Raw genomic sequence first — 288,358 nt, forward strand, 5'->3', positions numbered from 1 at the left:
CTCTTCAGAGATTATTCATGTTTGAGCCAAATTCAGATGTTAAAGCCTGCAGAGTCACTGCTGGAGGAGATATGACCTAAACCTAATATGGATGGTTTCTGAATGGCTCCCAAGTCCCAGAATTGTAGTAGTTGCCTGAAAAAGTTGGCTCTTAAAGTCCATCTATCAGAAGGGAATCCAGACTGGAGATGGCTGGTATAGTCCACTTAGAAGCTACATATATCAGTAAATGATAATATCAGCTTTGTTTTCAAAAGAAAAAAGCGGTATAATCATTTTATAAAATAAAGTGTAACATCTAAATAAAATAATTAGAAAACTTACATGCAGAGTCAGATTTTAGTCTATCATACTTTATCTGGATTGCAATAATCCAGCAACTGTGGGTCATAAGCAATGGATTAAGTCATCAAATTTCTCTTAAGTGTCTTGGTAGGACACTGCCACTTTTACTACGCTATCAAAGAATCAACCCAATCCTGAAGTCAATACTGTAATATTTGAATGTCAATAATTATTCAAAGCCCAGTTAAAAGAAGCCAAGTTATTTTGATTTTGAGGAAAATATTGCAATAAACACACTGTTCCTACAATGTGCATGTCCAGTCAGCAACCAACTCAGTCATATCTCCTTTTCAGTAGTTCCGGCAATCATACTTAAATTTGCCAGTTTTGTAGCACTCCATGAACTGCAAATATCTGAATGACCATTAGATGGTAGCAAAGCCTTAAAGTTTTCTGTAATTCTGTGGTATTACTTAAAATAGATTTATCTGAACTGGAGGTAGCTTTACAATATTTTCCCTTGGAGAGTAAGGTTTTGTGACATTCGCCCCCCCCCCCCTCCCAGCATGGAATTAGAAAGAGGTTGATGAATGAATACATGGAAATGAAAAGCTGACCAGGTGACAGCACTCCAAGTCTAGGTGAAGATTTACAATTCTATTCCATCTTATCTCTCCAGATCTCTGTAAAGGAGAATGAGCTGTTTCATTGCATTCACTTCTGCATCCCTGCCCAGCATGAACCTCCCTCACTACTCTTACTGACAAGTGAACATTTCAACTGCTCCATGGAAAAATATGTGTGTTATTTACCATATGACTAGCAAGCGGGGGAAAGCTTTCAGAGAGGGAGAAAATGACTGCAAAGTAGTCAGCTGTCCCTAACTGTGAATAAGCATAAGGCACCCCAGGAAGGAGAGGATTATAAAAGAAAAGCACATAAGTAATTCAGGGCTCTACCCTTGGCATCTGGGATAAACAATCAAAACAGTAGGTACAAATCTTCTATCATCTAAGAGCGGCATGCAGGCTGGGTTTTGAAACAGATTCTGACAAGCAACAGCAGACTGCAATTGCAGACAATTAGTACCACTAGCTCAGGAGATCTTAGGCAAGCAATCCACCCATCTCTCCCATGATTCACATGCAAGTAAATTGCTAAGTTCTCTTTGACTTATGACCGGCCACAAGTCCTCGACTTACAATTGACAGCTGGAAACAGCCCAGCCGCGCTTGATTGGCTAAGATGTGGCTGGCTGAGCACAGGCTGCCCAAGGCTTTCCTATTGGTTGCCCTGCTTGACAGCTCCCGTATAAATAGCTGTCAAGCAGGGCGAGGTGCTGAATTCTCTGTACATAGTTAACTGTTGCTGTTCCTCAATAAATTGCTGTTCGCTTACCTCAGCCACCTCACACCTCATCTGTTCCTTTGAACTTTAACGCTGGCAACAAGAATGGGATGCTGACGGTGCCTGCCTGAAGAGCCACTAAAGACAAGGAAGCGAAATTACTATTTTCCTTTTTTTTCCCTGAAGAGGATGATTATTTTTACCTCACGCCGCAATAGCCATGGCTTCACTCCCGTCATTCGCACCGTTCGGAACCGCCGGCGAGTCATGGGCCGGGTTCCTGTAGCGTTTTGAATGCTTTATAATTGCTACTCCTTCCTAATTGCTTCTCCTAATCCATTCCTTGGGGCAGGGCTGCATTTTTTAACTGTTTAACTGTTTATTTAATTTATAGGCCGCCCAATCCTGAAGGACTCCGGGCGGCTTACAGAAACAGACATTAAGAAAAATTAAAAACAGATAAAAACACGACAAATTTAAAAAGACACAACATGTACCCAATCTAAGCGGGGCTGGACCTCAATCCAGAGGTCAACAGCCCCAGGCCTGCCGGAAAAGCCAGGTTTTGATAGCTTTTCGGAAGGCCATGAGAGTGGGTAGGGTCCGGACCTCTGGCGGTAGCTCATTCCATAGGGCCGGAGTGGCAACAGAGTGGCATCGCCAGTCGGCATTGTCCAGCTGATGGCACCTGGAGAAGGCCCATCCTGTGCGATCTTATCGGTCTTAGGGAGGTGTGCGGCAGAAGACGGTCTCGAAGATATCCAGGTCCTAGGCCATGTAGGGCTTTAAAGGTGATAACCAGCACCTTGAATCGTGCTTGGAGACCAATAGGAAGCCAGTGCAGTTCGCGGAGGATAGGTGCAATGTGGGTGTACCTAGGTACACCCAATATTGCTCGCGCGGCTGCATTCTGGACTAATTGTAGTCTCCGAACACTTTTCAGGGGCAGCCCCATGTAGAGCGCATTACAGTAATCCAGTCTTGAGGTGACGAGGGCATGAGTGACTGTTTGCAGTGCCTCCCGGTCCAAATAGGGCCGCAACTGGTGCACCAGGCGAACCTGGGCAAAGGCCCCCCTGGTCACAGCCGACAGATGATGTTCCAACATTAGCTGCGGATCCAAGAGGACCCCCAAGTTGCGGATCCTCTCTGAGGGGAGCAAATTTTCTCCTCCCAGACTTAAGGACGGACTAGCTGGGCTGTCCTTAGGAGGCAGCATCCACAGCCATTCGGTCTTGTCAGGATTGAGTGCAAGCTTGTTCACTCCCATCCAGACCCTAACAGCTTCCAGGCACTGGCACATCACTTCTACCGCTAAGCTGAGTTGGCACGGGGCGGACAGATATAACTGTGTACGGTCCGCATACTGGTGGTATTTAATCCCGTGCCGGCGAATGATCTCACCCAGTGGCTTCATGTAGATATTAAATAGGAGGGGGAACAGGACCGACTACTGCGGCACCCCATAATTTTTCAAACTGGATATGGCCCAGGCCTACCAGCAGCTTCCGAGGGATGATGAGGCAGTACCTAGACCATCGTCACCCACCGTGGGGCTTTCCGTTGCCACTGCATTCAATTTGGCATTTCCATTGCCCCCGGGATCTTCCAGAGCCTCATGGAGTAATTGCTCCATGGGTTCCCAGGCATAGTTCCCTATTTCGATGACGTCCTGATCGCTGACGCTAGCATGTCACACCTCCCCTGTTGGTTTGGCGGCGGTTCTGAGCCATGTCCTCCGCAATGGCTCAGAGGCCCCCATTGCTTTTTATTCCCGGACACTGTCTTCCGCTGAGAGGAACTACAGCCAGATCGACAAGGAGGCTCTGGCTGCCGTATCCCGGATTAAAAAGTTCCATGACTACTTATATGGACGCCATTTAACACTCTTCACTAACCACAAGCCACTCCTTGGGCATCTCGCCAGTGACCGTCCTACCTCTCCCATTCTTTCTCTTCGGATGACCCATTTGATGGAGTTCCTAGCAGCGTATTCTTATATGCTGCAGTACCGTCCGGGCAGCAGCTAGGGCATGCTGATGCCCTCAGCCGCTGCTCTCTTCCTATTGCTGACCCACAGCCGATACCCTCCTTACCGGTGCTTTCCATTGCCTCTCTCAACTTCCGACTGACTCCCTCGGACGTGGCGGCCCACACCATGGCCAACCCTGTCCTTTCCCAGGTCTTCTCGTGGGTCTTGAGGGGCTGGCCTATGGGCAGGGTCTCCGAGGAGTTCCACCCCTTGAAACTCGCCAGTTGGAGCTGTCCATCCACAGCGGGTGCTTGCTTTGGGGGGATAGAGTCATCATTGCCTCCCCTCTGCCGCCAGGTGGTTGACCGACTCCATGGGGACCACCCTGGCATAGCTCGCATGAAGGCATTAGCTTGCAGCTATGTCTGGTGGCCCCACTTGGATGAAGAAATAGCAGCCTGGGTAGTCCAGTGCTCCCCATGCCAGTTGTCCCGCCCCGCTCCACCAGCGGTGCCGCCCCGGGACTGGGAGGTTCCAAGGGGACCCTGGTCGAGGCTCCACTTAGACTTCACGGGTCCCTTCCATGGGCAGATGTTCCTGGTATTTGTGGATGCTTACTCCCGCTGGGTGGAACTTATTCCATGTCTTCCACCACCACAGAAAGCACTTTGTGGGCCTTATAGCACCTTTTCGCAACCCACGGGTTGCTGGACATTGTCATGTCCTACAATGGGCCACAGTTTGTGTCCACGGCCTTCCAGGAGTTCCTGGCCATGCAGGGGATCTGCCACGTGCCTGCCACCCCATACCATCCTGCGTACAATGGCCAGGCGGAACAAGCCGTCCGCTCGGCCAAAGAGGCATTGGGCAGGATGGATCGGGGTGACTGACAGGCAAGGGTGGCCGCTTACCTCCTGGGTCAGCACTCCACACCTTGCCCTATCTCCAACAAAAATCCTGCCGAACTGCTGATGGGCTGGCGCCTACGAACCATCCAGGACAGACTGCACCCACTCTATACAGGGCAACAGCTAGCAACCTGGGGGCCCCTCCCTGCATCTTTGGGGAAGGGGACCTTGTCTACGCTCAAAATTTTACTGGGGATCTGAAGTGGGTGCCTTCCACCATCACTACACTAACCAGTCCCTGCTCTTACAGGGTCAGCTTCCCAGATGGCAACTAGTGGCAGGCCGCTGTTGCCCAGCAACTGGCCCCAGTTCCGCTGCAGCCCACGATTCCACCATCGAATGCAGCTCCGTTTGAGGCCTTTGCCCAGTCAGACCTTCCCTACCCTGCTACCGCCTTCCAGCAGCCACAATCTGGTTTGTCTCCTTCCAATGTGCCCCCTCACCCAGACCTACCCTTTCTGCAGGATCCGCCTTCGGGGGTAGGCCACGATGACATCGCCTGGAGTTACACTCCCTACAGGGACGAGCTACCTCAGGGACCTCTTACCTCGTCTACGGCTCTTCCACAACTGAGGCGTTCTGAGCAGGTCTGACGCCAACCTGCCTACTTAAGCAATTACGCATGCGTTACCTTCGCGCATGAGCCCTCGCTAGGGGGGAAGGAGTGCTAAGTCCTTGACTTGCAACCGGTCCTAAAGTCCTCAACTTACGATTGACAGCTGGCAACACCCCAGCCACGCCCGATTGGCTAAGACGCGGCTGGATGAACTCTCAATAATCCACTATCTATCTGATAGTGGAGATCCCAGGATAGAATCTAACGCTTTTACTACTGTAGTAATCCTTGACTTGTGATCATAGTTGAACCCAAAATTTCTGTTGCTAAGAAAGACAGATGTTAAGTAAGTTTTGCCCCATTTCATGACCTTTCTTGCCACAGTTGTTAAATGAATCATTGCTGTTGTTAAATTAGTAACATGGTTGTTAAGTGAATCTGGCTTCCCCATTGATTTTGCTTGTCAGAAGGTTGCAAAAGGTGACGACCTCAGGATATTACAAGTTTATATCATAAATATAAACCAGTTGCCAACCATCTTAAGTTTGATCACATGACCATGGGATTGCTGCAATAGTTGTAAGTGTGAAAAATGGTCGTAAGTCATTTTTTCCAGTGCCGTTGTAACTTTGAATGGTCACTAAATAAATGCCTGTATGTCAAGGACTATCAGTACAGTATTACTGTAACACACTACTGACCCATTATGTGAAACATAATATTTTATTGGCACATTTGAGATTAAAATCTCTCTTATTAAAATATATTGATTTCTGTAATCAATAAAAATCAGGCATAGAATAGAGAAAAAACTAAAACCAGGATTCAAGTATCTGTTTAAATACAGTATATACAAGAGTTATTTTCCCTTATATCTCACTCCATGATGTTTATGAATATGCTGCTCTATAAATGCAATATATAATAATGTAATATGTAATATATAATATAATATGGGATATTATGACATGTAATACCTAATATTTTCCTATAATTTTAAGTGCAACATATTTTATCTTATTTGTTCTCATAATCCCATTATGAGATCCCTTAGCTTGTCCTCTTATGGGTAAGCTCTCCCAAACTGGGACTTTAGTAAGCACGCAAATTTTGACTGAGAGAAGTGATTTGCACAAAAGTGATTTGCATCAAATAACCCCCAGGGCTGTGAAGAGATCTGAAACTTGCTTTTCATCCTAAACCAAGCTTGTTTTGTACATCACTTTAGTGCCAAGCAGCTTTGTTGAGCCAAGAAATTGATGATGGATATTATGCACTTTTAAAAATCATTTTTAAAATGCTGAGTTTATTAGAAATATGCTAGATTAACAAAGCTTTCTGGATATTTGTTTTAATAAATCTGTTATTGCGTGGCTAAGGTATTTCATGACTAATGTAATGAGACGGTAGATAGAGAGGAATTATCTTCAAGTTAAGAGCACAGATCTTTTCAAACTGCATCATCAATTCAGATACTTTTCAGAATTTTGGATTGTCCTAAATATTTTGTATTATTGCCCTTCTATTTCATTTCTTTTTATTATTTCTCAAGACTTGACTTTAATAGGATTAAAAGGCAGTTAATAATAGCTGTTAAAAGAAATATTCATCCTAAAAAACTAACATAAAAATGTAACAATGACTTCAGTATTATCACTGTGCTTCTTTAAAAATTATTTGAAGGGGGGGCCTTTCATCCTTGTACCTGAATGACAGAATGCCTCTCTGCTACTAATTAAAGTCGCTGTTACTTTTTTGAGGCATCTTCAAGAGCCTGAGAAAAATGGCTCAAGCAGAAACTTGAGATAGGATGCTTTAATCACCAAAGAAGCGATATCCAAAGGACTTTTTTCAAGTCATTTTCACAAAATTTATTTCAGCTATATTTTCTCCATGTCTATATCCCACACCCAGGAATACATAAATGCATTTTGCAATGGTCTCTTTCAGCCACATTGGCTAAAGATTCTGGGAACTAAGTTTATAATATACAAGAGGACTCAAATTTAGAGAAGATTTTTTTTCTGTTGTTGACTTCCCTTATTGAAGTCACACATATTGTAAGCAGTTAATATAATTTAGATTAATTGAATAATCTGGGTCAAATAATTAACCATTGCTTTTTGGCCAATGATTAAATTTTAGGCATAAAAGTTAATTCAGGTAATCCATGAACTACGATCACAACTGAGTCCAAATTTTTTGTCGCTAAGTAAGCCAGTTGTTAAGTGAGTTTTGCCCCATTTAATCATCTTGGCGGAAAGATGGAGGATCATCAAAGAAGATGTAGCTCAGAACTGTTGCATACTTTGCCCTGCAGAATAAAAGCACAGTATGCTTCTTGGGTTTATTATTAAAGTTTTATTCAGCCTTCCATCCTTCCGACGTGGGTAAAATGAGGAGCCATGGGGGCGAATATGCTGACTCTATAAACCACTTAGAGAGGGTTGTAAGGCACTGTGAAGCGGTATATAAGACACTGGATTTTTGTATAGCTTTATCCTGCTGTTGGGGAAGGGGAATGACTTCGTCCCCAGGCCCCCATCCATTTTCTCTCTCTCACATGCACACATCTGGATAAAATTATGTAAAAATCCAGCCCAGCTTCACTGATTACAGGTTTGAAAAGGCAACGTGGCTCTGCCTGCAATCAAACTACACTTGGAGAGGGAGAGCACTGAGGAGACCACAGGAGGAGGCAGGAAGTCAGGCAAAGAGTCATGCTGTAGCACACACACTTTCCCCCAGCCCCGTTCTTTCGGAAGATTTCATCCAGCTTCTCTGCCTCTCCTCTCACCCCAGCCTGCCAGCAGGAGGTTAGTGGGTGGGCTTTATTGCATTCCAGGCATTTCCCACCTGGACAGCACACTTCATTTGCAATGGAGAAGATGTTTGGGGAAGGCAGCAGAGGAATGAGGGGGGGATGGCAGAGGAGATGATTTCAAGCCATTGGGAGAGATATTCAATCCAACTTGTGTGTGTGTGTGTGTGTGTGTGTGTGTGTGTGTGTGTGTGTGTGTTTGAGAGAGAGTGAGAGAGGAAAGGGGGTAGGAAAGATAATCCAATCCAACTTCTGTGTGTGTGTGTTTGAGAGAGGGGGGAGGGAGGGAGAAAGGGAGGAAGGAAGGGAGGGAGAAGAAAAATGAAAAGAAAGAAGGAAACTTCTTTTGCAAAGGAGAAAAACAAATGCTGTCACTTTAAATCGGAACTGAGCATGCCTGGCTGTGGAATTCTGGGAGTTGAAGTTCACAAGTCTTAATGCTTATAACTTTAAACTGAAAAAAGTTCAATAACAAATTGGTTATATGGTTACATGGTTTTATGTTTTTGAAGTTTTGGGGTTTGTACAATATGGGCTTTGTGTTTTCAGAAGGGTTTGGATGATTCCCTCCTTGTGAATGGAGCCAAACGTTCTCTAGGGTAATTATCTCACTATCTATATCTGGCAGGAATGTGGAATGAGCCTTAGGCAGTTTTCTTTGTTAGCAGAAAGAAAGAAAACAGCAGAGCAATTTAGGGCTAGAAGGCTACTGGACGGTCATCTAGTCCAACCCCCTGCTGCAGCAGGAAACCTTACATTGTATGGATTATTTTGGTGCCTCTAACAGAGAGGAAAATTTCCAGAAAGAATAAGGAGTTTACTACAACAAGGCTTCCATGCAGAGGAAGGCAGAGATAGTCCTTGACTTATGACTACAATTGAGCCCCAAATCTTGGTTGCTAAGCAAGAACCCAATCCATGACATCTGCTGGTGAGTGACATCAAGTTGGCCACTTCCACCCAGTCACATGACTGCCAAGCCACTCCCACAAAACAGGGACCTACAGAATAGATTCTTAAAAAATTTGAAACCCACCACTGGCTCTAGCCATCTAGCACATTCCATCTGGGAAGATTACATCACCCAGCAAGGCTCAACCAAGCCTGGGACACAGACAAACCTACAAAGTTACCCCTGCATAGCCTCAAGGGAGTCTGACAATCAGTAAGAATACAAGCTCAAATTCAAAAGCCCAGAGAGGGCATAAAACCCAGGCACTTTCAGCATCTCTTCCCTTTTTTCCCCAAGACCTCAAAACACTTGATCCTGTCCACTATTACAACCATCTTTCCAAACAGCCACCATTGTTTCCAGCCACCTTTCTTAGGACTGAATCCAAATAGACATTTCTTCCAACGGGGAGAAAAGATTACCTTCTTTTTTAGCATTCCAAACAAAGGCCTTACCAATAGCAAGATCACTTAGACTTATATACCGCTTCACAGTGCCTTACAACCCTCTCTAAGTGGTTTATAGAGTCAGCATATTCGCCCCCAACACTCTGGCTCCTCATTTTACCCACGTCGGAAGGATGGAAGGCTGAATAAAATTTTAATAATAAACCCAAGAAGCATACTGTGCTTTTATTCTGCAGGGCAAAGTATGCAACAGTTCTGAGCTACATCTTCTTTGATGATCCTCCATCTTTCCGCTTTCTACATAAGTCCCTCATTTTCTGATATTCACGAGGTGTTTTGTGTACCCACCTTAGCTCCTCTAAATATTCTCCAATTGTTTTTTTTTCTTGGAATTGTTTGCAATTGTGCTTTTAGAAATTCCCAACCATTTTTAATTATTTTATTAATTTATACTTTAAATAATGCTTCTAATTCCTTTGAATTTTTGAAAGTTCACAATACATAATCAACTAAACTCAGATTTGAATTCTTATAAAATTAACAAGCCTACAATTAATATCTATGGCAGTGATGGCAAACCTTTTTGGCACCAAATGCTGAAAAGGTCACGTGGAAATGTTGTGCATAGGTGCGCGTGCTCATCAGGTCAATGCTCCAGAAAAGCTGAACTTCCGGGTTCTAGCGTGCATGTGTGCCTGATGATCAGCTGACCCGCGCACATGTGCAGGCTGGTTTTTGGCAATGCTGTGCACTCCGGAAAAGTTGGACATCTGTGTTCTGGCATGCATGCACACCTGACAATCAATTGGCTGGAGTGCATGTCCACATTGTTTTCGCCACTGCTGTGTGTGTGCAAAGGACAGCTGATCATCTTGCGCGCATGCATGCCAGAAACCTGGAAGACAAACAAGCAAGGCCACGCGTGCCGGATGACATGACTTCACATGCCACTTTGGGCATGCGTGCCATAGGTTTGCCATCACAGGTCTATGGAGATTCTCAGCCATCCAGGTCAGGGTTGTCCCAAAGGTGCTTTTTCAAGAGGCAACTAGTTTTTCTGGTTTTCTGGTTTTTCTTTGATAATGTTTAGTTTCTCATCCAAGAAGCTAAATGAGCTGAAGAAGCTTCTAGGATAAGAAGCGAAACACCTTCAATGAAAAAACAGAAAGTCAAGTTGCCTCTTGAAAAAGCACTTTTGGGACAATCCTAAAATTATTTGATTACTTTTTATTTCCTTGATTCTCTCTTCCACATTGATTAATACTAAGATGACCAATCTTTTAATGATTTCCTCAACTGAAAGGATATATTGTTAACAAAATAAGGCAAAAAAAATTATAGGAGGTCTATGCATGGGAGAATATCTCTTTCAGTAAAAGTCAAGTTAATTGAAATTTTAGTTACAGTTCAACATTAAAATTACTGGCTGGTAACTAAACACATTTTTTCACTGTTGGCATAATTGTTTCATTGATATTTCTTAGTCTTTTGCTTAAGGAACTCCAGAAAAGGGTCTTGCTTTCAAGATATGTCTTAATATGTCTTCAGCCATTAATAATAAAGTGAGAAAAAAAAACCTATTTCCTCTGCTCTCTAAAATTATGAAATACCTATTAGAAAAAAAGCAAAAACAATAAACTCAGCTAGCCTTGTCTATATTCTTACAATAAAACATATTTTATGTTACATTGTGAAATAACTTTTGGAAATAAAAATTGAAATAATAAAAGGTAAAATAAAAAATAAAAATGGCAGAGCTAAAATATGGCAATAATTATCTTTGTATTTAGGGAAAAAAATGTCAAAAGGCCAATTATTTGAACAAAAGGAGAGGGGGAGATTTTACTTATTGGAATGGTGCAATGAATGAAGCATCAATGTTTAAAAAAAGGCAATACATAGGAATCTAGTGACTTTCTTTGCTTGAGTTTAAATGGGGGAGATACATAATATATTATTATGGGAATGATGCAGTGGCCTAGAGATGGAGCTCTCGCCTCACAATCAGGAGGCTGTGAGTTCGATCCCAGGTAGGTAGGTAGAGGCAGATGTTTCTCTCTCTGGGCACACTGAGAATATACAGTATCTGTTGAACAAAACTCCTCATCGGTGACAGGAAGGGCATCTGACCATTAAAGCACTTTGCTAGCTCCATTTAGTTGTCAGACTCCACCACAAGGGATTATGGGTGAAAATACATAATACTTCATTCTATCCAATCAGTACTGGGTTTAGAGAGTATTATTAGTATTACCAAAGATAGCCCTGAAGTTATTTGATGCTAAACTACTCTCGCTCAATCAACTTTGTCATACAAATACAGGCAAAACCTTCTCTTCCTGCTAGTGGCACAGAGAAAAATTCCTAGAGGGTCCTTTTAGGATCTTTGTTTCGAGTCTCTTTTAGTATTCATGGCTTGCCCTTGGCCACACATAATGTGGATAGAAGGGATAAAGATTCCCTAGCCCTATTGTTGGTGCTAATATTGATGCAATGGTGGGATGTAAATGGTTTAACTACCAGTTCGATAAGCAAGCGAGCAGGCATCATTAAAAAAACCAGCCATTTTAAGCTTAAAAACTTACTTTCTATGTCAGTGCTTGTGAGTAAAACAGTTGACGTGTGGCAATCCTCATTAATCAGCTGAGCTAAAAAAAACAGGGAAATGTAAGTTAGGGAAGAGCAGGAGTGGATGGGTGAATGGGTGCTCACCAGAACTACCAATTTGACTGAACTGGTCCAAACTGGCTGAATCCCACCCCAAAGAAAGGAAAGATTGGGAAAAACCCTGGGGAAACCTACTAGAATAATAAAATTAAAAATGAGAAAAAGGATTCTGAAGAAAAGATACAGCAATTATAAAAATAAGAAAAAGAAGAAGAAGAAGAAGCTAAGAGAATGGGTGGAAAGAAGAGAATCAAAAAGAACTTGGAATTTTTGAGAAACAAAGAGAAAATGGTTAAAGAAGGAGGACGGAAAAGAAGTGATATATTAGTAGATTAAAGTGAAAGGTGTTAATATTGTTAATGTTAGGTAGTTAATTAAGATATAAGGGAATTATATTAACATTATTAATTGTGGATAATTAATTTAGTTAAATGCTTATTATGTAAAAACTGAATTTGAGGATGTATGCTACTTATAATAAAATAGATCCACAGATGGAATATGAAATGGTAATTTGGTTTAACTTTGAAGGGGCAATTAATGATAATCTTTATATATTAAGAAAAAAATAAGTTTACGATGGAAATTATGGAAAGAAAATAATATCGCTGAAATTGGAAATAGAATTATAATGTAAAGTGAATTGTGTATATGAGAGGATGTTAAAGGGGAAAATCCGGACAACACTTTGTTTCTAAAAGATCTTAATAATTTGCAATAAAAAATAAAAACCTTGTTTAAAATAAAAATAATATAAATTTGTCTTGGTATTAAGTGTCACTCTAGTTACCTCCACAATTCCTAACCCTTGTTATTGCTCTTTCTCTCCCTCCTCCCCTCCCTTTCCCACTTCCACCCTCTCCACACACATGCTCCTACACTTGGAGTGGCAGTGGACATTTTAATGATCTATTGCTAGTGGTCACAATAAACTGTAAAAGGTACAGGTAAAGGTTCCCCTTGCACATATGTGCTAGTCATTCCTGATCTAGGGGTGGTGGTGCTCATCTCTGTTTCAAAGCTGAAGAGCCAGTGCTGTCTGAAGATGTCTCTGTGGTCATGTGGCTGGCATGACTAAATGCCGAAGGGACACAGAATGCAGTTACCTTCCCATTACTTGCCTTTTTGAACTGCTAGGTTGGCAGAAGCTGGGACAAGTATCAGGAGCTCACTCTGTTATGCGGCACTAGGGATTTGAACCGCCGAACTGCCAACCTTTCTGATCGACAAGCTCAGCGTCTTAGTCACTGAGCCACCGTGTCCCAATAAACTGTAGGGAAGCCAAAAACCACAGTGGTTAGATAGTCATGCAAAAATCCTTGTGTTGCATGTGGTATTTTTTCCGATTTAGTTCAAGATGGTTCCTTCAAGACTATACATTTAATCTATGAGCTATTGTACCTTCATTTTTCATGCTTTCGGTAACCAGCTTTAAGGAGAAACTGCTCTTCTGCTGCCATATCAAATTTAGTCCTGTTTTGCTTTGCAGTTATCTTGAGCCCATTTACAATTTAAATGCCATCTGAGTAAGTTGAGAGTAGGTGCTATCCAAAATGAATTGAATATAAATGTACATAGGTAGTTTATTTCCAATATTCCATTCGTTTGAAAATAGAAGAAAAATACTATAATCAGAAACATTAAGAGGAAGTTCAAAGCTTCACTCACTATCATATATAATACTTTAGTATTCAGTCAGAATTGTCCATCAGGATATTTTGTTGTCATATAACTCCTTGTATAGGTATGGCGGTCACCCATGGCCCAGTGCATAACAGGGCATGCGCAGCCATGCTGAACCACACAGGAAAAAACAAGTCCCAAAAGATAAAACATCCTGACCAGGATTTGACCATATATAGACAGAACTTCCCTGAGCAGTAGATTAGCAATTGTAGTTTGACAGGCTGTCTTAAATCACATGCTGATTGCTCCTCCTGCCTTTGTCCTATCTCAATAAAAGGGGCTCCCAGACCCCAATCTGGGTCGCCTCATCCCGAGAAAGCTTGTGTCACGGGTACTTCACAATATTTAAGCTGTATAACTATACAGTATTAAGGAAGTAACATCCAAGTTACTATAGTAATGTAATACTTAAACTTTTTCCTTTTTTTTTCATTCATCGGAAAATGATCTTATCACCCAATCACCTGACCAATATTGTATCTTAGGTGTCCTTTGCAGGCAAAAATGAAGTTTCAATGTTTTCTATTTCAGTTAGGATTTGGGAGTTTTGAAACAATGGTATACTTTTTTTAGAGCTAACACATATCTTTGTGGGTTTCTAAATAGTAAGAACTTATGTAGCGCTAATTTTCAAAAGAGGGATCTGGCCCAGACAGTCAAGTATAAGGTGACCAGACGTCCTGATTTCAGCGGGATGGTCAAGCTTTATAACAATTTGTCCCGTGTCCCGGGCCATTTTAAAAAAGTCCCAATTTTCTGGCTTCATGTTGAAAGCCCAGTGGATTTGCTTAAGAAATCCTAACTGGGGCAAGACAAAAGACACCCTGTCTAATCCCCCCCTCTCTCTGTCTCAGTACTTCATTGAAGATATTAAAATGTTAAAGCAACAAAACGGACCCCCCACGCCCCTTTTACCTCATTTTATAAGAAAAAATGACCAAGTACCATAGAGCTCCAGGAAACACGTGGCTAGAGAGGTCGGGAGTGTTACTTCCTGGATTTTCTGGAGGGGAGGGGCACGGAGGTTGGAGGTCTGCTCCAAAATGGTGGCAAAGTTTCTTTGAAAAATATTTCCCTGACTAATTTCACCATTTCAATTTGCTCAGTTCTTTGTATTAACATCTACATCATTCTGGGTTGACTTGTAGTGCAAGTCAGCTGGTAAGTGAGCTGGGTTTTTTTCTTTTATTTTTTTAATGTATTTTAAAATAATATTTTATTTATTGTGCATAGGATTTTTTAAAATTCTGTGTGGATTCTTTTTTTAAATTGTCTTAGATTCTATCCAAAATAAATTGAAGTGAAACCATGTTTAAAAATTCTATGCACAATACTTTAAAATATATTGTGCATAGAAAGAATAGTTTGAAATGTTTTACTTCAATTTATTCTCTGTGGATTCTTTTTTTAAATTGTCTTTAAAAAAAGATTATATCCAAAATACAAAATACCAGCTGCAGTTATTCACTTAAGAACTGTGACAAGAAAGGTGGTATAATGACCAAAGTTACAATGGCATTGAAAAAAGTGACTATGTCCTGGGGTCATATTTGACCTTTTGACAAAGTCAAATGGGGAAACCAGATTTACTTATGTTACTAACTTATCAGCTGCAGTTATTCACTTAAGAACTGTGGCAAGAAAGGTGGTATAGTGACCAAAGTTACAATGGCATTGAAAAAAGTGACTGATTACCATTTTCACACTTAGTGACCATTTTCACACTTAGCAACCATTGCAGCATCCTCATGGTCACGTGATCAAAATTTTGATGTTTGGCAACAGTTACAATTTATATTTGTAAATTGTAGTTGTGTTGAGATTAAAAAAATATTACAATACTATTTTTGCGTTGTATGAAAATTTTTGTTGCTCCGTATAAAATTTTTAATCAACCCCCTCCCCCGGTCAAAGGTGTCCCTCTTTACCAATCTGAAAATCTGGTCACCTTAGTCAAGTACAACAGCTATTAGAATTCTGGTTTCTTTTCATTGTTCAAAGCTCAAATGAGTCTTTTAAAATAACTAATCTACATTTTTAGTGTGTTTGAATTATCTTTTTTGGGGAGGACTTTTCATTCCTTCAGGAAATAAAGTGACTCCACATGAATCAAGGAGTTTTGGCTTATCTCCCAGTTTTTCCAAAGGTGCATTTCATTTCTGAATTGAATATGGATTTTATTTAGGCCTGTTTACATAAAACAAAAAGATGTGAAATAAGCACATGGAAGCAAGATGAGATAGATAAAGGTACATATTGTTTTACTCAGTGATTGGAGTATAGATAACCTGTTGCTAGTAGAAATGCAGTAAATTTAGAAATATGTGATTATGGCTGAGGTCTTGCAGGAGTCTTTTCTTTGTTTAAAAATATCAGAACATAAACTTTATTGTACCAGTGACTAGTCCATAAAAACATTTCTGTACCTTTCACTTAGTTTTGACTTCTGGGGACTGTCTAGATTAGTCCTACTGGCTTTCTTGTCAAAATTTGACAGTGGTTTGCCACTGTCTTCTTCCTAGAGCTGTGAGAGGGTGACTGGCCCAAGGTCACCTCGATGGCTCTGTGTCTTAGGCACAATTAGAACTCACAATCTCCTGGTTTCTAGCTGGACTTTTACACACTACCCCAAACGGGTCTTGGATTCATAAGAACCTTGGATACCCAAAATTAATATTGACTAGTTAGGTCAGAAGTTTTGTTGATAAAGCTGCTGCCCACCTTACCAGAGGTGCGTTCCTACCAGTTTGCACCAGTTCGGTAGAACCGATTCGTCAAATCTACCGAACCGGTTAGAAGAGGTTCCACCAGTGGACCGGGAAAGCAGACCACACCTACAGAAGAGGTTCCAAATTTTTTTGAAACCCACAACTGACACACACACAGAGACTCACAGAGAGAGAAAGAGAAAGAAAGGAAGAAATAAATAAATAAAAAAGAAAAAAGGAAAGAAAAGTGAGAGAGAGATGAAAGAAAAAAAGGAAAAAGGGACAGAGACAAAAGGAAGGAAAAAGAGAAAGAGAAAGAGAGAGAGAGAGAGAGAACACATGGCTGGCAAGCCACTCCCACCAGGTCACATGGCCATCAAGCCACTCCCATAAAGGAGGCCACACCCACAGAGTAGGTTCGAAAAATTTTTGAAACCCATCACTGCACCTTACATATTACATGACAGAAGTTGGCCACAGTTAAAGAGATGGAGACATTTGAATCTGATAGTAGGAGATTTAAATAGTGACCAGAATATTTAATTATATGTGGAATAAGCAAAATTTTGATTTTGATTTGATTTGATTTTAGCTTTATTTGTATGCCACCCTTTTCCCTGAGGGGACTCAGGGCAGCTCACAATTCAGGGGGAGGGAAGTACAAAACAAGTTATACACATAAAGACAATACATCGTTAAAAAGCACAACAGTCATACTATTCGGGTGGGGTTGAAGTCTTTAGCCCCAGGCCTGTCGGGACAGCCAGGTTTTAAGGGCTAAGCGGAAGATCTGGAGGGTGGTGAGGGTACGAATCTCCACGGGGAGTTCGTTCCATAGGGTCGGAGCAGCCACCGAGAAGGCTCTCCTCCAGGTAGTTGCCAGTCGACATTGACCGGCTGATGGAATTCGGAGGAGGCCTAGTCTATGGGATCTTATTGGCCTAGTGGAAGTAATTGGTAAGCAAAAATAGAAGAGAGGTGTGTTTGATACATTTACTGCCTTGAGTTATTTGTAATAATAAAGGCAAGATACAAATAAATAGTGTCTGCCATTATATTTGAGTTGTATAATTTGGTGGTTATTTAATTTCCAGATATGTGTTTTATGCTGTTTTGCAATTTGTAGAGCTTCTGTTTTGCAATATTCAGCTGCGGCACATACCATGATAATTTCCTCAGAATGTCAGACTGAATTATCCCATTTTCTGAATTCTCATAACCATACAGAACCATATCATAACCAAACCCAAACAGATCACATAAAGCAATAAACTCCTTATCCTATCCAACTTGAGATCTAACAGGTCTTTTACTTTACTACTTTAAAGGTTTTGCCTGAAGACAGTTGTTGGTATGGATCCCTAGCAGATATTACAGGTAGTCTTCAATTTACAACAGTTCATTTAGTGACTGTTCAAAGTTAGAATGGCACAGAAAAAAGTGACTTATGAACTGTGAACTTTTCACACTTTGACCATTGAAGCATCTCCATTGGCACATGATATACGCTTGGATGCTTGACAAATGACTCATGTTTATGACGGTTGCAGTGTCCCAGGGTCACATGATCCCCTTTTGCAACCTTCCGGCAAATTAAGACAATGGGGAAGCCAGATTCACTTAACAACTGTGTTACTAATTTAACCACTGCAGTGATTCAGTAAACAAATGTGGGAAGAAAAGATATAAAATGGGACAAAACTCACTTAACAAATTTTCCACTTAGCAATATCAATTTGAGGCTCAGTTATGGTCGCAAGTCGAGGACTACCTGTACACTCTAGGCCAGTGTTTCTCAAAGAAACACTGCTCTAGGCAAATGCTTGCCAACCTTGGCTCTCTTAAGATGTGTGGAGTTCATCTCCCAGAATTTCCCTGGGTGGCTGGGAAATTCTGAGAATTGAAGTTCACACTTCTCAGAACAGCCACCATTCACAAGCAGGGCTCTAGGCAGACCTCAGGCACAGATCCTACAGGTGTGTCCTTGTTCCGAGACTTTTTACGCGCCTAGCCTCCACATCCTGCTCGCAACTATGAAAGGTTAAGGAACGCTTGGATGTTTGGTTCTCACTCCTGATTTTTAAAAAAGGGCTCGGGCTCCCGTCGGGTTAACCAGTGGGGCATGAGGGGAGTCTCTCTGTGTATCGGTGTGTTTTTTGGTGAAGGAGGAGGGATGAGAAGAGAGATAATGTAACTGCGAAGCTGATTGGCTTTCATCCCGATTCTCCTGAGAGCAGAGAGCAGCACCTCTGCGCCCTCCCCCTGAAATGGAGACCTGCAAATTCCCCAGCCAGGAGTGTTGCGGGGCGCTCCTCCTCCTCCTCCTCCTCCCTCTTCAGGGTAGGGGGAGCAAACCCTTCCAGCCCGGGAGGAATCCTGCAAATAGTCGGACATCCAGGGAACTAAAGGGAGGCGCTTAATGCAACTGAAGTGAAGGATGTCTGCAGAAACCTTACACTTTCACGTTCCTTTCCAAGGTCCCGGAGAAGGAGGGAGAAGAAAGAACTACTTCCCTACCCCGGGGGTCCTTCTCGATCATTGATTCACCTCGTCCAGAAACCGAGAAAAGAGAGTTTCTCCCCCACTCCCTGCTCTTTTGTTCTCCTCCCCCTTCATCTGCGCCGTGCATTTTTTTTAGGTAAGCCACTCAGGTTGCTTGATGAGGATGACTGAATTGTGAACTTTCCTTTCTCTCTCCCCCTTTCTCTCTTTTTCCTTGTGTGTGTTTTAAATTTGCCAGGTCATATTTAAGGGGGACTTTGGCAACTGTTTGCAAAGAAAGAGAAAAAGAAGGCTGGGTTGCCTCTAGTTGGGAAGAGGGACTCCAGTAGAGAAAACTTTTGATTTGTGCTGGAAAAGAAGAATTATTAGTCTCAGTCTCTGTGTATCTTTCAAGAAATGTGGATGAATGCAGTAAGAGGTTAGAAATAAGAATAATGGCAAAACAGTATTATTTTATTAAGTTGGGCATCTGGAGAGTATCTGATTTTTAAAAAAATTGCTGCCTCTGACCTTATTTAGAGTAAAAGATGTGAAAAATGCAATTAGCTACCAAGGCAAGCTGGTTGGGTGTGTTTGTGTGCTTTCAGCATTGTTTAATTCTAACACCCATATCTAGTGTTGTCCCACTTGGCAATCTCCAAAATTCTGATAAAAACTAGAAATTTTGAGAGTTACACACCCAACACGTATAAAGAATACCCAATAGGCAAAGGATTCTTTATCTGTAAAGTAGAACTAAAACCTGTTAAAAAAACTCAACAGTTTGCTAGAAGGCTTGTTTGTATTTTTAAAATGATGTTTGCATTTCTACCGGGCGCATAAGTGTTACAATTTAGTTGTATACATTATACAGGTGGCCCTTGACTCATGTCCACAATGGAACCAGAATTTTGGTTGCTAAGCAAGTTGGTTAACAAGTGAGATCAAAGGTGGATTGCCTTTTTTTTTACTACCGGTTTGGGCGCTCCTGCATGCGTGAGTGATGCTTCTGTGCATGCGCAGAAGTTTCTGCACATGGACAGAAGCATCCGGGTGGATACGCAGAGCCTCCCGCTGCCGCTACTTCTGATTCGGCTGATCTGATTGAGAATCTCCACAGAGTGAGTCTCGCCCAATTGTATGATCCTGTTCCCCACATTTGTTAAAGCCAATCACTGCAGTTGTTAAGTAACTCATGCGATAGTTAAGTGAGTCTGTCTTTCCCCCTGACTTTGCTTGTTCAAAGTCATCTGGGAAGGTTGCAAGTGGCAATCCTAGGTTGCTGCAGTGGTTGCAAATACCGTATTTTTCAGAGTATAAGACGCAACAAGGTTTTGAAGAGGCAAATAAAAAAAGTTTTTGCACTTTGCAAACCTTCCCAAAATGGCCCATTTTTTGTGAAAATGGGCCTGTTTCCCTCCCCCCCACAGAAGGCATGGATAGCCTTTAGGGGGCTTGAAGAGTACTCCTGGGGGGCAAAAATGAGCAAAAAATGGCCCGTTTTTTGTAAAAAAAAAAAAGCGGGGGGCATGGATAGCCTTTAGGAAGCTTATAGAGTGCTCCTGGGGGGCAAAATTTCTACCCTCCCCAGCCCCCAGGAGCTCTCTAAAAGCTTCCTAGAGGCTCTACACAGCCATTTTGGTGAAGGGGCGGGGCTTCGGGAGGAAAAAAAACCTGTATTCAGTGTATAAGACGCACCCAGATTTTCAGCCTTTTTTTAAAGGGAAAAAGGTGAATCTTATACTCTGAAAAACACGGTATATGTTAAGTGCCCAAGTTTTGATCCTGTAACTGTGGGAATGTAGGTGTGAAGAGTGGTTGTAAATCAGTTTTTTCAACACTGTTGTAACTGAATGGTCCCTAAACAAATGGTTGTTAGTCAAGGACTATTTATATATGTAATCCAAGTCTAAAACCCCAATAACATTTCATTATTTTTTCCACTTATTTTCTGTCTCACCTTAGATTCAGCATTGGGTTTTAGGTATTGCTGTTTGATTTGATTTATTGATTTTATTGACATTTGTAGGCCGCCCTTTTCCCTGAGTGTCTTTGTAACAAAAAGCAAGAAATTGCTCAGAGCAAACTATCCATTTGTAAAGTTAACTTTCTTTTACTTGTATATATCTCAAAATCATAAGGAAATCAAACAAAATGTGCAATCTGCTGTCTCTCAGATGTTTGGATTTCAGCTCATATTAGACGGGTAGGAAAGCCAGTAAAAGAGATCTGGAGATATTTTCCAAATATTTAGAGGGTACCAAATTCATTGACCTCACTGTAAAGGATTTAAACTTCTGCATTCAGAATGTAAAATCCTTTATTTTTGAAAGCTTGTTTGACCTAAAGACTAGAGTAGATTTCTGTTGCATTGGACCACATGTGGCTATCATTCAGAGATGATTGTACAACAGTGGTGAAATTCAATTTTTTTAACTACTGGTTCTTTGGGCATGGCTTGGTGGGCATGGCAAGGGAAGGAGACTGCAAAATCTCGATTCCCACCCTGCTCCTGGGGGAAGCATATTGCAGAATCTCCATTCCCACCCCACTCTGGGATCACCCAGTGGTGGTATTTGCCGGTTCTCTGAACTACGCAAAATTTCCGCTACCGGTTCTCCAGAACCTGTCAGAACCTGCTGAATTTCACCCCTGTTGTGCAGGTGTCACCCCTGTTATATCGGTATATTTTAATGTTTCCCATTGAGTGTGCCTTCCCTTCTCCCACCTCTCAACGGGAAGTTGGAACCAATCAGCACATGGGGTGCACAACTTCACAATCGGCAGTTGGGGTTCTGGAACTGTTTGAGTCCACCACCTGCAGTACTCTGTAACCCCCACTTTACACATCAAATCTTCACAGCATAGTTATATGGTGACAGCTACAGGCAATTGTGGCCAACTCTAAATCAGCCTATATTCATCCATACATTTATATCTTCTATTTATCAACAGCAAAGGCATGCATGCCTATCAGAATTTGTTGCAAAAATCAAATCCAGAAAACACACACAGATGACTGATTCAACAGGATTCATTAACTTCTTTATATATACATAATAACACATGAGTAAATGTACAATACTAACAGCAGATTCTTCCAACATGGTAGAGAAGAGAGACTGTAAGTAAATTCAGAGAGCAGCCTAGACAAACTAGCTTCAATTTCAATTCTCAGCACAGCACTCAGAGCTGCAGGGCTAAACCATGCCCAGAGTCCAAGCTGTTTTAACTGCAATTGGCTGACCTTGTTACTAAGCCCTATTCATTGGCTGACCTTGTTATCCTGTCTCATTACATCCAGTCCCCAATGGCTGACCTGTTGTTATGTCCTATTCCGGTTCATCAATATTTTGACAATGCCTTTCAATGCTTTCTTTGGTTTCATTTAATATTATGCATGTTATTTTCCCCTCAATAGGAAGCTCTCTATCAGTAGTCAGAGAGTTAGTCATATTTGTTTCCCCAGGAAATATAATTATCATGCATATTTTATTTATTGATTCACTGGGGAAAATAATTGACTGTTTTCTTTCGATGTAATAATTCTGCCTAAGGCAGTGTTACAGGCAGAGGTAAAGAGCAGTCATTTGAATAGTGAGGTGTTTCTCTCTCCCCCCCCCCAACTGATTTACTAAGATTTTCTTTTCTGTAGATGTGAGATGCAGGTGAAGCAGCTCTACTGGACTTGTTGCTGTTGGCTTGGAGTCTGTCTGTGGCTCTTAGCTGGAGAAGGAGGATGTGTCTATGCAAAACTCTGTGGAATTGCCCCATGTGGCAGGAATACCAATGGTGGATTACAGCCCAGCAGACAACAGTGTCATGGTGCGCGCTGCTTCAGCAGGTCAAATCGCTCATCTCTTTCTTTCATTCAGCCATCCAGCAAGCAACAACCACATCAGTCTTCTAGAGGCAGCATCCTGGGGCTCTTATCTGTGACCGGCAGAGGTACAGATGTGATATGCTCTGGAGGAAGGGACTGTCCCAGAAGAATTCTGAATAGCACCATGCAGGACTGCAGAGGCATTGAGTGTCGGCTACCCCTGCACATTCGTCAGAAGGCAAGACCTGCAAGCCAAATCTCTCCATGCCCACCAGATCAAGGGGAACGCTGCCTTGAGCCTACCTCAGTCAGAGTAACTGAGAAGGCAGCACAATTCATTGGGGAAGAGCTTGCCTACACAGCTTCAGAACTTGGTGGTGCTTCTCTTGGTGTTCAGCTCACCTGTGATGTTAAACCAGGTAAGTATTGGCAACTAGTCCCAAAGGTGCTTTTTTCAAGAGGCAACTGGACTTTCTTTTTTTTAAATTCAAGGTCTTTATTTTTTATTACAATTTTTTACGTATTTTATGAACAAAGTGTTGTCTGGGTCTTTTCTTTTACATCCTCTCATATACATCAATCAATCCATTTTATATCATATTTCTATTTCCAATTTCAGCCATATTATTCTCTTTCTATATTTTGTCTTAAACTTATTTTTTTCCCTTAGTACATAAACAGTATCGCTAATCGCCCTAATTCTAATCTCTTACAATAGTACCAACTGGATCGCTAAGTATGTTTCTCAAATTCTCCATTTCACTCTTTTAACATTTCATCTTCATCTCTTAACTTAAATTTTCTTCAAGGTGAAACCAAATGATCATTTCACATTTCATCTGTTGGTCTGTTTAACTATATGCAACATACACCCTCAAGTTCAATTTTTACATAGAGAACATTTAACTAAGAGGCAACTGGACTTTCTGTTTTTTTAAAAAAGACATTTCATTTCTCATCCAAGAAGCTTCTTCAGCTCTGACTGGATGGTGGGAAGTGGAAGGATTTATACTCCTTGGAAACAGCTGGCCATTTGCATTCTTTTAACGGGTTGTTAACAATGGTGGGTTCCGGATCCCATTCCAACCGGTATGGTTAGAACGGGCCTGGCGTCACCCACATGGACGTGCGTAATGTGCACATACATCGTACCTGCCTGCGACGCCTCTGCAAGCCTCCACGATGCTCCAGTTGCTCGTCAGAGTGTCTCGCAGGCACCGTACACGCAATGTGCACGTAAGTGCCAAAGGCTTAAAGGACAGGTAAGGCGCTCGGGCAGGTGGGTGGGCCCTCTGGAGCACTGTACCAGAACTGTACCCAGTGCTCCAGCCAGGCTCTGGTACGCCTGTACCAGGACTTACTGCCTGCAACTCACCACTGGTCATTAAGGTCATCTGGATGTTTATCTGTGTCATCAGGGTCACCTGACTGGTGTAAATTAGTGTGGAGCCTCCTTGGAACTGTTGAAAGAACTGTGTTGCAGACACTGTTTCCTACAACACGGTCCTTTCAACGGTTCCAAGAAGGCACCACATCAATTTGCACCATGACCTAGATGACTGAGAATCTCCATAGACAGTTGGCAACTAGTATTGAGCAAGGTAGGACTGATTGGCTGCAGCATATATCATTGTACAATGAATAACTTTAAATATCAGTTCTGGTCACAAGAAGGCATGTTCAGTGAAAAATACCCAGATATATTATGGCCATAAGAAACATTTAGTTCCAGCCTTTTTACATTAAAAAAATGTCAGGCATGAAAGACTAGGATCACACATGAATCTCCAATTACTACTCATGTCCATTAATAGTAATCTAGTCAACTAACAGCACTATTTTGGTGCTGGATAAAGGAATTCAAAAGGGGTTGCACTAAGTCCATTTGTGATTACATAAGAGATTTGAGGCTGATTCCTATTTTATCTCCACCCCCAGGGTCTGCCACTCTTTCTCCTCCCCCAAAAATATTTCAAATTAAAATATAAATATTTTTTTCTGTGTCCAAAAAGTTGAAGATGAGAATTAGCATTTCTTGGGCCAATTGAATGACAGGCCAATTTCTTCCAAAATAGTAATATGAATAACAGGGAGGGCAAACAGAAAGAAAAACCATTCCTTTTTTGTTTTCATGTCATACTCTGCAAGTTTAATAGGCCTCACGAGCCTCAAACCAATGTGGTAGGTTTTCTTTGCAGCAAGATGCTCATTCCAGTATGCCTCTCCCTATTAATGTTAGCCTAAGTGAGTAAAAATTTTCTATAATCTTGACGCCTTTAGATAGGCTCAAAGTTAAAAGTCTGTGCTACAAAAATATGATTGTTTGATTGAATGGTTATTCAATCATTATTTATTATAGCAAAGAAATAAAGAAAACTCTGATTCCATGTTTTGGTCATCCCAATTCTTGCACCTGAAATCCAGCAACTATAGATTATAGTTAGAATTTCGAGCCCATGTGGCCAAACTTAATTTAACACCTCTAAAGAATATCAGTTTGAATTGCTAAGACTCTCCTCCAATCACATGACCCTTGACTTTACAATCACAACTGGCACCAGAATGACCTTACTAAGCAAGGTCGCTGTTGAGTCATCCCCAATTGTATGACCATTTTTTGCCACAATTATTAAGCAAATTACAGTGCTGTTGAGGGATCCAACTTCCCCCATTGACTTTGCTTGTTGGAAGCAGGCTGGAAAAATCACCAATAGCAATCACATAACTCTAGGATACTGCAATTCTGGAATGCTTTAACATTCATAAATAGGTGCCAGTTGCTAACTGCCCAAATTTTGATCATGTAATCATGGAGTTGCTGCAACAGTTGTAAGTGGGAGGGCAGTTTGCAAGTCATTTTTTTCAGTGCCATTGTAACTTTGAACTATTGCTAACCAAATGGTTGTAAATCAAGGATCACTTGTAATCGTGGTGATACAATAGAATAGGGCTGTAAAACTCACAGCCCCTGGGCTGGAAGCATCACACTTCTGAGGCCATACCCACCCCTGATTTAGCGAAGGGGGGAAAAGTCATGATTTGTCATGTGATGTCGCTGTGACACTGCGAGTTTGACTCCCCTGCAATAGAGATAGTTCCTTGAAAACAGGCCAGTCAAAAAAAGGTTGCTGAAGCTGGACAGAGCCACCTCTGTATTTGAAGAGACCAGTGGTGGATTCCGGATCCCTTTGCAACTGGTACGGTCTAACAGGGCCCGGCGTCCACCATATGAACGTGTGCAGCACACGCATGTGTCCTTACATCTTGCGATGCTCTGTGATGCCTCCACAATGCTCTAGCTGCTCAGCAGAGCATCACGCAGATGCTGTAAGCGCTGAAGAGCTCCAATACAGGTAAGAAGGGCAGGTGGGTGGGTCGGCCCTCTGGAGCACTGTACCGGAACGGTACCCAGTGCTCCCGGCAGGCACCGGTATGCCCGTACCGGGGCGTACTGCCTGCAAACCACCTCTGGAAGAGACTCTTAGCAAACATTATGTAGACTTAGTGGGCTCCTGTATGCTAGAATATTATTTAGAACAGCAGCAATATTACAATATGCCAATATCTGAATTTGTTACACGAGTGTACTATGGGAATTTAGGAAAGAAATTAGGATATTTTATAAGAAGATTGGAGGCATTATGGTAAATGAAACCAGTAAGAGAAGCTGTGCATGTTTTAATACCGGATTGTTTGCATGTTAGGAGGTAATGAAGTTCCATCTGAGGATGCACTTGTGCTCCAACTACAGCTTACAAAAGGCCAAGAACAGTTTGTTGAAACACTAAAAAATCAGCAGGCAATCATTGTGGATTTGCAGCAAAAACTTACAGAGCAGCAGGATGCATTAGTTACCCAGCAGCGGGAAATTATTCTGCAACAAAGAAAAATGTATGAACAAATGGATCTGATCAAAGTTCAGTACGGCATGCTTTTTGACACAGTGAAGCAAATGTCATTTAAGGGTTTGCAAGAGGACATCCAGCATTACTTTGAGGCTAATCTTCAAAACCTGCAGAAGGAAGTCAGAAATCATCTCCAGAAGTCCTATTCTGGGCATAAACTAAACGTGGACGCAAAAATGATTGATATTGGAGAAACTTTAATGGAGTGTGGCTTTTGTGAAAGTGATGAATTTTGCAATTTTCAGAAGACACCATCACAATGTGAAAAATGTACCTTGTGTCCTGCTGGCTTTTTTCAGCTATTGGATTGTTCCACAAATGCAGATCGAATATGCCAGGTGAGCTATTATTATATTCTAAATTTAAATAGTAGTCTTTTTAGGAGTTAAGTTTGGCCCTATATGCATTTCACATAAGTACTGTATTTTTCTGACTATAAGATGCTCTGGAATATAAGACGCACCAAGATTTCGAAGAGGAAAACAAAAAAAAAAGGTCTTCCAAACTCTATGTGCGCCCCGTTTTTGTGAAGGTGGGGTTTTGGGAGGTCAAAAATGACCGTATTCAGACACACTGATATTTCCACTCTTTTTTGGGGGGGGGTGTATCTTAATACAGTACATAGATGTGTATACCTTGATCTTTGACATAGGTTACTTACTGTTTCCACAACTTTCAAAAGGACCTGCTCTCTGAGCAGATGACATTGGCAATATTTACAGCATTGGTAAGTACTGGTGTTAGTCAAGGTAATGTTAGTTATGGTCACTGTGGGATTCTAAAAAGTGATAAAATCCAAACATCTGGTATTGTTCTACATGTGGGCTCAGAAGAAACGAATTTCATTGAGGGCCACATCAGGGTTATGTTTGACTTTGGGGGGCCAGGGTGGGCGTGGCAGTGATGGGGGTGGCCAGTTTGACATCACTCGTGTCGAGGGTGCCTGTAGTAGCCTGAGCACTCTGCCAGCAAAAATGGACTCCCAAGGTCCATTTTTGGCTGCACCATCATCCTGCAACCATCTGCCAGCGAAAATGGATATGTTTGAGCAAGCTCCGAAGCAGTGAATTTAACAAGGGATTCTATAACAAACAAAGCGACATTGAAATGCCAACATGTATTATGATGATTTGTAAGTGATGTAGTTATGAAATGAGGTCTGACACAAGTAAGTAAGTAGTATAACTGATGCCATCATATCATAATCCACATATCATTTCTCTCACTTCTTCCCACTCCCCACAGATGCCTTCAAGAATATTTATATGTGGTAAGGAAACAATTGAAAGAGATAATTCAATATCCAAATTATGAAAGCTCTAGCTAATCTTTTTGGTGATATGAAATAGATTTCTAGTAGGTGGTGTGAAGAAATAGGTCTGGAAGTAATTACTTTGATAATAGATTTGGAATATCTCCATGAAATGGATGGCTAATAGACTTCATAACTATTTTTTCCATGCAATTAACCACTCCTGCATGGGCATGGAAATGATCTCCTACATATTGTTGTTCCACGTGCTTCCGATAGCATGGCCAGGGGTAGAGAGGGCTGAGAAGGCCATAAATCTTGTCAGACAAGCTTCTAAAACATTGCTGGGTTTACTTAAAACTGAAACAAAGTAAGGAATAGAAGCAATTATAAATATTTTAGCTACCGTAAGTTTTTCTTCTTCAGATTTTCTACACATAAAGCAAAAATCCTCAAAGGATTTTTGGATTGAGGAAAAAGTTTTACTCACTGTCTGAATTTCATCTTTTCTGAGGTTAAAGCAGGGACTACTTGCATGTTATTTTAAGATTTATCTTGCAAATCCAAAGTGGCATCATTGGGTCATTGTACGATCCAATATGATGTGGCATTACGATATTGTTATATTGGTGAGATGATCCATGATGGCTGGGGTAACATTTACTAATATTAGGATCATATTTTTTTTAAAAAAACCAACAGATAACGCAATTGTTATCATTTGTTGAAAAGACACAAAAGTAGTGAAGGCAAAAAGAAGTAATTTGAGTAGATCAAGAGGGTTTTCTTTTAAGATCTCACAGGAATTATAAGGAAGAAAATTGAAAGGGATAGGAATTGGTTTTAAATTTATGCAACAAAAAAGACTAGACAAAATAGGTTTTCAATCCTGAAGGTGGAGTGTAATTATAGAATTATTGGAAAAACATTAGATCATTTGCATCTTTTATTCAAATTATAAGAGAACAGTAGCACTGATTTATGTTTTTTTTTAAATTTTATATCTGTAATAGTACATGTATAATGTTAGAAGTGTACTGCATAATTAATTTAAATATATCTAATAGAGGCTTTTCCAATCTGGTGTTTTTTGGGTAGGTTGGACTTTTAGGTCAACAAACCTGGAATGTACAACTAGAATTTTATCAGTTTAGAGTTAAGAGATGCACGTATAGAGGTGATTTTTTTTGTTCATTTGGGTTATTTTTGTGGGGGGAAACACTGAATTGAATATGAATTTGAATCTATTCCTCACAGGATAAAGATGAATGCACCCAATTACCAAGTATCTGTGGAGAAAGAATGAAATGCCTGAACACACCAGGTAATGAGTGTCTTCTTTTACAGTATATACCATATTTTTCGGAGTATAAAATGCACCTTTTTCCCTCAAAAAAAAAAAGGTTGAAAATCTGGATGCGTCTTATACAATGAATATAGCATTTTTTGCCTCCCGAAACCTCTCCCCTTCACCAAAATGGCCGTGCAGGGCATGGATAGCCTCTAGGAAACTTTTAGAGAGCTGGGGCTGGAGAGGGCAGAAATAAGTGAAAAACAGCCAATTTCTGCTCAATTTACCTCCCCCCAGCCCCCAGGAGCATTCTATAAGCTTCCTAAAGGCTATCCATGTCCCCGCCTTTTGTTACAAAAAACAGGCAAGTTTTCACAAAAACCGGACTGTTTTTTTGCTCGTTTTTGCCTCCTCCCCACTTGCAGGAACACTCTGCAAGCCCCTAAAGATTATTCATGCCTTTTTTGTGGGAGTAAAACGGGCCTGTTTTCGCAAAAAAATGGGTTGTTTTGGGGAGGTTTGCAGAGTGCAAAAACTTTTTTTTATTTGCCTCTTCAAAACCTTGGTGCATCTTATACTCTGAAAAATATGGTATCTAAAAATTCTGAAGTTTAGTTTTCCCTTAGTTTGATTGGAATCAGTGGAATTGCAGATGGCCAGGACTGATTTGTCTTGGTGATTTCAGTGGCACTAACGTCCATCTTAATTTTGGTTCTTAATCATTGTCAGCTGTGCAGAAAATGATTAAGTATGATAGGAAAATGATTTGTTTACAGGCCCAAAGAAGTGCCAAATTCTGGTTTTAATGGAAACTGTTAAATAACATGCGTGTAATATAGATTAATTATAATCCTGTTCTATGATTTCCCTACAGAAGTTGTGGATTTTCCATCTTTTGAGATATTTAAAATGAGACTGGGTCACTACCTCTAAAGGATAGTTTACAAGTAGTCCTCAACTTACAACAGTTTGGGCCTGTAAAATGAGGCTTCTGACTGAATTATCTTTTCTTCTTGTGAATAGGAGGATTCCGCTGTTTTGGAATGGCAGAAAAAGAGGCTGCTCTGGGATTGTGTGGAGAGGAATATTTTTTTAATAAAGAGCAGCAGGAGTGCCAAGCCTGTCTCGTGTGTGATGATGGAACGGTTATTTTACCTTGTTCACTTGTGAGCGATACAGTTTGTTCAACAGCTGTTGAAACCCTTCTGTCTGAGACATGGGCTGCAGATACAGCTTTACCCTTGTCTGGCTCATCTCAGATCTACCCTGGATTTAAGCTGAAGTTGAAAGAAAAACAAGGATGCAATATGGGGACCCTTGAAGAAGGCAGCTTGGTGTTCAAAGACCATGGCTTAATATGGGCCGATTTCAATTTTGCTGTGAAACATAACTGCAGAAATTTCCTCCACCTTTCCTTAAAATTCAAGGACAGTGAAGAAGGCTATGAACTAAGTGGAGTTCGTATTGAACAACCAGAAGTCAAACTGTTTCAGAGTGCCAGTGTGAGTTGTGCTGCAGAAGTAGAGCCAAGCCAAACCCTTTCAATATTTTTGAAGAGCCCTAATCAATTCTGCAACCAAAGTAAAGATTTAGACATATATAATCTTCAAACCCCTCTCAGCTTGTTTTGGTTATCTCATGATACAGGTGCTGTAGCCATGACTGCACAAATAATGACCGCAGTTCACTATCAGACAAATTATCAACCGACCTTTAAATTTGTTTCTCTTTCTGACTCTTATATGCTAACCTTATGTCATGATGGTAGAGCCATCAAGTTTACTGAAACGGGAGTTGTGAAATTTGTTTTTCAGCAAGCTCTGTATTCCATGGGTCACACCTGCATTCATGAGGGTTTCAGTATGGTGGTTTATCTGAACAAAAATGGAACTAATGCAGAACTGATGACGGTTTATAAATCTGGTGTCAATTACAGAGATACTTCAATCTCCGTTTCTGGAGCCACCAAAGTCAGTGCTGGGGATCTAATGAGCTTTGAGATCCTTTCTCCTGCCCAATGCAGCGTTCGTTATTTTGGAGACAGCTCTGGAATTAGTACACTCAGTCTTATCTGGCTTCCATCTGCTATTTCTACTGCATTGTCTGCCAGAGTCTCTGTAATAGGATTGCCTACAGGAGCTGTCAGAAACAAACTTTTGGATTTTGTACAAGTCTCAGCCTATGAGAAACAGATCCATTTAATATCTGCTGGACAATTTGCCCAAAAATACTTTGTGTTTACAGAAGAAGGAATTGCTAGCATTGTGTTCACTTTAAAATTAATTCATTCATGCAATATGCTCCGGGTAACTTTAAATCAGCATATCAGTGATAATGCCCCTCTTAACATAATTGCTCAACAAATTGGAGGCCAAGTACCTGAAGGTAGCATCTGGGCCAGTGTTAGCCTTCGTTCCTCTTTCAAGGTTCACAATGGAACCATGATATCTGTATCGCTGGACTGCGTGCGTGGCAGAATTAACCACATTGCTCATGAATATGGAACAAGCTTATCTATCTTATGGATATCTTCATAGCTTTGCTAGGAGGACTTTTAAAAGAAACTTTGAAGATTGAAGTAAATGGGTTGCATCTATTGGATAAAACCCAATTTGGTGCCTTTCAGAAGTGTTGGACTACAACTCCCATAATCTTCCAACTATGGGACTCAGAATTTTCAGTCTAGTGTACATGAAAGGACCAAGACTGAGAAAGCCACAATTCCCTTACTTTTCTGAGTTGCATGTAATTTGTATCTTTATGTTTTGTTGCATGAAGTAAATTAAACAGTCAACCTTTTGATAATACTGATTGATTGAATGAGTGAGTGATTGATAGAAAATGAGAATTGTGAGTCAACCAAAGATATCATCTCTATTGAGTTTCTGTTGGATGTTCTGGCCATCCTATGAGCTCTTGGGCTGGAAAAATATTGAAAGACTATATGTCATCATTAACTACTTCCTTGTTGGACAAATCAAGGGAGTAAGAGAAAAAAAGTAGGAATATTCAATGCTGCATCAACAGATCCACCCAATTTTCACACTCCCTGCAGGTCATCCTTTTAGCAATTTCCATCCAACTATCTGCTTTGCCCATCACTGCCTAGTATCATTCTCCTCTTCCTCTCCTGACATGACGTCAAGCTGAGGGAACACTGAGAAACTCATCCTAGCTACCACCTGGCTATCATTCCGCAAGTGAATCATGAGCAAAGCAGTACTTTCACTGTCCTTTTAAGGGAAGTAAATACAGAAGGAAAGCAATAGTGAAGGAGACAATCTTTCCCTACTTCAACAGACCTCATCGGTAGCCTAATACAAGGAGTGGGAGCAAGGATATGGCAAAAATACGTAACTGAGTTGAAACAAATTCATTGCACCTAGGCTATACAGTATACCAGTGGCCCCAAAAAGAAGGGCAGCAGATACCTCTCATGGGTTCCCAGAAGTGCATAGCAATTAACTGCTGACATGGTACCTAGAATCCAGGGATTTTGCATGCAAAGCATCTAATCATCTCCGCCAGCTTTCGATGCAACAGCATTCAAAGCACTCTTAACAAGTAGTTGAAGGTCATCTTCTGGCAACAGTCACTGTGATGCACAAATCAATAAGCCATAAGTACATTTTTAACCAAACCAAATCATATTCTAGAAACAAGAAAGTTGTACTAATAACGTCCTTGTGTCCTCAAATGCCTGCTCAAGTATTATACACTTTTGTTGTGAAGTGCAGGAGAAATGGTGAGAAATCACCAACTTTGCCTGAAACGCACACTTCCACAATAACAAGGTGATCATCCAATTCAAGAGAAGAAGCTTAAAACACCTGATTTTTGTGCGCCGAGGCCCATAAAGTGGCCCATAAATTCATCCCAACCTACAGCACTGTGCTGTGATAGTACCTCATTTTTCTAACACTGGACTACATTAGTTGAGTATAACGTTTCAAATACATGGAATCAAAGCCATCTTACTGAGTCCAGAGGAAGAACCAACCCCCATGAAACCCCTGACCCATTTATTCTCCACCTTCACAATATCAAGTAAACCAGCACTCAAACCATCCCGCGGAATATCTTTCATGCCGTGAATTTCTGCACCCCCTCCCTCTGGATGAAATGTACCGTATTTTTCAGAATATAAGACACACCTTCCCCTCCTCGCAAAAAAGAGGGTGAAAATCTGGGTGTGTCTTATTCACTGAAATGGACGTGCAGAGAGTTTGGAAGACCTGCAAGCAAAAAATAGGCCGTTTTTTGCTTGTTTTTGTCCCCCCCCCCCAACCTCCAGGAGCACTTTGCAGGCCTCTCAAACTCTATACCTGACCCATTTTTCACAAAAAAAAAATGAGGCATGCAGAAACTTTGGGAGGTCTGCAGAATGCAAAAACTTTTTTTTTAATTGATCTCTTCAAAATCTTGGTGCGTCTTATACTCCGGTGTGTCTTATAGTCCAAAAATACAGTATGTCTTTGCTAAGATTGAAGATTTGAGGGGACATAATAAATATAAAGAGCACAATCAATACAAAGCCTGCACATATATGTAGGCGCAACCACCAGCCTTAAAATTATTCTCTTGCTTTTTTCCTGCTTTTCTTGGTTAACACGTGTTGCAGATGTTTAACCCGATAGTCTTCTTTCCTAGCATAATGGTTATAATACTTGTCTTGAATGCAGAATATCCCTAGTTTGAAGCCCAGCAGACAGGTATTTTTAATTACTATTTTTCTTCAGTATCTACTGCTTCTGCTAGGCTGTTTGCCAATGGATAGTGCATTTGTGGACTTGATACAAAAAAAGTATTTTTACTTGTATTGTGGCATAACTCAGCAGATATTTTCCCAGTATTATTAAGACATAGAAATGTATAAATATCCAAATACTTTCAGTCAGGAGGATAGTGGTTGACTGTCATCTCCATGGCAGTTAGTGGTGACTTCAAGGCATTTTCCTCCCTTGGACAGAAGCAACATAAAATGATGTGACATTTGCTGCTACATTTAGTTTCAAATCTGCTCCAAAGTTTGCAAAACGTCAGCATGTATTCCTTTTCTCCCACGGCTTTACCCCAGAGTACTTTCACCAACAGACAGTAGCAGTGAAAGCCAAACTAGGAATACCAAAGTAGTTTGCCACAGCCCCCTTCTGGGATGTTCTTTTGAATTCCCAGTTAAGTCTAGAGCAGTGTTTTTCAACCTCGGGAACTTTTAACTGCGTGAACTTCGAGTCCCAGAACTCCCAGAATTCTAGAAGTTGAAGTCCACACAGTTTAAAGTTTCTAAGGTTGAATAACACCAATCTAGATGTAGAGTCCTGAAATTTCTCAGCAGGCTTCTGTCCAGTTTCTAAGTATGGCTTGTGGGCTACTAACCTGCTCATAATAAAAGATTTGATTTCTGCACGATGTAATTGCAGTTGAGCTCCCATATTGGGACCTTGAGAGTCAAAAGCTGCCATCTGTTACATGTCTTCCTGACAGTAAAACCACAAGATTATTAAATAGAATCATGAACTTTGTGTTCCTGAGATGTTGAGAAATCAGTTGTCCACACCCTCCTCACTAACAATTGCTTTCAGCTCCTTGGAAGGTATAAATGTTATGTCCTATTTAGTTGCTTAAAAAGGTCCCCCTCCCCCCCCCCCCGCCTATACTCTTCTACTGAGTTGCTTTAAACCTTAAGTAGCTCACAAGTGTCTGAGACATAAAACATCAGTACACTTTTGACAACAGTATCTAGGTACTGTTTTTTGCTTGATTATCCTTCAGACTTCATGTAATTTCTTCCATAATTGCAGACAAACAACAGCAGCCATAAACAACAATAGGTAAAACAATTAAACTTATTTAAAGGGAGCTAAAAGGCAACACAATTTATGTTCTTAATTATGTGTTCATTCCAACAGTTAATTTCCTGTTAATTCTGAAAAGGAATTCAGCAATATTCAAGACGTAGTATTTCATCCATTTAGAAAGCCTTTGCCTAGGAGCCATCTGGCTGCCATCTAAAGGTTGCCGGATTCATTATTTCAAACTAATCTTTCTTTAAAGACACCCCTGTGAGGCATTCTTGAGTGCTTCCATCTTAATCACTTCAAAGCAAATAAGACCAACAGATGATTTAACGTTCTAGGCACATGTGAACTCAAGATTGTATAACCCTTGGCTGAGGGGAGAATAAAGGACCTCAGGGAATATGAACAGATTGCAAGCAGAGGAAGAATACAGGTGTTTTACATCAGACAAAAAAATCATTTTGAAAGTAGGAGAAAGATTTAGCTGATATTTCAAAATATTTTACTTAAGGAAAAGATTTATTGTATTAAGAAAGAAAAGAACAGAGATAGAATGTTTATCTTAGGGCCAATGGGAGAAGTATTTGAAGTGCATTTCATTTTCTTTTGGGAAAAAAAACATATTTCTGGAATGACTCTTAGTACTACAAATGCGTGGGTGATTTTAATACAATACTGCTGCTTTTGTATTTCTGCAACTATGTTTCAGTATGAGGTTGTGCTATTTGATGTCATACCTGCAAGAGAAGATGTGATGAAGTAGAACAGGGGTGTAGAACTGGCGGCCCACAGGCCAGATACGTCATGCAGACGTCACACCCACCCCAGCTCTGCAAAGGCAAGAAACATCGCAATACGTCATGTGACATCCACATGACGTGGCAAGTTTGGCACCTGTGAAGTAGAACATCTAAGTCAAAGTTTCTCATACTTCACAACTTTTAAGATGTTTAGACTTCAACTCCCAGAATTCCATAGCTTGGTGAGAAATTCTGGGTGTTGATATCCACACATTTTAAAGTTGTCAAGTTGAGAAACTGACCTACTGGGGAGATTACATTGCTAAGCAAAGGCATCAGTTTCTCCTGTCCTCTGTGCAGGTCAAAAATTTGGCTTCTCATTGGACTAATGTTTAATATCGCCTGGCACTATAATATTAATGAAAGCTTTGCCCAAAGCTGTAATTTAAGAAGTCTGTTTTTGTCTCCCTGGAATGTTATTGTTGCGAATGAAAAATCTTCCCCTTTCCACCTTTTTCTACATTTTTCTACTGTTGGCATTTTTTCCTACTACCCCTATGTGCCAGAAAACATGGTACATTGTTTGGAGAGATTAAAACAGGTGTATGAATGTCAGTTATCAATGTTTCTTTTGGTGATTCAGGAATGCATTTTGAGATTGACATAGTTCCATGATGGCGAAGCTAAGGCACATGTGCCTGAAGTGGCACGTGGAGTCATTTTGTCTGGCACACGCGGTGTCACCTGTTCCTCTTCCAGGTTTCTGGCACGCATGTGTGCGTGGCGATCAGCGAACAGCTGGTCTTCTATTTTCCGGTGTGAACATGCGTGCCGGCCAGCTGATTGTTGCATGTGCATGCATGTCAGTAACTGGAAGTTCATTGTCCTGCACACACATGCCCCCTGGGCAGCTCCTCTTGCAGGTTGTGCACCAGACAAGTGTGCAAAGCATGCACGCTCTCTCTCCCTTTTCGGCACTTGGTGCCAAAAAGGTTTGCCATCACTGACATCGTTCATTTTGGTGCTTTTTGGTGCTTAAGAGAAGAGTGAGAAGAATATTCAAACAGCATTAAGGAATATTCAAACATCCATAAAAGCAAAAGTAATGCCAATGTGATTCTCTTTGATGATGTCACATTGATTATTTAGTGATATCTTTCCTGATTATTTTGTTATAGATAGTCCTCAACTTGAGACCACAATTGAGCCCAAAATTTCCGTTGATAACGGAAATAAATTTTGTTTGTTAATTGTTAAGTACATTTTGCCCCATTTTATGACCTTTCTTGCCAAAGGTTGAGTGAATCACTGCAGTTGTTAAGTTAGTAACATGGTAGTTAAATGTGGCTTCCCCATTGACTTTGCTTGTCAGAAGTTTGCAAAAGGTGATCACATGAAGAGCCGAGGTGGCACAGTGGTTAAATGCAGCACTGCAGGCTACTTCAGCTGACTGCAGTTCTGCAGTTCGGCTGTTCAAATCTCATCGGCTCAGGGTTGACTCAGCCTTCCATCCTTCCGAGGTGGGTAAAATGAGGACCTGGATTGTTGGGGGCAATATGCTGACTCTGTAAACCACTTAGAGAGGGCTGAAAGCCCTATGAAGTGGTATGTAAGTCTAACTGCTATTGCTATTTGATAAGTCAAATAAGTTGCTCAGTACAAGAATATTGAATTCAACCATATTGCCTGGCTTAGCTGTCTTGTGTGAAACTTAAAATCTAGTCCACTATAGGCTAGGGGTAATTTCCTAGCGATTCAATACGCCGAAGAAAGAACAGAAAACATCCAGTGTTGAAAACAGAGGAAACTCTATTAGAAAACACACACCATCAGTGTACGCGCCTGTCAAGCACAAGAAATCTGGAAGCAAGACAATGCAAGAATCTCAACCACTAATGGTCAAGGCAAATTGGTGATTGATAAGAGTCAACGGAATTCAAGGTGGGTGGGACTTAGATATCTTGTGGACATGAGAACTGATGAAGTGCTTGACCACTCTCTTGAGCTTGTCCTGGTCATCTAAACCAACAGTCCCCAACCTTTTTGGCACCAGGATTTTGTGGAAGAGAATTTTTCAATGAAGCGGACGGGGTGCGGAGGTGAAGGGTGCAACCCAGATCTCTCACAATTGCAGCTTACAGTCGGGTTCTTGCTTCTATGAGAATCTAATGCCTGACGATCTGGAGGTAGAGCTGACCACTGGGGAAAGGCTGTAAATACAGAAGAAACTTCACTAGCTCACCTGCTGTTCACCCCCAGCTGTGTGGCCCAGAGTTGAGGATCCCTGTCCTATAGTTGCCTGCTTACCAATGGTGAGGGATCCATTAAAAAACTTCAGTGGGTCCATGAAACACCAGGAAAGATTGGAGGAAGCAGATTGGCTTTCTCAAAATGCCTGTCATTGATCTGGTTAGAATGATTGTGTATTGTCAGGTTCAATATTAAATAACTACAAGTAGTCATTTAACAACCATAACTGGGACCAGCACTTGCTCACTAGGTAGAAAATGATATGACCAGGATTTTACATATAGTTTTACTTCAGCTTTCCTTCTTCGCTGCTCCCTGCTCTTGGGAATGCTCACTATAGCACTAGAATAATTTAGCAAGAAATAAATTAGCATTTATATTTACATTCAGTGTAAAGGACGGGATTACAACAGAGTAATCAGGCACACAATAGGGAAAATACACAGAAAGAGATGCACCAGCACTGGCTGTTTATCTAGCATGCTTGCAGCACTGAGTCCTGAGATGCTTGAAAAGAAAACAATAGCGGAAGGTCCTAAAGTAATTAAAGTGTTATCAGTCACAAGCAGAGCCAGCTAGTTAAGATCACAGACCTGAGCTTGCCCTTAGCACCTTTTGGAGGAGGTCTATGGGGAGAAAAGCAGCTCCGGAAGAGATTATTTCTTTACGCAATCTCTCTGCTGTGCCAAGATGGGGAAAAGCAAAACAAAGCAGGCACAGGACAACACATATTATTGCAACTGACCAATGGGAACCTATGACTGAGGGATGTGAAAAAGTGGTAAACGTGGGCATTGGTGGCCAAGTTATTTTTTCATCATCAGTGCAATTTCAATGTTTAAGAGAATTGCTAAGTGAGGTCTACCTATATAACTGAGTTAGCAATATCAGTATCACTATACCACTTCACAGTGCTTTTCAGCCCTCTATAAGGGGTTTACAGAATCAGCATATTGCCCCCAACAATCTAGGTCCTCCATTTACCCACCTCAGAAAGATGAAAGCTGACTCAACCTTGAGCCGATGAGATTCAAACTGCTGAACTGCCGAACTGCAGGCAGCCGGCAGTCAACAGAAATAGTCTGCACTACTGCATTCTAACCACTGCGCCACTACAGCTCAGTGGTTAGTGGCACAGAGTTAGCGGTTTATTGGATTAATTGTAATATTTGAATGGCCCTCTGAGTCTTACTTTGCCTACATTTTGACCTATTAATGATAATATTAGAGGCACCACTGAAAGTCTTCGTGATCTAGCTAATAAATGTACTATTGTATGCCACCCAGAATAACTTCTCATGAAATGGGCTATAAATTTACTAAATTTGTAATAAACTGAGGGGAACCTCTGCTGGTTATCTGAATTTTCTCACTGTGGCTCCATTGCTTTAGGCAACTGGCTGGAAGTTTACCTTTTTTGCTTACTGACCTATTTTCTGCTACTGTATTGCCCTTCAAACTTGGAGAAGACCTGAAATGGAAGCTTTCTTTGATGTTTCCAAAATAGAGCAAAACCCAATGGAGTGAATTTCAGGTGGCTGAAAAGGCCAAATGCTAAGGCTTCACCAAGTGTGTGTCCTCTGGATTTTAAGCACAGTCAGAGGGTTTTTATACTGAATCAATAGCACCCAATTTATCTCCTCTGATGGATGACTAGATTTTCCTCCTTTATCAAAGCTAAGATTTCTGTACTTAGATTATCTGATATTTCTGTAGTAGCAGTCTGCAAAAGGAGGGTCATTACCAGAGATTGGGGTCAGTTCTTCAAATATCAAGTTACTTATCTTTCTGGGACTTTTTTCTAGCCTGCACCAAAAAAACATTTAGTTGTGTCATTCACCAAGGTCAGGTTGTTTATTAGAATTCATAACTCTTGTCATTCTTGTCAGTTAGTTCCTTTGGTTGGAGAAATAAATGCCACACAGGACTTCTAATGCTCGTCAGTTATGCTCTCTGCAGTTGCAGTGCAATTTCTCCCTTCAACATGTTTTCACTTAGAATTTCTGGTGGACCTCCAGAGAGATGCTCATGCACAGGTTACTCTCATTCAATTCATTGGCATGGACATTTGTTTTTAGAAGTGCTACAGCAATTGCATATAATGAAGTTGGTAATTACATTTCTCTCATGTGAATGGTAACATGGCCCATGGCATAATTAAGTTTAACTTTAGAATTAAAGCAGGAAAAGAAAGTGAAGAGTTGCTGACAGCTACAGAATCTTAAATTCTCAAAGTGACATTGACCAGAAGACAAGTTAAAAAGCAAAGATAAAATGGTAAGCAATGGACCCCACGCCTATAAGCTCCACTACCCCAAAAGTGTGCCCACCCCCATTTGGTCAATCCTCGAATACTGAGATCACACTGTCATTTTTCTGTTAATCATTCATTGATTTGAACACTCTGAACCGTTTTATGCTTTGGGATTCTGAGGGCGAGTTTCACCTTTTGGCGATCTCAAGGAATGTCCACTTTAGATTATCTGTGACTATCTAATGGCTATATTTATTTGCAAAGTTTTTTAGAATAGCCTTTCATTCAGGGAGTGACCCAGTGGTGGGTTTCAAAAATTTTTAGAACCTCTTCTGTAGGTGTGGCCTGCTTTGTGGGAGTAGCTTGCTGGCTATGTAACTGGGTGGGAGTGGTTTCCCAGCCAGGTGACTGAGTGGGAGTGGCTTGGCAGTCATATGACTGGGTGGGTGTGGCTTGCTGGCCATGTGACTGGGTGGGTGTGGCCAACTTGTAAAATGTGATGAAACTCACTTAACAACGCTCTTGCTTAGCAACCAAAATGTTGGCTCAGAAACTCTGGCATTTGAAGCACACAACTCTTAAAGCTGTCAAGTTACAAGACCCTTGCACCCCTAACGCTTTAGAAAAAAACCCCACTGGTGTTCAAACTTGACAGCTTTAAGACTTGTGGACTTCAACTCCCAGAATTCCTCCTCTCGCTCTTCATCTTGATGATATTTGGAGGGGCGGGGGAAGGGAGCTGGAACCGGTTCTAAACGGCACTGTAGATTTGTGGAATCTCTTCTATAGAAGAGGTTAGAACCGGCAGGAACCCACCCCTGGAGTGACCATTACTTTTTTCTTAAACTCTGAAGAAATTGAGCAGAACCAAAAGCAACATCTTATTAAATTCTATTTTATCGTGGGTATCTGTCATCCTTACCAGATAGACCATACGGAAAACCAAATCTGTTGTAGCCTGTCGGTTGCCAGTCCCTCCAAAGTTGAATCAGATAAGGAGGCATGGAAGTCAAGATCAGCATCAGGGCAACCTGGGAGCTCTGAGGGAGAAGAGGGAATGGAACTGGCAGAGAGAGAGAGACAGAGGCAGAGCCTAGGCCGTTCATCAGTCCTCAGATGGAGAGTCAACAGCCCCCAGGTATGGCGGTGGCTGATGAGAAAGAGGAAGAATGGCTGGGTCCAGTGCCTAATCCATGGATGTGCAGAAGGCAGGGGAGAGGAGAGCAGTGGAAATCTGTGGGCCGATCCTTGGGAATGGAAGAGCCACTGCTCATAACAAATCCCCACCTAAATCTGGGGATAAAAGGCAGGGGAAGGGGGAGATTTAGTTCTTGGTTCTGCCCCCAAACTGTCCATCTGAAGCTGTCCCAACTTGCTGCAAATGACATTCTTAGTTTTGAAGTCAGAAAAGTCCAGAAGTGCAGCTCCCAGCCATACTTGCTCTGGATTGCTGTTGGGATAGAACGATGATGGTGAACCTTTTTTGCACCGAGTGCTGAAAAGGTTGTGCGGAAATGTTGCACACGTGGTGTGCGCTCATCGGGTCCATGTTCTGTAAAAGCTGAACTTCCAGGTTCTAGTGTGCATGCGCCCCCAATGATCAACTGGCTGGCACGCATGCACAGGGCGGTTTTTGGCACTGTCACATGCTCAAAGGGATTGTGCTCCGAAAAAGCCAAACTTCTAGGTACTGGCATGCACACCCAACCATCAGTTTGACAGCATGCACATGCACACCAGTTTTTGGCACTGCCATGCAATGAAGTATAGCTGATCGTCCTGTGCGCATGCGCACCAGAAACTAGAAGATAAACAGGCAAGGCCACGTGTGCCAGGCGACATGGCTTTGCATGTCACTTTGTGCACAGGTGCCATAGGTTCAGCATCACAGGGATAGAACTTCCTCCTTGTCAAATATTGTATTTTCTTTATCTGGTGATGAAATTTGTGATGGATGAAGTCAGCACCCAAAGAAAATCACTGCCTACTTTGGCACTCCTCATTTCTTCCTTTCTCTTCAATCAAGTAGAGGACAGATTGCTTCGGCCAGAACCCTGAATGGATCATTTACAAAGAATTTTGGGAACTAGGCCAACAAGAGACAGTGGTTGACTAACCTCATCTCATCCTAAAGTGAGTGGGTCTATGAATTGCTGGCAAGGAAGAAACCAGAAGCTGTAATATCAGATGGAATATGGAATGTATCCAGAAAGTGAGTGTTTCATAATTCATTTCTGTCTGAAGTGCTGCACAAGGATAGAATGAGACATGGAATCACTTGCCATTTCTCCTAAGTACTATGATTTATCTCCTACCTGTCAGGGAATAATTTGCAAGGCTGTTTAGCTATCTTATGGGATGGACTCATGAACACCCATCCACACACACAACATAAGGGGTTGTGTTCTCAGTTCTGATTTATTATGAAATTGTATTGTCAAGGCAAGTCTGTAATAGTGGCTTTTAAAATTCATTTTATATGCTTATATTTTAAAAGGTCTATAATTGTCAAAATGGAACTACTTCAAATTCCTTCTTGCATAAAGCTTTGCTTGACTGAGTCCACATAAATTATCTCTATGTCTGTCTGTCTGTCTGTCTGTCTGTCTTCACCACCACTACCACCACCATCTGTATCTTCAGGAAGATTCATTACATGCCAACATCAGGAAGAAGAGTATCAGGCTAGGTCTGATTCATGTATTGTGCTAAATTGTAGCTTGTTTAACCATGATTTTAGTAATGAAATCACAAGTATCTGTGTTAACTCTACATATTATGACATATACTGTAATTTACACAACCACAGTGGGAAGGTCCATCAGTATATTAAGCCAGAATTTTTTTAAAAAGCCATACTTATGGTGAATCAGGCCAAAAAGATCAGTGTAGTATTCATGGAAAATGTATATAAGGATAGTAATTTTTGCATAGAACAATTAAAATGCACACACAGATTGCATGCTGCTGGAAAATGCTCTTTCTTAGTTCTTGTTGACATTTTGGGATGAATTACTATAGCAATCTTCTAGTTAAAATTCCCTCTGGAAGACATGAAGGTGTCTAATCATGTATACTTTCTCTTAAATTATATAAGATACCGTCTCTTCTGAATTGAAACCTACTGAAGTTCTTTTGGTCAGCATCTACCTCCAAAACAACTTGTGTAGTTTTCATTAAAGGAGAAAGAGAAGCTATTCCTGAAATAACTTTAAACTCTTCAGATTGGCCTGTCTCAGACTTTAGTGCTTGGGTGTTGCTGGCTGCAATTACCATTCAAAAGCTTCTAATTTGAGAAGTCTACCTTTGTCTTCCTGAAACTTCCAGCCAACAAGGATAAAGTTGATAAATAATAGTCGAGAATCATATGGGGATCCAGGTTTGAAAACCAGGGCTAGAACTTTGGGCCATTCAACAATAAATTTAGGGTGGACAAAAGGAACCGATGGATGTAATTCATTGATACCATTCAAAAGGAGGAATTAGACAAATTCATAGTAACTAAATCAAATTCATAATCAATTGATGGAGACAATATCTGTTAAAAATCAACATTCAAATTCCCTGAAAATAAGACACGATCTTATTTTCTTTTGACCCCCGAAATAAGCGCTTGGCCTTATTTTTGGGGAGGTCTTATTATTTTTGAGTTGTAGGAGGCGGAGAGCATGGTCAACTCATTGCTGCTTCTCTGTTGCAATATTTTTGGAGAGGGCTTATTTGGGGGGAAGGGATTATTTTAGTGCATCTGTTCAAAAGCCCATGGAGGTCTTATCTGGGGGGAAATGGTACTAAGGATCCAGGAGGATTATATAATACTAAAACTGACCAGCAAAACCACACCATGATTTTGGGGCATTCAGTGATTTGCAGATAGATAAAGATAAGGGAGTTCACTAGTCATTGCTGACTATATGGGTTGGTACTCATCTCTGTTTCAATCATTGAGCCTATGTTGTCCAAAGACGTTTCTGTGCTCATGTGGCCAGCATGACCTCACAGAGCGCTCTTCCCACTGAAGTGTTATAGATAAGGGGGTAAATAATTAACACATAACTAGGTCTTTCCAAAGTTTGCCCTGGCAGTTGTCAATTTTATATAACAAACATAAATTTAAGCAGACGCTTTAACACGAAAGAAGTTGGTTGTGATGGAAGATCAACTTCCATTTTGGCCAAAAAAGTCAAGATAGTAGTTATAGTCTAACTGAAGTTCTGCTATTTTTCTTATACTTAGCATATATGCAATTTTTGGAAGAGGAGTTTTGAGACCTCACACCTTTCTTCTTGCAGCCTCAACCCAATTACTGTAGGCATGACCTAACCAATTATGGGAAATAACAAGTTGTTCCCTATAGAGAGCAATAGTCTTTATGACATGCTCCTGTTTAACCATCTGGGATACGGTATTCTGTTCGTTCCTTTCCCTCTGACTGCCCCAGTTTTTCCCCTTCTCCAGCAATTAGGATTTTATTTTGGAAAAACAACCTCTCTAAGTTTGAGGATCCTGTCAAAATAGTGGTGGGTTACAACTGGTATGCCCCAGTACGAGCATACTGGTGCCTGCCAGGAGCACCGGGTACTATTCTGGTACAGTGCTCTGGAGGGCCCACCCACCGCCATCCTTACCTGTATTTGAGCTCTTCGGGGCTTCCACGTAAGCGCATGGAGCATACAGCGCCTGTGCAACACTCCGCCAAGCAGTTGGAGCATTGCAGAGGTGTTGCGGAGCATCGCAGGCAGTAAGTACACATGCGTGCGCTGTGCACGTTCATGTAGTGGATGCCGGCCCCATTGCACCAGAATCTGGAACCCACCACTGTGTCAAAACTTTCTTGTATTTCTTTAGTTGTTGGAAGAAACTTCGTTCTGGGTTCAGTTCCAAGTGGGGAGAAAGACACTGGAAATATGGTGGCTGTTTGGAAATATGGTTTTAATGTTGGACAGGATCACATGCCTTGAAGATGTTGGGTGAAGAAAAAAAAGGGAAAAGTTGCTGAGAGTGCCTGAGTTTTATACCCTCTCTGCAGGGGTGAGCTCCTGAACCGGTTAGTACTGATTAGCTTGTTCATGCAATGGCCACGCATTGCTTGCACATGTGCATTTGACTAAAAATTGCTCTGTGCATGCATAGAACCATGCCGACAACAGCAGAAGACACAAGAGAACTGATTCGAGGGCATGTCAGGCCTGGGTCGCTGCCGGTTCTGCGAGCCAGGCCTGAATTTCACTACTGGTTTGACCAAACCAGACCAAACCGGCAACAATCCACCTCTGCCTCTTTGGGCTTTTGAATTTGAGCTTGTGATTGGTTGTCAGACTCCAATGGGGCCATGCATGAGCAACTCTGTAGGCTGTCCAGGCTTCCTGGGTGGTGTTATCTTCCCAGGTGCCATGTGGTGAGAAGGGTAGAGGGTTAATCCTACCTTTGTTGGGTCTTGAGTGAGGGCGTTTGCCTATGAATAGACCTAGCTATCTCTTTATCTCTTAAGTGCGGACATCTACTGTGGGCTGTTGAGGAAGGTGGGGGTTATTAAGGGTGAGTCTGCTTCCTGCCTAAAAAAACATCTTTCTCCATTTCTCATCCAGGGAAATGCGTATAATATTCTGCCTTTTTAATATTTCTTGAATATTTCATTTTTCTAGGAGAAGGATGGGTGCTAACTTCCTACATAGTATTGTTGATACTGACCTCTTATGTGTGAGTGGTACCTTTTGGGTTATAATAGCAATAGCAGCCACAGCTGAAAGGTAAGAGTGATGTGTCGCCAGCCAGAGGTGGTATTTGCTGGTTCTCCGAACTACTCAAAATTTCCACTACCAGTTCTCCAGAAACCTGCTGAATTTCACCCCCGATCCACTTCCATTATCATAGAATTTAGGGAACACACCCAGGGCTATGTTCAGTAGAATAGTCAGGAGGGGACTGACTAGCCACTTTACAATCTAAAACAGCTCCACTCACAGCTTCTGGATGATGAAAAGTTAAAGAAATAATAACCATTCTGTTACCCTATCCATTGTCTCATATTGTGCAGGACAGGTTGATACATGGCAGCTATCTGGATCAGAGCCAAGGTGTGCTTACCACCAAGTAGCTCTTTGCCAACTGAACATCATGATCTAGTGTACTGGTGCAGAGAATTCAGTTTGAAGAAGATTCTGCAGCTGTCTCGTGTGCTGGAGTGGCTGTGGTCAATATTGCTTTATTTTCCTCTTTTTATTGTACTTGGCAGCAGGAGCCTTTGAAAGAGAGGAAAGCAAACAGATGGTAGAAGGCTTTGAGTCACTGCTCAGCTAATGCTTCCGTTTATAACTTTCTCAATTTCCCTCTATTTTTCAAGCTGTTTCAAAACAGCTGTAATGATTTCTATCCTTTTATCCTAAAAGGTGCAAATTAAGGCTGTGCAGGTGTGATAATATTGGTTTAATTTAGGGCCAGTCCCAAACCTGCGCTTTTATTCCCCCTCTCAAAATATATCCTCCCCAAACAACAGATTTACTTATTTAATTCCCAGCTGCACCAGCTGTTCACCAAGATTTTTTGTTGTTATTCCTACACCAATTCCAAAAGCTCAAAGCAGTTTGTTGTAAGTAGAGTAAGAAAATCCCTTTAAAGAAGAAAATGGGTATGACATTTACGCCTTTCATGAAGTTAAAAGTAATACCATATAATATCTTAGTTTTACTGTCATAAAGTAGGATAATGGGCTTAAGGTTCTTTCTCCCTCTGATGCCAAAATAACTCAAGTGGGATTGGGGTCCTGACCATGAAATAGAGGATAAGCATTGCTTTTTACTGCTCTGCAAGGTAATTCATAATCCAAGTGTTGTACTTTGGTCCACGAACCTCTGAAGCAATTGGGACTCAATGTGCAATCATTTCCAATATTTGGAGTCACTTGTTGACTTGGCTCCCTGATTACGCTACGAGTAAGATTGGACATTGGCTTTGCACAATGCATGAACCAGCCACATTGTAATTTAATGCATTATATCCTGTGCAGTTAGTTTGTGCTTCAATTTATTTAACGAATCCCCAAATTGGGCTGAGTAAACCATTTTTGAAGCAAGAGTGGTTAGTAGGTTGTACAATTGTGCTCTAATTACAGTTGTCTTGTTGTGAGGATACCATTTAAAAATAAAGATGGAATATAAGGCGACATTGATGATGATAGTGAGATAATAAACATGGCAGGGTCAATTCTGTATAGCCTAGCCTGGGAGGAATGGAACTATGTATGTAGATTGCAAAAGGCTAGAGATCTATCCTTGGTCAAATATTCTACCAATATTTGGCACCCATTGAAAAAGACATTGGGTAGGAAGATTATCAATTCAAGGAACACACCTGTTTTTAAAGAAGGGGGAAATCTCTCTATTTTCATAAAGTATAAGGTAATGAAAGAGCTAACCACAAGCAAGAGGATTTTCAAGAGGCTGTTACAATAAAATATTGACAACTTTGTGTTTATCACTAAGAGTGCATGACTCACCAATGCCAATTAGGCACTAACATGATAGGGGACAGCTGGAAAAAATCATTTTTGTCTTCATGACTTTTGTTGAAAGATGGCATAACAGCTGCAACTAGATTTTATGAGCTTTCAAATGAATAACAAAAGCTGGGGATAGACTATAGAGAAACATAACAAAACAATCACATTTTACACTTTTATTTGGGTTCTGAATGACATTACAGATAAAGTACTTTAATCAAATACAGGAAGAACAGGTTGCTGTGGACTTCCCCCAGATACAACAGACAGAGTTAATTTGAAAAAGAAAATCCTGTTAGAATTGTTCATATGAAAACACCATTTGTAGATCTTGGACTTGAACACCAAAATTCTATCTAGACTAAATATAATTGGAGACAATCCAAGCTGTAAATCACTGCCCCTCTTCTGTCTCCCTTTGATTGTAACAGGAACATTTGGGGTGACTTACAATCTAGCCATTGAACTGCTCCATTATCTCAAAGTGCTCTCGCCAATGGTCTGCTCACTTCAGTGGAATGTATATAATTACCATCTGAAGAGAGATTGCATTAACCACAGTTTAATAGGTATTCAAATGTCCTGATCCATAAAGATGATCTGACTTCCCTCTTCCAATACAACTGATTGGGGGAAAGTTCTTATGCATGGAGGTTCTGCATTGTCCACTGGCATCTGCATAGTGACCCATGACTGGGGAAAGCTGGTCTAGATCACATAGAAGAGCTCTTAAACTCTTCAGCACATAAGCTTTAATGTCTAGAATTGAACACTATTTGTACGAATTAGCCAGAATGGAATCATGGTCTAAAGCAAGGAAGCAATAGAGAAACTAGAAAGGATGAAGTTCTTACGATATCTAGATTCAATACTGCTACCAAACACATATAAGAACAATTCATAATATATTGTACAAGCTTATACAGCAATATATGTCAATTGGCAACACTGTACAGTATGAAATCTAAAGTGCGCAATCTTCAGCTTGAGGTGGAAAAATACCCAGCAAGATCATTCAAAAGGCAGCACAACTACAGACAGTTTTATCTCTTTTTTCCCCTATTTTGCAAGTTTACAATGAGTCACTAATACGCAAAGTTATATACGTTCAATCAAATCATATTACATTGCATTTGTATCTTCAAGTATTTTGAGAGAGTGTAAAACAATATTGCTTTACAAACCCAGGTGGCCATGTTGCTTTTTAGTTAAAGCTAAAACCCAATGTTTAAACAGGGTTGTAACTGCAAATTGTTCCAGGATGTGAAACTGAGGAATGACAGATTTCATTTCCTCCAAGTTAGCCTTCCCTGACACAATAGCCTCATGATGTTCTCTAATGCAGCACCCATCATCTCAAACCACTGGCCATAATGGCTAGGACTGATGGGGTTTGCAATCCCAAACATTTGGAGGGAAACACACTAAGGAAATCTGCTTGAAATATGGCTGATCGTGCATCCATAAAAACTAGATGGACCTTCATTTTGTTTCCTTAAAAGAGGTATATGAACTGTGGACAGAATACTGATTATCATAATCACACATTTATATTAAAATAGCACTCTGGTATATTTTGAAATTCCATAACACTATATAAGATAAGCTGGTTGTAGTATTCCCATACAATTGTTAGGGGCTAAACCTAAAACCTAAAACCCAGTAGCATGGTTGAATCCATTTACAAATTACATTAGAAATAATTCAGGGCAGATACTTCTCTGCTTTGTATTTAGTATCTTTGTCATTTTGCTAGGGCAATTATAAAGAGGAACGTAAATAGTACGGTAGTTAGGAGCTGTCTAAGAGCTTAGATGTGGAAAACCAATTTCAAATAAATGGATTCAATGTCTTGGACACATCGTTCATAAGATCACATAGATCTACTGGGACATTAGCAGCCAGTCTATGAAAGGAAATGTGGTCATAGCAGCAGTTACAAATATCATAAGTAAAAGTTATTTCCAACTGGTGCTGCCTTCAACAGCACTGGATGTCTTCTCAAACTCATGACTCCTCAAGATGTTCGACCGCCAATCCTTAGAACCTGATGTGGATCTTTGCTGTTACTTGAACTTCCTTACCAGTGGACTGGCCTTTTCGGAACCTAAAATATTCATATTTTCTTCAGTAGATCTGAGAAATATGAGTACTGTAGTATAATTAATTATTCTGAAGTGCACCCTTTTTTGTGGGGGGAGAAGGCTCCAAACAGAACCCTAAGTTTACTCCCAGAAAGCAGTCTGCAAAGATTGTGCTTCTATTTAGCTAGGTCATATGGGAAAAATCATTAGGAATAGCAGCATTTTGTGATATCATTATTTTCGGTTTGTTTTCTTATACGCAGACATCTCTTGAGGTTCTGCAGTACTAGACTCTGGAGATATACAAGATAAAAGGACATGTAAAACAAACATTTCTTTTTAAGAATTTATGTGGGTTTATGTCTCAAAAGAAGCATTGTTAAACATTTGATGCATTTCGTCTAAGGAAAAATAAAATATTTCATTCTTATATTTATTATTTGTCCCTGCAGTTTTTAGAACCCATATAAAATAAAAAAATCTATATTTTACAAAATAGGATCTTTTTTAATATATATATTTATATATTTATATATTTCTTTTGTAAAATTAGATGTATTTAAGTACATCTGAATGTTGCATGTAAATTAGAAATTCTGTTCTAACAGAGTAAAAAAAAAAGATAAAAGTTACTCAGTTTTAATATGCATTTTTGCATTTTGTTTTTATGCTGCCCCACAATCTGTGGCCATTTGGGAACCATTGTTCTATTAGCTATTTTTAACAAAAGGAATTATTTTTACTAATCACACTGATCTTTAGATATGATATTGTGAATATATATATGTATGCTTGATATGCAAAAATGCAGCCTTTTGTATACTATCTTCCTGGAAAAGAAGTTTTCGCAAACTCAAAGGGGAGAAGACAACTTTTTAAAAGGAGCAATGTTCTTGATTTTAAATTGTACTCTACTTTGACGCCACAATATAGAAAGAGAATCACTTTGGAACAAACTACAAATACATTCACCACAGTTTGTGACAACTTAATTGTCTACCTAGAGGTACTTCAGAAGGATATGGCAGATTATAGGATTACAAATCTTGCCCAAGGCGTTCTATTTCTTCAATCAGAAAATCAATGTCTTGGTGAGCTGCTGCTGGATTGGAGATAACCATGCGGAAAAAATTGACCTTGTCTCCCAGGGGCTGATAGCTAACCATCGTGGTTCCACACTCCATCATCCTAGCTTTAATTACTGGTGCCACCTTCAAAGATAAAACATGGAAAGCAAATCAGTACTGCACAGTCGCTTCCTTCTGATTGTTCTAGTGATGGATTCTGGGAAGGATTTTGGGATGAATGTACATCACTATTCAACAGAATAAGGAGCTCTTTAAATTCATTCAACCTGTTTTTTGAGATGAATAAATTAATAGATGTTACCATATCAATGCAACTCACTTCTGGAAACTCACCAAGTCCAAAAGACCTCTTCCTGCAATAGTGTAAAATTTAGTGCAAAGGTTGGCAATCTTGTATAATCCTGAACAGCACAATTCCATCACATGTTAATGGTCTGAAGACTGCCAACATTTCTGTGAGATTTCAGAAAATTTGGGTAAAATTTCACACTATGTGAAAAAACTTTCATGAAGTTTCAGAATTTTCATGTGAGATGTCAAAGTATTTTAACATAGTTTTCAAGGTTCACCAAGATCTCTGATCATCAAGTTCCTAATCTCTGCTCTCTATTGTTCACCAAAACATGTGACTTTGCTTCTGTAAAATCTACACAAAGATAGGAAATCTTGTGCCCTTAGGGAGTTTTACCTCCCATTAACCTCAGTTTAATTATTCAATGATCAGGACTGAAGAATTTTAGGCAAAAGGGAAGAAGCACCAGAATGCTGATCCTTTCAGGATGAATTTAACACAAATCTTCATAGTGAGTTATAAATCTCTCTTCATTCTCCACTGCTGCCAATGGACTGTGGAGTAATGGAAATATAATTTGTTTCATTTCATAATCAGGACTATCTTATCTTCCACAAACTGCGCAAACTGATCAATTAATTGGCAAGGGTTCCCTCTCTATTTAGAAGAGATTTGATAATAGTGAGGCACCACCCAGATACAAATGTAGGTCCTTAAAAATTGCATAGCAGAAATAGACTTCATTCTGTTCTGTTTTGTTCTGTTCTGTACTCTCTTTTACCTTTGAAAGACGGTTCATTCTTTCTTCATTGTCTTCTGTATTCCGTAAACTGGGAGGCACGTACCAGAAGCAAACATTTGTGTGTTGAGGCTAATGGAAGAACAATAATGGCAGTAAGCAAGTGTGTTTTCACTTTTCCCCAGGGTTGCCTTTCCTATGATTGTGATCAGTTAAAATGTTTTTCCTGTTTATTGACTTTGGTGCAGCACCGTAAGAATCACTAGCATAGTAATCAATGCATCTACTAATATTTCTTGCCTCTTATGCTGGGGAAATCATGTTTTACTACAAATATCTGTTTTCTTAAAAAGGTGAGATTCACCCCCAAAACAACCTAGGTCACACTAATGGTTAATTTTATCATACATTAGAAATGTCATGTTCTTGTTTTTATCTAAGTCTTCGTAGTTCACTGCCCATTACATGAGATGTATGTATACTGTTTAATAAAATACTCTATTGTGAACCTATAGAAGACATAATACAGCTATCCCTCTTAAAACAGAGGGACAGAGCTAAAGTACAAAAGCATTTATTTAAACATACTGTAATGATGGGCATGAAAGAAAGGCTGAAATAATTAACTCCTTTCTCCTGGTATTGTCGATTTGAAATGTAGTCTCTTTCTTTGAATTTCCAATGCCCTCCCTAACCAGTGAATTAGCCCACTGAGCACTGGGAAGTAATCATATATAGGGACTGGTTATCTGAGAGATCACCAGAGGTGGTTTCCTGATGGTTCAGCCTGGATTGGCTGAACTGGTAGTAGCAGTGGTGGGAGGCTCCACCAGAGGTGGGTTCCTACCAGTTTGCACCAGTTCGGTAGAACCGGTTCGTCAAATCTACCGAACCGGTTAGAAGAGATTCCACCAGTGGACCCGGAAAGCAGGCCACACCTACAGAAGAGGTTCCAAAAATTTTTGAAACCCACCACTGACACACACACACACACACACACAGAGAGAGAGAGAGAGAGAGAGAGAGAGAGACAGACAGACAGACAGACACACAGAGAGAGAGAGAGAGAGAAAGAGAAAGGAAGAAATAAAGAGAAAAGAAAAAAGAAAAAAAGAGTGTGAGAGAGAGATGAAAGAAAAAAGAAAAAAGGGACAGAGAGACAAAAGGAAGGAGAGAGAGAGGGAGAGAGAGGGAGAGAGAGAGAGAGAACACATGGCTGGCAAGCCATTCCCACCAGGTCACATGGCCGGCAAGCCACTCCCACAAAGGAGGCCATATCCACAGAGTAGGTTTCAAAAATTTTTGAAACCCACCACTGCCCTCCCACACACAGACAGACAGACAGACAGACAGACTGACACAGAAAGAGAGACAAAGAGAAAGAAAGGAAGAAATAAATAAAGAAAAAAGAAAAAAGAAAGAAAAAGAGTGAGAGAGAGAGAGATGAAAGAAAAAAAGAAAAAAGGGACAGAGAGACAAAAGGAAGGAGAGAGAGAGGGAGAGAGAGAGAGAGAGAGAACACATGGCCGGCAAGCCACTCCCACCAGGTCACATGGCCGGCAAGCCACTCCCACAAAGGAGGCCACACCCACAGAGTAGGTTTCAAATTTTTTTGAAACCCACCACTGGGCTCCACCCACCTGCCCGGACACTTTCGTGCACGTGCAGAAGTGTCACATGTGCACAAGTGCATGCAGGAGCGCGCCTGAACCAGTAGTAAAGAAATTGGCAACCTTTCTCTGGGGATCACCTATCTTTAATCACTTTGCATGTCCTTTTCATGTATAAGTATTGACATAGGTAACCATGAACCTTAACACTGATTCCTTGTAGCATGAAGATTAATTGAGAAACATTCTCATAGTTGCCAAGTACTTCTATGGTACCATGTCTCAGAGCTACCTGAGCACAATAATTTGTGCAGGATACAATTGCTCATGAATAAGTTTGAGATCTGTCAATAACTAAACAGTAGTTAAAGTGGTAGTTAAGAAATTACAGAAATTTCATACCACACGAAGCCAAAGCTTTGATATTGTCATATTGCTATCTTTACTATATCTTAGAGTTATGAGAGTAAAACCGAAGAATAGAATATGATGTATACTATCTTAAATTTCTGAAGGTGTATTAATATGTTAATTAATAATAAACAAATACTAGCTGTGGTGTCACAATAGTTATAATGCAGTAATGCAGGCTACTTTTGCTACCTGCCATCTGCCAGCAATTTGGCAATTTGAATCTCACCAGACTCAAGGTTGACTCAGCCTTCCATCCTTTTGAGGTGGGTAAAATGAGGACCCAGTTTGTTGGGGGCAATAGGCTGGCTCTGTAAACTGCTTAGAGAGGTAAATGCTGTAAAGCTCTGTAAAGCGGTATATAAGTCGAAGTGCTAGTGCTATTAATATACTGATGGAAAATCTCTAACAGCAAAATTTTTGCATGATACCTTGAAAGAGTATGCACATTGGTGCAGTCTCAAAAATCATTGCACCTATACACTGTACAACACAATACAATGGACAACTAAAACTGTACCTGCTATTCAAAAGTATGATTGAAAACATACCTTTCCATCAAACACCATTTCATAGCCTTCTCTGTTCTTAATTTTGTTATATAGATACTCTGCAAGATCCAAGCATTTATCAATATGTGCTTCAAATCCTATAGTGCCCTGAAGAAAAAAGGAAATAAAAAAATAGCATGAGTGAGTATACAAATCACAGTTTTTTGAAAAATGGAGCAAGCTGTTAAAAGTGGAGGGCAAGTAAGTTTGTACTTACAGATCTGTAAGATTGATGTACCGCAAAACTTTCTGGGTAAACCAGATAGGAAACATGACAAGATAAACTAAATCTACATTATTATATGATTAATAGTAGATTAATAGAATCTTGTAAGTCTGAAAGTACAAATTCCTCTTCTTTGGCAGCCTGGATCAGGGGTGGGTTTCTCGCCCCGTTCCAACCGGTTCAATTGGAACAAGGTCGGCGGCGTCCTCGCGCACGCGCGCAGCGCACGCGTGCACGTGCGGGGCGCACGCATGCATACTAGCGTCTGTGCGATGCTCCAGCTGCTCCTGGAGGATCGCGCAGGCGCTGTATGCATCCTGCGCATGCGTGGAAGTGCAGAATTCGGCAAAACCGGATAAGGAGCGGGCGCGCGCGGGTGCGGGGGGGGGCCTTCGCTGTTCCCGGAAGTTACTTACTTCCGGGTTCGGCGACCAACCGGATCGCAGGGACCGCCGCGAACCGGTTGAAACCCACCCCTGGCCTGGATCCCTGGAACCGGCAGCGACCCAGGCCCACCACACCCCCGAACCGGCACTAACTGCTTGGTACAATGGGGGAAGGGCTTCCTTGTTTTTTTGTAAGAGATTGCAGCAGGGGTGGGTTCCAGCAATCACTACTGCCGGTTCGCTCATGGGCACTTTGCATGGGCGTGCATGCACAGTACAATAAAAATTGTTCTACGCATGCGCAGAAGCAAAAAAAACCAAGATGGTGGTGCCTATGGTGCTGCCCAGAGTGCCGGTTCGGGGGTGTGGTGGGCCTGGGTCGCTGCCGGTTCCAGGGACCCAGGCTGCCAAACGACTACCGGTTCAGCCAAACCGGTCCGAACCAGTAGGAACTCACCAATGACTGCAGACCTCTTGTCTGATTGTTCCCTAGGCAGCTTCTCTTCTCCGCTTTCCACAAGTTCACCCATGCATTCCATTACAGGAGGTCACAAACGACAACTATGTAACATCCTTGCTTAACAACCACCATGATAGTAACCTTACTTAACAACAGCAACTAGAAGTGCTATAACTTTCTGCATCTAAGCAGTGGGGTCATTTGATATTGTGCTTTATAGCATTGGAAATTCAGGTCCCAATCATTGTGTCATTGGAAAAGCAATGAGAATAAGCTTCATTAAAGCATTGATTTTTGTGATGCCCTAAAATTATTACATTATGGGAAAAAAGTAATTACATATTAATTTGATACATGGTTTATTCTTTTGAGCTTGGTACTTGTGACATGGAACCGGCAGCTCACATAAATGAATATTCCTTCTCTTACCTATTATAAAAAAAACCTTGTCTTTCAACCTTTTATGTTCCAGTTACTTAGTAAATTGAAGATCAGATGTTACTTGCTACACATACATATGAATGAATTGTGTACAAATGTGGACTACAATTATACAAAATACAAGAATTAACCATTGTGTAACATTGGATATTGTACATATATATATAACTGCTTCCATCATCTGTCAATCGGCTGGTCACAAGAGTCCATCACGACAGAAACCCAATATTTTTACTGTTGCCTTTGTTATATTTGTGTGTTGTTTTTTTATTTGTGCTGATAAATAAATAAAGGGAGACTAGTATAGATCTATTTCAAGCTATTTACCGTAGCTCTCATCAGCTCATAATTGGGGCTTACCAGGGGTTGTGACTCTAAATATATACCTTCTTCCCTGGCTTCAGCTGGTAAGGAGGAGACCTGTGGCTTAATGGCTAAGACATTTGCCTAAGATGCAATACAGCACAGGTTTGAATCCCAGTAAGGGTATGGCTAACTGATGAGAGCTAAATAGCTTGAAATAGATCTATACTAGTCTCCCTTTATTTATTTATCAGCACAAATAAACACACACACACACATACACACACACACACACACACACAAGGACTTATATATGTGTAATATATATATTATGTATACAAGGACATATATATATGTCCTTGTATACATAATTTTTCTAGTGCTTTCCTCCCTCCCCTATTTATTGATTTCTTTTGGTTTTTTTTCTATTTTTTAATTAAGCTAATAAAAACAACATAAATAATAAATAAAAGTGAAGACAAAGCTTTCTAGAGAGGCTTTGGGGAATGATGCAATAGGGGTATTGGGACTTTATTAATTCTAGGGGTATGTTTTCATATTTTATTATAGTTTCTTAATTTTGTGAGCTGCTGAAAATCTTTTGATTGCAGCAGGACACCCATTTGATTAGTAGATAAAATAATATAAATAAACAAAAGTGAGGAAATGATACATTTCATTCCACTGAGTGCTGGAAGGAGTGAACTCAGTGATTGGTAAGGTTACTTCTAGAACAATGAACATTGATTGACGTGTCTTAGCTGAATTCAGCTACTGATCACCTCAGCCTGCACAATGAAAGGCTGGAGATACTTTCATCAGCCATGCAGACAGTGGATAGCAGATTAGGGATGATTTAATTTGTGTTGTGAATGATTTATGGACACTAGAATAGACAGTGATGGAACAAAGCTCCTATAACAAACACTACTTATTTATTTATTACTATTTACAATAATGAACAATTTTTAGACAAATCATGCCAGAAAAATTGGAATCATTATGCAGGAAGTATTTATTTGGCAACCCCTTTTAAAATGGCCAAAGAGGCGGTCCTTTGAGGTTTCTTACAAATATGCCCCAGAAAAGAACAGGTTTTTAATTTGTTTCTCCACATCAATAACGTGCCTATTCTTAATTGCAGCGTAAAGTGGAAGCAGGTGTTCTCATCACAGTTTGCCACATCTAGTTTTAAGAATTCCTAAAACAAAATCCTTTCTATTTCCCAAAAGCTTTTAGCTTGATTACATTAAAGCGTCATAATTACGGTATGCTGCCAACTAGCAAGAGCTGGATGACAAGCCATAATTGGATGACACCAAATATTCTAAGCCTGAAAGTGACACCCACTTTCTGGGTGACTTCCTGGAAAAATGTAAGCGTATTTGTATCATTGTTTGTTGGTTACTCCCAGCTTTCTTCTCTTATCTGCTTCTTACAGAAACAGAGGTCTTATATAAGAGATTGCTCAAGTTTACCTCCAAGCTGCAGTGCAGAAGGACTAAGAAGTGTTGCCTAGCAACCAACATGCAATTTCAACTTGTCCAAAGCACAATGGAGAGGGAAGCAAAATGTTCCCTTGACCATTTTTTTTTTAAAATGTGTGTTAGGACTAGGCAGAAAGGCAATGTCAGAACATAGGAATGGTTGAAACTTTTGCCAATTTCTTTCTCACTGCATCTATTTTAGAAGGTACACTAGAGTTGTTGTGTTTTTTGCTTTAACATCACAGGAAGCCATGACTTCCATTTTCTGCGGTTAGAATTTGGGACTGCAAAAACAGGATTGGGGCTGCATGGGGAGCCTGAGATATAAATGTGTTCCCCACTACAAAAACATTCCCTTTCAAGTAATACCATGATGGGAATTTGGAACTGGAGCATGAGTCAAAGAAATTGGAAACTGGAATCAAGAAAGTAGATCCAATTTAGCTGAAGGTAAATCTGTGGACCTCCTATACATATACATATCTGTGGACCTCCTATACATGTACAGCAATATATACTATGTTCTCAGCATGTTCCAAAGAAGTAGCATTATCAATGGCGTTTCAAGGTCTCCGCTATAGACAATTTCAAGGAAATTAACACACCTGGCCTTATTTCTGAAGTTCAACATTTTTCCTTATTGCACTTTGAGATCCATGATTTGGACTACTGTTATCCCACAAACTTCATCTAAATGTTTACCTTTGCTCGCCACATCAGCCATAGTTTGAAGACATCAACATGGCGTCCACATTGCAATGCCTTGTCTCCAGTGTCATAAGAGAGATCATAATGCTTATCTTGTTGGAAGAGGTAAGAAGCATGCATCTGATTGCAGCTTTGCATCAGCCCCTTAAAAAGAAATAACATTCTGCATAGTTCTGATTTATTGAATCTTAAAAAACTACTTGTGTTGTAAAAGGTATCAAAAAGGGGCAGGCCAAAAAATGAGGAGCTGAAGAAACCCTCCAAGAAAAGTTTACAAATAAGACAAGTACAGGGACCATGTCAAAAGTGTATACAATTATGCAAAATCTGTAAAGAAAGATGATTTCTTAATACCAATACCTGTGGGATTATTCAATGAAACCAAGCATGTGTGGTTTCTAGTCTAGGGAATCTAAGAAATCTTATTGCATTTATAATTTATTTATGGGGTTCCCACTGGACTCTATTATGGCAATAGAATTTTGGGTCTTTATCACTTCCATGTAAGTGGCATTCTTGTGTTATATATTACATTCTAGCATTGTCTATTTTAAATGGAGTGTGGCTCAGTCACCAAAAAGCAACTCTCTACTCCTTTTTGACCGAAAAGGATTTAAATAAAAGATTGGAGAACCATTTGTCTGAAACGGAACAAGGACTTGTGCCTTAGGAATGGGGGTTAGACTAGAAGACCTCCAAAATCCCTTCCAGATCTCTAATTGTATTTACCTGGACAGTTGTTATGAAGCTTATTTTAATTCTAGGTTGAAAAGTGATTGAACTGTTTTCTTTTTAAATTTCAGATGTTATCTTAATTGCACATGGATATATCTGCTATGTCACAATTATGTATAATCAACATAGGAAAAGGCAGAAAGTTGAAGGCAACAAGACACCATTCAAGGTTTCAGAGACTCACCTCTTCGCGTACAAGCAAGGCAGAACACTGAAGAGGAACCCCCATCATTTTGTGTGGATTCCATGTCACGGAATTTGCTCTGGAAGAGAAATCAAACTTTACAAGGAAGTGAAATGATCAAGGATTGCAATCTTAGAAACTCAAATGGAAAAGCAATTATAAAATGTAACAGAATTTTTGAAGCAACAAGACTGAAAATAAGCATTAAAAAAAAACCCACAGGAAAATGAAAAGTAGATAACATAATTGTTTGATGTCACCATCAGATCTCCATTCATCTTAACTGGATTAGCAGACAATCTTTTTTTGGTATTTAACACAAAGATTAGGATCTCAACTAAAAATAAACATTCCCGTTATCTGAAACAAGAATTTTAATATTTATGTATAGCGTTTTCCTTTTCCATACTATTTGTCTTCTGATTCATCTTTACATACATTTTGGAAGGTAATTATTAATTATTCAACAGGTAAAAAAACTGAGGTTGATAAAACAAGTACAATATTTCGATTTTAGGTTTCACAGATAAATGGACGATATATTGCAGTTCCACAGTTGCATCATCTGTTTTGTTTTGTTTTGAGGAGGAAAGCATATCTGATGGCATTTTATATCAATGTTTCACATTAGTTCTGGAAGGTGGATAATATTAAGTCATTAGGGTGTGCGATAATGAAGATATACATTATCTTAGCTTCAGTGAGAAGCTTAAAATGCAGGCCCACCACCAGTAGAAGCTGAAATGCTGCGTGTAACACCATAATACTGATTTATGTGTTGCTTTCCATCATACACCATGGTTTTCTGCTGTGTAAATAAATGCAGAGGGTTTCAACCAGGGGTGAAATCCAGCAGGTTCTGACAGGTTCTGGAGAACCTGTAGCAGAAATTTTGAGGAGTTCGGAGAAATGGCAAATACCACTCTGACTGGTCCCAGAGTGGGATGGGAATGGAGATTTTGCAGTTTCCTTCCCCTGGAGTGGGGAGGGAATGGAGATTTTGTAATATCCTTCCCCTGCCATGCCCACCAAGCCACACCCACAGAACCAGTAGAAATTTTTTTTTGAATTTCTCCACTGGTCTCAACCTTGCATTTATTCCCTTTTCCTTTGGAAAAAAAATAGTTTAGAACTTTTTACTTCTGAGCTCTCCAATGTCTAAACCTGAAAGAAATATTTGGAGTTGTTAAATTATGGTTAATTAGCATTACCGAGAATCTGAAAGTTTGATTTCATTCGGCTTAAACATAGCTTAAGTAAAACAAATGTCTCCAGTCTCCTTATTAACATGCAGAAGAGGGGAAAAAAGCAGAAAGCCACGGTCATCTGAAGGTTCATATGCTCCTATAAAGTATTAGGAAATATTATTACAGAATACAGAGTAATGTATTCCATGCACTAGAGTAAGCCATAAAGTAGTTTAACCAAGTGCAGTTTAGTAGATTGAATAAATGCATTCATTAGAGATCAAGCCATGATTTATGGCTTAAACCTATAAATTCAAACAGTTGTAGTTTATCTTGTAAACCTTAGTGAAGCAACATATTAAAAAGTATAACTGGAGAAATGTCTTGGAAATGTTGGAAGTATGAATTCAGTGTCACTGTCTCTCCATGAACTACTAACTACAAGGGTATATGTATAATATTAAGTATTTATTCAATATTCTGTCTTTATTACTCTGCCAATGTCATATGAGAAAGATCAAGATCACACATTATGATTTAATTGAATAACTTTATTGCTCATGCCTGTGCACAGGAATATTCTCAACTAATGGTTAGCACCTACTAGAAGTTAGATAAGGATCAACAGAATTCATGATAGGTCGGATTTAGCATGTTTGTGGCTAGGGATTCTAGGATTATCCCTCTTTTGACTCTGCCCCCAGGCTCTGCCACTCCTTCTCTTGCATTCTGTCTAAGATATTGTTAATCTCAGAGTCACTTTCTTGCAGGATGCTGTTAGTTAGGTGCTAGGCCAGTGATGGTTAACCTTTTCGGCACCAAGTGCTGAAACTGGAGCGCATGTGCATGCGCTGGAATACCAGAACCCAGAAGAGAGCAGCTGGCCTGTGCATATGCACATGGCGACCAGCTACTTTTCTGGGACCTGTTGTGCACATGCGTGCTGGACAGCTGGTCCGGCATGCATGTGCACCGGCCAGCTGTTCTCTTCTGGGTTCCAATGCTCCGGTTTGAGTGCATGTGCTCCAGTTTTGACATACATGCTTGCGATGGAACCCAGATATGGCATGCACATGACGGACAGCTGGTCTAGCATGCATGCGCACCAGCTAGTTGCTGTGTTTTGGGTTCTGGTGCTCTGGTGTGAATGCATGTGCTCCAGTTTTGGCGTGCATGCACAAGATGAAACCTGGATCCAGCATATGCGTGTGCCGGACAGCTGGTCCAGTGCATATGCACACTGGACCAGCTGTCCAGCATGCATTGCATGATGGAACCCAGAAGAGCATCTGGTGACAGCACTCGTACCCACATAGAGGGCTCTGCATGCCACCTCTGGCACGCATGTCATAGGTTTGCCATCGCGGCGTTAGGCTTTGCCCAGGGGCATTTTGTTATATAAGCAGGACATGGAGTAGGGGGTTAAGAACTGCCCTGTGTAATCAACCTGCATGTTTGATGCATATAAAACGAGAAGAGGCTTTAATCTCAACTGTTACCATCTTTTTTTGGTAATTCTTGCAAATGGCCTGGTATGTAAGCATTTTACACCAGACTTCCCTGATCCTAACTGTCCAGATTTCAAAGATTTTAGTTCTTAGCTAGCATTACCAAAAAGCATCCAAAGGGAAATTATGGGAATTATTGCTTTAAAAGTTGGAGAATTCCTACCATGAAAACCTAGACAATTATTTCCAACATGAATTAAATTGGCTTTGGTTTTTTTTAAAAACCATTTTGGAGTTTCTTATCAATGTGAGAAGCATATCACAATATTGTTATAAACCATACCTTTCAATGCCATTTAATTTCCATTTATGTTTTCTTGACATCAGCAGCCCACCACCCCAAGCTCCCTGGAAAAAGATTACAATCATCAGTTCCATTAAATAATAATTCAGATTTCTGAAAACATAACATTCTCATATTTAAATACATGAATCACTTATTTTCAACTTTTTACTAATTTGGGGAAAGCAGTTAAAACTTTGGAAATTGCCAAAGGTAGATTTTGATCAGTTTTCTAGTAACACTACTGTAATTTGCAGTATATGTTGGAACTAGCTTGAATGCCTTTTAAAATGGCATTAATAAATCTTTCAGCACAAAGATCTTCCATATGTAATGTATAGGAATAGCAATAGCACTTTGACTTATATACCACTTCATGGTGGTCCTCTCTAAGCAATTTACAGAGTCAGCGTATTGCCCCCAACAATCTGGGTTCTCATTTTACCCACCTCAGAAGGAAGGAAGGCTGAGTCAACCTTGAGCCTGGTGAGATTTGAACTGTCAAATTGCAGGCAGTTGGCAGTCAAGTAGTCTGCAGTACTGCATTCTAACCTCTGTGCTATCTTGGCACATGTATATGTATATGTGAATGAGTATCAGTGGTGGGTTGCCAATTTTTGTACTACTGGTTTGGGTGCACTCCCATGCGTGCTCGCAATATTCTACGCATGCACAGAAGTGTCTGGGAGGGTGGGCAGAGCCTCCCGCCACCACTACTACTGGTTTGGCTAAACCAGACCAAACCAGGAGCAATCCACCTCTGAAGTATATGTATATGTGCATGTGCATGCATATACATACACACACTCATGCACATACACACACATACACACACGTGTGTCTATGTGTATGTCTGTAATTATGTACCATTGTGGATACAGATGGAGTTGTACTTTTTAAAAAAGATAACTTTGTGGAGGATTGATTTATCTATCACTGTTAAGCATGAAGTCTACATAAAATGCCAGAATACTGTATCTTTGCACATCGAATGGTTCACCATCTTTAGGGCCGCCCTGTTATCTTTGAGAAACAGAAATCCTTTCAATCTTCCAAAGATTCTGTTAAGCAACATAGCTTAGGCACAGTTAAATCCTCTGCATCTTCATTATCATTCCCACCAGCAGACCCAGGACTGGATTTACAGTCTGACGCTTGAAGATTTTATACTCACATCCACATGCATCCATATTTTATACTTCTTGCAAATATCAGCAATAGCTATAAGCGGATCAAAAGCTCCGTATACGGTGGTTCCTGCAGTGGCACTTACTAGAAAAGGAACAAATCCCTACAGGAAAATAATATTAAAAAAACAACAACTCAGCAGAGATTAATTTCTTCTCCTTTGGCAATGCATAAGAAACCACTTTCTGTTAGGAGGTAGCCAAGAGATTATACAGTACTTACTATTACAGTTACTTTATTTGCCATGTGATTGCTGTTTCTAACAGTAGGAGGCAGCAAACTGCCAAAACAATAGAAATGATTCAAGTGCTGTTTACCTAAACATCCTAATGGGGTACATAACAGACCATCCAGAGTGCAATCTTAAACTCTAAGAGCAGAGAGGACCTAATTAAATGTCTTCAGCTTCCTTACATTTCACCTAAACGTGGTCAGGATTTCCTCATTGGGGATCTTTACAGTAACTTAGCTCTTACAGTGTGGACATACGTAACGTTTTGCTGAAATAGCTGCACAGCGTTCTAATTTTATCAGACTAATAGGATGTATCGTTCTCCACGATTGGAGGAGATAATATTTTGAGAATACCGATTGGCTGATAAAATGCCATAAGCGAGGCATTATCTTTGCAAATTTAGCAGGGACTGATCAATGCTTGCTTAGTCACATGACACTTTCTTTTAAAAAGGAGGGAAGGAAATTCAATAAAACACATGTAGGTTGGATGTGATCAGACAGAAAAACTGCAGACTTTAAATGCAGACAAGTAGGGGTGGGATTCTACCGGTTCAGACTGGTTTGGGTGAACTGATAGCTCCGACTGTCAGCTGGGAGCGAACCGGTTCGCTCCAAATTTTTAGCTGCCCACCCCTGCACTATACGCATCTATATTCCCTTTTCTGAAGGCCAGCTGATAGGTGCGGCAGAGTGGATTGCTGCGCTTCAGCTGTTTACCTCCCCAGCAGTAATGCAGAGGGTGATTACACTGTAAACTGCCCGAAGCGCTCTCTCAGCGAACCGGTTGTTAAATTGGTAGGATCCCATGCCTGGGGACAAGGTATGGCCAGTACTGCGATTAGTGAGGAACATTGGAGTGCCAGGGAGTCCCCTGGTTTGTCATAGAAATTCCAAAACAGAAAAGAGCCTATAACATTTTATGGGTTTGAGTTTGCTTTGTGTGTGTGTGTGTGTGTGTGTGTGTGTGTGTGTGTGAGAAAAACGCCAAAAAAAGGCAGCCACAACCATGCGATTAAAACCCCACTCTTTTTTACATGCATTGTAACAAACTAAATTTTGACTGACTAGTTGTGGCTGTAGTCTTGACATTTTTTGACACAAAACACACACACACAAACACTGATGGATGGATGGATGGATGGATGGACTGACCTGACATTCCCCCCTTTTTTCTTCATTCCATTTACTCTAGCCTCATAATTTCCTGAGAAGAATTCAAATGTTTGCACATTATTCTGGGACATTTGGAACTGTCTAATAAAATGGATAATATGGATTTTTGAAGATACTTTGTGCTTTATTCATTTCTTTGTTTTTACCTCACTTGGAAAAATCCAAATCCAGTACCAAGATTAATGCCAAGATCCTACACTAGAGGAAGAGGATTTTGAGAAATGAGGATGGGCTTTCATTCTCTGAGGGAACCACGTATCAGTAAGCATTTCCCCACCTTTCAGATAATTTCTTCTCTTTCTCAAAATTCTACACAGTTGGATTTTTAAAAATCCATATGCACATAAAAGAGCTATGTTTAATTTATTTTTACCTAGCTAGTGACAGACCCTTTTTTTTCAAGCAAAAATAATTTAGAGTACCAGATCCATTATCCTTAGATGACCATAATGAAACTTTTAATCCGGCATATTGATGAAGATGAAGATATAGCACAAAAAATATTATTATCACAGGAATATCTGAATGGCATTAAATAGAAACTTTAGATAGAATTAACTTGCCTTTTGCTTGGCCTCAACAATTCGCCTTTCAAGATCAGATGGGATCATTTTCCCTCTGGAAATAATGAATATATAAATAAATATGATAGATATGGATATAATCATGCTAACCACAAATGTTTTCAAATGTCTTATCCAAGATAAGCTGCTATTTATGAAAATTGTCTTTTGCTACTTACAATGTTAGAAGCATTAGCTTATCTGTCAGTTTATAAAGCAACACAATTGGCATATACACAACATAGTAAACCTAATTACAGAATTAAATAATTTCCAAACAATTCATGCAATATGCTGAGGAAGTCTAAGATGGCTCATTTACATAACACATGATGCTATACAAAAATTAATCCAGGTTAATGCCAAGCAAACTTGTGTATTGTACAAATGCACATACTTTTACCTGACATAATTAAACCTATTTTGTAATGCGTTGTTAACATGTTCATTCACTATCTTGTGTTTATTACTTGTCTGAATTACAAGTGGCTGATAGCTAGGTTTGAAGAAAAAAATGTCTCTCATTCATGCAAGTATAAACTTGTGTGTGTGTGTGTGTGTCCATCCATCCCTAATCTTACCAGTAGTGTTTGAGTGGGGGGATCTCAAAAGTAGTATAAGCAATTCAGATTTATTAAACGATTTATTTTTCCACTATTAATTTGCCTATTAAATTATTAAAGCATATGAGTCTAAAAGGTACTTGATAAATCCTGGCAATTTAAAAATCATATTTTAAAAATGTTTAAGCCACAATATATATAGCTGCCAAGATGATACAGTCATGGTACCATGAAATATGTTCAGATTGACTGCTATAATCAGTTCCATGGGGGCAGAATCAAGATTTTAATAGGATCTGAGCATGCTATGCAGCTTCCAAGAACTGTATCACTGTAGGTTGCACAAATAGAATTTTCAGCATAAGGAACATCTTCAATAAACTCATTTGTTCTGTAGTAAATACAGCTCTGAGAAAACCACCATGGGTACCAGAGTGGTATTCAGCGGTTCTGGAGAACTGGCAGTGGAAATTTTGGGTAGTTCAGAGAACTGGCAAATATCATCTCTGGCTGACCCCACTCCCAATCTATTCGCTGCCTCCCGAGTCCCAGCTGATTGACTGGGTCTTCTTTTGTTGCCCTGCACAAATGGAGCTGGAAAGCAGGTTAGTGGAGTAGGGAGAGATTGGGAATTTTGCAGTATCCTTCCACCAGGAATCAGTATCCTTCCCCAAGGAGTGGGGAGGGAATGGGGATTTTGCAGTATCCTTCCCACAGGAGTGGGGTGGGAATAGGGATTTTGCAGTATCCTTCTCCCAGGAATGGGGAGGGAATGGGGATTTTGCAGTATCCTTTCCCCAGGAGTGGGGAGGGAATGGGGATTTTGCAGTATCCTTCCCCTGCCATGCCCACCAAGTCATTCCCACCAAGCCATGCCATGCCCACAGAACTGCGGGTAATTTTTTTTGAATCCCACTACTGATGGGTACCATGAGTCTTTCTCCACCAAAGAAAGGGTGGGTGTTTGAGACCTGTGTGCAGTATCTTAGCTGTATTAGTGCTCTGTTCTTCTGAACAGAGCTGTGATGCTATTTCTGGGATATGTTGTAGCTACTCTTTCATCTGAGGAGTTACAGATCAAAGTGCTTCTATTACCACTTTGGTTTTCTTTCTTTTTTACAAAAATAAAAAATAACTACAGGTAGTCCTCGACTTACAACAATTCATTTAGTGACTGTTCAAAGTTACAACAACACTGAAAAAATGTGACATGATCATTTTTCAAAGTTATGATCTTTGCAGCCTCCCCCATGATCATGTCATTAAAATTCAGATGGTTGGCAACTGGTTCATATTTATGACGGTTGCAGTGTTCGAAGGTCATGTTTTTGCGATCTTCTGACAAGCAAAGTCAATGGGGAAGTCAGATTCATTTATCAACTGGGTTACTAACTTACCAATTGCAGTGATTCACTTAACAATTATGACAAGAAAGGTGATAAAATGGGGCATAATTCACTTAACAAATGTCTCATTTAATTTTGGATCAAATTGTGGTCATAAATCGCCTATGTTTAATAAAGAAGAGGGAAAAAGCAAAAGAGTCATTGCTGTTCTTCTTGATATTCATAGATTGATTATTTCTTAGCTTACTATAATTTTACAGTTGTCCCATAACACAAGTTATCTGGGGATCTTATAACCAACATCATATAAACAAGAAATACTGCCAAACCTCAATCAGACTTAAATTATTGAAATTGAGATAGTCAGACTAAAAGATTCAAAGATATGGTGTCAAAATCAGCAAAGATATGGGGTCAAAATCCTTAGCACCAGGAAATTTCTCTCTGGGAAGACATTCCATAATTGAGGTGCTACTATCTGGAAAAAAAATTTCTTCCTACTAAGGATAATTGGTCAGTTTATTTGCCCAGGACACTGAGAACAATCCCCTAAAGATTTGGTAGGTGCAAAGAAGAGAAAATGGTTTTCTGGTATTCAGGCTTTATAAATTATAAAAACCAATTAAACCAATTCATAAGTAGAAACTTTAGGAAATAGAATTAGCAGCAATTCCTACCTTGGACGACTCTCAATGGCCACAAAAAGTGCAACACAATAGTAGATCAAAGACAGGAAATGTTTGGAAACGGAAAATACTTACCTTATTACATTGATTAGTAAATATGATGAGAGATTAAATATTTCTAAACCTACTTTCTGGGCAACTATTCATACCAATTGAGTTTATTTAAAAAAATCTGCTGTATTCCAAAACATTTCCTATTAAAATGTATCTATTGCACTCATAAATACAATTACTAAAGGATTTTTTTTTCTTGTAAAAGGGTAAACCAGGTTTTGAGGTTTTGGCACTTGCACATATGAATGCTGAAATTTTGTGGAATCTTTCTGGATAAATTTGGTTTCTTTAGGTTGAGAATGTACAACAGCCTGAAAATGGGTGCTGACCTTTAGTTAAATTAAAAGTTCTGCTTACCTTTCATCACATCTGATCAAAATCACACTGTCAGTACCAATTCCTAAAGCTGCTGCTCCTTTCTTCACTGAAAAATGACTCTGAAAAAGTATATTGATTATTTTGTCCATGGAAGCAATGCACCAATATATTTCTCCTATAAAATAATGCTCTTGCATTTGTCTTCTTTGCAAACTAGTGAAATGTTAGTAATAATTCTTTGAGGGTTTGTAAAAAAAAAAAAGCAAAATCCAGTCTCACCTTAGAAATTGACAAATGCATTATGATAGAGGCTTTAGTGCGCTACTGTATATTTCACCAGCAGTATAAAATGTTCTGAGTTACAATGCAAGTCTAATCAAGTAATGGTATTTTAAATGAATTTGCAGAAGATACAGTAGGTTCAGCAGTTGTTGACACACAAACCTTTGGGCAGTGGGTAGTTTGAATCCTATTATTTTATTTTTCTTTTCTTTGCAATTCTCCCCTGTCCATATTTATATTTATCTGAAACAATCCTATTGGGAGAAATTGGAGAAACTCATATTTAGCCTTGAAAAGCTTGAGAAAGTGTGTTGAGAAATCTCAAATTCCTGAAAATGGAAGTGTTCATAATTAGGAAGCCTGTCCATCCTCTATTCCCTCTGTCTGGCATGTAACGCAACTTTTTCTTACAGACCTACTGCAGCCCACTTGTCAAACATCTTAACAATCAATGGCCATTTTTGTTAAATAGTCTTGAGCCACTTTTCAAATGTCTGGGTCTCAAGAGACATTAATTCATTTTTTCAATTTAAAAAAAAAGAGTAGGAAGAGTTGGAGCTTGTGCATTTCATCAGTATATTTAACAGTTTGTATCACAGTTTTCATGTGTTTCCCAACCCAAAACTGTACAGCCAACATTCATGTGTCTGATTAGGAACAGGGGATGATGGATTTTTAGGGATTGCAAGAGTTTTGAAGACAGATAACAACGTAAGATGCAGTTCTGAATGCAGGGTGCCAGCCCTGAAAAAAAATATTCTTTTTGGGGAAGAAATTTAAATCCCAGAGCTCAGTGTCACTTCAAGAGTGAGTTAAGTGACATATAAATTGAATGAATGAATGAATGAATTTCCTTTATGAATAAATGTGAAAGGACCTTGTCTTTATCTATGAGTCCCATAACATTACTCTTTCATTCATACAATATTTTAATTAGATTAAAAATAGAATTGATCTGATCTGATAACTATATCCAAACAGATAAATTATATAATGGCTTAATGGATGATCTGGTTCTCCTTCGACCTGTAAATGATTCAAATCTAATATTACCATGTTGTTCAAACCCAGACAGTCATCTAGCACAGCTGTTTAGAAAATTACTCACTTGATGTAAAACAAAAAGTTTTGAATTCTAAGAATTTATATCAATTCAATTCTAGGAGCCTTATGAAGTCCTTAAACCACCTTTCTCAAGAGCCTCATATCATCTCTGGACACCATTGTTGAAAACTGGTAGCATGGAAAGAGAGTCATAGTGAAACCATAATCTAAGTTGTACAGTACATTTTAAAAGAATTTACAAATCTTGAAATTTCCCCATCTGCAGAGACAAGAAACTGCTCCAGAAAATTCTAACCTGCCCACTTTGCATCATACCTTCATCAGCTGTAAGTTCCAGCAACCCAAAAAACAAAACATTAGTGCACCTCCCGAGCATCAAAACTTTGCCAAGTCTCCTATAAAGGCAGGATTAAATACAAATTCAGATTTATCCACAAACATCGCTGTATAATGCATTTCAAAAGGAAAGAATCATTGGTTCTAATATGGGATCCCCTGTGAGGAAAAAAATGAACACACATCCAAAGGAAGAATATATGTTACAGAAAGAAAGCAACTATATATTAGCCAAAGGTAAAATGAGCATAAACGATTACAGAGGAACACCTACATGTTCTGAGGTGAAGGCAACCAGCCTTGGAATAGCTGCCATTCCTTTCTCTTTAACTTCTGGAAACATCTTGAAACGTGCAATCAACATAGCATACATGTTAGATATGGCACCACCTGGAGACCACAGTAACAGATTGTTACTTTTTTTGATTCACACTTTGCACACAAACTACACTTGTAAGAACCTTTTTGAAAGTAGACTTTTTACTCAGGGTTTAATCCAAATACAGGTATCATAAATTCTCAACTCATTCAGTTTATATTCATTTGCTGAATTTTGAAGGCAGATAACAATGTAAGCAAATAGATGAAGACAAAAAAAAACCCCAATAAAAATACTGTACTTTTTACTCTTGTTTGAATCCATTTGCTCAATGACCCGTTCACTATTAAAAATCTAATCTTTGAAAGAATTTTGAAAATTCCGTACTATTTTTTAAAATTTTCCTATCACCTTCCCTTTCTTATCTTGCTGTTCTAGATTTGATGGCTTAGCTCCAAAGGAATAGAGAGTCTTAACTAGGACACCTAGCCCTAATCCTAACCCTAGGACAACTTATTGTCCTATTTCTAGAATGTACATTCTTCAATGACCAAAGAGTTTGTTCAATTTATAATCTCAATAGAGGACAGTTTTTCCCCCAATAGATCAGACAGAGTTTATTTCAGGCAGAGAAGACAGCAGAAAACATTTCTTCTCCTGAACTGGACTGTAAGAATTCCCAATTCTCACAGTAACTATTCAGGCATAGATATGTATTTGTACATTTTGATGATTGCATTGTGTGTTTAAAAATTTCTTGTACAAAATAGGTTGAATGCAGTATTGCATGCTAACTCACTTCCAGGAGTTCAGTTCTGACCAGCTCAAGGTTGACTCAGCCTTCCATCCTTCTGAGGTGCGTAAAATGAGGACCCAGATTTTTTCGGGGGGGGGGGCAATATGCTGACTCTCTAAACTGCTTAGAGAGGGTTGTGAAGCACTGTGTAGCAGTATATCAATCTAAGTGCTATTGCTATTTCTATTTTGTACTACTTTACTATATCTGACTCTGGCAAGTAGATTTGGGTTCTACTTAAAAATTAATAGAATGAATTTTGCTTTCATTGCTACGTAATTATTTTAAATAGATTTCTGTTAATTGAATCTCTAATCCAACAATCTCATTTGAATTAGATTCATTCACTGAGATAAGCCATTAAGTAATGGTTTGTAAATCATAATTGGCTCACATTACAAGTTTTTTTTAATTTAAAAAAAGGTCATATCATGGGCGAGGCCCTAGTGTAACTGTAATAGCTTTGATAAGTTGCTTACATCATTAAAGAAACAAAATAAGGTATGCCGATTCAAAGTCTGGAAATGAGAACAACATAAGCTTTTTGTAATTTCCAGACAGCCCTCCTATCTTCATTGGTTAGGTCTACAACAGCCTGACCTCATTATTAAATAATGTAATTTCTTATTTATTTCATACAAATGAGGGAATATTATGTACTACAGAACTAAGGAGTGAATATTTCATTTGATTGCATGTTCTCTATCATTTGATTCTTTAAAGAAGCAGCACAATGTGCTTGAAGGAACTTTCTGCAAGAACAGACAGTAAAGTTTTTGTTCTCAATGTCTCTCTGGATTGACATAAATATGCATCTTTTTAATAACCAGGACAGAATATTAAGAGCAAAGATTCATTTGAACATGCTGCTTCTCACATTAGATTGCCTTCAAAGGTATTGTATATCATAAGCATGAAAGCACAAAGAAGCATCACTTACCAGGTGAAAAAATTCCATCACCAGCACCTCCTGGCCAACCAATTATTTCTCTCATTTTTCTTAATGTGACATATTCCAACAGTACAAACACAGGAGCAATTTCATAGGTGAACCTAGAACATAGCAATTTCTGCATCTTATTGACTAAGTAAAAGTAAAGTACTAAGTAAAAGTACTGACAGAATAACTCACTTCATAGAGTATAGAATATAGAATAATAGAGTTGGAAGGGACCTTGGAGGTCTTCTGGTTCAACCCCCTGCTCAAGCAAGAGACCCTTATAACTTTGTTTGCTTCAGATTGGTTGCTTAATTACTTATCCCAAAATTTTTCCAGGTATTGATGTCAGACTGATTGGTTTGTAATTTCTTGGATCTATTTCCCCCCCCCCCTCATTTTTTGAAGTTGGGAACCACGTTAGCTGTATTTCAGTCCACAGGTAGTTCCTCGGTAATCCAAGAACTTTGAAACATATGTTTCAATAGTTCTGAAATCATGTCTGCTAGTTCCTTCAACACTCTGGGCTGAAGTACAGCATGATCTGGTGATTTGAATCCATCTAAAGCTGACTGGTGTTCTCTTACCATATTTTTGCATATTTGCATTCCTAACCTGTCATTGATGGTTCTGTTTTTGGTGGGTTGAGAGTTGTGTTTTCTTTTTGTGTGAACAAATGCAAAGTACGAATTAAGTACTTTCTGCTTTCCCTCTATTACCCAATATTTCTTAGCCATCTTTGCTCATTAGTAAATCAATTATGTTTCTGATGTTTTCTCTTGTTTTTTATATGTTGAAAGAAACTTTTTAAATTGCTTTTGTAATAAGCAAAGTCTTACTTTGTTCAAAGCCTTAGCTTTCCTAACTTCACATTTGTAGGTTTGGGCTATTTGTTGGTAATCTGCCTTCTTTCCATTTTTTGCATTTACCCTTTTCTTCCCTCTCTGAGAGTTCTTTCTGCAACCATGCTGGGGGTTTCTTATTTTTCTTTTTTAATGGTATTGAACTGGATCATTTTTCAGTTTCCCAAACTTCTTGAGTTGATTTTCCCTTTCAGATTTTCACCCATGAGATCCTTCCAAAGCTTTTTCTGAGTTTGTTAAAATCAGCTCTTTTAAAGTATAATAAACTGGTTGTGATTGTGTTCTGCGCCTTGTGCCTTTTTTATATTGAATTCTTATAAGGCATCAATTTCCCATAAAGTTCCTGCAATTTAACCCCCTCTATCATTTCTTCTCTGTTGGTAAGAATAAGGTCCAGTATAGATGTCCCTCCAGTTGCCTCCTCTACATATTGGGTGATGATGTTTTGAGATAGGTGGGTCAGGAATTTCTTTGATCCCTCATTTGTTGCAGAATTTGTCTCCCAGTTGATGTCAGAGTAATTAAAGTCCCCCATTGCTACTGTGGTGTGTTTCCTATATAAGTTGGTTAAGTGATTAGCAAAAACTCCATCTATTCTATTTCTTCTGCTCGATTGGGTGGCCTGTAGTATATACCTATGGCAATGTCATTATTTTATGTTGACCCATATGCATTCTAGAAATTCCTGCCTTAGATCTTTAAAACAATTTCTGATGCCTTCCAGAAATGCCTGAGACTACAGCTCCCAAATAGATTCTCAATCATCCAGGTCATGGATGTCCCAAAGATGCTTTTCCAACTGGACTTTCTTGGGGTTCCCCCACCCCCTTGAAAACATCTTGCTTCTCATTCAAGAAGCTTCTTCAGAACTGAACTTTTTATTCTATTTTTTCTGGAGAGGTACAAATTGATGTTTTCCCCATTTGCCTCCCTTAGTTTTAACAATTTCATACCTGCTCTTCATGTTTTCACTAACAAATTATTTTCTGTTTATCTGTTCGACTACGCAACTCTCAGTGTTTCTATAGAACCATTTTTCATGTCATATATGGTAAATGCTACCTTTCCTCCCTCTCTTTCTTTTCTTCTTTCTTAAAAGACTAAAGTAAAGGTTCCCCTCACACATATGTGCTAGTCGTTCCTGACTCTAGGGGACGGTGCTCATCTCGTTTCTAAGCCGAAGAGCTAACGCTGTCCGAAGATGTCTCTGTGGTTATGTGGCCAGCATGACTAAATGCTGAAGGCACATGGAACGCTGTTACCTTCCCACCAAGGTGGTCCCTACTTTTCTACTTGCATTTTTACAAGCTTTTGAACTGCTAGGTTGACAGAAGCTGGGACAAGTAACAGGAGCTCATTCCGTTACACGGCGCTAGGGATTCAAACCACCAAGCTGTGACCTTTCTGATCAACAAGCTCAGCATCTTAGCCACTGAACCACTATGTCCTCTTCTTCCTTAAAAAGAGGCATGCAAAATATAGATGCTAATCTATCTGCTGACATTGGTAAATATGAGGCTCAAGTTAATTTCTTCTCTCTAAAACCTCTTGTGTGTACTATAAAATAAATGTATTAATATCTATGAATGTGAAATTTTATCTGATTAATTATTGTTCATTAATTATGAATGCAAGTATGTTTGTAGGGTTTTGTTCCTTATAATTGCTATGTGAGCATTACCCTGAATTAAAATAATTTTAGGCCAGCTTTCACCTTAGTTTTATGCTTGCAAAAATGGACCAACTATGGCAATGAGGAATTTTTTTACAGTTGCTAATTTAAAGAAACAAATATTTTGCATAGACAGTAAAATAGTGTACTTTATTTCTGAAAACAATCTAAGCTAATTTCTGAGTTAATGATGCTTAAAAGGATCTTATTAGTCAATTTACATACTTACATATTAGTGTTAGCTGTAGAAGTTAGCCAATCTGCAGCTAATCCAACCATATCCAATCCAGTTGAAAGCTGATTGAAATATCTGGGATGCCCTGCAAAACATCTGAATAAGCTACATTGAAAGATATAATTTTTTATTATATTTCTATCACATTCATATTTCCTGCTGTCCATTTTGTCCCATAAAATCCCAATCTCATTGCATTTCTATGGAATTTATATGGCAAACAGCTTCAGTGAAAACTCATTATTTTTAGCTTTCAGCAATGAGGATGAAGATTCTGTACAGGGAGACTTTTGTTCAGGCATTATTAGTATTACCATTGGTCAAAATGCCTTATTCTCATTTCAGAAAAAGAAACAGTTTGAAATTGATAGTTGAATTATATTTTAATATAATTACACAAAATCACCTTATATCAATTGAAAGGAACTTATTTTCTCTTTAAAAAATCTTTATTTTTTCAAACTAGGTAAGAACAAAAAGAAAAAGATAGCTATGTAAACAGAGTTAGCATAGTAAAATAATACTAATACCGTATTTTTCAGAGTATAAGACACACCTTTTTCCCTCAAAAAAGAAGGTTAAAATCTGGCTGCATCTTATACACTGAATACAGCACTTTTGGCCTCACGAAACGACTAGCAAAAATGGACATGCATAGACTTTAGGAGGCTTCCAGAATACTCCTAGGGCTGGGGAGGGCAAAAATGAGCGAAAAACAGGACACTTTTTGCTCATTTTTATCCCCCCCCCAGCCCCCAGGAGCACTCTAAAGGCTCCTAAAGACTATGCATGCCCTTTTTTTTTTTTTGACAAAAACAGGTGCGTTCCACAAAATAATGGGCTGTTTTTTGCTCATTTTTGCCCCCCCTATGATCCTCAGGAGCACTCTACAATCCTCCTAAAGGCTATTCATGCCCTTTTGGGGGACAAAAAACAGGCCTGTTTTCATGAAAAATGGACCATTTTTGGGAGGTCTGCAGAGTGCGAAACCTTTTTTTAAAAAAATTTGCCTCTTCAAAATCTTGGTGCCTCTTATATTCCAAAAAATATGGTATTTTTGTCTTTCCTTCCTCACTTCCAAAAAAAGAAGGAAAGGGGAGGGAGGAGAGAAGAGGAAAGGAGAGGAGGGGAAGGGAAGGGAAGAGAAGAGAGAAGAAGAGAGAAGAAGAGAAGAAAAAAGAAGAGAAAGGAAAAGAAGAGAGGAGGATGGAGGTAGGGAGGTGGTCAGGCAAAATGTCTGGAAATTTATATAATAAACAAAACAACTTCGTAAAATTTGAACAAATTGTACAAATGTTGATAGACCATGATCTATATAACAAACATTCCTTCCCGCAAATCAGCATAGGTTATAGGTTTTATAATCACAATGTTTGGCCATCCTACTTGCATCATTCTTGATATTCTAATAAACTTCAAATACTGTAGACAGAGCCACCAAAACACAAACATTCTTAATGGCAGTAAATTATCTTATAACAAGCCTAAGCCACAAAACAGGATGAATATACATATCATCAATACCTTTCAAAAGAAAGAGATCGCCTCCCTCTTGTTCTCCGCCCATTCTACCTCTGTCCTGCACAAATCATTTTTCACAACCTATCACTAGGTTTTGAAGGGATCAGCTCTAATGTGTTTCCATGTAGATCATTGGCAAAATTTACAGATATCAGAAATAAATCTTACATGGGTCTAGGTGGTGTTTTTTTTTTTTTGAGAAAATAAGACAGCAATACTTGAAATGAATAAATAAAATCTTGCTGATCCTATTAAGGGAAGAACAGGACTAAATTTGACATCACCATTCTGTTTCTCCTTGCATCTTTTGACCCAGGGTAACTGTGAATTCTAGAAATATAACAATGACTTTCTGCTTATTAGAAAAATATTTTTAAACAATGCACAAATCTCCCAAAATGGTCTTAATTCATATCTAGATTTGGATAACTAAGCTCTATTTGATTGGGACCTTTATAAATAACTTATCCCCCCTCCCACCTGTTTAAATAAAAATACTCCTGTAAATCAACTGTCACCAACTTAGTTTCTTCCAGATATGTTGAACTCTTCTAAAATGTTTAGCAAGCAATGTTGAAAAGAATTCTGGGAATGGAAGTCCACTACAGCTGGAAGATTTCAGTTATGAAAAGATGCTCAAATTCCCACAGCTAGGAAAGAGTAAATGTATGAATTATTTGGATTTCTTTCTAGCCATTTTCTACAACAGTTTAAAATATTTATGTTACTTAAAGTAGATCTAAAGCACAGCAGATCTGGAATTCTGCCCTGTTGGGTTCTTTGCACAGCAGTTAATCCATATCTGAGCAGATAAAAATATTTCAACTATATTCCCAGGGCATGCAACTGCAAACAAACCACAACTAGCTTAATTTTCTCAATAAATAAACAATTCAGAAATTGTAAGGGATAGATTCATACAATGCTCTAACAGGATCACCACATGCATTTGCACATGTTTAGGTTGTAATTTCTAATAGCCAAATAGCTTCTAGATATCAACAAAAAAGAATGTTCATATCTTGGATTTTCATTTCTGGGTCACCTGGATTTTGCTGCCTAGATAAAATATTTACCCTATTCTAAACCACAAAAAAGATACTACTACTAGCCCATTTCAGTAAAGGAGCTTTCTGCCATCACTGGTTTTTTAAGTACATCTAAAGCAAAACTGAAATAAATAATATTTTAACTGCAATTCCCCATTACCTTTAAAACGAGTCCAACCACCTTGGAGATATCTCCATTTCTCCTGTTACCAATGACTGCTCTATTTCATAATCAGAAGCACCAGCCAGAATACTGAGTAGTTACTCATGATTAATCATAACCCATATGATAAACAACTAATAAGGCAAAAGGAGGAAATGGAATGAAAAGAGGTGAAGATATGAATTTCCCAGGCAGCTGAAGACTATATTACTTCTTCCTGGGCAGAACGTAACAACAATAAATCATCAAATTTCCTGTTCATTGTGATTTTTAAAGAAATCTGATGGAAGTTAATGTCACTGGTGTGTTGAAAATGATACCTAAGAAAAGCCCTATAGATTGATTACTTCATGTATGTGGTTTATTCGACTGGCTTATACAATATGTTCTCAGCAGTTTGGAGATTTTAGTAAATTTTGGGGGGGCTAAAGTTTCAGAAAACTTTCCTGAAGTTGCTAAAACACATATGCATGTGCTTAACCATGCAACACTTGTGTATTTACTCAGATTCAGGACTAGCACATGAGAAGATTAACAGCTGCTTCATCAGCATTTGATTTTTGAAATCAAGCCCCAGACAGCTCCTCTTTGAGATATATAACATCTCTATCTGCAAGGGAAGCAGGGCTATTAAAAATGGCATACAGAAACTGAAAAGAAAATTATCTCCCTTGAGCAGTCTTAACATCAATCAAATGCATATCATAAAGACTTCGACACTGAAAGGGGTTTTGTTGTCATCCACAGAGTGACACACAAAAGCTGAACAGTGCGGTTGCGTGGGTGAAACTAAAGGAAGAGAGGAAGGTTGAAGGGGGAAGCAAAACCAATTATTCTTTTAGATATGGAATCAGAGCACAACCTTCTGTTAATTTAGCTTAAAATTATGGTAATTGTTTTGGAAAGCAAAATGTATGGTTTGACTTAAATTCCCCAGATTTTTTGTCCCTGTTGTTTTTTACACATTTAGCCCGTGTTTGTCCCATGATAGCCCTGTGCCATCTGTCCAGAATGATTCAATGAATAAACTAAAGCAGGAGGGAACAATTAGGCCAAGGGCATTCAGTAGGTTAGTACAGGTAGTCCTTGAGTTACAATAATTGTTCATTGTTTAATGACTATTCAGAGTTACAATGCAACTGAAAAAAGTGACCTATGACCAGTTCTCATACTTATGACTGTTGCAGCACCCCTAAACTCAGACGTTCAACCTTCAGATGCTTGGCAACTGGTGTGTGTTTACAATGGTTTGCAGCATCACAGGGCCATAGAATTATTTGCAACCTACCTAAAGAGCTTTTGTCAAACAAAATCAATGGGAGAAATCAGATCCACTTAATGACCATGATTCGCTTAATAATTGTAGTGATTCACTTAACAAACATGTCAAAAACATCATCAAATGGGGTATGATTCACTTAAATGCCTTGGTTAGCAACAGACATTTTAGGTTCAATTGTGGATATAAGTTGATGGCTATCTATATGGCTAAAGCGGAATATAAATTTATGTTATTTGTTTCATTCCAAGAACAATATTTCCTTGTAAATCACATATCATTTTTTCAAACCTGGCTACTGTAGAAGGCAGAGCAAAACCAATTAAAATTAATTGTATATACACATAGATTTCACCTGGAACACAAATTATTAGTTCCAAATTCCTAATATAAAACCATATGACAGTGTCTCTACCACTTACAGTACATTACGGTTTGGATTCAATAAATCTGCAGTCCTACAGTCTAATTTTGCTACCTTTAGTCATTGCTTGCCTTTATTGATTATTTATTGGTTTATTAGTACAAAAATGGCAATTGAGATCCAATCATCTGAAAAGCACAAGCATGGGAAAAGCTGAATTAAAACTGTACTAAATGAGTATAGTGAGCCCTGTGGCAAAATTCATGGAATATGCACCTGCAGTCTTATCACATCCTAACATATTTTATGTGATGTTTTCATATTTATATTATTACATCTTTCTTTTCACCAAAAATGATATTCAGGGTGCACTCAACTAGAAACATTTCCAGCAAACCCTTTTGGGTTTGATCAAGATGTTTTTCTTAAACTGAGAAAGAAGAAGGAAATAAATATTTTATTATTTATTTATTATTATATTATTTATTTAAATACATTTATATATGTGGATTAACTTGATCATGATGTTTTTCTTTACACTGAGGAAGAAGAGGAAAATAAATATTTTATTACTTATTTATGATTTTATTTAAATACATGCATATTTATATTTATGCATATACATATGTGTGGATTAACTTGATCATGATGTTTTGCTTTACATTGAGGAAGAAGAGGAAAATAAATAATATTTTATCAGAGAGTCTTCCATGTGAAAGAAGTTCCATGTAGCTTCTAGATTCATTTTACTGTTTTCCTTTGAAATGATTCATTTCATTTCAGGGAACAATGTTTTGTCAAATAAAAAATTAAGCACAAGTGGATTAAGTCCTGCTAACATGAGAGCAAAGCTTTTTTCCTTAAAATCTCAGATCATTTCTCCACTGGCACTCTTACAACAAACTCACTTCCTTCTAGCACTGATGATGTTACCTAGTTTGGTAATGAAATAAAGTGTCTGCAAGAAAACTGCAAAGTTCATAGAATACCAAGGACCCACAGTTCAACTCTATTCTCAGAGCTATTCTCTCAGTTAGACAGATTGTGTGGCTTATTCTTAGTGAGTCCTTTACACTATTAGAATATATTTTGCTCCCAACTATGCCATGCTGCCTTAATATTGTTCCTAGTGAATCCTCTCCTATCTCCACATCTTCACAGTCAATGGTCTACATGCCACAATAACAGCGGGACAATAAAATGGGTTTTTAATGAAAGTATGGTAGGAAATTAAAATAAATACATTTAGTAAAAGACTGAAGACTGATCTCAGTATAACGAACATTCTAGAAAGTCAACGCCAGGAAAACTTTCCAAGAAGATTAACACATCAAGTCCAGATTTCTGTTATGGAAATATGTGATACCCACAATTCCCAACTAATTTATAGACTCCTGATTACACACATCAATGTATTTATTTATCACAACTTGCCCTCTCATAGTTGTGATTCTTTTTATGTTCCAGTCAATGTTATAGAAAAAAGAGTATAGGTGCCAACTAAATATATTATGTTAAAATGACTGCATGCAGCAAAGTAGTTTATCCCAACATGGTACAGTGAAGATGGAATATATTTTCCATAATTTGTTGACTATCTTAATTAAAGATTCTGAGAACTGCATATCTAATTCATAAACTTCCAGATAAGGCATTAGATTTCTTTAAATATAATTGGTGATTGGACTATGGCCATTTATAAGTTGTAGTAAATTAGAAGTGCCTTTGAAATGTTTGAATTAGGTGCTTCAAATTTTCATTGCTCCTTTCCCATCATTTGTCATTTATAATAGATTTGCAGCCAACCCAAAGAACAAGTTTACAATATTTACAATTTATAAATATTTAGAAATAATTAAATTATTTGCAAGAGGTAGGAATATAAAAGTATTTAATATACAAATAAGATAACATTTAATTTTTTAAAAAAATCAATGTAATGGAATTCCAAAAGCTAGAATACAATACAATAGCAGAGTTGGAAGGGACCTTGGAGGTCTTCTAGTCTAACCCCCTGCCTAGGCAGGAAACCCTATACCATTTCAGACAAATGGCTATCCAACATCTTCTTAAAGACTTCCAGTGTTGCGGCATTCACAACTTCTGGAGGCAAGCTAATTTATTGTTCTAACTGTCAGGAAATTTCTCCTGGGTTCCAAGTTGCTTCTCTCCTTGATTAGTTTCCACACATTGCTTCTTGTTCTACCCTCAGGTGCCTTGGAAAATAGTTTGATTCCCTCTTCTCTGTGGCAACCCCTGAGATATTGGAACACTGCCATCATGTCTCCCCTAGTCCTTCTTTCTATTAAACTAGACATACCCAGTTCCTGCAACCGTTCTTTATATGTTTTAGTCTCCAGTCCCCTAATCATCTTTGTTGCTCTTCTCTGCACTCTTTCTAGAGTCTCCACATCTTTTCTACATCGTGGTGACCAAAATTGAATGCAGTATTCCAAGTATGGCCTTACCAAGGCATTATAAAGTGGTATTAACACTTCAGGTGATCTTGATTCTATCCCTCTGTTTATGCAGCCTAGAATTGTGTTGGCTTTTTTGGCAGCTGCTGCACACTTCTAACTCATATTTAAATGGTTGTCCACTAGGACTCCAAGATCCCTTTCACAGTTTCTACTGTTGAGCAAGGTACCACCTACACTGTACCTGTGCATTTTGTTTTTGTTGCCTAAATGTAGAAGAATTACGTCTTTGAGATCATCCATTTTAGGATGATTTCTTTTTGGTTAGTGAAGACTAATACATTGGTCTATTAAATTTCATTCTGTTATTTTCAGCCTTTCTATTCCATCAAGGTGGTTTTGAACTTGATTCTGTCTTTTAAAATTATTAACTATTCCACACCATTTTGAGTCATCTGCAAAGTTAGTAAGCATTCTACTTATCTCTTCATTACAATCAGTTCTAATTCATCATCATTATTTGTTTATGTACTCATTGAATTCCTAGGCTATTCCTCTCCAGGATATCTCTGGGTGGTTTCACAATGGGGAAAAAAAAATTAAAGATAAACATGACATCATATAAAAAACAATTGTCAAGATGGTATAAATCTAAACCATCCTATCACCCATTTTCAATAGTCCAAGCACACACAAATTCAGGTGAAGATTCAGATTAGTAGCAAGGCAGATAGGATGCAGACAAACCATTCTGTATTCAATTAGCTTGTTAAAAGAAAAGTCTATGGGTACTTTGTCAAATGCCTTGTGGAAGTCAAGAGCTATCATGTCCACAGCATTCTTACAATCTACTGGGAAAAAATGAAATGAGATTGGTCTGACATGGGTTAACATTACCCAACTCTTCATGAGTTGGACTACCAGGTGGAATTCCAGTGGCTAATAATCCAAATAATAAATACAGTAGTCCCATAAATTGTGTGTGTGTGTGTTTTGTGTGTGTGTGTGTGTGTATGCGTATCAAATATTATTTACATTTTCATAGACATTCACCTGTAGTAGCCACTTTTCTTTTTCCAGCCTTCATCCACAGATTGTAAGGATGGATGAAAATATTATTTGATATAGACTCCTCATTCTACTTCCTGGATTTTCCAAGCGTGAACTGATTGAAACTATTTTTGCTAGGAGCATTTGACTCCACATTGAAGACCAAGCAAGACTGATGAAACTTGGAAATTCTTCTGTGACATCCCTAATCTATGCTTCTGGGAGATAGCAAACTTACAGAAGAAATCTAGCAGGTACACATTTGTTTTATTATTCCTTGAAATTTTGGCTTTTGCTTGTATCCAAATAAGTCTCTTCATTTTTGAGGGGCAAGATTTCAGAAACAGTTGCCATTGTCTTCTTCCTATGGCTAAGAGTGAAAGGCTGGCCCAAGGCCACCCAGCTGCCTTTGTGCCTATGGTGGGACTAGAACTCATGGTCTTCTGATTTTCAGCCTGATGCCTTAACCTCTACACCAAACTGGCTCATTCCTTGTAGTTAAGAGTCACCACTACAGTTCTCTTTTTTGTCCTGTTGTAGATACTATAATACTATTCAGGATTCTTGATCTTTCCATGGATCGTATTATTTATGCAAGGTCCTGAAATGTCCTTTAGATATACATATTTATTTGTATTTATTCAGAAATAAACATTTACGTCTAAGGGGCATTCCTTTTCAAAAATATAGGCCTGTAGATCCAATAGATTTCCTCCCAGGTATACAATGAATTGCAGCCTTAATGGTCTAAGAGAAATAATTCTTACTCCTCTTTTGTATTTGTGTTTTCTATGTTTATTCCCATCCTATTGGTTCAGCAACAGCTGTGGATTTATTTACTGAGTGCAACACAGCAAGTCAATCTTCTAAAAGTTGGCTTTGATCCTATAGCACTTTAATCTACAAATACACCACATTTTAGCCAGACAGGTTGTCAAAATCCAGAGTTGTGGGTGTTTGAAGTCATTGTATCCTGCGGAACAAGAAACCAGGGTCCGAGTAACAATATTGGAATAGAGCCACTATTTTTCTCTGAAGGAAATGTTAATTGCTGGATTCCAAGGAGCAGCAGCAAAAAAATGCATAGCATCTCTGTTATTTCACACAGGCCATTAAAAGCTCCAGTCTAGCTTTTAAGAAAAACCAATTGCTAAACATGGCTGAAGAGGTGGGAAGATGCTACCATTTAGTGGAATCCTAATGTTTCCTCCAAGTTGAGTTTTCTTAGGTGGAATATGGTACTGGATTGTCTTTGTCTTTTGGGGGGATATTTTAATGATTTCTTAGCCTGGGGCTTTCCTGATAGTTGCCTATCCAAATTCTAACCAGGATTGAGCCTGCTTTGCTTTTCAGAATGAACCAAGGTGAACTAAGTATTATATCTTAAGTACAGTCAAATTCTTTGGATTTAGACACAACTAGTCCAGGGGTTAGGTCTCCACGGTATTTTAGTGGGAATACACAGTTTTGAATGAGACATGAAAATATTAGGAGTGTAGTCCCAACATCTTGGACAAAGCTAGAATCTGAAGTGGTACAATTCTGCACTGTAGTCCTTTCTCCTGGGGGTTTTTTTTCTTTCTCTCTCTTTTGCATGTTTCCTTCTGCTCAAAAAAAAAAAAAAAAAAACATGTAATTTCCTCCTGGGTAAAAAGGTGAAGGCATCAGCAACCCCAACTCTCTTCTCTTTCTATAAAAGTATCTCAAGTTGAGATAAATTTACAACCACAACAATATTGCTCTGAAACAGTAAAGTTTGAGGCAGAAAATTCTATTAACACCCATCTTCTCCATAGGATGGCTGAAAGCCAGTCACGTGTTGCTAACAGTTCTATGCAAAATACTGTATTTTTATGCCCCAGGATCTCTCTTCCGTTGGCCATGGAAGACAAGCATGTCCACGTTCATTGCCACGTGATCGTCACTGGATGACACTCCAACGCAAGGAACACTATGTTCCCATAGCAGACATGCTTAAACGCGGTGTTTAGCCACGGCTCGCGTGATTAACCACAATCGGTTGTGTAAGCGTTCGTGCAATTAACTGAACCTAGATAAAGCATATTTGGTCTTTGGTCTAATTGATAAGAAACATCCCGAGTAGAAAATCCGAACATGATTTCTTTCCCCCAAAAAACCTTTTCCTAATTTTCCGACTTTTTCTCCTCTGTTCCCCCCATGTTCCCTTTCTCCAATAAAATCCAAACGAGCCGCGTTACGATTCCCTTCTCCCGCCGCACCATTTTTTTTTGCGGGGGTGGGGGGTAAGGCTGGAGGCAACGGAGAAGCGGGCAGGGAAGGGAGAGCGGGCTGGCGGAGTGTGAGCTTCCCTATTGTGGGAGATGCAGCGACCAAAAACGGCACTGTACCGGCTATTAAAAAATAATCCAGGTTTCTGCAGCCCAGTTCTGGTAGCGCCCAGGCCCGGTTCGGTGATCGGAGGCGACACAAAGCTACTGAACCAAAAGGTTGCTGTTGTGGGATGTTAGCTAGAAGTTGCTTTACTGGTGACGCGAAGCGATTTCAACGACTGGACGAGCAAATAAAACCAGGCAAATAAAACTAAAATGCGCAATGACTGGGTTCGCACGAAACTCTGGCTGAGAACGGCAAGGGCCTGAGTCGTGTGACTTGTTGCGTCAAACCAAGGAAGGCGCCCGAGCCGAGATGAAGATGGCTTCGCGCAACGCGCTAAAATAGCATACTTTGTTATGGTTACCCCCCACCAAAAAAAGGTCGAACTTGGTTTGTTTGTGGGTACACCGCTAGACAAGAATCTCCTGAAAGCCAACGGAAGCCACTTTTTTTTTGCCAGGAAAACATCACGGACGCCTCCTGCTGTCACCAGAAATGAGCTCAATTCCAGGGAATTTTTACATTAGAATAAAACCAAAACAATTAGCAACAGTTAAGAGAAGATTGTCAAGCAGTCTACGAGCTTCTTTAAGAAAAAGAAGAGAGGAGGGGAAAAACGGGGAGGGGCAACTCCCGGAAGGATGCCCCCTTGGCCCGTATTGGTTATTATTTTAACCCAGATTAGTTTCGCTCAACTTTGCCCCTTCCGCAAATGCTGTGCTTGAACTCCCCAAATTCCTTGGCGTGCCATTGTGGCCACAGGAGCGGTGGCCAAATCCAACACACCCTGCAGGGCGCTGGGCTGAGCAAAGCTGAACTAAACAATTCTCACATTCGAGGAAGCACCGAGGGATACACTTGCGTGTTTGTTGCATTCAATTTGTATGTCAATGAATCATAAGGAGCTTTTTAGAAATCCTGTCTCCAAGTTCTTTTCTTCTTAATGGGAATCCTTGCACTTGTGATTTTCAGCAATAGAGAAAACTCTTTTTAAATCCAGGGTATTTGCAGATAACAGGTTTTTCCAGGAAAACAAACTGCAAGAGATCCAAAGATCATTGAACATTTTGAACCATATTTTGGAATCAGATACTGCAGAAGCCCCATAGTTTATTTATAGGTTAGTGTGTGAGAAACATCTAAAACACTGGATTAATGGCATAAACATTTTTCGTTTAACCACAGGTAAACATATACCGTAGCAATGCAGTCCCAGATGTCTAATCACAGTTCGTTGACTAAGTCATATGCTAAACCTGTCTCATTACTGTGGCAGGCATACAGCTTGGCAATTGGGTTAGCAAATTTTATACTTGCTAATTTTAAGTGTCTCTAACAGTATCAGACATGGTTTTCTGTCTAAATCTGTATTCTAGCCAAGTAAATGGGGGAAATCCTTGGGTTTCAAAAGATTTAACAGAAAAACAGAGTTGGAAGGGACCTTGGAGGTCTTCTAGTCCACCCCCCCATACCATTTCAAACAAATAGTCCAATCTCTTTTTTAAAACCTCCAGTATTGGAGCACATCTAAATAACAATATGTCTTTCATTCCATCTCTCTCAGTTTAGTTCAGCCTTTGCCAGTCTGCTACTCTTCACTTGGCCTAAATTTCAGGTCCCAGTACAGGCAGCAGATTATTCTGAAATTTAGTAGTTCTGGAAGGTTGAAGGAAATTTACCTGATTTCTGATCTAATTTATACCAGTCTGGGCACTCCACTCACCTGGAGTTCTCAACAATTGTCATGTTGTCTGGAATAATTTTGGAACTGAAGTCCATCTGAAGTCCATCTCTGGGGAATATTCAGGGAGAAAATTGTGATACCCATAAGCAGATCAGATATCACAGCAAACTGTGGGATGTCATCCAAATGGATCAGTAACCAACTGATCATTTAAGCATTGCCTCCTATTTATCTAATTGCATTTTCTTATGTTGGACAGAGTGGGTTGGATGAAATAATACATTCTCTTTTCCCTGTAAGGAAGTGATGCATAATAGGCTCCTCCTCCCCTGCTCAAAGTCGGATATATGTGTGTGTGTGAAACACATTAGCTGTGTTATTCACATGATAAATGAACAGTAGTTGCAACTCTTGGGGGGGAAATCTGATTTATGGATTTTTTAATACAGACAAACCTGTGTCAACTTATATGTGGGTCTTTGCATGCATGGGCATGCACACATCTCTCAATGAAATATCTGTATGAATGTGTGAGACTTCCCCTCCATTCTCAATACCACTTCAGCTCTTTTCTTCTGGTCAGATCTTGCAAAAGCCTTCCTGCAGGGAGGGAGGAAGATCTAACTTCATGTGGCCTTCCTGCCCTATCCACTATCCTTCTGTGGACAACTGGGAATGGTTTCTTGGACCTTCCTGTAAGCTTATTCATGGGTTCTCATTGTGATTCAGGCAACTATCCTGCCTTTGATTGGGCTTAGCTACTTCGAATGGGTTTCTTCAACCAGCAACTCCTTGGAAAAGAAGGACCATTCCAGCAAATTGGAGGAACACATGGATGCTGATGGACTCAAAATCATGGAAATGGTCCAATTCTTGGTGTGAGCTGCAGAATGTCCAGCTGCAGGAAATGTGCTCTGGCCCACATAGGGCCCACAATAAATCTATTGTTGTTTATCTCAGCTTTCTCCCAAAGGAAGACTGGAGCTGGGCATGAAAATTCTGGAGTTCAGCACATCTGGTGGACATCAGGAGGTCCTTTAAACGACAACCTCTCTCTCATTCAGTTAATGATAAATCCGGGGTCTACAAACTAAAAAGAACTAACTTCGACTGAATCTTTCGGCTGGGAGGCTGAAGAAGAACAGAATTGTCTACTTTCAGATTTTCTTATCACTGTCTAACAAATCCACCGAGATTGCTAGGTTTTCTTGCAATGGCCTGAATTCCAGTGCAGGTTTCTCTCAAATGCGAGTAGCTATTTCTTAATCTGTCATTAAAATAAGCTTAATTTTTTTTTTTAAAAAAAGGCCTCCTTGGGTTTAAATCCGAGGAAAGCTGCAGAGGTGATTTCCAAGAGAGCGAAAAAGGATGAGGCTGTAAAAAGCTGCCCCCTCTTTTAAAGGGAAAGAAACGCCACCTTTTCGAGAACTGCCAGTATGTAGAATTAGTAAGAGGTCGCGTCCCCGAAGAGGAATGTTTGGAAATTAAACGGACTCATTTGCAACCAGGGATGGATGGATGAATCCTAAATCCGTCCGTCGACCCAGTTACGCAACCAATCATGGCTCCCACATTCTGATCTGGCAGGGATATTCTTAAAAATAACTGTTGCCAAACGTACACTGGGGGCGGGAAGGGGGGAAGAAAAGAAAGAAAACCTTGCTAGCAACGAAATTCAAGGCAGGGCAGCTTCAGCAACAAAGAAAGCGGTTGACACACCAAGATCCAACCAAACGCATAAATTTGGCACCCCTTCTTTCTCGATCTTCTCCCTCAAATTTGCGAACCTAGGCAGAAGAACCGTGCACGGATAAAGAGAAGCTGTGCTGTTCTGGGACCTCCTTCCATTGGCATCTCGAGAAGCTGGCCATCAGCCGCGAAGGTCGTGCAAGAGCCGACCCGCCCCGCATTGGCTTACTCCCAAGAAGGCTTCCAGCCACTTTAATCTCTGGCAGGAAGAGAGCCAAGTGTCCCGTGAAAGCAGAAGAAGAGGGAGAAGGAAGCGAGAAGAACAGTAACTTCTACAAAAATTAGAGTCTGGACGAGGCTTCCTTCACCAGTTGGATGCCTCCGAGATGCCCTGGAACACAAGTCTTGTCACTCAGCCGTACCGCCATAGAAGTCAGCGTGATTTGGTGGCACTAGCTAGGGTTGAGGGAACGAAGTCATTGGCGGAGTGAGTTCACCCATGGAATCCTATCGGGTGCTAGCTGCCGTTTGCTATGGGCATCACGGTGTAATGACAACAATAGAATATTGTATGACCGGGCGCAAACGAAGAGCTCGCCTATTCAATGGATATCTCGTTTCTTGCCCGGTTGCTCTGCTCCTCTGTTTCCTTTATCCTCCTCTTCGCCTGAGACCATCCCTTTGTTCCCACCCACCGTCCACCCCAAAAGCGATTGCCTCACGAGTGATTTATAGCGTCTTCGAGGGTCACCCAGCCATCGCTGTGGCGCTATAATGTCTGTCTTATTGATGTATTGGCATAGCAATGGTCAGATGACAGTATAAGACGCCATAAATCATTAGTATGGCATGGTCTATACACCGTTTCAGTCCAGCCATGGAGAGGCACGCATTTACTGTCCACCTCACTCCAGCCAATTCCGTTTGGGTCGGATTTATCCAGCCAGAAAATACTTTAAAATTCCTTTAAAAAAGCGAAAGAAACAGAAATAATAGACCTCCGGTTAGCTGTACGCACTGTGTCGGAGGAGATATAAAGAAACGGGTAGGTGAAGTGGGTTTACTTTTTCAAATTGTGCACTTTTTAAAGGTGGGGGGGAAGGGAGAGGAAGATTCTGTCCTCAGAATCAACCCACCCCCCCTCCTCTCACAAACATGGCAAGCAATTGTTGTCCTTCAAGTGTCCGGCCTCCCACTGACCGCTACTGTCCTGAGTCCTACCCACTAGCCGCGGCGGAATGGAATTAATGCCGCCCCCCCTCTTCTCTCGCCCTGCCCAGAAATTGCAGCTCTTTCCCTTAAAGGCCCAGCACGAAAAGGCTGCAGCGCCCAAGATGATCAATAGCGAAAACCTAGGTTGGTCGCGGTCGGCCGAGCCCAGCATACCTGTTTTGATGGCGTATTTCAGCGCCGTCCTGCAAGTCAACAGAATTTCCTCCAAGGTTTGGGGCTGATCCGCCAATTCCCAGTTATATTCCTGAAGCAGCTCGTTTGGGTAGTGGAAATCAATCACTTTAGTGGATCGGTCGAAATTCGTCACCATATACTGGAGCAAAATGTCCATCACATCTTGTAGGAAAGCCAAGGTAATCGCTTCCCCCTCTGAAGCCGGCAGAAGATCTGCAGAGAAGGAACAAACAAGATGCGACCCTTGCAGACCCTTATGCTTGAAATAGAAACAGCGGAGGCAGACTGTATTTATTTTATTACCTGTAATAATGTGCAGGTCTTTAATATATCTAAAAGCTTTGCTGTTTGTATAAACATACAGTTCAAATCACAGGGAGAGATGCACGATTATGAAATATACTTTAACGTCACTGTCAAAACAGTGTCACTGTCATTGTCAATATAGAAATCAATATTTAAGAATTAATATTTTAAATATTTGACATGTTATTTTTTTAAAAAATCAAATAGTTTTGTTTGAAAAATGAGACACATACTGCCAATACCATTACTCCTCCCCCATTTGCCTCAATTTAGGTTTATAAAATGACTTAAAATCGGTTTGGTCGCTGTCCTCTACCAAGTGGTGCTGAATCAACCGTCAATTTGACAACAGTTCTCCGACAAGGAACAATGTTATGGGATGGGTAGCCATTGACATTATTCGAACCAGCTTCTGTGTGATGTCAAAGAATGCGATTTATTGGTTATATATATATTGCCATCTAGCAATATATGGTAGATTGTTTTCAAATAGATTTATTGAGCCAGAATGATTCATGTCCCATAAATATTCTTCTTGGCAAGCACTTCCAAATTTAAAAGACTGATTCAAAATTTCTACATTTCTTCCTGCCTGCCCCCCCACCACGCACACGCGCGCGTACACACACACACAAACACACACGCGTTGTCCATCGATCTATTCTGAGTATTCCTTGGCCCTGGAGAGACGTGGTGGGATTTGAAATTAAAGAATTTAGAAATAGCCCATAAAACAAAACAAAGCAAAAAATTCACTGTAGGAATAGTTGTACTTAAATGAAGAAAAACTAATTCATTTGGCTTGGAATCAACGGGAAGTGTGTGTGTGTGTTTTTTTGGTAGTGTTTCTGGAGTTAAACCGAAGCTAATCTAGTTCTTGCTTAGGCAGGTTTCAACTGATTTTCCAACGTTGGAATCGTTGCGATATAGAAAGAATATATACAAAAATGGAGACGGGAGGTGAAGGCATCTCTGCGAAACCGAAAAACATATTATTTTCTTCTTGTGGTGGCTGAATGAGAATATACAGGGAGCTGGTATCTGACCTACGCTCCTTTTGCAGGACGGGGTGGCGCACGCCTCACCTCGAGGGGCAAATGAGTGGCACAATGCTTCCAAAACGTCTGACTACCCACCCTCCTTTTAAGACTCCGCCGCCAAGTCCTGGGCGGGCTGGAGGCCAATTACCTGAGGCGTGCAGGAAAGCATAGCTGAGCTCCCCTTTCTGGCAAGCGCAAGGCTTTTTGCTGCAGGTACAAGCCCACTTTCTGGCGGCCGAATCAGGGTCTGCCTTCGTCGCTCCCGTTTCTGTGGTCTTGTCGCCATCTCCGTAGAGCAGAGCTAACAAAGACACAAAGGGCGAAGCGTCAATGGCACCGCGGGGACTGGAGCGAAACGCCCCCCCCCCTCCTCCCCAATTCCAATGTCTCCCCTTGCCTCCACGCTTCCAAGGATCGCCAAATCTCCAGATTTCCTTTGAAAGCGTCGTTGAGACTTTGAGGAGATTACTTTGATTGCCGAAATTATCATCATCATCATCATCATCATCATCATCATCATCATCATCATCATCATTATCATCATTTTTAAAAAAGAAAAACAATTCTTTCGGTGATTTGGGGACCCTCTTGGGGTAGATGCTTACCGCAGAGTTTGGTTGAAATGCCTCCAGTAAACTTCTGGGCAGCCTGGCACCAGGCTTTGGCTAAGGGCAGAGGAGAACAAGATATTGGCATTAGATGGATGGGTAGATTTCAGTGGATGGGTCGTATCACACAATAGACTACGACTACATTCTTTATTTCTTTCAATCAGCTTTGTGAGTAGCGGAGTGAGGGTCCATCGGCTGCAACCCTCTCAGGGGCTTTTGCCTCCTGAGCAGTGGGATAGAGCTGCGCGGGTTGCTTTCCGCCTTTTCCCTCTGAGAAAGATGTTAAGCTCAAGAAAGCAAGCCTCAACCGCTCTGTCCGTGGATCGCCCTTAAATCCGAGGGTGGGTGGTGACACCTATAACTTTCTAAGAGGGTCTTTTGCAGCCGGCCACAGCTTCCATCATCCCAGCCCCTTGCCCGTATTTCTCTAGTGACCTTATTTGTAGCCAGCGGCTCAAAAAAAAAAAAAAAAAAAAAAAAAAAAAAAAAAGGCAGTATCGCGGCGCATCCAGGGTTGCCGACCTCATCACCTGCACCCACCCAACCCGCCCTTCTTTCCACTTCACTTTGCGTCGTTGGTGATCTTTGGCGCGTCTCCTCGCCGCCGCCGGAAAGCCCGGATTCGCCCTCATTTCGACGCCAGGGCAAGGTCTCCTTGGCCAACAGGTAAATGTCTCTTCAGACTAAAATGGGACCGACTGGGCTGTCATGGTCTGAAGCTCTCTGCCCAGTCAATTGGGGGGACCGGCAGCCGCTTCTCCTTTCAGGGCGGGGAGATGCCAAAAGTCCTGGAAGACTTAGGCGAGGAGCAACTTCGCGCGGGCGGGTGGCTTCGGGTTGCCATCCGTTCTCCCGGCGGTCTGACTATGTGCCCAAGAAAGGCGGGCCGGAGATTCTTACCTGGACCTGGGTTGTCTGGATCGCCAGATCCCTCCTCAGTCCCGAAGGACCAAAATCCAGCTCCCGGAGTTGCCATCTGAGGAGCCGCTGGGAAGCCGCTGAAGTGCAGCCGGAGCGCCTGGGTGGTGTGTGCGCGGGAGACAGAGACGCCGCCGTGAAAGCCGGGACGAGGCGGGGGGTGCGTGAGAGACTGGGGGAAGGGAGGGAGGGCGCGGGAGAAGCCGGGGTGAATGCGTTCCGGGGGGGGGAGGGAGAGGGTTGCAATGAGGACGCGGGCCTGATTGAGCGCGACGTGGATGGCGGAGTGGCTCTGAGCGAGTGGTTTCCTCTCTCACTGAAGACCTGGGCGCGCCAGTTGGGCAGACACTCGTGCTGAGCGCTTTCCGCGCTACTGACCCGCCGCTGACTCGCCTTCAGAAGCAGTGGCTGAGAGGAGGCGCGACGGCGGCGGGAGCTTTGCCTTCAAGCGACAGTTAGCGAATGGCCACCTGCTGCTGTGATCCTGGCAGGCAGCACGAGCAGCCCAGTCCAACTGGGGCCGCCTCAGGCTGCAGCAAAATAAGCAAAGGAGCGTCAAAACAGGAGAGGCCCTTCAGGCGTCTGAGAGGAGGAGAAAGACCGGGAGGAGAAGGCAGGATTGGGAATCTGCTCCGGTGGCCGTCTTGAAAGGGTAGAAGGATGCTTCGGATCACATCTGGATCCAGCCTTCAAGGGCTGTGCTTAAGAGAGGGCGCCGCAGGGACGAGGTCAGGAATTCTTCGTCCCACGCAAGACGGAGAACAGAGGGATCGATACACATCACGCACGTCGCAAGGAGCCAGCAGTGCGTGACTTGTCTTTGGAGTGGCAACGTTGCTCAGGCTCAAAGCGGCAACAACTCGGCGATCCATAATGGAAAAACAGATCTAGCAGGGACCACAAAGGCTCCCTCTCCCACCTCCTCCTCCTTTGAGGAGCACCAGCCATACTTCAGCTACTGAAGCACCTGGTTGGGCTCTGAAAACCCTGTCCTGATTCTATAGACATTTTGTGCTCCGGATCTGAACAGTTGGCCCATCTAGAGATTCGGTGGACAGAAATACCCAGAGTCAATTTGGCCTAGGAAAAAAGTTACAAGTTGATGGACACTTGTTGGCCATATCACCCACAAGAGATTCAAACAAGCACTTTCCCTAGCTAGTGATGCTATAGCTAACAGTAGAGTAGGGCAAATCTCTCTCCCTTGCCGATTTGCATGGTTTGGCTGTTCCTCGTGTCAGAAGAAAGTTTCTTGCCATCTGTTTTCTATTTTAAAACAAGCTTTGGAAATTGCTTTTGGAAAAAAAAAGCTTTGTCATGAAGCTGTAAGCAAGGGTCATGCAAATATCATCTCCCATTATTTTGGGAAACTTTCTTTCCACAGCATCTGATAACCACCAATCCTTGTATGACCAGGGTGATAATTTTCATGTGTTATAGGACCAACTTAGCCATTTTATGAGACAGGTCAGACAATTTCTGCTCCCTTTGTGGCTGGTGAGCCAAGCAGAAGCAGCACTGTGGGAAACATACATCCTCAGTGATGGCAATCAGCATGAAAAACAAATGCTATATAGCTGCTTTATCTCTCTCCCCTTCTGACACACACACCATTCTTATTTTGCCATCCTATTGATTGTGCCTGCTCCTGAACTCTTCAGCTCGATATTTGTCTGGGAGAAGGAATGGGATGGGAAGGAGGCCAAACCTTCACTACATGATAACACTACTGCTTTCCATCTATGCTTTGGGTGGAATTGGTTGACACTGCTGTCTGTTTTTCTTTCTAAGATAAATTAGACCATAACATGCTCAAGATATTGAGCTAGAAGTCTCCCTACCCTGGTATCTTCCAGAGCTGTTGAATTTCAGCTCCCATTATCCTCTAGCCAACTGAAAAATGTGGAAGCATATTGGAGGGGCGATAAATCTTGCCTAGAGTGTGCTTTATCTCTGGGGTATCTACAGGCAGATAATAGCTTTCAATTAATTTGTTGATGTACATCAAAGATGCCCTGTTAGTGAACTGATTTCACAGTATTCTCAGAGAGGCAGTGAATACATTGTCTGCTGGAATCAAAATGCAGGGCTCCAAGACAAAAAAAATATGTGTACTTGGACAGAGAAAAATCAACATCAATGCTTCTCATACAGAGAGAGTATAATTTGGTGACACCTCTTGCTTCCGCAGTAGTGAAGAAATGGGGAAGCATTACCTATAGGAAAACTGCTCTTGGTAGCTACTGTGTGCTATCTTCTTATCCTGTTCAAGTCCCTGGCTTGTGTCCATGGACAGGTAGCATGAGGAAGGACCTCAGCTGGCTTGTTGAAAAACACATTTGTGAGTTAATGAACAGCAGAGACAAATTCATTAGTTCCTCTGTCAAGCTATGCTGCAGGCATTTACCACCAACTCCGGAGTGGCTGGAAGTGAGGCATTCTAGACTACCCATGTCCCATCATGGGTCCTGCTCAGGATTAATTGGAGTTAGTCTAATGCCATTTGAGGTCAGTACATTTTCTGCTCCTGTTCCAACTGGGTTTGAGCAATCACACTTGGGCTCAAATCATGCAACAGGGTGCTTTTTCTCTCCAGCTGTGATCAGAATGAAAGTTGAGTCCCTCTGTTCTCAGTGTTAATAGGAGCCCCTCCCTCCTCCCCAACTGATATATTTTTGCATAGGCATTGTTTCTTCTGTAGCTTACATTTAGGCTGGGATAAAATTCCATTTGAAATGTGATCATCTCCCCCTTTATAGTAAATGAAAAAAAAAATCCAAGCATTGATTTCAAAGCATCCATTTAGAATAATCTCTAATTTTACTCTTAGTTTTGCATTTTAATTGCCCATCTCTTATGTCACTTAATTTACTTTGGCTTGAAAATAAACTAAGTTAGGTGAGATCTGGTTAGTATATAGATAAGAAATTCTCAGGACATTCCAGGGAAGAGGCTCAATGGGAAGAGTAGAAGAAAACACGTCAAATATTTGACATATTGTTGCCAGCAAAACCACATACTCAGAAAAGTTAGAAGTGATACTATTCTGTTAAGGAATTTTTAACGTCCCATATTAAGAATTTGGTCATCTTCAAATCGCTGTGTAAAAATTGTAGTTACTACAGAAACAGAATGAGAAAGATATGGGAGCTTCAAAGTCCAGAGCAGATGTTTGGTGGGCACAGATGTATGTTTCACAATGAAGACAAACTGAATAAGCCTTGGTGTCTTATCTGAAATTAGGATGCCCTTCCGATTTTCCCTCTGCTCTGCTTGTGGCGAAAAGCCACTTCCTCTTGAGGAAAGCAGATTTTAAACTATGGGGCCAGCCTCTCTTCCTTTGTTTGCACATGGAACATGGAGGCCTTTGATGGGCATCTGTAATACAAACACTGCAGAGTCTTATTTATCTCAGGGCTAGTTCATGTCTCAGTTCATTGAAGCAGGAGTTGCTTGCCTTTTAAATTGGCTAGAGGGGAAAAGCTAGTCTCTCTTCACAGGGGCAGAACTGGCTTAGATTTCTTCCTGTGGATGAGCACATAACAGCAAAATCACAATGGGCTTCGAAGTAGTGCAAGATGATCTTGGATGTTTTGTTCTCATTGGCCCTAAAGTGTTCTCTTCACTAGAATTAAATCCCAAAATAGTTTGGACTGAGATGTAAGATCATTAATTTCAAAAATTCTACAGTATTTGTAATAGATGTAGTCTTCATCTCACCTAGCTTTACACCCTGTAATGTTGTAATAATATAGGCCATTAATATATCTTTCCAAAATACACATTAGGAAGGGGATACACACACACACACACACACACACACACACACAGACAGACACGTGCGCACATATGCACACTCACACACACAAATTCCCAATGCATTTCCCAGTTCATTGTGCCCGTCTCTTCCCTTTTAACACAGTCACTACACTAATGAAAACCAAAGCGATTATTTATATGGCTTGTAATTTTAGCTACTACAAAGAACTTGATGGCATTGCTGCAATTTCACAATTTCTCTTTTTAGTAGTATATGTATATTCCATTTATGAAAGTGCATTATGTAAAATGTCTTTGTTACACCATAACATTTGCTAGCGGCTGCAGGATAATCTGGTCAAAACATGAGAGAAAATAATTTTTCCAACTGTGCAGAGACCCTACAAGCCAATTTTGAACTACTCATGCAAAAACAACAACACCACAACCACTATTTCCAATGAAGCACATGGATTTCTTTTGCTCTAAGGCAACCGGGGCAAAATAAATGAATCTGTACTGTATTTGCTATCACAGTAGAGGAAAACTAAAGGTTTTTTTTTAAAGAAATGAACTCCTAAATACCAGATTCGCATGAAGAGGATACAAATCCCCTGTATAGTTCTCCCTTTTGAAATCATTGTTTCTCTACCCAAGCAGGGCTTAACTGCTACTCTCATGTATAACATTTCTTGCTTGAATACAATGCCTACCAAAATGATGAATGATAATGGTTAGTTGTCACAGCTATATTGCTACAAACAGAGGTCACGTTTCGTATGTGTTTATTATGTCCATATGACTAAAGCTCATTTGAAAGTTGGTTTTCACAATAAAGTTGCTTCTTAAATTACCTGCACTGCCTCCAGTATAGTCCTCCATCTTGTAACATTCAAGGCTTATTTCTTTATCCATTTACATTAATTAAATTGACTTCATCTGAACCATAATATATAAGTGGAAGGTTCAAAGATCCAGGCAGATCATAAACAATATAACCATGTAGATAAAGCTATGCAAAACATGTAGGAAAACAAAATGAAATATAATGTACTTCCCCTTCCCTCCAAAAAGAATATCCTATAGGAGAACAATATTTTTCACTTCTTTTTGCATATTTAAATAAACAAACATTATAACAAAGCCTAGTATCTCCCTTTGGAAAGAGGCTAAGGCAACATGTTCATATACCCAAATACACAGCTAATACCAGGGTCTTATTTTCTTTTCACCACCGAAATAAGCACTTGGCCATGTTTTTGATGAGGTCTTATTATTTTTGAAGTGCAGGAGGTGGCGAGCATGGTCACCTCATGGCTGCTGCTGTGTTGCAAAATTTTCAGGGAGGGCTTATTTTCAGGGGATGGTTTATTTTAGCTCATGTGCTCAAAAGTCCGATTGGGCTTATTATCCAGGGAGGTCTTATTTTCAGAGAAATACGGTATATGTATGTGGGAAGTTTATTCAAAAGAAAAGGATACGGAAATTCTATACCCCATCCCCAATAAAAAGAAGAAGAAGAAGAAAAGCAGAGATTATGCTGAAGAAGGAGAACAAACAGTAGCAGCAGCTGCTAATATTTCTGAAGGAGGCGCCTGCGTTGAGAAGTCTTCCGGAGTAGCTTTTGGTAGTCAAAAGGATAATCTTCATCTTCGTTCTCTTTTAGCGGGATCCCAGGGACCTTTGGCCTATGGATTACATTACAGAAACATTTTAGAAAGGGTAAATCAAAATATTTACTTCAGTACACACTATTAACTGACTGCTTAAGTCTACCCTCAGGGGAAAGAAAATTTCCAGCTGTTTCACTCTGACAAAACATTGCCTTTTGCAGCAAGGGAAAATGTGCTATGTGTGAGGGAATGTCAAATAAAGACCATGTTTTATTCAATGGGCATGTAGTAACCAATTAAAAAGGATTATGTGGAAGTGTTAGGAAAAAAAATAGGAATGAACTACTGGTATCCATTTGTTTTCTTAACTGAATGATGTTATCTTCAGTTTGAGAACTAGGGGGTCATTGTTTTTTCAGATTACAGATACTCCGTTTCAGAACAAGCAATTGGGTCAAATGATCAGTTGAGTCTTTCCAATCCTGTGATGCTAACTCACCATCCTTGCACACTGGGAAGGAGAGAGAGAGAGAGTGGGAGAGTGGGAGAGTCAGAGAGGGAGGGAGGGAGAGAGACAAAGAGAGAACAATAGCTTACAATAATGATGGAAAATTACATCTTGAAAATTTGTGACTTGAATTTGTGAACCAGGCTCTTGGGAAATGATGGTGCTTAAGAATACATGAATATTCTGGTGCAAAGCTGTTTATACACGTAAATCATTATCTGATCTCATAATGATAGATAATGAGCATGTATGTATCAATCACAGTCAATTGACCATAAAGAAACTTACAGATTTCTTGATTTTGCAGATATCTTAAGTTCACAGTGAAAAGCAGTATCTCAACATTGGGTCAGGAAATGGCTATTACACAACTAGCTTTGTTCAGCAATTTGTATCTACTGGACAAATGTTACACAGGGTAGCTAGCTGTTAGACATGCCAAAATGTGCCTATTTAAGTCCACTGAGATTTTCAGTCATCTAGGTCATGGTTGTCCCAATGGGGCTTTTTCAAGAGGCAGCTGGATTTTCTGGTTCCAGGAAGTCCAGTTGCCTCTTGAAAAAGCACCTTTGTGTGCCTATTTAAGTGCTCCGAGTTCCTAGCCGCACTCTATGTAGTTGTACTGTAGCAATCTTGCACCAGTTTCACTCATAATTACCAGAATAAATGACAGATTTAATACTGCAAATGAAGAAATCCATGAGAATAGTGACTTAGCTAACAAGGCTTTGCATAGTTAATGAAATTTATTTGCAACCTGTGCAATTTCAACTGAGAGAAATCATGGAAACAAACAAACAAAGAATAAGTGCGTATGCATGTATATGTGTTTGTGTGTTGTGTACATGTGAAAATAAAACTTGGCACTTGGACCTAAATCTCGTTTCCTCAGATGAAACATGAATTATTCACATTTGGTAGGTGAGGATATACAACAATTATAGTCTCCATGAATCTGCAAACTGCCAGCATCAACCATCTGATGAAGACAACCCTTATCCACGAAAACTTCAAAAACTGTGTCTGTAAATGAGAACTAAGTCTATTTCACTTGATGGCAAACATCCTGCTGTATGTATGTATGTGTTTAATATGCCAGCCATCTCACAGTTACAGCAATATTGGGTGGCTTGCAAAATAATAATAATAATTTAAAAAAGACAATACAAAGTACTTAAAATTAGAACGGTTAAATAAGAAAGTAAAAACCAAGGGGACATGTATATCTTTATCCCATCAGCCACACCCAGATTAGAACACCCCTACTAAGGACCCAGGACAGCAGGCAGATTTAATTTTAAAATTATATCAATACTTTAATCAAAGGAATAACATTTTGGATAACATGTTACATAATAACAAAATTCTACCTTTATATAACCCTGGAAGAAACCAGATATAACTGTTCTTTGATGAGTCTTACTTTCTTACTCAAACAATCATGTAATATTCAGTATCACCTTCTCTAATTTCTAAGTCAAACAATCTACTGCGAGAAATGTCACATTTTCTTATGAGGCTGCATTTATCTTCTGCCTCTCTGAACTTCAAATAAGAGAAAGAGGTTTATTGGTTTCAAAGGCCTTTGAAGGGGCTAAAAGAGAGCATTTGAAAAACTGGCTATACATGTCAATATGACTTATGGCCATCTTGACTTGTAATTAAGCACTCTCATCCTTTGCACATCTACTCGGAAGACCTACCTTTATTCAAGAATTTTATACTGATTCTGCTGCACAACTAATGAATCTACGTACAATTAAAAATAGGGTTTTGGTGAACTCAATAGGATCTAAATTTTGTAAATGCAATTTTAGTTAGTCTAGATACGTGCGTTTGAATTATGTCTGCTTACAACCTTGGAGAACAGAATGTGAACTACTTAAACAAATAAAACCATTTACATTCTTAAATTAAGTTGGTTATAGCTTCCATTTGATGATGATTCTGTAGGATCCCAATCTAAGTTACTGGTTGTATTGGAAGACTTCTTAAATAAGAAAAGTTCAACAATCCTGTAGTTAATTTGGTAAACATTAAGATACTCATTTTGGAGAAACTGCTCACCCTTCAGCACTCCTTAATGTTGCAGAGATAGGATCTTGCAGGACATTCTTTCCTCTTGTGCTGGCATTTCTATCCTTTGAGACGAAATCAGTAGATGTAAACTCTTGGTAGTATCGATCTTCTATATTCAGTATCTTGCCCAGACTACCAAAATAAATATTACATATGTATATATGTATTACACATATAGTGTTTCCCTGATAATAAGACCTCCCCAGATAATAAGCCCCTTTGAGCGCATGCATTAAACTAAGCCCTTCTCCCAAAATAAGTCCTCCCTAAAAATGTTGTAACATAGCAGCAGCCATGAGGTGACCACACTTGCCACCTCCTGCACCTCAAAAATAATAAGATCTCCCCAAAAATAAGGCCAAGCGCTTATTTCGGGGGTAAAAAGAAAATAAGACCCTGTTTTATTTTTGGGGAAACACGGTATATATATTATTACTACATATGTTAATGAACTAGATCAAAATGTATCATGTACTCTCTTATCAAGTAAAAGATAAGAGAGTACATGATACATAGTACATGAACTCCTCTAGAAATATTACCTCTTTGTTATGCATTTTATCTGTAAAGCTACAAAGATCAAAAGGAAAGGAACTTCCAGAATAAAAGTAGATAAATTATCCTGGCTCAAATTACGTTAAGGGCAATGCTGATTACCTTTCACATTTTGCACGTGAGGTTTTCATCTCAATTCTGTGAAAATTTTTAAATTTTCACCATCTTCCTTATGTTTTTATAAGCTAATATGCAAGTTTAAGACTGCAATTTTAAAGCACAATCCAAGTCACAACTAAAGGACTATAGACTTAATTACAGCCAATGGCAGCTAAAGTTTTGAGAAGTGGTTGGCACAAAATTGGCTGTTTTGGACTTCACTAGGTTAGGCAAGAAATCTTGCTGGCAGAAGGGCATATGCAGACATCAATGCCCTAAATCTTAGGAGCTGAACCTGAGACCTTTCAAGATCTCAAAGACAGGGTGAACTCTTGTCAGATACTGTTCTAGAATGCTGAAATTTTGCAAGGTTCCAATAACAATATGATGAGAGAGATGTTAGAAGAGATTTCAACTGATTGGGGGGAAAATACAGGGAAAAGGCATGCAAAAAAACCACACTAAATTGACACTCGAGAAGCTGGTAACTGGTAACCCTGGAATGCACATAACATTCTGGACCATAGAAGCACAGGCTTCTTATGTTACACTAAGTCTTACTATAAATAAATAAAATTATTTATTTTATAAATAAAATAAATAAATAAGGTTGACTCAGCCTTCCATCCTTCCGAGGTGGGTGAAATGAGGACCCAGATTGTTGGGGGCGATATGCTGACTCTGTAAACCGCTTAGAGAGGGGTGAAAGCCCTATGAAGCGGTATATAAGTCTAACTGCTATTGCTATTGTTAAAAAAAAGTCAAGAGTTCTAAATGCTCCATTCAATACTGATAGCAAGCATGCACAAGTTAGCATTTCAAAGCTGTTCCTTGCTATAAAGTTCTACAATTACTGGGCAATTTTCTGAAACGCCATTTCTACTGATATAATTTGAAGTGCATTAGGCCTGTCTTTATAAGCCGCTATTTAGAAGGATTTATGTATTCAACATCGCTATGCACCGACACTGCAGTTTGGCAGGCAAGGTTTCCACTAAGCTTAGGCTGCAAGAGATTTAAATTTAGACTCCAGCATTTTGCCATATCACTAAGAAAGTGACATTATCAGGGCTGTGTCAGGCTGAGAAATAAATGAATAGCTTATATTGATCAATAAGAACACAGAAATAATTGCTGTGCATATGTTTAACACTTGGTGTAGAGCCATTATGAAAGAGAGGACTTGATTTCAGTAAGCAAGTGCCTGGATTAAGAACGCCACAATTTATGGATGGCATGTAGTTAATAATGGAACCTATTGTTGCAAAATTCAAGTTAAATACACAACTTAGTGTATTTTCCAATTTATTGACGTGACACTAGGAAACTATAATACACGAATAAACTAAATATTTCAAAATTCAAGAATAAATGTTCACCAATTAACAGTGTTAACTTGCAAGTGTCATGATTAACAAAATAGTGGAATCTTAATTTACTGGGTATCCATTCAATGGATACAACTGCTATGGACCAAATTCTGTAGTGATTTGAATAATTTGCATGATGATATGTGTCATTTGTTTAGCGACCATTCAAAGTTACAATAGCACTCAAAAAAGGGTTTTACAACCGGTCCTTGTACTTATGATCATTGCGGAATCCCCGTGATCATGTGATCAGAATTCAGATGCATGACAACCAGCATGTATTTATGATGGTTGCAACATCCTGGGGTCATGTGATCATCATTTAAAACTTTCTCAGCTGACTTCTGACAAGCAAATTAAATAGAAGCCATATTCATTTAACAACTGTATGATTCACTTAACAACTGCAATGATTTGCTTAACAAAAAAGGTAGTAAAATCGGATGCAATTCACTTAACCTAGCTTAGCAAAGGAAATTCTAGAGGATAAATTGAAGATTATTAGCCTTTATTTGGTATTGGTTGTATAACAACATTACTAAACAAATGTCAAGTTGCAACAATACACTCCTCTTTTAATAGACACCCCTCCTGTTGGGTCTACACCTCTCAGTTAGTCTACATACTATTTTTTCTTAAATTTCAATGCATTCCTGTTGTTACTTCACAATATTGCTGTATCTGCAGCTTACTGAGAAGACAATTACCTGCTACTTCTCCCTTTTCGCCTTTCATCTTGCATAGATGAGAATTTCTGAAAAAATATTTTAAATGAACATCAACATGATCAAACATTGTACATATTAAATAGTATCAATTTATTGCTCATTAATATCCATAGATAAAGACTATTATAAATCTGATCCTTGTCAGTTTATTGTCAATACAAATCTAGTTTGGTCTATATTTGTATCACTCTGCAAATTTCTAATTTACACGATTGCCCTTAAATGTAAATTTTGTATCTCAATTTATCCCAAAATCGGCATTTCTAGTGTGTATACACTAAGAGACAATTACATTTCAATCACTTTACTGTTTTGGGAAAGTGAGGCTGGGGCACTTATAATTATAACTTCCATCACTATCGGTTTAGGATCTGTCTATCACCAGAATGGAAAACATGTTCACTCAGGAATTTGGAGAGTTGAAGTCCACACATCATAAAGGTGCCAAGATTGAGAAGCTCTGGATTAAATAAATGTGTCCCATTCGGCCAGTTGGTTTACCAGAATCTTCTTTCTGAGGAGAAACCTGTTCTCCTTTTTCAAGGAGTAAAATAAATCCCGAGAATGACAATTATTTTTACCCCTTGCAGCTTTGCAAGCAAGAATTACTTAAGCCTTAGCACAGACATCGCTGTCAAACCAAAATTTAGATGATTTGGAATAGGAATTCTGAGGAGACGGGGTTAGCTTTAAGCATTTCTACACTGAGCTAATAACGCGTTGGAAAGTATATAAGGCAGTTTGTGTCAGAGACTTTTTTAAAACATAAATCTGTATATTCATTTAAGGTTGATTCATTTTACCATTTAAAAGACTTAAAGGTTCCTCATGTCTAGTTGTGACTCCAGGGGTTGGTGCTTATCTAATTCTCAACTGCGGGAGGTTGCATTGTGTCAGAGATGTTTCCATCATCATGTGGCCAACATGAAAATACAGAATGCAGTAACTTTCCCGCCAAAGTGGTACTTATTCATCTACTCACAGTTGCCTGCTTTTGAACTGGGGTGAATAATAGGAGCTCATCCTGTTGCACGGTACTCAGGTCTTGAACCCAGGCTGTTTCAAGCTGACAAACTCAGCATCTTAACCACTGAACCATCGTGGCCCCTCTCCTCCCATTTACCATTTAGCTACTTCTATCAATGACTGTCTTCTATGGCTTACAATGATGTTCCATGAGAACACCACAAAGAATGAATTCTGGCACGAAATTTAATTAATAAATTATTGTCAATCCAAATTCCACCTTCCGTTTCTGGCCCCCAGTTGAATCTAATGCATATACCAAAGTGGCTTTATTTACTAGGCATTCCATCTATCGCTCTCATAACTAGAAATGAATAACCAAATTGAGCAAGTTAAAACTGTCAAGTACCTAGGCATGTATTTCAGTCTTCAACTTGCTGGAATTTCAGTCTTGAAACCAGCGGTTTTAAAAGCTTCTGTTGCATTAAATAGGTAGGTAAGCCATAATGGGAATAATTGCATGCCAGTAGCATTTAAATTTCTTAAAGCCAAGATAATAAGCCTTCTGTTCTGGGATGCACAGCAATGCATGTACAATAATATTGCCACAAGAAATAATTCAATCTAAATTTCTAAGATTTATTCTCTGAGTTCCTTGTTCAATAAAAAAAATACATTTCTTCAGTTAGAGTTTGGATGTATTTCTGTTGAGGCCTGTTTGAAACGCTGCCTCTTAAAAAGCCCCCTCTACAGGAGGAGGCAGGAGAACGACATGCCTCATCTATGTCAGGAATTTTTCGGCTTTTAACCCTTGCTTAACTCTGCTCGAGTGATCATAAAACGCCTAAAGTCAGAATAGATGAGGCATGTTGTTCTCCTGCCTCCTCCTGTAGAGGGCGCTTTTTAGAGGCTTTTTTAAACAGTTAAAGCAGAGTCTTCCATGGTGACTCTGGCAGCAACTAGCTCAGCCTGACCTCAGCTCTTGCCTTTTTCCTTTTACATTTTTTTTTCTTTTCATGATGACAGTGGTGAGGCTCTGCCTCCCCGACTGCACGTCCCTGCCTAGATGTCATGACCTTGATGGTGTTCATTGAGAGATTTGATAATATTCCACACTAAGAGCCTTTATATATATACTCATGACACTGAAACTGAATCAATTGCTCATGTTCTTCTGAATTATCTAATTTATCATTCCTGGAAGTTGGAAGTTATGATTCTCTTGAATCACAAATCACTTGAGCTGGCCAGAATAGTCAACTGTGCATTTCCTATTAAATGAACAATATTTAGAAATTCTATTTATGTGGTTAAACTATTTACTATAAAAATGCTTTCAGAACTTTCTGTATCTGAACTAAAACCAAATTATTTATTTTATTTTTTATCCCACATTTATTACTTTTATACATAACGCAAGGCAATGTATAATGTATACTACTACTTTCTCCTCCTATTTTCCCCAAATCATCAAACTGAGAGGTTAGTTGGGCTGAGAGATAATGGCTAGCCCAAACAAATCCAGCTGGCTCTCATGCCTAAGGTCAGACTAGAACTCACAATCTCTTGGTTTCTATGGCAGCACCTTAACCACTACACTTATGCTTAGTTTTTATTGTAAACAGGACTTTTATGTTAGATGCTTTGCATTTTAATAGTTTTCTTTCAGTTGTGGGAAGTTATCATCCAGCCCTCTCCCAGAAAAATGAAATATCCTAGGAAATATTGAAAAGGCAGAATATTTCTCTGGATGTGAGGAGAAAGAAATATGTTTTAAAAGACAGAATAGTTGCCTGTAGCTTCCTGCCCATCCCCACTGTTAATGGGCCAGGCTAGTCCACTTTACATAATAAAGACTTCTCCACTGCAGCCCCAGGGGGGATAGGAGGAAAGGCATGATAATGTTGGAACTTTACTCCACTGGCCTCATGGCATCTGAGAAGTCATCCATACCGGGATTCAAAACAGCCTAGAGAGTAGCCCCTGCATGGCCCCATGGGAGTCTGACAACCAATCAGAATACATTTCTTACACAGGAACAGGAAACAGAGAGGTGGGACTAAACAGGGTATAAAAAGCCTTGCAAGCCCCTTCTTCAGCCTTTCTCTTCTTCTCCACCAACATTGAAGCATGTGATCATCTTTTCTGTTCAGGGCTCAAGCCATGTGGCCCTGTCCCATAATAAACCATCTTTCCAAGCAGCTTCCATGTCTCCAGTGTCTTCTTCCCCACTTGGAGCTGAACCCAGAAGGACATTTCTTTCTTTTTATGTGTATGGTTTAACACCATACACATAAACAATCAAACAATAATTGCCTCTTCTTTTCTTCTTCTAACAGTTTCCCCTTGCGGGCAATGCTGAAACTTATAGCTTTATAGCCTTTATTTCTAATCTTGTACATTTCATCATTTAAAACTTCTATGAAATATTGAAAATGTAGGACCCATATTTCTCCAAGTGATGTGCTTCCTTCCCCCCAAAATGCTAAAGTCTACAATTCCTGCCCAATTTTAAACACTGTAATTCCAACGCATTTCAAGGTTCCTTTGTGGCTAATCTGTATTTCAGATTCAGAGAATCTATTTTTGTTCCCAGCTATGGTTTCTGCTTTACTTCTCCCAAAAAGGAAATGGATGGGATATAGAATGAAATAGGTGTAGGAGTAAATTACAGTATGACCCTGTAGAATAAATAGTTCTGATGTAATGCCAGTTAAGGCAGTTTAAAGCATTGAAAGTAGGACTAAAACCTAAAAAATTCTTTAGTGATGACTGACAGTAATCCAAGGTGTATTTAGATGAAGGGATAGAAAGGAACTTATCAAATTTGCAGAAATCTCCAGAAAATAGGCTTAAAAAAGGATCTTGACAGACTTGAACACTGAGCCCTATCTAACAAAATGAAATTCAGTGGTGAAAAAAAAGTAAGGCTCTACACTTAGGCATGAAAAACCAAAGGCACAGGTATAGAATAGGTAGCATCTGGTTCAATAGTAGAAACTGTGAGAGAGATCTTAAGAGTCCTAGGAGATAATAAATTCAATATGAGCTAGTAATGTGCTACAGCAGCAAAGAAAGCTACTTTTAAGCTGCCTCAAAAGAGGGGTAAAATAAAAATCATGCAAAGTGTTAGTATCACTTTATAGTGCTTTGGTAAGATAGTACGTGGAATATTGCCAGTGGTAGGTTGCAGGTGGTACGGTCCTATACAGGTGTACCGGTGCCTGTCGGGAGCACCAGGTACCATTCTGGTACGGTGCTCCAGAGGGCCTACCCGCCTGCCCAAGCTCCTTACCTATATTTGAACTGGTTCCACCACAAAACCGCGTTCGACTAAAGCGCGATTGACGAAACCGTGTAGTTGACGTCATCACAGGGCGACAACAGCGCGGAGACAGAAGCACGCTGTAAATGCTAAACCTAAAATTAACCCCTAAACCTAAACCTAACTCCCCTAAACCTAAACCTAATCCTAAACCTAACCCTAAACCTAACCCTTAACCTAACCCTAAACCTAACCCTAAACCTAATCCTAACCCTTAACGTAACCCTAAACCTAACCCTAACCCTTAACCTAACCCTAAACCTAACCCTAACCCTTAACCTAACCCTAAACCTAACCCTAACCCTTAACCTAACCCTTACCTTAACTTGAAATGGCTTGCTTTCAAAGCGCTATCTAAAGCGCCCTTCTTTCTCCGTGCTCGCTGTTGTCGCCCTGTTGATGACATCAGCGACGCGGTTTAATTGGGCGCGCTTTAGTCGAGCGCGGTTTTGTCATGCCACGATTTGAACTCATCAGCACTTCCGTGCATGCACATGGAGTGTACGGCGCCTGTGCAATGCTCTGCTGAGCAGCCTTGCAGAGACGTCACAGAGGTAAGGATGCATGTGTGCATGTGGGGGAAGCCGGGCCCCGTTGCACCGTACTGGTTGCAACGGGATCAGGAACCCACCACTGAATATTGCATCCAATTTTGGTTGTCACGATGTAAAAAAAAAAGTTGAAATTGTAGAAAGAGTGCAGAGAAGAGCAACAAAGATGATCAGACCTTAAAACATAGGAAGAATAGTTAAAGGAATTGGGTATATCCTAATTTAATGAAAAGAAGGACTGGGATAAAAGGATAGCAGTGTTCCAATATCTAAGGAAAACTGCTATAAAGAACACCCGAAGCATAACAAGAAGCTGTTTATGGAATACCCTATCAATCTAATTAAGGCCTGATGCATTCTTATTGGGAATTCCTCTTAACATTGAGATTTTTGGAAGGTTTAGCTTTATGAGCAGGTGAAACAAGGCACTGAAAGACATTTAGAGCTTTTGTCACAGTTTAACATCTTTTTATTTTTCCTTTCTAGATGTGATCCTGCCTTGCCTCATGACTCATGGGGAGGAGAAATGCACTGCATAAATATGTGACATTATGTTGTCATAGATATCACAAAAAAAGAGGGAGCAAAGAATGTTAAAGCAACAGCTGCTCCAAGCCTCTTAGTAAAAATATCTAGAACCCCCTTCGTTTCTGCAACTACTCTATTATCATTTCAGTTGAATGGTAGCCACTGAGGCAGGCTGACTAAGCGAATGTATTTTGTCACCTGCTGCTAAGTAGGTCAATAGTTTGCATATGCCTCCAGCAAGTAGGCTTAATTGCTTTTAAGAGAGAACTAGGAAAACAGCTCCTTCAATTTCCTTTTGACATACTGGATTGCTATTCCCAAAAGTCCCTTTTGCTATTTTTAACTGCATTAAGGTCAGATCTGGAAAGCAGCCATGAATAATCACATGGGGACTAAATAAAAGATTACAATGCCATACATAAATGGGTGAGAAGACCCCCTTCCTTTCATCTTTTACACCATTTCTCTGCACTCATCTGGGAAAAGACATCAATGTACAAATTGCAATGTACAATGCAACATTTTATTCTGGGTTTAATGGTGAATGGTTTTGAATCAAAATCTTTCTTGTACTGATTTTAAGATTTTATTTGACCAAAACCAGAAGATTCATTTAGATCCTAAATAAAGTCAACCTGAATAAACAAATTTATTCTGAATTAAGAACTTCCTGAAAGCAAGGCTGAGTGAGCAAACTGAGTCATGGTATTATTTGCAGTTCCCGAAGCCCTCAAGAATCAATTCCAGAGGTTGTGCCCCATCAGAAGATGCCAAAGAATAAAAAAAAAAATGTAACGGAGGAAGGAAATTATTAAGTACATGGCAAGTAATTCTATTAAATTTTATTTTATGAATTTTAATTCAGTATGAGTAATTATAGACTGGACTACTGGACTACTGCAATGCGCTCTACATGGGGCAGCCCTTGAAGAGTGTTCGGAGACTCTAGCTGGTCCAGAATGCAGCCGCGCGAGCGATTGTGGGTGCACCCTGGTACACCCACGTTACACCTATCCTCCGCGAGCTGCACTGGCTACCTATTGGTCTCCGGATACGCTACAGGGTGCTAGTTATTACTTATAAAGCCCTACATGGTATTGGACCTGGGTACTTGAGAGACCGCCTTCTGCCGATTACCTCCCACAGACCCATTCGATCCCACAGATTAGGCCTCCTCTGTATTCCATCTGCCAGACAATGTCAGCTGGCGACTACTCGGAGGAGGCCCTTCTCTGTGGCTGCCCCGGCCCTTTGGAACGAGCTCCCCATGGAGATTCGGACCCTCTCCACCCTTCAGGCCTTCCAGACGGCCGTGAAGACCTGGCTGTCCCAGCAAGCCTGGGGTTGAGTCCCCCCCCCCACTCGAATTTGCTGTGTCTGTTGTGCTTTTAAACTGTTTGTATTGTTTGTTTGTCTTTGTCTCACTTTTTGTAATTTCCCCTCCCTTGGCTTTGTTCAGCCGCCCTGAGTCCCTTCGGGGAATAGGGCGGCCTACAAATTGAATAAAATCCAAATCCAAATCTCATTTTGGTTCCATCATTTGTAGTCTTCACCTGTATTTTTGGGAATGTATCTTTTGGCATGACACCAGCCATGACTAGTAGGAGAATCCCCCCCCCCCCCACACACATACCCAAAAGGAAGATGGCGTTCACAACCATAAGTCACCTTTTATTATGCAATGTGGATTTCAATCACACAACTGTGGGCACCATTTTCAGTTTTTTATATTCTACTTCTCCAACAGGATATTTTTGCATGTCAATCAAAGGCCAGAAATATTAAGCATTCCTTTTTTAAAAACAGTGGCTTTTAACCACATCATTCAAATCTACTGCTTACCTGTAGAAGAGCATAAAAGGTTGAATCTTCAGGATCATCTAACATCTTGGGTTTTGGAAATCGCCTTGGGCTTCTTTGTATATGATCACCATCCTCTCTTTTGAAACCAACTGCAAGAAAGGTTCATTATGAGAAAATTGTTTAGAAACAGCAATATATTTGAGACAAGAAACCATTTTGAGATGCAGTAAGTATAGGAGAGTAAAAAGCCAGAGAGCGAAGTTAAACATGTCATCAGTTTAGAATCTCTGCATTCCCACAAGTGTTGCACCCTTCCTGAATTCTGTTGATCTTTATCTGGTGCTAATGTAGTGTTGAGCTTTAGTTGACCAGAGTCTTATGTGTAGTCTTGAATAAATATTCTATGTTGCAACCTTACAAATATTCCTGATTCATTATACTGTCCCTGACAGTATAATTTCTTAAACATTTTTGTATATTTACCAAATTTATACAGGTAGTCCTTGCTTACCAACTATTTGTTTAGGAATTATTCAAAGTTACCTTGGTGCTTAAAAGGGACATTTACAACTGGTCCTTCAGCTTGTGGCTGTCCCATTTGTGACTTTTATGGCTAGCTTCCAACAAGCAAGGTCAATGGAGAAGCTGGCCAGAAATCACATATATGGTCATGTGACACCACAGGCGATTCATTTAACAACCACAGCCAGAACTGATGCTGTAAGTTGGGCATTGTCTATGGAGCTTCTCAGTCATCCACGTCATGATTGCGAAGGTGCTTTAAAAAAGGCAACTGGACTTTCTTATTTTTCATGAAGTCTTTCACTTCTCACCAAGAACTTCTTCAGTTCCATTCTTCAGGTGAATGTCCTCAGAGTCATCTGAATCAAAGTGGCTGACTACAAAGAGTATACATCATTTTTGTTTCCCATCAGATAGTTAGCACTGAAGAAGCTTCTTGGATGAGAAGTGAAATGTCTTTAAGAAACAAGCAAGTCCAGTTTTTAAAAGCACTCTTGGAATGAATTGGACCCTTTCACATGTTGTTTATGGACATATTGCTTAGTAATGGAGCTGTTGGTCCTAATTGTGGTGAGTGAAGACTAATTGTAAATACCATTAAAAAGTACACAATTTTGGAGAAGCCTAACAGCTACTATTAAAATAAATCCAGACAATTAAAAAAAACACAAGGTAAGTATTAGGAAATAAATTCTCATCTTTTTTGTAAGCTGCCTAATGTTTTGAAGCAACTTCAACTCGTTTTTTTTTTAAACCAAGCAAGGATTGTTTAATTTATACTATGTAATGGATATCATACAACATTAAATATTTAGTATTAACTAAACTAGTTGCTGATCAGTTTTGAGACCAATTCAAAACGTTGGTGTTGCCTTTAAGAGGCTGAAATGGTAGGATTTTGCAAATAATTTGACCAGGCACTTCATTTCCAAATGGAAGAATATACACATGTGTATATAAGCAGTATACACGTTAATTGTATTATTATTTAATTATAACATATAGGCAATTATTGCCAGATTGCATTAAGATGAACAGACTTTCAACCAGTGATGTTGTATGGACCAAACATAGCTGTTGGACTTTTTCCAGAATGGAGAAAAAGAAATCCGAGGTCTGAAAAGAATAAGTCTTGGCACTATATCTAGTGCATTTTAATTGTACCATTTCTTTCTGTATCAACTGCCCTCTACTTTTTTTTATTTTGCTAAATCATGTGATGATTTCAGCTCAAAAACTAAAATGTATAGAAAATATTTGTTTTAGATTCAGTTGTAGATATTTATACAACCAATTTCTAATTCTAACTAAACTTTTTATGAATTTATCATAAGAAGTTTCAAGTGCTCCATTACCTGGGTTTTTAAAGAAGAAATTGGACAGCCACCTATTGTCTCCTTCTTGAGCAGGAGTTGAACTAGAAGACTCCCAAGGTCACTTCCAACCCTGTTATTTTGTAATTCTATAATGATAAGTCTAACCAATCATATTTGAGTTGCTAGGGAGACTATTATATTTGTAAACAGTTAAAAAAACAAGAACAATACAGCCCTCTTCAACCTGATCCCGAGTTCTGCTGAGTTGCTGGACGCATATGACATTTTCTTGGCAACAGAACAGCAAGATTTGCCCTTTGCTATTGCTATTGCTATTCTGATTTTTTTTTTTTTTTACATTTTCAAATTGCCAAGTGCTGCTATTGTTCAGTAAGACTTTTCATTCTAAACCAATGCTGAAACCCACAGACCCCATACTTCCTCTCCCAGAAGACCTCCCATTCTTTATATGCCTGTTTCTGTGTGATTTGGTACTTCCTGCTATTAACACCTGTCCCTAAGTGGAAACTTCTCACAATTACCACACTCTTAACTCAGATATGTATGAGAAATCTCATAGATACTTTTCTAGTGATTAAAAGATAATTAACTGGAATAATTTTGATATCCCATCCTCTGGCTAAGCAGCATGCTGGTATCTGCAGTTTCTTCCCTTCTTCCTATTCCACTGGGAGATAAATCAATCTCACAGGAGACAAATAAAATCTAGCTTCATTATTCAAAAAGAGACAAAATGTAAAAAAAAAAAACACTCTCTACCTTTTTTACCTGCAAGAATTGAAATGCAAATATTTAATGTAGAAATAGAAAGTTATACAACTGCACAGATAATGTGAGAATTTTGCAAATTAATCCTCCAAAAAGCAAGCGTCAACAGAAAATACACTATTCCAGGCAAACCACAAAGAGGCACTGGTCTACTAAGAATAAAGATTTCTCGCTGCAAAATATTACAAAAAAAGGTTTTAAAGAACAAAAGAATCTTAGTGAATTTGGTCTATAAGATATGCACCAAACCTAAAATCAAACATTCAGTCCTGTAACTTATACAGAGAAAAAGAAATGGGGATTTGTCACCAATACAAAAGAAAGTGGAAAAGGTTTAGTGCAGTTTCCTAGCTTTATGTATTTTACATATTTCCACAGACACAAGTTTGCTGAAGCAAATCGCTCTCTGCTTCAATTTTCTGGTCTTCTTCAGCAATTTGGAGATTCTAAGCAGTAATAGGTTCTGCAACAAGAGACAAAGGAAGCCTGTTTTTCCTCCCAGAAATAATTTTTTTCTATGGATTTCTTTTTTAAAAAAAATATGAATCTTTCCTACATACAGGACAGAAGGGGTCGAGAAATGTCTATGTGAAGTAAAGAGCCATGGGGATATGGATTGAAAGTCTCAAATCTGCAGTTTGCCTTACAAGCTACTTTAAAAATGAATTCCTAATTACATGTAGTTCTCAGTTTATGACTTTGTTTTAACGATGGTTTGGAATTATGACATCCTCAGAAAGAGTGCTTTACAGCCAATAAAGCTCCAGTCATCCCAAAATGTTGCGCACACACACCTCCATGATCATGTCATTGCAATCTGGCTGTTTCACGCTTATGACGGAATGCCAGTCCTCTGCAAATATGTGGTCTCCATTTTCAATCTTTTCTGCTGGCTTTTCACAGAAAGTCAATGGGAAAGTCAGCAGAGACTATTGCAATTGTTGGAGCATGCCAAGTGGGGTCGTCGAGAGCTGAGCTGCTTTGGTGAGATACAGAAACAAGTTCCATTCTTGCATCTCACAAAAGTTGACAAAACAGCTATTGACGGTGCTCTCTTTTGCACATGGAGGGGAACTGAATTACTTTGACGGGGTGCAGAAATGGAACACAAATTCTGAAGATTCAAGCCCTGTTCTGTAAAGTACCCTAACGATGCCTGCTTCATAATAAGCAATCCGATATTGTAATACAAAAAGCAGTGATTTATTAACAGCTTCATTAGGCATTTTTCATTAGGCATTTCTTATTCGCAACCATCTGTTTTGCTTTCTTTGTCTGCTTTTGAACTTTGCCCATGTTTCTGACCTCCCTTCAGTCTTTGTCATAAATCATGTTATCCAATAGCTTCATTAATCTCAACCCAGCTACTGTAATGTGAGATCCGGCTCCGCCGACGCTCTGCATGGAATGTCAACACAAGAGAGTTGACATCCGGCTCCCCTCACTTTTCAAAGGCAATCTGTGCAAGCAAAAACAATTTGAGTACCAGTATAGGATTCAAGGCTACGTCCTTTCCCAGGCTTGTTTGGATTTTTTTCATGGAATCTCTCTATAAGGCAATCTGCCTGTATATTTCTATTTTTTACCCAAGATGCTTCTGACAAGGGATAGCCCTTCAACTTAATTAAGTACTGGAGTTGCCTCCTGTGCCACCTCAAATCAAGGATACGTTGCACTTCATAATGGGTTTGGCCCCCTATGACCACAGGGCCTGGGGTCTCCTAGGGCAGTGGTCTCAGAGTGGATCTGACCACAGGTTTTAAGAGGCTACTATGGAATACTAGGTGTACCTTCCCTAGCAGTCGGGGCAGTTTCAGTTGCACTGAGACTGGGTTGATGATCTTTACTGTGGGGAATGGTCCCAGAAACTTTGGTCCCAGTTTCTTGATAGGGAGTCTTAACCTCAAATATTTTGTGGAGAGGTAAACCTTTCCCACCAGGAATGGTCATTGCAGAGCTTGGTGTTTATCTGCCTGTTTCTTATAGGTTTGGGCTGCTTTAGCTAGCACTTTTTTGACATTCTCCCAGGTTGCTTTTAGCATTGACATCCAGTCAGTCAAGCTGACTGAGAAAGGGGGATCCCTTGGATACTCAGGGATCGGGACAAAGTCCAGGCTGCTCATTACTTTGAACGGTGTTTGCCTGTGCTGCTGTGAACAGCATTATTGTATGCAACCTCAGTGAAAGACAGGAGGTCTGCCCAATTGGGCTGCTGATAGTTCAGGTAGCACCTCAGGTACTGCTCTACCATAGCATTGTCTCTCTGCCCCCCCATTGGTGCTCAGGTGAAAAGCCGAGCTAAGGCCCTGGGATGACCCAATAGACTGCAGGAACTCCCTCCAGAACTTAGCCATGAACTGGACCCCTCTGTCTGAAATAATTCTTCGAGGTACTCCATGGAGGTGGTAGATGTGCTTCAGGAACAGTTTGGCCAGCTTGTGAGCTGAGGGTAGTCCGCTGCAGGATATGAAGTGCGCCTGTTTGGAGGACAGGTCTATTACAGTCCAAATCTCTTTCCCACTTTTCAGCAACTCTGCTATAAAGTCCATTGCGGTCTCCTCCCACGGCCTTGTTGGCTCTGCTACTGGCTGCAGGAATCTGGGGGTTTTCCTGATTGGCTCTTCATTGTGTACATGAACTTTTCATGTAACTGTCTACATCGTTCTTTATTTTGGGCCACCAGAACTGCCTCCGGGCTAAGTGTAACATCTTTAGGAATCCAAAGTGGCCTGGAGGTTTGGCGTCGTGGCTCCTCTGGAGAATTAGGGGGCGTAGGGATTCCGGGACATAGAGTTTCATCCCCTTCCATGCAAAGTCAACTCTTTTTGTCAAGTTTGGAACCAAGAGCTCCCATTTGCATTTGTACTGGGGCATGCAGGAGAGGGCATCAGCTAGAAAGTTCCTCTGCCCTGGAGTGTGCTTTAGTATGAAGTTGAAGCAGTTGAAATATTGAGCCCATTGGACTTGTTTGGGTGATAGTTTCCGTGGGGTCCTGAGAGTCTCCAGATTTTTATAGTCAGTCCAGACTTTGAACTGTATTTGTATTTGTATTTGGTTTATTTGTATGCCGCCCTTCTCCAGGAGGGACTCAGGGTGGCGAACAACTCAGGGGGGAAAGGGAACATAAACAACAGTACACATAATTAAAATACACGAAAATCACACAGCCATACCAGTCGAGAGGGGAGGGGAACTCATCAACCCCAGGCCTGCCAGCACAGCCAGGTTTTGATGGCTTTCCGGAAGGCCTGGAGAGAGGTGAGGGTCCGGATCTCCGCAGGGAGTTCATTCCAAAGGGCCGGAGCTGCTACAGAGAAGGCCCTCCCCCGGGTAGTAGCCAGATGGCATTGGCTGGTGGACGGAACCCGGAGGAGGCCGACCCTGTGGGATCTAATGGGTCTTTGGGAGGTAATTGGCAGCAGGCGGTCTCTCAAGTACAACTATTTCTGGCCCCCTTCCAACAGGTGTCTCCAGGTTAGCAGTGCCCATTTCACTGTGAAAGCCTCCTTTTCCCATGTGGCCCATTGTCTCTCTATGTCTGTGAGCTTGTGGGAGGTGTTGGCGCAGGGTTGTAAGTTTCCTTGGTTGTTTCTTTAGAGTAGCACCGCTCCCACTGCCATGTCACTGTGTCTGCCTGAATCATGAAGGTTTGCTCTGGGTCAGGATTCAGCATCGGTTCCTTTGCAAACATTTCTTTTAGTGTTTTGAATGCCTCTTGGCAGGTTAGGTCCCATTGTAGGGGTTGTCCTGGAAAAGGTTTCATTCCTGGGCTCCCTGTCTTCAGGAGGTCTGTCAGGGGTTTGGTGATCTTCGCAAAGGAGGGGATGAATTGCCTATAGAAGTTCGCGAATCCTAGGAAGCTTTGTAGCTGTCTGTGGGTGCAGGGGGGTTGCCAGCTTAGGATGGCTTGCACTTTGGCTGGGTCCATCTCTATTCCCTCATTTGACACACAGTAGTCTAGGTAGTCTAGTCGCTCATGGTGGAATTCACATTTTGATAGCTTGATGTCCAGGTTGGCTGTCAGATATTTTTCCAGTACTTGGTGGACCAGGGGTATGTGGTCATCCATGGTCTCAGTGTAGATGTGTCTGTGAGCTTGTGGGAGGTGTCGGCGCAGGGTTGTAAGTTTCCTTGGTTGTTTCTTTAGAGTAGCACCGCTCCCACTGCCATGTTGCTGTGTCATCCAGGTAGACAAGGACTCCCTTGTAGAGGTGCTCATGCAGCACCTCATTTATTAACTGCATGAACACTGCTGGGGCTTCCTGTAGTCTGAAAGGTATCACTTTGAATTGGAAGCTCCCTAGAGGGTAGTTGAACGCTGTTTTCCACTCATCTCCTTCCCTGATCCCTATTCAATAGTATGCCTCTCTGAGATCTAATTTGGTGAAGACTTTTCCCTTGGCCAAGTGAGATAGCATATCTTTCATGAGGGGAAGGGGTATAGGTTGTGTACGCACACGGCATTTATCCCTCGAAAGTCCACACAATCTCATAGTTCTGTCTTTTTTCTCTTTGAAGAGGACTGGATCTGCAACCCTTGGCTTGGCTGGCTCGATGAACCCTCATGCTAGGTTTTTGTGTATATATTTGTGCATTTCTCAGGGTGTACAGCTTGGGTAGTTTTGCCCCAGGGATGATTTCGATGGCACAATCTGCCTCACGTTGGGGGGGGGGGCAGAATGTTGCATTCTGTCTCGCTGAATACTTCTGCGAGGTCCTGATATTCCCCTGGGATCTGTTCAGTCTCTGGGGTTTCGTCGGATGTGGCTCCCAGATGTTCTGGTGTGCTCTTTTGGAGGGTTTCCTGCTTGGGTGGTGTTTCTGCTTGCTGGCGGAAAAGGGGTTGGGGCCCCTTTTCTATCCTAAGCCTGTGGGTACTCCCTCGCCACCAGATGATTGGTCCCCACTTGTCTAGCCAGGAGAGTCCCAGTATGACTGCATCTGTCATTTTGGGGGCTATTATTAATCAAATTACTTCCCAGTGATCTACTAGCTCTAGTCTCACTGGTTTGGTCAGGTGGGTGGCATAGGCTCCCCCATTAGGGACCCGTCAACCTGTTCAAACCGGATTAGGTGGGCCAGTGTTTTTGTTCTGGTCCCCAGTTTCAGGTGTATTGGAAAAAGGAAAGTGTGAATTGGTACTCTCACCATTGAGTAGTTTTTGCCCTCATTGTCACTGTCATAGGATTCTGGTGACTGTACATTGTTGCCTTGAGTTCCCCCCTTCATCTGGTTGGGGAGGGACCTCTGCAGCCTGGAAAGCCTTCCGGGATGTGTGGGTAGCTCGTTTGTGGCCGCATTCCCGTCATGCCCTGGGTAGTAGCTCTGGCCTTGGCATCGAGGTTGGGGTTGTGCACACAGATGCCATATGGCCCATCCCCTCACATCTGTAGCATTTCAATGGACTTTGACGGACGGCTGGTCTCAGGGCCTGTTGTGGTGCTGTAGCTCGCTGTCGACTTTTATTGCTACTCAGAACCACTCAGAGAATCAGTTTGGGATGTCGCGGTAGGCAGTTACTTGGGCAATCTGCTGGTCCAGACTTGTTCTGAAAAAATACACTAACAGATGCTCTGGTAAAGGGGGTAGCCTTCCAATGACTCTCCTAAATTCACAGATATGCTCTTTGATGGGGCGGCCCCTTTGCTTTAGGTCACTGAGCTCATCTTCCGCATACAGGTCCTCCTCCACCTCCTCAAATCTGGCCTCTAGCAATCATAGGAAGTCATATACGCCTTGCAGTTGGGGGGGCTCTCCTCTTGTGGAGGGCTACTAGCCATTCCCTTGCTTCTCCCTCTAGTCCCTCTGCGATAGTATTCACTATGGCTCTGGGGAAAGAGTAGAGGTGTCCATAGCTTTCCAGGTGGACCTCAGCTGAGTCAAGGAATAGGGCTAATTGGTCTGAGTTCCCATCAAACTTTCCTCTGAACTGGGGTGGTTCAATCAGCAGTGCCCTTCCCTCCTCCTGTCGGCCTCTATATACTTCCATTTGATATGTCTGAAGATACTCCTCAGTTCTAGTTTGGAGGGAGGGTAGAGATTAACTATTTTTAGGGATTGATTAATTATCTCCTCTTGCTTCGCTCATCTTGGCTTTGATGCCTGATGACTGCTCTCCAGCTCTGTTCGGATAACTGGCCTTTTGCCATGGTCTTCTGAGTTCCCCCTTGGCACCCGCGATATTTAAAAGCAAAAGATGGCTGTCTGTAAAGTACCCTAATGATGCCTGCTTCATAATAAGCAACCCGATATTGTAATACAAAAAGCAGTGATTTATTAACAGCTTCATTAGGCATTCTTCATTAGCATTTCTTATTCGCAGCCATCTTTTTTGCTTTCTTTATCTGCTTTTGAACTTTGCCTGTGTTTTTGGCCTTCCTTCAGTCTTTGTCATAAATCACATTATCCAATAACTTCATTCATCTCAACCCAGCTACTGTAATCTGAGATCCGGCTCCGCCGACGCTCTGCATGGAATGTCAACATAGAGAGTTGGCAGTTCCTGCATTCCACTGAAAAAGTTTCCTTCCATGCAGAGAAGGAATGAGCTAAACTCCTTCAGTAGAACTCTTTTAGTCAGCTCCCAAAAAGGATAGGGAACCAAAATTCAAGCAGAGAGGCAGTGTGGTAAGGTAAGGAACTTAGGCTGACTCAAATGGTTGGAGGAGCCCCTCTGAGGCCTGGCCTAGGCCAAGAGACAAGTGTTTCTTCATTCAGGGGCTGAAAAGCCTGCTAGGATTTCAGCAAGAGAGGATTTTCAGCTCCTTAGCAGACCTCCTGTCTTTCCCACCCTTCTCAGCCTCCACTCCTTACCTGGGAATCGGTCCACTTAATGGATTCCCAGGTAACAACCACAATTGGGAATATTGGATTGTGGTCATTGAACAAAGCTGTCACAAATCTTGTTTACCAACTGTGGTCATAAATTGAAGATTACCTGTACATGGTATGGAAATGTCTAGATAGATTTTAGTTAAAATGTGTTATTTCTGCATCTGGAGAAATATCTTAATTCTTCTTTACTCTCTTGATATTACATGTGTTCAAGAGACACCATACCTCTGGAGACCTTGGGATAATACTTAAATTAAATGAATGACTATGGCTATCTGCAATTTTCCTTCTGCCTTTTGAAGAAATAAAGAAATAACCTGTCCTTTGGGTGACAGTCAAAAGTATATTTGAAGATTACCATTATCTTTTAATCCTTTGGGTTCAAAAGAATGAGTTCTTTCAATGATTTCTCAAAGAATATAGTTTCCAAGTGATCTACCTGCTTGATCCAGCTCAAATATATTTAATCACTTCACAGGAAGGCTTTGATTATATGACTGTATGAATAGCCTGCAATTTACAGATATTTATTGTATTCTCCTTTGTTTGACCTATATGGGTAAGGAAGGAAATTTTCTCATCTGGGTTAGTTATCATTCTTGTGTGTTAGGAAAATGCTATTCTACCACATTATGTCATTTTAATTAAGAAAATGACAGAAACATTTATAATCAAAAATGATCAGCAATACATCAGTGTAACATCAGCACAATTAGGTATTAACTTTTTCTTTGTTACATGTGCTAAATAAAGGCTTGGAAAGGTCACTGATATATTGAAAGGCCAGAAGGAATAATGTTAATTTATAATACAACTGAGTAATGCTTACATTCATTGTTTTAGTTTCTTATCTGGAATATAGAAGTCCCTAAATTGAATGAATTGACAATTATGTTTCCTTCTCAAGAACAAAGGTTATTTCCTAACCTAAGGTGCTGCAGAGAATGACATTTTAATGCAATTAAATCCTTTTATTAGGCTGAAAGCGAATATAACTGAAACCTTCCATTTATTGTTTCTTGTATGTGGGTGTGTATATATATGTGTGTGTATGTGTGTGTGTGTGTGTGTAAGTCAGGTATACTTTACTTTTTCTACTAAGTTTACTACCTTTTCTCTGGAAATAGAATGCAGCACCTGTATGTATGTTGTTTGTTTGTTTGTTTGGGTTGTAATCAAGTGTTGTGATCCTCAGGCCTAGGATCCAAGTTATTTCATAAGTCATCCTGAAATTAAAACTGTAACTGAGTCGGGACTTACAGTTTTTAAGACATTGTGGTCCTGCCATCACATGACCATATCCAATTTTCTTATTATTTTTGTGGCAGTCATTAAGTTAAGGCTGTTAAGCAAATGGCATAATCATTAAGTGAACAAAGAGGTTGTTAAGCAGACCAATTTTCATCAATGGGTGTATTTTTATTGGAAACAAGAAGAAAATGCCAGAAATGGCAAAAAAACATAGCAAAATCACATTCACATCACCATGGGATATCGGAAACAGCCGTAAAGGTAAGCTTTATGCTGGTTGCCAAGTGCCCAAAATGCCAGGTGACAATAGAGATTGTGCAGCTGTCATAACTTCATAAAAGGTCATAAGTAACTTATTTATTTCATTTGATTTGATTTGTTTGCCACCCATCTTGCTGTGGAAAAGTTGTTAAGCAACCAATTGTAAGTCGAGAACTATCTGTACTCTATTACCTGTAAAGCAGTTCTTAAAACACACCTGTCTTCAATTTCATCTCAGTTTGGGAAGTTAGATCTTGATCAAATAATGATTTGATATTTTTGGTATTTTCAGGTGTTTATCCAAGCTGCAATTTTCTACATACAGAAAAATAGTGCTAAGCTCTTGTTTGTATCTAACTACAGATGGATGAGTCAGAACTGTTAGTGAACTACCTAGTTATATTTCATATATATATATAAATTATAGAGGTATGCAAGCATTTCAAATTGAGTTTGAAACAATCTGATCCAATTATTTTAAAAGTGTTGGAGTATCTCTGTGGCCAGCACTATGTAGGGAAATTGAACTCTTCCAGATATGTAAGGTTCACAATCTCCATTATGTCTCATAATGCCCCATTTTTTGAAGATTATGGTTACTGTAGAAACAATGCCCGGGGAACATCTTACTGCTTACTCCTGATGAAGAATTAACAGCTCTCTGAACCTTCTGTTTCTTTTCAGATGATTATTTAAAAATGACTCACATTCCTGGCTACAATCTATTAGACTATCATTTATAAAGGGAAATTCAAAACCACAAGTTAACCACAAGGGCCACTGTGACCTACAAAAATGTATAACATTGCTCTATTCATAACAAAAGGCAGTTTGGCAATTGGGTTCTGTTTTTTTGGATTCTCTCATTGCAGCTCTAGGATGAAAAACTAAACACATGAAATTGAAAGAAAGGTGTACAATTATCAGATGCACTATTATAGTAATTACGGTAGGCTAACAAGTTTAAAGGAAAACTAAAAAATAAAACCCCAGCAATCATTGCCGCTTACAGATTAATGCTGTTTTTAGGAACTGAGACTACAGTGAATGGTTTTTTCCTCAATTGTGTTGCTTTTAAAGGATATAAAAGGATGTGCTGCTTTTACCTTAATCTACTAATATACACATCTTTAATACAATATTTTGGAGAAAACTGAAATGTTGGGGGTAAATATTTTATTTTTCAAATCAGCAAAGAAAAGGTTTAAATTTATATGATCAATGCTCCTTTTTATTGGTAACAATAAAAGCCTGATGAGGCAGATATAACTCAATGAAAAGGGAGTTAAAACCTGGGAACATCCAGGTGCTGCTAGCTAATAATTAGAGAATAAAAAATGGTCAGTGTGTTTTCCTAGTGACTATCAGAGGTGGGACCCTACTGGTTTGGACCAGTTGGGCCGAATTGGTGGTGGTTTGGTGGCCTGGGTCGCTGGAACTTGCAGCGACCAGGCCTGCCATACCCCTGAACTGGTTCTCCTACGGGGTCTCCATTTCAATTTTTGGATCTGCGCATGCACAGAGCAACTGTAATTGCACAAATTTTATTGTTTTCCTTTTTTATAATGTTTTGCACATGCACAGACCTATTTCTGTGCAAATGTAAAGTGAGCAAACAAATGCGAAACAACCACGCATGCGCAAACTTTTAGCATGGACTGAACCGGCAGTAATGCCGGGAGCAATCCACCCCTGGTGACTACCCAGAATTAAAATTGAATTGTATGAAAGAATCTTTTTTGAGGCAACTGTTATGATAACTAGCTATGTTTGCCAAGACTATAAAAACATTTCAGAATGTGAAGGTTTTTTTTTTTCCTATTTAGGAAAAAGGACCAGCTAGAGAAAGAGCACACCAGTGCTAAGACTCATAACAAAAAAGATGTTGGCATTCTTTGTCATCTTCCAAAGATGACAAAAAGCCTTTTCCCAATGAAATGCCTAGAAAAGCTGAATGTACACTATAACGAAGTAGAAAACCATGGCCTCTTTTGCAAAGAAAGAAGATGGTCAAGAAATTGAAAAATGAATATATATATATATATATATATATATATATATATATATATATATATATATATATATATATATATATATATATATATATATATATATATATATATATGTGTGTGTGTTTTATTTGTGCTGATAAATAAATAAAGGAAGACTAGTATAGATCTATTTCAAGCTATTTAGCTCTCATCAGCTAGCCATATCCTTACTGGGATTTGGCTTCCTCCCATGATTGGGGCTTACCAGGGGTTGTAAAAATCTAATATATTGTGACGAGCCGAAGGACAGAGAATGGAAGTTCAAATCCCAGTAAGGGTATGGCTAGCTGATGAGAGCTAAATAGCTTGAAATAGATCTATACTAGTCTCCCTTTATTTAGTTATCAACACAAATACAACAAATGTAACAAAAAAGGCAACAGTAAAAATATTGGGTTTCTGCCTGGATGGTCTTTTGTGACGAGCCAAAGGACAGAGAAGTAGTGATCTTCCTCCCATATTTGGGCATACCAGGGGTTGTAAAATCTTATCTATCATCTATCTATCTATCTATCTATCTATCTATCTATCTATCATCTATCTATCTATCTATCTATCTATCTCTCTATCTCTCTATCTCTCTATCTCTCTATATCTATCTATCTATCTATCTATCTATCTATCTATCTATCTATCTATCTATCTATCTATCTATCTTTAACCTTTCAGTTAATTATTCTACTTTGGACGCATTAGGCAAAGACTCTTTCGAAAAGGCGCTAATGCTTAGATAGATGGAAGGAAAGAGAAGAGGGCAACCAGGAGAAAGGTGAACAAACTGAGTGGTTACAGTGGCTATGGGAACTAAAATAAATCTGATTAGGAACAGATACGCATGGACAAAATCTATCTATGTACTTACTTGGAACAAAAAATGACTTGATGGCACATAACCGTCAACCAAGCAAAAAATCAAACTTTCGGGATCAGATGAGTTTAGAATAGAGTTGTTATTATTCACAACTTCAATAACTGATGTTAATATTAATTATTTTGACTAAATAGCAATACAAGTATAGTACATTTATAATACACGTCCCCTGGAGGATTATGCTCTCATGCAGGTTATAAAGATACTTAGCTTTGACTATATGACCAAGGTCATCTTGAACACTAACATTTGGGTGCCTTTAGTGCCATTGGTTTCCTTCCTTCCTTCCTTCCTTCCTTCCTTCCTTCCTTCCTTTATAGCAATAGCAGTAGACTTATATACCGCTTCATAGGGCTTTCAGCCCTCTCTAAGCGGTTTACAGAGAGTCAGCATATTGCCCCCAACAATCTGGGTCCTCATTTTACCCACTTCGGAAGGATGGAAGGCTGAGTCAACCCTGAGCCGGTGGGATTTGAACCGCTGAACTGCTGATCTAGCAGTAGCCTGCAGTGCTGCATTTAACCACTGCGCCACCTTGGCTCTTTCCTTCCTTCCTTCCCTCCCACCCTCCCTCCATTAAAAGTCCCACTGTAGACCAAAACTAAAATCATAACCAGCATTTTGATTTTTTTCTAGAAGCTTTTAGGAATGAATTTGCCCTGTCCCTCTCTTCCTCACTGAGATCTAATCTACTGGACTATTACTCCAGCCCAGACCAACCTCTGTAGAACTTCAAGGATCTCTTGGGTGATCTTTTCCTACAAACACATGTTTTATAGTTTGTTAGTTGTTAGTGAGTCAACCCAACCTTTGTTTATAGGATGAACACATGCTTGCAATCTTATTCTGTTTCCCTTTGTAATCTAAAACATATCTATTGTCTACCTGTTTTTACCAACATTACCAGTCCCCCCCCCCCCAATCCATTTGTTCCTATCCCATGCTCAAGGTCTGGGAGTTCTTCTTGCCTGAAAGAGCAATCAAGCTTTATTTGATGCAGGACTAATTCATTGGCTCTTTTAGTAACTGCCCACAAATCAGTTATTTGATTTATTTCTCTAACTTTTCTGATTGTCCAGTTTTCATAGTCATATAGTCTCTGAAAAAAACTATGCCTTTAATAATTCTAGTCCATTGTCATAGATATATGTATATATAATTTTCTTGAGTTTGTCACTGCCTTTCTCCCCAAGATTAATCTCTTTATTTCTTTAGCACATTGACAATTTTCATCTATTCTCAAGGCTGGGAAAACAAAGTTATCTATGAAGTTCATTTTTTGCCATCAATTGTGAATTCACTAAGCATATATTTGATGTTATCTTCATTTTCTACATCCTTGATGCACAAGGTCTACAGAAACATTAGGAGAAAATGCAGAGCTGCTAAATTGTATCTAAAATTATTTTTAGGATTTGTTTATTATTTTAACAGTTTCCTACCAAATGTAGTCATAATGTTCTATCCCTTGAATATTTTACTGGAGCATGGAGAGGGCAAAGTAGTGCAAATAAGCTTTTACCGTATCAAGGAAATGGTGATATCAGACATAGCATCACAACCGTCGTACATTACAATCAGGACTTAGAAGCAAAATTGCCTAGAGATGCCTCATCATATGGCATTGATGTGGTTATGTCACACATCATGGAATACAGCAGTGAATGCCTGATAGGTTTTGCATCATGCTGACTCACAGCTGCAGAGAAAAATTATGCAAATATATACAGGGAAGTACTGAGCATGGCTTAACATTTCAGTCAGTATTTGTAAAGAAGAGGATTTAGTTTCACTGCTCTCATCAGCTACTATTGTCAGTCTTAAATTCACCACAAGGAATTCTGCTTACAGCAGCTGCCTAGATAAAACATTCAGCTTTGTTGCTTGGTGGACACAAAAACACAATAGAATTTAAAATGACACGTAATCATACAAATGCAGATGGATTATCTTGTTTACCCATAAGGGGTGAACAAACTGAGCATGCACATCTGATGGAGATTCTTTTGACATACTTTCTCTCACAGAAATTGAGCATCTCCTCACAGCTGAGATGACCAGTGAAAGTAAGACAGAGGATTGGTCTCTAGATTACATAGCAACCAAGAATGGAAGGTATTTATGAAGTTTTATCAGTGACATGACAACTTACACCTTGTGACAATTTTCTTACATAAAGATTGAGAGTCATCGTAATGTCCAAGCTGAAAGATTAAGCTCTGAAGGAACTACAAGTTGCACATAACTCAATTTTGTTTGCTGGCCAGGAAAAATATACGTATATACACAGCAAAATGAACAGTGTGCAGTCCTCAATGTATAGCCACAATTAAACATGGAATTTTGGTTATAAATCAAATGTGGTCATTAAGCGGCTCACCATCTGACCTGACTTAATTTTATGAGCATGTTTGATGGTTGATAAGTGAGTCACCACAGTTGTTAAATGAATCAAGCATATATTTTCTCTGGAAAATGACAGAAAAAATTTGGTCACATGACCCCAAGAACTGCAACTGAAAGGCAATCATGTGACTTCAGGAGATGGAGGTGCAGGAGCGGTTGAAATTTCAAATATGGGTCATGTAGCTTTTTTCTGAAGTCTGTCATAAGTTCAAATGGTCTTTAAGATCATAAATTGAGACTATCTACAGTGAGTTACTCAGGTGGCTAAAATGTCCAAAAAATGTTGAAAAGTGCATCATTTCAGCTATGGCTTCCTTGCCATGAAAAAAACACCCCTACTGACATTGCAGGAGTGGGTATAGATTTGGGTATATATATATTTTTCTTCACTTACGATGAGTATGCATTTGAAGTACCAGAGGTATTTCTAGTGAGTTCACCAACAGGCACAAAGAATATAGATAGCAATATCAATAGCACTTACACTTATATACTACTTCACAGTGCTTTACAGCCCTCTCTAAGCGGTTTACAGAGTCAGCATATTGCCCCCAACAATCAGGATCCTCATTTTACCAATCTTGGAAGGATGGAAGGCTGAGTCAACCTTGAGCCAGTCAAAATCGAATTCCTGGAGTGAGCAGTGAGTAAGCACCGCACTGCTGCATTCTAACCACTGCACCACCATGGCTGTATATATTGTGTGAACTGGTGTTTCAGAATAATTAGTGAATGGTAAACTGTAGCTGAACAATTTCAGCTACACTGTGTCAACATCTTAATAGAGTAGTAAATGTGTGGAACACCCTACCTAATCCTGTTGTTAGTTCCTCTAACCTTTTACCTTAAGGTGTCTACCCTGGAACTTACACATTTCTTAAGAGGTCCTTAAGGGGGCATGCATAAGCGCACCAGTGTGCCTACTGTCCCTGTCCCTGTCCCATTTATATGTACTCTTTTTATGTGTTTATGGCTATGTTTCGCTTATTTAAATCCATTTCTGCCATTTTTAAAATGTGTTTTCATACTTGTTTCCTTATACTTGTTGACAAACAAACAAATAAATCTCTCCCCCCCCCCCAGCTACAGCTCAATTGGCTGAAATGTTTTGTTCAAAATCTCAGGAGTACTTTTAAAATTATGCCTGTGGAAAATATACTGAATCAAAAATTTGCATTTTTTTCTATTTTGCATATTGCACTACAATATACAAATCAAATAACAACGATCCTATGATCCAGATTGTATCTTATATTCAACACTGGATTTTCTCAAGCTTAATTTGATAAGTAATCAGAGCAAACAACCAAAACAAATCATTTTGTCATGCAAAACATGACACAAAACAACTGAAGAGCTTGCTTCCAAATGCAAATGGGGTATCTGATATGATACTGGTAACTGGAGCAATTACTGGTTGTAAGATACAACTGTTAACTGTTAACTGCTCTGATTACTAACATATGTTTTTTTGTATGTATGTATGTTATATTTGTGCTGATAAATAAATAAAGGGAGACTAGTATAGATCTATTTCAAGCTATTTAGCTCTCATCAGCTAGCTATACCCTTACTGGGATTCGAATTGGGGCATACCAGGGGTTGTGACACTATGTATACATACATACATACATACATACATACATACATACATACATACATATATGGCTATACAACATTCTATGCGCATTCGACGTTTAGTCATGCCAGCCACATGACCCCAGAGAAGTCTTCGGAGAGCAGAGCACTGGCTCTTTGGCTTAGAAACAGAGATTAGCACTGCTCCCTAGAGTCAGGGATAACTAGCACATATGTGCAAGGGGAACTTTTACATTTACCTTATAGCCATAGGATCTGCACCTTGATAAGAAATATGATGTTTTATTGCAATCCCCTTAGAGAGACCAGTTGGATTTTCAAACTAAATGACTGTAAAAATAACAATAACAATAACAATAATTTTCAAATTCATCCAAATATATCAGGATGATAGGCAAAGAAAGAGGTAAAATGAAAACCCCACCTGATTGCATTTGTTTGCAATATAGTAAAATTTTAAATTTTTGAACAGGGAGGTTAAGGTTAATAAATCACAACTGATCTGGATGCATTCTCCAGTCTGCGCCACTCTTCTTACCACATATCCCCATATTACAACTGGCCACATTTCTCAGAAAAAGGTGAAGGTTTCCCCTTTCAATCATGTCTGACTCAAAAGGGTAGCACTCATCTGTTTCTTAGCCAAGGATACTAGCATAGTCCAAAGACATTTTGGATATGGTCATGTAGCCAGCATGACCGGGGTGAAATGCTCTGAAATCTGCTACCGGTTTGCTTCATGTGCATGTGTGCCAAACACACGCTTCATGCGCATGCGCACTGCAGCACTACCACACAGCACTGAAAAAGGAGGATTAAGAAGTCTTTTCTGAGTCTGCAAAGGTAAGTACAACAGCGAGGAGGGAGGAACAGTGTCCCACGCAATTTAAATTCAATAGAAAGCAGCTGATTGTTGCACAGCTGATCGTCAGAACTGGGCAAACCGGTAGCATTTTTTACTACCGGTTTGGGCGAACTGGATCGAACCGATAACATTTCACCCCTGAATATGACTATACGTGGAGGCACATGCAACGCTGTTACCTTCCCACCAAAGTTGTACCTATTTATCTAGTCCCATTTCCATGCTTTCAACCTGCTCAGTGGGCAGAAGTGGGCCTAGTAACGAGAGCTCCCCTTGTTGCGTAGCACTCGGTTCTCAAACCTGGGCCGAGCCATCACACCCCTTCTTTCCCAGTACCCTCCCACTATTATTATCATAAATATTCCTACCAACCTATCACCCCAATCTACAACTGAATGCTTTACAAAACATACAGAATGGTATGTTTTATTCAATTTAGCATTGAATGGCACAGATGAGATTTAACTTAGAAAAAAAAATTAACTACTACTCATAAAAAAACCTTAAGTTCCTAGATAACACTCCTGATTTGAATTATCTTCAAGGGCAAGCCATATACCAGTGATGGGCAACCTTTTTGGCGTGGTGTGTCAAAAATCGGCAAAAAATTGAGCATAACTCGCGTTGTGTGTCACTTCGACAAAAACATAATTTTGCGCAATTTATAGTTTAAACTACAAAAATGTATAATTGCAATATATAATTGTATTTAATAAACCAAAAACAAATTATTTAACATACCTGCTTAGTAACTTCTTTCATCCTCACTTTTTTCCAAGAGCTGGGAATGATTAGTTTCAAAATGTCTATTTATATTCCACGTTCTGCTTACTACCGTTTCAGTACATAGAACGCAAAATGATCTGCCATTTTTTTCTATAATGCCATACATCTCGCTCCATGTCTCTTGAAAGGGTCGGCCACTGCCACTACCACTCCCTTTACTTAACCTTTGTTTTTTATTTTTTGGGTGCTCCATCAGTGGGCCAGTGACAGCAGATAGAATTATAGATAGCCAATTAGGGGTTAACTAGCCTAACAAGCTAACACAACCTCCCCCTCACTTATCTCAGTTATTGTGGGCAATTACAAGTCCATGGCACCCCAATAGTTGCTGCTAATGGCGCTCACAGTTCCCGTTGGCACTCCGCTGTTCCCTGCTGTGGTGCGGTCGTAACCGACAGTCCCAGGAGTAGACTCTCTGTGCCGGCCTGACTGGAGAGAGGCGCGCACTGTTCCCGCGCTCCTCTCCTGCGGGTCCTCCCTCGCCGCGCTGATGACGTGTGTGCGCACGGCACGCACACCTTACCAGCAGCCCCTGCGCTCAGAAAGGGGCGGGGGCGATACAGTAAGTGAGTGTGGGTGGGGGAGATCACATGTCCCGCCCCCCCCATTCCTCCAGCACAGATTCTTTCATCCTCAGCAGCCGTGCAGGAGCTGAGGATGAATCGCATGAAATCCTGTGCGTGTCACCCCAAATGGCTACGCGTGTCAGCACTGACACGCGTGTTATACGTTCGCCATCACTGCCATATACGATACATGACAGGAAGCCAAATCAAAATACCAGCACAGAGAATAGTCTTTAGAATAGGTGTAGATGATTACAACTAAAACCAGAAGAGGGAGGGAGAAGGGTCTCCTACCCACTGAGAACAATTAAACATTGGAAATTAATCTTATCTAACCTCAAACCTGCATTTATCCCAGAAGTAGAATTCAACCTAGAAGAGATTCTGCATAGAGATCATCACTTCATAAGGCCTCAACCTTTCCCAATAAAAGTTGCACATTTTATTAATTACAATAAAATTAACTTCACAGTAAAAAGAACTAGCAATATGGAGAACCCAAATCCTTCAATATATTTTAGGATGACAGATACAGTAAGACAAATAGTATACAGAATTATACTATTAATTTTCCTTGCTACATTTCCAAACAGATAAAATCAACCGCCAGTGCGAGAAATAATCAGATTAATTCACTGCTCCAATAAAAATGTCTAATATTTTATAAAACTATTAAACCAAATCTCCTTTGGAAATATAAATTATTTTTGAAGGGTTATAGTTTAAGAAAAGAAACATTGCTAAGACTGTGACTTTTTAGCTATAGTAGATAAAAATCTTTCTAGAAGTTTTTTTTTAAAAAAGGTTTTTTTTTTCATTTTTATCAGATCTTCAATCACATTGTTATCCAGACATGATTAAGTCCTTTACAAGCACAAAGAAAATTAAAAGTAATATAAAAGAAGGTTTAAAACAATGAAACAATAATGATTATTTTTTAAAAAGAGAATTTCAGAAGAGCTTGGATGCGTGGCACGACAAAACCGCGCTGGTCAAAATCGCGGCAATAAAATCGCGGTGCTAAAGCCGCGACGCCATCACCACTGCGACAACAGTGCGGCAACAGAAGGGCGCTTTAAAATGGCGCCGTGGCAGAAAGCCGACTTCAATTAAGGTAAGCGTTAGGATTAGGTTTAGGGGTTTGTTTTAGGATTTGGTTTAGGGTTAGGTTTAGCATTAGGGTTAGATTTAGGGTTAGGTTTAGGGCTAGGTTTAGGGTACTGAGTGCTTGGAAATGCGCGAATTTGCCCTCCGCGATTATGTCATCATGGTAGGGTCGCGTTTTAGAACTTAGAACGGAGCGAATTAGTCTTTGCGCTTATGTCTCCGCGGATAAGGGCTTCGCGGATTTGTGGTGGAACCGCTTGGATGCACATTGAAAAAGCTAATTGTTCACTAGTACATTTATTCTATGGAAAGTAAATTGCCAGACCGGGGGGCGGAGCCTGTTGCCGAGGAGAGCTCAACCGAGCTCCTCTCAGAGATCTGGTCTGTACATCTAATTAAGATCATAGATATCACCCCTTTTTGGCTAAGAAAGGGGCAGGAAGTAGCTCTGTGTGCTAGGGTCTATTCGTAATTCACAGCCTTTCTCCTTTTTTTTGGCTGTGGACAGAGATTAGATCCAGCGTGAGCGGAGCTTTTATCTCCAGCCAGTTCTTCTCAGCTACCTTTTTTTGCAGCCCCAGACAGGCGACCCCCCCCCCCAGGACAAAGCAAAGTTGTTTGAAGCTAGGATTAATACGGGCGGGTCCCACTCCTGTGAGATTTATGCTTTTATTACTATCTTAAATACCAGCACCATTCGTCTTAGAGGCTTCTTTGTTTAAATGGACTTCAAAATGGCGATTTCTCTCCGTTGGTGACTGATAGGGGATGTACGTAGCCGGTTTTACCTTCCTGCAGACCGCTCCTTAACAAAATAATTTTGTTTTTGTGTTTTTTTTGGAAACAGAGGGGAGCGAAAGCGCTGTTTATTTGTTGATTTATAATGGCACCCAGGTCAAAATCGAAGCGTCTCTCTACAAATGTGCCTAAAGAATCTGTGAAGGAATTTAAAGAATTTATACTGGAATCGCAGCCCTTGTCTCCTACGCCCTCTACTGGAGAATTCTTAACACAGGAATTTTTTTTTCAAATCTTTAATGATTTTAAACAAGAAATTAAGGAATTTGTATTCGAGCTATATGGTGATTTAAAGTCAAAAATCGACCAAATGAAGGCGAATACGTTTGCAGCCGTGTCTGCCCTGTCAGATTATACCGCTGAAATAGAGAATAAATTGGAAAGTTTGGAGGAGGCTAATTCTAATTTGACTACTAATATTCAAATTTTACAACAAAAAATTAGAGACACTCAGGAACAGCTCGTTATGATAAACTTTAATAAGAAGGCATTCGCAATAAGAGTCAGAGGATTTCGCGAAAAGGAGCGAGAGAATTTGAAACAGACCTTTGTTGAAGCCCTCAGCCATGCGGTGGGAAGCCCGGGACTTAACCTTGATTGGCAGATTCGGAAAATCTACCGCCAGAATTCGTTGGTAGCGGAACAGCGACAGCTCCCGAGGGACATAATTATATATTTCTCCACAAAAGAATCCAGAAACGCGATCGTGCAAAAATTTTACAATAATAGTTTGAGAATTGATGGCCAGAACTTGATTGTCTTCAAAGAAATACCTTTCCAGATGTTAAAGGCAAGAAGGGACTATACCTTCTTAACTAAAGAGCTTAGAAATCAACAGATTCAATATAGATGGGAGGCCCCAGCCGGCATTACGGTCACATTTGAGAATCAAAAACTTCGTCTTAATTCTGTTTCGGAGGCTCGAGATTTCTATTACAAGACTTTGAAGGCGGGACTTCCTGATTCACTTGGAAAAGAGGAGAGACAAGCCGAAGGAGAAGGCAAGCAACAGACCACATGGCTGCAAGATGGAGGGGGTAGCTCCCCCTCCCTCGGAGAAGCAGAAAAGCGGAGTTTGAGGATTTAGACATTCTAAAATATTCACCAAAGTTGTGGATTGAATGGGGGTTTGCGACCTCTCTCCGGCAGAAAAAGGGGAACTTATTGGTGGGGTGATACTGAATGTATATATGTAAAATGCATGCAGAATGATTTATGCTGTTTAAATCTTGTTAGAAGGGAAAGTTTGAAGAGATTATTTTAAAATAGAAGGTAAACTGATTTTTGTTGAAACTAATTATTTTGAGCTAGGTTTTAAACTAATGCTTGCATAAATTTGATAGTGGCAAATATTAGAGAAGCAAGGGATGAGGGTAAAATGCATGCGGAATGATTTACGTATATTGGTGGGGTGATACTGAATGTATATATGTAAAATGAATGCAGAATGATTTATGTTGTTTAAATTCTGTTAGAAGGGAAAGCTGGATGAGATAATTTTAAAACGGAAGGTAAACTGATTTTTGTTGAAAGTATTATTTGAATATGTGGAATGATCTATGCCAGCTAATTTTTATTAGAAGGGAAAGCTTGGTGAAATTATTTTATAAATTTGGATAAATGTTTATCTGAATACAAGGTTAAGGAAGAGGAACGGGAGAGTCTACAGGAGGTTGGGGTAAATAACAAAGAAGCAAGAGACGAGAATAAAATATAGATAGAATGATTTACACTATTTAAGCATAGATAAAGATGGGGGGCTGATCTTAACACAAAGAGTTTCTTTTTTTTTCTTTTTTTCTTTGTTCTTTTCTTTCTTTTTTTTTGGTTTTTTTTCCTTTAATATATTATTTTTATTTTTAATCCATATGAATATAAGATACTTTAGATAGAAGGCAGTGCCAGGTGTGGGCCCTGGGAAGTCAGGAGGAGTAGGGATGGGGATTTTTGGGGGGTGGGTGGGTGGGTGTTAACATAGTCTCAATAAGAACAAGAATGCACTTATATACGGTTGTTCTTTTTTTTCTCCTTTTTTTTTTACTCTTTTCTTTCTTTAAAAATTTTTTTTCCCTTGGTTTATTTTACTTTTTATCAGATTATAATAAACAACACTTGAATAAAGGAATACACCAAGGAGGGAGGTAGAGGGAAAGAGGAGGGAGGAGTAAGGAAGGAGTAAGGGGAATGCAAGGAGGGTGTGTTGGGAGTAAGGGGAGAAGGAAGGTTTGAGGGGAAAGGGAAGTAGGAGGGGAGCGTTAGAGGGAGGAAAGGAAAGTTGGAGGGGGTAGATGGGGTGTATGGAGGATGGAAGTGTCAGGTGGGGTTGTGAATGATGAGTTGTGTTTTCTTTTTATTTTATTTTTTTTATTTTTTTTATTTTTTTTTTCTTATAGCAAATACTCTGTATATTAGTGATTGTAAAATGGAATGTGAAAATGAATAAAATATATTTAAAAAAAAAAAAAAAAAAGAAAGTAAATTGCCCAGGAGTTCAATCAAAACATTTCTGGGGTCACTGACAGTTGTTATAATATTTACAAGTGTATTTTAAAATAATACATTTCAGCAGAAGTTTATCATTTGATAATATACTGTAGTTAATTTTGGCGTATGTTATTGACTTTGAAAACATCTATCCTGTGGTGCATGTCCATTCTAGGGGCAAATTGAAATCTGTAATGTACTTAGATGGATCTCAAGCTGGACAAGTGATTAGCTTAGTTGACTTTGGATTCTTATAGCTCATGAATTTTACCATTCAGAATGATATCAATGCAAGTAATCTCTGACTTACTATCATTTGTTTAGTGATTATATAAAGTTATAGTGCAGTGATGATGAATCTTCTTGGCACACGGTGCCCAAACCAGAACACGTGTGCATACACATGCATGTGTGTGCGTGCGTGTGCTGGAGTATCAGATACTCAAAGACTAGTTGGCTGCCACGCACATTCCTGTTTTTTAGCCATTTTTGGCCATTTTTTGGCTGTTTTCAGGCTATTTTGGGGGCGTTTTCAGGCCATTTCTCGGGCTATTTTTGGTCCAAAAATGACTAGAAAATGACTTGTAAACAGCCCCAAAAACAGCCTGTAAATGTCCAGAAAATGGCCTGAAAAATGGCCTGAAAAACATTTTCCAGCACTCTGGTGCCCACGAAGACCAGCTGGCTGGCGCGCATGTATGCACCGGAAACCAAAAGAGCAGCTGAACGGTGCATGTGTCCACAGGGATGACTCTGGATGCCACCTGTGGCACCTGTGCCATAGGTTCACCATCATGGTTACGTGGCACTGAAAAAATATGACTGATTTTCACACTTACCGTCACACCAATCCCCTGGTTCCATAATCCAGATTTGAACCCTTGGCAACAGATCATACAAAGTTGCCATGTCCCAGGGTCATTGGTTCGCCTTTTGAGATCTTTTGACAAGCAAAGTCAATAGGGAAGCCTGATTCACTTAACAGCCATGTTACTAATTTAACAACTGTAGTGGTTCACTAAACAACTGGGGTAAGAAAGGTCATAAAATGAGGAAAAATTCACTTAACAATTCTCTTGCTTAGCAATGGAAATCTGGGGTTCAATTGTGGGTATAAGTCAAGGACTACCTGTATAAATTGGTGATCCTACCTTGGTCTCTTGAAGATTAGTGTTTCATGAGCAAATAATAGTTTTATGAGGATAACAGTTGTGACAGCAGATGAAATTAATCTGTTTAATAAAGAGATTAGTTGTTACCAGACTGGTACACGTATGAAGAAAGGTGACTGCCAGGATGGTAGTTTGTGGGGAGTTTCATATTCAGCTGATGGGATAAAAGTATGTCGTTCAGTTTCTTCTCCAGTGACAGATAGTTCTCCGATAATTTTGATATCTAGGTGAGAAACACACACAAACATATATAAAATCAAAGGATACACCCAAAGGGAAATCAAAGAAGGGAAATCATTCTGAGAAAGAGGATGAACCATTACTTGAAATCTGGTCCTTCTATTATGGATACTTTTCTTACATTAAACTATTACACTATTCGAAATCAAAATGTTGATCATTTTTTTCAGTATTTTATTTCAATGGGTTCTGTTTTAATGTGGACTGAATTAACTGCTTTATAGGAGAGAGGAGGGGGAGGGAGAGAAGGAGGAGAGAGAGGTGGAGGAAACATGTCTTTCCTATCTGCCGAGGTGGCACAGTAGTTACAGTGCAGTACTACAGGCTTCTTACAATAATACAATACAATAGGAGAGTTGGAAGGGACCTTGGAGGTCTTCTAGTCCAACCCCCTGCCTAGGCAGGAAACCCTATACCGTTTCAGACAGATGGCTATCCAACATCTTCTTAAAGACTTCCAGTGTTGTGGCATTCACAACTTCTGGAGGCAAGCTGTTCCACTGATTAATTGTTCTAACTGTCAGGAAATTTCTCCTCAGTTCTAAGATGCTTCTCTCCTTGATTAGTTTCCACCCATTGCTTCTTGTTTTCCCTTCAGGTACCTTGGAAAATAGTTTGACTCCCTCTTCTTTGTGGCAACCCCTGAGATATTGGAACACTGCTATCATGTCTCCCCTAGTCCTTCTTTTCATTAAACTAGACATACCCAATTCCTGCAACCGTTCTTTATTTGTTTTCGTCTCCAATCCCCTAATCATCTTTGTTGCTCTTCTCTGCACTCTTTCTCCAAGATCCCTTTCATAGTAACTACTGTTGAGCAAGGTACCACCTATAATGTACCTGTTCATTTCATTTTTCTTGCCTAAATGTAGAACCTTACTCTTTTCACCATTGAATTTCATTTTATTAGATAGTGCCCAATGTTCAAGTTTGTCAAGATCCTTCTGTATCTTTAGCCTATCTTCTGGAGTGTTGGCTATTCCTGTCAGCTTGGTGTCATCTGCAAATTTGATGAGTTCCCCATTTAATCCCTTATCCAAATAATTGATGAACATGTTGAAGAGTTTTGGGCCCAAAACAGAGCCCTGGGGTACTCCACTGCATACTTCCCTCCATGTAGATGCAGTTCCATTGATGACTACATGTTGAGTGGGGTTGGTCAGCCAGTTACAAATCCATCTGGTGGTGATGCTGTCTAACCCACATTCTTCTATTTTATCTAGTAGTAGGTTATGGTCTACCTTATCAAATGCCTTACAGAAGTCCAAGTAAACTATATCGACGGCATTCCTCTGGTCCACTAATTTTGTCACATTATCAAAGAATGCAATAAGATTAGTCTGGCATGATCTGTTTTTGACAAACCCATGTTGGCTATTGCTTAATCGGTCTTTCCTCATCTTGGGTCCTTCAAATACTTTGGACTAGAATTCTGATCATCCCCAGAAAGTATAATGGGTGCTTCGGCCCAACACACATAGAGAAAGGTTATTCTAAAATGCTTACCTGCTTGGAGAAAACAGCCAAGTTAGATTTTTCCACTTCTGGGCCACCTTTTAAAGCTAGGTCATCAGACTCACTGTCACCTTGATTTTCAAAACGTAACTTCTTTTTCTTTCTGAGCTGATCTCTTACTCGGTACCCTCGATAAATACTCTGAATAATTAGTGCTGCCTTCGCTTTGTCTTCAGTGGTTTGTTGGCCGGCTTCAATAGGTTTCTGAGCGGTTCGTACAGATCCTCCCTGACTTTCTTGAGGAAAAACACGAGGAGTTTGCTGGCTTGGATTTTGGTCTTCTTTAGGAAGATTTTCTTTTTTCCCTGGGCTTGTTGCCATTTTGGCTTGCTTATTCTTGAGAAGTGATTCCCTGAAACAGATGTAATATATTTAGCAATGATTACAGGAGACAGTAACCTTACAAGACCACTCGGCCCTAGTTTATGCACTAAACTGTCAATACAGTACTTTTTTTTTTCCAAAATGAAAAGGAAGTGAAACATTTCTTTGGAATGATGTTTTTTTATGTATGCAGCACATAAGTTTATTTTGCAAAATAAAGGTATATACTGTAATGTTAAATAATAGGATTTATGGTCACTAGGAGGCAGCTACTGAAGATAGCACTTTTCTGTATATTATGCTATTAAAAGTACAATGGGAAACAAAATGATGCTTTTACTTTTATCACCTCTCACTCACTATCAGATCATCCAGTAACAAATTCCTGTCCAGTGAAATGACCTTCCATATCTACTGCAGAGAAAGAAGAAATGGACTTGGAGGGGCCATTTGAGTCCACTCCAATACTAGCTCTTCGGCCCAATTGCACAAAGGCCTCATTTGAGTGGAAATTTGTGATTCTAGGCCACCAATATCTGTGTTGCCCAGGAAGAGGAGAATGAGATAATTTTTAAATTAAGAAGAGCTCCACTGGACCAGACCAAGGGTGGTCCAATTCAGTGCAGTATCACTTGGTAATGAACGGCATTCTGCCACTAATGCATCTGTTTTAGTAATTTGCACTCCAGATTGAGTACCAGGTAAAAAGGCTATTCAGTATTATTTTCTTTCTTGTATTTTTTTAAGTATGCTATATTTTCAGCATCTCTAGTTTATCCAAGAGTGATTTAAAATTGCATTTGCTTCCATTCCAAGCAGAATGGAAATTCCACATCTCATTTAATGAATAAAATGTTAAGAATACAGGTTGAAGGTTTCTTCTTTTCCTTATAACGTAGTTTTAGAACATGCACCTTTCCTAAGTTTCTCTTTTGAAAACAAAGCAAGACTTAGTATGAGGAAATCTCCCTTTGAGAAATACTGCATGGCATGGTGCTGCTTGAAATGAAACAGAATATTGTGTTTTATTGCAGAAGAGTTGGTATTTATCAGAGTAATCATAAGTAAAATAAAATACTACCTTCTTTTTTTGAGACTTGTTCTCTCCCTGTATCCTCTGAAGTAAGACTGAATTATTATTGCAGCGTTGTTTATTTCTTTAGCTCCCTTTTGGCTTGAGAATCTTCTTGTAACTAATATAAATCACAGTAAGAATAAACCCTTAATTTATTGTGGTAAATCAGCATATTTAAACTAACTCTTCCTTAATCTGGCATTTTTCAGATTGGATTGGAGGACTGTTCTAATCAATTATCTTTCTCCCAAACGTAGCCTGCTGGGTCTATAGCTGTAGATGATAGGAATTGTTCTTTTCAGCTGCTGGAGAATGCCAGCTTGGGGAACACTGGATTATTCAATCAATACATTATGTGATATGATTTTCATGATCTCTATCCAAGACAATGAGAATTTCTTGTTTTTAGATACAGACTTATGTTATTAGACACTCACAAGTCTTCAGTATTAATTGGATTCAACTGAATTTAGAACAGAACAGAATAGAATAACAGAGTTGGAAGGGACCTTGGAGGTCTTCTAGTCCAGTGGTCCCCAACCTTTTTATCGCCGCGGACCAGTCAGCCTTTGATAATTTTACCGTGGCCCGCTGAGCGCGCGCAGGGGTGGGGGGGCGTTGTTCGCGACCCTGCGCCCCTGCGCCCCTGCCTGCCCACCTCCTCCGCCCACAGGGCTCCCGCGAAGTGGTTCTGGGCACTAGCCCAGAGGGCGGTCATTGGTCGCCGTCCTTCAGAGGTGCATGAGCCTGTTCAGGGTGTCCAAGTTCCGGCACGCCGAGGCCAAAGTGGCCCGCAAGGAGGTGGGTGGGCGGGCGTGGTCGTCAGCCGTGCTTACCTCCGGATCATCTCCCCGGTGAACCGCCGCCCCCACCTGCCGGGACGAACGGCGGTTCCCTCCTCGCCCCCTCCCCACGGTGGGCTCCATGGGGAGGAAGGGAGCGGCTCTGCCCTCGGCCTCTCGGCGATCCCACTGAAGAGGAACGCCAGCGCTTCCGGAGGCCCGCCCGGCTGCCGGCTGAGCCGTGCTCGCGTGGGCGCCTCCTGAGACACGGTCAGGCCTCGCCCAGGGGAGCCGCGGCCGCCCTCCCAGCTACTTCTTGGCCACAGGGCAGCTCCGACAAGCCGAAGGGAAGTCGCCGGGACTGCATCGGGGAAGCCTCGCTCTGCAAATTAGCCGGTCGGGGGGCGAGCAAGGCGGCTTCCCCAAGAGCCCCTCGCTGCGATGAGGCTGGCTGGGCTGGGACCGTATGCCCGCTGCCAACTGGGCTGGGGCCGCTTGGCAGGTGCCTTGTCGCTTTCGCTGCAGCCGGAAAGCAGAGCTGCCGGGGTTCGCAGGCCATGCAGCAGCGGGGGATGCGCCGAGCATCGCATGTGGCGAAGCCGGAGCCCTGGCTAGGGAGGGCGGGTTAGCCCTCCTCTCGGTGCCGGAAAAAGCTTCGAAGAGCCTCTTCAAGCGGAGCCGCCTTGGCCGCTGAAGCTTCCGGCTGCAGAGGAAGCGCCCGAAGGGCTGTTTCTGCGAGGCTCCCGTTCTCTGCGTTGAAGCCTGTTTTGTTCTCGGGGCTTCCGTTTCCCCGCAGCGGGGCCGCCTGGGACAGCGAACACCCGGCTTCCGCGGCCCGGTGCCAGGTACTCCACGGCCCGGCACCGGTCCGCGGACCGGGGGTTGGGGACCACTGTTCTAGTCCAATTGCCTACTTAGGCAGGAAGCCCTATTCCATTTCAGACAAATGGCTATCCAACATTTTCTTAAAAACTTCCAGTGTTGGAGCATTTACAATTTCTGGAGGCTAGTTGTTCCACTGATTAATTGTTCTAACTGTCAGGAAATTTCTCCATAGTTCCAAGTTGCTTCTTTCCTTGATTAGTTTCCACCCATTGCTTCTTGTCCTGCCCTAAGGTGCTTTGGTACTTGACTCCCTCTTCTCCATGGCAACCTCTGAGATATTAGAACACTGCTATCATGTCTCCCCTAGTCCTTCTTTTAATTAAACTAGACATACTCCGTTCCTGCAACCATGCCTCATATGTTTTAGTCTCCAGCCCCTTAATCATCTTTGTTGCTCTTCTCTATACACTTTCTAGAGTCTCAACATCTTTTTTACATCGTGGTGACCAAAATTGGATGCAGTATTCCAAGTGTGGCCTTACCAAGGCAATATAAAATATTAACACTTCACGTGATCTTGATTCTATCTCTCTGTTTATGCAGCCTAGAACTGTGTTGGCTTCTTTGGCAGCTTCTGCACACTGCTGGCTCATATTTAAATGATTGTCCACCATGACTCCAAGATGCTATTGAGTGAGGTACCACATATACTGTACCTGTGTATTTGGTTTTTCTTGCCTAAATGTAGAATCTTACTTTCTTCACCATTGAATTTAATTTTGTTAGATAGTGTCCAATACCCAAGTCTGTCAAGATTCTTCTGTATCAATTTCATCACAATGCTTTGGTTGATAGATACTAAGCATCTTCCACCAAATTTCATGAAAGCAGGTTTGCTTAGGAATGCAAGATCATAAGTGACAGTTCCGCTGATGCCTTGCCTCTAATCTTTATAACCTAGCATTTATTTGCTTCAATCAGGCCATGCGCAGCTCCTGTTTCCTGATTTCCCTTGTTCAAACTTTTTTTGGGGGTTCCTAAAATCTCACCTCAATGCTCAGGTTTTACTGTTATTCTTTCTTCTTTGAAGTCACTAGGCTCTCAATTCTCATGGGATTTAACTCTTTTTGTCTACTTCCCCTATCTGGAAAGTTTTTTCCCCCTTTCCAGACCTCCTCCCCCCCCACAACCAAGGGTGGAACTATAACTTTTGATTCAATATTCTATTGCTCACTGCCATTGGCTGATAAGATTAGAAAAAGTTCCGGTTACTGCAATAATTCTGCTCAGGTAGGCTGCCTATTGCTTCAGCAGGAAGGTCTATGAAGAACTCCTATTTGACTTGCAACTTTAGAAAAAAATAGTTCAAGTCCTAGATTCTGATTTCTAGCTCTGATATCTGGCTTCACTCCTGTCTCCTGATTCTCAGCTACCACTTGTAGTCACTAGCTTAGGCTGAAACAAATTAGGCAGAAATAGAAGAAACAGTTTTTCCTTCTAATTCTGTTGACAGCTATGCATTCTGACTGTACAAACCTTGATGCTATAAGTGGAAAGTCTTACCTGACTGGAGCTTGATAATCCACATAGCTGTTCCATACACACTCTTTGCCTCTGCAAATGCTTTGCGGGTGATATATCCCCTGTAAGCTGAAGACAGAAAGTGAAAACCTCTAAAGCAAGCTGTTGTATTTTCCTACAGGATTAACTTACTTAGTCACATCTGCAAGGAGGAAGGGAGTGGATGAAAGATTATTCTTTGGGACAAACTTTATTGTCTTTGTGGCATACTTCAAGGTTTGAAAGCAGCCAATGAGGACTATAGGGATTGGACCACGTCATAAAATAGGTGGTCGTACACCCATGATGGCGAACCTATGGCATGCATGCCAGAGGTGGCATGCAGAGCCCTCTCTGTGGACATGCACACTGTCACAAGCTGCACTTCTGGTTTCTGGTGCCAGCTGATCTTCGCAGGTGCTGGAATGCTGGAAAACAGCCCCCAAAACAGCCTGAAAATGGCCTGAAAACAGCCCCCAAAATGACCAAGACCCGCTATAAAACAGGCATGAGTGCGCCAGCCAGCTGGTCTTCGGGTTTTTAGTCTCCAGCATGTATGTGCATTCCAGAAACCCAAAGACCAGCTGGCCAGCGCGTGCATATGCAACAGCCAGCTGATGTTTGTGTTTCTGGTGCTCCAGCACTCCGACGCGCCTGCGTGCATGCGCATGCACATCTGTTCCAGTTTGGGCACTTGGTGCCAAAAAGGTTCGCCATCACTATCCTACATAGATGCGGCCAATATAAACATTTTTTTAAAAAATTGGACTTCAAGGTGAGGCTCTATCTTTGAATTGTAAAACTGTGACACCTCCAATGGTTGAAAACAAGAAAACTGGCAGGAAAGCAAACAGGAGAAACAAGAAAAAATTAGTGCTCATGGACATTAAATACGTCTGAAATCATAGGTTGCTCACTCCTCTTTTAGGACATCGAATACAATGAAATTTTATGTAGATATCCAGGCTCATGACAAGAAAACACAAGTTTATTCGACATAAAGCTTTCATTTAGGAACAAGAATGCAACTTTCCTCTCAAAATGGAAAATTCACACTTTAAAGGAGATCAAATTGGAAATGGGTTTAGGGATCAAACTGACATTTAGGAAAAGCTTAAATCTCAAACAAGATGCTCTTATCTTTTCTGCTAAAGTCTTATAGTTGCTTACTCAACAACCAACTTAATTAATCCTTCTAATCTTAGATCTTTCAGGTTTTGTGTTTATTATTGTATTAAATATTTATTGTATTATCGTAATATTGTATTAAATATTGTAATACATATGTATGTATTTATTATTATTTATTATTGTTTATTTGACAACACTGTCAGAGAACTTCTCTATGCTCACAATATTAGACAATTTTCTGCTCGGAAATAAAGTGGATGAGTAGACAAGACTATCAGTTGTAATGAAAAGCCACCAATGCAAAAAGGAAGCTTTTAAAGAGGAAATGGTCAAGCTGGAAATGGATTCTGACACTAAGATGAGAAAAGACAGAAGAGAACAAAGCAAAAAAGGAGGGAAGCATTGGATTACATTACTGGCTCTTGGTATAATATTTTGGTGACTTGGAAATTTTTAAGGGGGTTGAGAGTATCTTCTCATATTCCCTTGTCCAATCAATCTCATTGGTAGGAATTACCAATTTCCCGGCAATCCCCCACTTTGGCTACAGGTTGATTTTCTTCAGATATTCTCCAAGTCACCAGTTCATGACTCTATAGAGAAAGGGAAGGGCAACCACAGAAGTCAAAATGTCATCAAAATAACAAAATTTGCACTATGACATCCCAATACAAGCTCTATTTCTTCCATACTTGTATGTGACATCATAATTCAAAAAAAAATTGGCAGCGTTTACTTTGTGATGCATGTACGTGATGCCCATCAAGGAGGGAAATCTTCATGTATGCAGACTTGAGTTTCTGTTGTGGCCCACCAGCAGAGCTGGGAGCAGAGTTGGACAGTGAGGAGGTTGGGGAGGAACATGGGCGAGTCCTGGAGGCTGGGGAAAGCTTGGACGAGGGCTCTGCATTGGAGGCAGAGGTAGAGTCAAGGCCATCTGGCTGTTCTCAGCTGCCTTTGGAGCTAGACAGCAGTGAGGCAGAGGAACAGCTGGAGCCAGTTCCCAGTGTGCGCATGCGCAGAGCTGCCAGAAGAAAAGAACAGCTAAGAAAGCAGGGTTGACTTGGGAGTAAGGCCACAGATGGGTGGTGAATGGCCCCTCCCATAAGAAATAAAAGAGGAGCAAAAAGGAGTGGGTTTTTGCAGAGGAAACAATTCGTTCATTTATTTGTTCATTTCAGGAGTGTGAAGATCTGTCCGTGAATCTCAGAGACTCCGTGCCAAGTATTTCCTTGCACAGCACTGCATTTGGAAAATGTTTACATGGCAGCTTTTCAAGCTAGATAAGTTCTGTGGTCATAACTTTACCTTTGAAATACTGTTTACCAGGCCTTTGCTGAATATGAATGAGATAAATTCACATTCATTTAATAAAAGGGGTTTTGTCAGGACCAGGAATTTGCTAAAAGTTTTATACTTGAGCATCTTATTCTATGCAAATACATGCATATGTGATGCTAAAAATATTTTTGTTACCTGATTGTATTTTAATTGCACTTGCTTGCCTTTTCTCCTTCAACCTTTTAAATCTGTTTGAACAAAGCCATCTTCTCACATAGATTTGAATCAAAACAATCCTATGAATTGTCTCCTTTCTCTTTATATTTAGTTGCTCTACGTGGTAGTATTTCAGAAACACCTGTTAAAAAAGAGGAGGATCATGATAGATTATAAAGAGGAGACCCATTTAATTCCATAGATAACATTTCCAATGATGATTGCTCTCTAGCTAAGAGGAAGCTACCAAATACCTGTCTTAAAAAAATCCCCCAGCAATGTTGGAAGTCAGGATGATTAGATATGAAAAATGTCCAGGGAACAGAAGTTCCAATTTTATGGTGGATAAAATATCAAATAACCTGTCAAATAGAGGCAATTCTGAATCTGGCATTGAATTCTAGATAAAACAATGTTACTTCTTAGATGATTGTTAATGGTGCATCATACAGAAACATTTTTTGCAATATATTCTAAATATCTATGAAACTGTATACAAAATAGCCGGAATCTAAAGTCACAAATATATTGGTTAATCATAACTATTAGGCCAAGTTCAAATTAATGAGTTCACTATATTCTTTTCATCAAATTATATTAAATAAGTTATTAAAAGAGAGAGGATAATTTTAAAAAACTGGTGGCATATGAGTGAGCCTCCATAACACTATATTCTTGATTATTCTACTTGTTTCAGCAGGAGCACTGCAGAAAATATTACAGGTGGATAGTGGCAAAGCATGGAAATAGTACCTTTGTTTTCCCAACCATCCATTTATTCAACTTGGCTTTTTCCAAGATGGCAGTACAAGTTGCAGAATTTATAGGAAGTTCGTTGCTGGAATTGTAACAAAGGAAATAGTATCTACAAGAGAAAGAAAGAGTCCAGGAAAGAAGGAAAGAAAAAGAGTGAGAGGAAATATGTGAACTATTTAATAATGCATTTATTGGAGATATTGTATTTGGTTCTTATTAGATAAGCTGTAAACAGACTAGCTCATTTTTCAGAGAAGAAAATGCATGATGCTCCAGCTACCTTCTCAAGAAGGCCACTGTATTTTTTTCCTGCCTATGTTGTCTTGTCAGCTTTTATTGGTATAACATGAGTGACAACATACTGAGTTTGTACAACTCTTTAAAGGATTGAATATTATAGCACTTTTTCATTTGTCTGTCTATCCACTTCCCCATCACCCACCTAACTAAATTACCATAAATTACCACAGTCTAGTTCAACTCCATTTATCTGCAGGATGGCCACTCCCCACTAGAGGGGCCCAATTACTTTGATCATGATGGGAGAAGCAACTGGTTGTTGTCCTGGAAATTTGGGCACCAATGTCAACTAGTGTTTTCTTCTTTCCTCAGGAATGGTCTCTAGTTGGAGACTCCAGATAGCTTTGGGAAGATCTGATTCCAGATATTCTTTTGAGATTTTTAAATTTGTATTTCTAAGGCATTTTTGGTTTGCATTGATTATGTTTGATGTGAAAACTAGTTTGGTTAAGTGGATAAGGTATCAGGTCAGAAACCTGGGGACTGTGAGTTCTAGTCCTGCTTTAGGCATGATAGCTTGTTGGGTGATGTTGGCCCAATCATTTTCTCTTAGCCCATGATGTCCATTTCAGGTGACAAGCCACCTCTGGTGAAAAGTCCTGTTTCAACCAATGGAACAATAATTGGTTGATCTGCAAAAAAGCACACCCTGCATTTGCAGGAAAACACTAGGAGAAAAAATGGTTTATTATTTTGATCCAGCTATGGTCTTTTTTGATAGTTGTGGCAGGTTGTAAATCTGTAAGTAAATAATTCTGAGGATTTATTTATACAAATCAAAAGTCCAATTGTAATATTTCAAGTTTAGTTTTACATACTTGCTGTTCCTTCTTTGTCTGACCTTTCCAAGTGAAAAAAAAATCAGAGATCCTTCTTACTTTAAAGAGGCTGGTGATTGTATGTATGTATTTAATTAATTAATTTGCCACGTTTATTTGCTTATTTTATATGCCTCCTCTCTTACCTTTAAGGCGACACTAGCGTTCTTTTGGCAGAAACTCAAGCAGATAGAAAAAACGACAGCACAAAAGGAAGGAGGAGCAGAGGATCTTGTTTTACAAAGGACTTACCGCTTTATGAAGTTTGCAAAAAGAATACGATGAGAATATCCCTGTTGCCGAATCCGAGCTGTTTCCAAAATTCCAGTGTATCGCAACTGAATCAATACTTTTTCTTTGTCATATTTGTTTGCCTGACGATAGTTGTTTGGTTTAATACACCGAACAAAATGGGGCTGGCCAACCGCCAGTTTGTACAACAAATCCATCAATGAGTTCTGAATGGAAACGATGAAAACAAAAGATTTGGGATTCTTTTATAGAATCTTAATTGCAAAAACTGATAAAGCTTCTGTCGGCAACATTTGAAATGTGCTTAAAGAATAACTACAGGTGATCATAAGTAAGCAATGAATTAGCTGCAATAACTGAAAGAGCAGCTATAAATAATCTCTTGTTCTCACCAATATTTTAAACAATTCAAAACTGAGTGAAGAAAATGTCAGGAAGAAGTAAATGTTTGGGGCTGGTGAACATATCTAGAACTACCATCAAGCCACCACTAATAAAACGCCAGATGACCTCAGAGCAAATAACTACGATTGATTTCCACCGTAACCTTTAGTCTTGGAAGATTTCTACCATCCCATCTGCTCTGAGATACCCTTTTGTATGGCTGCCTAGGAACCTTATAAGAGGGAGAGTCAAGATGGTCACACTAGCAGTTCTGATATTAGCTCCTTATTTCAGAATGAAGTTGAGAGAAATACATGTAAATACAGATAGTCCTCGGCAGTTCATTTAGTGGCCGTTCAAAGTTTCAACAGCACTGAAAAAAACAATTTATGACTGTTTTTCACACTTATGACCATTGCAGCAGCCCCATGGCCAAAATTCAGTTGCTTGGCAAGTGGTACATATTTATGATGGTTGCAGGGTCTTTTGTGACTTTCTGACAAGCCAAGTCAATGGGAAATCCGGATTCACTTAATAACTATGTCAATAGCTTAACACTTAACAACCACGTTACTAACTTAACAAATGCAACCATTGACTTAACAATTGTGGCAAGAAAAGTCGTAAAATGGGGCAAATTCACTTTAAAAATGTTTCACAGCAACATACATTTTGGGCTCAATTCTGGTCGTAAGTCGAGAACTACCTGCAAAAATAATGGTAGAGTGCTTTGCTTTAAGATACACTATTTTACAACCTCACTTAAAAAAATTAAAATAATATTTTAATGTCAGGTGGAATATGGAGTCGGCAAGCATCAAGAATAGTATATCAACTGTGAAGCTGGCCTGATATAAGCCATTTTGAAATGTGCCCACACTGGAGTTGAGGGATAGGGAGAGGGGGGAATAGAAATAGTTGGAATTTTGTAGCCAAAACAAAATACTTTCTCCTGGGAACCAAGGACTTTCCCACAGTTGGCCAGAGAGAGAGAGAGAGAGAGGAGGAGTGAAGTTACCAGGCAACTAGACCATGTGACTGTTAGTTTGGGAAAGGGGAAAATTTTTACTTTTAATTAGGTGAAAACTGCGGGAACTTTCAGAGTCGGTTTTCATCAGGTTGTGCCAATATGATATTTCCAAAACAACTATTTTTTGAGGAAACTACCTGTCTTGAAGTTTTGTTTGCTATGAAAGTGTTACTTGGAATGCTGATATTGTGCCTGTAAACACAGCCTACCCAGTGATGGCTAACCTTTTTCTAAAGGTGTGCCAAAACTGTGTGTGCGTGTGCTATTGTGCATGCCCACTCACCTGCGCATGCATGAGAGAACTCTCCCACCTGCGCATGTGTGAGTGACCCCCTTCCACTGCACATGCCCAAGTGACCCCCACGTTGGGGGGAATTTTCCAGAGGCTTTTCTGAAGCCTGGGAGGGTGAAAATGGCCTCCCCCGGCCCTCTGGAAGGCCAAAAATCAGCTGGCTTGCGTGCCAGAGCTGAGTTGAGCGCTGCTGAGGGCTGCTGTGTTGGCAAATATGGCTCTGCGTGCCACCTATGGCATGCGTGCCATAAGTTTGCCATCACGGGCCTAATCCAAGACTGCTTATCACTGCTCTCAGCTTGATCAGTCAGCTGCCACAAAACAGCAGGAGAACAAAGCTGGCAAAACATTAAGCGATTTCATCCTATATACTGAATGAAGCACCATTTCAAAAATAAAATTAGGCCTACATCAACGTGTCGAACTTGTACATGACTTAAAACAATTAACCCACCTGGGAATGAGATGGATGACTCACCTTTGCTTTGAATGACAAGAGATTATTTCTTTATGTCAAGTGTAAACTTTCATTACGGGACCTAACTGAACTTTATAATCCTAGGCTCTTTAGGCAAAGTTTACTTAAAGGGAAACATAGAGGCTGAATGTGCGTAATGGACAAAACACAGAGGAGAAAGGAATTTTCAATTTGGTTGTCTATGAGCTCTTACCTATTCAGTACAATGCATTCATTGCTGAGACTTTTTGGTGCTTAAAACTGTATGTAGATCATAAAATTGTTTATCTTAACTTCTTGATTGCATACGCTTATGCTTACAGTCATGTAGATCATGGTGACCTCTGATGCTAAGCAAATTGGTTGTGTCTGATGTCTTAAGCTAATACATTGCATGTAGGGGCTCTAGCACACACACTCTTCCTATTATGTACTCCTAATGAGCAGAGAGAGATGTAATTGCCTCTTGGCAATTAATGGTGGTTGTGGCATAAAATGGTATTCAAACAGGGGTTCTACAATGGCTCAATGCAAATTCTTATTCAAAACAGAGAAGCTAATTGTGCAAGCACCAGGGTGCCTCAAAAGAAAATGGTAGCAACAATGTAATACTCTTGTAAGTGCATTATTCAAATGTAAATTTAAAAAGCATATTAATATGCTCCTTGAATGTATAATTACAATTTCAGTCAGCATCACAAACCAAGTGCTATAATTGACATAATAATCAAACCCAACCAGAGAGTGACAAAAATCTTTGGCAGGGACACATACAAGCAATATGATGAATATGAATATAATATGGAACATAACAAAATTATAGTGTATATTTTTCTCTGACTTAAGCCTATGAAGAGAAAGAGTCCTTTTAATTAAACGTGACCTGATGATTAAAGAACCCTATATTTTTCTTTGAAACAATATGGAAATTGTTTGGAAGTTATTTTGGAGGAATATTTGTTTGATTTCCAAATCTACACTATAGCCTTGGGATTTCCTAGGAATCTCCAATCCAAGTCCTACTCAGGTCCAATCCAATTTAACTTTTTGATTCTATGCTCATTTCTCAAGAATGCCTATAGGCTTTGGTGGGACACAGAAATATTTGAATATATTGATGGTTGGAATTTTATTTTGGAGCATGGCAATTAAAAGTATCTGAAAATAAAACAAATCAAGTGGGGAAGTGCACATGAACCTACCAGAAATTGTTAGTCACTTTGCAGTAGACTTATATACCGCTTCATAGGGCTTTCAGCCCTCTCTAAGCGGTTTACAGAGAGTCAGCATATTGCCCCCAACAATCCGGGTCCTCAGTTTACCCACCTCGGAAGGATGGAAGGCTGAGTCAACCCTGAGCCGGTGGGATTTGAACCGCTGAACTGCTGATCTAGCAGTAGCCTGCAGTGCTGCATTTAACCACTGCGCCACCTAGTCACTGACAGGTAAATGCTGGAATTTGTGAATACCAAAAGAAAAACACAACTAATGATGGCATCTCTTTAAAAAGTTTAAATGAAGATACAGAATCCAATGATGATAGCATATATTTGGAAAGATTCACATATCACAAATATTATTCTTTGAGTAATACCAAATTTAAATGAGAACCAATTGCTGCAGCCATCTCACTCAAGTATTTTCTTCCTAAAATTGCCTTGAGATAACTATGTAGTTAATAAGTTCATCTGCACCCTTAGGAAATATTTAGAAATTGTTTCAAGTAGCAGACTGGAACAGACAGTGAATTTTGGCCAAGTCTCATCCATTGTCTTCTGCAGGGGTACTTAGATCACTGTTTCCAGGTAACCTGACTTGAGCTAATGCCACAGTTTGCTCATAGGCTATTTATTCTAGGTAAAGGGAAAGGTTCCCCTCACACATACTGTATGTGCTAGTCGTTCCCGACTCTAGGGGGCAGTGCTCATCTCCATTTCAAAGCTGAAGAGCCAGCGCTGCCTGAAGATATCTCTGTGGTCATGTGGCTGGCATGAATAAATGCCGAAGGTGCATGGAACACTGTTATCTTCCCACCAAAGGTGGTCCCTATTTCTCTTCTTGCCTTTTTACATGCTTTCGAACTGCTAGGTTGGCAGAAGCTGGGACAAGTAACAGGAGCTCACTCCGTTACGCAGCACTAGGGATACGAACCAACGAAATGCCAACCTTTTTGGTTGACAAGCTCAGCTTTTTAGCCACTGAGCCATGGGATCCCTTTATTTACCCTTCCATTGTCAATAAGCTAGTTTGTTTGTGCATACATGTATCATGCCAATGATATTAGATGGACAGAATCTTCATAAAGAAAATTAGTGGATTTAATAGCTATTTCACTAATAATGAATTGAAGTATTTTCTCCCAGTCTTTATGCATTAAAATAATATTCTTTATACATTAAAATAATATTCTTTATGCATTAAAATAATATTCTTTATGCATTAAAATAATATTCTAAAACACTAATATTAAACGTTTCCTTGCCCTCTCCTGGATGTACTTTGCTCATTTCAAGGAGGTAGGGATAATGAGGTTTAGCTGGTATTGAGAGAGGAGACTAATACCAGAATATTCTAAGGCTGAAGGCAGATTGAGAAGTTTAAAATTTTTCCAAAAAAGTGAAAATATTAAAGAACTTCCAAATTGAGGCGGAAAAAACTAATAGGAATATCCATTGAGTTGTCAAGAGTCAAGACAGTGTAATGGGAGAATTGACTTTAATCATTTAATTAGAGAAAGTAGCATGGATAGTTGTATGAATAACATGCATTAAAATATAAAATAAGCAATCTCTTACTCGGAAGTAAGACGCAACTGTGTGTGTTTTGCTTGCTTCTCTTGGATGCATGGAACCTTCCTGCTGATTCTGTATAATCAAGAAAGAAAAATGATTGAATCTGCCCCACAAAATGATCTTTTAAAGAATTCAGTTAAAACCTACATGTATCCTTTCTAAGCTATAGGTGCTGTTATTTCAGAAACATAGAATACTTTATCATACTGTATATCTGCAAAAGCTGAACATTTTGATACAAATGTTTGTCACAAATGTGAAGAGAAACAGCACACCTATTGTTCTCTTATTTATTAAAACATCATCCATCTAACGATCATATTAATTACAATAGTAATAGTAGTATAGCTCTTTCAATAAAGTTGGATGCAATTCTATAATTAAAATTTTTGTGTTTTCTCTTTTTCAATACATTTGCTAGCAAGTTAGATTCTGTGAATTCAGTGACCCACACTCACCAGTAAAGGTATGTATGGATTAGCATTAAAGAAAATAACAATTGAGAATTAATTTAGTTTTCTCTCAACTCATAAAACTACACCAGAAAGGAGGGAGATGTTGGTTTTTCTGATACAGAACAAAAATGAATTGTACATTTCAAAATACCCTGCTAAACAAAAATAAAATAAAATACCCGAGTTGAGGAAAAAGACAACCCCCCCACCCCATAAGGATTAACAATTTATCTACTCTAAAATCTGATTTAGATAGCAATCCAGGGACTCCTTTACTTTTATTTGGTTGACTACATTCTGTGGTCTCCACTTCTCACAATTTATTGCATGCTTCCTCAGTGCCAAATTACCTGAGAGAGAATGAGAGAGAGAGAGAGAGAGAAAGACATCAGAAATTGGTAAAAAGGGTCACTTCCTGGATTAGTCAGGGAACAAACAAAATTGGCCATTATATTTGCACAAAAAAGTTCTTCATGAAAATATCTTTTTATTATTTAGTATTTGCCTCCCTCATGATTTTTTTTTTGGTTCATGGAATAGACCCCCCACCTGAAAGATGGAATTACCTGTTATCTTTCAAAAGAAGTTTTAGAAAATAGGGATATTGGTAAGAATAATTTCCAGACTTTTTGTTGTGCATACAGTACTTTCTGGGTCATTTTTAGATGACAAAAAGAACACAATGATGTGTCTTTACTGTTTTCTAGTCCATCTTTTGTCATTCTGATGCTTGTTTGAATTTTATTATAGGCTTTATATTACTTGGTTTTCAGGGTGCTGACTTCCAAAAAAATCTGCAGCTGGAAAGGTAACTAAACATTTCTCACAAATAAAAATAAAACCTTGTGAACAATGGAAGATATAAGCTGGCCTTCAAAATACATAAGTTGTCCAGACAGTCCTTATTTTTCTTTTACAAGAACACCCCCCCCCCAATGATTGGGAAAATTATGAGAAGATGGAACATGTATCTTTCATTTGTTCTTTTAATATTATTCTATAAGTTGAATTTCTCAAGATTCTTCCCAATTTTCTTTCCCTGGAACTTCCAGAGCCTCACACAAGTGGTTAAGATGGCTTAGTCTGATTAGAAAGTACTGTACAATTTCCAATGGCCTAGTGTGACAATGCAATGTATGACAAACCAGTCTTAGACTCCATGAATGGTTCAGGAAACAGTGCATGGAAGCAATCCATGGGGAAAATGAGAAAAGTATTTTATAGAGCTGCTGTCACCTTTCTGAGCTGCAAGATAGAAGCAGCTCATTTTCTTAAGGAGCTAAGGACACATTCCACCGGGCAAGAAATGTGCACAACTGCGACCCTTAAAAAAGACACACAAAAGACAGTGCTCAGACTGTTTTCCAACATCTGTGTTTGGCCCTCAAGGACCAGCTCAATTTATGTCTCTTTTTCCAGTTTCACAGAGAACAATATCTCTGAGATTATAGCTGGATAATGGGGGGAAACTGTTCTTTCACCAAATGTGTGTTTTCTGATCACCAAAAATTCTATTGACAAATATGTATCAATACATATGTATAATGTATAATTATACATATGTATTGATACATATGTATAATTTGGGATAAGAAAGTGAAGAAGCAAATGAAAAGTATATTTGTTATCTTTTTAAAATACTAAAAATAAAAAGCAAATAAAACAACCATGTCCCTATTTGAAAATGGTAGTTCTGCCACCGAAAGTGATGGTGGCACTTGCACAACTTCACTTAGTACACCAATTGTTTTTCCTAGGTTGGTGTGCCCTTCACTCATGCCCCGGATATCTCACAACTGCCTTGAAGATCATCTGAAATCCTCAAGTAGTATAGAATGTAGTAGCATGGCTAATGATTGACATATCTTGGTATGTATTGTGAGTTGTATTGGTTGCCAGTTTGCTTCCAGATGTGACTTGATGTGCTGGCATTACCTATAAAACCCTACATGGCCTAGGGCCCTAATAGTTTGGTTATATGAGAGACCTCCTAGCTCACATAGCATCTGCCCAACTGATCTGATCTGGCATTATTCACCCACTCCAGCATCCTTCAGTTAAACCTATTTATCAGCACCCTGAAAGTACCTGCCCTCTTGAATGAGATTTGAATACCACTCTCCAGAGGTGGGTTTCTGCCGGTTTGCCCTGGATTGGACGTACCGGAAGTGGTGGCGGCGGCAGGCTCCACCCACCTGCCTGGATGCTTCTGCGCATGCACAGAAGAGTCACGCGAGCATGCCCGAGTGAATCAGTAGTAAAATAAATTGAAACCCACCACTGCCCTCCTCCCTTCTTTTACTAGTATTTTGAAAAGCACTGAAGGTCAGGGTCTTTACCCAGGCCTTTGGTGATTATAAACCTACCCTTTCTTCCTTTTCTTTTTTCCCATCTGGCTTTGTTATCCCTACCATTTTTGCTCTTTTTTTTTTGTCTTGCCTCGTTTTGTTTTCCTATTCTAAATATTTTTAACAGTTTTTAAACAGCTGAAAGTTGCAAAATTCCAAAGGTTAAAACTATTTCATTCCAAATGTGTTGTCCTTGGCTAAAGTCAGAGTCAAGGCTTCTATAATCCAGGGACTTCCTATACTTAGAAAAAGCATGTACAATACTCCATGGCAAAATGAAAGCTATGCTGGTTACTGAAATAATTAACGATTTGCATTTTTCACTCTGTCCTCATAATTGCATTAAAATCAACAAATATTAAACCCCGCTGGCTTATTTTTATATGATATGATGTAACAGTCATGTTTCCTAATGGAAATAGATCCCTGAGGATCAGAGAATACATCTGGGGTTTGATTTTGCAGAGAGCTAACCAAAAGACACAAGACTCATATTTGTATTTTATAAACATAAAAACAGCTTTGCTGAGTAAAATTAAATGCCCATCCACATCACAAAAAACTGGGCTGCCCTAGATGCATCTAAGAAACATCCAGGAGAGGAGGTTAATAAGCATTTTTCTCTATTTCTATCAAGCTGCCTTAGATTTCAAGATTCCATTTCTCAGTATTACAGCCAATTTCTGTCACAATACACAGCTACGTAAGAACCTGGACAATGACTTGTCGCCTTAATTTATTTTTTTTGTATATTATGCACAAATAAATCTTTTGACTTCATTTAATCCCTATCATGAAAAATGATTCATCTGCTTAGAGCAGCATAGCGAGATTGCAATTAAAATCAGAGGAGCAGGACCAATCAAAGAAATGGCAATCCTGATTGGTTATGTTCAAGGAAGCATGCTTTGGGCCTGCAGATTAATGGCAAAATATATGATTTATTCCCCTTAGGTAATTTTATTCATTAGATTTATATCCCACCTTTTCTGCAAGAGTTCAAAGTGGAGTATATTGTGAAGCCATATAGCCTTCAAATTTACTCCCATAACAGTATCACATGAGGTAGGGATGACTGAGAAATAGTTATTATGCTATATTCACCCAATACAGGTAATCCTGTTTAACTAAGTCAGCTGAAGAAATTTCTTGGATGAGAAGAAAAACATCAAAGAAAAACCAGAAAGTCCAGTTGCCACTTGAAAAAACACCTATGGGACAACCAAGAAGTGAATCTCCACAGGCCTCATTTAACAACTTCAACTGAGACTGGAATTTTCAACGTTAAGCAAAAAGTAGGCTGAATTATGTGATTGTATCATTTAGTGATGGGAATTCTGGTAATCCTGAATGCAATAATTGGGCCAGGACTGTACTGTTGTTTCATCACAATTTCATGTTTCTCTTGCTCTGCCATGCTCAACTCTCTTCAACTCCCCTCCTTGCCTACCTCTCCATCATCTCTACCTTTTGGCTCCCTTGCATTTCACTGCTTACCACTTTTGTCCCAGCTGACCTTTGCTGTCTTCCTGCTTCTGCTTCAAGGGAGTACCTGGCCCTTTGTGAGGACCTTGTGAGGACCTTGTGAGGACCTTCAGGTGGCCTCCCTGAAGCCTCCATGCAGAGGACAGGAGGATATAGATAGGTGGGAGGGGACATGAAGTGCACACTATGTTTGTAAATGTGGACAGATTGCCAAATACCTGAATTTTGATCACATGACTTTGGGGCTACTGCAACATTTATTAACTTTGAGGACTTGTAGCTATCATTCACTCATTGCTGTTGTAACTTGAAACCGTTGCTGAGCAAATGGTTGTTAAGCGAGGACTACCTATACCTTTTTGCTTGCTGTAATCCAACACTAGCATCCACTACTGTTTGTGCACTAGTAGAATGTCCTTCAGAGAAGAATTTGGTTTGTGAGTAAATGGCCTCAGGTTCAATCCTATCAATTCTAAATAGGACTTTTCTTTAATAAGCTCCATCCTGAAAGATAGGCCTGAAATACTGGAAAATTAGAAAAAGTGTGAACTACTCTTTCTCGATCTGATGCCTTTCAAATATGTCAAATAATGATGAAGGACTAGCCTAAAACATCTGTAGGACATTAGATCAGGATGGGATGCTCTAGACAACACTGAACCACATACAACAATGGCCAATTCAGAATAATGTGTCTTCCGATTTTTTTAAATCCTCTGAAAGTTGCAAGGATGTAATGACAGCTATAAAAGGGTAACATTATCAGTTTGATCCATATAGGTCAGTGATGGCGCCAAGTACCTAAACTGAAATGCAAGTGTGCGCCGGAGCCCCAGAAACTAGAAGACAAGCTGGCCGTTGCACATGCATATGCGGGGCACCTGGTCTTCTGGTTTCTGGCAAGCACATGTGCACTGCTCAGTTGATCTTCATACATGCTGGTGCCCCAGAAACCTGAAGACCACAGTGCTCTGGCATGCGCGAAGACAAGCCCGCCGGCGTGCACGTGTGTGCCGGAAACCAGAAGAGCAGCTGGTGATGGCACGCGTGCCCACAGAGAAGGCTCTGCGTGCCACCTCTGGCACATGCATTCACCCTCATGGATATAAGAGGTATTACTAAGGGCAGGACACTGGAAAATCACAGATAGGAAGCAGGGTCCTGGATAAGGTACCAATTGCATGGCCTTCAGTAGTATTCCTGTATGGTGGTTATCATGGCTGATAGTTCCTTCTAGGGGGCCACAAAATGGAAAGATAGCAAAGAATATTGGCCCTGGCAAATGCAAGATAGGATTTAATTACCTGTTTTGGTAAGAGGGTGGGCTGCTAGCAGCCGAATCAAGTGATTCTGAGAGGATCGCAGTAGTAGTATAATATCATCTGGCAAAGTATCTCTGTTTTTGGCCAAGAACCCATTTACATTGTAAAGAACCTGAATGAAAATACAAAAGGTCAGGAACAGTTATTTAATGCAATTTCTTCTTCAGCTGCTTCTCTGTTCTTGAATGAGAAAAACAAAAGGTTCTTTGGAGATAAAGTAGACTGAATCCGCCAAAAATCAACAAATCATGAAAAAAATCATGAAAAAGAAAACAAGGAAGATGACGTTCAGCTAGCATATGAATAGACTGATTCACTTTGGAAGGCCATGGAGGGAATGTGATTACTGCACAGGTCTGCTGTTCAACTGAGTAGGTGGTTAGAGGCCTACTAGTCAAAAAGATATATAATATACAATATATAAGGATACTGTAAATGTGTGAGGAAGAGAGTAGGCTGCACTCCCAACAGAAGAGTATGCGTACATGGCAAAAGGCCCTACACACAGTACCCATGGCAACAAATACTTGCTTAAGGCTCTTCCTCAAGACTTGGAGATAGGTGTGCCTTGAATTTACAGGGAAGATTTACAATTTGGTTCTTCCTCATGGAAGTGAACTTGGGGCTACTGGGAGATGAAAAATAACCAATGTTAATAGTGGTCTTTGTTTGAAGAAGGAGATGTACAAAAAGACATCCATTCTGATGCAATTACAAGCAAACAGCTCAGTATTGTTGTTCCACACATTCCAATGCAAGTTGGAACAGTTCTCAAATTATACTGGATTGCAATTAAAATCCAAATCATCTGGAAAATACTAGCTCAAGCAGACTGTTTAGCTTTAACACAGGCTGTTCAGATTGGTGTCTCTTATGCCAATTTAGCAAGAACAGGATGACCAATGATATGAGAAGTAGCTCTAAGGTCTATGTGACCCATGAAGTTGAATATACCATGAATTCTTGAGCACATAAAGGCAGCTACAATAGCAGTTTTGTACGAAATGGATTTCAGGCTCCAGGCATACGTGGCAATGCTGTTAAAAGAGCTGGTGTCCAATTTTATAATCTATTGTTTCTTTTTGGTGACTGTACTACTTATAAATGTTTTAAAGAAGAAATGTTTGTTCTATGATATTGGATGAAGATTTTCTTTCTTTCTTTCTTTCTCTTTCTTTCTTTCTTTCTTTCCTTCCTTCCTTCATCTCTTTCTTCTTTCTCTCTTGCTCTTTCTCCCCCCCCCATACACATACAGAGAGAGGGAGAAAGAGAGATAAGATGTAAATGTGTTGCACAAATATTTGTAACCATTTAAGTGTAAAAAGCTGCTTAGACTTTTGTAATGTATTGAAACAAGTTAGCCCGTCCTGTTATAAAATAATCACATTAATAGAGAAAAATTATTCAGTCTTTTTACCTGCCCTGCATAATGGTAAATGCCAAATGTCAAATCAATTCTCTTTGGTCTCCAGAAATATTTGGATTTCAAATTGTCTTCAAACTTTTCTGTAAAGATAAACACTGCTCTTATAACATCACCAATATTACCTTATCTTTTGTATCACTCATGTAAATATGCATTTAAAAAATTTAAAAATATTTTGGTGATATGAAGGAAAATTACTCTGGAAAAGATGCCCTGAACTCCCTTCTACTCGGAGTTAAATAGAGGAAGACTTCATAGTTCTGCCTGATATTTCTGCTGAATAGCTTCTTGAAGCAAAAAATATTAGCTATACAGATACTATTAGCAGTGGGAATATTTTCACCCTGAAGGCATAAATGAAAACACTTCACTGAGAAATCTGTGTAAAAATGGGTAAATCTATCAACTTCAACTTTGCTCAGTTTGATGCTTTTTCAACCATGAATTTATTTTGCCTGCCTTTTAAAAAGAAGTCTATGTGTAAGTTTATATATGTAGTTCCATAGATATTTCTACTAAAATGTATCTCATTCTCACTTTTTGCTAATCTATGTATTTGTTTAGCAATTATAACTTTTTGTAAACAATTTCCCCAATATATACATTTGGATATGTGTCTGCTTTCCAATCACACATTTTTGTAGGCATTTTGGATATGACTCTGGCATTGTAAAGTGCAGATTCAGAAGTGTCATAAGTCAGTATAACAGAGTTGGAATGGACCTTAGAGGGGTTCTTCTAGTCCATCCCCCTATGCCATTCCTGACAAGTGAAAGAGCAACTTCTGAAGGCAAGTCATTTTATGGTTAATTGTTCTCATTAGAATGAAATTTCTCTTCAGTTCTAGATTGCTTCTCTCCTTAATTAATTTCCATCTATCCATACTCCTTCTTTTCACTAGACTAGACAAACCCAATTCCTGCAACTGTTTTTGATATATTTTAGCCTCCAGTCCTCTAATCCTTATTGCCCTTTTCTGAATTCTTTCCAGAGTCTATACATCATTTTTATAACATGGTGACCAAAATTGGATGTAGTATTCCAAATGTGGTCTTACTAAGGGATTATGAAGTGATCCTAATATTTCACACTATCGTGATTCTATCTGCTTTTTGATGCAGCCTAGGATTGAATGTTTTTTTGGCTGCTGCCACATACTGCTAGCTCATATTTAAGTGATTGTCCATTAGGACTCCAAGATCCTTCTCAGTTACTACTTGTGAGCCTGGTTTCATCTAATCTACAGTTGTTTTTTCTTGCCTTAGTGTAAAACCTTACATTTCTCTACACTGTTTTTCATTTTGTAAAATGGGCCCAGTGTTAAAATTTGTTGAAAATCCAAAATCTGGATTTTGAGCCTATCCTGGGGTGTTGATTAAGTGTGAATCAGGTAATTTTAAATCTGAGAAACAATCCTATTTCTTTTTCAACCCTAAAAAAAGGCCAATATATCTTTATGTACAAGTTGCCAATAGCTTACCAACAAGTGTCTGATCAGTGGCTTGAGGAAAACTACTTTCTTCATCAAGAAGTGACAGTAATCCCATCGGCTTTTGCAGGAATATATCTAACAGTGGTTTGTTGTCCTCATACTCAATAATTCGTGCATCAATGCCTTCATTGAGGTATTCATTCTGTAGGAAAATTTTAAAAAGTGTTTTTCTCAAGTATTTTGTAAAGATACCCAGTGTATGTGAACAATAGGAAAAGTAAAGCAAATTGATTTAATAAAAGATTTAAGAACTATGGTCTGAACCTAAACTTCCAATCAAGCAATAAATCCTTCTGTTTATTTACTTGACCACCAATCCATGGCACAGTTGAGAACAAGCAGCCAACAATAGCCATATGCTCCCTACTAAAATTTACGGAAACCTCGGATACAAGTCCTGCTTATTTTCTTATCTCCTGCCCATACCAGTTTTTAAATTAGACTAGATTACACAGAAGAGTAGGGAGTGGAGTGAGCCATGAAATTAATTTATATAATTGATTTAAACCTTTATCATAATAATTATCTTAATACTACCCCAAATATTCTTAGAGGATCATGAAAAAATGCCAGGAATCAAATCAAATAATAATAAAATCCAGTAATAACTAATAACGATAAGATCACCAACATGATATCCAATGTCCACTTATGGATATGGGACAAGAAGAAGTAATAACTAAATGAGGTGGTATTAATATTTTCATCCCTCTAATCATTATTTGTCTTTAGCACTGGAATAGTTAGAACAGTGTTAAAAAAAACTGTAAGGAATCTAATTTTGTTCAAATTTAAATGGTAATTTTATAAAAGATGAACTGAAAAGACAATGTGGACAATTGGGATATTAAATCTTTACCTAATAAAGCGTCAGTTGACTTTCTCAACTGGAAGACAGTTGAGGTTCCTCATTTGGAATGAACTTGAAATCTGATGAAAGGAGTAGCACAGAAACCAACTAAAGCCCTCAAAACATCTTAAGCAAACCTAAGATGCAGCAGCCGAAGTGGAAACAAAGGAGTAGTCATTTACAACATAAATTGTAAAGGGCAGCTGCTGCCATTATGTAGAACAGATAGGTAGGAGACTAGCAGAGTACATCTAGAATCAACAACTAGCAGCCAGAGACTCAATTAAAACTTCCACATTCCAGATTCCTACTCAGTGGTGGATTTTAATGACACTTCTTTCTCTAGGATAGAGGAGAGCTAAATTTGGTTTGCATGATAAACACGTATTGCATTTCAAGTGCTATGTCGCTGGCACTTGGAATGTTCCATTCAGAAATAGAAATGGTTGCCCAATCTTTTCCAAGAAATTGAGAGAAAACCAATTTAAAAGAGTGTTAGAATAATCCTGCTGGCCAAATTTTCATTCAGAATTTTGTTTCTTACACCAAATATCTCTGAAATGCTTCCAAACAGGAGATGATCTGCCATAGTTGTTTTCCTATAATATCTGGAGGTATTCAGCCCCTAACACAGAAGTAACATTGAGCCTAATCAGGCTTGGAAACCATCTTCTGCATTGGGCCTTCCAGCCTGCCACGTTCAATAGTGTGGGAAATTGGGAGTAGGGATTATATGGAGTATGGGATACATATAGTCAAAATAACATTCCTTTCTCAGAGAGTCAAGAACATCTTGCCCTGCACCTAGAAGGGCATCACTAGGAGGCATCTCCAGTTGGGATGGTGCCTAATTGGACCAAGTGATGGATATGTGGGTGCTGGGCAGGGACTTGGACTTTCATTTGAGTGGGGAAAACCTGGAAACTTTCAGATTCAGGTTTTCCCAGAGGTGCCAATAAGACATCTCTAATAAAATGGAACTTTGAGGAACTTCAAGCCTCGGAGTCTTCTTTCATTGGGGGTGTTCCTTGGAACCCTGACAGAGTCTTCACGACTATTTGACTGGTTATAAATATCTCTTCTATGAATTTATCCTATTTATCCTTTTTAAAGTCATCCAATTTAGTTCTCAACACATATTGTGACAATGAATTCCATGAATGAATTCCATAGATCAGTTATGTACTCTATGAAGAAGGTAAGACTTGAAATCCAATAGAAAAGAGTAGCAGACAAACCAACTAGAGAGCTGAGGTGGCGCAGTGGTTAGGGTGCAGTACTGCAGGCCACTTCAGCTGACTGCTATCTGCAGTTCAGCAGTTCAAATCTCACCGGCTCAAGGTTGACTCAGCCTTCCATCCTTCCGAGGTGGGTGAAATGAGGACCCAGACTGTGGGGGCAATATGCTGACTCTGTAAACCGCTTAAAGAGGGCTGAAATCCCTATGAAGCGGTATATAAATCTAACTGCTATTGCTATTACTAACTAAAGCCTTCCAAAACATCTTAAGTAAACTTAAAACTTAGGCAAGGCTGGCCTTTAAAATCATATCAAGAATAATTCCAATCTGTTCAGAGTGGCACAGGAAAAAATTAAGTCTGGTGCCAAAGATCAAATTGATAAGTTGTCCCAAAACTTGGCATTTCTCCATAAACTTCCATTCCTGTTTTCTGCTCCCATGACTCCCCAGTTTCAACCAGTCATGTGCTTGCTTCTACTTTTTTTTTTGTTGGGCTGCTCTTCGGAAGACCTCAAGAATGTAGGCCTCTAGCCTTATTCTTACCAAAACCTCACTAGAAATGTAAGATAAAAGAATGAAGCAAAGGGCATGTACTGGAAAAACAAAATAGAAGTCATGCCATTTGTGCTTTCTGAGATAGAAGCAAGAAAGTCTAGGAGTCCTCATTCATGCACATCAAGCCACATTCCTGACATGGCATAGCAGGAGGAAGTTTGTATCTGATAATATGCTCATGGAGCAAGATCTCAATGAGAAATTGGTAATATCTTCTAGAATTCAGGAGAGGGACAAAGCAGCATTAGGTTGCCTCCCATTTCAATCTCTGGAGCCCTAAGAGGAATTACAAAGCTGTCATTGAAATTACTGGGTAACAACATTCAACTTAAGGGCTGAAATGCATTGCAACATTTTTTCTACACTATGAACAAAGCAGCTTCATCCGTCTGGGGTTTCTGTAACATTTGTTCTTTCTCTCCAATGAAGAACACATTCCAAAGCAAATATCCCAAATGCTGTTTTAATCACCTGAATGTTCTTTCACTGCTTTCCTAAACCCCACAGGTCTGTTTACTGACCCACCAAGTTTATTCATTTTTAGTAATTCGTTATCAGTTTTGTTTTACCCCCATCTTAAAAAACAAATACATTCTACTGTTGTTTTAAATTATCCATCTTTCAAATTAATATGTGATATTTCCTACATGAAATAAAACTGCTCATTCCTACTGCCAATTGGATTCATAGTTAATATGCTTGCTGGCAAATTAATAACACAGTCACTTTTATATAAAGAATTGCTCAGTGTGCTGCCCATTTTTATTTTTATTTTTGCTCTTGAACCATAAATTATACTGTATGCCTTATTCCACATCAAAACAAAATTGCATTTGCACCAAACCTATTATCACTTCATTCTGTTGCCTGGATACTCTAAATGAGAAGCTTAATGCATTTTCAGACGGACATTTAACTTGTGCGGAATAATCAAACAATTGTGTCCAGAATACATACACAAACACACACCCTTCTTCCAATTTTACTTTTTTTTTCGATTACCTTGGCTAGATAAAAATATATGAATTCAGAAATTATCAAGTTTTTTTTTTCAGTTTCTTTTTCTACACCACACCATTTGCACAATTGCTCCTTAATGAGAAACAGTCTATTTCTCATTGTATAAGAATATTATACAATGCTCCTCATCCACTGACCATCCCACTTTCCCCACATTCAGAGCCACACGTTGTTGATAGCATGTTCTGATTAAAGCATGTCCATGAGATGTGGCTGAACATGCTACATGTTAGATATCAGTCCTAACTACAGTGGTTTCCACCAAGATCCTCTGTTCCAGTGGGATAGAGGTTTAATCCTATTGGTCGAAGGGTTTGAATGCTCCCTATAAAAGGGCTGCTGTCAGACTTAACCTTCACTGGATTGTTCTTGTTGTACTCAATAAAGAGCTGTTACCGTTAAGCCTCTGTGTGCCTATCCATTACCCTATCTAACACTGGCGACAAGGATGGAATTGGAAGGTAACTAGGCGAACCAAAAAGAGCTTAGCAATCCAGCAAGTACATCCAGCCCGGAGCAGAGTGCGGCTTCGAGTAGCCATTTTTGAGTGGTAAACTCAAATCGCCCTCTCTACACAAAATGGCTATGCACGCCACACTGACTCCTTATGACCCAGTCACCAGGCACTGGGAATCATACATGCTACGATTTGACTGCTTCCTCGAGGCAAACAACCTCATGGGCCTTCCTGAAGGCCGCAAGAAGAACATGTTCCTCAGATACCGTGGCCGGGAAGTGTTCAAGATGGCGAAAAACCTTTCTGAACTGACACTATTTCAAGCAGTTGCCTGGTCCGTGCTCCAGCAAACGCTGAAGACCCACTATTCGCCCAAGCACATTCGCCGGCATGAGTTTAACATCAGAAACCAGAAAGAGGGCGAGTTGATTAATGAGTACATTGCGGCACTTCGCAAGGCCATAGTGTACTGCGAATTCCAGACCTGGACGAGCGGATTCTGGACGAGCGCATTCTGGAGCGGATAATTTGCGTTGTGCAGGACATTACCCTGCAGAGGAGGTTACTCGCAAAATCTAACCTCACTCTGCAGATCGCCTTGGATGAGGCCAGGACATCTGAATCAGCCGCCAAATCTACTGAGACTCTGCAGAGCCAAAGCGTACCACAAGACGCGCAAAAGAGTACATGCATACATTGCGAGGCTGCAGAGCCCCAGAGCGAGGAAGGCAAGGAAGATGACAGTTGTCGCATGCACAGTAGCCACGCCCAGCTGGCGTACGAATTCAAATTGTGTCTCCAACCTTGCGCTAGCTGTGGAGGAGACCATGCCAGATCGGCTTGCTGTTTCCACGAGACAACCTGCCAGCACTGCGAGCGAAAGGGGCACATCACCAAGGTGTGCCGGAGCGAATTCCCTGCCACCACTTGGCAGCCTAGAAGCGCACCAAGCCACAAACAGCCCAACCCAGGGGCCTGGCAGAAGCCACCCCGGCACTCAGAGGGTGACAAGAGGTTTAGGTTTATTAGATTTATATGCTGCCCTTCTCCAAAGGACTCAGGGCGGCGTACAACATTAAAAGAAACACATAATATAAAAGTTAAAAAAAAATTAAATAGAATATCTCAAACAAACCCAATTAGAATTGACAATAACATTTAAAAAAAAAAAGAATTAAAATTAACAATGATCAATAATTTATTTTGTTTTGTTCAGGCTAGGCTGGCTTGCTGGAAAAGCCAACTCTTTAGGGTGCGTCGGAAGGACCGGAGGTCGGGGATTATACGAAGCTCCGGGGCAGCTCATTCCAGAGGGAAGGCGCTCCCATAGAGAAGACTCTTCCCCTGGGGGTCGCTAGCTGACACTGTTTGGCCAACGGCATCCTGAGGAGGCCAACTCTGTGGAATCGAACTGGACGTTGGGAGGCTACCGGTGGCAGTAGGTGGTCTCGCAGGTACCCTGGGCCTAAGCCATGGAGCGCTTTAAAGGTCATAATTAGTACCTTGAATCGCACCTGGAAGACAACCGGCAACCAGTGCAGGCCACCTAAAAGGGGTGTAACCTGGGAACACCTAGGTGCCCCCATGATAACCCGTGCAGCTGCATTCTGGACCAGTTGAAGCCTCCGGGTGCGCTTCAAGGGCAGTCCCATGTAGAGAGTGTTACAGTAGTGAGATAGGAGGCTGAACCAGAGTAGGCCTCAAGCCTGAACCAAACTAGGGTCTCATGATATTAAGCTTTAGCTGTTCATATATAGAAATTGCAAATGTTGCTTTAGGAAGTCTGCACATAAAACTGCTGTAGCAAAAGTCTCTATTTTAATCTGCTGGCTTGACTGTAAAAACTGTCTGGAAGGACACATTTTACTTCCTCAAATGTATGGTATGTTAGTTATTAGCTGACTATGTATTATTGCTTCCTGTAGACATAATATTACTGTAAATCAAGGACAAATCTTAGGGGTGTATCCAAAAACTAACAGATGGCTTAGCTAAAAGCTAAAATACTATAAAAAGGAATTTCCTGATGTCATTCGGAGTTCAGGCCTTTGTCTCTGGACTTGCGCAATAAAACTTTCCTTCTCTACAGAGCTGGCTTCTGTGTCTTTTCTACAATAGTAGTCCAGGCGAGAAAGGACGAGGGCATGAGTGACTGTGCACAGAGCATCCCGATCCAGGAAGGGGCGCAACTGACGTACCAGGTGAACCTGGTAAAAGGCCCCCCTGGTCACGGCTGTCAGGTGTTCTTCTAAACTAAGCCGAATATCCAGGAGGACGCCCAGATTGCGGGCCCTCTCTGAGGGGGCTAAAATTTCTCCCCCTATCATCAAAGATGGAACAAGATGCACAAATAGGGATGACGGAAACCACATCCACTCAGTTTGGAGGGATTGAGCTTGAGCCTGTTCCTCCCCATCCAGATCCGCACAGCCTCCAGGCATCGGGACATCACGTCGAGGGCATCGTTTGGGTGGTTTGGGGTAGAGATGAAAAGTTGGGTATCATCAGCATATTGATGATACCGTACCCCAAAACCACGGATGATCTCACCCAGTTGTTTCATATATATGTTGAACAGGAGGGGTGAGAGAACCGACCCCTGGGGCACCCCACAAGTGGCATGCCTCGGGGTCGATCCCTGCCCTCCAGTCAACACAAACTGTGACCGATCCGACAGGTAGGAGGAGAACCACCGTAAAACGGTGCCACCCACTCCCAACCCCCTGAATCATCGCAGTAGGATACCATGGTCGATGGTATCAAAAGCTGCTGAGAGGTCTAATAGGACCAGGACAGAGGAGCAGCCCCACCAGAGATCATCGACCAATGCGACCAATGCCGTCTCCATGCTGTACCTGGGCCTGAAACCCGACTGAAACAGATCCAGGTAGACAGCTTCATCAAGGGACTGGGGAAGCTGATGTGCTACCGCACTCTCAACAACCTTCACTACAAAGCGAAGGTTGGAGACCGGACGATAGTTGGCTAAAGAAGCTGGGTCCAGGGAAGGCTTCTTAAGGAGGGGCCTCATCACCGCCCCCTTCAAGGCGGTGGGAAAGAACCCCTCTCTCAACGAAGTGTTGGTAATCACCTGGAGCCAGCCTTGTGTCACCTCCCGGGAAGCCGAGACTAACCAAGAGGGACATGGGTCCAGCACACAAGTGGCAGCACTGAGTCTCCCCATAATCCTGTCCATGCCCTCGGGGGTCACAGGATCAAACTCATCCCAGATGGTCTCCACAAGATTTATCCCCGTCGACTCTCCCAAATCTACCCAGTCAGAGTTCAAGCCTGTATGGATCTGAGCGATTTTATCCTGCAGATACTGAACAAATTCTTCAGCCCTACCCTGCAAGGGGTCTTTCCCAGCTCCTTAGTTAAGAAAGGAGTGGGTCACCCTAAACAGGGCGGGTGGGCAGTTATCTGCGGACGTGATAAGAGTAGAAAATGTTGCCGTTTTGCCACTTTTATTGCCACTAAGTAGGATTTAATATGAATTCTTACTAGTGTTTGATCAGATTCGGACAGGCTGGCCCTCCAACCACTCTCTAGGCATCTTTTCTAGCGTTTCATCTCCCGGAGCTCCTCAGTAAACCAGGGAGCTACCTGGGATCGGCACCAGGTCAGAGGCTGCAAAGGCACAACACGATCCAAAGCCGCAGTGGCCGCCCTATCCCAGGCTTCCACTAGGGCTGCGATCGAGTTGTGAGCAAGAGATTCAAGCTCCATCAGGAACCTTTCAGAGTCCATCAGGCGCTTGGGGCGGAACCATCTATTCGGTTCCACCTCCCTGCGGTGAAGGATAGCCGTATGGAAGTGAAGCCTGATGAGGAAATGATCCGACCATGACAAGGGTTGGATAGAAATATCCCCTAAATCTAGATCATTCATCCACTGCCCAGAGACAAAAATCAGGTCAAGCGTGTGTCCCCCATTATGGGTGGGGTCTTGAATTAAATGAGTTAGGTCCATAGCTGTCATGGAAGCTATGAACTCCCGAGCTGACTCGGATGTCTCTCCAATGGAAGGCAGATTGAAATCCCCCAGGATCATAAGCCTGGGGAAATCAACCGCCAATCCAGCTAACATATCCAGCAGGGCCGATGAAACGTAGCAGGGAGACAGGTAAGTAACAAAAAGACCCACCTGAACTCCAAGGCCCCATATGCATGACAATAGTCACCTACCAAACGTCAATTGGCCAAGTCCACACCAGTCAGCCAAAAAAGCTGAAGGTCACAGTCCTCATCGAGGACTCTCCATGTGAGATGGAGATCGACACCGCATCATTGCTGACCATCATGCCATGGTCTACCCTTAAGCAGGCTATCCCTAACCTACAGAAGCAGCTTCTACGCACCCCTGACATCCGCCTATGCAATTACCAGGGGAACAGGGTCCCCATCGTGGGCCAAGGCACCTTCCAGGTGAAATTCAAGCAGTTCAGCAGGAAACTCCCAGTGACAGTGATCAGTGGCAACCTGCAGAGCCTCCTAAGGCTAGATTGGTTCCAAGCCCTGGGCCTAGAAGTCACCAGCATCAACGCCTTGAAAGATGACAGCGCTGAGGCCATCTTTAAGAAGTTCAATGACGTCTTCGGCACCGGTCTGGGTAAGTATGTGGGGATTCCAATTTCCTTTAGTTTGGACCCCAACATAGCCCCAATTAGGCTAAACCCCAGGAGAGTACCTTTTGCTCTCTGCCCCAAAATTGACAGGGAAATTGACAAGCTTGTGAGCCAGGAAAACCTAGAACTGGTTGATCATGCATGCTGGGAGACTCCTATAGTGACACCTGTCATATCTGATAGGTCTGTCCACATCTGCACGGACTACAAGTGCACAATAAATAAAGCACTACAACAAAGCGCCTACCCTGTATCCATTGTATAGCACCTACTTCATTTACTAGGCCCAAGAAAAATCTTCGCAAAATTGGACATGGAGCAGGCATACCAACAATTGCCTGTAGATGGCGCTACAACGGAAGCCCAAACCATTGTGACGCACAGATGTGCATTCAAATTCCACCGCCTGCAATTCGGCATTACTATCACCCCTGGACTGTTCCAAAGCATCATGGAATGGCTTTTGCAGGGGATTCCAGGAGTCATCCTCTATTTCAACGACATCTTGGTATCAGCTGCAAACGAGGCGCAACTTTTAAAACACGTACGAACAGTTTGGCTCGAATTAGAGACAAAGGCCTCCTTCTCAAAAAAAGAGAAATGCCAAATTAATATGCCAAGGGTTGAATTCCTAGGGTACCTGATCGATGATTCTGGGATTCACCCGACTACACAAAAAATTAAAGCTATCCAGGACGCCCATACACCTCGCAATCAAACCAAGCTGCAGGCATTCCTTGGGCTCCTTAATTTCTACAGCGTCTTTCTCAAACAGAAAGCCACCAATGCTGAGCTCTTACACCGTCTCCTGGCCAAGAACCCGAAGTGGTCCTGGGGCAGAGTTGAGGCTGCCACATTTGCTGCAATAAAATGACTCCTGTTGGCGAACTCCTTTCTAGTCCAATACAGCCAGACCCTGCCGTTGGTGCTGACCTGCGATGCTCCCCCCTTCGGTGTCGCTGCTGTCCTCAGCCACTGCATGCCCAATGGAACCAAAGCTCCTATTGCATTTTACTCCAGGACCTTGTCCACCACTGAGCGGAACTGTAGCCAGTTGGACCTTGAGGCTTTGGCTGCAGTGGCTGAAGTAAAGAGGTTCCACAAGTATCTATATGGCCGGGTCTTCAAACTGGTTACGGACCACAAGCTTACTGACTGGGGACCGACCTATCCCAGTGTCCCTTTCTCCACGGATGACCTGGTGGACCATCTTCCTAGCTGCCTACTCCTACTGCCTCATCCACCGACCAGGCTCCACTTTGGGGCATGCTGATGCGTTGAGCTGCTGCCCGCTGCCTGAACTTCCTGCTGACCCTATCCCCGAGATGCCAGTCCTCCTCATTGACTGCCTTGAGACTGAGCCTGTCTCATCCAGTGATGTTGCCTATCACTCTGCCAAGGATTCCACCACCAAGCAAATTTTGAACTGGGTATGGAGGGGGTGGCCCAGGCGGCCTGTTGGGGTTGATTTTATAATGTATTTTGTCAAATGTGATGAGTTATTGTTGTTAATGGCTGTTTACTGTGTGTGTGTGGGGGGGTAGTTGTTCCACCCAAACTGCTCAATGCAGTATTAGTGGCTTTACATGTAGAACATCCTGGAATTGTCAGGATGAAGTCTTTGGCTAGGAGTTACGTATGGTGGCCTAACATGGACAGGGAGATTGAAGAATGGGTGGCTACCTGCGCACCATGCCAGGAGTCCAGACCAGCTCCCCCAGAGGCGCCCGCTAAGGAGTAGGAGCGACCTCAAGCACCATAGTCTAGGGTGCACATTGACTTTGCTGGCCCAGTTCATGGCCAGACATTTCTAGCGGTTGTGGATGCCTACTCAAAATGGTTAGAGGTAGTCCTGATGACCTCCACTACAGCAGAAGCAGTCATCAAAGTGCTACAGAGACTTTTCTCCATGCACGGCCTGCTCAACATCTTGTTCTCAGACAACGGGCCCCAATTCATGGCCATGCAATTTGAGACCTTCCTAACAGCTCAGGGAATCAGGCATGCCCTGATCGTGCCATTCCATCCGGCCTCCAATGGCCAGGCAGAGAGAATGGTGAGACCTCCAAATGGCCAGGCAGAGAGAATGGTGAGATCTCTAGGATGGGCCTGGGAGATTGTCAAATACGTGTTGATCACTATTTGCTAATTCAACACATCCCACCCAGTGCCACTACAGGGAGAAGCCCCTTCAAGCTTCTCATGGGTCGCCGGCTAAGGTCCCACTTAGACTGGCTACACTCCAATTATTCTGCCTCATCGTCCCAGACTCCATAAGCAAGATTCGGGTATTTAGCGTCCGATTTGGTATATGCCCACAACTATGCTGGGGGAACTCTGTGGATTCCTGCCACAGTGATAGGCAACACCGGCCCTTGCTCTTAGTGCTTGAGGACTGTAGGATTTGGAGAACGCATATTGACCAACTCCGTGGCCGCCTCTCCAACTCCACTCTTAGACAACCAGAGGTAACTCCTGCACGAGTTAGCCAAAGCCCTACCCAAACGAAGTAAACACTCACTCCTTCTATGGCCAGCTCAAGCCCGAGGGTACCGGAAAACCTATCTGGTTATGTTGCAGGCACGCAGCAAGCTCCGAGTGAACCGGCTCTAGAAGCTCCAGCTGCGGCCTGTGAAAGGTTCCAGGAGCTTCCACTAAGCGGAGCTGCGGAGCAAACAGGTCCGTCCAACCTCTCCAAGGAAACCCCTCCTACTGAACTGCACAGGTCAGGCAGAGCTACCCAAAAGCCCGCCTACTTGCATGACTATGTTACAAGTAGGATTGTTCCAACCAAGAGGGGAGGGGTGTTAGATATCAGTCCTAACTACAGTTGTTTCCACCAAGGTCCTCTGTTCTGGCGGGAACAGAAGGGTCCGACAGCTCCCTATAAAAGGGCTGTTGTCAGACTCAACCTTCGCTGGATTGTTCTCACTTATTGTACTCAATAAAGAGCTGTTGTTACTATTAAGCCTGTGTGTGCTTATCCATTACACAATCTAACATGAGCATGGTTGTGGCCTGGTCATGTCTAGGCCCACTTGTCTCATTTGCTGCCTGAGTGACAGATTGGGAGCTTCATTGTCATTGATTGGTTCCTCAATAGTAAATGAAAACTATTCATCTTGACATCACTGTTGAGACCTCCTCTTCCTTATACACTTTTAAAAAGAAGCTCTACCCTCAGACCTTTTCATCTAGTTTTTGGAAAATATTTCTACTTTTTTTTTTTGCCATTTTGAAGCTGAAAAGTTGTTTTGTTTTTAAAGCTCATCTGGCTTACGAGAACCATATCCCAATCCTCATTTGGATATGGGAAACCTCCAGTGGTTCCCTCAACTAAAATTTTCCTCAGCAACATGAGCTGTGTTTCCACGTCTTTCAATAGCTCCTAGAACCATGATGCCAAACCTATAGCACGCATGCCAGAGGTGGCACACAGAGCCCTCTCTGCTGGCACGTGCACTGTAGCCCCAGATCAGATCTCTGTGGCATTTCTTTCCTGAACTTCTGTTTCCCTGCAAACAATAAAACAGAAGCTCACGAAAGAAAAAGATCTCACCACTTGCTGCGCTGCCGGTGTTGGGATTCCCTGCCTCCCATTAGCCAGCTGGTCTTTGAGTCTCTTGATGCACATCCATGCAACCATGCATGTGCATGCACCTATGAACATACATGTGCACATTCATGCATGTCTGCGTGTCCAAGTTCACATGTGCACACACACATTTCAGTTTGGACATGTGCGGGGACAGAGTTTCGGCACTTGGTGTCTAAAAGGTTTGCCATCACTATCCTAGAATATCACAAATGGAGAAAAATATATGCCTACCTGTTCCCATGCAAAGATATTTTGATTGAAGTAAAACTGAATCTGCTCATTGGCAATATTGATACAGAGCTGCTCAAAAGAATTTTTTTTGAAGTTTTCAAAACCGAAGATATCAAGAATTCCAATGTTTAGTCCTTTATCACTTCCACTGAAAATACAAAAGCTTTGTATTACATTTGAGTCTCATTCAGTTATTCCATTTCAACTTCACAGAGAGATGTTCAAAATACTTAGGAATTATGCTAGGCAGAAACTGGCAGAGTCTAATGTCCAGTTCTGGAACGGCTGTTTATCAAATGCTAAATATCCCAACTACAAGAATTAATTTCTGAAAACAAAGGGGCTACAGAAACAATAGTTCTGTTCTCATTGCTCTTGGACAAAGCACATATGACACACAAGTATTTGTATATCATAAGAAAAAGTTGTACTGTTTTCAATTTTTGTTTGGGGTTTTATTTATTTAAACAAAATAAATAGAAAAGAAGGAAAATAAAAAAATATTAAGAATATGCCTATACTTAATATTTTTATATAAATATACTGAAACTTTTGAAAGGCTCTGAAAGGAAGATGACTATGCCTGTCCCTTTTATCAGACAGAAGACATCCCATACTGATTTTCAATTCATAAAGTCATCTCAACTCACAGAGGGGTGGAGGGAATCTTACCTTAAAGCAGTAGTTGGTTTGAGCAGGACATTAATATGATTGACTATCCAACTAAAGAGCCACCCATACAATGCTTTGGCTGTAGCATCTCTCACATCAATAGCTTTTTCCATTGTGTTAGGTCGTATAATTTTTTCCCCTCGAGTAACCACACAATGAGAGGTTAGGGCTTCTTGCAACTTGTTTGCTTGGATAAATAACAAGGAAGCAGCTAGAAATCAAGTTAATGGTGTTACTTCCATATTTCCATAGATGTGTTCAGACAGTTCAGGTCAATTACTTAGTTTTGTATAAGTACCTCTCTTAAAGCATTCTTCAGTAATCTTAGGGTCTGAACATTACTTGTGCTCCCTATTCTTATTCAATACTATACGGGAGTTTTTCAAATGGAAGGAAGAATATTGCCCCACAGAAAGTACAAAGAAATATGAATCAATAATAAACAGAATAAAATTACCCAAAATGTTAACAACAAATTTAGTTCCCTGGAATTCTATTTTTTATATAGCCAAAAGGCACTTGCCACCCCTCATGAGAAAGGTCTCAGCAAGACACTCAGCAGAAATAGAAAAATATTTTAACCGAATGAGGACTGAGTATGTCCTTCTTGCCATAATCTTTCTTCTCCTTTTGGCTTGTCTTCCCTTATTTTTAACACTTCTTTTTCCCTAAGCAGAAAACTGCAATGAAAGAATTACACTACTTATTAAAATGTCTGGACTAATTACCTGCTAGTTTCAGCCCTGCCTGGATACATCAAATCTTGTATGGTTTCACAATGCAATGCCATGCAAGCTTTTCGCTAGAATTTGAAGCTTTCTCTTAAGTATACATGAGTCGGTAGACTTTTCCCCTTTTTTTTTTCCTAAATGGCTACACTAATGTTATTAGATATAATATCTCAACAGAAAACATTGAGGTTGAATGTCATCAGGGGAAATCTCATTACACTTGTAGGCATCCACAAGGTTATTGTGGCCAAACCAGGCTCACATTTGTTGACAAGGTGAATAAGGTTGGACTTAGGTCTCGAAGAATTTTATCAATAGCATTCTGCCATGTTCATATTGCTTCAGATTTCATAATGAACAAGACAGTTGAATAAGGATGTAATAATCCTATATGTCACATGTAAGAAATTGGCATTCTCTAAATGCTTTTGCTTTAAACGCTGTAATCTTTGAACACTGAACATTTTGGCGAAGATCGTAAGAGTTAAAGATGAAAATATTTGGAGGCTCCAAATTACCCATGCTTGATATGCAGACTTGAAAACATGCCCTACTGAACTCCAAGAAACACACTGCCAATCTATTTTAAAAATAAGAATAACTCACAATTCTCCAGTGGCATTGGATTGGAAATTATGCTCTTGTCAATCATGTACTCGGTTACCTCTGATGAAAATTCAATGTTACCCACATTTAAAATGGCAGCAAGTACACAGTATACACACTCTAGTTCCTGAAAAATAAGTGTACAAAAGCATTCAATTCAGTCTTAAAACAGGCAGAACAGGGAACAGTCAGTTAATATTGATTTTGCGCTTAATGAAAAATCAGCATTCTCTAATAGCTGCATCCCTTTCACTTCACCTTAATCTTAACCACAAGGATGTCATTGGACCATTAAAAATGTAGGGTTATATAGGTAAACCTTCAGAGTTAAACATATTAGGATGGCTTTTTGACAGATCTCTCTTCGTCCTCCCTGTATGTCAGGACCCTGGTCTCAGGCTGTTGTCGCTAAATGCCAGGTCTGCTGTTCACAAAGCTCCCCTCGTCCGGGACTTAATTGTTGACGAGAGGGCAGACCTGGCATGTATTACTGAAACCTGGCTGGGCACAGAAGGAGGAGTCCCCCTTGTAGAGATGTGCCCAGAGGGATTTCAGGTGCTTCATCAGCCGAGAGCCCAGGGAAGGGATGGCGGTGTGGCTATTGTAATCCGGGAGTCTCTGTTACCTCGTAGGGTCCCTGCTCCGGAGCTTGTCGGGTGTGAGTCTCTGCTGATAAAGTTGGACCTCAAGGGTCAAGTGGGTTTGCTGCTAACGTACCTGCCTCCCAACTGCGTTGCAGCATCCCTCCCCTCGCTCCTCGAGTCAGTAGCCGAGCTGGCAGTTGAGTTCCCCAGGCTTATAGTTCTGGGGGATTTCAATCTGCCATCGCTCGGTGAACGCTCTGATGGGGCGCAGGAGTTCATGGCTTCCATGACAGCCATGGGCTTGACCCAAGTAATTCGGGGCCCAACCCACGCAGCGGGTCACATGCTCGACCTCGTATTCCTCTCGGAGCAGTGGATGTGTGATCTTGGTCTGAGGGGTAATGAGATCCTACCCCTGTCGTGGTCAGACCACTGCCTACTGAGGCTTGACTTCCGGAGGCCAAACCCCCACCGTAGGGAGGAGGAACCGACCAGATGGTTCCGCCCCAGGCGACTTATGGACCCGTTGAGGTTCCAGACGGAGCTTGGGGTTATTCCTGATACTCTCGCCCACAGTTCGGCGGAGACTCTGGCTGCCGCCTGGTACTCGGCGGCGTCGGAGTCTCTCGACCGGATTGCGCCACTACGGCCCCTCCGGGTCAGTGGATCCCGGAGACCTCCCTGGTTTACCGAGGAGCTCTGGGAGAAGAAACGCCGGAGGAGGTGCCTAGAGCACCAGTGGAGGTCCGATAGGTCCGAGGCGAACCGAGCACTCTTAACTACCTGCACCAAGGACTATGTCCGAGCACTAAGAACTGCAAAAAGATCATATATTTCAGCCTTGGTTGCGTCCGCCGAGTCACGCCCAGCCACCCTGTTTAGGATAACCCGCTCCCTCCTCAATAGGAGGGATGCGGGAGACCCCTTGCAGGGTAGGGCTGAGGATTATGCTCAATTCTTGGCGGACAAAGTAGCTCGGTTTCGATCGGACTTGGACTCCACCGCAGTAGATCCAGCTGAGACACAGGAGGATCACTTGCCACACCAGTTCTGGGTTGAGTTCCAGGACGTTGCCTCTGGGGATGTGGACAGGGCCATTCGAGCTGTAAGTGCCTCCACTTGTATTCTGGACCCGTGTCCCTCCTGGCTGGTTGCCAACAGCAGGGAGGTGACACATGGCTGGATCCAGGCGGTTGTCACCGCCTCCCTTCGGGAGGGGCACTTCCCCGCCGTACTTAAAACGGCGGTGGTGAGACCCCTCCTGAAGAAACCATCGTTAGATCCAGCCATTTTAAACAACTTTCGTCCTGTCTCCAACCTTCCCTTTATCGGGAAGGTTGTTGAGAAGGTGGTGGCCTTTCAGCTCCAACGGGCCTTGGAGGAAGCTAGCTATCTTGACCCCTTCCAGTCCGGCTTCAGACCTGGTTACAGCACAGAAACCGCTTTGGTCGCATTGACCGATGATCTCTGGAGGGCCAGAGATGGAGGCTATGCGTCCATCCTGGTTCTCCTTGACCTCTCAGCGGCTTTCGATACCATCGACCATGGTATCCTTCTGCGACGACTGCGGGAGGTGGGAGTGGGAGGCACTGTTTTGCGGTGGTTCTCCTCCTACCTCTCGGACAGGTCGCAGTCGGTGTTGGTCGGGGGGCAGAGATCGTCCCTGAGGCCCCTAACGTGTGGGGTGCCACAGGGTTCGGTCTTATCCCCCCTACTATTTAACATATACATGAAACCGCTGGGCGAGATCATTCGGAGGCACGGGATAAAATACCACCAATAGGGGGGCATTCGCCCAGGTTCGCCTGGTGCGCCAGTTGCGACCCTACCTGAATCGGGAGGCTCTCACAACAGTCACCCGGGCCCTTGTGACCTCTAGGCTGGAATACTGCAACGTGCTCTACATGGGGCTGCCCTTGAAGAGCATCCGGCGACTTCAGCTAGTACAGAATGCGGCCGCGCGAGTGATTGTGGGTGCACCTCGGTTCACCCGCATAACACCTATCCTCCGCGAGCTGCGCTGGCTACCTGTCGATCTCCGGATGCGCTTCAAGGTGCTATTAGTCACCCATAAAGCCCTACATGGCAGTGGATCTGGATACTTGAGAGACCGCCTTCTGCCAATTACATCCCTGCGACCAATAAGATCACATAGATTAGGCCTCCTCCGTATACCATCGGCCAGCCAGTGTCGGCTGGCAACTACAAGGAGGAGGGCCTTCTCAGTAGTAGCCCCGACCCTTTGGAACGAGCTCCCCGTAGAGATTCGCACCCTCGCCACCGTCCAGGCCTTCCGCACAGCCTTGAAGAACTGGCTCGCCCGTCAGGCCTGGGGACAAGGATAATTCCCCTCCCGAATGATGAATGTATGTTGTTTATTATTTTATTATATGTCTTATCTTAATGTCTGTATCTCCCCTTCCCCTATTTTATGTGAGCCGCCCTGAGTCCCCTCAGGGAAAAGGGCGGCCTACAAATATTAATAAATCTCTCTAAATCTCTCTAAATATGCGGACGATACGCAATTGTATCTGTCCGCCCCGTGCCAACTCAATGAAGCGGTGGACGTGATGAACCGGGGTCTGGAGGCCGTTAAGAACTGGATGAGTGCTAACAAACTGGTACTCAACCCGGACAAGACCGAGTGGCTGTTGTGCTTCCCCCCCAATAATTTGGCTAATATACCAACGCTTAGGCTGGGGGGTCAAATTTTATACCCCTCAGATAGGGTCCGCAACTTAGGAGTCCTCCTGGACCCACAGCTGACTTTTGATCACCAGCTGTCAGCTGTGACCAGGGGGGCATTTGCCCAGGTTCGCCTGGTCCGCCAGTTGCGGCCCTACCTAGACCGGGGGGCTCTCACAACAGTCACTCGAGCCCTTGTGATCTCTAGACTGGAATACTGCAATGGGCTCTACATGGGGTTGCCCTTGAAGTGCATCCGGCGACTGCAGCTAGTCCAGAATGCAGCCGCGCGAGTGATAGTGGGCGCACCGCGGTTCGCCCACGTTACACCTGTCCTCCGCGAGCTGCACTGGCTACCTGTTGGTCTCCGGGTGCGCTTCAGGGTACTGATGACCACCTTTAAAGCACTCCATGGTAGTGGATCTGAGTACTTGAGAGACCGCCTTCTGCCGATTACTTCCCTAAATCGACCAATTAGATCGCACAGACTGGGCCTCCTCCGAATCCCATCTGCCAGTCAATGCCGACTGGCGACCACACGGAGGAGAGCCTTTTCTGTTGCTGCTCCGACCCTGTGGAACGAGCTCCCCATGGAGATCCGTACCCTCACCACTATCCAGACCTTCCGCGCAGCCCTCAAGATCTGGCTCTCCCAGCAGGCCTGGGGATAGGCTTCCAATTCACCCGCCCGAGTGTTTGATTGTCGAATGAAAGTTGTGTTTTACTATCTTTTCTTTGTTCACATATTGTTTTGTTTTTGACCTTGCACCCCCCCCCCCCCTGTGGTTGTAAGCCGCCCTGAGTCCCCTCAGGGAAAAGGGCGGCATATAAATCCCAATAAACCTATAAACCTATAAACCTATGTTGGACTGAAAATTCCCACCCTGGCTTCTTTTGGCTATTTTGAACTACAATGTAATTCTGAACCTCGCCATTACTCATGCTTATAATACACCACATTTAGTTGATTCATCTGAAATAAACCCACAGAAGAAAATTGACTTCAGTCTCTCTCTCCCTCTCTTATTCTGTAATTGGACTTTTGTTTACTGAAAGCTAGGTCCTGATGCTGCAACTGTAAATGACAAGTAGAGGAGAAAGTTTTTTGTTTTTTTAAAATTACATGTAAATCTTAATCTAGCCCAAGTTTGCATCCTGCACAACTTCTAAGCATAATAATGTGTTTGGTTATACTTTACCATGGGAACCCAACGTATAATGTATTTTGCTTTTTTTTTCTGCACTGTACAATACACAGTAGGTGTTTAAATAAAATAGCCATTTAGCCATTGTATTTATTTTCTAAATTACTGTAGGATTGACTGGGATTATTACGTCAATTTTGGTCATCTCACAGTAACATATATATTGCAATTGATATCTTGGGGCTAGTCCCCTATTACATTAAATATGGCTCAATCTAATTTGTATGGCATGAATGCCATTTATTTCCAGCATCACTCCCCCTGCCCCCAACCCCCCACTTTTAATTGGGTTTGCCACATAACTTTTAGTCTGATTTTATGATGCAAAGTGACATGTAGCCTTTAAATGTATTTATTAGTGGAACACACTGCTTCCCTCTGAAAAACAAAATGTTTTCTATAAATAGTCAGATTAGTTTGTGTATGTTGTAATCTATGTTGGATGTTTTCTAAGTACATCAGAATTTTGGATTTGACAGTTACGTTTTTGCAGATGTCACTTTTCTGATATTGGGCATTTCTGTTTATTTTCACCTAGTTAAAGTGGGGCTGTCAATGGAGACATATTTGCAAATATCTTAAAAATTCAAGGGAATGGTAAGTTAAACAACCCAGCTTTTGGTAAATGAAAAATAAAAACACAACCTGGAATTTTCTGTTAAGGCATACTCATTCCACCTTCTTATTTCTTCAAAACTAATGTGAATTGATGCCAAAATAATATTAGAACTATGGTAGTACAATTATATAATTCTAAACTCTTGAGGCAGCTAGCTGATAAATAAAGGTAAATTTAAACACTATGAGAAGATTAAGAGTCTAAAAGATATTATTGATGTTTTGAGATTCTGTATTGCACCCAATGGATTTCAATAGTATTAAATATAATACCAAAAAAGTCAAGTTGAGTTGATTTTACATCTGCTTACAAGTCTAGGATTTATTTATTTAGGTCCTACTTTCATGGTTTAGAGACCTAAATAAAGAAGTCTCACCTTTCCACTCAGGAGCTTGCTTGAAGAGCTAGTGATCAAATGCCTTGAACTATCATGCTTGCAATAATTATTGCTCAGTTGTTTTCTTTTCTTGGTTTTATAGTGGATAAGTGAGTAAGAGTCCACAAAAAGAGATACACGAACACAGACTTCCCTGTGTATTCAATTACTCTTAACTTTTGGGATAACCTTTGTTCACTAGCAATGTGTCAATATCTATCTCCTAAGCATAGATGGTCTTATAAAACTATACAGGTTACAACATCCTTGAAAAGACATGATCAGGGAAGGTTCCTATCAATGTGTTTTATTCAGTAACCACAGAATATTTCTGAGATCAATATGCAAAATTCTATAATCTTCTTCCTTCTTGATATACTTGGCTTGAAATGCCTAGAATTCAAAATAACCTGGCCAAATAATGCATGCCAAAACATGGATACAAGGCCTGGAATTCAACAATATAATATTATATTATATTGTTGGTTAAATAGTGATTAGGGCACAAGGCTAGAAACCAGGAAACTGTGAGTTCTAGTCCCACCTTATCCAAGAAAACTGGCTCGGTGACTCATTCTTCTTCAACAGATTTGTTGTAGTGAGGAAATAGAAGAGGGAGGAATATTGTGTGGGTTTGCCACCTTGAGTTATTGATAAAAATACAAAGGTGTGAAAGGTAAAGATTTCCTGCGCAATAGTTTCTGACTCTAGGGGCAGCACTCATCTCCATTTCTTAGCCGAGGCAGCTAGTATTGTCCGAAGATACTTCCATATTCATGTGGCCAGCATGACTTTAAGCCAAAGCATACGGAATGCTTATACTTTCTCACCAAAGTGGTACCCATTTATCTCCTCGATTTGCATGCTTTCAAACCACTAGGTGAGCAACAGCTGGGTGAGTAACGGCAGCTCACCCCTCTTAGGTGTTGAATCTGGTTTGTCAGCTTTTCAGCTGACATGTTCAGCATCTTTAACCACTGGGCCACTACGCCCCTAAAGGCAGGAAATAAATAAATAAATGATTGCTCTCTGATACGCATCATTTGTTTGGATTTTATTTGATCTTTCCTCTACAAGATGAAGGCAAACAAATTACTTTTCCCACCACTCCACGCCTCTTCCCCAATAGCCCTGTGAAACTGCTTAAACATAAAAGAAGGATTTGCCTATAGTCATCCAGTCAGCATTCATGCCAACTGTTGAACTAAAAACTGTATGCTCCAACAATGGAACCTTCCCATCCTACTTTCCATCATTATGTTCACACACTTTTTAGTTCTTCTTACAACTCTTCTGTTTTCATGGGCTTCCATGAAGGAGCAAATGCAGTGATAAGTACCGTGACCTAAATTTGCCCCAATAATATAAATTATTGATATTGTTATTATAATGTATAACTTTTAAAAATCACAAATAATTAAACATTTGAGTGGTTCTTAGCACTTGCAGTTGTTTTCTTGCAGATGTCTCATTACCTAAACAAAGAAGTAACATCATCAGGGCTACAAACGATTTGCTCTTAATTTATATTCTAGTGGCTTGTCTTGTCAGTATTGGTAGGAGAAGTGTTGGAGGTTCTTTGGTTGGGCTGCTTACTATTAGCTTGTTTAGCAATTCCTTAATTGGGGTATTGTTTACTTCTTGATTATGGCTTAATGTTAATCTATGCACATTTTGGTTGCTGATGGGGGGATGTTTTGGTCTTTTTGCTCCCTTTTTGGTTTGTTGATTGTCTCTTTTACACAGTATGTAGATATTGTTTATATCTATGTGTCTATTGATGGCTAATTTGTCAGAATGCCAGCCTTATTTCCAGCCAATTAAATATTTTCTGTTAAATAATCCAATTAAATATTTCCAGCCAATTACCTACCTCCATTGTAAAGCCAATCACTTTGAAGCACTGTTCAATCGATGAAAACTTGGATTTATAAGAAGTATTGTTCAGGACCTCTTGCACTGGTGTCAGAAGTTCATTTTGTAGATAACTAATTAAATGGTGGGGGGAAAAGTGAAAATTTTCATACGGAAAATCAATGCAAGACTTATTGAAGTTTTTTCAGCTTAAATTAACTTGAAAAAATTGTTTAAGAATTTAAGAAAATGGAGCAAGAAAATACAAAGGTGGCATTTTTTTACCTTGGGAGTTCATTTTCTGGCAATTTATAATGATCTAATCTTTTCTTTTCTGCCAATCCAGCATAGATGTAATAAAAAATATGAAAATTCTTCTCCCCACTGAAACAAAGCAAGCAAACAAATTACAGTGCTGTAGCTACTAAAATAAAACCTAATAATTCCTATTTTATCTGTTTATTACTCTTTTAAAATTGATGTTGCATTTTAAACGTTTAAATTATTTCTAAACATTAAGATTTATTTTCATACTTTAGGAAGGGATTAAAGCGAAGTGCTTACACGCTAATAAAAATATAAGAACAGACCTGACCTTGAAGCATATTAAAGTTGAGAAAAATAATCTCTTGCCCAGTTTATAGACTTGTTAAATTTGTAACACTATTTACAATATTTTTCGGAGTATAAGACGCTCTAGACTATAAGATGCACCTTATTTTGGGGGGAGGAAAATAAGAAAAAGAATATTCTGTCTCTGCCTAACAGCATCCATGGTATTCATCTGGCTAGTGTCCTGTCAGCATGTGAGAGAATTGAGGGCTGTTTGGAAACAAACAGTATTCCTGTGTGAGCAACAAGGAAGGAGACAGCAAGGAGCCAGGGCGTGGCTTGTTCTGTACTAAAGCTGCATGCTGTGCTGATAATCTGAAACTAAAACTGAAAGTGAAACTTCTCTCCTCTGCTGAACTGCCACCTGGAAAATGTGCTTTTGTTATTGTATATTTACTTAATGTGTTATATTTTATATAAAGAGAAGTTAATTAAACCAGCTGAATCAGTTACTTGTGTGTGCTTTCTGAATGTGATTGCTGCTGCAAACTCTCACATGTCCTTGAAGCAAATAGCGAACAGCCAGGTTAGCTTCAGCATGTTGTTGCAGTCTGATTCAGCATGAGTAGCTGATTGGTTGGGGGACCAGCCTCCCGGAATGCTCCAGTCAGCTGTTCCAGGCTTCAGGGATTGCCACAGACCATCACCTCCTCTGTGCCTTGCATTTTTGGCTACATTTGGTGTATAAGATATACCCAAATTTTCACCCTCCTTTAGAGGGTGTGGGAAGGCATCTTATACTCTGAAAAATGTGGTATATGTTATTCTTGTTTGTTTTAGTGATCTCCTTCAGCATAATGTTTAACAAAAAACATTGAATCAGGCAGTTTAGGGTGAATCGTTGCTCAAATGCCTGCTATTTAAGCTCATTCCATATTTACCAATTTACTCCTGATTCTAATTAGATAGAGTGTATACAAGTCATATGCATGTTTATTAGATTATATAAAATTCAGGACATGAATACATAGCTCATATATTATATTATTAATGCAAGTCATGTCAAAGGTTTTGTGAAAATGCTGTATCTAATTCCACCCCATGCCCATAGCATTTGAATTCATCTCTATCACACAATGCTTTCATTTGAACCAAAACTTTATTCTAAACATCCCCGTTTTCCTTTTGGGTAAAATTCTTCTTTCCTTTCACTTACCCAGCTTGACATATGACTCTAGACTTTTCTAGAAGATATTCTGAAATCTGAGCGCTTACAACAGTTCCTTTAGAAGTGAATTTCATTTCTAGATATTTCCCAAATCTGCTGGAATTATCATTAATAATAGTGGCTGCATTTCCAAAGGCTTCCAAGAGATTGTTGACTTGGATAATTTTTCCTTGAAGAGTCTTGTTATTAGCCTGAGTAAACATTTCAAAAATTAGGAATCATTTAAAAACTCATCTTCTTAGGTTATGTACAAAATACATGCTTTACCAATAGAAGAAAATGTTCACAGTCAGGGTTGAATTATGAAGTCTTTGGTGCTCTCCACACTTGATTGTTTTCTTGCAGGTGTTTAACTAAACTAGGTAACATCTTTAGTGCTAGAAGGGAATGTGGTTTGTTTTTGTCTAATGTAAGGAACTTTTTTTGGCAAATTTTATTTAATTACCATTGTACCGCAAATAACTGGTATGTAATTGTCAGTTTAATTGGGATAGTTTAGATAATTGTTGGCTTACATTTTAATTCAAATTAACTTTGACAAATAGCCTGTATAAGAGTTCCTAATTTCCCAGCCTACTAAAGAATAAGTAGAGATCATTTGGCATAAAAACTATTTGGGAGATAAATTGAATCCCACTTCATAAAGTTTTTAAAATCTGTCTTACCTTTCCAAGGATTGTCAACTGTTGAACCAGCAGATGAGAACTTTGAGTCTTTCCAGATCCACTTTCTCCAGAAATGACAATACACTGAAATTAAAAATCAGGCATATTTTATGGTTCACCAACAAAACCGCAAAGCCCTTATCCATGCCGACATAAGCGCGGAGGGCAAATCCGCACCGTCCGAAGCGCTAAGGAAAAAGGCGACCCTAGCGCGACGACATAAGCGCGGAGGCCAAATCCGTGCCTTCCGAAGCGCTCAGCACCCTAAACCTAACCCTAACCCTAAACCAAACCCCTAAACCTAATCCTAACCCTTACCTTAATTTAAATCGGCTTTCTGAAGGCGCGCTGTTTTAAAGCGCCCTTCTGTCGCCGCGCTGTTGTCATCACAGTGATGACGTCGCGGTGATTATGTCACAGTTTTAGCAACGCAGTTTTGTCGCCGCTATTTTGACGAGCGCGGTTTTGTCGGGCCACAATATTTTATAATTAATGTTCTACACCAGGGGTGCCAAACTCAATTTCATTGAGGGCTGCATCAGGGCTGTGGTTGACCTTGGAGGACTGGCTTGGCATGGCCAACTGGATGGGTGTGGCCAACTGGGTGGGTATGGCCAGCTTAACACCACTCCCCAAACAGCTGACGTGCTTTCTCTTCACATTGGGTAGATCGGGCCAAAGCCACGCTGGCCCAATCTTTCCTCTTTGCATTGAGTAGACAAAGACGGCTCCATGGGCTGGATCCAACCATATTGCATGCTGGATCCAGCCTGGGGGCCTTGAGTTTGACAAGCCTGTTCTATGCAATCAAAGTGGGCATTTATTTTGGCCTTGGAATTAGGGATCTGTAGTGATTTGGCTCAAAAGCAAGCAAACAAACAAACTAATAAATGTTTGCCTTGGAGGGGGACTGGGCACAAGTTGCAAGATGCCTTGGCATCTATAAGAACTCCCAGAACTCCTTCATATGAAGGTTGGCAAGGTTGAGAAACACTTTTTCCCATCTTTTTTTAATGCTTTGAATTTAATTGCTGCACATTTCTACTTAGAATTATTAGCATTACCCGATCTGATCCATAGGTGACCATTGATTGATATGCCGTATCAGCCATAGCAAAAATATGTGGTGGGTTGCGAGTCCGTTTAGCCCCCATGTACAATCTGGAATGCTGATGGAAAGAAAAGATAAATATCATGCATCTGATTGGTTAAAAACCCTGATAAATCAAAATACTATTATAATGAGAAATATTTGCTACAACATGTCACATTTTTAAGAGCCTGGCAAACCTGACTCCTGGGATAAAGCATTTCTCAATTTAATTTCTCAATTTGTCTTGTTTCCAGTTTTGAGTGGCAATGAGTACCAATACGAGTACATTAACTAATCTGAAACGCTGATTTGTTTAATTATAACACTCAGATTTTCTGGTTTTATTTTCTCTATGTCCTCTTCAACTATTACTATAGTGAAGAGTAGGAAATTACACACATATAGCTTGGCACCTTCAACCTCTTTTTAATTCCGTTATTGCTTCTAACAAACTAAGCAAACACCCTAAGGAAATTTCTCTGACAGGGAAACAAGCCATGACCCCTGCAATGTATAGTAAGCAAAAAGAATTTATGTTTAAGATGCTTCAGTGCTCAGTGCCCAAATTCTGACCTTTCCAAATTCCCTTCATACTAACTAATCTAATTTTCCCACCTTTGTAGAGTAAAGATCTAAGTTCTGAAAAGGGTTGACTGCAATGAGGATATCTCCCACATAAGTGTAGATCTGGCCTCGGGCGTAGCTCTTCTCGAGTTGCTCTGTTATTGTATTCTGTTTGAAATTGAGAGAAAGAGGAAGTTATGTTTCTTTTTTTCCAAAGGAGTAGCTATACCGAAGAGAGATTAACAAGAAGGAGTAGCTATACCGAAGAGGGATTAACAAAAAGATGTATTAGATTTCTTGAGCTATGATACCAACATTCTTAATTTTGAATTCTACCTGCGTGATAACCTTTTGGATCCATAAGTCTTCATCATCAGCAGCCCATCAGCAGAACAAAACGTCAAGCACTGACTCGGGGAGATTTCGAATTGCCAAGCTTCTAAACTACCAAGAGATTAACTCCGTACTTATCCAGATTCTCTGCTATGGCAGGCTATCCAAAATCTTGGTTCTTTCCTAACTTATTATTTGTGAAACATTTAATTTGAGATATCAAGGATTGAATCTTATGAGACATGGAGCATACAAATCTATGGATGATTCAAGTCAGACTACTATTCTTTAAGGACTCATATCTTATCCTGCAATATGAAGTGAGAGGTTGATAGCAATAGCAATAGCACTTAGACTAATATGCCACTTCACAGTGCTTTACAGCCTTCTCTAAGCGGTTTACAAATTCAGCATATTGCCCCCAACAATCTGGGTCCTCATTTTACCGACCTTGGAGGGATGGAAGGCTGAGTCAACCTTGAGCCTGGTGAGATTTGATCTGCCAAACTGCTGGCAGCCAGTGATCAGCAGAAGTAGCTTGCAATACTGCACTGTAACCACTGCACCACCACAGCTCTGATCTTAGTGTAACTTCAAAACTATGGGATTTTTATGGTTCCAAGTCTTGTGAAAAGTTGCTTTTTTCTCCTCTATCCTTTCTGGTGGGCAATCTTCAATCTCAGGACCATAATGACATCATAGATGCAGGAAATGTTCATCATATTTTTGTGTAGCCAATTAAAAGCTTCTTCCACGTTACCCCTGAGAATGTTGGACTCCTACAATTTTTTTTATCCTTTCATGAACTGGATTCTGGCTTTAGAATGTGATTTATATAGTCGATTCAAAGCAATATTATCCAGCTTGAGACAGAGGGAGAAAACAAAACTTGGGGCTATGGACTGTGTTCCTAATATCTAGCTATATTAATTTTATTTCTGTCAGTTTCTCATTTTTATCAATCTGTCAAATTCTGCCTCTTGAACTTTCTATTGTTGTTTTTCAAATTCACAGTAATATATGAATGTTGATATGAATGATTCCAAACATAGTTTTGGTAGCAATGCTGTCTAATGTAACCACTACAGTGATTTCATGAATGCATGAATTTAAAACAATGTACCATTGTACATTTAAAAAAACCTACTTATTATTGTATATTTGTTAATAGAGAAATGAAGTTTGATACACTGTGGAAGTTACTTGTTTTGGTTTGGATATTAGTTCTAAGATTCAATGACTCTCCCTCAATGCTGTCTAGACTTAATCTAAGCACAGCAAAACCGGGGGCCTCAACCGGGGCCTTGAGGCTGTTAAAGACTGGATGAGAGCTAACAAACTGGTACTCAACCCGGAAAAGACCGAGTGGCTGTTGTGTTTTCCTCCCAAAAATTTGGCTAATGTTCCAACAATCAGGCTGGGGGGGCAAAATTTACACCCCTCAGACAGGGTCCGCAACTTGGGAGTCCTCCTGGATTCACAGCTGAGTTTTGAGCATCACTTGTCGGCTGTGACCAGGGGGGCATTTGCCCAGGTTCGCCTGGTACGCCAGTTGCGGCCCTACCTGAACCGGGAGGCTCTCACAACAGTCACTCGAGCCCTTGTGACCTCTAGGCTGGAATACTGCAATGTGCTCTACATGGGGCTGCCCTTGAAGAGCATCCGACGACTTCAGCTAGTTCAGAACGCGGCCGCGCGAGTGATTATGGGCGCACCACGGTACGCCCATATAACACCAATCCTCCGTGAGCTGCGCTGGCTACCTGTTGATCGTCGGGTGCACTTCAAGGTCCTACTTACCACCTATAAAGCGCTCCATGGTAGTGGATCTGACTATTTGAGAGACCGCCTCCTGCCAATTAGCTCCCTGCGTCCCATCAGATCGCACAGAGTAGGCCTCCTCCGAATTCCATCCGCCAGTCAGTGCCGACTGGCGACTACGCGGAGGAGAGCCTTCTCAGTTGCAGCTCCGACATTATGGAACACCCTCCCCGTGGAGATCCGTACCCTCACCACAGTCCAGGCCTTCCGCACAGCCCTGAAGACCTGGCTATCCCGTCAGGCCTGGGGATAGGATTACCCTCACCCCGCCCGAATGTTGAATGAATGTTGTGTTTTTATGGATAATTTTCTTTTATTCACGATTTTTTTTTTTTTCCTTTAAGTCTTGTCTTGCACCCCCTTCCCCTTATTATTGTAAGCCGCCCTGAGTCCCTCCAGGGAAAAGGGCGGCATATAAATTCTTAATAAAATCTAAATCTAAAAATCTAATAGGCAGATAGGCTTGAAAGAAAGACATACTGTACAAAACAGTTAAAGGTGATTACTTGTTTAAAGTATGTCTATTATTGCAATTTAGAACATTCCTAACAAAAGAATATCTTACCTCATCTAATATTTCTAATGTTGCCAAATCATCCACCTCATCCTGATTAGCAGTTAGAGACTTAGTCAAATTCTGTATTTTAGAACGAAGTTGTTCAACACTGTAGGAAAACAAATATTGATAGATGTATTTGAGAGCTTGAACAAAAGATTTTGAATATTATTTTGACTGAGCTGCTTAGGAGTGCAAAAGTATAAAGGAATACTCTGATCAACATAGATTGAGATCTTCACATTCTTTATGAAGATATTACTTTCATATGGACATAGAATTATGTTTAGCTTTTTTTTAACATTTCAGGAGCAAGTGGCCCCATTTCAAGGAGCTGAATTAAGAGTTCAACCACCACTTACTTTGGTTAATCAAATTTTCTGTGGTCATAGTAGTTATATTGATGAAATACAATTCATCTAGTATATTCTAAGCATTTGTTCTCCATTTTATGACTTATTCTCATACATGACACTTAGTGCTGGGAGTTAAGACCATCAGGAATTTCAAGGCCTGTAAGCTAGTCTGGTAAGCTAAATAATACCAGAAATCTTGTAAGAGGGCTAAGACAACTCAGCTCCAAATTGTTTATACATTGATTTGCATCCTGCCTTTCCTTGAGGAGCGCAAGGCAGCACAGATACTGTTTCTCCTGTTTTCCCCTACAAAAGCATTTTTTATAAACTAGGTTGGGTCAAGAGACAGTGAGTGGTACTAAGTTGCCCAGAGAAAGTCTGTGACCCTTGGTCTCCCCATTCCCAGTCAGACATCATAACCACTAATTTTGCTTAGGGTTTTGAGATTAAGCAAGATTACCTAGATCAGAGGTATCAAACTCAATTTCATTGAGGGCTGCATCAGGGCTGTGATTGACATCAGAGAGCCAGGAGGGTATGGCAGACTGGGTGGGCATGGCCAGCTGGGTGGGTGTGGCCAGGTGGATGCCACTCCACAAACTGCTGGCATGTTTCCTCTTCGCACTGGGTAGACTGGGCCAAAGCCACGGCAATATGATCTTTCCTCTTTGCATTGGATAGAACAGAATGGCCCTGCGAGTCAGATCCGGCTCGCGGGCCTTCAGTTTGACACCCCTGGCCTAGATGTTGTCAACGAGTTAGGCATTAAACATAATCCTTGAGTATTAAAATATCTTTTGGGAACCTCCGCCAATGTTAATGCAAGGTGGCATCTTCCTAACAGATCTGCAAATGCTCTGTGTCTTGTTCATGGCTTGAGGAAGAACAATGTTTGCATTAAGCTGCAGGCATTTCGAGGAAGGCAAGCATTATTTGGCATTTAAAGAGAACTGAAATGTCGAAGCAACTGGCTTGCCCAAGCAGTATGCAGATTCTGCCGACAGGGTGACTTTGACCAAGTCAAGCATATGCGACACAAATGACAGCTGCAGGAGCTGTCAGCTAATCTGTTCCCTTTCTGTTATTTTCCTCCAACCAAGGGAAGGACATAGACCTTGAATCAGCCTGTCATTTCCCATGTCTGACATTAACCACTGCATATAGCACCTTATTTTCACCACAGTCGAAGATGCAGAAATGTGTTGCCAGGGTGATATCGCATTCAGCCTACAGGGTTGAGCAGCTGCTGAATTAAGGGAAAGTGAGAAATCCAAGGAACAAGAGGATTATTCTTATTTTTCCTGCTATGTATATTATCTGGATTTTTTTTAGAACATCAGAGTTTTCTCTTCAAATATATTTATTTAATTTATAAATAATACATTTACAAAAATGTATGTGCTGCCTGCTCATTGAATTTTAGGTAGCCTAAAGAAACCTAACCTAATTTTAGGCTACATTTAGGTATTTCAGCTGTTTTTATTGTTCTTGGGGGGGCAGTCCAAAGGGAAGGAGATAACAAAAGTCAAAACAATGTCTACACATCTGCACCATCAAAGCCTGCCTTTTTTAAAAACATATGTCCCGTGCATGAAGAATGTAAAAAAGTGGCATTAAGCTTTGAGTGCATACTCACTGCCTACCTTAGCTTTTTGGGACCCCCTCCCTCCCATCCAAGCTTTCTTGCTAGAGAAAGACTTGCTCTAGAGGAAGGAGGGTAGTGAATTTAGCAAGCCATGCAAGTAAATTCCTCAAAACCCCAAAACTTCTCATTAGACATTATCATCATATTCATAGACCTAATCAACCAAATCTTTGACAGTTTCTATTTCAATCTGCACAATTACTATTGTCAATTTTAGGAAAAGTCTTTGTTCCAGCATGACAGTCAACTACTTTGAGGCTGAACTGACAGCAGGAGCCAAACTATTTATTGTTCCAGCTCGTTTTTCTATTCATTGCCAGCCACCTCCTATCTTACTCAAAGCAGAAGGAGGTCACTTTCAGCCCAAGTGTCAAAATCCACAAAAGGGATTTTTGATGGCTCCTAAAATAGCATGGAAAAAGCCCAGTCCTTGGTAAATGTTTGTCCTGGGTACAGAAATTAGAATTATTTATCTGATAGGGGAAAAAAAATGTAGGTCAACTGAACAATCACTATTTATATTCTAAAAAAAATGATATGCAAGAGTAGAAAAGCAAACCTTAGAGGTTATGATGGAGATGTTATAAAATTGAGTCATCACACAGAGAAATCAAGAGGAACTTAGAGATGTTAAGTAGGTCAATCACCCCCAATTTGACACTTGATTGCAACTTCAATGATTTCCAACTAACATGAAGCGTGTTATAGTCCTAACAGACTCTACAGCAGGCCATGTTGAGGACAACTGAGGCAAAGAAAAATTATGGATCCAATTTTTGGAGGCAGGAATTCATTCTGTTGTTCTCATTTTGGGGCAAAATGTTCCATATTTTCCCCATCGCTTGTTATGACATTCTAAATTACTCAAAGTAAGGACACCTATTTCAGTCCTGAAGATAAGTATTTAGAAATGCTCTCCCGACTGTTCTAAATAAGCAAACCTGAATCTGCTCCCAATTTCCTGACCTTCGGAAAAGGTCTGAAAACTTGGCTCTGCCATTTGGCTTGGGGTCCCAGTAGGGGAGTGCTATGCTGGAGGTGGTTGATGGACTAATAACAGTTCCCACCTCACCCCCTGTACAACTTGTTTCTACCCTCCTTATATCTCTGCATTTTACCAAGAATGGAGAACCAGCTGGTAGCCTAGGGGAATACACTTAATTATTTTTGAAGGGCAACCTTTCATCACAACACAAATGAGTGGAACTAGGGAGTTTCCTTTTTTCCCCATTTGAGGGGAGGATTTTTGTGTTCATTTTTATAAAACTGATAAAATATTTAATGATTAGGACTTATATAACAATTTGAAGTAACATAAAACTGCTACAAATCTGTGGAAAAGATATTGAACAACAGAATAACAGAGTTGGAAGGGACCTTGGAGTTCTTCTAGTCTCATCCCCTATACCATTTCAGACAAATCATTGTCCAATCTCTTTTTAAAGAGGACTTGGTCACACATTTCCAATTTTATTGAATACAAATCTTTAAAACAATAAAAAATTGTTTCACAAAACGTTTGAGATCTGTTAGTATTAAAACAACAATTTCAGGTAACTATTATTAAGCGTTATTAGGTTGCCAGTGTTCTGAATAGCAACGGGTTTGTAGTCTACATATCTTGTTGATTTGTTTTATTGAAGTCCTAGTCTAATCAGGATGCTTAAATAACTTCCAGTGCTTTTGTAATTTCTAAAGGTCACTTTGTTAATCATGGCCCAATGTTGTAGGTCTGATTGATCTGTGGGTGTGACAAATCTTTGTAATAAAAACTAACTGGATCAGCTATGCAAACCACAAACATTACTGCAATTCTTCCTGACTGGCAAACACAAATGGACAGATAAGGCAATAGAAGACAAACTAATCTGTCAGGCAGCGCTTGATGAAATAACCTCTTTCCTTGAGTGTCACTTTTAGTCACTTAATTGCTATGCACTGGAGCATGTTAGGATAGCCCAAGCTGTTTTTTTTAATGGGCATATTGGGGGAAAAGAAGGAGAAATAATGTTCTGAAAAGATAGGAGCCCTTTTGTAGGACTACACTAAGGGTATTCAAAAACTGAGCTTGCTGTGCTATTATCTGATGAAAATAACTGAAGAATTTCCTAGAGATGTTAATGGCTCAAAAGCTAGTGGAATAGCAAAATGCAGCTTGTCTTGATGGAATACAACAACCACTACAAACACATATCAGTGTAATCAAATATTGGTGTCCATGCTACAGTTGTATATTACAGTAATAAACCATTGGACAACAGGAAATCTACTTCCACGGGATTGTGATGGGAAAAATGCAGATCCTGAGTATTTGTAGCTTTCAAACAGCCTTCAAGAAATTCGGCATCTAATGGAATCATACCCATCTGAGCAGGAATTGTTACCCTAACTGTATAATTTGTAACAAAAGTGGAAAATTAATCCATTTTTAAATGTATTTCACCTAAAGTGGAACTTACAGTGTTTTTTGATGTTTTACTTAAGGGACATATTCATTATTGTGCCTAAGAAAGCTTGTGTACTCCTCAGTTAATTAATTTTCTTTCTATTTCTTAAACAATTACAAGCCAATGAAATAGAATATCAAATTTAACCAGCAATAAATTATTGTACGGTATGCTGGAAAAATACGAACTTGGGCAAAGACTATTGTCAAAAGTCTTTTTAACACATCAGTTATAATATTGAACATTTTATTTTGAACAGTGATTGTTTGAGGAAACATTTAACTCTATTGTTTGTATCAATTCATAGATTGACTTCTTGGCTATAAGCTTTAAGCCTGTCTATTGATGTCATTCATTAGATTTTCCCTTTGTTATGGACTGACATAGGATACCTTTAATTCTGACAACATTGAGCTTTAAGAAGAGAAAGGGGCAATGCTGAAAAGGAGAACTGTTTACATTTCTGTACATCACTTCCTTATCAGATTAATGATAAGCAGACCAAAAAGGGCAAAATTAATTCCTAAATCTCAGTGAGAGCTTGAAAACAAAAACAACATTAAACTGTCATAAAAACCAATATTAATAATAAATGGGGCTGGTTTTAGAAGGATTTCTCTATTCAAGTCATTTGACATGGAGACAAAGGTGACATCAACAATTGATGATGTTAAAGAATTGTCTTTTAAATTCTATCTTCTTTTTTAAAAAGGATAATCTGTTATTTCTTACCTTGAAACAGATGAGACACATCAATACTCATCAACAACTAAATTTCAAATTCAGCACATTATTTTGATGAAGTTGTTTCAGGAGACTTGACATTGAAGCAAAATACTTCTTGCAATTTCATCTTCATGAGGCACAGGATATCTTGCTAAATGTCTTTTAAAATCATGCAAGCCATAGTAATTTTGGCAATAATATTTCCTTCATTTGCTAAATGGGAACTTGACTATATTACGGACTACTCATACTAGGAGTTTTTTTGACTTTATAACTATGACAAAAAAGCATTCCCAACATCTGACTATTAAACTAAAGAACAGATGCATAGATTTTTCAAGCAAAAGGAATATTGTAAAGGGACTCTTCACACATTGAGGAGTTCCAAGAATGTAGTCTAGAGCAGGGGTAGCCAACCTTGGCAACTTTATGACTTTATGACTGTAAAGTTGCCAAGGTTGGAAACCCCTGGTCTAGAGAGACAGTTTGGTCTAGTGGTTAAGATGTCATAAAAGCCAGCTGGGTAACTTTGGGCAAGTCACTTTCAGCTCAACTCATCTCTCAGGACTGTTGTTGTAGAAAAATAGGAGGAGGAAGGTACGACTCACCACACACATAAGCTTATCCAAGCCTGGCAATTCCATCAATAGACACATCAACCTACAACAAACCTTCAGAATTCAAATCAACTGCACAGCCAACCAGTGACTAAACCAACTCTCAACCAATCCAACCAACCTCCCCCTACCAGCACTTCACCTCCCAATGACCTTCATCTGATGTGACCTCCCCATCTCAGGACCTACTGACCACACAAAGTCTTTATAAGCAGAAGAATGTTGACATTGAAATCTCCTAAATTCAGCTGAAGAGCCTGGTAAAGAAATGTCTGGAAAACAACCCACAAACTTGGCTGACTAACTTCCACTCTCATCCTTTGCTAGATATTTGCCACTATGGGAGGAAGGTGTGTTGAATGTGTTCGCTGCCTGGAATTATTCAGGAAAATAATGAAGGCAGGAAATCAATCAATCAATCAATCAATCAATCAATAAAAATATTGCCAAATTAATGGATGAATTCATAAGATTAAACAAAACCAATTCCTTAGTATATTTTTCCATTGAAAAGATACCAATTTATATTACACATGTTGAAATATTATTTTTCTGTAAATTGTGAATGTAAATGTAAATTTTTTAATCCTCATATTCAGAAAAACCTGTGTCTACACCATGTCGATTTCCTGATCTTCTCAATGAAGTAGCAAAGAGCAGATTACAAAGAACAATTATTTCCTCCTTCTGTTTAAAAACTGAATATGATCACTTCTTTGGGGGGGGATCATAGAGATCAAGAATCAATTATTTCAGGTGGGGAAAAATACATAGACACCGTTTAGTCAGAGGAACAAGGAGAATTCTAGTTGACATCTAGAAGAAAATTGGCTGCATCTTTCGTTTTATAGCCTCTCCCCCGCAATATGCTCTTTGATCTTAAGGGAATGAATTCTTCACAGTGCTTTACAGTCCTCTCTAAGTGGTTTCCAGACTCATCATATTGCCAACAATCTGGGTCCTCATTTTACCCACCTCGGAAGGATGGAAGGCTGAATCAACCTTGAGCCCGGCGGGAGTCGAAACTGCTGGCAGCCAGTGATCAGCAGAAGTAGCCTGCAGTACTGCACTCTAACCACTGTGATACCAATTCACCAATAGGGCAGGTTTAGGCGAAAGCAATGGTAGGGTACATGATGATGAAAGGGAGCAGGACTGCATCACAAACCTTTATTATTTATTTATTAAATAAATGTATATGGCTGTCCAACTCAAACATGGCAGTAACTCTAGTGGGGCTTGAATTTTCCTGTTTCCTGGATTTCATGGGGCAGGAAGAGTTTAGAAAATATTTTTTTATAACATCTGTTTTAGGTTTTACACTGTGATTTTGTTTGTCCTCTCTTAAAATGATAGGAAAACGTATGTTGGGATTTTCTATGCCTTCCAATGAAGGCAAATTTTGGATAACATCCCACCTCCATTATTCATTTCACATAAATGTTAGCTAGTTAGAGCTTACTTGTCAAAATTAAATTAAATGATCTTAAAATGTACTTTGCTACATGCAGGGAAAAATTACCTTGCTTTTTCAGGAACACCCATCTGCTGTTGATTATTAATAGACTCCATCAGTTGTATTTGCTGGATATATTCTTTGCCTTCCACCTGCTTCACAAAATTGTGCTTCAATTGGTCAGTCACTCCAGGGTGCTTTTCATAATCTTTGGTTAAACATCTGAATTTGGCTGAAAGAACAATTTCTAGGAAATATTTTGAAGTATGACGAAATGATATCAGGACAAGAAGGGGTGCTTTATTCCACCAAGGTATAGGACTAGCATGTGGAATTCCCCCCACCCCCCAATTTAGGTTTATTGTCAATCTGTCATATTTTACATATACCAGATTATATTTTAAAAAGCAATGAAAGAATTTGGGAAATAAACACATTGTGCTGAAATCCCACTACTGGCTTTTCTGCTTGTTCTCAGAGTAACTTTTAAATTCAGGTAGTTAGTACCTTTTGAGGGCTCTGGTGTAACTTTGAATGGGTCACTAAGTGATCAATTGTTAAGTCAAGGACTACCTCTATTTGTCTAGATAGAATCATGACTGTATTAATTAGGCTATACCGCTGCCTACTTCCAATGTTGCATGTACTATTAAATGGCTAATAAGCATTATTTGCTCCTTCAAACGGACTGAGACCTTACAATGCCTGAGTGATGTTTCCATCAGCAGAAAGATTGACATGACATTCTTTAACTCTTCTGAAAATCTGCTCTGTAAGAACAGCGGTCCCATTGGAATCACCTGGGTAACTACTCTGAAAAGGAAGGTTTAAATCTCTCTGAGTTATTTTCTATCTGTGCAGAAGGCTATTTAAGATTAAAGCCACATGATCAAGGGAGGTACAGACTACGGATACATAATCTAAAAATCTTGAAAGAGCTAAGCAGGTCTGGAACAAGTCATTTCAAACTCTGAAAGACTAAGAATCCCATTTATATTCGCTTGATAAAAGAAAGTTTGAATATAAATATATGAAATACAATAAATACAATTATTGACCTAAAATCACTGTGGTGCGTCTCCTTAGGGTAAATCCTTCATTAACAAGGACAATAGGCAGGTGTTATAGCAAGCAAAAATATTACCAAAACATTTTCAATGCTGTGTTTATGTGCAATGTATATACTGCTTTTTAAAAATGATCTGACTATCATTCACTTGCTAATAAAATCATTGAATTCAGTTGGAGATGGATTCTTATAGAAGATGGTACCAAAACAAGTTAAAATGTTAACACAACAGGACTGAAGTTAGTCCCTCATTAAAATGTGAATAGTCAAATTGAGTAATGAATTTGCAAGACTAATTACAAATTGATTTCCTCTTATTTATAAGAAGTCCTTTTAGAAAAGTAGAATTTAGCTTTGATTGCCTTAATGTTAACAACATACTATACCATAAATATGACTAATGACTTTTTTTTGTTATTTACACATCATTCAAGTTCCCTATAATCCTAAAAGGCATTAGCTTAACAGTTCTTTGTATTATATCAGATTGAGAGAAAAAGATATTTATTTATAATCAAGTTGAAGACCATGTTCTAAAACAGTATTTTAAAAGTATTTCAACTCCCAGAATTTCCTGGCTAGAAATGTGATTGGGAAATTTTGAGGATTTTGGGAGCCAAAGTCCATATCTCTTAAAGTTGCTGAGGTGAAATATTATCCTAATCCATTGACTCATACAGAATTTTTGATAATGTAATAATCTGGATTTTTCCACTGCTAGATGAAATAACAACAAATATATTATTAATACCCTGTTTCCCTGAAAATAAGACCTCCCTAGATAATAAGCCCAATTGGGCTTTTGAGCGCATGTGCTAAAGCATCCCCTGAAAATAAGCGCTCCCTGAAAATATTGCAACACAGTAGCAGCCACAAGGTGATCACGCTTACTGCCTCCTGCACCTGAAAAATAATAAGAGCTCCCTGAAAATAAGGCCAAGCGGGGAAACAACGTATATGTTTGGGATTCACAAATAAAAGATTAAACAAATCTCTACTTCAAAGGTTTTATATTCTTTATGATCCTTATTTAACAGAATTACAGAATAACAGAGCTGGAAGGGACCTTGGAGTCTTCTAACCCAACTCCCTGCTCAGGCAGGAAACACTGCATCGTTTCAGAAAATAATTTTCCAATCTCTTCTTGAAAACTTCCAGTGTTGGAGCATCCATACTTCTGGAGGCAAATCAATCCACTGATTAATTGTTCCAACTGTCAGAAAATTCCTTCTTCATTCTAGGTTGGCTTTCTCCTTGATTAGTTTATCCATTGTTTCTTGTCCTGCCTTCAGCTGCTTTGGAGAATAAGTTGACCCCCTCTTCTTTGTGGCAGCCCCTTAGATATTGGGTGACTACTATCATGTCACCCTAACCCTTTTCATTAATCTAGAAATATCCAATTTAACATTTACATCCTTACACCATCCTCCCCCAGCTGGTGGCATCCAGAAGGGTCAGACTCTCGTCTTTAATGCCTGGTTCTTACATTTGGCCTGGGATCCCTGATGTTGATGAAGTGGTTAATGGACTTTGAAGAACATCCTACCCCACCCTGGTTTTTAATGTATTTAGCCTCTGTTTATTTTAATATTTAATGTTTTAATGTCTTAACATTTTGTACCTTTTTCCAAATAAATAAATGAAAATTATCTGAAAGCAGATAGACCATGTCTTCATCTACCTGCAGTGAAGTTCAAGAAAAAACAGAATAGAAAAAAACAAAGACCAATACAACTTCAGATGTTTGTATTAGAATATAATGGGGAAAGGTTTATTTCCTACAGACACATCTGAAAGTAGCGTTCTGTAAGTCCTACTTTTTGCTACAGTAACATAAAAAACAATTAATTTTATTGCATGGTAATAGGAACATACCACTAAATTATAACATTCCTCTAACACCAGAAATATGTGTATAATTTAGACAAGGTGATTTTCAAATTATAAAATGTTAATTGTGAAACACTGCATCCTAGAATTTGAATATACCTACCCAACCCTTGAACTCTTCAGAGAAAAGATACTGTTATTTCAAGGTGCCTTGTGCTGGTACTCATATTGTGGGAAAGCACAACCACAGATTGTGAAAACATAAATTTGGTTTTTCTCATCTTAAACTATCAAATTTTGTTGGATGGCCAATCATTCCAGCTGATGATGGAGAATGTAGTCAACAAAAGGAAATCTATCCTTGACTTAGAGCAGTGTTTCTTAGAGCTTTTCATTTGTCTGCTTTCATGCAGGATTCTCGGAATTTTCAGTTAGTGAGGTAATGGGCTGTGGCATTCTTAAGAACTTCATTGGGTTGAGAATTTTTTCCCCTCTCTGACTCATTTCTTTCAATGCTATCTATTAGAGCTGTTAAAAAACACAAAGCATAGATCAGTTTTACTAAGTGCTTACCTTTGATTTCAGAAACAAATTCTCATGGGATACAAATCAGCCAAAGGTGGGTTTCCATTACATATACAGTTTTAATCCCCGGGGCCCATGTTTCAGATCAAACATCACAAGCACTATCTTGCTTTTGCTTGCGTGCAAGCACCTGCTGAGGTAAAATAGACGAATAAACAAATAAGAGCTGGATAAGAAGTCCCCTTTGGGAAAGGTCTAACAATGCTCAAGCCTTCATTCACTTTGCATTTTTAAGTGATTCAACTTCATATGCATTCCTCAAATTAATCTTAAAGTACCCAGTGCCTTGAGATATTTTGGACATCAGTCCCTAAATTCCCAACTAATTTGATGGCCATTTGGGTGGAAACCATGTGAGATAAATTTCAGGAAATCTTGAATTTATCAGATTGGGAAAGATGAAATTGCCCATTCCCAAATTTCATGATATAAACCTCAACAAAATAACTCTTAGTCAAAAATATATGAAGGCTACAATGCGCAATAAAATACATACTATAGGTTAAAACATTTCAAAAATAATCTTCAAAGTAGATATTTTGTGACAAGATAGGTTTGTATGTAACATGCAAATATTTGCATGTTTACATGCACAAGACTGATCCAAAAATATAACAAATATATGAATAACAGATGATATAACAAAGTTGTAGTGATTCAGAAAGAAATCTGACAATCCATTCTACCTTCAATCACGCTGTTTGCTTCTAAAACATTTTTAAAGCTTTTAAAGACAGCTATGATTTAATGATTTTTATGCCACAACCTAAGAAATAGAAACATTCTGAAAGGTTAAGTAGCCAAATTATTTGATTTTTCTCTAATTGCCTGAGAATAACATTTGACAATTTGCTGAAAATGGCTGCCGTGAAACCACAGAAACACATATCATAGCTCTATATTGCAGTGATATCAGATGGCAGAGTGAAGATTTCTTTCGTTTCCATTTATTGCAACATAGCATCTAAAGACCACTTAAATCCCTTTCTTCAAAACCAGATGCATACATTTCAAGATTCAATGTAGGTTTTGATACCAAGTCTTGTTATAATTCACACACCAGCTAAAGGCAATAACTGAAGAAGCTCTACTAAGGCACTTCACATATGAATAAGTACTTAAAGAGACTCTTCATCACAGTGATAAAAAGGACTCAACCAGTTATATAGCTGAAAATGAGACAAATCAGTAAGTGACTTGATAAACTGTTAAATTGCCAATTCCTCATCTTAAACTGTAGCATTACATCCTGAGACCCACAGAAGGGCTCCTTGCCACATATTGTAGATTTGGGCAGGTGATGATACACAAAGCATTTCTAGAGCATCAAATTTTTGTACATGTTTTGTAGCCTTACATCCCATAATGACAGCTATTATTAATTGAATCCCACAGACTATGTAATATACTAAAATGGAACATTTTAAACCAAACCAAGGGCAGGTTTCAGGGATCGGTAAGGGATGGTCCTCCAGATGTTGCTGAAGTCCTCTTCCAAGTATTTTTAAGTGAGCATGGTCAATGTCAATGAATGGCATGCATAATATTCCAATAAAATATTGAGGCATACATGTGGCCACATAATTCTAATTTAATATATAGTTGGCTATATAAAGTTTAAGACAGTAGAATTTATCTGGTATGGAAAAGATAGGTATCCAATGCTATACAGAGTCTGAGCCACTGGTTAGGATGTCTCCAGTTGGAACTTGTGAAGGTTACAAATGAGAACACACTACCCTATTTCACAATAATGCATATATCAGAAGCATGCAAGATTTTTCTGAAAAATAGGACACTTAGCTTGAAATAGGATGAAAGAGACTAATATTGGAAGTACATACTCACTGGAAGAGGTATTCAGAAGCTGGATATTAGATTGGAAATCTGCCATGGGTTTGGCTATGTAGCCAAGAAAGCTGTGCAGAGACAATACAACTGCACAGCTTTCTTGGCTACATAGAAAGTTATTATTTTTGGTATCAAAGTTCTATTACTGGGAGATATGAAAAGGGGATAGACTGGGGGAGTGGTATGGATTTTAAAAACACTAGTTCCACAGGATCCAAAGATCTAACCATCTACTAAGAGAAACAAGTTGATATCCTATGTTTTTAAATACAGTACATTTCTGTGCAATGTTGAGTTTACACATTTGTTTGGAGAGTTTTACCAAAACATTTCACCCAGTATTTAGATTTTCCTTCAGCTATTATGTATAAGTAGTCCTTAACTTAGAACCATTCATTTAGAAACCATTCAAAATTACAAATGGTGCTTTAAAAAGTGACCTTTGACTGTTTTCCACACTTACGACCATTGGTTGCACCATTCCCACGATCACATGATCAAAATTTGGTTGCTTAGCAGCTAGCATGTATTTATGATGGTTACAGTGTCCTGGGGTCATGTGATCACTTTTTGATATTCGTGTCAATGAAGAACCCAGATTCACTTAACAAACTTTATTAATTTAACAACTGCAGTGATTATCTTAAAAACTGTGACAAGATCATAAAATGGGGCAAAACTCACTTAACAACTATCTTGCTGAACAACAGAAATGTTAGGCTCAATTGTGATCGTATATCAAGAATTACCTGTATAAAAGTTGTCCTGAGTAAAGAAATCAGAACAGGTAAATAAATAAACAAGTTTAGAAATTGAACAATGGTAGTATTATATATGTTTAAACAATATGAAATAATGAAAAATTATAATTTGATATAAAGATGTATTACTATTAGAACTATATAAGCTGGATGAATGTGATAACTGGTTAATAATATTATTTTATTTGTACTCAAATGTATGGTGTCACAATGTTCACGCACTATGTATATGTAATATAAAATAAAAACTATATATATATATATATATATATATATATATATATATATATATATATATATATATATGAACAGGTAAATAAATAAATTGATAATTGTCTATGATATTAAAAAAAGAAGTCATAATATATTTTATTATAATGGACATTACTGAATATAGGATAAAATACAATTTCAATGTAAGGTACATATTTTACTATACTTTAATGAATAAAAACAGAATGTTAGGTATATTTTAATCACTTTAGGTCATATTAAAAAAAGGATTTGGCTTCAATATTTAAAAGCACTGTAATGAAAGCAACGGGACAGAAGTGGGGAAAATTGCCATGTGATGGATACATAAATACAAATAGAGAAGATGAGAAAAAAAATAAACAATTGATAAAATTCCATCTAAACTCAGGAACACTTCAAAAGGGAATCTGCTACTGAATTATTGCAATTGAGGCAGCTGCTGGTCAGCTGACCAGATATATCTAAATAAAATAGGTAGATGGACAGCAATGTAAAATGTTAAGAGTTCCCACTGGCAGGTATCACTTTTTATCCTCATTGTTTCAACAAAGCATTTCTTCTAGTAGCATCAGTAGAAGAGAATAACTGTAGTTTATGCTCTCTGATCTTGGTCGTTTGCTTGCAGATGTTAGTCATGTAGTTGAATAATAAAATATTTGCAAGCAATCAATCAAAATTAGAAAGCACCAAGGACTCTACAAATTGTAATATCATTTGCAGTTTTCTGCCAGATACCTGTAAGATGGCAACTGTTTTCTTACCATTTTGCATCTTTTTCCTCTGCCAGTGACTTGAAAAGGGTTAACATTTAGTTGTAAATTAGGCTTTTAGAAGCAATCCAACCTCAAGGTTTTCAGATGGATGATTACAGTTATTATCACATCCTTTTCTTAGCAGCAAGAAATCCCAGCAAGGATCTGAAAGGATCAAACTAGCTTTTTATGCAAATCACAGTATATACTGTATATATATTTTTCTATCAGGAACACAGCAGAGTTTTCAAAAAATGACACAATACCAGTGTCAGGAGAAGGGGAAATCTCACCCCCTAGTATTGACTGTTCATTTCACTGCACTCTTGAAAAATGTTAAAAATCTATTCCTTTTTTTAAAAAGTACTATTGGCAGTTTTTAAAGAAAAGCATATGACACCCACCAATACTCCTCTTAAGGGAGAACTGCTGTTATAATGATTATGTCCCAAATTCTACTGGGATGGCAGATTGAAAATTAGGATTAGAGATGGTATTCAGCAAGTTCTGACCAGTTCTGGAGAACCGGTAGCGGAAATTTGAGTCGTTCGGAGAACTGGTAAATACCACCTCTGACTGGCCCCGCCCTCATCTATTCTTTGCCTTCTGAGTCCCAGCTGATTGGGGGAGATGGAGATTTTGAAGTAACCTCCCCCTGGAGTGGTGAGGGAATGGAGATTTTGCAGTATTCTTCCCCTGCCACATCCACCAAGCCATGCCATGCCATGCCCACCAAGCCACGCCCACAGGACCGGCAGAAATTTTTTTTTGAATCACACACGGATACATTTGCAGAGGATATTCTTCTTTCTACAAAGTTGTGGAAAATTTTGAGACATGTTACAGACTGCACTCAGGTGACGCAGGCTAATATTTCACCAATTTCAATTTTTAACTTTGCTCTCCCACTAAAAAATTAATATTTTGAGAACGACAAAAATATTGCAAGAAAACTAAGCAAAAAGACATCTTACATGTTTACAATTCACAGATTTGTAAATGCATACTACAACATACATTAACCAATGCCTTCTGGCAACTGATAAAATATGAAGGCCAGTTTCTTTTCAGAGAACCCGCTTGTCCTTACCAATTTATTAATATGGAATCATAGTAAGTTTGGACAGCCAATTTGGTATAGTAGCAAACGAACCAGATTAGAAACCAAAAGTCCGTGAGCTCTAGTTCTGCCTTAAACACAAATCCAACTGGGTGACCAGTCACTCTCTCTTAGCCCTAGGAAAGAGGCAAAGCCAAACCACCTTCCAAAAAAAACTTGCCAAGAAAAATGCAGGGACTAGACCAGATTGTCTAGTCAAAAATTGACTTGAAGGCATCACCTTCCCAAAACAAAGTCTCCAACAGATTACACTTGGAACCACAAGGTTTATTTGAACCCAAATATGAAAAGCATATTTACTAAATTCTCATTCATCAAAAAGATATGATGTGTGGGAAATTGGATTATTTTTTTCATTTTTTATGGCAATTTCTTTTCAGAAATGGGTGGTCAAGTGATCATGAGGTAATTTGCCTGCTATTATCTAGGTTGACAGCTACAAAATCCTTATTTATTACCCTGTTTCTATATCTAGCTTCCACAAATATTTCCAGTACTTTAAACATATTATACAGTGATAAAAGCCATAATACGGAACACCCACCTCCCCATTCAATAGTCAAACTATAATAATACAACCCATGTCTTAATAACTACAACGGCCATTAATGCAGATTCTGCAGAGAGGCTCCCAGTCTTATGCTCTAGAGAGAGATTCTACAATCACATAACAGGATGCAGATTTGGGCCATCCTATCAAAGAAAAGGGCAAGGGCTGAAATCCTGTGTTATGCTCCACTGTCAGATTCGATTATCATAAATTGCTTTACAGGGAAAACGGCAAGCGTAAAACCAATGCTGATTTGCAGAAGAGGCTCGGTCTGAAATTACAGCCTGCTCCTTTAATAAAAAAAATACCTGAAATAATGAAAGCGTATAAATAATTTCTTTATGTTAGGAAATATGTATGTTTTATATTTTAATTGCAGGACATGGATTTCCTTAAGTCTGTTTTTTTTCTTCAAAATTATGATTATTAACCTTTTCCTTGATGTAGCAGGCTTACCCTTCGAAGTCTGCACCATTAGCTGAACAAGATCTCCTAAGGCGCTTACTTTTTGCCAAAGGATCACAATGTTATGCCACACTCGACAATGTTCTCTTTCTGCACCTCATTAGCCAGTCAAGCATGAAGCCAGAGTTGCAAATTATCTAACTGCTTTTTTTGGGGTGCGAAAATGGAAGAGGTCGGTATGTAATTTTGAAATTATTTTTCTTTCCAAGGAAGGACAAGAAGTCCTTGCTAATGACCACAAATGGGGCCACAAATTGCTAGACATCTTGGTCATTAGGTAAGACATCATGCAAACATGATAGACTTACAACCTCACTTCCACCATGGTTGTTAAGTGAGACATCACATGAATTTTATGTCCAGTGTATCCATTGACTGTGCTTGCTGAAAGCCAGCTGTGAAGTGTGCAAATGGTGATATGACCGCAGCACACGGTAGACATTGTAAATTGAAGGTTCAGTTGTAAAATTACTTCTTTAGTGCTGTGTCAGTGTAGTATTCATGAACTAGAATAGGGCTTGGCAACTGGATCAGCCAATGAGGGCTGTTTGGAAACTGGAACAGTATTTGCTGGAGACAGCTAGGAGTCTGGGCATGGCTTAGCTTTCCAGCTCTGAGTCTGTTCTGAGCTCTAAACTAACCTGCTGCTTTGAACTGAAACTGAAACTATTCTCTCCTTTGCCTGTGTTTGCTTGTACTTTCTACCATATTGGAAGAACCAGCTTTTGATATTGTATATTTGCTTAATGTGTTATATTATATATAAAGAGAAGTTAATTAATCCTGCTGAATCAGATACCTGTGGGTGCTTTCTGGACGTGATTGCTGCAACAAACTCTGACACGCTGTCATAACTTCAAATAGTTGCTAAACAGAGCAGTCAGTAACTGAGAACTACCGTGTTTCCCTGAAAATACGACATGTCCTGAAAAGGCCGTGCCACATTTTTCTGGTGGGCAAAAATATAAGACCTCCCCCGCAAATAAGCCTCCTGGACAACCTCCCAACCTCTGTACAGGCAGAGAGCTGCTCACCAACCTAGCAGTATCCCGAAGGTGCCAAGCCATGGGAACTGGGGGGGAGGCAAAGGTGATCACGTTGCTTGGTGCCTTTGGGATACCGCTAGGTTGGTGAGTAGCGCTGTGCCAAGCTGAAGAGGGGGGTTGCTGGGCGGCTGCTCTCTTGCGAATGGGCTCCCAAAGAGTTGGGCACAGCCTCATGGTTGCGACAGCGCAACACAACAGCCATGAAACGACTATGCTCATGAGCAGCCATCCAGCAAACCCCCTTTCCAGCTGGGCACAGCGCCATAAACTGACCTAGGGGTATCGCCAAGCTGCGTGAGTGCCTGTTTGCCACTGCCCAGCTCCTGTGGCTTGGAACCTCCCAGCCTCACAATGCTCTGGCCCAGCTCTCTCTGCAGAGCCAGGGCACCTCTGCTGCCGTTGCCACCGCATGGCTTTTTTGGCAGCTTCCAACCCGAGTCTTCCGGCAGTGGCCGCTCTGGGCGTATGCTCTATGGTTGTGGGCCAGCTGCTGGCAGAGCATAAAACCATAGAGTGTACGCCCAGAGTGGTCGCTGCCGGAAGACTCAGTTTGGAAGCCAGCGAAAAAGCCATGCAGCAGCAGTGGCAGTAGAAGTGCTCTCCCTCTGCAGAGAGAGCTGAGCCAGGGCTTCGTGAGGCTGGGAAGCACGTGAGCGAGAGCAGAACAGCTGCTTGCGCAACCCTCCTCTCCAGCTGTGCAGAGCGCTTTTCACTGGCATTTCGAAGGCACCAAGCCGCGGGAGCTGGGCAGCGGCAAACAGGTGCTCACATGGCTTGGTGATACCCCTAGGTCAGTGAATGGCATTGTGCCTGGCTGCAAAGGGGGTTTGCCGGGTGGCTGCTCATGAGCATGGTCGCTTCATGGCTGTTGTGTTGCACTGCTGTGACAGCGCAACACAGCTATTCGCCCCTGAGGTTGTATCCGGCTCTTTGGGAGCACGCTCGGAAGACAGTAGCCGCCTGGAACCCCAAAACAATAAACCCTACCCTCATAATAAGGCTCAAGCCATATTTTGTGGGTAAAAAGAAAATAAGACCCTGTCTTATTTTCGGGGAAACATGGTACATGTATATAATTAAGTGTGTATAAGACATTAACCCTTTGGTTCCTTCTGATGAGCAAATCTACAGTTTCCCTCAGCTAATATCAAAGGGGTGCAATGGCTCAGCAATTAAAGATGCTGAGCTTATCAGCTGGAAAGCTGACAGACCGGATTTGAGACCCGAACTCTGCTCAATGGGTGAGTTCCTGTTACCTGTCCCACCTGCTGCCCACCTAGGAGTTTGAAGGCATGAAAATGTGACTGTATAAATAGGTACCATTTGTGTGGAAAGGTAACAGCGTTCCATTTGCCTCAGTGGATAGTTATGCTGGTAACATGACCATGGTTCCCTTGGCTAAGAAATGGAGATGAGCACTACTGGTTAGAATTGGACACGACTGGACAGGAAAAATCTTTACCTTTTTTTACAGGTATTATCATTAACATCACTACTGACCAGTAACTAAAAGAAGTGTAGGATAACACAACTGGAGGGTTTTTAATTTGGAAAATACTTTTCCAGGGATAAGTGGCTTAATCCATTAAATTTTACAAAGATAAAACATTTTTGGACCATTACATGAATAGAACCAAATCCACACATTTATGTAAGTGGGCTAAACTACTTTTTACGTGAAGCCATATAGAAACAATTTGCATAGAAAATCATTTACCGACACATGTTAACATAATCATAAGTAAATATTAATTCATTTTCTGACTCAATCTGAATATTGAGCTATGTGATGCAGAAAAACATTTCTTCATTTTAAGCTATTTCAGATGAAACCAATGAAATATTTTACAGAATGATTTAATAATAATGAAAAGCAATATTCTGAATTTCATTGCTGCTTCCAGATAGTGGTTTTGAAAAACAAGTTCAAAACATCTGTTGTAGAAATATCAGATATAAAAGATGGACTATCATTAACTAGTAAGACGGCTAAACGCCATACCAAACAGAAGCCATTTCCCCCAAATTTTGCAGAATATAATAACATGACTTGTTTAAGAGCTTGGAGGAAGTGTAAGGTAAGATTGAATGAGCCATGTTTAATTTGTCATTACTTTGCTGATCTATGAAGAAATATCTGCCATTATGAAAATGCTAAAGAGTTTTATATAAGGGAAAAGATACATATTATAGAGGATTTGGTCATACCCAACATAAGGTAGCAGTATAATTATAGAGAAGAGATAAAGGAAAACAAAAAAATGAATCCCTTCTTTCGTTATAGTGGCTTTTATTTTAACATGTGAATCTTTTTCAGTTGGAGACTCACAAAACTGCTTGGGATGAAGTAGTTTTATCTTCCATTTTCCTTGCTTTTCATAAATATGGCAGTCACCTAAATCACATGCAAAAGTTTGCATATATTACATCTAATTTGGCTTCCACAAGTTGCTTAAATAAATTATTTCAGTTCAGTAAATTCAGCATGCTTCAATACTTGTGTCATGCCAATGTCAAAATTTCTAGATAAAAAAACCAATTATCTTGCCTTTCTTTTTCAGAAATGACTCACTGCTGAGTTTAAGCCTCTGGTTTAGTCATGCTGCTTGACGTTACAATAAAACTGTCCATTTTTGTTCGGGTAGCTAATTCTTTAACTTAAGGGTGGTCAGAAGGTGGATCAGGGTGTACAGGGATTTCTATAAAATTTCCTATAGCTCACAAAAGCTTTTTTTACCATCAATAACTATGTAATAAAATAATTGAGAAGATAACAAAATACAAAGATCTGCGAATAGAATTAGAATGACTCAGGCAAATAAAGCAAAATTTGTACCAATAGTAAGACGTGTCTTCGGTGCATTCCCTTTCCCCCCTAAATGGACCGCCAATTGAACATCATTAGCAGAGACTAATTCACCATCAGTCAATTGCTAAAAACAGCTTTACCTTCTGCAACAACAGCTGTAACATCATCAATCATCCATATCTGCCAATCCCAGGCCCTTGAAAAGACTTGATAGATCAGGGGTGTCAAACACCCACTAACACATTGTTGTCATGTGGCATATTGCAACTTTTTTCCCTTCCAGGAATGGGCGTGGCCAGTGCATAACGCATCCGTCCCGCAGGCTGTGAGTTTGATGGACAAAAATGCCAAATCCAACTGAACATCTGCCTGACTGTACACTGAATCATCATCATCATCTACTCCAATGTTAGGTAGAAGAAATAAGAAACCTGGGCTGGTTTTTGTACGTGTCTGAAAGGACTACAAATTCCATTTGGACACTGAAAACTAAGTCCTAGACTGAGATGCATTTTAAAATGTCCTGTTCTCAATTGATGCTCATCTAGTTTGCACAGGATTCAGCTGTGAGTTCCTAGAATTTTAGGGAGAACAAAGCAAAGTAAATGTTTGCAAAACAAACATTTCATGTGCTTGGACTTTGGCTACCCTTGCAATAGCTCACTGTCTAACGTTGATAAACTACTTAATTTGTGTAGGTAATTCTTAGTCTTATCTTATGCCTTTAATGTCAATTTGTCATTTAACTAATTAACTCATTGACTTGATTTACAACTTATTTACAAAGTAGGAACCACCATACTTTTGCAACAATGACCAAGCTTAGGGGCTTTCTTCCTTCCCTGGCTACAAAACCAAAATAAACTTAAGACAGTAAAATTAGATACTGGAAAAATCTGGAATGACAAATTAAGTTTCCTCTACTGTAGTACATATACGAGCAAGTAAAAGACAGTGAACATGATTATGCAAAGATTAAGCAGGACTGAACATGAGCTTTTACAGATAGTCCTTGAGTTACAATCATAACTTGCAATATATAATGAGTCACAGTGGTGCAGTGTTTAGAGTGCAGTACTGCAGGCTACTTCTGCTGCCTGCCAGCTGCCTACAATCTGGCAGTTCGAATCTCATCAGGCTCAAGGTTGACTCAGCCTTTCATCCTTCCGAGGTAGGTAAAATAAGTACTCAAATTGTTAAATCGCTTAGATAGGGCTGTAAAGTGGTATATGTCTAAGTGTTATTGTTATAACTGAGCCTAGAATTATGATCATAAATTGTGCTAGTTGTTAAGCAGGTCACAATGACTGACTTTACCTTTTTTGCAATGTCCATAAAGTGAAACCAGTATCTGCAATGGGATTTTTTTGACAGAAACCTTAAGTAAATATTGGTTTCTGCCCCCCCCCAAAAAAAGAGTAAATCATGGCCATGTGATTGTGAGATTCTGACTATAAATGCAGACCGATTGTCAAACACATATGATACAGGACTGCGGTGGATGGGGTAGCTGCTGTAACTTCAAATCCAGGTCATAAGTAGCTCTGGAGAGGTCCGTTGTAACTTTGAATAGTCATAAGTCTAGGATTATCTATGCTTATTTCTGAATTCAATATTGTACGCCTAAATATTAGGATATTACCTCTTCTTATGGGACACATAAAAATATTTATTTCCTAGTGCTTCAGAAAAATATATCTCAAATATTCCACTTGGAAATGTTTTATAAGATGATTCTTGCATTTGAATTTTCTGAAACTAACATAAACAGTATATATATATACTGTATTTGTGACATTACCTTCGTTAGCAATGCTATTTGTTTCTCATACATTATTTTGTAACTTACAGACCAAAAGCATATTCCGAGATAGAAAGCAAAATGTTTACAATTTTTGCAGAAGAAAAGACAGGGAACGAAGAGGATGGGGATACCAATCCCCTTGGTCACCTCAAACTTTCAGACCTTGCCCCCCTTTCTGGACTCCGCAGGAGAGAAGAAGATTACGAATGTAAAGACCCCCCTCTCTCAAAGTATTACAAACTTTATCTATGTCAATCTGTGCCAATCCGCGTTTGCGATTTAAGAACTGTCCCTATCTTACTTGTTACTTGTTGAGTGAAGGAGTGAATGTGGTATGGATGGAGTGATGCTTGTACCCACTTTTATTAATCTTTATTATTACTGTATTTTGTATTTTTTAATTGACTTATGTGGGGACTGTATGGGTGAGCGGCTGTGTATGTATGAGAGGACTGGGAGTACAGCCTGAGTGCTGTTGCAGAAGTGGTAGGGGGCCCAGGCTTACCTCCCATCCTAGAATGATTGAGATAAATGGCCTGCCGGAGAGAGTGGGGGCTACGGGAGGATAAATGGGGTCTTCGGGTGCGGGAGTGGGCCAGAACATTACGGTTATGATGGGAAGGGGCAGGTACGATGGGAACTTCAGGGCTAGCCATTACCGGGGAAGGAGGGATCGTTACATCACATCGATCCCTCCTTCCGGCCCTGTTAGTTCCACTCCAGGACCAGATGGCGAGAGTGGTCAGGGCTCTGGTCTCAGGCTGTTGTTGCTAAATGCAAGGTCTGTGGTTCACAAGGCTCCCCTTGTCCGGGACCTAATATTAGACGAGGGGGCAGACCTGGCATGTATTACTGAAACTTGTCTGGGCCCGGAGGGAGGAGTCCCCCTCACTGAAATGTACCCAGAAGGGTTTCAGGTGCTCCATCAGCAGCGACCCCAGTGAAGGGGTGGGGGAGTGGCTGTCATCATCCAAGGGTCATTAGTTCCTCGTAGGATCCCTGCTCCGGAGCTTGTCGGGTGTGAGTCCTTGTTGGTGAAGTTGGACCTTGAGGGTCAAGTGGGCTTGCTGTTAACGTATCTTCCTCCCAACAGCGTTGCAACATCCCTCCCCTCACTCCTCGAGTCAGTAGCTGAGCTGGCGGTATGGGGGAGGCTTATGGTGCTGGGGGATTTCAACCTGCCTTCGCTCGGTGAACACTCTGATGGGATGCAGGAGTTCATGGCTTCCATGCTGTCATGGACTTGACCCAAGTAATCCGGGGTCCGACTCACTCAGCAGGTCACACATTTGACCTCGTATTCCTCTTGGAGCAGTGGAGACGTGATCTAGATTTGAGGGGCATTAAGATCTTGCCCTTGTCACGGTCTGATCACTTCCTACTGAGGCTTGACTTTCAGAAACCAATCCCCCACTGTAGGGAGGAGGAACCGATTAGATGGTCCGCCCCATGCGCCTGATGGACCCTGTGGGATTTCAGACGGTGCTTGGAGAAATACCTGACGCTCTCATCCACAGTCCGGTGGAGTCCTTAGTCGCTGCCTTGAATACAGCGGCGGCGAGGACGCTAAACCGGATTGCGCCTTTGCGGCCTCTCCGAGGTAGCGGATCCAGGAGGGCTCCTTGGTTCACCGAGGAACTCCGGGAGATGAAGCGCCAAAAGAGATGCCTAGAGCGCCGCTGGAGTGCCAGTAACTCTGAATCAGACCGAGCACTGATGAGAGCCTATATCAGGACCTATCTCGTGGCAATACGGGCAGCAAAATGTGTGCATTTTGCCGCTTTTATTGCGTCCGCTGAATTGCGCCCAGCCGCCCTGTTTAGAATAGCCCGCTCCCTCTTGAAAGGGAGGGATGCGGACGACCCTTTACAGGGTAGAGCTGAGGAATTTGTTCAGTTTCTAACGAATAAAGTCGCTCGGATTCGGACAGATCTGGACTCCAATTGCACGGTATCAGCCAAGGTACCGGGGGAAGGTCTTGAGCGGATTTTATGGAGCGAGTTTCAACTTGTCACTCCTGAGGAAGTGGACAAGGCCATGGGAGCACTGAGTGCCTCCATCTGTATACTGGACCCATGCCCCCTCCTGGCTGGTCTCGACCAGCAGGGAGGTGACACGTGGCTGGATCCAAATGATAGTTAACACCTCTCTCCAGGAGGGATCCTTCCTGCTCCTCCTAAAGGATGCGGTGTTGAGACCCCTCCTGAAGAAACCTTCTCTGGATCCAGCCATTTTGAGTAACTATCGTCCAGTCTCCAACTTCCCCTTTGTAGGGAAGGTTGTTGAGAGAGTGGTGGCCTTTCAACTCCGGCGGTCCTTGGATGAAACCGATTATCTGGATTCCTTTCAGTCTGGTTTCAGGCCTGGTTACAGCATGGAAACTGCTTTGGTCGTGCTGATCGATGATCTCTGGCGAGCCAGGGATAGGGGTCACTCTTCTATCCTAGTGCTCCTTGACCTCTCAGCGGCCTTCGATACCATCGACCATGGTATCCTTCTGCGACGGTTGCGGGAGGTGGCAGTGGGAGGCACCGTCCTTTGGTGGTTCTCTTCCTACCTCTTGGACAGGTCGCAGTCGGTGTTGGTCGGAGGGCAGAGGTCGCCCTAGGCCCCTCAATTATGGGGTGCCGCAAGGTTTGTTCCTGTCCCCCCTCCTATTTAACATCTACATGAAGCCGCTGGGTGAGATCATACGCAGGAACGGGATTAAATACCATCAATATGCGGACGATACACAATTGTATCTGTCCGCCCCGTGCCAACTCGGTGAAGCGATAGAAGTGATGTGCCAGTGCCTGGAGGCTGTTAGGGTCTGGATGGGAAAGAAAAAGCTTGCACTCAATCCCGACAAGACTGAGTGGCTATTGATGCTCCCTCCCAAAGATGGTCCAGCTATTCCATCTCTTAGCCTGGGGGGTGAAATTATACGCCCCTCAGAGAGGGCTCGCAATTTGGGAGTCCTCCTGGATCCGCAGCTGACATTAGAACATCACTTGTCGGCTGTGACCAGGGGGGCCTTTGCCCAGGTTCGCCTGGTGCACCAATTGCAACCCTATCTGGACCGGGAGGCCCTTCAGATAGTCTCTCACGCCCTCGTCACCTCAAGACTGGATTACTGTAACACACTCTACATGGGGCTGCCCTTGAAGAGTGTTCGAAGACTCCAGTTAGTCTAGAATGCAGCCGCGCGAGCGATTGTGGGTGCACCTAGGTACACCCACGTTACACCTATCCTCCGCGAGCTGCACTGGCTTCCTATTGGTCTCCGGACACGCTTCAAGGTGCTAGTTGTTACTTTTAAAGCCCTACATGGCATCGGACCTGAATACCTGAGAGACCGCCTCCTGCCAATTACCTCCCAGAGACCTATTAGATCACACAGATTAGGCCTCCTGCGGATTCCATCTGCCGGTCAATGTCAGCTGGCAACCCCCCGGGGGAGGGCCTTCTCTGTAGCTGCTCTGGCCCTCTGGAACGATCTCCCCATCGAGATCCGGACCCTTACTACCCTTCCGGCCTTCCGCAAAGCGACCAAGACCTGACTGTTCCGGCAGGCCTGGGGCTGTTGAATTATCCAGCCCTATTCTAAGTTACGAATGTTGTAATTTTAAATTGTTGTTTTTATTTTTATTTTTTATTTTTTTTTATATCCCCCTTCCCTTTTTATTGTAAGCCGCCTGGAGTCTTCCGAGAGTGGGCGGCATACAATACCAAATAATAATAATAATAATAATAATAATAATAATAATAATAATAATAATAATAATAATTGTATCCATAAAAAAGGGGCAAAATCACTGCATCTGAGGGAATTGAAATGCCCAATGGCCAACTAATTAAATGCAAAGAAAATGAAGCCTACAAATACTTAGGCATTCTGCAGTTGGATAACATCAAGCATGGAGAAGTAAAAACTATTGTCAGGCGAGAGTACACCAACAGAGTTAGGAAAATTTTAAAATCTAAATTGAATGGTGGAAATACAATCAAGGCCATAAATACCTGGGCAATACCAGTTATAAGATACACAGCTGGCATAGTTAACTGGACACAAGCTGATTTGGACCTTTTGGACCGAAAAACCAGGAAACTAATGACAATGCACTACAGTTTACATCCACGTGGTGATACTGATAGACTATATCTGCCCCGAAAATCAGGTGGCAGAGGATTATTACAAGTGAAGCAAACAGTTGAAGAAGAAAAACATGGACTGGCTGATTATTTAAAAGAAAGTCAAGAACATCTATTAATCGAAGTAAAGAACAAAAATCTACTGAAGGCCCAACAGACAAAACAAGAATACAGAAAAGATGTGATAAAATCAAGAATGGAGAGTTGGCAGAACAAAGCACTGCATGGTCAATTTCTGGAAAAAATAAAAGATAAAGTGGACACTGAACAAACTTGGTTATGGTTAAAAACAGGTACATTAAAGAAAGAAACAGAGTCACTAATCCTGGCTGCGCAAGAACAAGCTATCCGCACAAATGCCATTAAGGCCAAAATCGAAAAATCCTCTGATGATGCCAAATGCAGACTTTGCAAAGAAGCTGATGAAACTGTTGATCACATACTCAGCTGCTGTAAAAAAATCGCACAGACTGATTATAAATTGCGGCACAATTCAGTAGCACAAATGATCCATTGGAATTTGTGCAAAAATTATAATATTAAAACAGCAACAAACTGGTGGGAACATCAGCCTGAAAAAGTCACCAAAAATCAGATGGTCAAGATCTTGTGGGATTTCCGTATACAAACCGACAAAATACTGGCGCATAATACACCAGACATCACACTGGTTGAGAAAAATAAGGTCACAATCATAGACATCGCAATACCAGGTGATAGCAGGGTCGCCGAGAAGGAACATGAAAAAATCGCAAGATACCAGGACTTAAAAATCGAAATTCAACGACTATGGCACAAACCAGCAGTGGTAATTCCAGTGGTAATTGGCACACTGGGTGCTATTCCAAAAGCAATGGAATTACATTTAAAACAGTTAAAAATTGACAAAATCACCATCAGTCAAATGCAAAAAGCCGCACTGCTTGGATCTGCACGCATATTACGAAAATACGTTACGACGTCCTAGGCCCCTGGGTGGGGCCCGACTAGTAACCAATGCCAAATCCAGCGAAACAACTGGCCGCTGTGATACAATTGTACAATAATAATAATAATAATAATAAATAAATAAATAAAAATTAAATGGATCAAGTTGAATTAAGTTAATTACTTTTATTAAAATGCTTAAATTATTTATGACTAGTGTTTTCTATATGCTATATCATATGCATTAAAAATTGAAATAATTCAAATAATCATAATAAATCCTTCATAATAAGCAGAAGAAAGAACTCAAATTCAGTAAACAAAAATGAAGGTAGAGGCTGAGAAGGTTTTTAAATATGGAGTTTAAAACAGAAGTGGTATTCAGCAGGTCCTGATCAATTCTGGAGAACTGATAGCGGAAATATTGAGTAGTTTGGAGAACCGGTAAATACCACCTCTGACTGGCCTTGCCCCCATCTATTCTCTGCCTCCCGAGTCCCAGCTGAATGGGATGGAATGGGGATTTTGCAGTAACCTTCCCTGGAGTGGTGAGGAAATGGACATTTTACAGTATCCTTTCCCTGCCACACCTACCAAGCCACATCCAACAAGCCATACCCACAGAACCAGTAGTAAAAAAATTTGAATCCCACCACTGGTTTATAACTATAGAATACTATGAGGAGACAATAATACATAAATATTGTAAGACTGCAACATAAAAGATCAGAAAAGGTTACATCTGAGAAGGTTTTCATACATTACAATTTTTCGATATGTCCAAAAGCTGGCATAAAGGCAGAGGCCTGTTAACTCTGCCCTTCCCCTTCAAAAAAAATTTATATCTAATTTTGAACATACAGACTTAAGTATACATAACAAGAATATTTGTAAATATCCAGGAAACTGCTCTATTTGGTTTAGATTATCCCAGGTCATCAGACATGGGTCAGAATGGAGGAGAATCTTATTAAATATATTTTTAGGAATTTAGGAAATTAGGAAAAAGGAAACTTTATTTCTTAATATATGTCAGGTATGAACAACAAGACCCATACATGCAAAAATCAAGCTAGCTACCATTATCTTCTTCTGCCTATAGTACAGAATCTGTCTGGCAGCCTACATTTGGAAACAATTAGAAAAGGCTCCAAGGAACATAGAGAAATCAGTCCTAGCCCTTTCATGGTTGCGCAGTGACTCCAAGCTAACTGGAGTCCCTCCCTCCACCCTGCCTGGCTGGGTGCTACCCAACAATATATATTCTATCCCCATGGAACAGTTTTTCCATGGAGACCCAATTGCTGTCTCCTTGATGGCTTTGAGAAACTGATGACAATGGAATCATTCTGAAAAGGGGGTGATGTATCAACATCCGTTAAGGGGGAGACTGTACCCCATTTTAACGGAAAGTAAGATTATTTTAGATTGTGGGTTTTTTTTATCCCTCTATGATATATTTAAATGGCTGAGAATCCCTGAGGAATCTGCAGATAGAAATATTGTAATACAAAAGGGTTAAGGGCATATGCATTTTGTAGTTGTCAGTTAAAATGCACCAAATTCATTCATTAAGTGCTACATAATAAAATATTATATTTTGTCCAATCTGATCTACTACCATTTTTAACCTAAACTAAATTATTCCTAGTACCGGTAAATAATAGCATTTAATTTAATTTAATTCCAGTAGACTTTCAAAAATTCAGTTGTAAAATCCTGGGCACCCATTGTAAGTCAGTGCCTAGAATCACTGGATTAGCCAATAATGCCCTTGCTTTGTTTCAAGGTGCAACTTCTATTCTCAAGTGGACAGGATTTTTACTGTGTAACTTCTGTCAGATTGTGGGATGCATTGGGCTCATGTGGCTTGTTATAGTCCTGAGGGTTAGAGGTAAAATTAGTTTTGACAAAGCAGGTAGTCTTGGGTTATGACAGGTATTGGGACTAGAGTTGCCATTGCTAAGTGACACAGTCATAAACTGTGACATCTAGCACTGATGATGCGATGTAGTTTCAGTAATGAAACACCTGCAGGAAAACAGCCAAGCTCAGAAAACACCATGGACCCCTTATTTCAACCTTGGGCTACAAATATCTCCTTTATTGAAACTGTGACATCACATTATTACGCTGCTTAGCAATCATAGTTCTGACAGTCTCAGTTCAGGTTGTTAAGTGAGCACTAAATAGGTTGTTAAGAGAAAACATGTGACCATAGCTTCCAGTTTCCTGCCAGTTTCCCCAATGATTTTGCTTGTGGGAAGCTGGCAGGGATTGTTGGAAATCACAACCACAAGACTGCAATGCTGCTGTGACAGCTGGAACTCCAAGATGTAAGTCTCCCCCCCCCCTCCCGCCACCTCATTTAGTCAAAACCTTAGCTTTGGTTTCCATGATAAAAATAATTTAAATGCTGCCTGACTACCAGTGACTTTCAGCGGATAACAAACATTAAAATGTTTTTAAATCAAGGAACGATACAAAAACTGTAAAAACAGCACAAGATATGTGTCAGAGAAAAAATTTGGAAAGTGGGTGCATTTTCTTCTTCTGCAGAAATTGTTTCAATTTAAGACCAGGTAAAGAAGCAGCAGTCATATCCACTGCTGTTTAGACAAACCCCTGTGCCTAGCCACCAAGAGAGAAAAAGGTCTAGCACGTTTTGAATGCACATTTTAAAAACAGAGTGGAGCTAGTTACAAATCTGAGAACATGATTCTGCCAAATGCGGATGCCATTAATTATTATGATTTTGATGATCACAAAGGTGCTAGTATGACTGGGAAAAGAATGTGATAGCCTAGAAAAAACGTATATAATATATGGACTCTATACATACATGGTGTACTTTCTTTTCTAGGCTCTCATATTATTTTCTCCGTCATACTAGCACCTTTGTGAGTCTATATGTATATGGACTCTTCCACAAACATATGCATAAAAACCCTATATTTCAAAAGAAGGTTCATTCAGCAGATCAGAAAAACATTGTAACCTGCAGGCTAGAAGTATTTTCTATCACCAGAAGAAAAGGGGAAAATCTGAATATATTAAAACGAGAATTATTTTGTTTTGGGCAATATTTTAAATAATTGCATTAAAATTACTAATGTGCAATCCACCCCTTTCCTCCGCTTGTAGGTGGCATGACAGACAAATTGTTAAAATATATTTATTCAAACCCATAGGTATATTGCTGTTCACACTGTAATTTTTTGAAAAGAAAATAATGACCCTTCTAGGTATAAAGAACCACAACTTACCAAAATCCAAATCTTAACTGCTTCTTCAGTGGTTAGGATGATATTATTTGCTTTAATATCACAGTGAATAATCTTGTTTTCATGCAAATACTGCAGCCCCTGAAAAAGAGTTCCTGTTAAGAAATTAACCTATTATCTACAACAGATAGAATGGGTAAAATACTAGTAAGCTTCTTTACTCCTAAACTTATTTAGGAGAGAATATTTCCAATTAGTTTCAGCTTTCTATTCTTGTTAGCATATGGAACATCTGATCTTCCAGCTGTAGCTGATATACATCCCTTATTATCAGCTTCAATAATTTCTTGGAAGTACATGTTTTCCACATACACCACACCTTGGTAGTTATTACTATTATGCAAAGTATAGTTATACATTTACAATTTAAAAACCATTAATGTATTAAAATTATAATGAAGTTTCCCAAACAAAATAATTTCCAAACTTACAGAGTGATTCTACAATCTGTCATAGGTAGTTTTAAAGAGAGGAATGAAGAAGAATCTAGCCATAAAGATTCCAGTCTCAGCTTCTGTGAAAATAATAGGTACAAGCAAACACTGGATTAGAATGGACAGCTGTTTCAGTATAGAGTGTTTTACTTACAAAGCCCATGGGTACTGTAATTATGGATGTAACAAATATTATTGAGTTAGCTTTGTTACGAGAAATTTTACTTAGGTGAAAAAAAGAATAGATTGATAAAATCATGGGGACAATAAATCTCTGTGCATAAAATTATAGTTTCCTATCTAAATAAAAGAAAAAAGGAAAAAATGCTTGATCCAGTTAGAGATATATGTAACCTTGTTAAATATGCTTAGTACCAGTAAACCAGTAAACAGCAGTTAACAAGGAAAGGAGAAATTAAGTCACCTGCTTGTTTTTCTAGTATATAGCCAGGGCAAATATACAGCTTTGGATATAAGCTGGAAACATCTTATTATTTATATATATATATATAAATAATATTACCTACCTATTAGATCACACAGATTAGGCCTCCTCCGAGTTCCATCCGCCAGTCAGTGTCGACTGGCAACTACGCGGAGGAGAGCCTTTTCAGTAGTAGCTCCGACCCTTTGGAACGATCTCCCCGTGGAGATTCGCACCCTCACCACCGTCCAGACCTTCCGCACAGCCCTCAAGACCTGGCTATCCCGTCAGGCCTGGGGATAAAGATTCTAATCCGTCCCCACCCGAATGATGAATGAATGGTGTGTTCTATTTTTACTTATGTATTGTCCCATGTCTTGTCTTGTATTCCCCTCCCCATAAATTGTAAGCCCGCCCTGAGTCCCCTCAGGGAAAAGGGCGGCCTATAAATAATAAATAAATACTATATATATATATATATATATATATATATATATATATATATATATATATATATATATATATATATACACACACACACACACACACACACACACACACACACAGATATATATATATAAATATATATATACATATATATAATATATATATATATAATATAAGATGTTATTAAACATCTTATTTCTAGCCCAAAAACCAGTTCCCATTCACATATTATTCACAGCAACTACATTAAGAGGAAAAAGTAAACAATACTTACAATTTAATACCTAGTTTAAGAAACTTCAATCATGTTAAATGAATGCATGCCAATAAATGCACCATTTGAACAAGTTTTTCTACTTGCCATTCGAGCTTTATGCCCAAAATAAAGTTACGTTCATTCATGAGGACCCAGATTGTTGGGGGCAATATGCTGACTCTCTGTAAACTGCTTAGAGAGGGCTGAAAGCCCTATGAAGCGGTATATAAGTCTACTGCTATTGATTGATATTGATATTGATGTTCCCCCTGCCCAAAAACACTTTCATAAAATCAGTCCCAGATCCTCCCCTGTGTAACTATAGTAAAAAAAGAATTGGGGAAAATATTTCTAAATCCCTCAAATATTCTCAGTTGTTCAGCAGTACTGATTTGACTCAGCATTATGTAGCAAGAATAAATATACAACAAGTGTTTACATTAACAAGACAGCTGAAAAGCCACTTAAAATTACTCAGCACTCTTTAAGAGGAGACAATGTTTAGTACAATGGACAGATCACAACTTGATTGTTGTTGTTAATAAGAGATTCAGTTTCTCTATCAGAAAATCCCTATCATAGAGTTATTATAATTGGAGCATTAGAGCCCCAATAAAAAGGCAATAGGAGATAACCCCAGACTTAAATTTAGTCCTCATAGACAAGAAGGCTATGCGGAGAGTAGAGATGGCAGAAAAGATTATTGGATGTCACTTCCTTCTACTCAGGATATGGCATATAAACACTGTTTGACCAGTGTCTGCAGTATTGTAAGAGATGCTACACATCCTCCCCATGACCCACACACACACATTTATTTATTAGTTTGTCAAACATGTACAGGATAGCAGGTATAAGTATGAACATACACATGAACAAAGGAAATGAATACAAGCAAATGGGGCCAGTAGGACAGGGACGGTAGGCACCCTGCTGCGCTTATGCACGCCCCCTTTACGGACCTCTTAGGAATGGGTTGAGGTCCATGGTAGACAGTTTAAGGTTGAAGCTGTGAGGGTTTGATATATATAACAACAAAGTCGGGTAGAGCATTCTAGGCGTTGACCACTCTGTTGCTGAAATCTTATTCTCTGCAATCGAGTTTGGAGCGTATATGTATATGTCTGTTTGTGGGTGGGTGTTTATATATAGTTGGCAGAAGCTGGGACAAGTAATGGGAGCTCACTCCATTTTTGCGGTACTAGAGATTTGAACTGCCCAACTGCGACCTTTCTGATCAACAAGCTCAGCGCCTTAGTCAAAGAGCCACCGTGTCCCTTAGAAAAAAAAGGTTATTTTATCTTCTCATCCTATCCTATCCTAATTATCATAATTGAGCTCACAATTTTCATGGCAAGTCACATGCATGTGTCTTAACTTGATTTTACAATCGCTTTGGTCATAAAGTAAGTCATCACATTTAAGAGAATCATATTGGTTGTTAAGTGAAGCCATTCTCCCAAATAGGTATTTAAATGGTCGAAACTAGCAAAAAACCAGCACAAATTGGAGTCAAATATGAAAAGATGTGTTGCACCCAATTGTAAATGTGAGCCAGAGTCAGGTGCCCGAAATGCAATCATGTGACAGAGAGGAGAGCCCTATTGTCATAACTTCAAGGACAAATCATAAGTACATTTTTTTCTCTTCTGTTATAACTTTGAATAGTAGTTAAGTGACCAGTCATTAAACGAAGACTACCTGTAACAATGCAAATTGTTTGACTATAGAGAATATTTTCCATGGACCCGAAGGCAGTATTTTAAACTGGGACATTAGGAAATCCCACCTGTGCTTAATATGTGTCTTTTTGATAAGGCAAAAAAGCTGGTGTAAAATTTCTTTTCACAGTGCCTACAGAGAGTATTTTGAAAGCTAGGATTACATTTTTTAAGCATCATTTTTATTTGCAAAAATGTCCTTGACTATAGGCAAGATTTAGGGGTATTTCATTTGACATGAACAAAAAAATGCCTGCAGAGGGGGAGGTGAGTTTGGCAGTGACTTAGAGACAGTATCCACTCTAGAAAGGGGTGACAGGAGTTTGCCTCTGGATAAACAAATATTTTCCACTGATCACATACACCATGAGAACCCATTTGAGATCACAGAAACTGTAGGCAGCATTTTGTGAAGTACTACAATTGGATCCAACAACTTGTTCATTAAGCAAAGCCATTGCTAAATAAAACTGCAAATGTTTTTATGGTCTAACTCTAGCTTTCCTTTGTTTTATAGACCTGTGAAGATCCTAAACTCATTGACTGGTTGTAATCAATTTTTCATTGCCGTCGGTTGTACCTGCATACTATTGCTAAATGAGGCAGTCACAACATGAGAACTATCTGTATCACAGTATGTTCTCAAAATTTACGATTTACCAAGACTCTGTCAGAGCCAAAACACACAATATCAAAACGTAAAACTCAGTAGTTAGTTTAGAGGATCGGCGGGAAGGACGAGGCGGGAGCCAAGACTGCAGGAACGAAGAACTCTTTATTCACAGGTTAGAAACTATGTACAGGCGATTCAGCACCTTCCCTGCTTGACAGCTATTTATACGGAGCTGTCAAGCAGGGAAAGCCAATAAGCGCACCCCTAGCGGCCCGTGCTTAGCCAAGCCGTGCCTTAGCCAATCAGGGCATGGCTTGGCTTGTTGCTAGCCGCTAGGTCGTAAGTCAAGGACTTTCTGAGTCCTCAACACCCTTTCTCCCCCAGCAAGAGCGCATGTGCGGCTGTGGTACATCTGTACTCACTCAAGTAGGCGGGGCAGCGCTGGACCCGCCCAGAACGCCTCAGTTCAACTGGAGTCGTTGGAGGGGTGAGTCGTGATCGTGGTAGCTCCTCCCTGAAGGGAGTGGAGCTCCGAGTGATGCCATATTGGGCCAGCCCAGAAGGCGGGCACATTGACACAGGTAGGCGCGTCACTAGGGGAAGGAGAACAGTCAGACTGCTGGTAGGTGGCGGCCGAGTGACTGAGGCCAAGGGGGCCTGCAGAGGCGAGGCTTTGAAATCCAGGGGGAGGTAACGGAATGGATTGAGACGAACTTGGGAACGACAGCCAGCAAGTGGCGTCTGGGTAGATGAGGCCTGACTGGGGGAAGGCTTTAAAGTTGGGAGCAATGGTCGTGAACTCGGGTTGAGGAACAACTAGGGAAGGTTGCCGGCAAGTGGCATCAGGGTAGGAGAGGCCTGCCTGGGGAAAGGCCTCAAACTGGGAGTCGGCGGTCATTGGCCTTGGTGTTTCGTTGACTGGCTGGAGGGCAGCGGTGTCCTGGGCCCTTGGATCAGTGGGAGTGCCGGTCTCGGGGGAGGAGACGCCTCCTCAACTGATCCATGTGGCACCTCCACTCGGATCCATCAGCCAGGGCGACCCTATAAGAACAGGGACCGGTTATGGACAGAATAGTGATGGCCACCCACTTAGTGTCCTCTGAGAAGGAGCGGGCCCACACCAAATCCCCCACCCTAAAAGAGCAGAGGGGAGCCCCCAGGTTGCAAGGCTGCTCCCCTGAATAGAGCGGATGAAGCCTATCCAAGGGGGGTTCGCAGGCGCCGACCCATCAGGAGCTCCGCGGGGCTTTTGTTGATCGTGGGGCAAGGGATGGAGTGTTGGCTTAGCAGGTAAGCCGCCACCCTTGCCGGCCAATTGCCCCTTTCCATCCAGCCGAGGGCCTTCTTGGCCAAGCGGACAGTGCGCTCCACCCGGCCGTTGCAGGCCAGATGATAGGGGGCGGTGGGCGCGTTCCGGATGCCGAGTAAGGTCAGGAACTCCTGGAATGTAGCGGTTGCGAATTGAGGGCCGTTGTCAGACACTACGACGTCCGGCAAACCGTGTATCGCGAACAACCGACACAAGGCCCTGATGGTACTTTCAGCTGTGGTGGAGATCATAAGGACTAGCTCCACCCAACACGAGTACACATCCACTATGACCAGGAACACCTGGCCATGGAAAGGTCCGGCAAAATCAATGTGGAGCCGAAACCACAGTCCTCTCGGAGCCTCCCACTCATGAGATGGAGCCGCTGGGGGTGCAGGGCGAGAAAGCTGGCAGGGGTAGCAGCAGCCCACCCAACCCACAATCTCAGCATCCAACTGGGGCCACCAGACATAGTTGCGCGCCAATGCCTTCATGCACGCTATGCTTGGGTGGTTCTTGTAGAGCTGAGAGAGGACCTGGGGGCGCAAGGAGGGGGGAATAACCACCCTGTCTCCCCAAATAAGACATCCGCCATGGATGGCTAACTCCTTAAAGGGCCTGAAAACGTCCGGCACCTTCCCCAGAGGCCAACCCCTGAGGACCCAGGAGTACACCTGGGACAAGATAGGGTCACCAGAGTGTGAGCCGCCACATCTGTGGCGGTGAGAGGGAGATCCAGGGAAGCAATGGACAGGACAGAGGGACGTCACCGAGGAAGGATCGGTGTCCGGCAGGGGGCAGCGGCTAAGGGCATCAGCGTGCCCCAGCTGCTTGCCAGGACAGTACTGCAGTGTATATGAATACGCTGCCAGGAACTCCGTCCAACGGGTCATCCTGGGAGAAAAGATGGGAGGAAAAAGTTTACAACCTCTACCAAAAACTGTTTAATATCTATTTTGTTTACTTATTTTTATGAGTGATAGACATCAACTATTCTGCTAATGTTACTGTATTCCATTAGGGGAAATATATCTTCCACATTCCTTATATGTGATGTCAATAGAAGGGTGGAAGAAAAAGATTTTCTATTCTCCATCTCTATAAGTTGAGCACTTATAGAGACAACAGAGATGGCTGTGCCTTACCAAGATGGCGCTGCTGAGAGCAGCCTTGGTGAAATGCTCTGATAGTTTTTCTGTTTTTTATCATTCTCTGTGATTCACTATGGATTTCATGATTCTTGATGAATGTATTTTATTTTCATTTATGTACGCTGAGAGCATATGTACCAAAGACAAATTCCTCGTGTGTTCAATTACACTTGGCCTATTCCTATTCTATTCTATTTTTTCAATTCTATTCCTCTCCATATCAGTAAGCCAAATATGGCTCCCTATCTATTTGGATTAAACTATCCCTAGACTTATTAATTTTATCATGATATAACAGAAACACTTATGTTCCACATTGGCATATACCATTATTTATCACCAAAGACCCATTACTATTTATACTGGACAAACTGGTCAAATGCTTTTCAAAAGACAAAAGAGACCCACATTTGACACCAGAAATTATAACATCTAAAATCAATGAGTAGAGATTTCAGCGCCCCAAGGCATACTCAATGTACCCATCCTTGGGAATAAAATTTTTAATGCTTGATTTCACTGAGAAACTGTTGAGTTAGAATTCATCAGATTTAATCTCATTTCCCATAGATTAAGTAGACTCTAGAGGTTCTTACTTCCATTCACACAGAAGAGTGTTTGTGTCACATCTAACTATTGCTTTGTTTGTGGTTACTATTGGCAATCATCTCTCATCTCTACATTCATTATTCTCTATTAGACTTCTTTCTCTTCTGCCCCAAACATATTGCTTCCTTATCAGATGAAAGATTAAATCATAGAAGAAAGACTATGCCATAACTCTTAAAATGCCACTAGATTCTTCAAGTTTTCTGCAAAAATTAAACTGGCTGTCCTTCTGGAAATTGGAGAAACTGGAGGCTTGCAGAGTTTGCTGTTTAGGTAGGTTTGGAAAAAAAAAATCCAGGCCACCTATGGTATAAACCAAGTTCAGAAATATTTCCCCAGACGATTTCACATAACCTTAATTTGAAATTTTACATTCAATAAATGTATTCCATCTCTGTATTATCAAGATGTTGGATCTTGGATCCTCTTTTTCCAGTGTACATGTGCGAGGACTACCTGTATTCCACATGTATTTTGACTTCCATTCCTGTAAATCTTACAAATGATAGAAAATTTCAGAATGGCTGGAACAGTATCAGAAGGTTTTGATAGTGAGTTTGAACTCTTTTTGAATATGACATCACTATTCAGATTAAGTATTAAACATATTTCCTATGGGCCAAGGCACTCATCTTGGAACAGTTGCTAAAAGTTAAGGATTTTTGCCCAAAGCCTTCTTTCTGGTGGTATATGGAACGAAAAAGAATGTCTGCAAAGTCTAATCTAAACACTTAAATACAGCTGAATACATTTTCTAACTCCAGTTATAACCTTCCAAAGTAAAGCAAGACTCAGATATGCTGTTTTTGAAATGAAACAAAAAGTATCCTGATTAAATTGCAAACTAGAATGCATTGATAGAGCAATTTTACACATCGAGTGTGCAAATCAAGCTATAATGAACACTTATCACATATCATTTGGTAAGTAAGACATTAAAAATGCACCTATTACAAAAATATATAATCTATCATTTAAAGAAATGTCCAATAAAATATTCATTTGCAGGAGAACTTGCTTTGAAACTTCAATAAAAATTCATGAACTCATGCAGAAATCATGCAGAAGTAATACAAAGTTTGAAAATTAAGAAAGTGGGCAAAATCACACTTAATTGATGTACTTGTTCCTATTCAGGAAAAAAAACCTCACAGTAATATACCTATTAATCCATACCTGGAACATTCAGCATGTTACAGAATGACAATATATTAAGAGCCACTGCAATCACATCTGAGAGTAGTATAGTTGTTATGGAGAACCCATACTTAATGTTCCATCTGGCTCTTCTTTGCTACATAATGATGGAAGGAAATTATCTTTTGTTCTGTACTCTCCCATAGACAGTAATTTATGCCCTCAGTCTGCTCAAGCAAGGTACTTGAATATATAATTTCCCATAGAAAATCACCTTTTACCAGTACTTGCTTTTCTAAAGCCTACTGACATCACAAAATATCTGATTTTGCAGAGCAAAAGGGCATTATTCTAAAGAGCAGGATTACTTTAATTGGAAGGTAAAGAAAATATATTACTTTTCCAATTTTAGAAATGGCTAATTTAAAAGGCTGATTTAGAGCTGTAATGGGTTAAAGTAAGTAGAACTGGATTAAAAGGAGCAATAATTATGGACTGAATAGAAAGTACTCTCAATATATAGGAAAAATATATAATTGATTTCAACATTTATTTCTAATACATACTTCCTTTTCAAAGACAATATATTTTGAAGGATAATTAGAACTCCTAGCCAAAATAAAACCGCTCCATTTTTACTCCTATTGAAATCTGGACTATAATAGTTCCATAGTTAACCATTATGCCACCATGGTGAAGTGGTTTCAAATAATCTGCATTTGTCTACATTGTCATTTACTTGTTTTTCATACTGGTGATAGTATTAGATTAGTGCAAGGAAGGACATCTGGAAGAAAACCAAATGTATTTAGGCAAAAATGAAAATGCTGGCAAGCTTTTAGAGAAAAAGTGTATACTTTTAAATAAAAGTATTCTAAAATAAATGTCCTTTGTGGGTTCAGTTTGAAGAAAGAGCACAGTCCTTAAGAAAAGAACCAAGTTATATTGAAACCAAGAAAGAAGAATCTGAACAATGGACAAGCGGAAGCGTTTATAGAGATTGAGGGCTACAAGGTGGAAATTCTAGGGAATCTGATCTGATGGCCAATCTCCATTTTGTTTTTTATTTAATTATTTTCTCAATTAAATTTCACTTTAGTCGGGTAACTGCAAAGGCAGTTTTAGAACAATTTGGAGCAGAATATATAATTAGCTTGGCTACTGCTATTTGGTACTCAGATGTACCAAGTAACACATCAATTAAAAAAAACCTGAAAATATGTTTTCTTCTGTTACCACTTGATTTTACTTATCCAATAGAAGGATCATCATATATTCAGCATGCAATATGGAAAGCATATAAATTAAGACTCTATCTCTCAAATAATACCTCTTATCTTTTATTTCTTTATACAATCATGTGAATAGTTTTCAGTTCCAAATTAACTACAGCTATCATGAAGAGTTTCTCATCTGTCCATGTCCTACACTGATTTTCATACAATTTGTAGCACAACTTTTTCTAATGATTTCTTTGACAATAAAACCTTGGAGGGGTTCTATAGACATTTCCTTTCCCAAACCTTCTCAATTTGGGTGGAATTCTATCAGCCAAACTAGATAAGAAGTGATTTTGGGAAGCAGGATTCAGAATGTCTAAAGCCTTCAAGATTTTGCAAAAGTTAAAGAGTAAAGTATACTAGAATTATTATCATCTCTGAAGAATTTTTTAAGATCATTAACAAGCTAAATATCTTTAATGTGTAACAAATGCGTACCGTGTCAGAAGGGAATGCTTAACATATCCCATCACCTATAGGTTGGGAGGGAAAAGATTATCTACCTTTAGAATATACAGTAATGTACTATACTGGGGAAGAGATTGAAAATAAAAACGGCAATTGAAAGCAATACATTCATACAAATAAATAAATTCTACAAATACAATATAGCCATTAACCATTTCATATTAATATTTAAACAATATAAATTTTATTTTTTTACTCTGCAACCATTTTTATTCTATAACCATGAGTTCTAGAAATCTACAATAGTTGAATTGCTTTGAATTGCTTTGTGAGACCTGAAGAGAAATTTCATCCAGACAAATATTGATATTCCCACACCAAAGACTATTCAAAAGTAGTCTGCTGTTAATTCTTCATGGAAGAGTTGTTTTGCTTATTTCAATAAAACAAAGCTCAGAACTGATAAAGGGCAAACCTAGTGAGAAAACCGCAGTTAAATGTAAATATTTACATATTTCTCCTGAGGAATGAAATGTAAATGAAATGCAAGTGTATAATGTTAACTTTGCAAAGATCAAAGTCAAATAATATAATTTAGTAACATTTCAAAGGTTTAAATGAACAAACACTCTGTCTACTGGATCAAAATAAGCCTCCGGGATTATTATTCCTTTGGATTAGCACTATGTGGTTAGCATTATTAATTTCTAATGCTTTTGTAAGAAAGAATTTAGAAACTAGCATTTCAACTACTGAATACAAACAAAAAAATCACTTTATATCATTCCTTTATTATAAATATTCAAAAGTATGTCATTTTATCTAAAATGGCATCCCCTATACAAGAGGATATAGAGATCCAAACATGTGGTTCAACATCATTTAGGACAGTTCCTCAACCTTTTCAGCTTTGTGGAGTGTTGGGGGGAGCAGAGGGATGGTTACACATGAGCAGCAGGCAAACAGGCCTGCTGCTCCATTTGCATGAGTGGTGGCCACGCACACCCACTATGCATCCAAATGGAGCACATGCTGCTTGCACAAATGGGTGTGTGTGAGTGCATGCTCACTCACCATTTCTGCAGCCTGATTCCAAACGGCTCAAAGGTAGCGGCCGGAGGGTTGGGGACTCCTGATTTAGGACACTTCCGCATAGCCATATAGGTTTGGCTAACCACTCTCCTTAAGCACCCGTGTGATGCTTCATAAAGATGCTTACAGTTGCTCCTTTGGTCTAATTGAGAATGACGAAGAAGGACAAAAAAGGCTATCCAACTAGCGGGGATGGAATGGAAAACCTGGTGTTCCATCTCCCACCTACCCCATATTCATTATTTTCCTCTTACATTTGCTTCCATTGTGAAGAAAAAATAACCTTAGTGAAGAGAGCAGAAAAGCCATTACTTTGACTTCTCCAAAAGGTGAGTGGTGGTGAGAAAGCCCTGTTAAGTCTTGGATTTAGAAGGGATGATGTGATCCAAAAGGCTGGAGGTGGGAGTTCTTGTCCATGAAAAACCACCTATCCTACTATTCGAGAGTTCACTGCAAAGCTATCTAGAGCAACAGCTAGGCCAAAATGAATCCATTTAGTTTGCAGAAAGCCTATGATAGCCTATCACTTGGACAAAGGAATAATAAAACTGGAAGGAACACTGGAGGTCTTCTAGTCCAACCCCCAATTATTGAGCCTAGTTTCACCTAATCTGTACCTATACAGGTGAAATTCGAAAAATTAGAATATCGTGCAAAAGTTCATTTATTTCAGTAATGCAACTTAAAAGGTGAAACTAATATATGAGATAAGACTCATTACATGCAAAGCAAGATAGTTCAAGCTGTGATTTGTCATAATTGTGATGATTATGGCATACAGCTCATGAAAAGCCTAAATCCACCATCTCAGAAAATTAGAATATTACATGCAATCAATAAAACAAGGATTGTACATAGAACAATATCGGACCTCTGAAAAATATAAGCATGCATATGTACTCAGTACTTGGTTTGGCCCCTTTTGCAGCAATTACTACCTCAATGCGGCGTGGCATGGAAGTTTCGGCCTGTGGCACTGCTGAGGTGTTATGGAAGACCAGGATGCTTCAATAGCGGCCTTCAGCTCTTCTGCATTGTTCAGTCTCATGTCTCTCATCTTTCTCTTGGCAATGCCCCATAGATTCTCTATGGGGTTCAGGTCAGGTGAGTTTGCTGGCCAATCAAGCACAGTAATCCCACAGTCATTGAATCAGGTTTTGGTTCATTTAAACTGTTTATGAAGCAGAACTTAGAGTACCTGACTGCTTACTTCCATCCATGTAGATGTAATTCCAATAAGGACCACAATTTGAGTGTGGTTGTCACCAATTACAAATCAATCTAGAGATGATGCGATCTATCTCATGTTTTTCTAGCTTACCAGGAAGTGGTATATTTTGTCAAATGACTTACTGAAATCCAAGCATACTATCTCCACAGCTTTTGCTGGTCAACTAATTCAGTCACTTTGTCGAAGAATGAAATAAGATTTGTTTGGCATGATCTGTTTTTCATGAACCCATGTTGGCTTCTGGTTATGCAGTAACTTTGTTTGCCTCTAAATCTTGCTTGATTATCTTTTCCAGGATCTTTCCAGGTATTGATGTCAGGTTAACTATTCTTCAGTTTCCTGGATCTGTTTTCTTCCCTTTATTGAAGATGGGAACCACATGAGCTCTTTTCCAGTCTTCTGGTAATTTCCCAGTGCTCCATTATCTTTGGAAGATAGGGTTCAATGGTTCCAAAATGCCAGCTCCTTCAGAACTCTGGGATATAATCCATCAGGACCTGTGATTTGAATCCATCTAGACTGGACAGGCATTCTCTTAACATTTTTTTGCCTATTATAATTTGTCTGTCTTTTACGGTTCTGTTTTGGTAGGTTGGACCGTTTTTTTTTTCTTTTTGCAGATGGAAAAAAAGAATTGAGCAAATCTGCTTCCTTCCTGCTGCCCATCACTTCCTTGCCATTTTCTCCCATTAATGGACCAATTGTTTCCTTATGTTTTTCTAGTTGTTTTATATGTTGAAAGTAAGCTATTAAATATTTTTTGATATTTGTTGCAATCTTAGTTCATTCTGAGTCTTAGCTTTGCTGACTTCATTTTGCAGATTCGCACTATATGCTGATATTCTGTTTCAGTTATGTGTCCTTCTTTCCATTTTTTTATACTTATCCTTTTTGTCTTTCAGATTATCAGAGTTCTTTGCGCAACCATGGTGGTTTCTTATTTTTCTTTTTCAGTGGTAGACTGAGCGGTTATAACCATATTTTAAGTTTGCCAAGTTTCTTGAGTTGTTTTCTTCTTTAAGATTTCCATCCATGGAATCCTTCCTAAACTAGTTCGTTGAAATGAGCTCTTTAAAAGTCTAAGGCACTAGCTTGATTTTGTTCTAATTGTTTGTGTCTGCATTTTATTGAATTCCAATATAACATGATCGTTTCCCCCCCCCCCCCACCAATTCCTGAAACCTCGACCACTTCTAACATTTCATCTCTGTTAGTAAGAATTAAGTCCAGTATAGCTGCTTACTAGTTTCCTCCTTTACCTTTTGGATGATTAAGTTGTCATCTAACCTTGATACAGAATTTGTTTCCCAGTTGATGTCAAGGTAGATAAAGTCTCCCATTACTATTATGGTGTGTTTCTACATATATTAACTGGTTAGCAAAAAGTTCATCTATTTATTCTGCTAGGTTAGGTGGCCTAGACACTTATGGTAAAGCCATTCATTTTTTCCCTTTTTATTTTGTTCTAACAATGTGCCAATCCCATATTTACAAAAGGTTTGTAGTTTGAAAGGGCTTTATAATCCAATATTTCTCACTGACACTGCACAAAAACTGCAGACTACAAGAGAAGGAAACAGAACAACCTACAGAACAAGAGAAGGAAACACAGGGGTATATGTGGAAGATCAGGGATGATGCAGACAATTTTTTCTGTTCTTTGTACAGGAGACAAGCAACTTCATGGAAATGAAAGCTGCCAATCAATTTATGCTGTACAGAAAATGAGAACAAAAGTTATGTTTATAATCTAAAAAAAAAGCAAGAACAAGTTATTTTCCCAATCCTGCCACCATCAGAATTGTTTGCCAAGAATACAATTTCAGGATTTAAAACTATGAAAACAATAAGTATTTAATATAGCAACTGGAAGTTATGTTTTCACAACCAAAGAATTAATTATTCATTCCCGAAAACACTGGGAGAGTATTTGGTGAGACTTGAATCCTTAACCCTCTGAGAGACCTTAGATTGATGCCTTATTCATAATTCCATCTCAAAACTGTAAATAAATGTAGAGTGAATCAAACTATATTTTCCTCTCTCTCTCTTTCTTCTTCCTTCCTTTCTTTTGACCAACAAAGAATTCCTGCACACTATTAGAGATCTGAGATAGCAAAGATATTGCCCTAATATGGATTTTGCAATGAATGACCTTGGATAGCCTCTTCACCTGTCAAGTCTTCTCAGCCTTGGATTTCCAAAGAAACTCAGAATTGTTTAAAGTCTTTTTTGTTTGTTTGCTTATTGCAATGGCTCCCTCTGCAGCTACTCAGAGTCCCTTCAGTTTAAATAAAAGGAAGCAAGTAATTTCTGCACACAGATGAATTTGAACAAAACAAAGGAACAGCATTCATGGTGATCAAATACTATAGATTTACAGATGATACAACAAAATTAGAAGACGTAACGAAGATAGTTACAAAAAATAGAACTAAATGAGGCTGTCAAGGAGGTTTCAAAGAAAGCTAAGCTTTGGATTCTAAATTTTGACTTATGGGATTATATACCTATATGATTGTTCCATATACATGAGGCATCTATGCAATAAAATAATAAAATAAGGATATTTTTCTAATCCATTTTATCTACCATTCAATACTATTAGCTCCATGTTCATAGTCTATGTTCCTATGGCCATGTGCCACCTGCAAAGTTTGGCCACACCTCTTCTAAATTTATGGTCTATAATTTTCAACTAGGATCTAATTAAATAGATAACAGATTAATCCTATGAATTATACCTTCATTTAGCTTTCCTCTTGTTCTTGATCATTTCTTTGTGTTGGGCCCACCTATTTTGGGAAGTGAAACTCCCAGCATATTAGTCAAAGATCATTGCAGCCTTAATCCCCCAAAATAGAGTATATACCTATTTTAATGGATGTGGGCTGCATCTTCCCATTCACGTATTTTAGAACCCATATGAACTATACATTAGAGCCAGGAGTGGTATTTACTTACCTTCCCTAAAGGTTCGCAAATGTGAGCACCTCCATGCATGCCCTAAGCCTTCTGCGCATGTGCTTTTAGCTAAAAAAGGCCTAAATGGAATGTCATAAAACCGGGGTGGCTCAGTGAGGCCATCCACAATTTCCGCTACTGGTTCGGGTGAACCAGTTCAAACTGGTAGAATACCACCTCTGATAGATAGAGTCAAGTGTTGATGCTATGGGATACAAACTACTCTATGAATACCATTATTATGACCAGGTTACTAGCATAATTCAGTTGCATATTGATGCTGGAAACCTGTCCCTCTTTGCTACAAATTACTGCTATTTTATTATTATTCCTTTTTGTAATTATTTCATTATTTTGTGTGAAAACATATTCTCAGGTCTGTGTACAAAACATTCTTCTAACAGACCAAAGAAGGACAGGACCTTCCAAATGCTTGGTCAGAGATTATTAACAAGTTTAAATTAGTTATTCACTTCAAAGAAACTTACATGAACAAAATCCAAGATCTTGAGTGCTGCCTTGTTTTTTCTTGTTGAACTCTTTGAAAACTTGCTATATGTTCCTTTGCTAATTGTTTTAATTATCTGCCAAAAATTTGAAGGATTGGGAAATCTGTCAGATATAATTCCCCTTGTATCTGTTAAGGGCAGCATCTTAAACAATGAATCCTGAAAACAAAATGAAAATGTTAGTATTGAGATAACCATTGACAAGAGCATAGTATTTTAAGAGATATTTACCCTGCCTTTTTAATATGCAGCTCAAGGTGTACATAACAGTATTCCTTCTTCTTCCTCTTCTCCCAACAAGAACTCCCTGCTGATTGTCCCAATGTCACCCAGCTTAAAAGTGGGACTAAAACTCCTGTTTCCTAGACCAGCAACTTAATCACTGCACCAAATTGGCTTTCGTAGCTGCAAGGTTGGGTTCAGGATTTAGTGACCATGACCTCTGATCAACCCTCAGCAATCAGAAACCAACTCAGTCAAAGGCTAAACAAAAGTCTAGACACTTGGCTATAAAAACAGACGCCCAGTCAGTCCTCGCTTAGTTCGACTATGATTTGCATAGCAAATCACTTGGCCTCTGAAGGTGCCATCTACAGTTGCTGGTGAAATACCATGAAATCTGTTGCCCAGTCACTAAAACCCTGAAACCTCAAAGTGTCCACACCATTAACCAATTTGAGTTCTGCTTGATGGTATTTTTCATTCCTTTACTTTCATTTTTCTAACTGGTGTTGGAAGAAATGCCCATCTGGGTTCAGTTCAAGTGGGGAGAAAGACATTGGAAACATAGAAGCTGCTTGGAAGGTGAAACAGAACCACCAAGCACATGTAATTCTGGGTAGCTGAACACATAGAGTAGAAAGAGATATTTATACATATCCTCTTGGGCCTTGCCCTAAAGCTTCCTGCTCCTATGTAAGAAATGTATCCTATTGGCTGCTGTAGAGGTCATAGACTTAGTTGTTTGTCTGAAATAAGCTTGGTTGAACTGTGCTGGGTGATTTTTTAGGGTATTTTAGGGGCTTGGTTGTGCCATGGGGTGAGATAGATAATCCTATTGTGTCCTGGAGGATCATATCTTAATTCCATCACTCTGGATCTGAGGTCTTTTGTAGGCAGGCTGGCACCAAAATATCTGCTGGGGGCAGGGAGCTGGTCTTTATATTTAAAAATCTGTTTTTTCTTTTTCCATCCAGGGAAATATAATATCTGGCTTTTTAAATATTTTATAGAATATTTCATTCTTCTAAAAGTGGGTGGGTGCTAACTTTCTTCACTGGGTTGACCATCAATCATGAAATATGAATTCTACTACTCCTTGTTAATTGCTTGTCATGAAGTCTGAACCCTAGCAACTGTATATATATAAGCACCTATTATTATGTATTATACCTGGCAAAAATCTATAGCTATTCAAAGGACATCACAATGATCTGTTTGATCCCATCCACCTGCCATCTTTGTATTTCCCTCAATTTTGAAAATATAAGTTGTTTCTTTTATCATCTTATATTACATAACTGGATTATGTGAGCTTCTGCTTACTTAGAGCCTATTCCATTTTTCAAACTTGTAAATGACAAAAACATAATACCGTAATATATTTCTTGGCTTTTGCCAGATTCCACACCCTACAGATGTTCCCAACATCAGCCAAATCATCATGGGTAATGATGAGAATACTGGGAATTAAAGTTTACACATTTGGAAGGCATCAACATTGGAGAAAGCTGATCCAGCCAATACTTTAGCCCGCTATTTCTAATTGTTTACAAGAACCAATGTCAACAATTCTAACATCACAGAAATAATCCAAATGTTTTTTTTTTCTGATAACAGTGCAAGGAGAAAAAAAATAATTGTAATTGAAACTTGGCCATACTTATAGTTTTTTTTTTTAAAGTTCATCTTTTAAAAAAATAAGTCCTAAAGCAATTAATGGTTTTGCCTCAAAAAGCTAAAATTTTGTTAATCGCCAGGATAGGGTCAAGATGGCATTGTTCCACATAGTTTGGCAATCTTCAGTTCAGCTCAGCTCATTACGTGGTTTGTGACAAATTAGTATGCCTTAACTTCAGATTGTTCCTAGCCTACCTGCAATATAAAGAAAATTATACTACGTTAAGTACATGGCTATAAAAAGAACATTCAAATCATGTGAAATGTTCTAAAAAGGGGACTAAGGATGCCAAAGAATTCGTCAGTGAAGTGAATAACCTGGAAAGAACAGAACTTTTCATCCTTTCTCCATCAGCTCACTTTATTTTCATGATACCATTGATGAAAGAGAAGGGAGGGGGAAGCCATTTGGCATATTTTTTTAAATTAAACAAGCCCAGAATCTAGATGTGAGGAGGTGGCTCATACTTGGCTAAAAAAATGCAAAAAAGTAACTTCATGAGGCTAAGGGTTTAGATATAAATAGACTATGCAAAATATAAAATAGATTATATGTGCACTTAAGGATTGAATATTTATATGCAAGTGGAACACATCTGCAATTCTTGAATCAATAAAGTTCCTTTTCATCTTAATGGTACACAACTAAAAAAAATAAGACATAATCATTTTAACTGCGCATCAGTTCAGTGTTTGTAAAAAGCAAACTGGATTCAAACATTTTAGCACATTTTTTATTTATTAATTTCAAGCCAACATTAACATCATCATCACTGCCATCAGCCATTCAATTGTGTCCAACCATCAGCCACTCTATGGTTGGGCCATGAGGGGGGTATTTCCCCATTGAATTATGCCCACCAGGCTTCCGGGCGTTTCACCAGCTGAGAGCCCAGGGCATGGGCGGAGGGGTGGCGGTGGTTATTAGGGAAAGTCTTAGACCTCGGGAGGTGTCTGTGCCTCAGATAGGCGGGTATGAGTCCCTTTTTGTGAAGTGGGGCCTTGGAGTCCAGGTGGGCCTTTTTGTTACGTACCTGTCTCCCTGCTATATTTCATCGGCCCTGCCAGAGCTGCTGGATGTGTTAGCCAAATTGGCGGTTGATTTCCCCAGGTTTATGGTCCTGAGGGATTTCAATCTGCCTTCCATTGGTGAGACATCTGAGTCAGCTCAGGAGTTCATGGCTTCCATGACCGCTATGGATGACCTGATTTTCATCTCTGGACAGTGGATGAATGATCTAGATTTAGGGGATATTTCTATCCAACCCTTGTCATGGTCGGATCATTTCCTCCTTAGCCTTGACTTCCATACTGTCACCCTTCGTTGCAGGGAGGTGGAACCAATTAGATGGTTCTGCCCCAGGCGCCTGATGGACCCTGAAAGAGTACTTCCTGATGGAGCTTGGAACTTTTCCTGAATCCCTTGCTCACAGTTTGACCGAAGCCCTAGTGGAAGCCTGGGATAGGGCTGCCACTGGGGTCTTGGACCGTGTTGTGTCTCTGCGGCCTCTGACCCAGTGCCAATCCTGGGTAGCTCCCTGAAGAGCTCTGGGAGATGAAACGCCAGAAAAGACACCTAGAGAGTGATTGGAGGACCAGCCGGTCCAAATCTGACAAACACTAGTAAGAATTCATATTAAATCCTATTTAGTGGCGATAAAAACAGCAAAAAAGGAACATTTTTCCACTTTTATCATGTCCGCAGAAAACTGCCCAGCTGCCCTGTTTAGGGTGATCCACTCCTCAAGGAACCGGGAAGACCCCTTGCAAGGTAGGGCTGAGGAATTTGTTCAGTATCTGCAGGATAAAATCGCTCAGATTCGGACAGGCCTGGACTCTGACTGGGTAGATTCAGGCAAGTCGACGGGGATGAATCTTGGGGAAACTGTCTGGGATGAGTCTGACCCTGTGACTCCCGAGGGCATGGACAGGATTATGGGGAGACTCAGTGCTGCCACTTGTGTGCTGGACCCGTGTCCCTCTTGGTTAATTTCGTCTTCCCGGGAGGTGACACGAGGCTGGCTCCAGGTGATTACCAACGCTTCATTGAGAGAGGGGTTCTTTCCCACCGCCTCAAAGGAGGTGATGGTGAGGTCCCTCCTTAAGAAGGATCCGTTTCAGTCGGGTTTCAGGCCCAGGTACAGCATGGAGACGGCATTGGTCGCATTGGTTGATGATCTCTGGCGGGACTGGGACAGGGGTTGTTCCTCTGTCCTGGTCCTATTAGACCTCTCAGCGGCTTTTGATACCATCGACCATGGTATCCTACTGCGGCGACTCAGGGGATTGGGAGTGGGGGGCACCATTTTGCGGTGGTTCTCCTCCTGTCGGATCAATCGCAGTTCGTGTTGATTGGAGGGCAGAGATTGACCCTGAGGCGCCTCACTTGTGGGGTGCCCCAGGGGTCAGTTCTCTCACCCTTCTTGTTCAACATATACATGAAACCGCTGGGCAAGATTATTCATGGTTTTGGGGTACGGTATCATCAATACGCTGATGATACCCAACTTTTCATCTGTACCTCAAACCACTCAAACGATGCCGTCGATGTGATGTTCCGATGCCTGGAGGCTGTAGGGATCTGGATGGGGATGAACAGGCTCAAGCTCAATCCCTCCAAGACTGAGTGGCTGTGTTTCCTGTCATCCCGATTTATGCATCTTGTACCATTTTTGATGATAGGGGGACAAATTTTAGCCTCCTCAGTGAGGGTCCGCAATCTGGGAGTCCTCCTGGATACGCGGCTTAGTTTAGAAGAACACCTGACGGCCGTGACCAGGACGACCTTTAACCAGGTTAACCTGGTACACCAGTTGCACCCCTTCCTGGATCGGGATGCCCTGTACACAGTCACTCACACCCTTGTCCTTTCTTGCTTGGACTACTGTAACACTCTCTACATGGGGCTGCCCTTGAAGAGCAGCCGGAGGCTTCAGCTGGTCCAGAATGCGGCCATGCAGGTTGTCATGGGGGTACCTAGATGCTCCCATGTTACACCCCTTTTAGGCAGCCTGCACTGGTTGCTGGTTGTTTTCCGGGTGATCTTTATGATATTTAAAGCACTCCATGGCTTAGGCCCAGGGTACTTGCAAGACCACCTACTGCCACCAGTAGCCTCCCACTGTCCAGTATGATCCCACAGAGTTGGCTTCCTCAGGGTGCCATTGGCCAGGCAGTGTTGGCTGATGACCCCAAGGGGGAGAGCCTTCTCTGTGGGAGCGCCTTTTCTTTGGAATGAACTGCCCCCAGAGCTTTGCATAATTCCTGACCTTCGGTCCTTCTGGCGCGCCCTAAAAAGTTGGCTTTTCCAGCAAGCCGGCCTGGCCAGAATAAAATAAATTATTAATTTTAATTGTTAATTTTAATTTAATTTTAAATCTCATTGTAAATGTCTGTTAGGTTTTTTGGATATTCTATTTAATCTTTCTTTTAACTTTTGTAATATGTGTTTTTATGTTGTACGCCGCCCTGAGTCCTTTGGGAGAAGGGCGGCATATAAGTTCAATAAACCTCAACCTATGAATCAGCACTCCCTCCATGCCCCACTGTCAATCTCCACCTCCTTCAAATCTGCCATGGTCCTCCCGTTATCATCTTTTAGAGCATCCAGCCAGCAGGTACTAGGGTGGCCCCCTTCTTCTTTTTCTGTTGATCACTCCCTGTATGATTGACTTTTTGAATGAGTCAACCCGCGTGATATGGCCAAAGTATGATAGCTTTTGTTTACAATCTTGGCTTCAAGTGATATTTTTGGTGAGGCTCAGTCTAGAATTTTAATTTTCTACTCTATTTATTTCTATTTCTCTATATTTCTTTATATATTTCTTTATTTCTATTTAATATTTGCAATCTCATTAAAAATCAATTTTGGTCTAATATTTCCCCAAGTGCGTTTGTTTGAACTGATGCTAACCAAACATTACTGACTAGAGAAACTGGGTCACCTATAACTCAAGAACTAACTGCTTTATTAATTACTGAATCGAAGGTAAAAATTAAGGAAGCATAATTCAGAAAGCATGGACCCTCAGATAAAGCCCCTAGATTGAATAATTTTACATAGCGAAACAATTTGCATGACTTTATGGTTTACACACAATACATAGTTAAATCACAGTTGGCTGGATTCAGACACCATGGTAATAGTAAGCTATAGTTTCCAGACCAAAACTAGATATCTTGGTGCAACGTGTGAATATGGCTTTTTAATCTTACAAAAGTCACTTCAGATTAGTTGAACAACTTCATTAGAGGCCATCAAAGGCCACAATATATTTACTAGAGTACTTGAGATAATCCTGACATGACCAACAATTTTAAGCAACTATCATGAATGTAACAAGGAAAATTGAGATAACGTTAACTGTCAGATATACACTTTTCTTTTAATTATTGTGTAAATAGTGTCAGACAATCCCATTCAACTGATAACCATTAATTCCATGGAATACAATATACAATAGATGATGATTTTTGAGAAATTAAAACTACTGAGACGTGAGTGACGGACTCCAAAAACAAGTAATCACTGGGCAGTGATATATGTCCAGTTCAAACTTATTGCAAGTTATATAAAAGAAAGAAGCTATTAAATTATGTTTTTATCATTGATCTATTAAAATCATTGTTTAAAGTTATAACCTATTTAGAATTTTAAAATCCATCTTAAAAATATGTTTTACTCAACTAATCCTTCAAAAACTTGCATCTATCTTAACTTCCATATAAGATTTGTTTTTAATTTTAAACATTTGCTTCATATCTCTTTCTGTCCCAATCTTTCCAAATTAGTTCTGGATTAAGTATGTTCAATTTGAAATTTATGTCCTATCTACTACATGATTGCAAGTTATGCATTCACTTTATTAGGGAACAAATATCAGTCAAGAAAGACTTTCTGAATAAACCTGCTCCAGAGGCTTGCTGCAGAAATCCCATAAAAACCAAACAGGGTTATTTAAAATTGCAAACTCGTGGCTGTGCATATTTCTTTACCGGAAGGCCTAACTGGAGAAATAGCGTTTATCATCTTTCCCTCTTGCCACTCACCTGTCCATAACCCTGCACCAAAACCCGTGATTTCAAAAAGTTTTGTTCAGTCAGCAACAGGTTACTGTCGCCGTTCTTGCACGTTTCTCTCTGCCACACCAGCTGTCTTAACACACACTATCTTATCCGTTTTCCTCCGCTGGCCCTGCACGACATCCTAAGAGTTGCTCTGTTTTAATACACCTGCCCCTTTATTGCTCTACACCCTACGCGGGAATCGGGAGGAAGGTTTACCTCACAAGAACTGCGTGTCATTTCTCCCTCGCCCTCTTGCAGGGCAGATGGAACGGGATAAAGTCTGACAACCTAAGTCCGTTCCTTTACACGTGGTTTTGGGCACATGGGCCACAAGGGAATGCTTGACACGTGTTGCAGAATCAGTCAGTCCCCACTGACCTTATGATCGGCAAGTGTCGCCCGGGAAAGCTCGTATAAACGGAGTACAGTTCCGATTCCCCGGTGGCTGTTTTGCCCGCGGCTAATTGGGGGCGGGGGGAGGTTTGGAGCCTATTTCCCGACGCCGCCTTTTAGACTTCCAGGCATCTCAGACTACAGCCTTCCTTCTCGCTCCCAGTCATGCAACGGATGTGCGCCTCGCATATTTGGGGGAAATGGAGTAGCCCTTTAAAGTTGTCCCTTAAGGCAGCCACACTCAGCGTGAAGAGACCCGGGAAGAAACACCGGGGAGTTTCGCATTTAGCAGCCGCGCTTTGTTCTGCTGCAGGCCATGAAAGCCTTCGGGGAAATCAGGCATGTTCCCATTGAAGCTCCTTTATTTTATCAGGTCCACTCAGTCTTCTATCCTTCCGAGGTCAATAAAATGAGAAGCCAGATTATTGGGGCCAATATTAACGGCTTAGAGGGGGCTGTAAAGCACTGTGAGTTGAGTTGAGTTTATTATATTTCTATGCAGCCCTATTCCCCGGAGGGGACTCAGGGTGGCTCACAACCAAGTGGGGGGTGCGGGTGGGTGGTACAAATAAGAAAAAAGAACACGAACAAAACAATACTACAATTTAAAACACTCAACAACCATACCATTCGAGAGGGGACAAAAAACTCATTAGCCCCAGGCCTGTCAGAACAGCCAGGTTTTAAGGGCTTTGCGGAAGGCCTGGAGGGTGGTGAGGGTCCGAATCTCCACAGGGAGCTCGTTCCAAAGCGGTATATAAGTATAAGTGCTATTGCTATCAGTCCTATGTATGTATGTATCAGTGATGGGTACGCTGCAACGGGGCTGGGCGTCTACCATGTGCATGCGCGCAGCATGCACAATGTGCAGCCAATGCCCGCGATGCTCCAGCAGAGCGTCGTGTAGGCACCATAGGCCCCATGCTCCTGTGCAAATGCACCAGTTGTCTCAAATAAAGGTAAGGCGGGCAGGTAGGCCCTCCGGAGCACTGTACTGGAACGGTACCTGATGCTCCCAGCAGGCACTGGTACGCTTGAACCAGGGTGTACCAGTCATATCCCATCACTGGTATTTATGTATGCATGTATATACACACACGCACACACACACACACACACACACACACTTGTGAAACTGAAGTCAGAGAAAATATAAGATCTCCATTCCCTTACCAATTCATCCTCAGAGCAACTTGATGGTTGTCTAGGATTCATTAAATTTCTTGGTGTTAATCAGGAATTTGAGTCCCAGGTTTGCTAGCACTAACGGGGAATGGAATCCCATGATGCTAAAAATCCCTCTTGGTGGTGCTGCTCGGTGATGGAATGTGCTGGACAATAAGTTCTCAAGTGCCACCGCGCCCATTGATCGCTGCTTACTCTGACTCACTTCCCTGTTGCGTTAAGAGGCCAACTTCCTTAATCATAGGCTAGCAGGAGCATGGGAAGGGTGTAGAACAGGTTGGGAAAGGGCACATAACTGGGAGACTCCGGCTGCCTTCAGATTTCATGTGGATTATTAATTTTTTTCTGGGGCCAGCAGTGTAAACTATATTGAATGCTGCTGGGTCATAATAGGAGTAATGCAAAGTTCATAATTTGGTTTGGGTGAGCATGATGTTCCAACCCATGATGTCATAGTGGCTTCTTGTGACTTTTTCCTTTTTTCAGCAGGCCGCCTCACCTGTCAACTACAACATAACATTGCTGCAACTGTCTGTGATGCTATACTACGCTATGCAATGTTATGTGCTATTGTGAGAAACAAACGCAGCAGTCAGAAATTTGACAGTGTCATGAAGTGAAGTAGCAAGAAGTTTATTGCATGTAAAAATTGTTCTTGCAAGAATGGGTGACTAACAGGTAGGCATTCAGTGGAATACATTTCTCCAGCTTTTTATTCCCTCCACCCAAACCACAAATTTTTCCCTTGCAGCCCCCTTTGACGAAGACCGCAAACTTCCCAGAACGCCTGTTTCTCCATGAATTTCCCCAGGCTTAATCTGTTTCCCCACCTTTTGCTCAGTTTCCCTTTTTTCAGACTACCTTTTGTCCCTTTTTTTATTTCTTAACATATATTTCTTGTTTTCTTACAATCCCTTCTCCTCTTTCTCCTCCTCCTCGCATCATTTGCTTCCTGGGTTCTGGCGCATGGCCAACTGGTCTACATATACACGGGATCACTCCAAACTGGAAGAGCAGCTGCCCAGCACGCATACATGCACTGGGAGGCTGCTCTTCCAGTTTGAGGCTGCTCTTCCAGTTTGCAGCATGCATATGCGCACGGGGCAGCTGGTCCTCCGGTTTCCAGCATGTGCTCAAAGACCTGGTGGTTGGTGTATATACATGTGCCAGAAACTGGAAGATCATCTTCCCTGCGTGCGTACTTTCATGCATGTGCACCAGCCAGCTGGTCTTCGGCCACCTACGCACCAGAAACTGGAAACTGGAAGAGCAGCTCCAAACTGGAAGAGCATGTGCCTGGCGCACATATGGGTGCCGGGCAGCTTGTGTTCCAGTTTCCAGTGTTCCCGTGCATGTGTAAACCAACTAGCCAGCGAGCCGAAACCCGGAAGAGCAATGGGTGACGGCTTGCTTGTCCAGAGAGACTTCCGGCACGCGAGCCATAGGTTTGCCATCACAGGCATATAGCATGGCAAAGCATAGCATAGCATAGCACAGCAAATAGCATTGCATAATGTAGCATATAATAGCGTATGTGCTACGCTATGCTATGCCATGATAAATGCTGTTCTATGCTATATGCTGTGTTGTGCGACACTGCTATATGCTATGCTACACTAAGCTATGCCATGTTATACTATGCTATATATTGTGTATACTACAATATATCATATGTTATGCTATGCTGCTCTATGCTGTGCTGTGCTATGGTACATTATGCTATGCTATGTATATGCTATTATATGCTACACTACATTATGCTATGCAATGCTGTATGCTGTGCTATGCTATGCTATGCTATGCAATGCTATCCAGTATGCTACACTATGCCACACTACTCAGTAGTATATACTGTGCTATGCTATGTCATGCTATGCCATGCTATATGCTGTGTTATGCTATGCTAAGCCATGTTATATGCTATGATATGCTACACTATGCTGCGCTATAGTATTCCATGGTATATGCTCTGCTACACTATGCTATTTAATTTCACTGTACTGTGCTACAACTTTGCAACACTGTACTATGCTGGGCTATGCTACGTTAGACTACGCTAGTCCATGCTATATGCTATGCTACATGAAACCGCTGGGTGAGATCATTCGACGGCACGGGATAAAATACCACCAGTATGCGGATGATACACAGCTGTATCTGTCCGCCCCGTGCCAACTCAATGAAGTGATGGACGTGATGAGCCAGGGCCTTGAGGCTGTTAGGGACTGGATGGGGGTTAACAAGCTTGTACTCAATCCAGATAAGACCGAGTGGCTGCTGTGCTTCCCTCCTACTAATTGGCCAAGTGTTCCATCTCTCAGGCTGGGGGGACAAATAGTACGCCCCTCAGATAGGGTCCACAACTTGGGAGTCCTCCTGGACCCACAGCTGACTTTCGAACACCATTTGTCAGCTGTGACCAGGGGGGCATTTGCCCAGGTTCGCCTGGTGCACCAGTTGCGTCCCTACCTGAACCGGGAGGCTCTCACAACAGTCACTCGTGCCCTTGTGACCTCTAGGCTGGAGTTCTGCAATGTGTTCTACATGGGGCTGCCCTTGAAGAGTATTCGGCGACTTCAGCTTGTCCAGAATGCAGCTGCGCGAGCGATCGTGGGTGCGCCTCGATTCACCCATGTAACACCTATCCTCCGCGAGCTGCTCTGGCTGCCTGTTGATCTCCGGGTACGCTTCAAGGTGCTAGTTGTCACCTACAAAGCCCTTCATGGTATTGGATCTGGGTACTTGAGAGACCGCCTACTGCCAATTACCTCCACTAGACCAATAAGATCCCATAGACTAGGCCTCCTCCGAATTCCATCAGCCGGCCAGTGTCGACTGGCGACTACCTGGAGGAGGGCCTTCTCTGTGGCTGCTCCGACCCTCTGGAACAAACTCCCCGTGGAGATTCGTACCCTCACCACCCTCCAGGCCTTCCGCATAGCCCTTAAAACCTGGCTGTTCCTACAGGCCTGGGACTAAAGACTTGCAGCCCCACTCGAATGGTATGACTGTTGTGCTTTTTAACTGTGTATGGTCTTTATGTTTTGTAACTTTGTTTGTTTTCCCCTCCCCTGTATTCTGAGCCGCCCTGAGTCCCTTCAGGGAAAAGGGCGGCATACAAATAAAGTAAAATGAAATGAAATGAAATTAAAATAAACTGTGCTATTCTACGCTATGCCATGCTATGCTATGCTATATTCTATACTTCGCTACACTATGCTACACTATGCTATATGATATGCTATGCAATGCTATATTCTCTGCTGTACTGTGCTATGCTATGCTATACCATGCTATATGCTGTTCTATGCTACGTTATGCCATGCTATATGCTATACTAAGCTATGCAACGTTACGCTATGTTATGGAATGCTATATGTTGTGCTATGCTACAGTATCCTATATACTGTGCTACACGATGTTATGCTATGCTACACTATGCTATGCTGTTATATGCTACATTACACTATACAATACAATGCTATATGCTATGCTATGTTATCTGTTATGCTAAGCTGAGCTATTCAATGCTATATGCTGTGCTCTGCTATCTGTTATGCTATGCTGTACTATGCAATGCTATGTACTATGCTATGGTACACTATGCTATGCAGTGTTGTATGCTATGCTATGCTACACTAGGCTGTGCCATCCGCCATCACCATGGGCCAACTGCACTTGCAGTTTCCAGCGCTCCAGCATGCGCATATGCACACTTTTTCCAGTTTGGGCATTTGGTGTCAAAAGAGTTCATCATCACTGCTATACACTGTACTAAGCTATGCTATTCCATGCTATATGCTGTGCTACGCTATGCTATGCCATGCTATATGCTGTGCTACGCTATGCTATGCCATGCTATATGCTGTGCTACGCTATGCTATGTCGTGCTATATTCTGTACTACACTACTCTTTGCCATGTTATATGCTGCGCTACCCTACTCTATGTCATTCTATCTGCCATGCTATGCTACAGTTTGCTATGGTATATATTGTGCTACAGTATACTATGCTATATACTGTGCTACACCATGCTATGCCGTGCTAAATTCTATGATATACTATGATATATTCTATGCTACGCTATGCTATATGCTATGCTGTGCTATGCTATATGCTATATATGCTATGTTATTCTATGCAATGTTATCAGTTATACTACGGCATGTCATGGTATATATCCGTGATGGTGAACTCATGGCACATGTGCTACAGTGGCACCCGGAGCCATATTGGTGGGTATGCAAGCTCAGCTCCAGCGCACGTGCCAGCCAGCTGAATTTTGGGCTTTTTGGGTCCGTTCACGAACTTCCTGTTTGTCTGTAAGGCCCGTTTTTTGCCCTCGGGAGGCTTCAGGAGGCTTCCTTGAAGCTTCCGGAGGGAAAAAACGGCCCAACGCGCGAACCAGAAGTCTGTTCCTGAACTTCCGGTTTGTGCGTTGGGTTGTTTTTCGCTCTCCGGAAGCTTCAAGGAAGCCTCCGAAGGGTGAAAATAAAGGCTGAAGTCAGCTGGCCAGTGCACGCGTGCGTGCTGGAGCTGACAAGGCAACACCTCATGTGCCCTAACAAATCACGTGATCACAATACTACTTGGATGTTGTGACAGTGGTAATTACAAGGACTAATTGTAACTTACTTTTTTTTTAGTACCATTGTACCTTCAAATGGTGGCTAAATGAATGGTTGTAAGTTGAAGACTACCTGTAAGTAAAACATTGCTTATTCACGAAGGTGGGAAGGTCACTTTGCTGCTTTACTAAAATAGTATGATTCTTAGTGAACAACCTGATCTCCAGATCTAGTTCCTAAATTGTTGAGGATTCCAGATGTACACCTTTTAACAGATCGGCATGATGCAGGCTCTAATCACTTTGCATGTGCTCATAATCTGGTCTGTTTGGTCCCATTTTGATATTAATATGCTCTTATTGTTTTAAAAATACCATAGAAGGTGTCTTAAAACTGCCTTCTCATGTTCTCTATGTTCCTTTCTTCCTGTTTTCTGGCAATCAGTGACTGCCTTCAACAGCAATACATAAAAAATGACTGTTGCAAAATGCCTCTGGTTGTAATGAAAAGGCAGCTGGTTTTTTTTCCCAATGCAGTGTTCCTGAAAAATATAATATAATGGCTGTGTCAATCATTCCTAAAATCACCAGGAACCTTGTTTTCAGTGTGTTTCTATTGTGCATAAAGTCTGTTAATAAATAGTGTGTGTGTTTGGGGGTGGGGGGGATGGGGGAGAATCAAAGTATTTCTTATATTTATTTATAGAATGTAAACTGCTCATTAATTCGTGAAATGAAATCAAGATGAGTTCACATAATTTTTTAAAATTTAATCATTAGATATATTTATTTATATACATGAGCTTCAAGTAGCATGCATGGCACTTTTTCAATTTTTTTAATTGTATCTATCAGTTTACCCACTGAGAAGTTTATGGCAAAATGTGTTTGGTCTAAAATCACCCAATGAGTTTTCAACCTGAGTTTCTTTGATCCTATACCCACACCTTAACCATTACATCATTGGCATCTATGCTTGTTAAACATTCTAGAGCAGCGATTCCTTAATGGTGGATTAAAATTAATAGTTGTTTGAATACACAGCAATGAATGTTTAGCTTTGTTATCCATTGTTTTTTGTCTTGCATTTTGGTGCTTTGGAAAATAGTTTGAACCCCTCGTCTTTGTAGGAGCCCCTCAAATATCAAAACATGCTATCAACAATTTCCCCAGTCCCTCTTTTCATTAGACTACTAGACATACCCAATTCCTGTAACCTTTCTTCGTATATTTTAGCCTCCAACTCCCTAATCATTCTTGATGCTCTTCTTTGCACTCTTTCCAGAATGTGGCATAATAGTCACATTAACTATTATCAGCAACCTGCAATTAAATTATATTAATAGTGATATAGAATAATATTTATGGAGTCCTCCACACACACACACACACCCCAAAAAATCAAGAAGGTGATTGTGGCAGTGAAATCAAAGCCCTTTACCTTTTTGTATGTTTATCTCAATGTAATTCATATTTACAAAGGGACACGCGGGGTGGATTTGATTTAAATCAAGTCGATTTAAATCATAATTCTTAAAGAGCAATTGTCATCTGTGTCCCACAGCGGCTCCTCTTCTGACCTGCTGTTGTCTCACCGACAGTCCCAATATTGCAGAATATATAGCCTCATGCTATGTAACTCCACTTCATGCTGGATAAGTTAAATTATTAATGTATCTTAAATAAAAAACTATCTTTAGATAGATCTTTACTCCAAAAACATTTTATTAAAATAAATTTGATAAAAATAAAAAAAAATCCAATTTACATCTAAAAAAAATCAAACTTTTCTTTCTTTTTTTTTTCTTCAAAAAAATCAATTTTTATCCACCCTGGGGACATGGCTTTCTTGCACAGCTGCAAACACTCATTTTGACTGTTTGGATCCCCTCCTCCTTCCAGCAGAGGCATACAGCTGGGTTTATGACTCATTTGTAAAAAAAACTGATGAAATTGCTTTGCATTTGAAGAAACCAGTGTAACACATTGACATGACTGAAAAGGATTAATGACAACAAATTAAATTGAATTTTCCACATGCAAACCTATATTCAACCAAAGCTATTCAAGTTAATATTTATTCCTGCTGATTGGTTCATGTCCCTCAAGGCCAATGGAGTCCCTGGGCTTTGTCACATGAGGATAAATGATACTGCTCTTAAACAATTGGTACTCCCGCAGCCATTTAAAGACCTATTATTTTGTTAAACCACATGGGATTTCTGCACGTGTGGCAGATCATGATTGTTAAGGGAAACAGGTTGTCCATAAATCTCCCAGGTATTCAAAGATAAGCACTTACACTATGTTCTCTGCTTCTCCGAATGACTGGAGAAACCCAGATCAAATAATAAGGGCAATATACAATAAGACAGAAATATCAAACTAAACATTTCTTGCCTAGAGATAAATAGGACTGCCATTATATTTCTAAAAATATGCAGAATTTCAAATTGATAATTTACAGCATGGAAACATAAAAGATTAATGAGTGGAAATATGTAATAAATACTAATTTGTAATAGACTACTTTGGAGGGTTCCCTTATTTAATATTTTTTAAAATGCAGCTTCCTTGTTCCATGAAGCCTTAAAATCAACTGTGAAAATTCAATGTATTAAATAGGTAAGTAGAAGGTGTCAAGCACATGTGGCTAATTATAACTATAACATGCAGAAATTTGCTGTTTGAAATACACAGCTCTGCTGATGCTTAAAATGAGAAATCATGATTAGGACTATCCTCCTCATTGGTATTCCAGGACACTAGTATTTCTGGTATGTCTCTTTATTTCTCGCTTCACTGATTTACAAATGGAAGAAGTAACAGGGATCATCATAGTGTTAGATTGAGAGAAGGAGGACCCTAATCTCTTCACAGCTAGCAGGCAAGGAGCTAAAGAGCACTGCTATCTAAAACTGCAGAGTGAGAGTTGAAAACACATATGATGGGTGATAATGGGAAAGCTGAAAAGTTAAAGAAAAGCAGCATGTTATTGGTGTTTAAATGTTTTGCATCATTCTTGGAAGAGTGAACACTTTATCTTTGGCAGCTGCAAAAATAATCACAGAAGAAGCCTGATTCATGACCGGGATGACAGTTATCAAAGTGATCTTATAAATTGGGAGGAAAAATAAACTATGCAGAATAACCCATGTGTTCAGCTGCTTAGAATAAACCAGTGATGGAGAACCTATGGCATGGTGCCACAGGTGGCACACGGAGCCATATTTGGTGGCACGCGAGCCGTCAGCTCCAGCACGCATGCGTGCACTGGCCAGCTGATTTGTCACTGTCCCCAGGCTTCAGGAGGCTGGGGAGGGCAAAAAACTGCCCCAACGGGCCAACCAGAAGTTCGGGAATGGTTTCCGGCTTCCAGAGGGCCTGCGGGGGGGAGGGGGCTGTGGGAGGGTGTTCGCGCATTCATGCGCAGGTGGGCGGGGAAATTGAGATTGAGTGGCATGCCATAAGAAAAAGGTTTGCCATCACTGGGATAAACATTTAGAATAGTATTTGTTGCAGCCGTGATATGGATCAGCCATCTTCTGCTAGGTCATTTTAAAACTGCAACTTGCTTTGGACAAAATTCAATCCCCCACCCACCCAACCACCGCTGTCACACCAAGAATATTTTGATGTAGTCCAGAAAGAAATAACCTTTTGATAACTTCTTGATGTTTATTTTTTGGTGTTGGTAGATGAGGGGAATTATCAATCATCCTTCCTTGAACTAGTATTTTTCGGAAATGGTGACAGTGCACACAGATCTAACATTTACAGGTTACCATCCCAGCACTTCTAGTAAGTACCAGATTGGGGAAGGCTGGACTAATCAACATTATTTAAAATGATACTGTTTCCCATTTTGGCCAAGATAATTCTAAACAAAATATTCACCTTGACTTTCTGAGAATATAGCAAAAAAGTTCAAATGAAAAAGTTTTAAAGAAAATATACAGAGAAACAGGAAAATATTCGATCTTGTTGAACTTTACCATAGTATGAAAAATGGGAAAATAAAATAAATAAATCTGTCCATCACTCATTGATAAAGGATAGAAAACCTTAAGAGAAATACAAATGGCCCACAAGAATTACTTGCTGTTTTTTTGTGATGTTACGAAGACATACTATTAAATATTAAAAATATCTATGTAGAAGAAATGTCCCAATAACAATTTAAAGATTGTGTGTTATGGGACTGGGAAGAACAAGTACTACATTGCATTTAAAAATGGATTTGATTAAGCAACAGGATGCCACTAATCATCCCTGCATTTAATACTTTGTACAGGAGCCATAGGAAATGTGGAGTTCCATGCAATTGTATTTCTGTACTAGTCCTAAAGAAAGGGAAACTCTACAACACAGGTTTCAAATTCACTGTGTCATGTTGCTATCATGTGACGTTTCGTAATGTTTTCCCATTCATGGAGCTGGGGTGGGCATGACTTGCACGTCACACACTTAGACACCCCTGTTCTACAACAAATATAGAAAAAGCAGGAAGCTGGAGAAGGAAAGACCAATTACTCCAACTCTATCATTAAGCAAAATGAGGTAACTGCTTCAGTGTTACATTCCCACCAAAGTGGTAACTATTTATCTATTTGCATTTGCATGCTTTGGAACTGCTAGGTTGGCAAGAGTTAACATGCTAATTGTACGCTCTGCAGGCAGCTGGCCCACAACCATAGAGCATGCGCCTAGAGGGTCACTGCCGAAAGAATCGGGTTGGAAGCTGCAGAAAAAGCCAGGCTGGGAAGCAGCGGCGGCAGAGGTGCCCTGGCTCCGTAATGAGAGCTGCCCTATACATCGTGAGGCTGGGAGGCGGGTGAGTGAGAGCGGAACAGCCACTCGTGTAACTCCCCTCTCCAGCCATGCAGAGCACCATTCACTGGCATTTGGAAGGCGCCAAGCCGCGGGAGCTGGGCAGTGGCGAACAGGCGCTCACACGGCTTGGCAATACTCCTAGATCAATGAATGGCGCTGTGCCTGGCTGCACAGGGGGTTTGCTGGGTGGCTGCCCATGAGCGTGGTCGCTTCATGGCTTTTGTGTTGCGCTGCTGCAACAGTGCAACACAGCCATTCGCCCATGAGGCTGTGCCCGGCTCTTTGGGAGCCCGCTTGCAAGAGAGCAGCCGCCCGACAACCCCAAAACAATAAACCTTCCCCCCATAATAAAGACCAAGCCATATTTTGTAGGTAAAAAGAAAATAAGATCCTGTTGTATTTTCGGGGAAACACAGTAACAAGCAACATTCCAATCGGCCAATAAGTGCCTTTTTGTCATCTACAAGGTTTTCACCAAGATAAAAGCAAAAATAATATTGAGAACATTAAATGATGCACAGCCAAAAGAACAGGCAAGGTTCAGAAGTGGCTACAGTGCAACGGATCACATCCAGGTTGTTCAGCAAGTCATTGAACGGCATGAGTACCCCATGCCTCTGTGCATGGCTTTCATTGACTATGAAACGGCATTTGACTCAGTATTCCAGCAAGCAGTAATCAATGCATTGCTGAACCAAGGCACAGACACTGCTTCCATAAACTTTCTACAATCAGTATATGAAAAAACAATGGCAACAATTGGCCTTAATGATTTTAAAATAGAACTCAACTTAGAACAAGGTGTATGACAAGGCAACACAATATCACCCATCCTTTTCTCAACCTGCCTTGAAGAAGTATTTCACAAACTAGCCAGGGAAAAAGATGGAATAGAAATCAATGACATTTTTTAAAATCACTTAACATTTGCAGATGACGATGTTCTCTTCTCACAAGATGCAGAAGAGCCACAAAGACACAAGAGTTTCACAAAGCAGGAGAAAATAAACCTGAAAAAGAGACAGACTTTAATAAATTCACCAAAGAAAGAATTTTTTTTATATCTGGAGAAAAATTGACTGCATTTACCATACCTTGGCCAATGGATCTCAATAAAAGGTGATACAGTAAAGAAAATTGAGCAACATGTTAAATGTGGTTGGCAGGCATTTGGCAACCTAAGCATAATTTTCAAGAACAACCTTTTTTCTGTGCCTGAAGAGTAAAGTTTTCAATCAGTGTGTGCTAACTTCTCTATCATATGCCGGTGAAACATGGGCACTAACCTCACAATCAATACAAAAGCTACGAGTGGTGCAAAGAGCCATGGAAAAATACATGCTCAGCATTTCAAGACAGACCTGCATATGGATTAAAGAACAAACAAAAGTATACAACCTCATCAAGAGAGTAAAATAATTGAAATGGAAATGAGCTGGTCGCATAGAAGAACTGATGGCAGGTGGACCAAGACACTATCCTACTTGTTAAAAAGCAGCCTTGAAAAAGACCTAAAACAAGATGAATCAACAACATCAGCATCATATTGTGGGCCCAATTGACAAATGAAAGTTCAGGGCTGTATTGGTTGGGAAAAGGCCTTCATCCTGCAGTGGATAGACAATGGCTAAAATGATGACAACGACTGATCTATTATAATTTCCCATCTTTTCACAAGTGGAGAATTATAAATTAAACAGCATGCTTTATTTTAGGAAACAGTTAGATTTTTAAAAATGTGCAAGAAGGCTGGCAGAACACTGTTTTTTCACTGGAGTCTTTGGGATTGTAATTGTCAGCTGGTAATCATTTAATACAGCAATATTCAACCTGGGGGGTCGAACGACTCTTTCACAGGGGGTCACCTAAAACCATCGGAAAACACACATTTTCGATGGTCTTAGGAACCGAGACATCTGCGTGCTAGTGTTTGGAGCCAGTGGAGGAGGGGGGGGCAGACGCTGCCTCCTGATAGGAGTGGCGGTGTGAGGACAGCGCCCAGCCAATTGCGACATGAGAGGCACCAGCAGGTGGATCGGATGGGTGCTCTTGACGAGGGGAGGGGAGGGGGGAGAATGGAGTGCCCGAGCGGAAGTGAGGCAGTGCCCTGAGAGGTGGCCGGGCCGGGCTCAGTCTCCCAGCAATGAGGGGAAGGGATGCCAGGAAGAAGGAGTCGAGAACCGAGGTGGGAAGGATGGCGACGAGGACTCTTCAGTCCTCAGCCTCCTCCTCCTCGGAGACTCAGAAGTTCACATGGGCGCTCTACAGCAGCTGGCTCCAGACGTTCAAGTTTTCCCTTTTCTGTAAAAACATCTGTCCATTCTCAAGGAGACGTGTCTTTGTTTCCTTCCTGCGATATAGCAATAGCAATAGCAGTTAGACTTATATACCGCTTCATAGGGCTTTCAGCCCTCTCTAAGCGGTTTACAGAGTCAGCATATTGCCCCCAACAACAATCCGGGTCGGATATCTATGAATGAATGAGTGGTTGGAGCGAGAGGATTCCAGGAGTTTAGGGGCAGAGGAGAAAAAAGGTAGCTGTCACAAAACATCTTCAGCAGCCACTTGGAAAAAAAAGAAAGCACTACTCTTTTTAGTTTTAAGTTTTAAGCTTCCATGCTTAGAATAGAATGGAATGGAATAGGAAAATGGAATGGAATAGAATGGGAATGGGAATAGGAATGAAATAGGAATAGAATAGAATAGAATGAAATAGGAATAGAAATGTTTATTGGTGAAGTGTGATAAGACACACAAGGAATTTGTCTCCAATGTACCAACTCACAGTGTACATATAAACAGCAAGTAATAGGTCATAGGTCATAATAATAGTTACAATCATTAATTACAAACAACAATTGATAAATCATAAAGAACCAGTATGACAAGATGAAAGATAGAAAGGGATATCCAACCTAGTACTGTATTTCTCTTTGACCCATTTTTTTTCTGTCTTTCTTCTCCGTTTTATTTTTATTTTGTTACCAACTGAAATGTTTCATGGACTTTTTGTAATAGATAAATATATTATATTTATATTATATTTATATTATATTACATTATATTATATTATATTATATTGTTATGTTATGTTGTTATGTTATGTTGTTATGTTATGTTGTTATGTTATGTTATACTATATTATATTATTTTCATTAGCAAACCATTTCACAATATATAATTACATATTGTTTTTGTGATTAATCACTGCTTTAATTATGTTCAATTTGTAATAATGAAAATACATCCTGCATATCAGATATTTACATTACGATTCATAAGAGTAGCAAAATTACAATTATGAAGTAGCAACGAAAATAATTTTATGGTTGCGGGTCACACAACATGAGGAACTGTATTAAAGGGTCGCGGCATTGGGAAAGTTGAGAACCACTGATTTAATAGGTGATTGCTAATTACAGGCACTTTCAATGAAAGTGTATTATTTCAACGATTAATCCTCTCTTTGTTCTACTCTCCACACAAACACAATGCAAATGATGATAACGCATTAAAATCTGGTGGTTTGTAATGATGCAGCTTTATTACAACCTATAAATATGTTTAGTATTTTTCCAGTAAAGCATCCTGAAAGATGCTGTCCTGAACAGGTGGAAGATGTATCTATGGTAGCAATGTCTGATTCTTTCCACAGAGCATCACAGGCCAAGAAAAATAGTGGCCTAGATTAGAAGAGGTTTGTCAGAAAATTGAGCTCATTCTCAATCACATTGTGTGGGTCAGGCCCACAGGAGGGTAGCCAGCATGCATTGCATCCACATTACAAATGAGCTGGTGATAGGTTATGTTATCCTTAGGTACTAAACAGTTTCCTTTATTGATCTTTACCCTACACCATGGGCGTCAAACATGATCGTGTCACATTATATATCCTGGCATATTGTGATGTTTTTTGTCTTTGTGGATGATGCAGGCCACGTGTCTTGGCACGTGGGCTGCCAGTTTGACAGGCCTGCCCTACACGGACAGCATGCCACCATGTTGATTTTCTACAATACTTTTACATAATGTTTCATTTCTGCTCATTGTAGGGAAATAAAATGGACGCTTCCTATAAGAGATCTGGGTTATGCCATTTGGGTGTTAAGAGCCTTCTGTAAATATTGTTTCCTGGCATACAAGAACATTAAAACACAGGGCTGCCCATTGCTGAAACACATTGGATAAAGATAAGCTTGACGCTCCACTGTCAATCGATGAGAATCTCTGCATGCTGCTCTGATAATAATTTATCATTTTTTTTATTGTTTTGCAAAAAGTACTTGCTATAAACTCAGTGTATCAAGCACAATCAGAAAGCAGTGACAGCGAAATCATTTTTGTGATATTCTTTCTCCACTAACATTTTTTTTGCAACTAACTTTCTCTCAACTTTTCCAATAATGACTTCTAGCCCAGTGATTTTCAACCTTGGCAACTTTAATATGTGTGGGCAAATGCAAAGTCCTAACTTGCTTCTAGCAAATTATGGTAGAATGTACAATGCTAGAGGCGAGTTATGACTAAAAATAATAAAAGTACTAAAAAAATAACCTCCATGTATTGGGTCAAAAGGAGCAACAGTTAGAATTACTCTTCGACATTAATGTAGTTGGCCAGTTGTTATATTCCTGATCCTTAAAGTCAAATTAAGTCAGCAGGTTTTACGCAGCAAATATTCCATGCCCTTTAAAACACATTTTGGCAATTCATGTTTATTGATTTTATCAAACTTTGAGGTTCTTTACAGTTAAATTTAATTCACTAATAAACATGGTAGGACTATACATTTAGTCCTTATGACCACAATTGTAATCAAAAGTTCCATTGCTCAGGAAGGCAGTTGTTAAGTGATGCCTGATTTTATTACCCCATTTTTAAAAGGTTGTTAAGCAAATCACTCCAGTTGTTAAGTGAATCACATGGTCATTAAGAGAATCTGACTTCTCCCATTGACTTCACTTGACAGAAGCCATCTAGGAAGATCACAAATGGTGATTGTGTAATCTGAGGATGCTGCAACTGTTGCAAGTTGTCAAACACCCAAATTTTGATCACGTCACTGTGGGGATAATGTGATACTTCATAAGGTGAAGATCAGTCATAACTCATTTTTTTCAGTGTCACTGTAACTTTGAATAGTTGCTAAACAATTGATTGCTAGTCAAGAACCATCTGTTTTCTAGGGTTATAAGAAGCACCATTTTTAATGACTGGTGCCTGTGGATAATGTCTTAACATTCCTTTTATACAGCCCTCATCTACAATTGGTACAAATCAGCAGCATGGCTTTCCATGATTTTCAAAAGCAGTAAATACATTAAAAACTGCTGTAATATCTTTATCATAGTTTAAAAATAAATAGGAAAAGCTCAAGCTCCCTTGAAAATCCACTGTATTATCATCTTGTCTACCGTGGCTCTCACTTTCCCCAAAATGTTATATATGGCTTTCAGCTACCAAAAAATTGTCCACCCTGTCTTAAAACAACCACTCAGTTTTAACGTATTGTAGCTGATTCTACAATGAGACAACATTTAGTTGACTTTAGCGATCTGTCCAGAGCTATGAAGATTTAGACCTGATTAATTCTTGGACAAAGACCACCAGAACATTGCAAGGCTGTGGGGTAGGATTAGGAAGTTGATAAAATACCTTTAGAAAAGAAAATGATAAATCACATTGGAATTATTGCCAAAAAGCAACATGCCATACACATACTAATGTTAGAAGTTGAGCTTTTCTGCAGTAAGTCTTTTAACTTATTTATACGTAATTTACAAATAAAGAGGGTAAACTTTTCCTATGAAAGCAAGATATTTCTTGTGCTACAGAATTACATCTGTGATTGACAATACGCATTTGTTACCATGGCAATCTTTTTATCTCTCTGCAGATCATAACAATAATGAAAATGGGCTTGAAAACACCTAATAGAACGATGTGGTTAGAAATGATAGTTCACATTCAGTTATTATCGACACTCAGAACTGTTTCTTTTCTGTGAAATATTAGGAGAAATAGTGACAGACACACAGGGCAAAATCCTTTTGCAGAAATGCAGTAGGAATACTATTTAAAATCTCCATATACAGCTACTGCTAATTCAGCAAAGTAAGAATTTTGAATTTGACTTGTAGGTGTAAGCCTTTATGTCAGTTTTTGGCTCGTGGCAACTGCCTGGATTAATCCTCACAATTTTATTGGCAAAATTTTTCAGAAGTGCTTTTCCATTGACTACTTCCTAGGACAGAGAGAAATTAACTGGCTCAAGGTCACCTAGACTGAGAGAGAGAGGTGACTGGCTTTGCCCCTAAAGTGGAACTAAAACTCAGTTTCCCTATTGCTAGCCTGATGCCCTAACAACTATAGACACTTGGCTATACACTGTTTCTGTCTATTTAGTCTTGCTTCTGTTTTAGAATATGCAACACATATCTTTAGGCATGCATATTGTTTCAAGAAAACTACATAAAGTCACCAGGAATGAATCTCAGTTTAAAAGCCATTTAACTTATTGAAAGTCAGTAATAAGTAGGGTGGGTATCAGAGTTCTTTCATTTTAAGTCTGGGAAGTAATAGTATAGATATAAATAATTTTGTGTTTTTCAACTAATTATAGTATCAACTCCCGAAGTCTTCCCGACCTGCTCTCGAGTTGCCATAGGCAGGGGAATGGAGAATTTAGCCTCGCAGCTATATCAAGGAGTTTGCACCTCAGTCACATTCCAGCCAGCAAATGTTAAGGCCATCTCCGTGGAGATCCACGCTGACTGGAAGGAATGACTTCTACAACCCACAGAATTGCTTCGTTGGGGAATGTGACTGAAGACACAACTTGGGGGGAGGGAGAAACAAGGTCAGAGCCAAGGAATGAATTAAGTGAGATCAGAGTTGGCTTCACTTGGTATGTGCCAACATAATGCTCCTAATAAATAACTGGATTTCTTTGAACCTTCGCTTGAGATTCATGTTTTAATTAGGGCATTAGTCAGAACCCTGACATGTAGACTACTCAAGAGTAATAATAGTTTTAATTTTCATTCCACATTCTTCAGAATTTCATAATATAGTCTTTTCAAGTTGAATGGCCTTCTAAAATTAAGCAGATAGGCTGGAATGGTCCCTAGACCTGCAAGTAGGATAAGGACATCTGCTGGGAAGGAGCATTTGCACATGCAGGAGGATGCAAAAGTGTCATGACTCAGAACTTGAACACTGAATGTAAAGAAGCAGATTCAGCAGAACCTGTGGAATGCCATCTTCTGGAGACACAAAGCCAAGAATCATCTGAAACTCATCGAACATAGGCAACACCTGAACAGTTGGAGTAGTCAGATGAGGATGATTCCCAGAGAATAGAACAGAGACCAAAGTTGTCACAGCTCTGTCGGAGCCTGACTACACAGAGGAGGACGAGCTAGAGTTGGGGCCAATGGAAGTTGAGGAGTGGCCTTATAGCCATCGGAAGAACATGGGGAGGAGCAAGACGAGGTAGCCCCAGGTCTCTCCGGCTTTGGACGGCTTGCCAGCAGGGAGGAATGGGAGCAGGATGACAGATAGAGTGGGGAAGGGAGGGCAGGCAGTGGAGATGAGGAGTGACGGAGCTCAGGTGACTAACAAGGACTGCCCACTTTGATCCCCAAGCATGGAGAATGGAAAGGAGGTGGGATCAGCGTAGGTCGACCTGACAATTCAGGAGGAGAGCGCCCCCTCCCTCTTCACAAGGCACACATGGGGACTGAGACTTAAGGGGATGCGGAGGGGAGGGCACTTGCTTGAGGGGGGAAAGTTGGGGGAAAGTTGGAGCAATAAAGGGAAGTTTGAACTATCAGCTGGCTGTGTTGCCTCTGTGCATTGCCTCGGGGGGGGGGGGGTCATCAAAAAAGCATAGGTCTTTCTTAAGTAAGGGAATAACCCAACATAATTCACAGGATGGTTGTTGTGGGATAAATGGGAAGAAGAAGTATTAGATACATTAGATGTTTTAACCAATTCATAAAAATAATACAGAGAATGAAATTTTTTTTAAAAAAATGGCCAGCTATCTATCTGCAGCCTGATTTAAGAGGCAGCCCTGATCCATGATCATTCATTGAAGTCAACCACCTGATCTCTGGTTCTTGTGTGATGATTGTGTGGATTTTGCTGTAAACCAGCCAATGTCATCAAGATAGATGGATAGTACCTAAATTTGATAAAATAAAATAAATAAAAAATAAATTCTGACATTTGTATTGGCTGGCAATTCTGATCTGGTCTCAGAACCCTGGAAGTTGATGATTCTTCTGCGTGGTCCTGCTAAAAGCTAAACCAGTGAGGTAAGCTTCTCTTAGAGACTCTTTGGTTTGTACTCCTTGTTTGATGTTATTTCTCGACCTTGAGTAAGTTCCTAATTTCCATAGCAACTGTTTGTGTGAGTGTATAATTGAAGCTAAAAGTAGAATAAAAAGTGTTTCCACACAATTAATTTGAGAGTGTGAGGAGAGAGGGATCAGAATACAGACATAATCAACAAGAGAAAATACTGTGTGAGTCAGTTGATCACTTACCGTATTTTTCGGAGTAAAAAATGCACCAAGATTTTGAAGAGATAAATTTTTAAAAAAAGTTTTTGCACTCTGCAGACCTCCCGAACCCTTTGCATGAGATGTTTTTTTGTGAAAAACGGAGCATGCAGAAAGTTTAAGAGGCCTGAAAAGTGCTCCTCGGGGCAGGGGCAAAAATGAGCAAATAATGGCCTGTTTTTTGCAAAAATTGGCCCATTTTTTGCCAGAAAAAAAGGGCATACATGGCCTTTAGGAGGCTTGTAGAGTGCTCCTTGGGGCTGGGGGGGAGGGGGGCAAAAAGCAAGCAAAAAATGCCCCTTTTTTTGCCCTCCCAAACCCCCTGGAAAACTTTGCAGGCCTCCCAAACCCTCTGCACGTCCATTTTTGGGAAGGGAATGGGGTTTTGGGAGGCGAAAAATGCTGTATTTAGTGTATGACACATCCAGATTTCCCTCTCTTTTTTGAGGGGAAAATGTGTGTCTTATATTATACATTGTTATAATATTACAGCTTTATAAATTACAGCTTTAGCCAGAATTGTTTCAAATTACCCCCAAAGACTCCATGTTAATTATGTCACTATAAATAAAACTGGGAAATTCCTTGTCCTACATGTCTTTGGAGATTCTCAGTCATCCAGGTCATGGTTGTCCCAAAGATACTTTTTAAAGAGGCAACTGGATTTTCTGGGGGGGTTTTTTTGAAGATGTTTTGCTTCTCATCCAAGAGCTGAAGAAGCTTCTTGGATGAGAAGCGAAATGTCTTCAAAAAACAAACAAACCAGAAAGTCCAGTTGTCTCTTGAAAAAGCACCTTTGGGACATCCTTGTTACAAGAAATTGTTATAAGAGCCAAAAATTGCTACTGGAAGTGATAGAAATATTTCAACCATGACTGAAGAACAGTAGGCCCTTTCTATCTACCACACAGATTCAGGAGGAATGCCCGTCAAATCACTACAAGGAACATGCCATCACCTAGCCAATTAGATTAGCCAGTTAATCCTGGTGATCAATGGGGTGATAGGTAAAACAGTCAACAGTCTTCACACCCGAATTAAAATTCCCCTTGTAATTGAATGTGTCAGGAAGGGATTAATAAATGTGTGTGTTGTCAGATATTTGTGCATTTAACTTGCCATCATGCCCTAAAGAAAGGGTTATATGGTAGAGAATGAGTAGAAAGTGTTCATAGATTAGAACTACCCAATGTGTGTTCCCAGAAACAAGTTATAATTCTGTTATGTGAATCATGATGCATTATTAGAATGTCTGATGAGTGTGTGGGCGGGGTGGGGTGGGAATCTAGAGTTGGATAGATAAAGAGATAAAGATACAGGCAAGATATTTTAAAAGCTACTAATGTCTGAAACATCAGCATCTTGTTTCCCATGGAGACAGCTACCTCCATCCTCCATTTGTCTAAATTATCTTGGCAATATGACAGAGTGATTGCTCACTAATGGTCAGTAACAGTTTTCTTTGTCATTTTCCCAGTCATTACCTCTTCTGAATGAACTCCACAATAAGCTTCTGAGACATCGTGACAAGAATATCAACCACATTCTTTTTACAAGCAAGACAAGTGCAATTAAACTGGTGTACCTAGATATCAGAAGGGTTTTTTTTTGCCATTTTCATTTATGAAAAATAATAGTCTTTCATTATAGAGTCTGATAAATGGAGAAGTACTTCACTCATAAAGCAGTGTGAAGCAATGTTTATTTTTTCACATCTGTCTCAATTTTCTGCTAAAATACACAGTAGCTAGCTCTACAGTCTCCATTGCCACTATTTATTGGAATTTGCAGCATAGATGGCTGCATGTCTTCTTTATTTGCTCTGGATATTTAAGTCCGTATGCCCTTTTCATAGGCGATGCAGACTCACTGATTACACACTGCCAGACTGAATGGAATTTTCCCTGCTGAGTGTTTGAAAAGCCCAGAGTTGAAGCTGGCACATAAAAAGTCTCATAAGCTAAGGCAATTCTCAGAACTGCAGGTCTGATATATATTTATAAGGTCACATTATTTCAGCTTTTTTAAAAAAAATAAGGACAAACGTATTTTTGAATATTGTTTAAAAAGATATATTATTTCAAAGCATTCTTGTGGGGGTGGGATGGGGACGCTACAGATAACCATTATAATAAGTACTGTAAATAAATGAAGAGTAGACATTTAAACATGGAGTTGTTTTAAGTTGTTGGAGTTGCACAACTGACCGCAAATTCTTTGCCAAAGTTGTAAAGATGATTTTTTTTAAAATCTCCAGAGGAAAATTTCTAAAGGAAACTTTCTTACATTAACTTGAATAAGAATTCAGAGGGGGGGGGGACACCTCGCAGGAGAATGTCTGCATCCAAACTATTTTAATCAGAGAAAACCATGGAAATATATATGGTGAAATGCCAGTTTTAGCACCACTTCTGTAGCAATATACTCTAATTCATTCAGCTCAGTTCACCTGAATAGAATCAGGACAGGCCATACCAGAAATAGGAGAAAAGTCTTTCAAGTAGGCTGAGAATCTACAATGTGACTGTGATGCATCAGAACAAATGATAATGCACATAGTTCAAGAAGGTCATCTAGTCCAATCCCCTGCTTAGGCAGGAAACCCTACACCACTTCAGACAAATGGTTATGCAACATCTTCTTAAAAACTTCCAGTGTTGGAGCATTCACAACTTCTGGAGGCAAGTTGTTCCACTGATTAATTATTCTAACAGTCAGGAAATTTCTCCTTTTGGGCAGACTTTTTCATCAGCTTTCCTTTCCTCTGTTCTCTCTGGCTCCATGGCTCTTCTCACTCCCCTTGGCTGCTCCTTAGTGCTATTGTGCCTTTGTAATAGACTCTGGGTGTTTTGGCAGCCAGAATGCTAACTTTCCCTTGTGCCAGAATAGAGAGAGTAAATGTCCCCTGCTGTCCTATTGCAGAACATCCAGATATGCAAACTCTATTTATGGTTTGTGGCCTATTTCTGGAAAATAGCTGAAAGAAGAAGAGATTTCAAAATTGAGAAATTACCTTTTTGTTGCTAAGTTTCCTAAAGCACTAGTAAAAAAATGATACCAGCTTACTAAAACAAGAAACCAAAATAATACCGTAGTGCTTTTCAAGATGTCTTTCACATTTCACCCAAGTTCAGACATTTCAGAAAGAAATATAAACATTGCCAGAAATGGAGAGTGCATATATGAAGAGGTTCTGCTAAAAAAAAACAAGGGCTTTTGCTGATATTATTTGTTCCATCCCAAATATAAAATACTTGACATGTTCTGTGCATACATAGATAAAATAGCAAGAGACATATATCTAAATAGATTCTGGAGAGAGGAAGATGTAATACAACAAAAGGTGACATCACAAATGATGCTTAGGTTATCTTGTCAACTATTCTAATGCTGGACATTTGCAGCATATTGTTAAAAGTTATCCATAGAGCTTCTTTTGTACACTCAGCTTTAGCCCATCTTGGAAAATCATCATCTCTTTGACATGAGCTTTTTAAAAATAAAATAAAAATAAAGAAAGACCCATATCTTCAACTTTTCATACAGGTTAGAACTAATCTCATTAGTTCTTAATATCCTTACTATCCCCCTTCTGGGTGAGATCTTTTTGCATTTTCCAGAGATAAAAGATAAAACAGGGTCCTTTAGATGTTAAAGATTAACAATTTATTTTCATCCAATAAACTTCCATGTATCCATGACATCTTATTTGATTAAATCAGAAGGATCTTTGTTGCGTCTATTTGCATTGTGAAAGAGAATAATGCTTCCAGATACAATAATTTCTTGCTGTTAGAAACCTCACCTAAAATGATGATATTGTAGTTTTGGAATTAAAAGTTTATGTATAGTATACTTTCATGTATATTTTTTCTTCTCATGTACTCAAATTTCTATAAAATACTATTTATTGACTGATTTTATTTATTTGTATTGCCACCAATTTTATAAATGTAATTCTGGGCAACTAAAAACAAAAAAGCAATATTAACAAAAGGTTGAAATTCACAATTGCAGAGAAGGGAGGTAAACTCAAAAAACCCCAACCAATAATATACCCCTGAAAGACCACCTAGATTTTCAGGTTCTGCTCTAGAGCATATTGAGGTCTTTAGTGCGTTATAAAAGGCTGATAGAATGGGGGACAATCAAATCTTGGGGGATGTTCTGGAGAGCAGAAAACCTACCGTATTTTTTTATCTACAAGCAGGGTGAATCTCAAGAAAGACTTAAAACCCCGCAGTCACTTTGACTTGCCTATTGAGCTTGTCGATCAGAAACATAGCCAGTTCAACAGTTCAAATCCCTAGTGCCGCGTAACAGAGTGAGCTCCCGTTACTTATCCCAGCTTCTGCCAACCTAGCAGTTCAAAAGCATGTAAAAATGCAAGTAGAAAAATAGGGACCACTTTGGTGGGAAAGTAACAGCATTCTGTGCACCTTCGGCATTTAGTCATGTAGCCACATGACCACGGAAACATCATCGGACAGCGCTGGCTCTTCGGCTTTGAAACAGAGATGAGCATCGCCCCCTAGAATCGGGAATGACTAGCACATATATGCGAGGGGAATCTTTACCTTTTTAAATGCCTATAACTTCCAGACACCATGACAAAAGTCCATGGGATCACTCAATTGGCCTGGCAAGAGATGATAAACTCACTCTATGCTGTCAGAGAACCTCAACCCAGTAGATTCTTATAAATGATAAATAGGAGTGTAAGAGCATCTGTGAGAGACTCCACGGAGAAGGGGCCATAAGCTAGATCTCTCCTCCCCATCATCATGAAAAATATCTTTCTGCCTTGAAGATTAGACTATGGTCAATTATCCCTGTGATGCCAATTACAAACGTATGCCCCATGTTTTTCTGCCTGCCTTTTGACCAGACCTTTATCAGGGAAATATCTTGCATCTTTCCCACTATTCTGCAGAAATGTCCTTAGCTTCTGACATTATTTAATAGAGCAAATAGCTTGTACTACTTTTATAAAAGTGTAAAGGTCATTCAGCCCATGAAGAGGAAGTGAACATAAAATAAATTGAATTAACTGTTTGCTGGTAAGAGAAGTTGATAACATTTAGGGGGGAAACATCTACAATATTATTTGCTAAGCCAAAAGAACTTTCAACAAACTTGTTAGGTTTACTAGATAACATACAACTAACCTTGGTCATTTTATTTTTAGTACAGAAAAGTGTATACTTTCAGTATATAGTCACCCAGCCAACTTTATGCCAAAGACAGGACTAGAACTCACAGTCTCAGTTTCTAGCCGAATGGTTTAATTATTATAATAAATCTAGTACAAATTTCGAATTTAGCTAAAATAATGTTGCTTGTGGTGACATTTATACACATTTATTTGCTATATTTATTGTACTTTCTTGATACCAGTCTTCAACCGAAAACAGAAATCAATGTTATAATAATTATTTGAACTGTCAAAGGGGGAAAAACTATTCAAGAGCAATTTTAAAAGCAGTAAATTTGAAGGTTCTTCTAACAAATTATTGTTTAAAATTTTTAAAGTTATGTTTTGCCCTACAGTTTACTTAATTACGCTAATTATATTTGTCCTTAAAACATATTTCTTGTGCTTATGATAGTTATCAAAAACGCACATAATATTTGAGCTATTGTGATGTTAGTCAGAGCATGAATACCAATGGGTATGGCCATGGGATATTTTTAATTTAGGAAATAAATGCCAATAGCCAATCCTGTAGAGAAATTCTATAGAATAGCTTTTTGGGCTTTAGGCCTAGCTTATCATTAGTTGCCATGGAGACATGTTCTGTTTATTAGATAATATACTGCTAGTCTTGTTCATTTTATTTTTAGTACAGAAATGTGTGGGCTTCCAGTTTAGATTTGGACCACTGGAGGCCACAGTATTTTCAAATCCCTTTTTGCAATGGTAAAAAGAAAAATAGGAAAAGAATGTCTCTAAGAAAAGCTTTGCATTTTCACTAGCCAGTCAGTTTCCTAGTAATTTCCCTTAACCAAGATAATAACGTTCCAGAAATTCTCTCCTGTGAGCAAGTGTCCACATCCTCAGATAAAATAAACCGATGTTTATCCATCAAAACCAAATCAGTGGTAACTTCATTCAGTGTCTTTTACCAAGAGACATATATTTTATCTACTTCAGGCTAAATGTTTTTTTTATTTTATTCTGGGGCATGTTTCATACATGGCTGAAAGTACCATTCAAGCAATTTTATTCCAAAAGTTAATAGATGCAGCCAACAGAAGAATGAAAAGTTCCTTAATTTGATTTACACAGAGTGACATTTAATTTCACTGAATTAAAGTTAAATTCCATTATTTTTAACCATTGAATTTATTGAGCTACAATATCAACCACTCATATTAAAATGTACTTTAATAATAACTTTTGAAAGCTTGTGGGAGACTTCTAGCTTTTATTTAAATGGAGCACCTTGAAGAGTACACACAAAACATTTCGAAAGATGTAATGTGAATGACTACAATTTGCAAATTATATCTACTAAAATGAACCGGTAATGGAAATTTTGAGTAGTTTGGAGAACCAGTAAATGCCACCTCTGCCTAGCCCCACCCCCATCTATTCTCTGCCTCCCGAGTCCCAGCTGATCAGGAAGAAATGGTGATTTTACAGTATCCTTTCCCTGCCACTCCCCCTACGCCACGCCCACGGAACCGATAGTAAAAAAAATCAAATCCCACCACTGTATGTATATGTGGTACCATGCTCAATAGTGGTGATTCAATCATTTAAATATGAGCCAACAGTGTGCAGCAGCTGCCAAAAAGTCAACACAGTTCTAGGTTACATAAACAGAGGGATAGAATCAAGATCACGTGAAGTGTTAATACCACTTCATAATGCCTTGGTAAGGCCACACTTGGAATACTGCATTCAGTTTTGGCCATCACGATATAAAAAATATGTGGAGACTCTGCAGAGAAGAGCAACAAAGATGATTAGGGGACTGGAGCCTAAAACATATGAAGAACGGTTGCTGGAACTGGATATGTCTAATCTTATGAAAAGGAAGACTACAGGTGACATGAGAGCAATGTTCTTATATCTCAGGGACTTACACAAAGAAGAGGGAGTCAAATTATTTTCCAAAGCACCTGAGGGTATAACAAGAAGCATTGGGTGGAAATTAATCAAGGGGAGAAGAAACCAAGAACTAAGGAGAAATTTCCTAACAGTTAGAACAATTCATCAGTGGAACAGCTTGCCTCCAGAAGTTGTGAATGCTCCAGCACTGAAAGTTTTAAAGAAGAGATTGGATAACCATTTGTCTGAAGTGGTGTAGGGTTTCCGGCCAGGGGGTTGGACTAGAAGACCTCCAAGGTATCTTCCAACTCTATTATTCTAAATTGACCTGTTACCTGTCCTCCATGAACTTCTCCAGCGCTCTTGTAAAGTCATATAAGTTAATAGCTATCTAAGGAAATCCATAGGTTAATTGTAGGTTATATGAAGTCCTTTCTAGTCAGTTTCACTGGATGATTCATAGTCCCTATGTTTTTTTAAGAAAGGGAAAAACTTTCTCCTGTTCACTTTTTCAAAGCTATGCATAATTTTATACCTTAATCATGTCTTCATATAGGTAACTTTTTTCAAAGCTAAAGACTCTAAGGCTTTCTCTCCTCTGTGGAGGTTATTGAGCACCTTGATGATTTGGGTTACTCTGGCAACTCAAATTGTGTGCAGTATTCCAGTTCACACACCACTAGGTGCCACTGTTGCACCTTGGAATAAGCAGTGGTGTTTTTTTTTTTTTTAAACAGTGAAACATTTTTAGAAGCTATTTTGCTACCTTTATGTTCAGACAATTCTGTAGGGTCAATGAGAGGCCACCCATATAATTTGTTGTTTAGAGATATGTTCCCATTATTTATTATTGCTACAAGTTATGGCTCAGTCCTGTCAAGACTGAATATTTCTGATTACATTTTTTTAAAAGTCTTAAACCCTCTATTTCCACACCATGAATAATTGTTGGTTTGACAAATGTTGGCACATGTCTTAATACTACCCATGTCATGATTATTAGCAAATATGTCCCCCAGTACAAATAGAAATGGCTTTTTTGAAGTCAGTAGAAAAATGAGATGCATCATCTTTTTAACGATATCAGTTTTTACAAAGTTGTGACTTACCCTCCTCATAGTTCCCTCCCACAGTTCGTCCTTAAAAAGGAAACAAATAGATTGAAGAACAACCATGATGTTAAATTCTTGTAATTTGTGGCATTTTTCCTCAAAGCCAACATCAGTTGGGAAGGTGTATGTCATCAAATCTTTGCCTATAGAGATTCTCAATCGTCCAGGTCATGATTGACTCAAAGGCGTTTTTTTCAAAAAGCAACTGAAAATGTTCTCATCCAAGAAAATGAAAGTCCAATTGCCTTTTGAAAAAATCACTTTTGCTTCATCATATTTTGTATCTTTCTTTACATGGAAGAAAGGGAATTCTGTACACTGTAGGATAGGGCAGTGATGGCAAATCTTTTTGGTACCAAGTGTCCAAACTGGAAGGCACATGCCTGTACATGCATGTGTGTGCACGCTGGAGCACCAGAAACATGAAGACCAGCTGACCGGCATGTACATGCCTGTTTTGGGGCATGTTTCATGCTGTTTTCAGAATGTTTTCTGGGTCATTTTCAGACCTTTTTTTTTTTTTTTTTTTTTTTGCTGTTTTCTGGCTGTTTTCTAGTGCTCTGGCACCTGCAAAGACCAGCTGGCATGTATGTGCATGCCAGAAACCAGAAGAGCAGCTGGCAGCACATGCACACAGAGAGGGCTCTCCATGCCATCTGTGGCACGCATGTCATAGGTTTGCCATCATGAGGATAGGGTAAAGATATTGGAGAGGCTCTACAAGGAGGAGAGGAGAAGCCTTTAATGGAGGCCTACTGGGCTAGAAGATACTTGTTTCCTGGAGAGAATGTGAAAATAAAAATGTACACTACAAAATAAGCATTCTTAAGAAAGGGAAGTGAATAGTAGTAGACCATCAGCTCTGCTCCCCAGAAAGTCAAAAGCTTTTTGAAGATTATCTATGATAGTTCTCTCAACTTGAGAAGCAAAGAACTGTTTGGCACTAAGTTGATATAGGTCTGGAGGCGTGGAAAACAAAAAGTTTAACTCCATGGAAAAGGAAAAGGAAATGAATTGTTTGTACATGGAAACCAGTGGTGAGTTCCGGACCCCGTCGCAACTGGTATGCTGCGCATGGGGCTTGGCGTCCTAGTCAGGCATGCATGCTGTGCATGTATGCGCACCCCACTGTCCTGAGAGAGCCATATGCTCGGCGGAGGCCATGCAGGCGCCGCACACTGTGCATGCATGCTCAATTGGCCAGTCGCGTTATAAACAGCCATGGAACGCCGGCGGTGGATCAAACGAGCCATTGTACTGGTCCAGTGGCCACTCTTCCCGGCTTCTAACGGTATGACTGTACTGGGCCGCACCGCTCGGTACCCAACATTGATGCAAACAGATTCCTTATTCCTTTGCTGTTCCTCTTACTTTTGTATGCAAAAAAAGTATTTCCTGTGAAGGAAAGTTCCAAAGCCATCAAGCCATTTTCCTCTTTGAAAGTCCTGTTATTCAAAAACTGAATTAGGAAAGAGTTCCTGTCAATTTGGGAATGGGATGTTCATAAGCAAAACAAAAATCTTTTTCCAAAGAAAAATAATCAGCTTTATTCCTGTTTCAAACACACAGAAGTTGAGCCAAAAATAGCTGACTTAGCTCATAAACATAGCTGATATACTCTGCTGATATACAGAGATTCAAAGCTGGTTTTGAACTAGTTCAATCATTTAGCAGAAACGATAAATAATTACAGTCATTTCTAGAAAGACTGGAATGCCTTCTCCTGCTTGTGACATAAATAATATCCATATAGAATAGAGTGTGCAATATATGTACCATGTTTACTTATTAAAGCTTTTCAGTTGAAAATCAATCAAGCAAATAAAATCTTTTCTTCCTTCCTTGTCTTCCATTTACATTTATTTTGAATGTTACGCACCCTAAATCATTAGCATCTCCCTGCTATTTCTTCTTTCTTTTTTTTTTTTTAGCATCTCTTAAAATTTCTAAGTAATTAATTTTTGGCTTGCTGTATAAGATCCACAGGTGTGGAATAACTGACACAGCTCTGATAGACTCCATCTGGTTGCTGCTGATAATATAATCCTAAAGGCTGATGGGTAATATCTTTACAGGCTTAAAAGGCAGCAAAGCCATCTATTTGTAGGAGTCAGTGAGAGAAAAAAAATGGGAAACTAATATGGTGAATCAGCAGGAAAAACTGGGCAGAGACAATGCTTGTACATAGGCAGAGTGGGAAATCACTCTAAAATCACTCTCTTCCAGTATGAATGATGAGTCACCTAATATATTTTTTCTTCTTACAAAAATACAAAGGATTGGCGTCCAGATAATTCATTGAAAAAGACAATACAATTTTTGCATAATAAAAAGACAACTTCCCAGTTACTTACTGCTTTGTCTTTCAAATATTCTTGAATTCTTTTAAGAATCTTAGCATTGTCAGCAGTGTGATAAAAACTTAAGCATAATCACAAAATCTATAGAAAATATAGGTTAAAAAAAATGCTTGGCTCCGAATCTCATAAAGGTTTGAGTGGCTTCCTATATACAATACAATACAATAGCAGAGTTGGAAGGAACCATAGAGATCTTCTAGTCCAACCCCCTGCCTGATGCAGACAAATGTCTATCCAACAATTTCTTAAAGACTTCCAGTGTTGGGGCATTCACAACTTCTGGAGGCAAGCTGTTCCACTGATGAATTGTTCTAACTGTCAGGAAATTTCTCCTCAGTTCTAACTTGATTAGTTTCCACCCATTGCTTCTTGTTCTACCCTCAGGTGCCTTGGAGAATAGTTTGACTCCCTCTTCTTTGTGGCAACCCCTGAAATATTGGAACACTGCTATCATGTCTCCCCTAGTCCTTCTTTTCATTAAACTAGACATACCCAGTTCTTGCAACCATTCTTCATATGTTTTAGTCTCCAGTCCCTTAATCATCTTCGTTGCTTTTCTCTGCATTCTTTCTTAGAGTCTCCACATCTTTTTTACTTCATGGCGACCAAAACTGAATGCAGTATTCCAAGTGTGGCCTTACCAAGGCATTATAAAGTGGTATTAACACTTCAGGTGATCTTGATTCTATCCCTCTGTTTATGTAGCCTAGAACTGTGTTGGCTTTTTTGGCAGCTGCTGCACATTGCTGGCTCATATTTAAATGGTTGTTCACTAGGACTCCAAGATCCCTCTCACAGTTACTACTATTGAGGAAGGTACCACCTATACTGTACCTGCATTTCATTTTTCTTGCCTAAATGTAGAATCTTACTCTCTTCACCATTGAATTTCATTTTATTAGATAGTGCCCAATGTTCAAGTTTGTCAAGATCCTTCTGTATCTTAAGCCTGTCTTCTGGAGTGTTGGCTATTTCTGCCAGCTTAGTGTCATATGCAAATTTATATATAAAGTATATAAAAGATTTGGATTTAAAAAATTTATTATCTCTTCGGCCCAACTGGAAGCTTTCTTTTGAAGGCATGGAGGCGTTATTATGCCTACGAAGGTGTGGACAATATAGTGTTGTTTTAAAAAAATGTATACTTTTATATTTTCAAAGGAAACACTCCTTGTACAAATGTATGATGGGAAAGTAAATATGTGAAGACTATCTGCCAGGATAGATAAGGATTTCCCCCCTGAATTATCAGCAAGTTGGAGCCAAAATTAGAATGCATATGCAAATGATTTTTGCAGTCATAACATTCAGCTATTTTGAGAGTTTGTTGAAAAGATAAAATGTTTTTCTATTCACAGTCCTACTTCATGAATAGAATTAACTTACCTGCAGTAGATCAGCTCATAAGCAAATCTGATTGGATGGGTAGCAAGGTGATGTTATCACTGTGATCCTTGGTTGGCTGGAATTTCTCATAGATGTGCTTATCCACAAACATAAATTTTAACAAGAGGTGATGATTCTGGTAACCATTCCCTACACTGCTACCTCAAATTAAACACCCCCACCCCACCCTCAATCCTAACCAGATTAGTGAAAATATAATATATTCCTGATTTGCTGACTTTTAGGATTATCATTAAATTGTAGAAAATCTGACTGGAAAATTCCAGTGAAACTGTTACTTAAATCATTCTTGTGAAAAGCAGCCACTAAAGCTTCTCTAGTAATGGTGTTACAAAGATGCATGTAAGACAACTGCATGGTTACCCAGTTGAACCTTAAGTATAGCACATTATCATACCTCTGTATACCTTCAAAGGTAGCCCAATGAAGAACAAATTACAGTAGAGCAGGAACAAAGTAAAAAGGGGAGGGAATGGAGATTTTATAGTATCCTTCCCTGCCATGCCCACCAAGCCACACCCACCAAGCCATGCCACGCCACCCAGTCATGCCCACAGAACCGGTAGTAAAAAATTTTTGAATCCCACCACTGCCCTATAGGCACCAAATCAATACCTCCTCTGTATCTTCTATTCAGTGCTTAATTTCTCCTCACCCAAAAATATTAACTGGAACCAGTCAGTTCGGAAATTTATTCCAAAAGAGCTAATTTATATGATTACTAAACAGAATGAGCAGGGTTCTGAATAGATGGTGAATATATTATAATATTTATCAAATGCATACTTTCTCTTTTTCCTCCTTTTCCTATTATTGATTTTTAAGCTAATGAGTTTGGTAATGTTTATTTTTCATCACTAATGTTAACTAGCAGAACATTTTATTTTAAAAATGATATAGAATGTTTTGCTTATTATGTTTGAAGGGTAAAAATAGTTTTGAATATATGCATGAGAAAGCTGAAAACATCAACATTCAGTACCTGAATGAATTGCTTTTGCAATGATTATTTTTTTCTTTCATGTTAATTTTTAGTCCAGATAGGGCCATCTTGTGGAACAACAGATTGCAGTTTAGAAAAACTTTTCTACAATCCCTGTATTTCATTTTTCCTTATTGGAAATATATAGGCTACATTGCATAACAATGTGTGAAGCTTACTTTCTCCCCAATAATAATAATAATAATAATAATAATAATAATAATAACAACAACAACAACAACAATAACAACAACAACAACAACAACAACAACAACAACTGGGCAATACCAGTTATAAGATACACAGCTGGTATAGTTAACTGGACACAAGCTGATTTGGACATTTTGGACCGAAAAACCAGGAAACTAATGACAATGCACTACAGTTTACATCCACGTGGTGATACTGATAGACTGTATCTGCCCCGAAAATCAGGTGGCAGAGGATTATTACAAGTGAAGCAAACAGTTGAAGAAGAAAAACATGCACTGGCTGATTATTTAAAAGAAAGTCAAGAACATCTATTAATTGTAGTAAAGAACAAAAATCTACTGAAGGCCCAACAGACAAAACAAGAATACAGAAAAGATGTGATAAAATCAAGAATGGAGAGTTGGCAGAACAAAGCTCTGCATGGCCAATTTCTGGGGGGGGGGGAAGATAAAGTGGACAGTGAACAAACTTGGTTATGGTTAACAACAGGTACATTAAAGAAAGAAACAGAGTCACTAATCCTGGCTGCGCAAGAACAAGCTATCCGCACAAATGCCGTTAAGGCCAAAATCGAAATATCCTCTGATGATGCCAAATGCAGACTTTGCAAAGAAGCTGATGAAACTATTGAACACATACTCAGCTGCTGTAAAAAAAATCACGCAGACTGATTATAAATTGCGGCACAATTCAGTAGCACAAATGATCCATTGGAATTTGTGCAAAAATTATAATATTAAAACAGCAACAAACTGGTGGGAACATCAGCCTGAAAAAGTCACCGAAAATTAAATGGTCAAGATCTTGTGGGATTTCCGTATACAAATGGACAAAATACTGGCGCATAATACACCAGACATCATGCTGGTTGAGAAAAATAAGGTCACAATCATAGACATCGCAATGCCAGGTGATAGCAGGGTCGCCGAGAAGGAACATGAAAAAATCGCAAAATACCAGGACTTAAAAATCGAAATTCAATGACTATGACACAAACCAGCAGTGGTAATTCCAGTGGTAATTGGCACACTGGGTGCTATTCCAAAAGCACTGGAATTACATTTAAAACAGTTAAAAATTGACAAAATCACCATCAGTCAAATGCAAAAAGCCGCACTGCTTGGATCTGCACGCATATTACGAAAATACGTTATGATGTCCTAGGCCTCTGGGTGGGGCCCGACTAGTAACCAATGCCAAATCCGGCGAAACAACTGGCCGCTGTGATACAATTGTATAATAATAATAATAATAATAATAATAACAACAACAACAACAACAACAACAACAACAACTCCGCCGTTGCCGGTCCCAAGCCCGGATGAGAAAGGAGGAGGGTTGGGGTCAGGTTGGCATCTGGTCCCGTAAAAAAACCCCGCCAACCCATACAATATGGTGAAAAAAACAAATAAGAATTCCATACCGCATCGGTCGTCGCGCGGGTTAACAAGGGCCGCCGCGGATGTTGGGGTCTCTGGACATCCGTTGACAAGTGGGCTACAAGTGGACCAGCCAACAAAACGACAAAAATATAGTGCAGATGAAAACCGTGCCATAATGGCCTGTTACTACAACTCAGAGCCAGAAAAAAGAGGCTATTTAAAGCGAATGTATGAATTATGGAAACAACAATATCCAGATTCAAATGTTAGTGAACAACGACTAGCAGATCAAAGGCGATTTATTATACGGAATAAAGTGTTTAGTGAAGTTGAACATGAGGAAATTCAGGCAAATTGCAAAACCCAAAAAAACAATATCACAAGCGGAAATAACTGATATTCAAGACACAACTAAAGACATTATAGTAGAACTCCCAGAAGAAGCTCTCGGGGAGGAAATAACATCACCACCACTAGAACCAGTTATCACTGAACCAACTGATGAACTAAAAAGAAAAAGAATTGAAGGATAAGATCATGGAGCATTTTCTGCTTAATGAGGAAAGGCAACATTTACCATCACTAAAAACTGTGCCTAAGAAAATTTTGGCCCCTATCATGAAAATGGTTAATGCAGTGTTTTCAACAATTGAACCAGGATCCATCTTGGAAACAAACCAGTTAATGTACAGCGCAGCTGTAATAGTCACTAATGAACTAGGCATTAAAATTAAAGTACCTAGTCACACAACAGAAAAAGCATCAAAGCCAAAGTGGAAAATCCGTTTAGAACAAAAAATCAAAAAATTAAGGGCAGATGCTAGTAACTTAAAGAACATGCATGAGCAACGGCTTAAAAACAACAAAATCATAGATCGGCTAATCAGAAGATATAGATTGGATACAAGAAACATCAATGAAGCTGTAGAGATTGTAAAACAGCAGATAACAGCAACAGCTAGAAAAATTGAAAGATATGAGGCACGAATCATCCAATATAAACAAAATCAGCAATTTCGATCAGACCAACGGCGTTTTTATCAAAGTCTTAATGTGAATGGTGACACCAAAAGTGAAAAACCAGAAAAACAGGCCACAGTTGAATTCTGGAAAGAATTGTGGGAAAATGCAAAGGACTACAACAAGGAAGCAAAGTGGATACATGACTTTGAGAAAAGCATTGGCAACAAACAAATGCAAGTATTAGAAATAACAACTGAGATGGTCAAAAATTGAGTTAAAAAGGTAAAGAATTGGACATCACCTGGAAAGGACCAATTACATGGTTTCTGGCTCAAATATCTGACCAGTTTACATGCAATATTGGCCAGGCAACTGAATGAAATTTTACAAAAGGGCCAAATTGATGAATGGTTGACAACTGGAAAAACATACTTGATTCAGAAAGATGCAACTAAAGGAACAACACCTGAAAACTACAGACCAATAACATGCTTGCCAACAACCTTCAAATTACTCACAGGCATTATTGCAGATAACATGATGGATTATTTGGAAACAAACAACATCTTGCCAGTAGAGCAAAAAGGCAACAAAAGAAGGAGCAGGGGCACAAAAGATCAGCTTCTAATTGATAAAATGATATTAGAAAATTGTAAGAACAGAAAAACGAACTTGAATATGGTCTGGATTGATTACAAAAAGGCATTTGACTCACTGCCACATAGTTGGATCATAAAATGCTTAGAAACAACTGGCATTAGCAAAAATATTACATCCTTTATTGAAAAGGCGATGAAACAATGGAGAACTGAGTTGGCAGTAGGGAATGAGATCTACGGAATGGTTAATATCAAGCGAGGAATTTTCCAGGGTGATTCACTTTCACCTCTTCTCTTCATCATCGCAATGATCCCACTATCAGTAATCTTAAAAAAAATGAAATTAGGCTACCAAACAGCCAAAGAAGCTGAAAAAATTTCGCATTTACTATATATGGATGATTTGAAACTCTATGGAAAGTCAGAAATAGAAATCCAATCATTGACAAACACAGTCCGAGCATTCAGCACCGATATTTCAATGCAGTTTGGCATGGAAAAATGCGCCACTGTATCCATAAAAAGGGGCAAAATCACTGCATCTGAGGGAATTGAAATGCTCAATGGCCAACTAATTAAATGCAAAGAAAATGAAGCCTACAAATACTTAGGCATTCTGCAGTTGGATAACATCAAGCATGGAGAAGTAAAAACTATTGTCAGGCGAGAGTACACCAACAGAGTTAGGAAAATTTTGAAATCTAAATTGAATGGTGGAAATACAATCAAGGCCATAAATACCTGGGCAATACCAGTTATAAGATACACAGCTGGCATAGTTAACTGGACACAAGCTGATTTGGACCTTTTGGACCGAAAAACCAGGAAACTAATGACAATGCACTACAGTTTACATCCACGTGGTGATACTGATAGACTATATCTGCCCCGAAAATCAGGTGGCAGAGGATTATTACAAGTGAAGCAAACAGTTGAAGAGGAAAAACATGCACTGGCTGATTATTTAAAAGAAAGTCAAGAACACCTATTAATCGAAGTAAAGAACAAAAATCTACTGAAGGCCCAACAGACGAAACAAGAATACAGAAAAGATGTGATAAAATCAAGAATGGAGAGTTGGCAGAACAAAGCACTGCGTGGCCAATTTCTGGAAAAAATAAAAGATAAAGTGGACAGTGAACAAACTTGGTTATGGTTAACAACAGGTACATTAAAGAAAGAAACAGAGTCACTAATACTGGCTGCGCAAGAACAAACTATCCGCACAAATGCCATTAAGGCCAAAATTGAAAAATCCTCTGATGATGCCAAATGCAGACTTTGCAAAGAAGCTGATGAAACTGTTGATCACATACTCAGCTGCTGTAAAAAAATCACGCAGACTGATTATAAATTGCGGCACAATTCAGTAGCACAAATGATCCATTGGAATTTGTGCAAAAATTATAATATTAAAACAGCAACAAACTGGTGGGAACATCAGCCTGAAAAAGTCACCGAAAATCAGATGGTCAAGATCTTGTGGGATTTCCGTATACAAACCGACAAAGTACTGGCGCATAATACACCAGACATCACACTGGTTGAGAAAAATAAGGTCACAATCATAGACATCGCAATACCAGGTGATAGCAGGGTCGCCGAGAAGGAACATGAAAAAATCGCAAGATACCAGGACTTAAAAATCGAAATTCAACGACTATGGCACAAACCAGCAGTGATAATTCCAGTGGTAATTGGCACACTGGGTGCTATACCAAAAGCACTGGAATTACATTTAAAACAGTTAAAAATTGACAAAATCACCATCAGTCAAATGCAAAAAGCCGCACTGCTTGGATCTGCACGCATATTACGAAAATACGTTACGACGTCCTAGGCCCCTGGGTGGGGCCCGACTAGTAACCAATGCCAAATCCGGTGAAACAACTGGCCGCTGTGATACAATTGAATAATAATAATAATAATAATAATAATAATAATAATAATAATAATAACAACAACAACAACAACCTTCAAATTACCTTCAATAACCAACAACCTTCAAATTACTCACAGGCATTATTGCAGATAATATGATGGATTATTTGGAAACAAACAACATCTTGCCAGTAGAGCAAAAAGGCAACAAAAGAAGGAGCAGGGGCACAAAAGATTAGCTTCTAATTGATAAAATGATATTAGAAAATTGTAAGAACAGAAAAACGAACTTGAATATGGTCTGGATTGATTACAAAAAGGCATTTGACTCACTGCCACATAGTTGGATCATAAAATGCTTAGAAACAACTGGCATTAGCAAAAATATTACATCCTTTACTGAAAAGGCAATGAAACAATGGAGAACTGAGTTGGCAGTAGGGAATGAGAGCTACGGAATGGTTAATATCAAGCGAGGAATTTTCCAGGGTGATTCACTTTCACCTCTTCTCTTCATCATCGCAATGATCCCACTATCAGTAATCTTAAAAAAAATGAAATTAGGCTACCAAACAGCCAAAAAAGCTGAAAAAATTTCGCATTTACTATATATTGATGATTTGAAACTCTATGGAAAGTCAGAAATAGAAATCCAATCATTGACAAATACAGTCCGAGTATTCAGCACCGATATTTCAATGCAGTTTGGCATGGAAAAATGCGCCACTGTATCCATAAAAAGGGGCAAAATCACTGCATCTGAGGGAATTGAAATGCTCAATGGCCAACTAATTAAATGCAAAGAAAATGAAGCCTACAAATACTTAGGCATTCTGCAGTTGGATAACATCAAGCATGGAGAAGTAAAAACTATTGTCAGGCGAGAGTACACCAACAGAGTTAGGAAAATTTTGAAATCTAAATTGAATGGTGGAAATACAATCAAGGCCATAAATACCTGGGCAATACCAGTTATAAGATACACAGCTGGCATAGTTAACTGGACACAAGCTGATTTGGACCTTTTGGACCGAAAAACCAGGAAACTAATGACAATGCACTACAGTTTACATCCATGTGGTGATACTGATAGACTATATCTGCCCCGAAAATCAGGTGGCAGAGGATTATTACAAGTGAAGCAAACAGTTGAAGAGGAAAAACATGCACTGGCTGATTATTTAAAAGAAAGTCAAGAACATCAATTAATCGAAGTAAAGAACAAAAATCTACTGAAGGCCCAACAGACAAAACAAGAATACAGAAAAGATGTGATAAAATCAAGAATGGAGAGTTGGCAGAACAAAGCACTGCATGGTCAATTTCTGGAAAAACTAAAAGATAAAGTGGACAGTGAACAAACTTGGTTATGGTTAACAACAGGTACATTAAAGAAAGAAACAGAGTCACTAATCCTGGCTGCGCAAGAACAAGCTATCCGCACAAATGCCATTAAGGCCAAAATCGAAAAATCCTCTGATGATGCCAAATGCAGACTTTGCAAAGAAGCTGATGAAACTGTTGATCACATACTCAGCTGCTGTAAAAAAATCGCGCAGACTGAATATAAATTGCGGCACAATTCAGTAGCACAAATGATCCATTGGAATTTGTGCAAAAATTATAATATTAAAACAGCAACAAACTGGTGGGAACATCAGCCTGAAAAAGTCACCGAAAATCAGATGGTCAAGATCTTGTGGGATTTCCGTATACAAACCGACAAAATACTGGCGCATAATACACCAGACATCACACTGGTTGAGAAAAATAAGGTCACAATCATAGACATCGCAATACCAGGTGATAGCAGGGTCGCCGAGAAGGAACATGAAAAAATCGCAAGATACCAGGACTTAAAAATCGAAATTCAACGACTATGGCACAAACCAGCAGTGATAATTCCAGTGGTAATTGGCACACTGGGTGCTATACCAAAAGCACTGGAATTACATTTAAAACAGTTAAAAATTGACAAAATCACCATCAGTCAAATGCAAAAAGCCGCACTGCTTGGATCTGCACGCATATTACGAAAATACGTTACGACGTCCTAGGCCCCTGGGTGGGGCCCGACTAGTAACCAATGCCAAATCCAGCGAAACAACTGGCCGCTGTGATACAATTGTATAATAATAATAAAATCTTGATGAAACTGAAATCCTTTTAGGATCTTACAAAATTTTTATTTCAGTAAGTTTGCTGTAAAATCTGTTTTTTACTTTGCTAGTTTCAAAATTTGAACATAAACTGCTTACTAGTGTGTAAAGCAAAGCTAATAAATATTCTCAAGAAGGAACATGGAAGAATGAAATGAAAAAATATCCTTTGGGCAAATTGTAACAAGCAAACAGGCAGCCCTTGGAAATCTGGGATGAGGTCTATTCATGTACCTCTACAGATCATTAAATTCATCCTAGTAATGTTGACATCTTTATTATTGCACATCTGCCAGATTACACAGTAACTATTGGCAGACTAGGCAGAGCACAATTGTAAAGTACAATTTTGGGATAGTGGATTGGATGGGTCTATAATTTTTCCGACATATTCCCCCTTGAATATATATGTGTATGTATATGTGTGGAAATATTAAAATGTATGTAATGAGGGGAGGAAATGAAGGAGGTTTTTGTTTATACTCTCAATTTTAGCCATGCCCAAAAGCTTGCAACCCTCTGACGTTTGCCTATCAGCCATTGCTCATCCTTGCAGGAAAAGGACAAATTAGAAGCAAGGGGCCTCTTTTTGTTCAGGTAATTGTGCCAGTAATTGGGTAGATTTTATATCTGAGATAATATAAAAAAGAACACTGCCAATTATATATGTTGTGCTTTTGTTGTCACCATTCAGCAGTGTTTTTAAATAAAGCATTTACGGAGTTACAACTTGGAATATATTAAAGTAACCAAACACAGAGCAAAGCTTCCCTTAATTATAAATCTTTTACTGCTGGTTGGTTGATTGACTTGTGAACACATTAATTTTTTGTATAGGTGATGTTTTATGGATTCTTTGTTATATATACTTGAGAAGCCTCCAACTTACCTTCTCTTGGCCCAGAAGCAAAGCAGGAGTGTAGCAAGCTAGTATGTATATTGGAAAAGTCCCAGGGCCATATCCCAGAAGAATACAATAATAATTATTTATATGCTATTGCAATAAAATTGAATGGATGCACCCAGACAGGCATTTCAAACTGAGGTCAACTAGAGACGAAGTACTATAAGTACTGTGGAAGATTTCTGACATGTTGCTGGAAGCCACACACTATATGGAAGTGCTATTTCCCAATATCCGAGGAATCAAAACCTCTTAATGACATTTCATGGTCCAATCCAAGATCCTACTCCAATTATAAAATAAGTTTATATTGCATGAATGGCATAAATCCAGCCTCATCCCCAACTCAGTTATGGAGAATGATTGCTTGGTTTTATCCTAATAAATCATGATATTTCACAGAAGGAGAGGAAACAGTAAAGAACCTACCAATCTTTTTCTCTAACCTGGCCAGCTCATATAAATATTTGATTTTATGAAAGGGCAGGAGATTAACCATCAGAAGAATACATTTTATGCCAATATATTTTTTCAACTACCGTAGTTGAAAGGATGATGGATTATAACTGGTCTGAGACAAAGATCTCAAATCACAATGATTATTATGTGAAAGAGGAGAAGATGTTAAACATAATACTATATTCAATAATACACAATACCATATTATGTTAAGCACAATACCATATTCACAGGATGTTAAGCACACAATATTGTATTCATAGGATGTTGCTGTGAACTCTGAATACTTTTACTATGAACCAAAGTGACACCTTCAGTACAGAGACTGTTACTGTCTGAAACAGAGAACATGTTTTAATTAGTGAAGAGGCAAAGAGAACACCGTGAGCCAATCAACCATGTTTAAAAGTCAGTCACCATTAAGTAATAGTAAAGATACTAACAAGATACTTAAAGTCAGGAAAACGTCATGCTTGATACCATTGTGGCAATAGTTTAGTCTTGGAGGATATCCTAGTGTATGCAATGCATGAAGAATTTTAGTGGACTATTATAAAGATTCAAAATTCAACTTATCTGTAGAGGACCAAATCAAACTGAATGTGTTTTAAACAGCACAGACACAGCAATCTTTCAGATAAAACAGAATTGGAGGCATTAAAGTGTCATTTTTACATTTTATGCCCTGCAGCATCAGCCCTGAGTCAGCCACTGATGAGGGTTTATACACACTTCGAAAACTTCTGATCAAGCAATATGACAGTGAATTGTCAGACACAATTCCTGGGCAATTGCTGTTATTCAGATCTTTACAAAAATCTGATGTTGCTAAAAAACAGCAATAAAAGAAGTTGCAGAAGTTCTCATGATAGAAAACTGTGCCCTATCATCAACTTTTATTGATACAATAAAAGCCAACTTTAAAAAAATATCTACAAGAGTGAATAGAGAGCTCATTCACTACACTTAGATTTATTTTTAAAAACTACTTACAAAACGACATATCACAAATGTGCCTAGGAAGCATACCTGTTAGCTAAGCATATCAAAAACATGAATGATGGTATTATGATTAATCACAGATGTTTAGACTGGATCTGGAATTTTTACCCACCTATCAAGGTCCTGGGATAGGCATATCTTGCTTAGCTTATACTTTACATTACACTGGATGTTAGATCATGTGAACCCACAACATTTTAAATGTCTGCCTTATGGGAAAGAAAAAAAACTTTTTTGCTTCAAGGACACTATGACAGGGTTGTAAGAGTGGCCTCTTAAACTTTTGCTTCTGCCTTCTGAGGGCCTGGTTTCCTGTATTACAAGAATGATATTAAATAATGAAAAGGAAAAAAGTAACTCTCTCCCTGATGGCTGTACAGTACTTAGGCTTCAACTACCATTTTCAATTCCATTCTTCTCATTTAAATATCACTACTCTCCCCATCATGATTTTGCCCCAACATTGCCCTCATGTGCTATCTTTGAACAACAAAGTACCTTATCTTTGTAATTAACCATTCATCCCAGCCAAAAATCATCAATTAGGCATGAGTCACTCAGTTGGTAAATCGAACAAAGTGACATTGAAACAGAATTGATTTCCTCTTGACCTCAAACAATGACAATAACAAGTTACACAACTACACTTAAAAAAAAATCTCTTTTGTAATTTGCAGGTGCCTTCTGGACCATTATTGGATACAGTGAGTTTTGAAGAAAAGAATGGAACACTTCATCCTGGTTGTTATTTTCTTTTAAGACAACCTGCATTTTAGGTTTGGGTATATAAACTAAATGATAAAAGAAAGCATTCCTTAAATTTAGTAACAGCAAGCAGCTACTTTGCTAATCTGGTTTATGCATTAATTCAGCGTTGGTGGCTGAGGAATTCTGGGAGATGAAGTCTACACAACTTAAAATTGCCATGGTTGAGGAATACTGCATTAACTTGTCCTTTTTAAAGTTTGTTGTGTGGCTACTTATTCATTAAAATGTCAGTGATAACAACAACCCAATATATTATACATGAAAACAAAAACACTGAGTAAATATTTGAAGTTGAAAAATGAAGGATCCCTTTTTAACAGAAAATATACAGAATGAAGACTTGAATATGATCTCAGTGCTATGAAAGTGGGCTGCCTAAGTATAGATAAGGTCCCCATCCTATCCTTCAAAGTGGTCTCAAAGTTGCAGAAATCTTCCAGAAAACTGATGAATTTCTTCATATCGGATCTTTCAGGATTAGAAACAGTATCAATGTCTAATAATCATGAGGTCTATATATTCAATCAGAGATGCTGAATAAGTATTAGTTATTATCAGCCCTACAAGATTGACCGGAGACCAAAAAATCAATGCCATATAGGTCAATACTTCTTATATTATAATAGCTATAGTAACTGAATCTTGCAAACCTCAGTGTGCTTCTCTCCCCTTTATCTATGGAGGAGCTTATCTGAGATATTTCCTCAAGTTAATTTGTTGGCATATGTGTGTGTGTGTGTGTGTGTGTGTGTGTGTGTGTGTGTGTGTGTGTGGTGTGTGTGTGTGTAGTATATATGATGAGAATATATATATTTAGCTGATGAGAGCTAAATAGCTTGAAATAGATCTATACTAGTCTCCCTTTATTTATTTATCAGCACAAATACTGCACAAATACTGCACAAATGTAACAAGGGCAACAGTAAAATATTGGGCTTTCTGTCTGGATGGTCTCTTGGGCATACCAGGGGTTGCAACACTAAATGCATGCATGCATGCATGCATACACACACACACACACACACACAAACACAGACACACAGACACACACACACACACACACACACACACACACACACATATATATATATATATATATATATATATATATGAGAGAGAGAGAGAGAGAGAGAGAGAGAGAGAGAATGGTTGCTGGAATTGAGTATGTCTAGCTTAATGAAAAGAAGGACTAGGGATAACATGATAGCAGTGTTCAAATATCTCGGGAGTTGCTACAAAGAAGTCAAGCTGTTCTCCAAGTACCTGAAGGCAAGACAAGAAGCAATACATGGAAACTAATTACGAAGAGAAGCAATCTAGAACTAAGTAGAAGATTCCTGACAGAACAGTTAATCAGAGGAATGACTTGTCTCCAGGAGTTGTGAATGGTCCAATACTGGAAATTTTAAAGAAGAAGTTCGACAATGTGTTTTCTGACATGGTATAGTGTTTCCTGCCTGAGCAAGGGGTTGTACTAAAAGACTAAAAGATCTCCGATATTCCCCCCAACTCTGTTATTCTGCTTATGACCCTCCTATCTGATCATTATCTTAGTTGTGTTTTTTCTCTTGTTCTTCAAGGCCCTTCCCTCTTCCCCCATAGATACTAGAAAATAGAAACAAAGAGTGTTGCTGAAATTAAAACTAATAATCTGATTAATCTGTGCAGGAGAGTGGAGTCAAGTGAGAGCCATTTAGCTCAATGAAAGACATTTGCATCATAACAAGTAGGATGACAAAGTAGCTGCTCCTTGGATTTGATCCAGTTAATCTCTTAAATGAAATATGACTATTCATGCAAGATTAACTTCAGAGTCATGAATTTTAATAAAAGGTTTCCACAGGAGGTCTTCAGTAAAACTCTAATCTATGAAAATCAAAATAACCACAACTTAATTTTTATACATATATTTAATTATACAAGAAGTGCTAAAAAGACAATATTAAAAATACCCACTACGATCACTCCATTTTTTTAAAATGTACATTGATAGGTCCTACATACCATAGACATATTACATTTGATCCTTTGTTGTCCACAATAATATAATATATTCTTTCTCTTACTATATTTATTTCTCCATACACTGTGACTAAATTTAGTTTTCTGAGACTAAGCTAAAACAGAGGCACCATGATAAGACAGTGTTTGAAATCTTATAAAGACACATTTGTTGTAACTGAATTAGCTCTGGGACATTTATTAGGGTCCTTCAGCCCAGTGGTGGGATTCAAATAATTTAACAACCAGTTCTCTGCCCTAATGACCAGCTGGGTAGGCAGGGCTCAGTAGTCATGTGACTGGGTGGGTGTGGCCAACTCAAGGTCACTCAGGTTGATGGGCGCTTCGCCTTAGCTGTCATAAGGGTTAACCGGAGAGGCAGTTTCTGTAAACAGGGCAATAAAGGTTAGGATAGAAAAACACCAGAATGTTTCCTTCCTGCCTTCCTTACAGGATTAGCCCTGTAAAGTGGGGAAAAACAAAAGGAAATTTCTTCCAACAACCAGTTCTCTAAACTGCTTAGAAAGTTAACAACCAGTTCTCCCGAAGAGGTGCGAACCGGCTGAATCTCACCACTGCTTCAGCCACACCCTTCCTAAGAGAGAGATAAATCACTGTAAAGGTCCAGGGGCTAAGTCCCATCACAGAAGATGTATCTTCAAAGGATTAAAGTTCTGCTTTTGGTTAAAAAAAAGCAAAGCAATTTTGGACTCTTTGATTGAGGATAATTACAGCTTGGTCTCTACCATTTTGGGTAAAAATGCTGGAAAAAGTGATACTTAAGAATTAAATCTTCTCTTCTATAGTTCTTGCTATCAACCTTTTTGTGTAACTGAAGGACAATTCATTCTGGCTTCATCCATCAGCTTGGAGAACAAGGAACTTTAGGCCTGGCCTAAAATGGATATAAA

At 40.0% G+C, this 288,358-nt stretch overlaps 2 protein-coding genes across 2 annotated transcripts; both read right to left on the minus strand.

Annotated features, from left to right (window-relative positions):
* Nucleotides 1-50,722: 50,722 nt before the first annotated feature.
* Nucleotides 50,723-92,828, minus strand: GAD2 (glutamate decarboxylase 2). The gene is made up of 16 exons (XM_032237272.1): nt 92,753-92,828; nt 91,847-91,906; nt 91,390-91,542; nt 89,875-90,108; nt 74,912-75,002; nt 72,151-72,263; nt 70,370-70,485; nt 68,452-68,531; nt 65,446-65,500; nt 63,459-63,575; nt 62,285-62,349; nt 59,307-59,385; nt 58,382-58,531; nt 54,377-54,484; nt 51,847-51,936; nt 50,723-50,896 (listed from the first exon to the last, which is right to left on the minus strand). Exons 1-16 carry the CDS (start codon nt 92,826-92,828, stop codon nt 50,723-50,725), a joined length of 1,761 nt encoding a protein of 586 aa, XP_032093163.1.
* Nucleotides 92,829-98,102: 5,274 nt separating this feature from the next.
* MYO3A (myosin IIIA) lies at nt 98,103-235,830 on the minus strand. The gene is made up of 33 exons (XM_032235048.1): nt 235,666-235,830; nt 225,305-225,841; nt 220,084-220,182; nt 198,077-198,114; nt 196,926-197,081; nt 189,622-189,721; nt 186,954-187,070; nt 186,310-186,414; nt 185,246-185,329; nt 184,569-184,771; nt 183,086-183,184; nt 182,820-182,934; nt 175,478-175,604; nt 174,141-174,351; nt 173,469-173,616; nt 160,879-161,032; nt 159,390-159,478; nt 157,955-158,084; nt 153,094-153,167; nt 152,366-152,482; nt 147,408-147,613; nt 146,035-146,146; nt 145,261-145,423; nt 142,657-142,743; nt 139,509-139,604; nt 139,307-139,340; nt 138,079-138,439; nt 136,420-136,555; nt 111,488-111,553; nt 110,694-110,803; nt 103,461-103,507; nt 100,718-100,861; nt 98,103-98,217 (listed from the first exon to the last, which is right to left on the minus strand). The coding sequence occupies exons 1-33, from the start codon at nt 235,828-235,830 to the stop codon at nt 98,103-98,105; spliced, it is 4,545 nt and encodes a 1,514-aa protein (XP_032090939.1).
* Between the last annotated feature and the right edge of the window lie 52,528 nt (nt 235,831-288,358).

Source organism: Thamnophis elegans, chromosome Z (assembly GCF_009769535.1).
Source record: "Thamnophis elegans isolate rThaEle1 chromosome Z, rThaEle1.pri, whole genome shotgun sequence".
NCBI classification, from domain to species: Eukaryota; Metazoa; Chordata; class Lepidosauria; order Squamata; family Colubridae; genus Thamnophis; species Thamnophis elegans.

Excerpts from the sequence above, each read along its gene's own strand:
- GAD2 (XM_032237272.1), bottom strand. The coding sequence starts at position 92,828 with ATGGCAACTCCGGGAGCTGGATTTTGGTCCTTCGGGACTGAGGAGGGA. Across the intron at positions 91,543-91,846 it reads CATTTCAACCAAACTCTGCG|CTCTGCTCTACGGAGATGGC; the intron begins GTAAGCATCTAC and ends TGTCTTTGTTAG. Across the intron at positions 63,576-65,445 it reads TTGTTGAGGCCAAGCAAAAG|GGATTTGTTCCTTTTCTAGT; the intron begins GCAAGTTAATTC and ends ATTTTCCTGTAG.
- MYO3A (XM_032235048.1), bottom strand. The coding sequence starts at position 235,830 with ATGCTGCCCTTAACAGATACAAGGGGAATTATATCTGACAGATTTCCC. Across the intron at positions 182,935-183,085 it reads CCAGAAAATGAACTCCCAAG|TTATCTACAAAATGAACTTC; the intron begins GTAAAAAAATGC and ends CCATTTAATTAG. Across the intron at positions 142,744-145,260 it reads TGCAATTAAAATACAATCAG|CTTACAGGGGATATATCACC; the intron begins GTAACAAAAATA and ends TTCTGTCTTCAG.